The sequence below is a fragment of the Anolis sagrei genome, chromosome X (assembly GCF_037176765.1).
Source record: "Anolis sagrei isolate rAnoSag1 chromosome X, rAnoSag1.mat, whole genome shotgun sequence".
Lineage (NCBI taxonomy): Eukaryota > Metazoa > Chordata > Lepidosauria > Squamata > Dactyloidae > Anolis > Anolis sagrei.
Window position 1 is genome coordinate 99,582,751 of NC_090034.1, and position 263,229 is coordinate 99,845,979.

Consider the following 263,229-nt stretch of genomic DNA (forward strand, 5'->3'; position numbering starts at 1 on the left):
GATTTTTTTTTGTCGTGTCAGGAGCGACTTGAGAAACTGCAAGTCGCTTCTGGTGTGAGAGAATTGGCCGTCTGCAAGGACGTTGCCCAGGGGACGCCTGGATGATTTGATGTTTTTATCATCCTTGTGGGAGGCTTCGCTCATGTCCCTGTATGACGAGCTGGAGCTAATGGAGGGAGCTCATCCGCCTCTCCCCGGATTCGAACCTGCGACCTGTCGGTCTTCAGTCCTGCCGGCACAGGAGTTTAACCCACTGCGCCACCGGGGGCTCCATATCATGATATGAATAAACATAACAATTTAAATAATGTACTAGTAAGGCCTTCTCACAGACCACCCTGAGAATTTCAGGGGGGGGGGGGCTGAAGCCCTCAAGCCTCCCCCCCCCCCCCCCCACTACATGCCTGCCTCAACAGATGTCAGTACTGGTATACGACAGGTACTGGCTTGTTCAGTAGACTCTACAGTTCCATTTTGGTGGGAAGTCTTGGCATTGAATGATTGTGTTGTTAAAGTGCGAAGTATGGAACCCTGCGCAGACAGTAAGTCAATGCGACTTAAGCAACTTGCAGTCATTGAATTCTTGACAGAGAATCACTCAGAGAGAAATTTCAAGCATAATGAGCATTTCACAAGAATGTGTGGGTCACATTATTGCTTTGCTTGGCTATTGGAAGATCTGTGCACGATGGGAACCCAGGATGCTGACGCCTGAAATGAAAGCGAACAGACTTCTTCCGTGACGGCTTCAGAAAACTTGTTCATTGTTGGCAGAAATGAATCCAATTGTCTGGTGACTATGTGGAAAAGTGAATAGAGCACATTCTAAGGATTTTTTTCTGCATTTGATTTATTAAAATATTCCCATCCAAACCCAAGTAACGAAGGTGGAGGCATTACTTTTCATTCAACCCTCATACATATATACAACACATTCCATAAAGTGAAATACAGGCAGTCTCCAAGTTATGGATAATATAGTTTCTGTAGGTTTGTTCTTAAGTCAGAACAGTTCCATTTTTAAGTCCAGATATCATAGCTTTGGTTTGTAACCCATGTTACTTGACAGCTTCTTCATCTTTTTGTAGAACAAGCAGTATAGTCAATGTAAAATTTGAAAGATAATTTTGTTAAATATTTCTACATATATTCTTAAAATACTTTATAATAAAAAGTAAAACAGAATAGCTGTTGTAAGAAGCCTCAGCCCGAAACATCAAAATGTACGGCCTTACCATGACCATATTCCACATCCCAATATATTCTTGTGCTTATCCTAGCTCAACATTGGTGGCAGAGAGCAGAAATTGCTGCGCCTACGGAATCCCTGGGGCAAAAAGGAGTGGACACGCAATTGGAGTGACTGGTAAAAATGCCAAAAGGATAATGCAAGCAGAGGGAGGAGACAAGGGCTGAATGCCACAACTGGAGAGGGTCATATTGCAAGACCACAAAATACAAGAAATTATAATTGTACTTATTTTGTAAGATTGGGTGTGCCCCAGATGAAAAGTGTTGATATTTATGGATTGAATCTTATTTATTCCCAGTCAATATCCTGTGTATAAGATTCCTAGAGCTCCGGGAATAGCCAAAACTGTATTGTCGAAGGCTGTCATGGCTGGAATCACTAGGTTCTTGTGGGTTTTTTCGGGCTACATGGCCATGTTCTAGAGGCATTTTCTCCTGACGTTTCACCTGCATCTATGGCAAGCATTCTCAGAGGTAGTAAGGTCTGTTGGAATTAGGAAAATGGGTTTATATATCTGTGGAATGACTGGGGTGGGGCAAAGAGCTCTTCTCTGCTGGAGCTAGGTGTGAATGTTTCAACTGACCACCTTCATTAGCATTAGAAGGCCTGGCTGAGCCTGGGGGAATCTGCGAACCTGCGCCTTCAGGGGGAGTGTAACCCTGTCCAGCACAGGCTGTAACTGTACCACCAATTCAAAGGACAACAGAAGCTTATAACCAGCCTAAGCTTCACAGGAAAGAAGATTAAGACAGATTATAACCATCGCTTTGCACCAGAGGCAGGAAAGACTCCAGAAAGGTGGCTGCAACCAGCAAATTCTCGTTTTGTAATGTATTGTTTTAAGTTACTTCATGATAGTCCTGGGTGGACTTAACCCTTTATTCATCTTGTTTCAGTAAACTCATTTTGGTTATCTTTTCACCTTGCCTAAAGTGCTTGGGCGTGCCATCACAAAGACATCTTTTATAAGAAGGGACACTTGGCAACCCTTGATGTAGGGAACATTTGAATGTTCTATTTTCTACACAAAAATGTGGCAGGCCTAATAAATAGTCTTGGTTATTAGGATCATACCAAATCACATATTTTTGCTTTTCTGATTTCAGGTCAGACAAATGGTCCAGCCTGGATCCTGCAATCCGGAAGGAACTGAACATTCAAGAAGAAGATGGAGAATTCTGGTAAACATTTTCTAATATGACTGGGCACTGGAAGCAAATCCTTGGCAGAGGCATCCTAATATTTCTTTAAGATAAGCATTAGATATTGTGACCTAAATTTTGTAAATCTCTACCAGTGAAGAAAGAGCTATCTAGGAATGGGATAAGCTCTTCTGCTATACAGGTGAGGCAAAAGATCGCATGAGTCATAGAATCATAGCATCCTAAAGTTGGAAGAGACCACATGGGCCATTTAGTCCAGGCCCCTTTTGCCATGCAGGAAAGGGACAATCAAAGCACCCCTACAGGCAGATGGCCACCCAGCCATCCCACACCACATCTAAAGTTGACCAAGAACTGATTGGCAACCCTTTTGGTACTAATGTTGGAGAATGGTCACCAGTCAAAAAAAAAGTTTCGAACCACTGGTATAGAACATTAAAGCGTTGTAGGAGTGAGCATGAAGGTCACATTTGGGTCTGATGCATTTCAGAACAGAAAGGAAAGGAAAACAAATTCACAAACATTCATAGAATCATAGATGTTGGAAGAGACCTCGTGGGCCATCCAGTCCAACCCCGTTCTGCCAAGAAGCAGGGAAATTGCATTCAAAGCACCCCCGAGAGATGGCCACCCGGCCTCTGTTTAATAGCCTCCAAAGATGGAGCCTCCACCACACTCCAGGGCAGAGAGTTCCACTGCTGAACAGCTCTCACAGTGAAGAAGTTCTTCCCAATGTTCAGGTGGAATCTTCTTTCCTGCAGTTTGAAGCCATTGTTCCACATCCTAGTCTCCAGGACAGCAGAAAACAAACCTGCTCCCTCCTCCCTATGACCTCCCCTCACCTCTTGATACATCATATCTCCTCTCAGACTTCTCTTCTGCAAGCTAAACATGCCCAGCTCTTTAAGCTGCACCTCATCGGACTTGTCTTCCAGACCCTTGATCATTTTGGTTGCCCTCTTCTGGACACATTCCAGCTTGTCAACATCTCCCTTAAATTGTGGTGCCCAGAATTGGACATAGTGTGATTCCAGATGTGGTCTGACCAAGGCAGAATAGAGGGGTAACATGACCCTCATCATGTCTCCTCTCAGCCTTCCCTTCTGCAGACTAATTACAGGATGTTAGAGCAGTATTGTTCTGTCACGTGCTGGGCCTGTAAATAATTGTCTTTAGAACAGGATGTGCAACCTTTGCCCAGCGGGAAGCCAGGGGGCCTAAAGAGAAGTTCTCAGAGGTTTCCACCACAAACAGTCTTTTGATGGCTTGAGAAGTACAACAAAGTCTTTCATTAATGAACAATCAAACAGAAACTTCTCTTGTGTTCAGTAAAGTTAAGCAAATGATTCCAAGCTTTTAGGCAACTGATGAATTCCTAATCTTGCCCACGAAGGACAGGCAACTGTCTTCAATAACTTCTTCTTTAAAGGAAAACCCCCTTTTTAACTTCTCCCGGGCTGACTGTAATCTAAACCTTACTGATGTGGGCTCCGCTACCGGGTCGAACTGCTTCTTGAACGCCAAGTGGACCTACCAGTAAAGGCTTAGATGTTCTCCAGCTGGAGTTCTTTGGTCTTTAGGGCTGTTTTCCTGGAAATTCTTAAAGGTTGAAGCTTTTGTACAGGGGAAGCTTGCACACATCCTATACACATCCTTGCTGAGACTAACTAAAAATGGCTCCCTTCCCAATTGCCCTGAGCAAGGGGCGGGACAAAAACTTAACGATGATGGACAGGTGACTTGCAACCAAAAGAAGCCACCTATCTGCAGAGTCCCTGAAACCTAGGACTGCAATCAAACATTTAATACAAAGCAAATAAAGTTGGAGCTCCTGGTACAGAACAGGTATATACAGTAGAGTCTTGCTTACCCAACATAAACAGGCCAGCAGAATGTTGGATAAGTGAAAATGTTGGATAATAAGGAGGGGTTAAGGAAAAACCTATTAAACGTCAAGTTATGTTATGATTTTACAAATTAAGCACCAAAACATCATGTTTTACAATAAATCGACAGAAAAAGCAGTTCAATACACAGTAACGTTATGTAGTAATTACTGTACTTAGGAATTTAGCATCCAGACATCACAATGTATTGAAACACCTGTAGATCCAGGAGGGAGGCAGACTGTGTTGGATAATACAGAACGTCGGATGAGCAAAGGTTGGATAAGCAAGACTCTACTGTACTATGAAAGCATGTGTAATCTAGATGCACAATGCCCATAGCATGTGATGCTGCTGTTATGAGATGATTACTTATTTAAAGCATTTGTTCATATCTCAATCTATGTGGGTCTTCATATGGTTACGATGAATTTATGGCCTGAAGAAACATCATGTTCCATCAGTAATTTACATTTCTGTATTCTCTGCTTTGCTTCTGCTTAACTAGGATAGAACTGGATGATTTTACAACGAATTTTGCGACTGTGGATATCTGTTACTTAAGCATCAATTCATTTGACAAGGAGGGAGTCCAAACGTTTTGGAAAACTACCAATATTGAAGGGGCCTGGACCAAGGAAACTTCCGGCGGCAATATGACTCAAAGTTGGTTGAAGTTCATTGTTAATGATTGTGGAAGTTGAGAGTGAGAGCTGTACACAGAACTATAACTAAGTGTTACAGCATGAACAAAAACATGCATCCCTATGCAGCACTTAAAATTGTTTGTTTGTTTCTTGTTTTGCATGTTTATAGCACAGAATGCCCCTGGAGCAGGCATGTAGCCGGGGGGGGGGGGGGATTCATACAGAGAAGAGAGGGAATAAACAGTCATTTTACACAGTCTTTAAAACATGTTTTATGCCTTAGAAATGATCAGGCTTCAGAGAGTTGGCAGCCATTTCCTTCCTGGCTGTTTCCAGTCAGCACTCTCTTCAGTCTCCAAGGTGAAAGTGGCAGTTGAAACCGTTTCTCTCAACAGCAAGCTTGAGACAGTAGCCAATCAGAATTTGGCTCCTGGCATGCTCAGCCAATCAGCTGCCTTTCCAGTCAACCCATTACATCATGTTGAAGGTTGCCTTTTTACAAATCCCCACAATCCTTTCCAAACAGGAACTGAAACAGAATTTAAGTGGTGAGGGATGGGATGGGATGCTGGCAATATTGTCCTTCCATCACCTTGGGAATTAATAGAGGGGTGATTCTAACCATTTAAAAAAGGATATTAATTTGGGTGGTGCTTGTGCCTCATAATGTCTTTGGGGGCTGCATGTGACCTGTGACAAAATACAGGATGTTAGTGTGGTATATACTCTGAAAACACATTCAGTCCGGACACACCATCTGCATTTGTTTAAGAACTTTGCTTAAGTTACAAAGCAGGCAATTTTAGAAAGGGAACTGCAGTGGAATCCTACAAAATCTCAAGTATGGTTGCTGTAAGTTTTTCGGGCTATATGGTCACGTTCCCAAAGCATTCTCTCCTGATGTTTCGCCTGCATCTATGGCAGGCATCCTCAGAGGTTGTGAGATCTGCTGGAAACTAGGAAAATTGGGTTTATATATCTGTGTAATGTCCAGGATGGGAGAAAAAACTCTTATCTGTTGGAGGTGTGAATGTTTCAATTGACCACCTTGATTAGCATTTAATGGCCTAGCAGTTTTCAAGGTCTGGCTTCTTACTGCCTGGGGGCATCCTTTGTTGAGAAGTGATTAGTTGTCCCTGGTTGTTTTTTGACTGAAGCACCCCTGTCTTTATTTACTGTTATGGTTTAGAGTTTTTTTTAATACTGGTAGCCAAATTTTGTTTATTTTCCAGTATGTCTGGATAACCCAATGGATATAGTCCTGATTTTGAGACTCTTACTTTCTTCATTTAGAAGCAACCTTCTGGAACAACCCTCGATTCTTATTTTCATTGCGGAAACCAAGTGACGCAGAATGGGACTCCAAAGGAAAGGAATCTGGACTCCGGAAGTATAGCTGTGTAATCTCCTTGGTGCAGAAAACCAGGGGTACACGCAACCAGTGGAAGACGCTCTTCTTCTACATCTTCCAGGTATGAGACCAACTGTGGGGAGATGAACCTCAGGTCAATTGTGTAGCTAGCATTACATTGATCAGTAGAGTTTGTGGCAGGGAGAGGAGATTAAATAAAAATGACAGGCCCAGCTCCAAATGATCTTCTAAGAAGGCCATGTGTAGTGAATCTAACCTTTTGCCAGGAAGGCCGAGGCCTGAAGACAGTAGCTGACATGTTGAGAGATAGGCAGGAGAGCTAAGAGGCAGGAGGGAGGAGTCAGCCGACTCCTGATTGGCTAGAGCAGTCAGGGGAGGAGTTAGCTTTTAGAGGGAAAAAAGGCTGTCTTATTTGACAAGCTGGGGAGTTGAGTTTTAAACATCGTAGAGTGAAGAAGTATTTTAGAAAGAGGGAGCTGTGAAGAATTTAGGAAGGGAGGGAAGTCTTTTGATGTGAGCCTTGGGAATTAGAGCATAGGGAAGGCAAAGGTTCCTGGTTCACTGTACATAGTAGGGTCAGTGAAAGGAAAGCCTGGTGTGCTCTGTGAGGCAGTCAGTGGGCTGTTCTCAGAGACACACTGTGTCAGAGTTAGTGAACAGTGTGGAGCAAGGAACTCACAGGGAACAAAAGTTAAAGTCTTAAAGAAAGACTGCCTGTCTAACCAGCTAAGCCTCAGAATCTGCATCAAGCTTATTGTACCACTCTTTTTAAGAGTTGATTTGTTCATCAAGATTAAATAAACCTGTTTATAGTTTCATGTTTAAACTGGTGTCTGCCTCGGTCTGTCACAATCCTTAGATCTCAGTTAGCCTAAAGATCATTCAATTTCAGTCCAGTCAGCAAAAGGAGCAGTGGTTAAAGAAGAACAAAGGGCTTGAATATAACTTTACCTATTTTCACATTCACACTTACGTTTTCCTCAGACATTGATTGAGGTGGTGGCGGCGAATTTATCTAATGCATCGGTCATTAACATCGTTAATACAGTTGGTCACTGAATAATAATACTGAGGTGGGATAAGAGAGTCTTTTCCCCTTGTCACAGTCATTTATCTTTATTAAAGTAGTGTCCAGCTGAACGTTAACCCTTCCAACTGGTGGGCAGTGGTGGGTTTGTGTTCCCCTCTGCCAGGGTTGTCGCTTATCTTTGTTATATTGGTGGCAGCGGTGGGATTACTTTGTCCCCCCTGCCCAAGATTACTTTGATCTCCTTTATACCATGCTTCAAGCCTATTGCCCCTTTTGCTGTATTGCCTTCGTATACCTTCCTGTTTCTGTTCTTCTTATTCTTGAAATATTTGTACTTACTTAGGCGATCCCTCATAGCCCGAGGATGATGGTTCTCCAAGTCTAGTGTCTTAACGGTGGGTTCGTAGGTGGCTGTGGAGCCCTATTCTTGATCTGCATGTTCTCCCACAGTGAGAACATCAGTTTCCAGGTGGAAGGTGGTCCCAGTCAGGGTTGGCTTGACTCGCCTTCCTCTTGGCACGATTCTCCCTTTCAACCTCCATTCGCACCTCTTCGAATTTTGCAGCACTACTGGTCACAGCTGACCTCCAGTTAGAGCGCTTCCCAGTTCTCAGTGTCTATGCTACATTTTTAAGGCTGACTTTAAGCCCATCTTTAAATCTCTTTTCTTGTCCACCAACATTATGTTTCCCTTCTTGAGTTGGAAGTATAGTTTGGGAAATGGTGATCGGGAATTCGGACAACATGGCCAGTCCAGTGGAGTTGATGGCTTAGGAGCATTGCTTCAATATTTTTTTCCTGGCAATATTTGTTCCTGGCGAGGGAAGAAAGGGTAGGATAGCAAACCAGGCTGCAGAGTTAAAGTGCTCAAAGTTAGAGTGCTCAAAGGCCAGGCCTTCCCAATTCTCTGGCTTTAAGCCCATCTTTAAATCTCTTTTCCTGTCCACCAATGTTACGTTTCCCATTCTTGAGTTGGGAGTAGAGTAACTGCTTTGGGAGATGGTGATTGGGCATTCGGACAACATGGCCAGTCCAGCAGAGTTGATGGCTTAGGAGCATCGCTTCAATATTTTTTCCTGGCAATATTTGTTCCTGGAGAGGGAAGAAAGGGTAGGATAGCAAACCAGGCTACCGAGTTAATGTAGCTCGCTGAATACAGTGCAACTGCTTCTTAATAAACCCATTTTGATTGGATGGTTCATTGGACAACACTTCTTGGGAGTTGGGCTCAAATAGATAAATCCAGTGTATCCTTAATAATAGTTCCTGTTGTATGTCTTCTAATCATTTCATACCTTAGATCAGCGTTTCTCAACCGGGGGAGGGGGGTGATTGTGAGGGGGTTTCTGAGGGGTCACCAAAGACCATCAGAAAGCATATATTTCTTATGGTCTTAGGAGCCCCTTTGGCAGAGAAGGCTGAAGATCTCTCTGCCTGTCCTTCTCTTCTTTTTTGGAAACAGAGGTAGAATCCTCCCACAAAAAGCCCTCCTCCTGCTGTGATTGGCCAGCCTCTCAGCCAAGGGAAGGGCTGTTTCTGAGACTCCAAGTGGGGAGGGGAGAGTAGGCATGCAAGGCACATGGCAGTGTGGTGCACATGTGCAGGCAAGGAGAGCGTGCGAGGTCGGAGGGAGGCTCACGCCACCAAGTTCCTTGGGAAATTTGGCCCAATTCTATTATGGGTGGGGTTCAAGGGGCTCTTTGATTGTAGGTGAACTATAAATCCCAGCAACTACAACTCCCACATGTCAAGGTCTGTTTTCCCCAAACTCCACCAGTTTCCCAAACATCCCCCTTAACCCCACCAGTATTCAAATTTGGGCATATGGGGTATTTGTGCCAAATTTGGTCCAGTGAATGAAAATACATCCTTCCTATCAGATATTTACATCACAATTCATAACAGTAGTAAAATTACAGTTGTAAAGTAGCAATGAAAGTAATGTTATGGTTGGCGGTCACCACAACATGAGGAACTGTATTAAGGGTTGCACCATTAGGAAGGTTGAGAACCACTGCCTTAGGTGAACTTTGCCTCCAGAGTCATAGTTGTCATGGAAGTGTTTTTGATTGTGCCTGTCTGCATTTACTTGCTCTGAAGTAATCTCTTCTCCATCCAATATTGTCTTGCAGGTGTCCGAAAAAGTATCTCAAAAGGTAATTATCCCACTGGTTTTCACCTGACATTCTCTTTTCTCATCATCCCACCAACTGTAAGTTAAAAGCACTCGTTTAATTCTCAACAGCAGAATGTGTCACCCCAAAGAAGATTCATCAGAGAATGCAAACTGCTTATAGTGATTGTGTTCATGTGAGTACTGTGTGTCGATGGGCAAGTAAGTTTAAAGATGTTGAGGTGACACCTTCTGCTGTCAAGAATTCAATGACTTTGTGTTGCTTAAGTCACATTGACCGACCATCTGTGCAGGGTTCCATACTTCGCACTTTAACAACACAACCGTTCAATGCTAAGGCTTCCCGCCAAAATGGAACTCTAGAGGAGAGTCTACTGAACAAGCCAGTACCTGCCGCATACCAGTACTGCCATTTGTTGAGAAGTTACAAAGGTGGAGGCATTACTTTTTATTCAACCCTCGTATAACATGCCATTAATTGTATGTTTTCAATTAATGTACAGCTTATAAAAAGATTTACATAATAGTTGGCAAACTGATAATCAGAGGTGGCCCTAGATAATTTTCAATGGTAAGCAAACAGTATTTTGGCGCCCCCCCCTCCCCCAACCAATCACTGATATATATTTTCTGTTCGTTGTGGGAGTTCTGTGTGCCATATTTGGTTCAATTCCATCATTGGTGGAGTTCAGAATGCTCTTTGATTGTAGGTGAACTATACATCTCAGTAACGACAACTCACATATGTCAAGGTCTATTTCCCCCCAAGAGCACCTCAAGAGCGCCCCTGGGCAAAATCAACTATACTGCAAATGCTTACTTTGCGTAATGGGTTGAGCCGCCCCTGCTGATAATTATGAGGATCATAGCGATAATAAAGGAGCCATAAATCCTCTTGTTGTGATCTTAACCAAATTACTTGGTGAAGCTGCTTGAACTGGGAAGAGAATTTCCCTTGGCAGCAGTTTTATGCTCTCCAAGATTAAAGTAAGTCCAGTTGTGTCCAACTCTGGGGGTTGGTGCTCATCTCCATTTCTAAGCTGAAGAGCCGGCGTTGTCCATAGACACCTCCAAGGTCATATGGCCAACATGACTGCATGGAGCACCGTTACCTTCCCGCAGGAGCGGTACCTATTGAGCTGCTTACATTTGCATGTTTTCGAACTGCTAGGTTGGCAGAAGCTGGGGCTGACAGCAGGAGATCACGCTGCTTCCCAGATTTGAACCTGCAACCTTTTGGTCAGCAAGTTCAGCAGCTCAGCGCTTTAACCCGCTTTGCCACCAGGGACTCTCGAAAGCATGCGTTTGTGGACATTAGCATGATAGGACTTTGTGTGCCATTAGCATGATAGGACTGAGAATGGCTTTTCCTCCCTCCCGGACCTTTTTTTCCCCTCCAGGATCTACAGCTGCTGACTACAACCCAAGATGACCAACTGCTCTCTGAACTCAGATATGCTGATGAAGCCAGTGATCATGATTGGTCAAGGGCCCTCACAAAGAAATTCCAGCTCAGCCCTGGAGATTACCTCCTCATCCCTTCCACCGAATTCGCTGATGAAGAGGGTGACTTCATCCTCCGCATCTTTACTGAGGCAAACCACGAGTGTTTGTGAGTTCCTAAGTTGCCGTAGTCTTATGTAGAAAAGGATACTGATGAATTTACTTGACAGGTGTTTGGACTTCAACTCCCACAATTCCTAACAGCCATTAAGTCCATTCCCCAGATCACCTGTCCCATAGATTGCTCTTAAACTGTCAGGATATCTTTCCCTAGCTACGAAGCTACTTGAAGGTCCAAGCAGGTCCTTCCAAGAGGAGATAGCTTGATACCGAGTCAGAACCATTGCAATTAAAGGCCCAGAACTCATATAAGACTAAGTTTTTTTTTGGGGGGGGGGGGATATTTTCCTGTATTTTTCAACATAGAAGTTGCTGCACTACTATAGGCTTAATTGAAGCTTCAATTTCTGAGTAATGGTGAATCCCAATCTGAGAATTATATCTTCTATTTCTACTTCTTTGTTGATGATACCTGAAAAAAGGCTTTTCTTAATAACATAAAATTGTTTTCTAGGGAAATTTGTGGTGAAATCTACGCAGAGAAGAAAGCACTTTATGTATGTATGGCTTCTTCTGATATTCATTGCAATATTTTATTATTATTTCTTGTGGCTTGGTGCATAATATTATATATTCAAATGTTTGCCTCAAGATAGTATTGTGAGGACGCTGGCTTTCACCAAATCTAGTATGCAGTAAAAGTTCACAAATCCTGCTAGTCTCAAAAGCTCTAAAATGCATTTTTAGATTTCCTGAGAGTGAAAGAGAAATAAAGTCCTAAAAGACCTCACAACCTCTGAGGATGCCTGCCATAGATGCAGGTGAAACATCAGGAGAGCATGCTTCTAGAACATGACCATATAGCCCGAAAAACCTACAACAACCCAGTGATTCTGGCCATGAAAGCCTTCGATAATACAAAGTCCTACAAATTTAATGTACTTAAAGAACTCTATGATTTTCTCTGATTATCTCCTGAGACCTCCGGTACGTTCCCACGAGGAGCTGAAAAAGGAACTTAGTGATTTCACATTTACACCAAAGATATTTATTTATTTACGACACTTATAGATAGTTCTCATGAGAGTGGTAAATATATGTTTGGGTATATTACTTTAGTTCTTCTCTATGCAAAGTACTTGCTATACAGCAGTGGTTCCCAACCTGTGGTCCTTGGTGTTTTTGTTTATAGGGCTCTTCCTGGGGTTATTTGGGGGTGATAATTCAGAAAATCATATTGGATAGACCACATCAGCTTTAGATTGTTAAGTATGGTTTTCTGTCACATTGCCAGAGCTTTGCCAGTACACCGGCAGAGGTGAACCAAAACAAACACCCAGCTTGTGTCAAGCTGTTTAATTAAAGCAGCACTTACTGTCTAGCTATTTTCAGAGGCCTGTTCCTGGGGTTATTTGGGGGTACTGATTCAGAAAATTGCATTGGATAGACCACATCAGCTCTAAATTATTAAATATAGTTTTCTGTCACATTGCCACGGCTCTGCCAGTACACAGGCAGAGGTGAACAAAAACAAACACCCAGCTTGTGCCAAACTGTTTAATTAAAGCAGCACTTACTGTCTAGCTCAGTGGTTCTCAACCTGTGGGTCCCCAGATGTTTTGGCCTACAACTCCCAGAAGTCCCAGCCAGTTTACCAGCTGTTAGGATTTCTGGGAGTTGAATGCCAAAACATCTGGGGAACCACAGGTTGAGAACCACTGTGGATGCTTCCAAAGTCCAAATATAAAACATAAAGATAGCACTGAGACACAGAATATAAAACAAAAACTGATAGCAAACACCCATGAAGGTTTGGAGGAACAACGTAGTCAAAAGGTCCAGTCCAGTAGTCAAACACCAAGAGTTCAATGAGTGAAGTCCAAGGATCAAAAGCCTATACTGTAGAATCATAGATTGAATCATAGAGTTGGAAGAGACCTCATGGGCCATCCAGTCCAACCCCCTGCCAAGAAGCAGGAATATTGCATTCAAATCACCCCTGACAGATGGCCATTCAGCCTCTGTTTAAAAGCTTCCAAAGAAGAAGCCTCCACCACACTCCAGAGCAGAGAGTTCCACTGCTGAACGGCTCTCACAGTCAGGAAGTTCTTCCTCATGTTCAGATGGAATCTCCTTTCTTGTAGTTTGAAACCATTGTTCCGCGTCCTAGTCTCCAAGGAAGCAGAAAACAAGCTTTCTCCCTCCTCCCTGTGGCTTCCTCTCACGTATTTATATATGGCTATCATATCTCCTCTCAACCTTCTCTTCTTCAGGCTAAACATGCCCAGCTCCTTAAGCCACTCCTCATAGGGCTTGTTCTCCAGACCCTTGATCATTTTAGTCGCCCTCCTCTGGACACATTCGAGCTTGTCAATATCTCTCTTGAATTGTGGTGCCCAGAATTGGAGCAGACGGCAACTACTGGATGGCATATGTCCTGTATCAGAAACTAGAGCTGATGTGGTCTATCCAATGCAGTTTTCTGGATCAGCACCCCAAATAACCCAGCCAAATCTGAAGTTGACCAAAAACTGATTCAGAACCCTTTTGGTACTAGTGTTGGAGAATGGTCGCTGGCCCAAGTGATCCCTAGTCCAAATGGTCCCTGACCCAAGTGGTCCTTGGTGAAGTAGTCCCTGGTTAAAGTGGTCCCTAGTCAAAGTGGTCCCTGGTTAAAGTGGTTCCTGGTCAAAAAATAGTTTGGGAACCACTGCTGTACGGAGAAAGCTAACATGTCACAGAGAATATTGGCTCAAACCTTCTTCCTGATACTGTGTTTTGTGTGTGTTAAGAGAGTTTTATCCTTAGTGGAAGAGCACTGCATTATGCCACCATTTGTAGGCTGAATTGTTGTCACCAAGGCCACATAGAATTCATAACTGGTTGGGGGAATCTGCCCTGGGTCTCTGATGCTTTGGGAAAGCAGCTGGAAATTGTTTACCTGAATATGATATTTGTATAATATTCAAACCTCTTTTCTTCCAAGGTGGAGATACCACGCAGTACTAAAGAAAACAGCAAGATTAAAGAAATTTTTAAACACTATGCTGGAAAGGTAAGAGCATGCAAAACCACTCACAGTCAGGGTTGCTCTGCCATTCTAGTTGCAACCGAGGAAGAGACTGAGCTTATGAAGAGGGGAAGGGAAAGGTGTTGGGAGGAGAGGCAAATAACATACTCTCAGCCTCAGATGAGAGCAATGGCAATACATCTTGGAATAAATCTTGCCAAGATAGTCTTGTAATTGGGTCACGGTAAGTCACAATCAAATTGACTTGTGGTGATCCTATAACAAATGTATTTCCATTGCTCTCATCACAATAAAGGGTATAAATCCTAGTCCCATCACTGGTTGGCTTGAAGAGTTTCTCAGACCTGTCATTTAGATGGATGTGGTATAAATAGGGAGGAGTGAGCAAGCTTGTTTTCTGCTGCCCTGGAGACTAGGACGCAGAGCAATGTCTTTGAACTTCAGGAAAGGAGATTCCACTTGAACACTAGGAAGAACTTCCTGACTGTGAGAGGTGTTCAGCAGTGGAACTCTCTGCTCCGAAGTGTGGTGGAGGCTCCTTCTTTGGAGGCTTTTAAACAGAGGCTGGGTGGCTATCTATCCCGGGTGCTTTGAATGCGATTTTTCTGCTTCTTGGCAGAATGGGGTTGGACTGGATAGCCCATGAGGTCTCTTCCAATGCTAGGATTCTATGATTCTGTAAAATGAGGTAAAATCTTGTGATTTCCATCCCCTCACCCATGGGTTATTTGTTTTAGGACACAATGATAGGCACAGATGAATTCAAGAAATATCTGGACTGCTGCTTTTTAAATAGTGGTGAGTATCTACTGATGATGTTCCTGACTCCTTTGAATGATATTGCTGTCCTTTAGTTCTTTCCCATATTGTGGCCAATTGAGATTTAGGTTAAATACATTCTTCTACAGAAGAAATAGAGGGTAGTAGCTTTTCTGCTGACTAATCAAGCACAGTATTATTTACTCAGTCAAAGTGCTGATGATCGTGCCATCACCATCCAAGCAGCGTTGGAAGCTCCCTGAAGCTTTAGGTACTGCCTATTACAGGGGAAATACTGTAATACTGCCTATAACAGGGGAAATCAGCTGATTCCTAAACCATCTAAAACGCAGATGTGGGCTTTTCATCAAGAACAGACAAACATCTTGAGCTCTGAGGATTACCTGGGAAGGAATCCCACTGGAACATTGCAGCACACCCAAATACTGGGAGTTATCCTGGACCATTCTCTGACCTTCAAGAAGCACTCCTTGAATGCCAAGCAAAAAGTGAGTGCTTGAAACAACATCATGTGAAAGCTGACCGGCACAACCTGGGGATCACAACCAGATACAGTGAAGACATCTGCCCTTGCACTTTGCTACTCTGCTGCTGAGTTCACATGCCCAGTGTGGAATACATTTCAACATGCTAAAACAATGCATGTGGCTCTTAATGAGACATACCGAATTATCACAGGAGGTCTATGCCCCACACCACTGGATAAATTATACTATTTGGCCGGTATTGCACCACCTGATATCTGCTGGGAAGTAGCAGCCAATAATGAAATGACCAAGGCAGTGACATCTCCGGTCCATCCCATTTGGATATCAGCCAGCATGCCAATGCCTTAAATCAAGAACTAGTTTTCTAAGATCTACAGAAAATTTTGCAGGAACACCTCAGCAAGCGAGAATCCAAAAGTGGCAGGCTAAAACCCAGAACCTCAATCAGTGGCTGAGACCAAATGATTCTCCCCTGAGCACACAGAAGACTGGGCGACTTGGAAGGCACTGAACAGACTGCGCTTTGACACCACAAGATACAGAGCCAACCTTAAGAAATGGGGCCACAAAGTGTAGTCCACGACATGCAGGTGCGGAGAAGAGCAAACCACAGACCACCTATTCCAATGCAGTCTAAGCCTTGCCACATGCACAATGGAGGACCTTCTTACAGAACACCAGAGGCACTCCAAGTGGGCCAGCTTCTGGTCAAAGGCATTTTGTATAATGCCAAGTTTTTAAACTTTGTAGTTTTTTTTTAATACATTACAATTGTACCCTCAGTTTGTTTCTGATATGATAAATAAATATTTACTCAACCACTTTAAGGTTTCAGGAAGATGTGCTTCTCAGCCATTAGTGAATTTGGCAGGAGTGTGTTATCCTGCTGCATTTAAAACATTTCCTTCACTTCCTGAGCTACAAAGGCAGAGGAGCCCTGTTAGAGAAACCCATAGCAATCAGTCTTAGTTGGGGACACCTACCCAAACCAATGGAGTCATCATTTCACAAAGATGGGGTGAGTGAGGGGCACCCCGGGATCCTTTAATAACTCTGTAATCCCTCCAGATTCTGTTCAGCAGGTCGGGTACTGTAATATTGACTTCCATCTTTTCACAACTTTGCTCTCTAGGGAGGAAACTCAAAGACGATGGCTTTTCTGTGGTAGACTGCCAAAAAATCGTTCAACATTTTGATGTATCCTTTTGCAAAACAGCAACTTGAACTATGGGATAAATGGGAAGCAGGGATGGGGAGGATTGGCCCCACAGAAATGTCACCTCTGGGACCAAAGTATCATGTCTGCTTAAGAAAGGAAATGCTGCAAGATGCAAAAGAATGTATGTTTGGGCATTGACGTTTTATTGACAGTTGGAAGACCCAGGACGAAATGCAGTGCCATTTGATTGGGCAAGTGTCAAGCTAGAAGAAACAGTACTTACTTAGGCTATTGCTCATTGTCTGAGTATGGTGGCTTTCCAAGTGTAGGGTCTTGGTGGTGTGTCCGTAGGTGACTATGGAGCCCTAATCTTGATCTGCATGTTCTTCCATAGTGAGGGCATCGGTTTCCAGGTGGAAGGCGGTTCCGGTCAGGGTTGGCTTGATCCACCTTCCTCTTGGCACATTTCTCCCTTTCACTCTCCATTCGTGCCTCTTCGAATGCCACAGCACTGTTGGTCACAAGTGACCTCCATTTACAGCATTCAAGGGCCAGGGCTTCCCAGTTCTCGATGCCTATGCCACAGGTTTTAAGGTTCGCTTTGAGTCCATCTTTAAATCTCTTTTCCACCATTTTCTGTTCTTGAGTTGGGAGTAGAGTAACTTCTTTGGGAGACAGTGATCTTTGGGCAATTGGACATGGCCAGTCCAGCATAGTTGATGGTGTAGGAGCATCACTTCAGTGCTGGTGGTCTTTGCTTCTTCCAGCACACTGACATTTGTCCGCCTGTCTTCCCAAGAAATTCGCAGGACTTTTCGGAGGCAGTGCTGATGGAATCGTTCCAGGAGTTGAGTGTGATGTCTGTAGACAGTCCACATTTCGCAGGCGTATAACAGGATTGGGAGGACAATAGCTTTATAAGCAAGCACCTTGGTATCCGTACAGATGTCCCAATGCGCAAACACTCATTTGGAAGAATGCTTCACTTGCAGAGCTCAGAAGGTGTTGTATTTCAGTGTCAATGTTGACTTTTATGGAGAGGTGGCTGCCAAGGGAGCGGAAATGCTCAACATTTTCTAATGTTACACCATTAAACTGTATTTCTGGCATTCGAGAGAGATTGGCTGGTGACTGCTGGAAGAGCACTTTGGTTTTCTCGATGTTCAATGAGAGGCCGAGCTTCTCATATGCTTCTGCAAAGGTGTTTAGAGTGGCTTGTAGGTGGTCTTCTGAATGTGCACAGACTATGTTATTATTAGTATATTGGAGTTCTGTAACATGTTATGATTTTGATTTTGACTTTCAGTCTGCTGAGGTTAAATAGCTTTCCATGTATCCGATAGATGATTTCCACCCCGGTGGGAAGCTTCCCATCAACAAGATGAAGAAACAGTACAATAGATAGAAAGATACAGTAGGCCTGAGAGCAGAAAAGCCATTCATGTTGTAGAGCTGGCCTAGAACACTTTGTTGCAGGACATTGGTCTGCAAATCCCTAGGAAGTGCTTCCAGTAGGCGGGATGCTGGAAGTTGAAGTAAACAGCAATAGAGGATCGTCATAGAAGTTCTGCCCTTTCCAGTGCTGGAGAGGGAAGCACTGCAGCTTTCTATTTTTTTATTTCTGAGGTTTCTAATTAGCCTTGAGAATGAGAGTAGGAGGCATGCAGCTCATAGCCTTAAAAAGAACAAAAGCGGCAACTCTTTGAACATGAGCCGTTTATATTCCAGTGTATCCTGCTCCCATTCTTAACTGCAACCAGTATTATCCCCTGCTTTTCCTTAATTAACCACAGGAGACTGGAACAGGAAAGCTGTCACTGGATGCTTTTGAGAAATTCTGGACGAGGATCAATGAATGGGAGGTGAGTACAAGCACAGACCTTGAAACGATCTGGCCACCCTGTGCGGTGTTTCACAACCTTCCTAATGCTGCGACCCCTTAATACAGTTCCTTATGTTGTGGTGACCCCCAACCATAACATTATTTTTGTTGCTACTTCATAATTGTCATTTTGCTACTGTTACAAATCATAATGTAAATATCTGATATGAAGGATGTATTTTCGTTCATTGGACCAAATTTAGCACAAATACTCAATATGTCTGTGCAGGTACAGCTGTACCAGGAGCTCCGATTTTGTTTGCTTTGCATGTAATGTTTGTTATAGTCCTAAGTTTCAGGGACTCTGCAGATAGGTGGCTTCTTTTGGCTGCAATCATAGGGCAAGCCACCTGTCAATTATAGTTAGGTTCCCTGGTCCCGCCCCCTTTTTGGGGTTTTGGAGGGTTCAGTCCACACAGAGAAGCTTTCCATGCAGGGCATAAAACCAAGAGCTCCTGTAGAAAGCTTCGTCTTCTATGGCTTGGCCAGGGAGATACAGCCCCACAGCTTGGCCGAGGATCATACACCCTTACAGCTCCTTTGCTGAGGGACGTCATTACTGAAACCTGAATTCCTTTTTCCCTGGAAGTCTACAAAGCTCTGCTTGGTAAGGGTCGCTCGCAGAAGCCAGACGCAGTTGGTACCGGGTGCAGAGGCTCCACGCCAACAGAGGCAAAGACAGACTGCCCAGTCTGTTAAGGATTTCCCCATTAGTTAGTATACAGTTATGAAGATAGTGCCTGTTCCCAGTGAACAAGATTGCAAGAGACAATAGACTGTTAAGAAAGCTTTAAAGTACCTGTTTGTTTTCATTAATAAAGAACTTTGTTGGACTTACTTTAAGCCTCTACAGAACTCTGTTTTAAGGAAATCCAAGGGCCTTTAATCTGAAGCAGCCCCGGTGTGGCATTGGGCACACAGAATTTATGTCCTGTCTACAGTCTTATGCACAGGCCCAGCGTGCGACAGCACAATGTCCAAATTTGAATATGCCCAAATTTGATGTCACAAGATGCTAAATGTCTTTTGTATACTCCACAGGATATATTTAACAAATTTGATACCAACCGCTCTGGAACCTCGGACAACTATGAAATTCATTTAGCATTGGAGTCTGCAGGTAAGAAGGAGTGAAGAATGTAGAGAGGAGAATCTTATTTATGGCAGAGTTGGATATTTACGAAGGCTCTTTGTAATATGTACAGAAACCATTTAAAAAATCTTATTAAGAAAAGCATGTACAAAGGGAAAAAAGAGATTTCTCAAAAGAGCAGTAGGAAAGGAACTACAAAATTGCAACATTCACACCTGCCTCGTGCATACAAGAGTTCTTTCTCCCACCCTGGACATTATTCCATAAATACATAAACCTCCCTTGCCTAGTTTCCAACAGACCTCACAACCTCTGAGGATGCCTGCCATAAATGTGGGTGAAATGTCAGGAGAGAGTGCTTCTGAAACATGGCCAGATAGCCTGGACAACTCACAGCAGCCCAGTGATTCCAGCCATGAAAGGCTTCAACAACACCTTTGATATTGCTTTAGAACTCCCATTATTACAGTGCAGGACATATTGAGTCATGCCCCATCTGTACTGACCATTTAATGCATATTGAACTGCATTATATTGTCAGTGTAGACTTATACAATGCAACTCAGTGCAGTTAACCTGCAGTAAATGAGTCACTGACCATACAGTGCAGTTCGATATGCATTCAATAGTCAATGTAGATGGGAACTTAAATAAACTGCCTAGGTTTGAGACTTTCTTAAAGTGACATGGACCTAATTTGTAAATGTACTTTCTATAGCAGGCATGGGCAAACTTCAGCCTTCCAGGTGTTTTGGACTTCAATTTCCACAATTCTTAACAGCCTCGGGCCCTTTCCTTTTCCTCCTTAGATGAACTGCCTAGAGGTTTGAGACTTTCTCCCACATCTCCCAACAAAGGATTCACTCAGGCAGGAAGCATGCAGGCTTTGAAGTTGCAAGGTCATTCAGTGCTAATTAAGGTGGCAAATTGCAACATTCACACTTGCCTCAAGCAGACAAGAGTTCTTTGTCCCACCCTGGACATTCCACAGATATATAAACCTCACTTGCCTAGTTTCCAACACACCTCACAACCCATGAGGATGCTTGCCATAGATGTGGGTGAAACGTCAGGAGGAAATGCTTCTGCAACATGGCTATACAGCCCGGAAAACTCACAGCAACCCAGTTCATAATGATTGTTTGTAATTCTTAATATGTTGTGTGTGTTTTTTAAATGCTTCAGCAATTAAAGCTGCAGATATGGACTTTGGACATGGGCAAAATGCTGGGATGATCGGGATTCCCGTTCAACCCAACAAGTAACTGAATAAACTATGCAAAAGAACCTGCAGGTTTGCTTGTTTCAACGAATCGATTCAGATCGGGTAATGTTAAATCTGCTTTTACCCAGGTTTCCACTTAAACCATCGGACAATCGAGGCCCTTATGGAAAAATGTTGCTTCTCCTGTTATGAACTATGCTTTCAGACATTTGTGTTGGTGCTGATTTTCCTGGAAAGCCTTTTCCGTAAGAGATTGCTTCTTTCTCGTTGTATGGTCATAATGAAACTGCCTCAGGGAGTGGTGGGCTTTTCGTGAGGCTTTGAAACAGTTTGGTGGTCAGCACTTAGGGAAGTTATACTAAATCAGTGTTTCCCAACCTTCCTAATGCCACGACCCCTTAATACAGTTCCTCATGTTGTGGTGACCCCCAACCATCACATCATTTTCGTTGCTACTTCATAACTAATTCCCCTACAGTTATGAATCATAATGTAAATATCTGATATGAAGGATGTATTTTCATTCACTGGATCAAATTTGGCACAAATACCCGATACGCCCAAATTTGAATACTGATGGGGTTGGGTAAGGGGTTGATTTTGTCATTTGGGAGTTGTAGTTGCTGGGATTTATAGTTCACCTATAATCAGAGAGCATTCTGAACTCCAACAATGATGGAATTGAACCAATCTTGGCACCAGAACTCCCATAACTAACAGAAAATACTGGAAGGTTTTGGTGGGCATTGACCTTGCATTTGGGAGTTGTAGTTCAGCTACATACAGACAGCTCTGTGGACTCAAACAATGATGGAAGGGTCTGGTGGGCATTGACCTTGCATTTGGGAGTTGTAGTTCAGCTACATTGTCTGGATGTAGTTTAGCAACATCAAACAATAATTGATCTGGACCAACCTTGCCACGAATACTCAATATACCCAAATATGAACACTGGTGGGGTTTGGAAAATAGAGCTCGACAATTGGGAGTTGTAGTTGCTGGGATTTATATTTAACATACAACCAAGAGAATTCTGAACTCCACCAACAATGGAATTGTACCAGACTTGCCACACAGAACTCCTATGACCAACAGAAAATACTGGAAGGGTCTGGTGGGCATTGACCTTGCATTTGGGAGTTGTAGTTCAGCTACATCCGGAAAGTACTGTGGACTCAAACAATGATTGATCTGAACCAAACTTGGCACAAATACTCAATATACCCAAATATGAACACTGGTGGGGTTTGGGGGAAATAGATCTTGACATTTGAGAGTTGTAGTTGCTGGGATTTATAGTTCACCTACAATCAAAGAGAATTCTGAACCCCACCAATATACCCAAATATGAACACTGGTGGGGTTTGGGGAAAATAGATCTTGACATTTGGGAGTTGTAGTTGCTGAGATTTATAGTTCACCTAAAATCAAAGAGCATTCTGAACCCCACCAATGATGGAATTGGGCCAAACTTCCCACACAGAATCCCCATGACCAACAGAAAATACTGATGGTCTTTGGCAACAATTCTGACACCCCCTTGCAACACCCCGCCCCAGGTGTCCCAACCCCCATGTTGAGAAACACTGTACTAACTGATCTTGGGGTTTTTCCAGCTCTAATTCTGTTCACACAATATGACAGTATATATATTTTCTTTCTGAAGTGAAAAGCATTGTACAAAAGTATTTTTTATTTTTTTCCTAACTTGTGCCACTACTACAAGCATTAGTCTGAAAGGTAAATGCAACCCACTGAGAGATTAATTATTTTGCAAATATACTCCCAGTTCTTCCTTGTGCAGTCCAATTCACTACACTGTATTTTCACAATAAACCTGTTTCTTTCCAACAGGAACGGTCAACTCCTGGGATACTAATCGCACTGGAAAGATCAAAATGTCTGAAAAGGAGGTGAGGAAAAGTGGTTGCCTTCTGACAGTTAACAACCAGTTCTGCTAATTGATTTCCTCCCTTGCTTCATCCAAGTTGAAAGTAGTTATGATAGTGCATTTTGATGCTGGAGAGTGTGAGAGGAGAAAGAAAGAAAGGAAATTTGAAGTTGTAAGTTCTCACCAAAGCCTTAATTATTATTTTTTGGTATTGAAGTGCCCCATCGTATTGGAAATCCCATAACCTTATTGCAAAGGTAAAAATGTGAATCTCCATGAACATGTGGAGACCACCTTTTGGAAACCACTAGTCAAGAAAAGCATGACCTTGTTAGAAATCAACTCTTAGATGAAGGGCTAGAAGGCAGGATCATCAAGTTTGCAGATGACACCAAATTGGGAGGGATAGCCAATACTCCAGAGGGCAGGAGCAGAATTCAAAATGATCTTGACAGATTAGAGAGATGAATGGCCAAAACTAACAAAATGAAGTTCAACAGGGACAAATGCAAGATACTCCACTTAGGCAGAAAAAACGAAATGCAAAGATACAGAACGGGGGACGATGCCTGGCTCGAGAGCAGTACATGTGAAAAAGATCTTGGAGTCCTCGTGGACATGAGCCAACAATGTCATGCAGTGGCAAAAAAAGCCAATGGGATTTTGGCCTGCATCAATAGGAGTATAGTATCTAGATCTAGGGAAGTAATGCTACGCCTCTATTCCGCTTTGGTTAGACCACACCTGGAATATTGTGTCCAATTCTGGGCACCACAATTCAAAAGAGAAATTGACAAGCTGGAATGTGTCCAGAGGAGGACAACTAAAATGATCAAGGGTCTGGAGAACAAGCCCTATGAGGAGCGGCTTAAGGAGCATGTTTAGCCTGAAGAAGAGAAGGATGAGAGGAGATATGATAGCCATGTAGTAATATGTGAGAGGAAGCCACAAGGAGGAGGGAGAAAGCTTGTTTTCTGCTTCCCTGGAGACTAGGAGGCAGAACAATGGCTTCAAACTACAAGAAAGGAGATTCCATCTGAACATGATGAAGAACTTCCTGACTGTGAGAGCTGTTCAGCAGTGGAACTCTCTGCCCCGGAGTGTGGTGGAGGCTCCTTCTTTGGAAGCTTTTAAACAGAGGCTGGATGGCCATCTGTCAGGGGTGATTTGAATGCAATATTCCTGCTTCCTGGCAGGGGGTTGGACTGGATGGCCCATGAGGTCTCTTCCAACTCTTTGATTCTATGATTCTTTGAACAAGTGATATTCATAAACATTCATGTAATGGCACACAGGTAACTCAGCTGTTAAACTGAAGAACCATTTTTTTAAACTGCCAAGGCTAAAGACATGCCACTACATAAATATATTGGTTAGCAGAGGATCGTAGACCGGGTCATTCCAAATGTCAGTTGCACATATTCCATATTTGCTTTTTGTACTGCATTATTAGTCAAAAGCTTGGTTCCATAACCGTGTCTTTGGTCTTTTTCGAAAGAGATTTTCTAAATCCCCGGCTATAAAGGGGCCAGCAGATATCCACAACATCCCACTCCCACACATTTGGTGACTTTTGCTACTGCCTACCTTATGCATTAAAGCACAATTCCAATGTGAAACTGAATTTACCTGGTTGTATTTCTGCCTTGCAGTGGGAGGAACGTATCAAATCATTCTGAACCTGAAGAGCTGATCCAGCTGTCGCTATCATAAGAATCACTGAATTGTCATAATCCGACATGGCTATCTGAAGAGATTGTCGTATTAATACATTTTTAAAAATCTGATTTCTGCAATCAGCAAAAACACAACTTTGTGGGAAATGGCTCCCTGTTTTGATTCTGAGATGGAAGAGTATGATTTTAAAATTTTTTGATTTCTGCAATGGAGATTCCAATCGATATGGAATTAACAGTTTTTTACTTGTTATGCTTCTGTAATACAATCAATTTGAATAAAGACCTGCAATAAAATTCTCTGTGTGAATCACTCTTTCTGTTCCTCTCTCAATTGATTGAACTTATGGACTGGTTGAGGGTAAACAAATTGAAAAAGAGGTGCTACTACTCAGTTGGGAGGCAGATAAGGAAATAGTGATTATGCAGTTGCACCCAAACTGCTTTAAATGGCTCTTTAGTACTAACGGAGCCCAAGTGGCGCAGTGGATTAAAGCGCTGAGCTGCTGAATTTGCTGACCGAAAGGTTGCAGGTTCAAATCCAGGGAGCGGCGTGAGCTACTGCTGTTAGCCCCAACTTCTGCCAACCTAGCAGTTCCAAAACATGCAAATGTGAGTAGATCAATAGGTACCACTCCGGCGGGAAGGTAAGGGCGCTCTATGCAGTCATGCTGGCCACATGACCTTGAAAGTGTCTATGGACAACGCCGGCTCTTCGACTTAGAAATGGAAATGAGCACCAATACTAAGTAGAGTATCTTGCATTTATCACTGTTGAACTTCATTTTGCTAGAGAGATGGGGCAAAACTAACAAAATGAAGTTCAACAGTGACAAATGCAAGATACTCCACTTAATCAGAAAAAACAAAATGCAGAGATACAGAATGGGGGACAATGTCTGGCTCGAGAGCAGGACGTGTGAGAAAGATCTTGGAGTCCTCGTGGACAACAAGTTAAACATGAGCCAACAATGTGATGTGGCGGCAAAAAAAGCCAATGGGATTTTGGCCTGCATCAATAGGAGCATAGTGTCTAGATCTAGGGAAGTAATGCTACCCCTCTATTCTGCCTTGGTTAGACCACAACTGGAATATTGTGTCCAATTCTGGGCACCACAATTCAAGAGAGATATTGACAAGCTGTAATGTGTCCAGAGGAGGGCGACTAAAATGATCAAGGGTCTGGAGAACAAGCCCTATGAGAAGTGGCTTAAGGAGCTGGGCATGTTTAGCCTGCAGAAGAGAAGGATGAGAGGAGATATGATAGCCATGTATAAATATGTGAGAGGAAGCCACAGGGAGGAGGGAACAAGCTTGTTTTCTGCTTCCCTGGAGACTAGGATGCGAAACAATGGCTTCAAACTACAAGAGAGGAGATTCCATCTGAACATGAGGAAGAACTTCCTGACTGTGAGAGCCGTTCAGCAGTGGAACTCTCTGCCCCGGAGTGTGGTGGAGGCTCCTTCTTTGGAAGCTTTGAAACAGAGGCTGGATGGCCATCTGTCAGGGGTGCTTTGAATGCAATATTCCTGCTTCTTGGCAGGTGGTTGGACTGGATGGCCCATGAGGTCTCTTCCAACTCTTTGATTCTATGATTCTTTGAACAAGTGATATTCATAAGCATTCATGTAATGGCACACAGGTAACTCAGCTGTTAAACTGAAGAACCATTTCTTTAAACTGCCAAGGCAGGGGGTTGGACTGGATGGCCCATGAGATCTCTTCCAACTCTTTGATTCTATGATTCTACCCACAGTCGGACACAACTGGACTTAATGTCAGGAGAAAGCCTTTACCTTTACCTTCGCATTAACGTGTCCTAACTTTCTGTCAGCTTGGGGGATACTGGATAGCCTCCCTCTTTGAGCAAAGAATCCCACAGAATCAATGTCCATGCTACTGCTTTTACAAAATGGTAACAATTTATTAACTGATCTTGGGTCTATCTCCACCCAGGCACTAACCTGATTTCCCCACAACAAAATCCATACTTAGAATTTGAAGGGTAATGGATTTTTCCTGAAGCTGCCAGTTGTGGATGATTTCTGAGAAGAATAGATGAAAGTTTTCCTTGCTCGCTGTCTCTGGTATAGGGGCCTTTGGGACGCCCAAGGCCCAAGGCATTAATTAGTTATTGGTTAACTAATTATTGTCGAAGGTTTTCATGGCCGGAATCACTAGGTCAGTGGTTCTCAACTTTCCTAATGCCGTGACCCCTTAATACAGTCCCTCATGTTGTGGTGACCCCCAACCATAATATTGTTTTCGTTGCTACTTCATAACAGTCATTTTGCTACTGTTATAAATCATAATGTAAATATCAGATATGCAAGATGTATTTTCATTCACTGGACCAAACTGGGCACAAATACCCAATGCAACCACATGTAAATGCTAGTGGGGTTGGGGGAGGATTGATTTTGCAATTTGGGAGTTGTAGTTGCTGGGATTTGTAGTTCACCTATAATCAAAGAGCATTGTGAACTCCACCAGCAATGGAACTGAACCAAACTTGGCACACGGAACTCCCATGACCAACGGAAAATACTGGAAGGGTTTGATGGGCATTGACCTTGAGTTTGGGAGTTGTAGTTCACCTACATCCAGAGAGCACTGTGGACACAAACAATAATGGATCTGGACCAAACTTGGCACGAATACTCAATAAGCCCAAATATGAACACTGGTGGTGCTTGGGGGATATAGACTTTGACACTTGCGAGTTGTAGTTGCTGGGATTTATAGTTCACCTACAATCAAAAAGCATTGATTGAACCCCACTAACGATAGAATTGGCCCAATCTTCCCACACAGATTTATAGGTGAACTATAAATCCCAGCAACTACAACTCCCAAATTGCAAAATCAATCCTCCCCCAACCCCACTAGCATTTACATGTGGTTGCATTGGGTACATTTTGTGAGAACACAAAAATGCTGGACCACTCTCACAACCACCATGTCAGACTACACAGAGAAGCCATTGAAGTCCACAAACATGTGGACAATTTCAACAGAAAGGAAGAAACCATGAAAATGAACAAAATCTGGCTACCAGTATTAAAAAAAATCCTAAAATTGCAACAGCAAAAACAGCTGAGAGAAAAACAGGCAGGGACATCTAATCACCTTTCAAGAAGAGTTTGCTCCAGGCACAGTCAGCCCATTGTATGCTAATCAAGGTGGTCAGTTGAAAGATTCACACCTAGCCCAACTTACAAAAGCCCTTTGTCTCACCCTGGTCATTCCACAGATATATAAACCCCTTTTTTCCCAGTTCCAGCAGACCTCACCTCTGAGGATGATTGCCATAGATGCAGGCAAAACGTCAGGAGAAATGCCTCTAGAACATGGCCATATAGCCCGAAAAAACCCCACAAGAACTGAGTGATTCCAGCCATGAAAGCCTTGGACAATACAGTTTTGTTGTTTTTGTTTTCAATGTCATGAATGGTCCCATTAGAAAATGTATAAGGTTGTGGGTAAACTGCACCAGTAGCTAAAGTTGGTCATGTTGGGTACATATGGCAGGATTCGTCCAGGGCCATTGTTGATAGGATTGGCAGTACTCTGGATGTGGGTGAACTACAACTCCCATCACCCCAAAATTAACAACTGAAAGTTGTCACTTCCATGTTAACCAGGACATTGTCTTACTTGCTGTTATTGATCTTTAAAAAAGACTACATACTTTAGATCAGAGGACCTCAAACTAAGGCCCGAGGGCCAGATACGGCCCTCCAAGGTCATTTACCCGGCCTTTGCTCAGGGTCAACCTAAGTCTGAAATGACTTGAAAGCACACAACAACAACAACAGCAACAACAACCTTATCTCATCAGCCAAAAGCAGGCCTACACTTCCCATTGAAATACTAATAAGTTTATATTTGTTAAAATTGTTCTCCAGGCTGGCTTCTTTTCTAGTAGATTTTATTGTATTAACTTATGTTTTAATTATTTATAATTACTGTTTGTTGTGTATTTTATTGTGTTTAATTGTAGGCATTGAATATGTGCCGGCTGGAAGCCACCCTGAGTTCTCCCTAGGGGATTGAGAAGGGCGGGATAAAAATACCCGAAATAAATAAAAAAATAAGCGTTTTTTGCACTACAAATAAGATATGTGCAATGTGCATAGGAATTCATTCATGTTTTTTTTCAAATTATAATCCGGCCCTCCAACAGTTTGAGGGACTGTGACCTGGCCCTCTGTTTAAAAAGTTTGAGGACCCCTGTTTTAGATGTTTGAAGGACATCTGAGCATCATAAATTACAGACTTTTTTGCCTTTCAAAGGAAATGCTTGGCACACCAGCATCCTGGCATCCTCACAGAGGCTGTCGAAATGGATAGTTGCAACAATTGAACTCTCCTATGTACCCATTGGCAAGCCCACACCCACAGCTGTGGCAACACTGAGTGCCCTCTTGAAAAATATTTCTCTAGAATCCATATGGAAAGCTGTTGCTTGAGCAACACCCATGACTTTTGTGTCACATTACTGTCAAGACGCTACGGCCTCAACCAATACTGCATGAGGTTGATCAATATGATTTTCTTGTGTTTCTTAAATGCTGCGAATAATGTTCTTGTTTGGCGTATATGTCACAGTTTGGGGGTTTCTTGAGGCCATGCTTTTTACTACACTGTATAGGCTTTTGATATCCAATGTCTTTCTTGTTACTAAATCTTGATATAGCCCGAAAAAAACCTAAAACAACGCAGTAAATCTTGATAGTTTGTTATTTACACCAGTTTCTTGTGTGGTATGAACTCCCTCCACCATAGCTCCTTAGTCACGAATTTGTGTGATTCAGAGATCGCAAAAAAAGTCCAAGTTGCTTACCTGTAATTGTATTTCTTCAAGTGGTCACCTGTGAATTCAACCCCGACCATCCTCCCCACTAGTGTCATGCCATCCTTGGTTGTTGGAAATCGCAACCTTTCAAGCCTCCACAAACTGTTTTTAAATGTGTATAATTATTAACCTGTATTGTATGTATGTACATTTTGGATTCACACACAGGAATCCATTTTGTTTTCAGTATGCTGTTTGACCTCAATGGAGGTGGATGCAGTTTGTCTCTTTTCAGACTTCAGTGAGCATAATTACACAGTATGGACTATATCTTGAAGACATTGGACTATGGACTAGTATGCTGAATATATACAAGAAGTTTCTTAGTGAAACTGAGATGTTATTTTTAAAGAAGACTACTTTTGTTTTTATCTCTGAGTGCATATTTTAACTAAGAGGTTTCAAGGGAGTGTATTTCTTTTGGGCAATTACAACTGATAATTTCATCTTCAAAGAAGCAACCATCCTCTGCTAACACAATATGTTTTTGTAGTGGAATGCCTTTGCCCTTGGCAGTTTAAAGACATGGTTCTTCACTTTAATAGCCGAGTTAACTGTGTGCCATTACATGAATGCTTATGAATATCACTTGTTCAAAGAGTTGACTTCTAACAAAGTCATGCTTTCCTTGACTAGTGGTTTTCAAAAGGTGGTCTCCACATGCTCATGGAGATTCACATTTGCCAAATGGATGTGACATCATTTTTACCTTTCCGATAAGGTTATAGTACACTGATTTCCAATAGGTTATGGAATTTCCAATATCTGGGTTGTTGTACATTTTTCAGACTGTATGATCATGTTCTAGAAGCATTCTCTCCTGACGTTTCACCTGCATCTATGGCAGGTATCCTCAGAGGTTGTGAGGTCTTCGATAATACATTTCCAATATCAGTCACATTAGCTGCAGCTGGCAGCCATGAAACCGAGGGGCTTTCGCAGCAACCGCCATATTTATACTTTTTGGGAGGTGGGTGAGGTTACCAACAAAAAATTTCTTCCCAGCGATTCCATAAGGTTCCGAGAGGGTTCTGTACAGGTGCAATAGACCCATTGGTGTGAATCCATAGATGACCACTCAAAGAAATACCTACCAACCCCAGAGATTCCTCCGGTCTGAGGACCAAGATCTATTGGAAATTCCCAGTGTCAAACAGACGCAGAGCCTTTACAGCAGTGGCACCATCACTCTGGAATACTCTGCCACCTGAAGTCCGTGCCTTGCGGGACTTATCAGCTTTCCACAGGGCATGTAAGACATACCTGTTTCGACAGGCCTTTGATTTTTGATATTGCTGATTTTAAATTGTTTTTAAATTGTGTTCGACTTTAGCCATTCTTGTAAGCCACTCCGAACCCCAGGGGAGTGGCGGCATATAAGTTCGAATAATAAATAAATAAATAAATAATAAATAAATAAAATTTTATTAGCATTGCTGTTTTAATCTTTGTTCTATTTTGTTATAATAATTATCATCATCAGTGTTAGCCTTTAGGAATCACATTCCAATGACTTCGATGGAGTTCTAACAAACTCAAAGAACAGGCAAAAGTTTGGAAGGAACTCAAAGAAGGGCAATAGCTTCCCAGGAACTCTAAGGACAGATCATATCCTTCAAGAACTCAAAGAACCAATGAACTCAAAGGACAGATAATAGCTTCCAAGGAACACCAAGAACAGACAAAAGCTTTATCAGTGTTAGTCTTTCGTAAGAATGTTTGGCCCGCTCATGTAGGCTCAGCCTCTTTTGGGTCTTGGTTCAATTCACTTATCTCTGTTACTAAATACGATTGGACAGGGGAGTAAGGGGAGACCCAAGAACTAAAATCCACAGATTCAACCCAACCACAAGACCAAAATATATTTTGGGGGGGGGGGGGGGAATCCCCAAAGTATTTTGTTCACTGATATGTAGGCCATCTGACATATTCTTGGGCTCTCTGTGGCACTCATTTGAAGAGTTTGCTATTTCAAAAGAAGGGGCACCCCATTTTACTACATCGTTATACATAATCGTGTGACAGAGGATGCTGGAACCAAACCCCGGGCTCCAGTGTGTATTCCCTGCCTTTCTTTCACCAATGGGAATCGAGGCAGCTTACAACAAAAACATTAAATAATAGAAATACACTTTAAATACGAAATGAATAAAATAATTGAATATGGAGCATCCTAACTTGTAGTATCCAATAAATACCTTTACAATCCAGGATCTGGTTCCTTCACAACTGCCCTTCCCAGTTCAAACCTTCTTTTGGCTTCTTGACTGCAGTTGCCATTTTGATTAAGGATTCAACCGATTTGTGGAAAATATTGAAGTATTTCTTTTTTGACTAGTATTTCTTTTTTGACTAGGAGATAGTGAAATATATATATATGATGGTTATGGAGTTTTGTTAGTAAATTAACACCTCCCAAACAATTAACACCTCCCAAACAGAGGGTGCCTCCAAGCAATAAAGGCCAGTCTACCTCTATACAGATATCCTCACTGATTGACTTTGCAGCTTCATCGCTATTCAAATGCTAATTCAAAGTTGCTAATTGCAACATTCAAACTTGCTTTAAACCAGTAGTTCCAACCTTTTTTGACTAGGGACGACTTTGACAAGGGACCACTTTGACCATGGACCACTTGACCAGGAACCACTTTGACCAGGGACCACTTTGACCGGGGACCACTTTAACTGGGGACCACTTTAACCGGGGACCACTTTAACTGGGGACCACTTTGATCAGGGACCAATTTGACCAGGGACCAATTTGACCGGAGACCACTTTGACCAGGAACCACTTTGACCAGGGACCACTTTGACCAGGGACCACTTTGACCAGGGACCACTTTGACCAGGGACCACTTGACCAGGGACCACTTTGACCAGGAACGACTGTCCAACATTAGTACCAAAAGAGTTATGGATCTGTTTTTGGTCTGAGGATGCCTGCCATGGAGGATACCTGCCGTTCATGCAGATGAAATGTCAGGAGATAATGTTTCTGGAACATGGACATACAACCTGAAAAACTTACAGCAACCCAATGCCTGAGATCATTAACTGTAATTGTAAACAGTATATGAAGCAGATAGTGTTGGAGGATGAGGACATCCGTAGGGATACCAAGATGTTTGTTTATAAAGCTATTGCCCTCCCAACCCTGCAAATAGAAGCAAATAGAAAAAGAAGAAGAAAATAGAAATGTTAAAGAGAGAAACCTTACCTAACACTTTCTCCCCTCTCACTGCTGTCTTCTATCATTCCTATCCTATATCTTATTTGTAGTAGATGACTTTTTAAGGATCATTTGAATATCACTGGGAATTCTATTATTCTTGTCACTAATCCCACCCTCCTATACACTTTTTATCTTGTTGTTCCTACAGCCATCCTGGTTCTTAACAGGCAGAACTACACTGCCATATAAAATCCTGATTATCTGCTTCCTCAGTGACTCCTGAGGAATCTGTATAATGACCAAGTAGCAACAGTAAGAACAGACCACAGAGCAACAGACTGGTTCGAGATTGGGAAAGGAGTACGGCAGGGCTATATCCTCTCACCTGTCCTATTCAACTTGTATGAAGAACACATTATGCGATGTGCAGGATTTGTGGAATCCAAGGCTGGAGTTAAAATGGCTGGAAGAAACATTAACAACCTTAGATATGCAGATGATACCAAGCAAGGAGGAGCTGAGAAGCCTTCTAACCAAGGGGAAAGAAGAAAGGGCAAAAGCTGGGAAGCAGTTAAACATCACAAAAACCAAGATGATGCCAACAAGACTGACTGATAATCGGGAAATAGAGGGAGAAAACATGGAGGCAGTGACAGACTTTGTATTTCTAGGTGTGAAGATTACTGTAGACCCAGACTGCAGGCAGGAAATCAGAAGGAGAGCAATGACCAAGCTTGATAGTATTGTGAAGAGTAGAGACATCGCACTAGCAACGAAGCTCTGCATAGTTAAAGCAATTGTATTCCCAGATCTACTACTGCGGACAAGAGGAACATCGAAGAAATGGAGTAGCCTTCATAATTAATAAGAAATTCGCTAAAGCGGTGCTTGGATACAACCCAAAAAATGACAGAATGATCTCAATTCGAGTGCAAGGAAAGCCTTTCAACATCACAGTGATCCAAATATACGCCCCAACCACAGCTGCTCAAGAAGCAGAAGTAGATCGGTTCTATGAGGATCTGCAGGACCTACTGGATAATACACCAAAAAGAGACATTATTTTCATTACAGGAGACTGGAATGCCAAGGTGGGAAGTCAAATGACAACTGGGATCACAGGCAAGCATGGTCTGGGAGAACAAAATGAAGCGGGACGCAGGCTGATAGAATTTTGCCAGGAAAACTCGCTGTGTATAACGAATACTCTCTTCCAACAACCTAAAAGACGGCTTTACACATGGACCTCACCAGATGGTCAACACCGAAATCAGATTGACTACATCCTTTGCAGCCAAAGGTGGCGGACATCCATCCAGTCGGTGAAAACAAGACCTGGGGCTGACTGTAGCTCAGATCACGAGCTTCTTATTGCCCAATTTAGAATAAAACTAAAGAGATCAGGGAAAATACACAGACCAGTTAGATATGATCTCACTAACATTCCTAGCGAATATACAGTGGAAGTGAAGAACAGATTTGAAGGACTAGATTTAGTAAACAGAGTCCCAGAAGAACTATGGACAGAAGTCCGCGACATTGTTCAGGAGGCGGCAACAAAGTACGTTCCAAAGAAAAAGAAAACGAAGAAGGCAAAATGGTTGTCTGCTGAGACACTGGAAGTAGCCCAAGAAAGGAGGAAAGCAAAAGGAAACAGTGAAAAGGGGAGATATGCCCAGTTAAATGCGCAATTCCAGAGGTTAGCCAGAAGAGATAAGGAACTATTTTTAAATAAGCAATGCATGGAAGTGGAAGAAGACAACAGAATAGGAAGGACAAGAGACCTCTTCCAGAAAATTAGAAACATTGGAGGTAAATTTCAGGCAAAAATTGGTATGATAAGAAACAAAGATGGCAGGGACCTAACAGAAGCTGAAGAGATCAAGAGAAGGTGGCGAGACTATACAGAAGATCTGTATATTGTTATAGGAAGGATAACAATATCGAGGATAGCTTTGACGGTGTGGTGAATGAATTAGAACCAGACATCCTGAGGAGTGAGGTTGAATGGGCCTTAAGAAGCATTGCTAACAACAAGGCAGCAGGAGATGATGGGATCTCAGCTGAACTGTTTAAAATCTTAAAAGATGATGCTGTCAAGGTGATGCATGCCATTTGCCAGCAAATATGGAAAACACAAGAATGGCCATCAGACTGGAAAAAATCAACTTATATCCCCATACCAAAAAAGGGAAATGCGAAAGACTGCTCAAACTTCCGTACAGTTGCCCTTATTTCTCATGCCAGTAAGGTAATGCTCAAGATCCTGCAAGGAAGACTCCAGCAATACATGGAGCGAGAGTTGCCAGATGTTCAAGCTGGGTTTAGAAAAGGCAGAGGAACGAGAGACCAGATTGCCAATATCCGCTGGATAATGGAGAAAGGCAGGGAGTTTCAGAAAAACATCTACTTCTGCTTCATTGACTATTCTAAAGCCTTTGACTGTGTGGATCATAATAAATTGTGGCAAGTTCTTGGTGGGATGGGCATCCCAAGCCCCCTTCCCTCTCTCCTGAGGAATCTGTACAAGGACCAAGTAGCAACAGTCAGAACTGACCACGGAACAACAGACTGGTTCAAGATTGGGAAAGGCGTACGGCAAGGCTGCATCCTCTCACCCAACCTTTTTAACTTGTATGCAGGACACATCATGCGATGTGCGGGGCTGGATGAATGCAAAGCTGGGGTGAAAATTGCTGGAAGAAACATTAACAACCTCAGATATGCAGATGACACCACTCTGATGGCCGAAAGCGAGGAGGAGCTGAGGAGCCTTCTAATCAAGGTGAAAGAAGAAAGCGCAAAAGCCGGGTTGCAGCTAAACGTCAAAAAAACCAAGATTATGGCAACAAGAATGATTGACAACTGGAAAATAGAGGGAGAAACCGTGGAGGCCGTGACAGACTTTGTATTTCTAGGTGCAAAGATTACTGCAGATGCAGACTGTGGCCGGGAAATCAGAAGACGCTTACTTCTTGGGAGGAGAGCAATGTCCAATCTCGATAAAATAGTAAAGAGTAGAGACATCAGACTGGCAACAAAGATCCGCCTAGTCAAAGCCATGGTATTCCCTGTAGTAACCTACGGATGTGAGAGCTGGACCTTAGGGAAGGCTGAGCGAAGGAAGATCGATGCTTTTGAGCTGTGGTGTTGGAGGAAAGTTCTGAGAGTGCCTTGGACTGCGAGAAGATCCAACCAGTCCATCCTCCAGGAAATAAAGCCCGACTGCTCACTGGATGGAAAGATACTAGAGACAAAGCTGAAGTACTTTGGCCACATCATGAGGAGACAGGAAAGCCTAGAGAAGACAATTATGCTGGGGAAAGTGGAAGGCAAAAGGAAGAGGGGCCGACCAAGGGCAAGATGGATGGATGGCATCCTTGAAGTGACTGGACTGACCTTGAGGGAGCTGGGGGTGGTAACGGCCGACAGGGAGCTCTGGCGTAGGCTGGTCCATGAGGTCACGAAGAGTCGGAGACGACTGAACGAATGAACAACAACAAATTCCCTGTAGTAACCTATGGATGCAAGAGCTGGACCACAAGGAAGGCTGAGTGAAGGAAGAGACACTTTTGAACTGTGGTGTTGGAGGAACATTCTGAGAGTGCCTTGGACCACGAGGAGATCCAACCAGTCCATCCTCCAGGAAATAAAGCCCAACTGCTCACTGGAGGGAAGAATATTAGAGGCAAAGATGAAGCACTTTGGCCACACCACGAGAAGACAGGAAAGCTCAGAGAAGACAATGATGTTGGGGGAAATGGAAGGAAAAAGGAAGAGGGGCTGACCAAGGGCAAGGTGGGTGGATGGTATCCTTGAAGTGACTGGCTTGACCTTGAAGGAGCTGGGGGTGGCCAGGGCTAACGGAGAGCTCTGGCATGAGCCGGTCCATGAGGTCATGAAGAGTCAGAAGCAACTGAACGAATAAATAACACAATATGGCAGTGTAAATGGGGCCCCGAGTTTCTGCTAATCTGACTTCCCTTCCCTTCCTGGGTTGACTGGGTTGTTGTGCATGCCAATAACAAAGAGTATGGCATTTATCTCATTTATTTGGGGGTAAATAATTCAGCAGTGATGAAGCTAGGCTAATCTGGGCCTGAAATACATTATGTTTTCAGACATTATCAAAGAAAAATTCCACTAAGGCAAAATGCAATCTTTCCATAGAGTTAACAATCCGAATCCGTCCTGCAAATCCCAAATAGATCTACTGATGGTATTTTCATTCAATAAGACCAATTTATTTGGTCTGCTGTTATAATTTGGGCAATCATCCAAATTTGTTGCTTGGCTCTACTTGTGCTGTGATTAAAGTTATCACTTTGTGATTAAAAAGCTACGTCATCCGTGGTTGTATTCTTTTGATGAAGTTGTTCCTCTTTGAGTTCTTCCTGCGAAAAGCAAGATCTTCGACTGAATCGAAAAAAGGAAGTATTTCTGTACATGTGCAAGAAAAAACAGCATCCTTGCACACTATAAAATGTCTCCAGAAGAGAGAATGCTCACATCTGGACTCAGTCATGGCTACTCCTGGCATCACCACCAAAACTGATGAAGCTAAACCCTTCAAAGGACAAAACTACAGGGAACTGAAGAAAGAATGTCTCCAAAAGGAACGCCTCTTTGAAGACCCCGTCTTTGAAGCTTCTCTACAATCACTTGGATATGACAGCAAGATCGATAAAACTAAGGCATACCCAAAACTATCTTGGAAGAGGCCAAAGGTGAGATACAAATGGATTAACAGCTATAATAGCTAGTTCTAAGAAAAACTGTTTACTAGTTTTTTGGAGCAGCTAATTAGTATTGTTTAGTGAGATCCATAACTTATCTGGCTGAGCATTTTAAAGGCTCCTCCCCTAAACTACAAGCTCCAGATTTCTGTAGGAGTCAGCCACAGGATTTCAGATAGGATGCATGCTCTTTGCCTACTCTTTCAGCTCTAGTGTGATACCGGCTTCCACATAATATGTAGTGCATTATAGACATTCACCACACTGAAGTGCTTTGTAGAATTCAGAACAAGGGCATGGGGACAGCCAAAAATGCCCCAAGGGCAATTGGACCCTCTGAATGGATAACTGATTATCTTCACTGCTAATGTTTACTTTCCCTTCTTGTTTCTTCCTTGTATGCCCCTGGAGCACTGATGCATATCTTACCCAAAAATGGAAAACAAAGCCACGTTCTCCAGTGGTTGTCAGGCTGAGGATACTGTGGATTCTGGAACTAGTTTGAGGTCACATTTCATGGTTAATATAACCATCCTCTTGGCCTGCAACTAGTTCCAGAAAGGGCAGTCTAATCATCAACACAGCAAAACCAGTTTCTGCCAAATTGGTTCTGAACTGACCTAGGTGGTCAGTGTAGATGTGCCCTCAGCCATGGAAACCCTCTCCATGGCCTTGGGAAAGTCAGACTTTCTGTCCCAGAGGAAGGCAATGTATATCTCTTCTGAACAAGTCTTACCAAGAAGCCCCTTATGATATGGTCACCATAAGACAGATGTGTCCACCACAACACACTCACTGGGAGGAGGCTGGGACTTCTGAAAAAGGATAACTGAAAAAATAAAAATTGATGCAATCACTACCATGAAGCTTTCTGTTTCTTACGAAGAAAAATAAAACAAACTCTTTATATAGGACATCTGCAAGGATGAAGTGCCCCACTTTATCAAAAATGGAATGGATCTGCTTGATGTACAGCAGCAGAAACTGGGTAAGTTACAGTAAATTTAACTGGCACTATTTTACTATTAAATTTACCTGTTTTCATTTTTTCTTGAAGGGCTTCTCTCCTTTGAAGGCTATGACTGTTAGATATTGGATAGGTACTTACCTGTGACTAAGTGAAAAGCACAAAAAAGGATGGGGGCAAAATCAAATGCCAATAAAAAGATGGCAAAACTTTACTATTATTACTTTCTGTTGGCAAGACTAGAAAATTTGCAATTTAAGATTGGCTTTAATAAAAGTAAATGTACTGAGAGGAAATATCAGATTGATTATCAGGGAGACATGCAATAATTATTAACAAATATATAAAGACATTATACACACTTGAACTTTTCACTCTCTGTTATTGTTCCAAATCTGTTAAGCAAGAGTGGCACAAGACAGTGTTGGTATTATTGTATTTTGGATTTCAGATATAATGATGGTGGCTGGGATCATTCTCCTCACTATATGCTCAGTTCTCTCAACAGTTAGGACTCTGTTTCTTCATTTTCTGATTTGTGGCCCTGGGTTTGTTTGGTGTTTGTTTGTTTGTTTGCTTACTTGTTTGTTTTTGTCAGGAGTGACTTGAGAAACTGCAAGTTACTTCTGGTGTGAGAGAATTGGTCGTCTGCAAGGATGTTGTCCAGGGGACACCTGGAAGTTTGATGTTTTACCATCCTTGTGGGAGGCTTCTCTCATGTCTCTGCATGGGGAGTTGGAGCTGACAGAGGGAACTCAACCCACTCTCCCCGGATTTGAACCGCCGTCCTGTTAGTCAGCAGTCCTTCTGGCACAAGAGTTTAATCCATTGCGCCACTGTCACTCTTTTGCCTTTTGGGGAGAATTCAGTCTACCATTTTCTATGGTACTCACACCCAAGCAATTGTGCATGATACTACAACAAAGATTTCCTACTCTGAGATTTATTTATCATGTCAGAAGTAAATTGACGATACAGTTATAATGTATGTAAAAACACAAACAAAGTTAAAAACTTGGCGTTATACAAAATTTCCTTTGATCAGAAGCTGGCCACCTGGAGTGCCTCTGGTGCCACTGTATGCATGTGGCAGGACTCAGACCACATTGTAGTAAGTGGTCTGTGGTTTGCTCTTCTCCACACTCACATCTCGTGGACATCACTTTGAAGCTCCATTTCCTAAGACTGGCGCTTTCCAAGTCACCCAGTCTGAGATTAAATTCTATAGTCACTTTTGAGTAAAATGCTAAGGATCAAGCTGAAAGCATTCCTTCCTTTTTAAAAAAAAATGGAGGGAGGGAGGATGTGAATTAATTACAAGTTTATTACATCTTATAGCACTTAGAAATATGCCTAGCCCTCTGAAGGATCCTTATCCCCTGCTGCAACAGAGTTTTTGCTTAGATTAGAAATAGTTAGAAATAATTCTTCAAGTGAGCAATAGGACATTGTGTTTTTAACTACAACAGCAACAGCCTTTATTGGCATACACTAATAAAATCACAGCACAGACATATATAACACAAAAGGAAGTCACCGATAAAGAAAAAGAAAAAGAATGATTAAAAATGACTAATCTCAAGAATAAGACTTGCAACAGTCTTGCAAAAAATGCATCAGAGCTGTTCAGGAGGTATGGCATTTTATAACACACTTGCCAAACACTGCAAAAAGTGGAATTCCTGTATTTCATCTGTATCTTATCGTGTTTGGGGCATAAAACAAAGAATCATCAAGTGTTCAGATAAAAACCAAGTCACTAGCAAAAAAGTTATTTCTAACCCTTCCACCTGCTATAGGGGATTGCTGGTTCCTAGCAGCTGTTGCATGCCTCACCCTGCGCAAAGACCTCCTGTGCAAAGTGGTCCCCCAAGATCAAAGTTTTGCTAAGGGCGAATATGCTGGCATCTTTCATTTCAAGGTGAGTTTAGGAAGAGTTCCATCCTTCACAAATCATCACAGATTTTAAACCAAGACCTATCTTCTTTTCACTGTTGCTATACTTGCACTTGTTATAAATAACTTTTCAATATCTTTAAAGCATAGATTCTTTTTATTGCAATTTTCCAGTAAGAGAAAGAGTATCAGAACTTTTACAGAACAACATTTAGACTTTTACAAAAAGAAGGACATTAGTCATACAGACTCTATGCAACTATATTGGATTCACAACCTACAGTTACATTGGCTAACAAACAAATTAAAGAGGAATTACATTTTTTACTCAGCATCCACACACATATACATGCATTCAGTCATCCTCATTCATACATCACCATTTCACCATACTTCCTCCGGGAAGAACATCTCTTAGGTCAGACTGCTACCTTGCAAATCTGCCAATGCATATTGTAAAAACTTCTAAACTTCAAAATACTTCTAATATGCCAAAATGCATCCTTTCCCAAAGCACAATGACAAGGACCAGATCTGTGTTTTCCCAAGAGCACAAACTGATTCCCTTCACAAAATCCAAGACTCCAAAATTGCACTCCTTCCTCTTTGCTTGAGAAAAGGAGGCATACACCATCTCTTTCCATAGAGCATGGCAGGTGAGCAGCTCCGCTGTCTGTCACACTTGAGAATTATTAGATTGAGCCTTTTATAGGCATATTCTGCTGTGCTGTTCTGAAGTTGTAATCACTGTCCAATTGAAATTATCTTGAATCTTCACCTCCTGACATAGATGTTTGCCTTCAAGTAACAAACCATTGTTTTCTGGGTTTCACTTGAAAGAACATTGTCTTTGACTAATGTAAACACAGGTAATTTCCCTTAGAGTTAATCTGGTTTCTGGTCAGCAAATGTTGACAGATGTAACAGTAAACATTTCTCTTTTCACTGCCATAGTTCTTATCACAGTTTACTAGGCAGGTCAGCCATTTGAGTTCCCATTAGCAACTTTTAATGACAATTCCAGCAAGCAGGTAGTTAGTCATTGCAGGCCTTAATCCTTAGAATGGTGTCTCCAAAATTATTAGCTCTCATTCATTCATTCCTTTCATTCAGTTCATTCATACCTACACATATCAAATCCACATTTATAAAATCTGCACTTTATATTCCATCGTGATACACTTTACATATGACTCAAGGTTAATGAAGACATTTCAATCCTGGTGAAAATGAAGTCGCGGGAAAATTTTCTGGAGTAGAGCTGAAGCTGTAAATAGAAATTTCACCTTTTGCATCCCGGCATTATACACACATTATATATCTTCAAAGTGAGGAATCCCTTCACATTGTCCATCTATCAGCATGTTTAAAAGCCTTCTGAGGACCTGGGGACTTGAGCAGCATTCTCATGTTATCGAGGTGCCAACTAAGCCTTGTGGTGCACTGCCCATTGGTGGTGTAGTGATACCGGAGGGGCTTCAGCTCTTACAGAGCAGTCCAAAGAGGCCAGTTGTGCCTTCTGGGGGCCCCAAGCACAATAGTTGGCTGGAGGTGTTGAATGCATCAACTTGGTGACTTCTGCAGGGGGATCCAGCTCCTCCACATCAGAATGTGGTTTGCCATTTTCAAACCTTCCTTCCAGAGGCAAGGCAGGTTAAGACAGTTCCCTAGTGTTTTCTTAACCTATGTTGCAACTTGCCTTGACTGTTCTTCATCTGTGCATTGTATAGTCAACCCTCTACCTTTAATGTGGTTAAAGGTATTAATGTGGTTATTTCTTTACCTGTATGACTCTACAGTTTATTTCTGCTGGATTATAGTTGATTTCTGCTGGAAGCTGACCAAAGCATAACACTGAAAGCCCTAGAAAATTCTAGAGAAGTGTTCTCTCTAAAAGAAAAAACCTCAAGGTCCTCCAGCATGTCTGGAGCAAGTTGACCAGAGTCTCACTGGGGGACCTAGAAATTGTTAGGTTATTCAAATCTTTGAGTAACCAAATCTGCAACTGTCAAAACTGCAAATACGTAGGTACAACTGTAATCCACATTCTCAACTACCTTAAATTCATCAGGGATGGCAAACAGCGCAAGATACCTCGAGCCCAAGGTATACACACTTTCACTCTCTTCCTCTTGTGTGCTCTCTCTGACATCTGTCATCTCTTCCTTTTTTTCCCTAGTTCTGCAACTCTGGCCAATGGGTGGATGTGGTGGTGGATGACCGCCTGCCTGTTCTGGATGGAAAGCTGTACTTTGCAGGTTTTCCCAAAATAAGTGATGGCAAGGACTTCTGGATGCCTTTGCTGGAGAAAGCTTATGCTAAGTGAGTTAAGTAGAATTTCTTTATGCCCGTGCTAAGATTGTATTACTTTTGTTATTTTCTCAAAGGAAAAAAATAATTTGACATAAAATTTGGAAAATTCCTGTCAGAATGCCTCCAAAATCCTCTTCAAAATAACTTTTCACGACCACTAGGAACACTCACTTCTTTGTTGCATTATTTTTGAAAAGTATCCTCCTTTCTCTTGCTGCCTTGGACAAAATAAATGGGTTCAACATGGTTGTTCTTTTTAGCTCACATATTTATTCATGGATATCATATCTCCTCTCAACCTTCTCTTCTTCAGGCTAAACATGCCCAGCTCTTTAAGCCGCTCCTCATAGACTTGTTCTCCAGACTCTTGATCATTTTAGTCACCCTTCTCTGGACACATTCCAGTTTGTCAATATCTCTCTTCAGATGTGGTGCCCAGAGTTGGACACAATATTCCAGTTGTGGTCTAACCAAGGCAGAATAGAGCATGGGGAGCATGACTTCCCTGGATCTAGACACATTCATGAGAAGAGTACAATTTGGTAGCCTTGGCTCCTTCAATCCAACTGCACACATCTACTAGGGTCCTAGACCACTGGATCCAAAAGTTTGATCCTCCAGGTGTTTGGAACATCAGCTCTCGGAAGCCCCAGACAGTTTGGCCAATAGTCAAGAATTCTGGCACCTGGAATCTCAAACATTTGGAAGACCAAGATTTGCCAATGACTACTCTAGACACCTTTTCACCACAGTTAAAAGAATCATAGAGTTAAAAGAGACCTCATGGCCCATCCAGTCCAACCCCCTGTCAAGAAACAGGAAAATCGTCTTCAAATCATCCCCGACAGATGGCCATCCAGCCTCTGTTTAAAAGCCTCCAAAGAAGGAGCCTCCACCACACTCTGGGGCAGAGAGTTCCACTGCTGAACAGCTCTCACAGCCAGGAAGTTCTTCCTAATGTTCCGGTGGAATCTTCTTTCTTGTAGTTTCAAGCCATTGTTCCACTGTGTCCTAGTCCTAGCAGCAGAAAACAAGCTTGCTCAGTATTTCAAGTGTGGTCTAACTAAGGTAGAATAGAGGGGTAGCATGACTTCCCTGGAACTAGACACTAGACTCCTATTTATGCCAAAATCCCACTGGATACAAGACTCCTGGCTAATGGGGTTTTCCTTCTCTTTCTTTATGCTTCCACTGCCCCCTTATTTTTATTCAACACCCCACAATTGAACCACAGTCTACTGCTGCCCCCTATATTGTTGTGGCACCGCCCATAGGAAGCACTGCCCCATTTGGGAAGCACTAAAGCACTCAATGCTATTGGAATTGTACTCTGAGCTACGGCACTGTCAACTGCATTAATGCTACAATATAGATGCAACTAGAACATGGCCATATAGCCCGAAAAAACTTACAACAACCCAGTGATTCTGGCCATGAAAGCCTTCGACAATACATAGATGGAACTGTTGTTGATATTACTACACTTATAAGTTGTACACCACTTTCCTCTCCGAGCTGAAACCCAGAGAAGTTCTCTTTTCTATTAATTCACTGCTTGCTCTCTTTTTCTCCTGCAAAGATTTAATGGTTCATATCGAGCGATAATTGGTGGACACATGTGTCATTCCTTTGTGCATCTAACTGGAGGAATTCCAGACACAATCTATCCAGAAAAGGATGAATCAAGATTTTTTGAAACCATTGAAATGGCAGTGAAAAGAAAGTCTTTGCTGGGAGCAGTCACCAAGGTAAGCACATGGGGCAAGGATCCTGACCTAAGGCTGTGTACAGGATTGTCTGTTACTCAAATCATGTATGAATATAACCTGGAAGAGCCCCTGGTGGAGCAATGGCAGGTCGCAAGTTCAAACCCAGGGAGAGAACATATGAGCTCCCTCTATCGGCTCCAGCTCCCCATTGCAGGGACATGAGGGAAGCCTCCCACAAGGATGATAAAACATCAAAACAACCGGGCATCCCCTGGGCAACATCCTTGCAGACAACCAATTTTCTCACACCAGAAGCAACTTGCAGTTTCTCAAGTCGCTCCTGACATGGAAAAAAATAATAATAACCTGGAATGCAGAATTAAGTTCTTTAAGGTCTCAGTCTTTTATTTGAACATTTATAACTCGTATGATGTTCTTCTTCTTTTTCTCTGGGAGCATGTACAGTTTGACACTACTTTAACTGCCATGGCTTAATGCTGTGGATCATGGGAGTTGTAGTTCTACAAGGTCTTTTGCATTCTCTGCCAGATAGTGCTGGTACCTCGCCAGACTGCAACTCCCTGGATTCTATAGCATTGATCCATGGCAGTTTATGTGTTGTCAAATTACATTAATTCTACAGTGCAGATCAGGCATGGGCAAACTTTGGCCCTCCAGATGTTTTGGACTTCAACTTCCAGAAATCCCAGCCAGCTTCCGTCTGTTAGGAGTTGTGGGAGTTGAAGTCCAAAACACCTGGAGGGCCAAAGTTTGTCCATGCCTGGTGAAGATGCACCTCTAGTCTACTGCCTCTTTCACTGTGGGTGCGGGAACTGAAACAACTAAGGACTCTTCCACACATCCCTATATCCCAGAATATCAAGGCAGGAAATCCCACATTATCTGAGTGTGGACTCAGATAACCCAGTTCAAAGCAGATATTATGGGATTTTCTGCCTTGATACTCTGGGATATAAGACTGTGTGGAAGGGCCCTGAGTTGGGAGAGCTCTGTGGCTGCTTGCCTAATAGTAATATTATATTTTATATTGCATGTAATATTACTAATAATATTACAATATAATGGTATAGTACAACATAGTAATATATAATACTAATATTGTACTATGCTAATAATATAATATATTGTCTGTATATGTGTGTGTGTGTGTGTGTGTATATATATATATATATATATTAGTAAGCCGCTCTTAGTCCCCTTCGGGGTGAGAAGGGCAGCATATAAATGTCATAAATAAATAAGTGAAACCAAGAGTTTATCCTTTCAGTTTCTAACTATCCCATTTTTAGCAGAGCAGTCCTAGTTAATCCTCTTTATGTCCCACCATCTTACCTGCTTTTAAAATGTGTTTCCCTCTCCTCCTCCATCCTCAGCTCACTTCCATTGCTGTATATTGAATTCAGAAAGGAAAAAGTAGTTTCCGTCATTTAACTAAGTGAAAGATGAAGGAAAGTCTGGAAGGAACATAATCTTGTCTTTCTCAGTAGGTTTACTAGGGTTTTTTTCCCCTCTTCTTTCCAGGATTTCCTAAAGGTAATCCACAAATTTTAGTTTCTCTGCCTGAAATACTAGTTTTCTTTGTACTGTAGTTGCCTCACCATATCCTGCTGGCCACACCCTGGTGTTGATCAACCACCAATTTTCCAGTTTTCATCTATAATATCTTAGCAGACATGCAATCGCCGTTTATTTTCAGACAACATTAGCAAAAGCAGAGGACCAAAGACCTAGTTATACAAGGTCTTTATCTTTTTCTACCTCCCCAAACTACAAATCACATGCAGCAAAGCAGCAAAGGAAGGCAGAGAGAGGCAGTGCACAAGGAATGACCAGATGTCTCCTTGAATTGGCAGGGGGTTGGACTGGATGGCCAACGAAGTCTCTTCCAACTCTATGATTCGATGAATTGTAGTGCAAAAACACAACTTTTCAAAGTTCTGAGAAAGCACACCTACAACTTTGGCAGAAGCCGCTGTTTCCACGTGATCTTTTCCACCTGATACCTTTACAGGTGCAGAGAGCTAAAGTCCTAACAGATAGCATATTCTAGCTATATGTATCAGGAGAACAGAGGATGGTGTGTTCATATACTTTAGAGTTAATGCAGCTGGACACTATATTAACTGCCATGACTCAAGGCTACTAAATCATGGTAGATCTTTATCTTCTCTACCCTCACCAAACTGCAAATCACATAATTCCATACCAGAGAGAGGTAGTACACAAGAAATGACCAGACATCTCTTTGTGTCATGAATTAAAACACACAGGCATGTTCATAATCCCAGTGTACGCATCCATACCTACAAGCAGCATTCAGATTCTTTGTAGAGAAGTGGGAAATGGCCTGAGAAAGGAAAGAGGAAGAAAAATTTATGTATTTGTTTATTTATTTATTTACAGCTTTTATATTCTGCCCTTCTCACCCCGCAGGGGACTCAGGGTGGATTACAGTGTACACATATATGGCAAACATTCAATGCCAATTTTTGACATACAAACATATACAGACATACACAGAGGCTATTTAACTTTTTCTGGCCGCCAGGGGAGCTGTCGTTTTCATTGTCCATCTGCGACGCTGATGAAGTACCTCCGCATTCCCCGCATGCTTCCCCGCTGGAATGCTTTGCTGGAGTCTTCTTTATGGCCTCATAAATTAGTTAATTTAGCCTCCCCACACTTTAAGGTGGTACCTAATTTTCCTACTTGACAGATGCAACTGTTTTTCAGGTTGCAAAGGTCGACAACAGGCTACACAATTGGTTGGAAACCCACTCCAACCCGGGCTGGCTTCGAACTCATGACCTTTTGGTCAGAGTGTTCTTAATGCAGCTGACACTCAGCCAGCTGCGCCACAATCCTGGTGCTTAATATAACAACCTTAATATAACAATCTATCAACCAATAAAGAAAAGAAAAGAGAGGAAAACCTCAGGAGTTGCTCTATTTCCTGTTATTTGATAACAATGGTACGTCTAGTCCCCACAGAGTTTGAAAAACAGGGTTTTTGCAAAGAGATCAACATGGGCTTGTTTTCATTTTTTAAAATAACGCAATACATATTAAAAGTTTTAAGGAATGATTTAGCCAGTTCTTGGAAGCTATTGACTTTTCAGTCTGTTGTTTTTCCCCAGGAACTTAAAGGGATCAAGAATGGACTAGTACATCTACATGCATATTCCATCCTTGATATCAAGAAGGTATGTCTTGAATTATTTCCGCTTTTCAGAACTATATGGCCTAAATACTATAATAACACCAGATAAGCTAGATCGTTGATTTTTGTTTTATTGACTATTCTAAAGCCTTTGATTCCAAGCTACCTTGTCTGTCTCCTGAGGAATCTGTATAAGGACCAAGTAGGAACAGTAAGAACAGACCATGGAACAACAGACTGGTTCAAGATTGGGAAAGGTGTACGGCAGGGCTGTATACGCTCACCCAACCTATTCAACTTGTACGTGATGTGCAGGGTTCGATGAATCCAAGCCTGGAAAAACATTAACAACTTTAGATATGCAGATGATACCACTTTGATGGCTGAGGAGGAGCTGAAGAGCCTTCTAACCAAGGTGAAAGAAGAAAGTGCAAAAGCAGTTAAACATATATATAAAAAACAAGATGATGGCACAAAACTGATTGATAACTGGCAAATAGAGGGAGAAAACGTGGAGGCAGCAACATACTTTGTATTTCTAGGTGCAAAGATGTGCAAAGAACTGTGGTGTTGGAGGAACATTCTGAGAGTGCCTTGGACCGCAAGGAGATCAAACCAGTCCACACTCCAGGAAAGAAAGCCCAACTGCTCACTGCAGGGAAGAATATTAGAGGCAAAGATGAAGTACTTTGGCCACATCATGAGAAGACAGGAAAGCTTGGAGACAAGAATGATGCTGGGAAAATGGAAGGTAAAAGGAAGAAGGGCTGACCAAGGGCAAGATGGATGGATGGCATCCTTGAAGTGACTGGATTGACCTTGAAGGAGCTGGAGGTGGCCAGGGCTAACAGAGAGCTCTGGCATGGGCCAGTCCATGAGGTCACGAAGAGTCAGAAGCAACTGAACAAATAAATAACAAAATATGGCAGTGTAAATGGGGCCCGGAATTTCTGCTAATCTGACTTCCCTTCTCTTCCTGGGTTGACTGGGTTGTTGTGCATGTCAATAACAAAGATTATAGCATTTATCTCATTTATCTGGGGTAAATAATTCACATCTGGCCACATCATGGGAAGACAGGAAAGCTTGGAGACGAGAATGATGCTGGGGGAAAATGGAAGGAAAAAGGAAGAGGGGCCGACCAAGGGCATAATAAATGGATGGTATCCTTGAAGGGACTGGCTTGGCCTTGAAGGAGCTGCGGGTGGCCAAGGAGCTCTTACTAGTTATAAGTGCTTCACGGGTGGTCCATGCTCTCGTTACATCCAGGATAGAGTACTGCAATGCAGTCTATGTGGGATTGCCTTTGAAGACTGTTTGGAAGCTTTGAAGACTGTTTGGAACCAGCATACAACTTCCATGTTACATCAGCTCCACTGGCTGCCAGTTCGCTACTGGGCACAATTCAAAGTGCTGGCTTTAGTCTATAAAGCCCTAAATGGCCCGGCCCAGTTTACCTGTCCAAACACATCTCCATTTACGAATATATCTCCTTTTAGTCCCACCGTGAAGACTAAGATCTTCTGGGGAGGCCTTGCTCTCGGTCCCGCCACTGTCACAGGCATGTTTGGTGTGTTTGGACGAGAGAGAGGGCCTTCTCAGTGATTGCTCCCTTCCCCGACTATGGAACTTCCTCCCTGGTGAGATTAGATCAGCCCTCTCCCTCTTGTCCTTCAGAAAAATGGTAAAGACCTGGCTGTGGGACCCAGCCTTTGGGGCAGGAACCTACTCCGCTGAATGGAGCCAGCATGGTGTCTTGAGATGGTTTTAAATAGCTGATTTTAAAGTAGATATAAGTGATTTTAATCTTTGTGTATATTTATAATTTTATGTCCTGGCATTGAATGTTTGCCATATATATGTTGTGCTCCGCCCTGAGTCCCCTGCGAGGTGAAAAGGACGGAATACAAATGTTTCAAGTAAATAAATAGTATCTTCCTGATTGGGGATTTATGCTCTGTTTGTGATTCCTGGCTGTTTCTGGACTTTGTCACCTTTGGAACTTTATTCGACATTTGGATTATTGTTTGGTTCTCATCTTTTGCTAAACCTTTTTGGATTATATATCTTCCTTCCTTATTCCTGATTTTTATATGCATTTTATCTGTTTTTATAATAAGCTGTTTGCATATATTCCTGGACTCTTGTGTGGTGCAGTGGTCACAGGTGTTTCCAGGCCTGGAGTGCAATATCTTTATTGTGCAATTGCTTTGCCATGTTCATAGAAAGTTACTGAGATGGGAGCAAAGGTAGGAGCAAAGATGGCATGCTCCAGTTTTCATCAACATAAACTTGTAACTTTTCCCCCTACAGCTTATTTCATCTTTTTTTATAAAACAAACAATATATTCCGTGTAACAAAGTGAAATATTTCTTCATATATTCTTAAAATATATTAAGAAGTAATACAGAATAGATGAATTTTGAGATACTTCAAGGAGCTTCTACCTGAAGCAACCAAGTGTTCAGTTTTAAAATGGACCATATCCCACACCTGAATATATTCTTGTGCTTATCCTAGTTCAACCATGGTGGCAAAGAGGTGAAGCTGCTGCGCCTACGGAATCCCTGGGGCTGTGGAGAGTGGAACGGCCGCTGGAGTGACAAGTAAATATGCCAAAAGGACAATGCAAGCGGAGGGAAGAGGCAGGGTCTGCAGGACACAGCTAGGGTGATCAAGCAGGGAATAATAATAATAATAATAATAATAATAATAATAATAAAATCCCAGGTGACAGCAGGATTGAAGGGATTGATGAGAAGCAACTGGAAAAGCTGACACAATATGAGGATTTAAAGATCGAACTGCAAAGACTCTGGCACAAACCAGTCAAGGTGTCCCAGTGCTGATTGGCAAACTGGGTGCAGTGCCTAAAGACCTTAGCCTGCACTTAAACACAATTGGCACTGACAAAATTACCATCTGCCAGCTGCAAAAGGCCACCCTGCTGGGATCTGCACACATTATTCGCTGATACATCACAGTCCTAGACACTTGGGAAGTGTCCAACGTGTGATCCAACACGACAGCCAGCAGAGTGTCTGCTGTGGATTCATCTTGTTGTGTTTAAAATAATAATAATAATAATAATAATTATTATTATTATTATTATTATTATTATTATTATTATAACCACCACCACCTTATTTCTTACTCGCCTCTCCTCTTTTACACCACTTTTTAGTAAGGTTAAGTGTGTATAAGATGAGAAGTGTTGATGTCTATTGATTGGATCTTATTTACTCACAATGAATATCCTGTGTATGGTAAAAGATTTCTAGGGCTGAGGGAATGCAAAGAAACACATGAATTCACGGTTACTTAAGTTTCTCTTATATAAATACCCTTCCTAGAAGATCATAAGAGATGTTAATGTAATTCAACGGCGATGCAGATTGTTTCCTGGCTTGCAAAACAGCTGTAATGGGAACTGATATGCAGAGTTGAAAATCAGGAAGTTGCTATGTCTTCCCCCTGAATACCAAATGAAAGTATTGATTTAAGTTCTCTTATGCATGTTTCTTTATAAAAGTAACATTATCTACACTCAAAAATGCATGATACACACATTTCTGCCTTTATGAAGAGCCCATCTTCACATCTCTCTCCGTTTCTATAAGGAAAAATCTTTCCAATCCACAAAGGAGCTCCTGCCAGTCCTCTGGGGAACAAGCTTTTTGGCCCCCAAATCAGGGGCATTCCTTATAAGACACTTGGTGACCCTAAGTACACCAAACATTTGGATTTTCTATTTTCTACCCAAAAACATTCCAGGCCTAGTAGTAGGGTCTTGACTATGAGGGTCATACCACAGGACAGTTATTCATATCCATGTTCTTGTTTTTCCAACTTCAGGTCAAAAGTGTGGTCTGAACTTCAACCTGAGCTCCAAAAGCAGCTGAATGTTCAGAACAATGAAGGGGAATTCTGGTAAATATTCTCTAATATGGTTGGACATTTTAAGCAAAGCCATGACCAATGCATCCTAATATTTCTTCAAGATATGTACTAGATCTTGTGACCCCTAAACTTTGTCCTTCTCTACCAATGGAGAAAGAGCCATCCAGGAATGGGCTAAGCCCTTCAATCTAGAATAATTCATTTTCATGGATCCATTGCGTCTCCATGCTGCTCTATTACCTTGCAAAGTCATCTCCCTTTTCTTTCCTAGCTTAGGTTGCTCCCATTCCTGGATGGTCCTTCTCTGCTAGGAGAACCCCATTAACTCTGAGGAAAGAGGACAAGTGTGGGCAGGATCTTGCCTTTTCCTGTAGGACCAAGGAAAAGCAAACTGCCGTAGCCTCTCCTAACTTGTGTAGCCTTCCTCATGAATAACCTTTGCTTCACTTTTCATCTATGAAACATTGAAGGTTATTTTGGTTCTAAAGGTAAATGAAAGAAATGTTCCATTGGCAGATTGGAAAGTAAGCATAGTAGGTAAAGGTTTTCCCCTAGTTGTGTCCGACTCTGGGGGTTGGTGCTCATCTCCATTTCTAAACCGGAGAGATGGCATTGTCCGTAGACACCTCCAAGGTCATGTGGCTAGCATGACTGCATGGAGCGCCATTACCTTCCTGCCGGAATGGTACCTTTTGATCTAATCACATTTGTATGTTTTCGAACTACCAGGTTGGCAGAAGCTGGGGCTAATAGCGGGAGTTCACCCCGCTCCCCAGATTCAAACAAACAACCTTTTGGTCAGCAGGTTCAGCAGCTCAGCAGTTTAACCCACTGCACCACTGGGGGCTCCTAAAAGTATGCATAGAAGAGAGTAAAAAGAACAGGGCAAAAGGAGTGCTGATGACTTGGAAAGAATAAGACACTGTTGTAGTACAGGATGTAAAACCACTTTAGGAATGAGCATGAAGGAATACATTTGTTCTGCTTTTTTTATTGTTTAGCCTTGGAGATAAGTAATTCCAAATGAATAATGCTTCCAAGCAACCAGTTTCTCCCATTTTGAGGGCACCTTGCTATAAACAGTGCTGATCATTTGGGTCTCGTGATACTCATGCCCCCTCATGCTCACTAGTTCAGAAGTTGTTGTTATTAATGAATAAAAAACTTCTTTAAAAAGAATTGTGTGGGTTAACTTCACAGAAAAAGACAACAGAAAACTTGGGACTCATGTAAGCATGTTGAAAACTTGATTTTTCTTTTAAAAAAGAACCCTAAAGCATGTTTTGAACTCTTTTCACTCAGCATGTCAAATGTTCTGGATTTCCCGGTTGTCCCTGCACTATGCCCATAGCACTAATTGTGTGATGATTACTTATTATTTATTAAGTCCACGAGGCCCTTCAAAATGGAATATGATGAGTTTGTGGTCTGAAAAGGCAGCACGTTCTATCAGTAATTTCCATTCCTATATTCTCTGCTTTGCTTCTGTTTAATTAGGATAGAATTGGATGATTTTAAACAGAATTTTAGGCAAGTGGATATCTGCCACTTAAATTCCGATACATTGAAGAAGAAGGGAGTTGATGGGCGCTGAACCAAGGGAACTTCTGCTGGTGGCAAGAAGACTGAAGGTGAGTTGAAGATCACTGTTGATGATTGTGGAAATTCAGAGTGAGGGCTGTGCACAGAACTAAGTAAGCAGTTTTGCAGCAGAAGCAAAAAAAGAAAGGGGGAGAAACAGGTTGTCTCAAAATTATTTGTACTTTTTTTCATTTTTATGTCAAAGAACATCCCTAGAGCATTTTTGTGTGCGAAGGTCTTGATCTCAGACCTTTTTCAAACAGGACACCAAACACAGGTTAAGGGGTGAGGGGTGGGTGAGGAGGCTGCCAATATTGTCCTCTCACCAACCACCTTGGAAATTATTGGAGGGATGGTTTTGACTATTTTAAAAAGGAGACTAATTGGGGAGATGTGCTTGTCTCATATCTTTGCGGCACTGCATGTGGCCTGAGACAACCACACAAATCTGTTAACATCAAGTTATAGAAAATGTTTGTTACTGCTTAAGAACTCTATCACAAATGGTCTAGCAGTTTGAGACACCTTTAAAGTGGCAGTGCCCTAATTTGTAATTATGCTTTCTATAAAGTGAAATCTCTTTAAAATCGTCCAAATAAACAACTATATATTTTATGAATTTAACATGTGGCTTTTTATATACAACAGCATTTTATTAACAGCTCCCTGTCATGACCCCTCTTTGAAGTGGTCTGTGGCATGACATTTTGCAGTACTTGCTGAACTGAACACTATTTGTGTCTTAATATTTGCACTAAAATGTGCGCTGCAAGGCCAGAAAGTTATTTTTGTTCTTTACAATATATTCTATCTATTTTATGAAACAAATCTATAGGGTTGGGGGCCTTTATGGGAATTTTCCTTCTCAAGATTCACAATCAGGTTCTAGACTGTGGATTTAAACAATGACTTTCAAGGACATTTGGGAGTTTGTCTAAAACCCTGACTGACAAATCTGGGCCTGTGACTTTTGGGGCATGGAAAGAGCACAACCTGCTTTTTTGATCCCCCTTGACTGGTCACCCAGGGAGGAGATGCAATTCAATTTCAAATCAAAATTATCAATGCATCACTTAGGGAAGAGGGTTTTTCATTCTGTTTAAAAGCAGTAGAGCACTGCATTAAAAAAGTCCTCCTTGGATTCTCTGGACTTTAATAACTACAGATTAGTATATTATCTTTCTTTTTGGGGGCAAATGGGTGAGAAGCAGTTGTTCTCCATCTCCAGGCAGTCTTAGATGACACACACTTCCTTCACCAATTTCAAACCAACTTCATAGCAGGATACAAAGTTGAGACTGCTATGGTTTCCTTAGTAGATGATCTGCATTTTAACACAGACAAGGGGTGTGTCCCTGTTGGTACGTTTAGATATCTCAGTGGCTTTTGATACCATTGACAAAGTATCCTTCTGAAAAACATTGAGGTTTTTGGTATCACAAGCTTGGGGATAGCTGCTCCTCAAAAGAAGAGCTGTTATATGGCATCCCACAGGCACCCCCAATGTTTTTTCTAATATTTACGTGAAATTGCTGGGAGTGATCAACCAGAGACATGGGGCAGAGGGTTATCATCCAAATATATTTCCCCAATGCATTCAAAAACAGCTTTTGCTATGGATAGTGCGTCTCCCCTGAATAAATCCTTGGAGGAGGTAATGGGCTAGATGAAGAACAAGAAATTGAAACCCATTCCTAGAAATCCTAGAATTGGAGGACTTAAGATAGTAATGCATGCACTGGTAACCTCAAGGTTGGACTTCTGCAATGTGCTTCACATTGGGCTACTTCTAAACTTCAGTGAACTAGCAGCCAGACTAGTTACGGAAACATCTAGGAGTAAGGATATTACCCCATATTAAAGTCACTCCAGTGGTTGCCAATTAGTTTCCAGGCAAAGTGCAAAGTGTTGGTTTTGACTTCTACAGCCCTACATGGTTTGGGTCCAGGTTACCTATATGATCGCCTTCTCCAATATAATCTGGCCCAAACACTGAGGTCCTCTGGGGGGGGGGGGGGGTACTTTTCATCAGCTGCCCCAAGACTGTGGAATGACCTGCCAGAAAAGATTTGACTGCTAAATGATTCAGTGGAGACACCTATTTCCCATGTTGAATTGCAACTTCCAGTATCCCTTACCTGCTGGCTAGGATTTCTGAGAGTTACAGCTCAAGACATGATGGAAGGCCACCCAATTACCATCCCTGGTCTTTAGATTAAACGTTCTTCATACATTTCAATAAAGAAGAGATGCAAAGATATTAAATGGAAGAGCAGGATTGGAGCACTGCATTCACATGAGTATTCAGTTGACCTCATTGGCCAGTTTTAACATTCTACCAAAGAACCAACCACTGCAATCAGCGCCACTGCCACCACCCCACAAAACATTTGATGACCTTTTCTACTGCCTACCTTTTGCATAAAAGCTCAACTCCAATGTAAAATGGAAGTTCACCTGTTTGTATTTCTGTTTTTCAGGTAAAGAAACATAGTGCCGCGTCCTGATTCTGAAGAGCTGATCCAGCCATCTTTATGAGAATAATCACTAAATGCAATTTATGGAAAATTACTATTAAGATTTGATTCTGAGATGCAAGTATAAGATTTATAAAATCATTTGATTCCAATTGACATATAATCAACAGCTTTTTTCACTCATTATACTTCTATATACATGATCTGTAGTGAAATCAATTTGAATAAAAGCTTGCAATACAACTCATGTTGCATTATGTGTGGTGTTCCCTTCTCAGTGGATTGTATTTACACACACCTCCGCACTCAGCCATCTCCCATGCTGTCCAGCTGCATCAGGTTTTAAAATAATAGCATCATAGAGTTGGAAGAGAGCTCCATCCAGTCCAACCCCCTGCCAAGAAGCAGGAAAATTGCATTCAAAGCACCCCCGACAGATGGCCATCCAGCCTGTCTTTAAAAGCGTCCAAAGAAGGAACCTCCACCACACAACACTTGTTTTGCATCACCTCAAGATCGTTTTGTAATATGCAAGCAACTAATTCATCGCACTAGAGAATGAATCTACTTTAAATCCGGTATCTGCCTCCTGCAGAATTCTGGGGTTTGTAGTTTAGTGAGGCTGTTAAAGGCTCCTCCCTAAACTAAATACGTCAGGATTCTGCAAGAGGCAGAAACCGAATTGAAAGTGGATTCATTCTCTAGTGCAGTGGTTCTCAACCTGGGGTCCCCAGATGTTTTTGGCCTTCAACTCCCAGAAATCCTGACAGCTGGTAAACTGGCTGGGATTTCTGGGAGTTGTAGGCTAAAAACACCTGGGGACCCCAGGTTGAGAACCACTGTTCTAGTGTGATGAGGACCCAAGAGAGTCTTTCAAAAAGCCCCTTCCCTCTCCCATGTCTTCTGCAAATCAGTCCATGTTCATCACCCTCTCAAGAAAAGCCAAACCAACTCGTGTACCATTTTTAAAAAGAAGAGCAATTTAATTTACACAGAAGTACTAAATGTACATAATTCTTTAAAAAAATTGTTATACACAATAAATACAGTACAAAATTATTTTATAGTACTATATTTTGTTTTTTTCTGAACTGTGATGAAGTTCAAACTGGTACCAGCAGGAGGAAGAAAGAAAAACTGGGTTCTTGTTGTTGTTTAATACTAAAAGAAGTGAGATATTACATTTTGCTTTCTTTGACTGGGAAAGCCTTCATATTATGTGGTATTGAGTGAGAAAGCCGAAGGTTTCAGAAGGACCTAAATGAGTTTTCATAACTTTTGGAAGTGGCCTTTTATCTTCTCAGCGAGCCCATTTGAAATGGTAAATGAGCAATGAGTTAACTGCAGGTTGGAAGCTTCCCAAGAACTGCAATCTACGTATTTCCATTTCTTTTCCAATACCCCTCCCTTAAAACAAGAAACAATGAAACTTTAAATATGCACTCAAGAGGTGGAAATTTCCCCCCTACTTTTGTGCTTATAAAACAAAATTCAAAAATCAATGGTCACTTTAATATGCTTCAAAATATTGGAAAGAATCAGATGTTAAATATACGTCCCCATTAAAAAGAAGAGCGCCAGTGGAGATTAACCTTTTGTTGGGAAGGAAGAGTTTTGCACCCTTTCGCAGTGTGAAGAAGCAGCAACCAAATGAGCTAACATTCCCAAATCCGCACTTTTTAGAAGGGAAAAAAGGACACTAAACAAAAAAGCCAAACAATGCCATATACATTTTATATATATTTATATATATTATATATAAAAAAGAAGAGAAACTCCACCAGCCTGGGAGTTTGAAAATCCCTTATTGCTTCCTAACCATATATGTTTCCCTCCCACCCTAAAATAACAAGAGAATTATAAGGTGGGGAATATTGTACGCTTCAGGCAAGTAGCTTCAAACCCAGACCTGCTTATGTTTATTTGGGAAGGATGTTCCTCCATCAGCTCTTCACAACAAAAGAGGAACCTGTCTTACCTTTCTAACCCATCAGCAATTTCTAATAGATGCTAGAATGATATTTTACTTTATGGAGGGAACTATTGGCTGGTAAACCCTGTTTGCGCAAAAATATTGTGATCAGGGTACATACAGGAGTCTGGATCAGAGCAACAAAGTGGGTTGAAAGAAGAAAGTCCTGTTCCTTTCTGTCCTTCTTCTAAAAGGATGTGACCAACTGTCTGCCAGGAAATGGGGGCAAAAAAGTGATTTAGGACATACCAACCTGCTTCTCTCCTCATAAGAAAGGTTATTTAAAATATCACCTTATATCAAACCAAAAAATTACATTGGGAATGGTACAATAAAACTGTGGATCAGACAAAGCATAAATAGATAGCAATGTTGCCATTTCTCTTTCCAGGTTCATAAAGACCATCCATAGAGTCAGCCTCAAATACCTTCATGGAGGATCTTATCTTGTATATGGAATCTACTGCCTGATCCAGTAATTCCCTCATGCACGTTCTGACAAGAGACATAACTGTATTTGCACAAAGGCACTGTGCATTTATGAGCAATAAAGCACAAGAAGCCATAGGCAGGGGCTCTGGTATACAGTTTTCTTCAGCAGTTTGGTAAGAAGGGTAATGAAACACTTTCAGAAACAAATTAAGACACAGGAAGAGAAACGTGGGTCTTCTAGCCACACTTTTGGTTCAATTACACCCCTAAAATGTTAATTTCCAGTAAACCGCATTTTTAAAGACACAAATTATTTTTCCTACTTCACAAGACACAGGAAAGTTTAAAGAAGGTGGGGACTGATGCTAAACAGTCTTCGGCAAACCGCAAAATCCTACAGTATCTTCTGCCTTCCTCATTCTGTTAGGTTTTATTTATTTCTTTTTGGGAGGTGGGGGGCTGTCTGATGTTGACACTGACAATGAGAGGGCCCTTCCACATAGCCCTATATCCCAGAATATCAAGGCAGAAAATCCTACAATAGCTGCTTCGAACTGGGTTATCTGAGTCCACACTGCCATATATCCCAGTTCAAAGCAGAAAAGGTGGGATTTCCTGCCTTGATATTCTGGGATATAGGGATGTGTGAAAGGGCTCAGAGATATTTTTTGGAAAAAAAATGAGTGGAGATACATTATGCATTGCGTTTTTGTGAAACAAAATGGAACACTGTAATTCTAGTTACATGTTATCTGTCCTTGGTCAAAATGTAGCAGTTGATAGTAAGGCAAGAGAATAAGAATAAGAATAGTAATAGTAATTTTTAAAGGCCTGGATTCAGTCTATTTATTTATCTAGTTAAACTAGATCCTGATCAACTCTCTACTTTCACATACCTGCGCAAGTATCTGTCAAAAGTCCTTTACAAGAAAAGCAGTATGTAAAATATCTCACGTATAAGATTCCTCTGTGTTAATCTAGACCCTGCAGGTACAAACAAGCAAAAGAGAATGGAACAAATGTAAATTTTTGGGGGAAACAAGAAGCATATTGTGCACTTACATGTGTTTGTGCATTCATATTAATGTGTACAAAGCCAGATACTAAACAGCAGAGAACACAATGATGGGACAAAACCAGTAAGAATTTCATATAACTGCTTTAGGAAAACCTGCATGAGCATCAGGACTATTCTTTTGGCTATCAAATTATTCATGCTTCAAATTCTTCAAATCGTTTCAAAAGAATTACCTTTAATTCTCCTGTTCCTGCAGCTTTTGATAAGACATAGCCATAGCCCTCAACCCACTTCTAGGTTTTATGAACAAACAAAAAAACTGAAAAAGCAGATGGATATTTTAAGGCAATCTTCTTTAAGTTTGCATCTTACAATGGACTAGATTAGAGCTCCCCAAACTCCCTGGCCAATTGGTTTGAGGTCTTATGGAAGTAGTAGTGCATCTGACCCAGATGATGCCAATTTGAGAATGGCGACATTAAAGCTTCGCTTAATTTGTGCTCAGTATTTGGGCAAGGAGAAGAAGTGGGTAAAAGGGGCTTCAAAATGTTCCATTTTGGAGGACACCAAGAAATTTCCCGTTCTAACCACTGTATACCTTTGAGGGGCTGATTTAAGAACATACTTCTAACTTTTTTTGTGAAAATCTAGCCTTTAAGGGGAACAAGGCTAGCGTGACACAATGGAAGATTATATTCTGAAGGCAATTGTTTGCCTTATTAATATGTTAAAGCTACATTTGGAAAAGTTGTTGCATCCTTATAGCACAGGCTATGGACCTTTCCCCCAGAATGCTGTTTTAAATAAAGCTCTAGAGTTTGACACCTGCTTTTCAGAGTTTGGACAAGGATAGTGATCTACAACACCATCAGAGAAGGAGAAGTAATGGAGAGATTTTGCTTCAGGACTGCTTCTAGGAGATGGGTGGGGAGAAAGAAATATAGAAATAAGGGTGTGAAAGAATTTGGAAGACTGGTGCAATACTCTTTGAGACTGGAGTTATAGCATCAAATAAAAAATAACTCAGAATTTTGAAAAATGGAAGGAGAAAATAGACAATTTAGCTAGTGGATGAATGTGGAAGACTTGGTACCATGTCCAAAGGACAAAGGTGGACTTCAATTGTCTCAATTACTAGGCCTAAATCCTGCTCTTGGTTTTTATTGCAAGATGGCAACCAAATAAGTTGTTTGCCCAGCTTTCACCTGCAATCTGATAACAATAAAAGGCATTTTTCTTCACACACACAAACACAGAAGAGGGTGGAAATGGGCGTTACACAAAAGATTTTGGTAATCGTTAAAAGGGCAGTTTGAGCATTTATAAACAAAACATTTAGTTAACTCTTTCAGCTGTAGTATGCAAAAGCAAACATGTCTGTTTTGAGTTCAAGAAGAGTGCCAAATTTGGAAAGAAGGCACTATCAGTAGAGAGCAAATAAAGGGGAGGGGTGTCACACACATACAATTTTGGACAGTAACATCAATTCAGTCTAAAGACTTGCTCACAGCAGGTGAACTAGAAAGACAATTTTCAACACATTGTAGGGTAAATGCATCTAACACAGAGGCAGAGAAATTGTCCTATCCTGTAGGGATCAGAGCTAAGAAAGCCAACTTCCAAGAGTTCGAAGAAAAATAGCAGAGTATGAAGAAACAAGGGCCATAACTCATAGAAGTGAAAATTGCCTTCAAGACTGATTTCATAGGTAAGCTTTTTTACCAAATGTATACTACGTCAATCAGCAGAATACTGGTTCTGCAATGCAGGTGTTAATTTTGGGCTCTTGACACTTTCTTGGATTCAAGACTCAAGGCAGTAAGAACCTTCCATCTCTAAAATCACTTTCTCCCATAGCATGTACTAGGTGCATGTTTTGGTAGGCGAGAAGGCATATATTTTGGCACTGAAAATACAGACAAGCGTGGTCTGGGCATTTGTGAGAGATCTTCTATTGTTAATAGTTTGACATAAAATCAGCCACCTGAATGTTAGTTTGGAAGCCTTCAGGACCTCACAAAGGATCTCTCGAAAAAGGCTAAGAATGAAGATTGGTGTAATTCGTGTTACACTGAAATACTGGAAAGGAAAAAGACTAGGGAAGAACTGTCAACTATGGAGGACACTTGCAAACAAAAAGGTTAAGAATAACTCCAGTCGAAGTTTGCTTATTGCAGATGTTAATCTGGCATATAATGTCAGAAAGAGAAAAGAGGAAGAATATGGGAGCCATCAAGTTATGCAGAACTCACTGAGTGAAAGAAAGATTCCTTCACAGCATAAATCAAGACAAGGGTACTTTAAAAGCAGTGGTTCTCAATCTTTGGGCCTCCAAGTGTTTTGGACTTCTGCTCCCACAGTTCCTAACAGCTCATAAACTGCCTGGGATTTCTGGGAGTTGAAGTCCAAAACACCCGGAAGCCCAAAGCTTGGGAACCACTGTTTTAAAGGGACTACAAGTTAGCATCACTTCAGACACACGATAGGTTTCAACCTGCTCAAATGTTGTGCTTTGTTGAGCCTTGTATTACAAATGGCTACAATAAGCTGTCAAGTGGCAAAAATACTTAGAAAGCAGGTATATGGCAGGAGAATTTCCTACTTTTTATCTTGCTTGCGAATGAGTTCTATGCTAACTCAAATATGCAGAGTTTACCACTAACGGAAGACTGCCTGCTCACAAAGCACCACCTGCTCCATCATTATGGCTTTCTTCTTCTCACAGTCCAGCCGTAAAGGAGAGAAGAGGTCTCACAGAGGCAGGTTAAAAGTTGTCCTCTAAGCTTCTAAGTGTTATAGTGTCCACCCTGCAAAGATCAGTAAGCTATGGAAGAAGAGAGGAAAGACGTGGCATTTCAAAAGGCCCAAAACAAGACACAGAGACAGAACAGGAAGGACTATGGAATGGAGGAATCTGAAGGAAGGCATAACAGCACCTTTATTTCCACTCTGAGCGCAAAGCCCACAGGAGATATTGCGTCTGGGCTCATAACTGTTTAATGCTTCTGTGAAAAAAAATCTAGATTATCTGAGGGAGAGGATGGAGGCAGAACTCACATCTTGTTGTTCTGAAGGCCACTGTCAACATATCAAGTTTCCGTAAGACTGATTTTAACTCTGTATTAACCAAAGGCTACATCTCACATCAGCTATTACGTGGAGAAATACTTGATCCCAGTTCATTGCTGTGATCAAAATTTTAACATGAGGTTGGATTTATTTTTTCTTGGAAGTCAAGACTAAAGTACACTAAGGATTTGAAAGCAACATGGCTTCTCACTGCTTGCAAACCATCGGCCAGACATGATATTATGATTTTTGTTACTGGAATTCTTTTATTCTCATCAGAAAAAAAATACACTTGACATGTGGGAAAACCCATTGATAGGCAAGCCCCCTTACTTTTGGCACTCAGTTCCTCTATACCAGGCATAGGCAAACTTCGGCTCTCCGGGTGTTTTGGACTTCAACTCCCACAATTCCTGGCGTCAGGCCCCTTCCTTTTCCCCCTCAGCCGCTTAAGCGGCTGAGGGGGAAAAGGAAGGAGCCTGACGCCAGGAATTGTGGGAATTGAAGTCCAAAACACCTGGAGGGCCGAAGTCTGCCCATGCCTACTCTACACAGTATTTAGTAGGCCCTCATGGGTGTGTACAAAGAAAATGACAGACAAAAACCAAAATCAAGAGAGAGAACAGCAAAACAGGAAATTAAGTTAAAACTGCAAAGAGGGATCTTTTTATTTCTATCAGTGACTAACCGAGCTGCTTTACTGTGGCAAGGTTCTAGATTAATTCAGTCTGGTTCTAGATTCAGCTTGGTTCTAGATTAATTCAGCCTCACATAGGTCCTAATGAAATCCATGGGGAAAAGTGAAATGTGGATGAATTGATTCTGGATTCAATCCAGTATGGCTATTATTGCCTTTCTTTCCTCCAGCTGACCAAAGCAAGAAGCTACAGCACCCACCAAAGGGAGTCCTATTCTTTCCCAGAACTCCAGTCATGTGCAATTAGCTGTACGAGGAGAGAGGGGCAAAGCTGTGGGCCAGAGAGAGGTACAGATCCCACGGGAGCCAACTACAAACCCTGAAAGCTAAGAACGCAAACATACAGAGAGGAGGAAACTGCTTGCCTTCTTGCTTTTGTCTAGATCAGTGGTTCTCAACCTGTGGGTCTCCAGGTGTGTTGGCCTACAACTCCCAGAAATCCCAGCTAGTGTATCAACTGTTAGGATTTCTAGGAGTTGAAGGCCAAAACATCTGGAGACCCATAGGTTGAGAACAACTGGTCTAGATTATCAAGGTGAGCATCCACCTATGCCACAATATGTAAACACTGAGATTTAGGTTGGTTCCAACTCTTATGAAGAGCTCAGCCTGACTTTTATTTCAAACTTGGGGGGGGGGGGGAGAGAGAGAGAAGACATCTACCTTCTTGCCAGAACTTTCCTTACTGCACTCATCATGGCCATGTTAAATACAGATCCGTCCGCACCTGAAAGGAGACCGGTTTCCTCTTTCAAACTCGTTGATTTGCAAACTCGTGCATTTTTATTTGCTTTTGAGTATTAGTGTTTGTAACTTTTCACCTTTCTTGTGTTTTGTTCAGAATATATCTTTTGTTGTCAAAAGGGTGGGGAAAAAAGGAAAGCAGATAGTTTATACTTAAAATAACTTAAGAAACCTGACAAAATCAATTACATAATTGCCCCACATGACAACTCCCACGGAGCTGTTCCCCTGCCCCATTGCTTTGGCCTCCCTGCTGGCTTTGGGCATGGGATTTGTTTTAAAAAGTCCTCAAAAAAGAATAATAGGAGTTTGGGGGAGGGGGAAATAACTCCAATCATCATAATTCAGAGATTCAAATTAGCAATTTGTTACAGAATCTAAATATTACACAGCCAACACTACCTATGGGCCCCAATCCAACCCCCTCCCATCTGCCTGCTTGGCAGTTGCTGAACCTTCTTCTTCTTCTTCTTTCTCTTCTTCTAATGGTGCATGTGATGAGACAAGTGTATTGTAAATCCAGCCACAGCTTGTATTTTACAACAACCCAAACCCATCATATCAACACTTGGATGGATGAAGCCTCTACAGGCCTTTTTTTGTGGCCTTCTCCACCTGAAACCCTCACGATTCCCTTCTGGTATCAGCCCCATTCTGGTGGGTCTCTTTAAGGAGTGGCACCTTGGCTTCCAACTGTTTCCCAGCCAGCAGAAGCTGCTCCAGCTTCAGTCCGTGGCTCACTTTGTACAGTCTCCGCTCACTTTCCATTTCTGTTATCTGTTCAACGTCCTTGCTCCAAGGCCGCCGTTGTGATTGGGGGCAAGGTAGGTGTCTGTGCGGTGGACAGGGGAGGAGAAAGGGGAGGAGGAGGAGTTGTAGGAAGATGAGGGTGTTCGGGTATTCTGACCCCCAGCCTGAGGTTGCTGTAAATTCAGGATGCTGTCAATGGCGCTCTGTAGATGCTCGTTCAGCGAGTCATCTGGGGGACTGTCGCTAGAGAAGCTGGCATTGTCCACATCGAAAGATTCTGACTTCCGGCGTTTGGCTGGGGGTAGGGGCACCTCCCATGTGAGTTCAGTGGCAGAACCATGGTCAGGGGGCTCGGTCTTTATCATCCGGTGATAAAACTCGTCCTCAACCTCCGCTAATTCCTTCATAAGGCCACTGGCTGAATCGTCGGTCTTGGCTGCAGCGGGGCTTTCGTGCATCACGAGGGAACGGGCGTCACTCCGGTTGAAAAAGGTGTGTTTGGTGTTTTCCTCTGGCCTGCCCTTCTCCGCCACAGTCGCAGAGGAACCCTCGTGAGTCTTGTGGGAGGTAATGACGCTCCTGGACCCCCCGTCTTGCTTGATGATCAGGGTGCTTGGCACCATGTCCGCTTTCGGGGTACTACCTTTCAGGCTGGCCTCGGGGGCTTTTTCTGCTACGAAGGCATCCACATTCTCCCGATATGTCTTCCGAAGAGGAAGCCTGCAGTAAGTCACAATGGGTTTTTTCTCCATTGGAGCGGCAGAGATGTGGTCCACTGTCCCATTCATTTGCCCTGCCATTGAGGTGGCCGTGGTCGTGGCGGCGGCAGTGGTGACCGTCGAAGCGGACGAGTGTTGATCCACCGTTTTGATCACTGTGCAGATAGGTGGCGGTGTCTGGTGAACGGGGTCCAAGGCAGTGTTGTGAACCACTTTGCTAAGTCCAGCCTCTTGCTTGATCTTCAGTTTCAGTCCGATCCGACTCCGGGCTTCATAAGTTTTGATGGGCGGCTTGCTCCTGGAGGGTAAGGTATCCTCGTCACCATCCAGCGAGGGAGAGGCCTTGGCCCATGTAACCGAGGGAGAGCCTCCGCTGTGCTTGATGACCAATTTTGTGGGGTTGATCTGCGTTGCCATCTGCACTGGAGGAACTTTCAGGTTCTCAGAAGCTGAGGTGACATTGCTGGGCAGGGAGCCCTGAGCCAGAGACGAGGCAAAACTCTGCGACCGTGAAGAGGAGGAAACATATTCATCTGGAAGAGAAATACCATACATTACAATTGGGTGAAAAGTAGGCTAGAAAGGTCTCCTCCTATCACCACTTACTAGGATAATATTACAAGAGCCCCTGGTGGCACATTGTGCTGGCAGGACCGCTGACCAAAAGGTCAAAAGTTCGAATCTGTGGAGCAGGGTGAGCTCCCATCTGTCAGCTCCAGCTTTTTATGCAGGGACATGAGAGAAGCCTCCTACAGGATGGTAAAACATCCAGGCATCCCCATGGCAATTCTCTCGCACCAGAAGTGACTTGCAATTTCTCAAGTCTCTTCTGACATGAAAAAAATGGTAATAGTAAACTTCAACGTCCTTGCAGACGGTCAATTCTCTCACACCAGAAGTGACTTGCAGTTTCTCAAGTCTCTCCTGACATGAAAAAAAGGAAAATAGTAAACTTCAATGTCCTTGCAAATGGCCAGTTCTCTCACACCAGAAGTGACTTGGAGTTTCTCGTCCCTCCTGACAATGAAAAAAAGGAAAATAGTAAACTTCAATGTCCTTGCAGATGGCCAGTTCTCTCACACCAGAAGTGACTTGCAGTTTCTCAAGTCACTCCTGACATGAAAAAAATGATAACATTGAACTTCAACGTCCTTGAAGACGATCAATTCTCTCACACCAGAAGTGACTTGCAGTTTCTCAAGTCGCTCCTGACACGGAAAAGGGATAATAGTAAACTTCAACGTCTTTGCAGACAGCCAGTTCTCTCACACCAGAAGTGACTTGCAATTTCTCAAGTTGCTCCTGACATGAAAAAAATGATAATATTAAATTTCAACGTCCTTGCAGATGGTCAATTCTCTCACACCAGAAGTGACTTGTAGTTTCTCAAGTCGCTCCTGACACGAAAAAAATGATAATATTAAACTTCAGGGAGAGCAACAATACATTTCAATCAAGGGATGGTCAACCCCTCAAAGTATTTTTTGTCATGGATGGCCAAACTCTAGAAAGAGAGTGGCACTATCTCACAGCAAGGACCTCACAGATAATAAGACCTTGCCCTCAGATGGCAAGTTATTAAAAAAGATTGGTGGAGTTGAAAAACAAATATGATGCCTGAAAGGTGCTCTCAAGAGATCTCTGCTTGCCTAGAATGAACATACAAGAACTCTAATAGATCAGGCCCAAGAACTTGGGAGTTCAGTTTTCTGTTTTCACAGTATCCATTGGGTTTAAGCCCACCTAAAGAGCAGGAACACCATCTTCCTGCTTGTGTTCCCCTGCAACTGATGTTTCATATCTCTTCATTGGGCTTAAATCTTTCCTATACAAGTGTTTTCAGAATCAGACTCAATAAGATAGAATTCAGGGATTGCACATAAATTGTATTTATCCTGTGGGTCTATTGTAGAACATATTTTAAAAATATTTTCTTTTAATTATGATAGTTGTAGTTCAATACTTCAGCTTAGAAACTAGAGATATGAAGGAGTGGGTTGCTGTGAGTTTTCCAGGCTGTTTGGCCATGTTCAAGAAGCATTCTCTCCTGACGTTTCACCCACACCTATGGCAGGCACCCTCAGAGTTTGTGAGGTCTGTTAGAAACTAGGCAAGTGGGGTTTATATATCTGTGGAATGTGGGAGAAAGAACTCTTGTCTGATGGAGGCAATTGTGAATGTTGTAATTGGCTTCCTTGATTAGTATTTAATGGCCTTGTAGCTTCAAAGCCTGGCTGGTTGCTGCCTGGATATTGCAAACAATAAGGTGAGGTTTACTTTATTAATCAGAACAAGTCACTTCTAAACAAAGAATGGGTGGGTTGCTGTGAGGTTTCTGGGCTGTATGGCCATATTCCAGAAGCATTCTCTCCTGATGTTTTCCCCACATCTATAGCAGGCATCCTCAGAAGTTGTGAGGTCTGTTGCAAACTAGGCAAGTGAGGTTTATATATCTGTGGAAGTTCCAGGGTGGGAGAAAGAACTCTTGTCTGTTGGAGGCCATCCAATGCTAATCAAGGTGGCCAATTGCAACATTCACACTTGCCTCAAGCAGACAAGAGTTCACAACCTCTGAGGATGTCTGCCTAGATGTGGGCGAAACGTCAGGAGAGAATGCTTCTGGAACATGGTCATACAGCCTGGAAACTCACAGCAACCCAGTGATTCTGGCCATGAAAGCCTTTGACAATAAAATATGAAGGAGTTTTTTTCCACCTTTACCTGGCTTCTCCTTGGCTAGTTGCTTATCTAGAGTTAAGGTGGTCTTTTCCTCCTGTATGAACATCCGATCAATCATCACCATTTCGGCTGAAGGACTGACTCTCTGGGGGAAAAAGAGGAAGGGAATCTTTGTGAAGATTGGGAAGAGGTAAAGCAAGGTTCTACTTGACACATCACCTTCCGATCCATACTTTCTTGCAACCTCCTGCCTTTTGCCCTCACTGCTGAAAGGCTGAAATATCCCCAGAACAAAAGGTATTTAGTTTAGAAAAAAATGGTAACACTTTAAATTCTACTCTGATTAACATGCAGTAAAAGTTAAAGAAATAATCCTATTTTAAACTGATCAAGAAGTTGGGGAGAGGGGATACAATATTTATTCTGATGCAGCTCCTTCTCTTTGTATATATAAAAGCAGAAATATAAATATACAGGGGACACTCAAATCTTTTCCTCAGCAATCCCAAGATAGCTTTACAAAACTTTGAATGTGGACAGTTCCTGCCTCCGATGAAAATTAAGGTTTTCCTTTGTTTTTACCATAACTGCATTTTTAGGAGTTGTTAATGCAGTTAAATCCATCTTACAGAACTAATTTTCCACAGAAGTCTGTAAATGGAATTCCATAGAGAATCTAAGCAATTTGTCCAAGACTTCATACACAGTTTTGAATATATATTTGTAAATACATAGGCAGTTCCCCACAAGTTTCGTGTTCTCAAGGACTGAATTTGTGTTTTCATATCCTATGCCTTTCCCTTGTAACAACCATTCATTCCTTCAGTCTCTTCTTGCTACCAAGAAATACAAAGAGAGGAAATAACTTAGTATCTCCTAACTAAATACCATATATACTCGAGTATAAGCCAACCAGAATGTAAGTTGAGGAGGCATCTAATTTTACCACAAAAAAACTTGGAAAATGGATTGACTCGAGTAGAAGCTGAGGGTGGGAAATGCAGCAGCTACTGGTAAATTTCAATATAAAAATAGATATAAAATTGCATTAATTGAAGCATCAGTAGGTAAAATGCTTTGCAATATTCACGTAAAACTGTAATGTAAGATAAGACTGTCCAACTCTGATTAAACCATTATTCCAACTTTCTTCAATGTAAATGTGCTTACGTATCCCAATAATAATAAAGAGAGTAAAATAATAAATGTAATAATAACAGTAATAATAAGAGTAAAATAATAAATGTAATAAAAATAATAATAATAATAAATGTAATAATAATAGAGTAAAATAATTGATAGGTAATAATAACATTAATAATAGAGTAAAATAATAAATGTAGTAATAATAATATAGAACAATAAATGTAATAACAATAATAGAGTAAAATAATAAATGTTATAATAATAGAGTGAAATAATAAATGTAATAAAATAATAATACAGTAAAATAATATAAATATAATAGTAAAAATAATAATAAATAGAGTAAAATTATAAATGTAATAAAAATAATAACAACAAAGAAAAATAATAAATAACCTTGATGCGAGTATATGAGGGGGGCTTTTTCAGCCTAAAAAGAGCTGAAAAACTTGGCTTATACTCGAGTATATATGGTAGTTGTCTCAAATATCAAGCACAAACAAACTAAGCAAACATTGTCAATAAAAGCAAGCTGGTATCATGTATAGATATACATTAGTTAGACTGGATTTTTAAAAACAAAGTAGAGATGTCAAACATAGGGACAATCTTATCCTTTTCTTTTTTTCACAAAATATTTACAGACTCGTGTTAATTTCTAATCAGATACAAACAAAGTCCAAAAGGTACAATATTATCATGATGGTTACCTCTCCACAACCACCCAGCTTTTGGCTAACCTCTTAGCAATTTAGCCAGTCAACTGAATGCTCATCAGAGGACAAAAGGAAAGGTGAGATCAGGCTGGTTATTGACAATTACCTTTTCAAAGGAGCATCTGGAGAAGAAAAACCTTACCCGTGATTCCTCTAAGAGCAGCAGGCGATATTTGTTCAGCATGGCTTGTGTGCGTCTCAACAGCTGTGTTGACACCATTTCAAACTCTTCATCTACTAGAAAAGAGCGCCATGGGAAAGGCAGGAAAGTGGAGAGAGAACGAAGTTATATCTTTGCCGATTGTAAATGGGAAGTCTGTGCATGAGTTCCCTTCAAGTCATTTCGGAATTATGGTGACCATGAGGAAAACCTATCACAGGGTTTGCTTGAATCATAGAATCATAGAGTTGGAAGAGACCTCATGGAGCATCCAGACATTTCTGCCAAGAAGCAGCAAAACTGCATTCAAAGCACCCCCGACAGATGGCCATCAAGCCTCTGTTTAAAAGTCTCCAAAGAAGGAGCCTCCAGCACACTCCAAGGCAGAGAGTGCTGAACAGCTTCCACTGCTGAACAGCTCTCGCAGTCAGGAAGTTCTTCCTAATGTTCAGATGGAAACTCCTTTCTTGTAGTTTGAAGCCATTGTTCCGCGTCCTAGTCTCCAGGGAAGAAAACAAGCCTTCTCCCTCCCTTCTCCCTATGACTTCCTCTCACGTATTTTACATGGCTATCATAGAATCATAGAGTTGGAAGAGACCTCATGGGCCATCCAGTCCAACCCCCTGCCTAAAAGCATGAATACTGCATTCAAAGCACCCCTGACAGATGGTCATCCAGCCTCTGTTTAAAAGCTTCCAAAGAAGGAGCCGCCACCACACTCTGGGGCAGAGAGTTCCACTGCTGAACGGCTCTCACAGTCAGGAAGTTCTTCCTCATGTTCAGATGGAATCTCCTCTCTTGTAGTTTGAAGCCATTGTTCCGTGTCCTAGTCTCCAGGGCAGCAGAAAACAAGCTTGCTCCCTCCTCCCTGTGGCTTCCTCTCACATATTTATACATGGCTATCATGTCTCCTCTCAGCCTTCTCTTCTGCAGGCTAAACATGCTCATCCCTTTAAGCCACTCTTCATAGGGTTTGTTCTCCAGACCCTTTATCATTTTAGTCACCCTCCTCTGGACACATTCCAGCTTGTCAATATCTCTCTTGAATTGTGGTGCCCAGAATTGGACACAATATTTCAGATGTGGTCTAACCAAGGCAGAAAAGAGGGGAGCATGACTTCCCTGGATGTAGACACTAGACTCCTATTGATGCAGGCCAAATCTCATTGGCTTTTTTTTGCTGCCCCATCACATTATTGGCTCATGTTTAACTTGTTGTCCACGAGGACCCCAAGATCTTTTTCACACATACTGCTCTCAAGCCATGCGTCCACCATTCTTTATCTTTGTATTTCATTTTTCTGCCTAAGGCCCGTCGCAAACTCTGTTCCTGCGAGAGAAAACCTTGCTAGCAAGTCCCTGACGTCACGAGACTCCGCCTCTCCCCCCGCCCCTTACTCTGCCCCTTTCTCCATGCGAGCGTGGTTTTTCCTTTGCTAGGGCAGCATTGCCCGCATTTTCTCTCAGTTGGCAGAATTCAACTGAGAGAAAATGCGGGCAATGCTGCCCTAGCAAAGGAAAAACCACGCTCGCATGGAGAAAGGGGCGGAGAAAGGGGCGGGGAGAGAGGCGCAGGCTCATGACGTCAGGGACTTGCTAGCAAGGTTTTCTCTCGCAGGAACAGAGTTTGCGACGGCTCTAAGTGGAGTGCTTGGCATGATTTATTCAGAGAGGGTTGCCTTTGCTTACATCTGAAGCTGAGTGATATGATTTGCCCAAGTCATACAATGGATTTCTGTGGCTAAGTGGGATTTGAACCCTGGTCTCCCAGAGTCCCAGTCCAACACTTGAATTGCTAGACCACACCGTCTTGTTTTTAAATGGGATGTTGTGCAAGGAAATATTTTGGAATGGCTGGAACATGCTTTTAATACTTAAGGTAAGTACTGAAGATGTCAGATGGTCAAAAATACGGCACAGTCTAGTTCAACCCACCTTTCCGATAGTCATGAGGAGAAGGCAGCGTTCCTTGGTAGACGTGGTATGGTAGAAGCCTCTGCAAAGCATCTTCAAAGGACCGAAATGAGGTTTTGTAATCAGGATGAAGCACTGCCCCCTGGTGTTTATGCAGCTGCTCCAAGAAACTAAAGGAAGCAGCAGGAAAGAATGCAAATGGGTTTAATCCCAAAATATCACTCTCACTATAACCCTTGCAAATTGATGACTGCTGCTAATAATCTGATTATTGCATACATCCCACATTATTCTGACCCCATTCCAACAAATACAGCTGAGGCTTCAATACTGTCCTTCATGTACCCTAACCACACCAAATATAATAACCATGAAAGCTCATGCTAAAATAAACCACTTGGTCTTAAGGATCCTACAAAACTCCCTTTTTTTTTATTTACTAGCTCTGGATAGCACACCAGAAATAGATAGCAATTGTCTCCCATCCCATCCAACCTGCTCCTGCAACCCCTGCAGTTAGCTCTTTGCAGTGTGATATGTTAAGTTTCACAGCATAGGGAAAATAAAAAGAATCACAAGTATTCAATACTTTGATGTAATAAATCTTTATATAACCAGCAGGGACTGTGTAATATCCCCATTTGTCATCATATTTCCATTACTATCTGAATCCTACTGCTGGAAGGGATTTTGAAAGAAGGATAGGGGTTTTAGATAAGAATTTTGATTTAGTCGCCCAAGTCTGTGGCTCTTAAATACATCTTTGTAGATTTTTAATGAATGCTAATACCAGATTAAGGGGCCCTGGTGGCACAGTGAGTTAAACCGCTGAGCTGCTGAACTTGCTGACCGAAAGGTCAGTGGTTTGAATCTGGGGAGCAGGGTGAGCTCCCACTGTTAGTCCCAGCTTCTGCCAACCTAGCAGTTTGAAAACATGCAAATGTGAATAGATCAATAGGTACTGCTTCTGCGGGAAGGTAACAGTGCTCCATGCAGTCATGCTGGCCACATGACCTTGGAGGTGTCTACGGACAACGCCCGCTCTTTGGCTTAGAAATGGAGATGAGCACAACCTCCCAGAGTCAGACACGACGAGACTTAATGTAAAGGAGAAACCTTTACCTTTTGGGGATTTTAATTAAGAACTTTCATTCAGTTGCCCAAGTCTGTGGGTCTTAAATGCATCTTTGTAGATTTTTGCTGAATGCTAATACCAGATCTCAATCTTTTGCTCAGAGAATTCCAACTACTGGAGTAGTTAAATATATTTGTAAGTACGACTGGGGAAGGGAGGGGGGGGGGGGGGAGATGCAAACTGTTCTTTCCCCAGTGCAGCGCAATGCTCATAGTAGTATATGTGAGGGTTACCCTCACAAAACATATAGGAAGTTAGTAACAAGGGTATGTTACTGGTCCATATTCACACGGTCAGGTCAAACTCAGTTGTCTCCAGGCTGGAGCCAGTACTAAGCCCACTATAGTAGTGCTTTTCAGGTTATCTGACACAAGAAATGGCAACATTTTTTCCACAGTATGACACAGGTGACCATCACTGAATTTGTGCTCATTTTTCTTTCTTTCCTGGAAACTCACCACGCATGAGCAACCAATGGCTCAGTTATGAATACAATCCAGGGAGCACCACTTTAAATAAAACTGTACTACAGCACAATGTTTCCAAACATGTGAATATTACCATCAACAATTTCATCCAGGGCAGAAACTTGACCCAAATCCTGTTGTCGATTTGCACTGGTCTAAATGCCATTATAAAAATGACAGACAGCCTCTGAGGTCACAGATGGCTAGAAGGTCTGTTAAGTGTGTCTTTCATGGTAGGTGAAAGATGGGGTGACTGGCAGGCAAGAGATAAGTTGTGCTGTACCACAGGTTGCTCAATAGCATAGTCCAGTACTGCCACACAGTTATGTTTAAGTGATTTTACACTGCAGAGACAGGGACTATGATCTTGGCCTGATTCAAAAGGAAATTCAGTAAGGCAAGTTTTTGATTGCAGTACTAGCAATCCCATCCCACTGCTTTGTTTCTCTTTCTATGATTGTATGATCTTTGGATTTTTTTCAACAGAGACTTACCAAGCTTCCTTGCTGGGCTGTAGCATCGGAGGTGGCTTTTTCAGGCTACCAAGCTTGCTATCAAACTAATTGTGAAAGGAAACATAAAAACAAAAGTGCATTAGGTAAACTACAGGCAACAAAAACCCATTACATCTTTCAGCTTCTGAGAAAAGTATGGAGCATGATACTCATTGACCTGAGAAGCATATTTGTTTTGAATTAAGGAGGCATGTTTTTCAGTAATTGCATCAACACTTTACTGTTTAGAAAGAGGGTAACTTCTATCTGAAATCACAAGAAGAGATTACTCGACAATTCAAGGCAGACTCTTGGTTCCAGTATATCCAACTGAGGGAGTACTATAAGAAAGATAAGATTTCAGGCTTCATGGAGAAAGACAGTTTCTAGGAAACAATAATACAAAAGGACAGGAAGAATATAACAAACACCTATACTAAACTTTTAGGGTGGGCCACCGAAACAGAATTGGTAAAGGAATGTATGAGCAAATGAGCTTCCAATATAGGTCGACCTATAAAATTAAAAGAATGGGAATTGATTTGGAATAAAAAACTGAAACATAGATATGCAACAAACCTCAAAGAAAACTGGTATAGGTGGCATTTGACATCGCAGAAATTAGGTCTAATGTATAAAGCATAACAAACTCCCATAACAAATGTTGGAAATGTGAAGCGCAAGTGGGAACGTTCTACCATTTATGGTGGACCTGCCCTAAAGCAAGAAGTTTTTGGAAAGCAATCCAAGAAACAAGACAAAAAAAATTACAAATAAAAATACAGATGAAGCCTGAATATTTCCTTTCAGGAATAACAGACAAAGATATAATGCTGGATACTAATAAAGACATCATTTTTACATATATTACTACGGCGGCCAGAATAGCGTATGCTTGAAAATGGAAATCTCATGAATCGACTACAGAAGAAGAATGGCTAAACAAGGTTTGGGAGATAAGAGATATGGATAAACTGACTTTCTATTTGAAAGGATCCACGGGAAGATTTGCGAAGACAACAGATTGGAGACTATTCAGAGAATATATGAAGAAGAAACATAAAGGTTAGATATTGAGGAAAATTTAGATGGAGAAAAAGGGAGAGAAGAAGAATCATAAAAGTAAATAAACATTGCAAGTGAAAACCGACAGGTAGGAAAAGAAGAATATATATGAGAGCGAGAGGAGAACGCGGAGAAGAAGACTGGAAAGCCAAACTACCCCCTCCCCCAACTATTCCATGTTCTTTCTGGGCCCTCTCTATTCCTATTCCCATTTCCCACTACCCTACTGTGGAGAAGAGCAAACTACAGACCATCTGCTGCGATGCAACCTGAGCCCTGCTACATGCACAATGGAGGACCTTCTTATAGTAACACCAGAGGCACTCCAAGTGGCCAGATATTGGTCAAAGGACATTTAATCTACTACCAAGCTTGTGTTTTGTTTGTTGGTTTGTTTGTTAAAAAATGCAATACAATGGTTTGGCTTGCTCCTGACACGATAAATAAATAAAAACCCCACTCCAACGTATTTTCCATTCCCTTTTTTACCTATATCCTTCCCACATCCTCTACAAATGTTGTTTTTATGTATTAAAATTTTGAAATGTGTTAATAAAAATGATTATTAAAAATACTTTACTGTTTAAACTGATTTTTTGTTAACACTCATGAGATCTCTTTGGAATAAAACCATCCTTTAAAAAATAAATATACATATGTAAAAACATGTTATACGCTATTCATACCGCACTTCTTGTGAGCGAGAAGTACAAATAAAAACCCAAACAAAATGGCAGTTGCAAGACAATGTACCAAGGCAAAAGTATGTCAAAGAAGTTATTAAAGGACTCATAAAAATTGACATGTCTATCCTCACCGGCTGCTGCATTTGGGCAGGTGCTGAAGGCATGAGCTGTGGCAAACTCTTCCCAACTGCTTGGAGCTGAAGTGGACTTTTCCCAAGATTCTGGCCTGACACAGAGCTAATGACTCCAGGCTTTGCCTGCCAAAAAAAGCAAGAAGGAAGTATGAAACCACACACTGCATTTCACTGCATGGTTACAGTTTATTCAAAAGAGCTGTTCAAAGAATCCCACCTGAACTGGTTGCTGTATGGCGAGAGAAGCTGCAGGTTTTCCTTGCCCTGGGGCTGCTTTGCTTCCAGGCATAGGGATGGAACTGCTGGAAAAGACTTTGCTGTCCGCAGGGGCTGCAGCAGAAACTGCTAGAGTATAGGGAGACACACAAACAAATCAGGTTCCAGAAAGAAACGTATACACATCTGAAAGTTGTTCATGAAGAGACTGTGATTTCAAATCTGAATCTCTCGCTCTCACAGTTTTGGAGAGAACATGTGCTAAAGAGGAGGGGAAGATGATTAGTTTATTTTCCTCCATGTTTACTTTCCCTTTTTCTCTTTTTCTCCCAACTGCAACGTGCAGTCATACAGAGAAGAAAAGTTTCCCAAGTGAAAAGTTGTGATTTCTAGGGAAGCCTGAGGCCTATCCTCCTACATTTAATCACTGAACTGAAGAAAGTGTAGGAAAAGACAGTTGAGCACATCAGAAATAAAAAGATGGCAATGACTTGAGCTGATATCTTAACTACACCAGCCAGTGGTACAGATACGGTGGTCACAATAGTAAGACACTTCCATCAGGACTAAAGGTAATTCTGCCAACTCTCAGACTGCTTAGGAGTCATCAGGACATTGTTCTCTGGTGAACTGGAAAGCCTTAATAACTAAAAGATAGTAACTTTTGTATTTATAATCATAATCTCTGACATATTTCATGACCCTTGTCCACTTCTGGGGTGATTACAGCACCCTCTAACATTATGTAAGTTGGCTATCTATATTTTTAGATGCAAGTCAGCTCATTGATGCTACACCATTTAAGTGCAGACAGCAAAGTGCTTCTGACTCCAAAAGACTGGGAGAAAGCTATTATTCATACCGGAATGATGAACCAACCTGGACACAGCATATTATTTGAGAACACAGAAATGCTGGAACACTCTAACCACCACCATGTCAGTCTACACAGAGAAGCCATTGAAATCCACAAGAATGTGGACAATTTCAACAGAAAGGAGGAAACCATGAAAATGAACAAAATCTGGGTCCCAATATTTTTTTTTAAAAAAACCCTATAAAATCAGAACAGTAAATAAAAAGAAACACTAAAAAAGCAGGGGAAACCCAGACAAGAATAAACCAGGGCCAGTTAACACCTCCCAACAAAGGATTCCCACCAGGCAGGAAGCAGCCAAGCTCTTTATGTACTGTCCTGATTTTGGAGTTTTTAAAAATACTGGTAGCCAGGTTTTATATATTTTCATTGTTTCCTCCTTTCTGTTGAAATTGTCCACATGCTAACAAAGGATTCCCCCAGGCAGGAAGCAGCCAGGCTTTGAAGTTGCAAGGCCATTCAATGTTAATCAAGATAGCCAATTGTAACATTCACACTTGCCTCAAGCAGACAAGAGTTCTTTCTCCCACCCCGGACATTCTACAGATCTATAGACTTCACTGGCCTAGATTCCAATAGACTTCACAACCTCTGAGGATACCTGCCATAGATGTGGGCGAAACATCAGGAGATAATGCTTCTGGAACATGGCCATACAGCCCAGAAAATTCACAGCAACCTATTCATACCGGAGTTTGGCCAATGAGTATGTATTTTTAATGTTAAACTCCCCCCACCTTAAATTTATTTAAAAGACCAGATGTACCCACCACGCGTTGCTGTGGCCAACCTTCCTTCCCTCACTCTTTCTCTCCTTCTTTCTTTCTCTCCTTCCTTCCTTCCTTCCTTCCTTCCTTCCTTCCTTCCTTCCTTCCTTCCTTCTCTTCCTCTTCCTCTTCCTCTTCCTCTTCCTCTTCCCTTCCTCCATCTTTTCTTTCCGTTCCTTTCTCCCCTTTCTTCCTTCTCTATTCTTGGACTGCAACTCCCAGCAGTCTTCCTGATCGATTTATCTACCTATCTACCCATCTCTATCTAATCTATCTATCTGGAGAATTGCTGGGAGTTGCAGTCCAGGAATAGGAAATTGGAAATATGCAGGGGTTGGGATGCTCTCAAAGAAATCCAAGGAGAAGAAAGCTTTCATCTTGGAAGCAGTTCATTTGGATCATCCTCCTCTCCTAAAGGGCCTGGTCTAGGGGATACTGGGAGCTGTAGTCCAGAAGAGAGTGTGGATATGCTATGTTTTTGTGCATGCACTGTAGCATCCTTTTGCTTTTTTGGCTTTTTAAGTCACTTCTGCTGTGTTTTTCCATGTTTTTATGAGTGATGGTCACTCATTGGCCTGATAGGTGTATTGTGTCCAAATTTGGTGTCAATTCATCCAGTGGTTTTTGAGTTATATTACTCCCATCTTGGTGTAGGTTATGCATTTCATTCCAGAATCCAGGTGGGAAAGAAGTAACAGAGGAACCCGTGCACACATAGTAAGAAGAATAGCTGCAGCAGACTGAAGGAAACTCTTCCTTTGCTTGTTCTCTGTCTGGAGAAGCAGGTGCATACAAACTCGTGAAACAAAAAGACAGTTATGGTCCAATAGGACAAAGCTATTCTGTTCTTTCCGTTCAGAGCTGCCAAAGCATATGAAAGAAAGATTTCTCAACTTACACACTGAAGCTGATTTGACCAACACAGGTGCTTGCTGCTGGAGGAGTGCTGTTGGTTGAGCAGGCTGCCCTCCTCCTCCTCCTCCGCTGCCGCCACCGCCTCTTTCTCTTTGCATTTGCCCCTTTTCAAGCACGGAGGCTGCTTTGCCAGACCCAGCATTGGAAGGCTGAATTGTGGTGGAGACAGAAGCATGGCTGTGAACTGGAGGTGCCTGAGTTGTCATCACTGTGACCTGCTGCTGACCTTGGCTACTAACTAGTACTGAGGAGGATTGGTTGCTGAACTGGCTAAGCACAGGTGATGCTTGGCTAGTGGCTGTAGGCTGCTTTGTTTGTAGGATAATCCCCTGGGGCACCTAGATGAGATTTTGGAAGAAAAAGAAGTTTCCATTAGACGCTATTGATCGATTTACTTTATACTTACGCAGGGGCCAAGTGGTCAATTAACCTTCTTTGGCAAGAAAACAGTAGATTGGGTAGTCTGGGTAGGTTGAGGGTCACAAAAATAGTCTAAGGGTCCGCATGCAGTTCCAGAGCCTCACTTTGCCTGTCTGTTCTAAGACCCATATATAGTCGAGTATAAGCCAATCCGAACATAAGCCGAGGCACCTAATTTTACTATAAAAAACTGGAGAATAAACCAAGGGTGGGAATAATAATAATAATAATAATAACTTTATTTTTATACCCTGCCAACCATCTCCCCAAGGGGACTCGGGGCGGTTTACAAGGGACAAGCCCAAAAATTACAAATAAAACACAACAGATTAAAAACATCAGATATAAAATATAAAAACAATTACAATACTGCTAAATTTCAAAATAAAAATAGATATCAATAAAATTAAATGAATTGAGGCACCCATAGGTTAAATGTTTTTGAATATTTACATAAAACATAAAAAGATAAGACTGTCCAACTCTAATTAAATCATTATTCTAACCTCCTTCAATGTACATGTGTTTACGTATCCTTCCAATAATCACCAGTTTATTTTAACTATACATTTTAGGGAAAATACTGTGTGTATGTGAATAAGGAAAAGTTGGAAAGACTGGCTTAGGAAGGGTGTAACTGGGGAAGAGGGAATGACTGAGGTGTGAAAGGGGGGCTGGAAACTGGGAAAGGTTCAGATTGAAATAGGGGCTGGAAATGTGGGAAAGACCTCAGTCTGGAGTAATGGATCTCAACCTGTGGGTCCCCAGGTGTTTTGGCCTACAGCTCCCAGAAATCCCAGCCAGTTTATCAGCTGTTAGGATTTCTGGGAGTTGAAGGCCAAAACATCTGGGGACTCACAGGTGGAGAACTACTACTCTAGAGTGTGAAGGGAGGATTGGGAAAAGCTGGGGAAATTGGGGTGGGAAAGAGAGGCAGCAGGAAACGATTGGGATGGGGAAAGGAAAACTGCAAAATGAGCAAAAAAGGGGTACAAAAGGAGGAACTGGAAAGGTGGAAAGATTGTAGTGGGAAGGGGCAAGTGGAGAAGTGGGAAAGACTGAGGTGGGAAAGGAGCCAGGAAAGTGGGAAGCTGAAGTGGGAAAAGGGGCAAGACTGAAATGGGAAAGAGGCTGGAACATGGGAAAGGCTGGGATGGAAAGGGGGATGTGTGTCATGTATCATGTCCCATAGTTGATGGTGGTTGGTGTAAGTCTTGGATCTAAAGGGCTGAGTAGTTTGTAAGTAACAAATTAAGCAAAAGCAATTAAGGGTGGAGGCATGCAGGGGATAGGTTGCACCTGGGTGTTACTGGATTTAAGGAGCTAACCTTGGGAGTGATGTTTGGGAGAAAAGTATTTGTCTTATTTTGGTGGTGGATGCTGCTGGTTTTCCCCCAAGCTTGTTGGATTTTTGATATCCTGACTTGTCTCCTGTAATCTTGGAACCCTGAACCTCTGAACTGGCTTTTGACTACAGTATAGACTCTTGATCCCTGGACTTTGTTTATTGAACTCTCGGCGTTTGAGCACTGGACTGAACCCTTTGACTACGGTGCAGCTTTTGCTATCAGTTTATTCTGTGGCTGAGTGCTATCTTTATGTTTTATATTTTGGTCTATTAAAACAGCCAGAAAATAAGTGCTGTTTTAATTAAACGTTTAACACAAACTGGGTGTTTGTTTGATTCACCTCTGCCGGAAATAATGGCGGAGCCCTGGTATTGTGACACTGGGAAAGAAAGTGGAGAGAGGGGGCTGGGGATAGTAAAGAATGAGGTAGGAAGGGGTTAACTAGGAAAAGGGGAAACCGGTGTAGAAAGGGCTGCTGGAAAAGTAGCGAAAAAAACTGAGGTGGGAAGTACTGATGAGAGGAAGGTGTGCACTCTCTCCTCTCTAGGCACAGCAACCCTGATGGGTTGCTGTGAAGAGACGTGAGGGTCCTGGCAGGAAGGCATGAGGCTGAAAGAAGGGCTTCTTTCAGCCCCTCCCCTTCCCACCAGGACCTTCACTCGAGTATAAGCCGAGTGGGACTTTTTTAGCTAAAAGAGGGCTGAAAAACTAGGCTTATTCTCGAGTATATATGGTACTTATCAAATACAGAAAGGGAGCAAGTATTTGTCTCATTTTTTCTTCACTGATAAAGGAGTTTGCTGAATGCACCTGATGTGCTGAGTTTCTGTTGGACTTTTCAAAATCTCACAGAGGGCGGGAAAAACGTCAGGCAGGAAAAATATGGCATTGTGAACAATTGTTCTATCCTGGCAAGTTAATCCCTCATCAATTTGCAATTTAAGATGAGTGTTTTACCTGCTGAAATCGGTCTGTGAGCTGCTTCTGGTGAGGTATGGTAGCCGGAATTGCAGAGAGAGCCTGAAACTGGTTCTGGACCATCTGGAAACTCCTCTGCTGTTCTGGGGTGAGATGAAGCGTCTGGGTCGGCGCAGTTTTGATGGGGCCCTGGGCAGAGAACTGAAGCTGGAAATGGGGAGAATGGGTATGCTGCACCTCAGATGGAGCATGGATTTGGGGTTGGAGCCGAGCCTGCACTTGGGTTTCAACCTGGGATTGGAGCTGGGGGGCAAGCTGAACCTGTAACTGCAGGTGTGGGGGTGTGGCCAGGTGAGGCTGCCCCTCTGGCTGGGCCTGCGGTGCTTGGAATGGTACCTGAGGCTGAGAGGGGGGCCGCAGTGGATGCTGGTTAGGGCCATGAGGGGAAGAAGCTATTTGATTCTGGATCACGTACAAGTTCTGCATTTGAGTCTGCGGGGTGCAGGACCGTGACAAGGGCTCGGAAGGAGGCCTGGATAACGTCTGAGGTTGGGAAGGGGGTCTCGAGTGAGGCCGGGAAGGGGGCCGGGACAGAGGCTGGGGCTGCGAAGGAGGACGGGATTGGTGTGGAGACTGCATCTGTGAAAGATGTGTGGGCTGGAGCTGGGGACTCTCCCCCATGGAGGGATGAGGTAGCGAATGGGATGGGGAGGCTCCAGGGAGTTTCTGTTGCCCTGAAGGCAACTGAAAGAGGACCATTGGGGGTGGGGGTGGGAGAAAAGGAAGGAAAAAGGAGAGAGGTAAATTGGGTTAGAAATCTCTCATGAAAGCACTCTGGTGTCCCTAGGCACCAACACCCAACAGAAGTAGCCAAGAATTATTGAGTCCAAAAGCTCACAATTGCCAGCTTGAGGCCGCTTTTTCTCTCCTTCCCTTCATTTCACACTGTGAGAGAGACCCTGAACCAAATGGAGACGGTTTCAGAATCAGAGAGTCAACTTTATAGGCCACCCAACCAAAATACCTATGGGGAACTGCCAAATTGATTTGGCTGATTCAGCATGCTTGTAGAATTTGGCTTTAGCAGATGATGCTCTCAAAGATGTCTTTAAGTTAAGGTGAAAATCATTTTTAAGAATTGAAAACAAGACATAAAATCTAAAATATATTTCGTTATCTTGATTCAAAATTCTCCCTCTTTCTACCTTTCCCACTGAAACAGCCACAATGCTTAAAACTTACTTCCAAAATCAAATGTTGGAAGCTGTTATCATTGGAGACAAAACCATGTCCTTCTGAAGTACCATACAAGGAAAGAGGAAGATGGTGACTTCTTTTAGTTTCTGGTGAACACAGAGATGTGTTCCCATGTGAAGGACACAACACACACACACAACTTCCCTGTAAAATTATACCTAGGCTCTACTGCATTGCCTTAAATTTGAAAATTATCTCCAATATTGTTGTTATGACAATAAAGATGAACATTCTTTTCCTGAAAATAAAAATATCAAATTTTCCTCTTTTTTCAAAAGATGGTGCAATAAAGTACACAAATACACAAGTATGCTTTCATGGCTGGAATCACTGGGTTGTAGGGGTTTTTTTTGAGACTATATGGCTATGTTCTAGAGCAGTGGTTCTCAACCTGAGGTCCCCAGATGTTTTTGGCCTACAACTCCCAGAAATCCTAACAGCTGATAAATTGGCTGAGATTTCTGGGAGTTGTAGGTCAAAAACATCTGGGGACCCCAGGTTGAGAACCACTGTTCTAGAGGCATTCTCTCCTGATGTTTTGCCTGCATCTATGGCAGGCATCCTCAAAGGTTGTGAGGTCATCATTGAGACCTCACAACCTCTGAGAATGCTTGCCATAGATGCAGGCAAAACGTCAGGAGAGAATGCTGCTAGAACATGACTATAGCCCAAAAAAACCTACAACAATCCAAATAAACAAGTGTTTTACAAACAGAAAGAATCCCAAAATTTCAATTCTTTTGTAGTTGTTGACTATTGCCTTGCCTACTTAATCATTATTGGCAGGATTCACTGTTTTTGCTTGTTTAATTGTAAAGTGCCATGGCCACTTGATGATGCCATATATGATATTATGATAATACTAATACTACTACTACTACTACTACTACTAATAATAATAATAATAACAATACATTCTATTTTCACAAAATTGCTACATAGCACCATGTTTTCGCTATACCAGCCCGACGGAGAGCATCACTTTTGCACATCCCACAACGTAGCATCACTTTTGCAAGCTCCTACTAGCAGCACTACAACATTTTCAACATATACCCATCACACACCAAATTATTGTAAGAGACTCAAACTGTCAATACTCCACCCAAACACGATGTGCAAGGAGGAAAGAGATGTGCACTCCACTAGGAGATAGAAACATACCACATGTGCAATGCTTAGCTCTAAATAGACAGAGGAGATAGGGAGGGGAAAGCAACAGAAGGCAGCAGCACCACCACCAGATCTCCCAGGGTTAGTGAGGATCAAAAAGAAGCAAGCAAGAGCAGCAACAGGGAGAAGAGACAAACAGGTGCGGGCCACAGACTGGCAACAGGACCCAGGGAGAGGAGAAACACAATTCAGTACTTTGGTCGATAAGAGCAATGGAGGTAGGAAGATATATGCCCATTTCTGGAGTGTGCATGTGTGGTTGTGTGTAGGTGTGCACACATAAAAATGTAATTATTTATTTTTTTACTGTATTTGTATACCACCTTTCTCAGCTCGTAGGCGACTCAAGGTGTTTAACAGGGCAAAATTCAATGCTTACAATGTCATAAATATAATTAAAAACATAAAATATAATAAAAACTAAACAAATCAATAAAATATAAATTCATAGTGTCTCCTTGTTAAAAACGCTGCCCGGACTCATTGTCTAGTCATTCCATTTTCCTGTGTCAGTTACTCTGCATTTGCAAACGCTTGTTCAAAAAGCCATGTCTTGACATTTTTCCGGAATGTTAAAAGGGAGGTGGCTGATCTAATATCTATAGGGAGAGCGTTCCACAGCCAAGGGGCCACCACCAAGAGGGCCCTGTCTCTCGTCTCCGCCAAACGTATTTGTGACGAAGGCAGTAACGAGAGCAGAGCCTCCCCAGATCTTAAGGTCCTAGATCAGTGGTTCTCAACCTGTGGGTCCCCAGGTGTTTTGGCCTCCAACTCCCAGAAATCCCAGCCAGTTTACCAGCTGTTAGGGTTTCTGGGAGTTGAAGGCCAAAACATCTGGGGACCCACAGGTTGAGAACCACTATCCTAAATGGTTCATAAGGGGAGATGCGTTCGGACATGTAAGTTGGACCAGAACCGTTCAGGGCTGGATACCAATCCAAACATTGTGTACTAATAGTATAGCTCAGGAGTCCTCAAACTAAGGCCTGGGGGCCGGATACGGCCCTCCAAGGTAATTTACCCGGCCCTTGCTCAGGGTCAACCTAACTCTGAAACGACTTGAAAGCACACAACAACAACTATCCTATCTCATCAGCCAAAAGCAGACCCACACTTCCCATCGAAATACCAATAAGTTTATATTTGTTAAAATTGTTCTTCATTTTAATTATTGTATTAAGTGTTTTTTGCACTGCCAATAAGATATGTGCAGTGTGCATAGGAATTTATTCATGTTTTCTTCAAATTATAATCTGGCCCTCTAACAGTTTGAGGGACTGTGACCTGGCCCTCTGTTTAAAAAATTTGAGGACCCCTTAATTATTGTATTGTTTTTGTTCTTCATTTTTAATTATTGTATTGTTTTAAGTGTTTTTGCACTGCCAGTAAGATATGTGCAGTGTCCATAGGAATTAATTCATGTTGTTTAAAAAAATTATAATCTGACCCTCCAATAGTTTGAGGGGCTGTGACCCGGCCCTCTGTTTAAAAAATTTGAGGACCCCTGGTATTGCTCATCTGCTTCGTTTTCATTACTCAAAGCGTGCTGGTTAAATTAGCTCAATGTGTGCTGTGACCATCTTTGGACTGTAATTTCCCCTGTGGAGGCTCAAAAGTCTTTGAGCATGCTGCTATATGCCTGTACTTTGATGGTGGTGCATAAACAGTTGCTGACACCACCACCTTCCAGTCTTCCCTCCATTCTTAAACTGGATATCATAACAAAGCGCTTTAGAAACTAAACTATCCTACCCCATATTTCCTATTTAATTTTTTCTTTATCTGCTGCTCTTTTTAAAAATGCAAATTTTCCTGAAACAGAGAAGGAATGTCAACATTCCACCTGGTTGGTAGGACTGAGGTCACAGACGTGATGAGATCAGTTTCTCTGCTTGTATTGTTCAAATGCTTCCACAAGAGGGAGACTTCCCTTGCTATTAAAGGCATCCCGTCATCACCAACACCCGAACCTAGCCTTTGTTTTGACGTGTGGGAGAATGCCTGTAAGCACAAACCTAAATGAGATGCTGATATTTCTCTCTCTCTTTGTGGTCTGCACAAAGAACGTGCAGGAAAAAAGCAAGCAGCTGAAGGGGAAACTAAGGAAAAATGACCAGACGTGTTAGACAGGAGGGAGTGAGGCAGGAGAGCAGGCCAAAGCAAGGCAACTTTGTGGATTTGCAAACAGGTAAAGGCTACCTGGCAAGCCAGTGCCTGCTGGGAAGGGCCAGCTGAGAACTGAGGTACTTTGGACTCCACTGGTGGCAGGCTGTGGTTCTGGTTCAGCTCTCGGCTGGCAGGCGGCTGCAGAATTGTGCCTACGCTGCTGCTGACTATCACCGAGGCCGGGACACTGCTTGTGGTGCTGAGTGCGGTGGTGGCTATGCTGTAGATGGGCAGAGGCATGGACAGGTGGGGAGAAACTGTAGACTCATTCAGAGCATTCTCCTGCTGCACTTTCAGGGTTGGCGGATAAAATTGCTGCTGCTGTTGCTGGCTCCGGTCCTTCTGAAATTTCCAAGAGATTTAGCATGGACCATGTTTGTATTAACTGCCCAGTTTGACACCCATTTTTGGTCAGTGTTGCTTATTCTGTACACATATTATGAACCTTGTACATCAAAATACCTGTAGTACACACATAATCTTAACTACTAGGTCCTAAAACGTGGTTTTAAAGGGTCAAATGTTTCAAGAGTCTCTGGATATTTTGCTAATATGAATGACATAATTGCATAATTGCAAGTTTCACAGAATTTTCTTCTGAAAAGAAATGTCTTTCATAATCCATAAATCCCAATCAATGAAAGCCAAAAAGCCCAATCCTAAATGTAAATAGGCTCCGGCTCCATTTGAAGAATGTAATTTCCAGATACAGAATTATCTTTATTACTGCCTGCCACTTTTTGAGTACACATGAAATCACAAAACAAGAATGGCAAATATATCTCAGATGCCCTTCAACCTTGCCAAGTGGAGTCAATCTGGAGAAATCTGACTCAAATAAAAAAGGCATCAACCTTTACAACACTCACCTCATTGCAATTCCATAGTCCAGCCATTTGAATTTATACCCACCTCCTTATTGTAAAATAGATGCCATATATACTTGACTATAAGCCAAGCTTTTCAGCCCTTTTTAAGGCTGAAAAAGCCCTTCTCGGCTTATACTCGAGTCAAAGTTATTTATTATTTTATTGGGTTATTATTATTATTATTACTATTGTTATTACTAGCCATCGACTGCCACATGTTGCTGTGGCCCAGTCTGTGTATATGGGTTTTTGTGTGTATATATGTGTGTGTGTATATTTGTGTATATGTGTATATATGTGGTTTTGCACATGCGTTGTAATGTATTTTTTATTTTTGGCTTTTTAAATTTTCCAGTGTTTTATGAGTGATAGTCACTCGTTGGCCTGATAGGTGTCTTGTGTCCAAATTTGGTGTCAATTCGTCCAGTGGTTTTTGAGTTATGTTAAACCCACAAACAAACATTACATTTTTATTTATATGGATTTTAATTACATTTATTTTTCTTTTCTATTTACTATTGTTATTATTACATTTATTATTTTACTCTATTTATTATTATTACATTTATTATTTTATTCTATTATTGTTACATTTCCATTATTTTACTATATTTATTATTATTTTACTGACACAAAAGCACAGTATGTCACAGCAAATGAGATCTATATGCTGGATTTTCGTATCAAAAAAGCAAAAGTCGAGTGTGATGTATTATTATTATTATTATTATTATTTTACTGTATTATTATTGGAAGGATACATAAGCACACCTACATCAAAGAAGGTTAGAACAATGGTTTAATCAGAGTTGGACAGTCTTATCTTAAATTACAGTTTTATGTAAATATTAAAAAAAAACATTTAACCTACTGATGCCTCAATTAATGTCATTTTACTGGTATCTTTTTATTTTTAAATTTACCCATAGTTGCTGCATTTCCCACCATCGGTTTATACTCAAGTCAATAAGTTTTCCCAGGTTTTTTGTGGTAAAATTAAGTGCCTTGGCTTATATTCGGTTTGGCTTATACTCGCATATGTATGGTAAACATTAGGGAAACTGGCATGTGTCAACTTAAGTTTTATCTTCTATTCAGCTACACTCTGTTTTACAAAGGCATCCGATATTGCAGGAGTGTGAAACTGACCAAGAGTGATATATCAAAAGAAAACAGGTACTATATGGGACAAGGTAGAGGTGTTTTTTTGTTTTGTTTTGTTTTTTTGTCGTGTCAGGAGCGACTTGAGTAACTGCAAGTCGCTTCTGGTGTGAGAGAATTGGTCGTCTGGAAGGACGTTGCCCAGGGGACCCCTGAATGATTTTTGATGTTTTTATCATCCTTGTGGGAGGCTTCTCCCATGTCCCTGCATGAGAAGCTGGAGCTGACAGAGGGAGCTCACCCGCCTCTCCCCGGATTTGAACCTGCGACCTGTCAGTCTTCAGTCCTGCCGGCACAAGGGTTTAACCCACTGCGCCACCGGGAGCTCCATAAGGTAGAGATGAAGGTGCATGAAACAAATTGGGACGTTACAATTTCTGCATTTTAATGACTGGAAATCCATCCACACTTCTGTGGAGCCTCCATCTCCCGTTGTAAACATATATCTGAACAGTTTCCTTAGATCTTTTTTAATGTTTCGATTATTCTGTGGAATCATTGCCTCATGGCTTCTTTGGTTCCTTATTATTAAACACTAACAAATCAGATCCCTCTCCAACAAGGCAGAATCAATTAAACATCTTAACAGAATTAATCATATCAGGAAACTTTTCACTTGCCTGCTGAAGGAACATCTGCATGGAATCCTGGGAGATGACAGTCCCGGCAGCGGTCTGGCCCAAGATAATCTTTTCAGGACTAGATGCCACCAAATTAGGACTGGACTGAGAAGTCCCAGGAAGTTGCGCTGGCTGTTGAGGTGGTGGGGTTTGTTGCTGTAGGTTCAGCTGAAGCTGGGCAGGAGCAGACGTGGACTGGGAAGTGGACTGGACGGTTAATATGTTTGCCGGATCGTTGCTTGCCAGCAGGTTGGTATTAGAGTTTGCTTGTGGCTGAATAAGATTGGGACTCTGGCTGCTGGCACTGGGGGGTGCTTGAATGGTCACGGTGGGGTTGAGGTTCTCAGTGGCATTTAACATAGCCACGTGGTTAGGAAGGGTGACCCCTTGGATAACAGTCTGACCAGCCTGATTGATGGCACTTCCAGCCAGGGAGGCTGCGACGGTAGGCTGGCTCTGAGTTGTCAGGCTACCAGCCAGGGAGACAGGCATCTGGAAGAGAGTGGGTTGACCCACCTGCCCTGGTTGCAGCTGGATAGGAGCAGAAAGGATGTGAGCTGTCCCGTGTGCATTCTGTGATGTTAGGACCTGCCCCAAGTTCAACTGGCTTGCTAAGTTCTGATTGGTGAGGATCTGAGCAGGTAGTGCTTGATTGGTTATTAGCTGCCCACCGGGCCCTTGGCTAGTGATGATGTGAGTTTGACCACTAGGGTGAGAGGCTGTTAAAATCTGGCCTCCCATGTTAGCCTGCAGGGCTGACAGCTGCTGAGGAATCTGAACTGCAGACGTGCCTGTGAGCTGTCCTGGGAGAAGGAACTGGTTCTGACCCTGCAACATGGCCTGTGGGACATGCTGCGCTGGAATAACAATGCTGCTGCCTTGATTCAGCAAATGGACGCTCATGGGCTTGCTCAGAGCCTGCTGCTGTTGTGAGGGCTGCTTGAACATGTTGGCAGGGAGCCCTGGTGGGAAGCCAGAAAGAACCACATTCTGCCCTGCTTTCCCAGTCATAAAGGTCAAATTCTGCTGGGCTTTCTGTTGTTGGAGGGCAGCCTCATTCTGGATGGTTAGAGTAGCGTTGTTGGAACCAAATGGTTTTGGGGTGATCTGGTACAACTTCTGCTGGAGGACTCCAGCTGGTTTGGGCTGAATTGGTGTGGGCGTACGATGGATGATCACATTTTGGGCTTGCATGAGTGAGCTACTCAAGTTGGACGTGACGGTGAGAGGCTGGGAGCCCTGTGCAGCGGAGACACTCCCAAACATGGAGCTTCCGTTCAGTGTTGTCGTGGCTACTGCTGGGAGGTTCTTCTGGATAACAAGCCCAGCATTCTGTGGCGAGACCCCAGCAGAGGCCAGGGTGACCTGCTGCTGGTCTGGGGCAGTCTGAGTGATGTAGCTGCCAACTGGCATAGTAGCTACTTGGGAAGACTGGACTTGCTTTGCAATGATCTGCTGAGCAGGCTGGTTAATTGCCATGACTTGCTGGCCCACCACTTGAATCTGCCCAATGCCCAATGCCCCACTGGGGCTTCCATTGGGTAGCCCTTGTAGATTGGAAATCGGCTGGATGGTGACATTCCCCAAACCCACTTGCTGGAGAAAAGGCTGCACACTGATGGCCTTGTTGACTACATCAGCCCCTACGGATTGCTGGACCAGTGCCTGATGAGTCAGCACTGCGGGCTGCTGCAGTCCAATGAGGTCAGCCCCACTGGAAAAAATCTGGGGTGTGCCATCAGAGGCAGTATGGACCACTGGCTGGAGCGTAGGCAGCTGGAAAGACCCCAGGTCCAATTCTGCCTCTGCTTCCAAAGTCTGTTCAGTAATATTTGCCTCCTGCAGGCTCTGCTGGAGGATGTCACAGGGCTGGTCTGAGTTTTGCAGGTTGCCCCCGCTCCCTGAAGGTGATCCCAAGATGTCATCTTCCAAGAAGTCTAAGTCAACACTTGTTGTGGGCTGACTCTGCTCAGTGTTCAAATGGTTGCCAGTGGACTCCTGAACGTGCAGCTGAAAAAGAATGAAGAGGAAGCACAGAGGGAGAAAAGTGAACATCTGTGACATGAACAAAGCCGAATTGTAGACCTTCTTAGGGCGAGCACTTTTATATTTCTAATGGATGCCTCAAGACAGAATTGTTTTCATACTCTATATCTCATTGGTCATCAACATGCATGCAAATACTTTAAAGTAACACAGCCATATAACGCATTTGTTTTCTTAAAACTCTCTCATTTTTTTATATCGAAAGTTTAATCCCTTTCTTCATTTCCATTGGCCTCAGTCCCACCATGGCTGCTTTCAGTCATAGGAAGAGGAATAATTTGATGTAAATATCAGCTGGAAGGAGGAAGTTTAAGTTAAGGGAATGGCACAGCGGATGGTGGATCTGCTTCCAATGGCATGGCCCTAATTTAAATTGGCTCTTCTTCCTTTAGTGCTTTTAGGCAAAGAAAAAGACATCAGGTGACTCGGTCCTGGCTCTTCCAAACCATGCCTAGATTACATACATCATTACAATGCACGTCTGACTAGTTTTGTTTGGACAAAGAATGGTTAAGCATTATCTGTCTCATATCAGGTCTCACAAGACAACATCTGGTACAAGTCAAAAGCACTTCACAATCTAGGTTCCCAAGACACACAAATGGAAGTTCCTGGCTTCATTCTACAAAAGATCTTTATCGAGCTTTCACAGCCCCAAACTTTTATTAGGCTGATCGCCATGAGCAGACCCTCTGCAAAGAACAGAACAAAGTCCCAGGATGGAAAAGGTTAGCAAATGAAAAAATCCAAAAACAGCCAAAACTCCACATGAATGATTCAAAATCAACATGGGTTGGTCATGCAAATCATAACACTATACCACAACCGCATTTGATTGTACCCCAGTATCAGTAACTGCGCGGATCAATTCAAATCACTCTTGAGATTGCTAATGAAAGATTGTGGAGGAAATGTATGAATAGGTCTGTGAACAATCTAAGGATGATCTCTGCCTGGTCTCCCCAGCCTGTCCTTGGATTTTCTATAGAAATTATTAAAGTAAAGTAGGTTTTAAAATCAACTTGCCTGTTTCGCTATAACCTAGGTATGAACGCCAGGCCCAGATTAAGCCTAGAGATGTATAGAGACTGGGTTTTCTCCTCTAATGACATGAGAGAAATGAGGGGTTTCACCCGAATCAATTTTGCTTTTGCTTTGCCTACCTATTTGCAACCAAGCTTTATGCACACACTGACAGAAACAACTAGATTGCACTACAGAGTCTACAAGCAGGCTGTCACAATGTATAGTGACTTTTAGCAGTATTAAGCAGAGATGCTAAGCTGTTAATGGCACCTACATGCCTCCCTATGCCTGTGTTCTCAATGGAGTCACAGCTTGCCACTTTTCCTCCTCTTATCACGCCTGCTTGCCATCATGGGAATATAACCTTGCATCCTTCGTCATGCACTGCACATTCCAAAGATGATGCATTTGCAAAGAAAGGACATGATGATGCAAAGAGGATGATAAATTGAACTTCAAAAGCGAGGTGAAAAATACATACCCCAGCACCCTCAAAGAAGGCACTGGCTGCATCTCCTGTGTTGTCCAGGAGATCATCACTGTCAATCTGTAATTAAAAAGATTCAAATTACTGTAAATTTAAGATTTGACAGTGTTCAAGGAGTTTAAGAAGTTGAACTAACATGAAATGGAGACCAAATGGTATCATTTTCAGAACGTGGAAGTATTACTTTTTGGAGGACAACTCTGCAAATCCCTCCAACCAGCATGGCCAGGGGCCATACCAACTTGGGGATTCTTGGAGTTACTGTAGAGTCCCCCAAAATTAAATCTTCTGAGCTATCTTGTACCTGTATATCAAGAAATGAAGTCACTTCCTCATCCCTGTGGCTACATTTCTTTCCAGTAGCTAATAATTTCCAATTTGGTGTGGGTGGGTGTGGATTTTTTTCTGGCTCCTTAAAAAGCAAGTAATTTATTGTAAGTAATTACGAAGCAGTTTTGTGATTGCATTTATTTGCCAGTTTCCAATGCTCTCTTGAGGAAAAGAGTGACAAGACACTCTTGCTAAGTCATCGTTTCTACGACTGGTACCAGCTTTGTTCTCGGTGTCATTTCTCTCTCTGAAGGCTCAGAAGCTGAACGCAATTTGAGGAGGCATTTTGATTTGTTAATTAAGCATGCAGCAACGTAAGCATTTAAAGAAACACATGCGACCCCCAACTCCTCACCTTTTCAGATCCATGCAAAAAATCATTCAAGGCCTGAGGATCACTGTGAAGAAAAAAACCAGCATGAGGAATGATTTAATAAAGAAATAATGTACTTAACATATCTTGTTGTTCATTCATTCAGTCGCTTCCGACGCTTTGTGACCTTATAGACCAGACCACGCCAGACCTCCCTGTCGGCCGTCACCTCCCCCAGCTCCTTCAGAGTCAAGCCTGTCACTTCAAGGATGCCATCCATCCATCTTGCCCTTGGTCGCCCCCTCTTCCTTTTTCCTTCCATTTTCCCCAGCATAATTGTCTTCTCTAACATATCTAGTATCTCCATAATGTTTACAATTTATCAATGAAGGATTAAAACTGGGGAACTGAAACAAAAGTGTCACCGCAGTGATCTATTGCTAAGTAATTACTATCTTTATCAAGTCATTTATCAGCTATATTTGTGTCCAGAGTTTGCTTATTATATTTTGATGGAGCTGAGTAACAACAATATCTGTATAAGTATGTACACACAAAATACTGTATTTATTTCTCTCTCTTGTAGAATGGCATGCAAATGACTTCTTTAGAGAAAACAAAAGCTATGTAGATTTTTTAAAAGTAAGTGTACATTAAAATGTGCCCCAGAGCCTGTGTGGTGCAGTGGTTTGCATGTTGGACTATGGCTCTGAAAAGCAGCATTTGATTCTTTGGTCGGCCATGGAGACCATTTCAAACATACTTCCTACACCTTAAGGCACTGGTTCTCAACCTGTGGGTCCCCAGGTGTTTTGGCCTACAACTCCCAGAAATCTCAGCCAGTTTACCAGCTGTTAGGATTTCTGGGAGTTGAATAATAATATTAACAATAACAACAAATTTATTTTTATATCCCGCCATCATCTCCCCGAAGGGACTCAGGGTGGCTTACAAACAACACAAAGTGCCTCAAAACAGACATAAAAGTGAACATCATATAAAATACAATAAAATAAAACACATGCACATATAAAAACATCAATTCAGATTCAGTAATCAAGCTGGGATCCTCTAACTGTGGCAGCAAATTGCTGGCACCATGGCTGGACTATAAACATTGGAATAAAATAAGTGCCAGCTGCAGTAATGGAGAGAGGGCATGGGATAAAGTGCAGAATGTGCAACTACTACGTAGGACAACCAGGGGCGAAATATTCTCAAAGAGCTTTGACTTGAAGGCCAAAAGATCTGGGGATCAACAGGTTGAGAACCACTGTCTTAAGGGAAGAGAGGGTTAACCCCACTGTCATCTAGGATTGCTGGAATGTTCCTTGCAATCCTTGTGCCCCCTCCACACACACACACACACACACACACACACACACTTTATCCAGCAATCATTACTGACTGCTAGGAACGACAAAAGGCTCTGGGGTGTAATATATACCCTGGCTATTTTAGTTTCTAAAATGAAATGAGTCTACTACTTTGCACTGCAGCCACATATTCTTATAATGTATATGCATCACATTTGGAGATTATGTTGCTAGAAGATGCACAGGAATTCACCTTTCAACTATTCTTTTGGATTTTGGTTAATGAGGCTTGCTACACAGGGTGAAAACCATGTGGCCTTCCAGATGTTCTTGGATTATAACTCCCAGGCTTTCTTTTCATTGACTAAACTGGCTAGGACTGAGAGGCCTTGCAGTTCAACAACATCTGGAGGGCTGCATGACACCCATCCCTACTGTTATGCCAGCCTATATTATCAACAGGCATATAGCAACAGCAGTCATAGTTAATGATTAGAGAGAGGACTCTTCATGATTCAAATTAAGCACCGATGAAAATTACAGCACCATATTTCTTCAGATTTTGAAAATATGCAGCCGTAACAGAGAAGAAAAGAAACTATTCAAGACAAGGGCAAGTACTTACCAAATTACATCTAACAAGCATCGGCCATCTTCATCATCCATGTCAACTGGAAGAAAGTGTTGAAAACCATATCAAACTGAGAAAAATAGCATACAGTACATAACGAATCAGTTAGTGAAATGTTCCTGCCTACAACACATCTTTAGTGCTCCAACATGATAAATATTTCCTCCCAAGTCCATGCAGTGCCAGTTCCTGGATTTGGGGGTCCTGGAACAAGACAATTTGATTGTCCTTATTAAATTAGAAAAACTATTTTATACTAGGCAAGTGGGATTTAAATATCTACTAGCCGTCCCCTGCCACGTGTTGCTGTGACCCAGTCTGTGTATATATGGTTTGTGTATGTATATATTTGTGTATATGTGTATATATGTGTGATTTTGCGAATGCGTTATAATGTTTTTTTAAAAAAAATTGGCTTTTAAAGTTTCTTCTGCTGTGTTTTTCAGTGTTTTTATGAGTGATGGTTATTTGTAGCCCTGATAGGTGTATTGTGTCCAAATTTGATGTCAATTTGGCCAGTGGTTTTTGAGTTATATTAATCCCACAAACGAACATTACATTGTATTGTTGAAGGCTTTCATGGCCGGAATCACTGGGTTGTTGTAGGTTTTTTCGGGCTATATGGCCATGTTCTAGAGGCATTCTCTCCTGACGTTTCACCTCCATCTATGGCAAGCATCCTCAGATGCTTGTCATAGATCCATAGATGCTTGCATCTATGGCGAGCATCCTCACCTCACTACCTCTGAGGATGCTTGCCATAAATGCAGGCGAAACATCAGGAGAGAATGCCTCTAGAACATGGCCATTTAGCCCGAAAAAACCTACAACAACCGAACATTACATTTTTATTTACATAGATTGTCTCTACAGTTTTGAGTAATCCAGGCAAAGTAAAGACACTGTTTGGAGTAGTGGGCCAGTTTTGGAAATGCAAGCTCTCTGTACACTCTGGAAGGGGTATTGCATCCAAATATTAACTGCCTCCCCATAATGCTATCCCAGTGTTAACCCAGTAGTCTTAAGAAGCCAATGTCATGATCACTGAGAGATTGATTTATCCGATCTAGCATTTCCAGAATCAAGCTCTACAGACGTGCTCCTGGTTTTCACTACTGAACTACTGTGATGTTTTTACAGTAATTCAAAACATAATAGAAATTCCCAGAGTTCAGACGCAACAACTATAATTCCTCATTAAGAAGTCATGGGCGTCTGTCTGGGAGATGACTGAAGTATAGAACCAAACAAGAAGAATGAGGTCTTCTAACAAACTTTGCATAGTTCAAGCTTCCTAGGTCAGGAGTGGAATCCCCTGGCCTATCCAATGTTGAACTCCATTTTCCACCACTGGCAATGCTTGCTAGGACTGCTAGATTTGTCCCCTAAACATCCGAAGCAGTGGTTCTCAACCTGTGGGTCCCCAGGTGCTTTGGCCTACAACTCCCTGAAATCCCAGCCAGTTTACCAACTGTTAGGATTTCTGGGAGTTGAAGGCCAAAACATCTGGGGACCCACAGGTTGAGAAACACTGAGAAGGATCTCATAATTCCTATTTGTGTCCCAGTAGGCTAAAATGCACCCCTGTTGCTTTCACAGAACCGGCAGCCGTAAAACCATTTTAAAGAGAGAAAGAAAAGTGCTCCTCACAAATCTCCTTTGCAAAATTGTGATTTGACAGAGAATTTTCTCCAAATGATCAAATATTTGTTAAATATTTAACTTCTGTATTTGACATGAGAGATTTACTTTCAATATTTGACAACTCTGTTATTTGACACACAATGGTACTCAGTGTCTGACAGCGCTCAGCACATAATATCCAATGAAACCGTTTGACAGCTAACACTATCCAATATTTTATTGCTACTAAAGTAATATCAAGAAGTTTCTACATTCTGAGGTAAAATTTAAGACAAAATATGGATCTAAATATCACATTCAAAATCTGAGTGAGAATGTCAAACATTTAATTTTGAATATTTGCAAACTATAGCTTTGGTTTAACAGAGGCTAAGTAAAGATACCGCTAAAGCAGGGTTTATTTAGACCGGTGTTTCTCAACTTCCCTAATGCAGGGCCCCTTAATACAGTCCCTCATGTTGTGGTGACCCCAACCATAAAATTATTTCCATTGCTACTTCATAACTATAATTTTGCTACTGTTATGAATCATCATGTAAATATCTGATACTCAGAATGTATTTTCATTCAATGGACCAGATTTGGTACAAATACCTGATACACCCAAACTTGAATACTGTTGGGGTTGGGGGGATTTATAGTTCACCTACAATCAAAGAGCATTCTGAACTCCACCAACGATGGAATTAAACCACCTTGGCACACAGAACTCCCATGACCAAGAGAAGATAGTGGAAGAGTTTGGTGAGCATTGACCTTGAATTTGGCAGTTGTAGTTCACCTACATTCAGAAAGCACTGTGGATTCAAACAATGATGGAGCTGACCAAACTTGGCACGAATACTCAATACGCCCAAATGTGAATACTGGTGGAGTTTGGGGGAAATAGACCTTGACATTTGGGAGTTGCAGTTGCTGGGATTTATAGTTCACCTACAATGAAAGAGCATTCTGAACCCCACCAAGGATAGAATTGGGCCAAACTTCCCAGACAGAACTTGCATGAGCAACAGAAAATACTGTATTTTCTGATGGTCTTTGGCGACCCCTCTGACACCCCCTCACGACCCCCCCAGGGGTCTCGACCCCCAGGTTGAGAAACACTGATTTAGACAGTGAAGTTAAATTAGTATAAATATATTCTGGAAAAGGTACCATAATCCTTCTTTTAAAAAAACCCAAAACACACTTGAGGCTATGTGTTTTAATTCCATTCTAAGTGAGTTTTCTATCTAGAAAACTTGACTCGTTCTAACTTTGTCCATCCAAGGTATACTGGTCAGGAGAAGGGGGGAGTAAGGCTCTCTCAATGAGAACAAGACAAGGCACTGAAATAAGTTTTACATCACAGTTCCTTGACTCGATTATTTATATTTACCCAAGAAAAAGGTCCACTGACACTAGTGCAATGTACTTCTAGCTAAATGTTGATAAGATTGCACTAGAGGAAGACTACTAACAAACAATATCCTAATTTATTTATTTATTTGCCACACTTATATCCCGACCTTTTCACCCAGGAAGGGGACTCAGGGCGATTCACAACACAGGCACAATTCGAATAAAATAAAACAACATATACTTTAAAATCACATAATTAAAACGTAACACTTAAAACACTTAACCGCTCTGAGTCACCCAAGGCCTTAAAGAACGGTATACAAATATAGTAAAAATAAACAAATAAATAAATAAACCATTATAAACCATAATCCAAAAACATCTTCCAGAAGCCATTCATAATCCTAGCTGTTCTGGAACAGCTGTTCCAGGAGCTCCAGATTTATTCGCTGTGTTTAAATGTTTGTGTGCAATCCCATGCTTGGGATTTTTGCAGCAGGGGGTTTCCTGTTATAATTTGCATCTATAGGGTAAGCCACCTGCCAATTATAGTTAGGATCCCTGGTCCCGCCCCCTTTTTGCCTTTTGGAGGGAAGGGGCCCTTTTTCAGTTAGTCACAGCAAGGGAAACCAAGGCAGAGGATGCATACAGACGCTCCTCCTGTGCAAAGGCTTCATCTTTTAAGACTTCCTGGGGGAGAACAGATTAAAGGCCTCTACAGATTCCCAAAGGGTTCCAGGGAACAGCTTCACAATCCTGAGGACCTCCGGAGGGAATAACAGCTCTACATCTTCAGCTAAGTGATTTCAAGCCTGGTGAGACGCAGTTCAGCCGGTAGCAGACTCAAACCAGTCAGGTTTAAGTTCGCAGCAGCCTGGGAGGAGCTTTAAAGGGGAATTTTTCTATTAAAGTTTCTTGAAGATAGTGCCTGTTTCCTGTAAACAAGACTGCAAGAGCCAATAAACTATTTAGAAATCTTACAATTCCTGCTTGTTCATTAATAAAGACTGTTGTATATAAGCTTAAGTCTCCTAAAGCCTGTTTAATAGGGAAAATTCCTCTAAAGGTTCCTTCTCGGGGCCCTGGGCTTCCCGCTGAACGCAAGCCTTGCATCCTCTTTTAGAAGGATTTAATTTCAGCTCCAGCGGTGACAGAACACTGGCTTTGCAAAAATTCTAAAAGAAGAATTAATTCACCAGCTTCCTGACAATATTAACTAGTTTCACTATATACAATATTGCTTCAGAATTTTCAAAACAAACCCACACATTTCTGAAAGCACACGTATAAAAGACAAAGATGTTCAATTTCTATGTCATTTCCAGCCAAGTACCTTTTGTTACAATGATATGTCTGCAAAGATCAAAAGACACACTGTGTATTTTGACTAGGAAATATGACAGAAACCTACGGTATTCCTTCTCCCAATGAAATCTAGTAAGTGAGTGACATTATCACAAGACCAGAGACACTTCACTGCTGGGAAGAGAAGAAAGAAACCCCTCTGAATTATGTAGCTCTGATTTTCAATAGCTTACCAAGGTCAAAGAGTCCAGGCCATCCCTGGAGAGATATTAATTTTCTTGTTTCTGAAAGAATTATTTGCAAAAATCCATAAAAATGACAGCTTGATAGGTTGCATTTATTCATAAGCTGATCAAAAGGCATAGAGAGAGATGTCCACTTAGTAAATCAACTGGTCAGATTGCCCTTTCTTTGTATCAATTCAGCATAAGGAAACTTCAGAGTAATTTTACTGAGCAATTCACAAATTTGTTTGCCATCAAAATTTCCCTGCATCCTTTAGAGAACAGGACTGTGTTTAGGGGAGATAATTTGAGTGCCTCTGAAATTAATGCAATATTTATTTATTTATTTATTTATTTAAAGCCTTTATATTCCGCCCTTCTCATCCCGAAGGGGACTCAGCATACATACGGCAAACATTCAATCCCGGGACACAAATTCTTATATACATACATAAACATTAAAAACATTGATCAAAATATTAAAATACACCATTTAAAACCGTCCTAGTCATCCACGTCAAATCTAATTGTCCTGGTAATCTTTCCTATTGCTGCTTTATTGCCCTGTCCTGAAAGCCTGGCCCCACAGCCAAGTTTTTACCATCCTTCTAAAGGACAGGAGAGAGGGGGCCGACCTGATCTCACCATGAAGGGAGTTCCATAGCCAGGGAGTAATCACTGAGAAGGCCCTGTCTCTCGTCCCCACCAATCATACCTGTGTCAATGATGGGACGGAAAGCAGGGCCTCCCTGGAGGGATCTTCATCTCTACGATGGTTCATAGGGAGAGATACGTTCGGACAGGTAATTTGGGCAGGGGCTGTTTAGGGCTTTATAGGTCAAAGCTAGCACTTTGAATTGTGCCCGGTAGCAGTGGAGCCGGCATAACATGGGAGTTATATGCTCCCTGTATGTCGCTCCAGTTATTAACCCGGCTGCCTCTCGTTGGACTATCTGAAGCTTCCGAGCAGTCTTCAAAGGCAACCCCACGTAGAGTGCGTTGCAGTAGTCTATCCTAGATGTAACGAGAGCGTGGACCACCTTGGCCAAGTCTGACTTCCCAACGTATGGGCACAGCTGGCGCACAAGTTTTAATTTTGTAAGTTTTAATAGGGCAGTGGTTCCCAACCTATGGTCCATGGGCCACCAGTGGTCCATAAAAACTAAACTGTGGTCCACAGTCTCACCGTTACTACACTGTTGCAACGGGAACAACTGGTCTCGCGAAACCCTCTTACAGTGCTGAGGCTTATTAAATATGGTTTTCTGTGGGTGAGCAGATGGCGACTACTGGATGGCATATGTTCTGTATCAGAAACTAGAGCTGATGTGGTCTATTCAATGCAATTTTCTGAATCGGCATCCCAAATTACCAAACTGAATCTAAAGTTGACCAAAAACTGATTCGTAACCCTTTTGGTACTAATGTTGGAGAGTGGTCCCTGGTCAAAGTGATCCCTGGTCAAAAAAAGGTTGGGAACCACACCTTCTGGTTTCTCCTTAAATCTGAAGATGGGACAAGGAGTAATTCTCAATCCTGTGATTAGCTTTAAAGATGTTAAGAGCGCCTCCGTATTTTGAGGAAGGGACAGAGTAACTCTACCCATGAAAGTTGGCTAATTATGAAGTTGTGCATCCCTGGCTTGACAGATTGGGAGATGGCATAAAGATCGTCTAAAACAAGGGTGGGCAAATACAGATTTTCTGGGGATCACAGAAAACGGTCAAAAGACCATGTCTGGACTTCTGGTTTGGGAAAACAGTTGTGTTTGTTCGTGTGTTTATATTAAACAGAATACAGGTGGATACAACCTAGGTAAGACAAGAACTTCTGTTCTTATATGTTTCCAGGAGAGGCCATTATTTGTCTTGAGGAAAGAAAGGATGGTCTGGGGTGTATAGAGGAGCCAAGGGGTACATTTTACACACCCCTAGAGCACTTCAGAGGCCATGCTTATGAGTCCATTACCATATCACATACAACTCTGCCCTTACTCATAAGACACAAGCCCTTTTATATGGCTCAAAATCATGTAACTAAGAAAGACACAGTGTTACTTCATGTAGAACTGTCATGGGAAAAAAGTCTCTAATTTGAAAAGTGACTTTTCCTAAGGGGAAGCTCATATATAATGCCCATTTCAAGTCTTTGTCTAGTTGAAGGGACACCACTGTTCAGCTTCCATACTCTTCCCAATGTCAGTATACAAAAGCTTATAAAAAAACAAGGATAAATTCTATCCTTTTGGGTAAAGGTCTATGCAGGAGACAGTGGTGCTACACGCTAGTTCCTGCAACCAAAGATGAAGGTTTTTGTGTTATTCTTCCAGCTCCAGCTGTCACAACCCCATAATGTGTGTTCTTCATCCCCAAAAAACACACTGCACTGACTCCTTTGCTCTTGTCGCCATACCACCTCTGCCTCAGGCTTTGAACAGTGCTAGGCTGTCAAGTTGCATCCCTGTTTTGCACATAACCTTCTTGAAGCTTCTCCCTCGTTCCTGAGCTGAAGCCGCCTCTGGCTACTACAATCCAAGTGCCAAATAGGAGTGAGCCACAGAACAGCAGGGCAGACAAACTGGACTGATGAATTTTGCCAGATGAAAGGTAAAACAGATGCAGTGTAAAAGGGAGGAATTGTATCTTTGATAAGCTCGAGAACTAAGCAGGTTGCTAAAGTGGAGTTCCTTTTCATCACTTCTGGAGATCCCACATGATCAAGTTAATAGGATTGTGAAATTAAAAGTCAACTTGACAGCAGTTAGCAACAAGAATTTGTTAGTTTGTGCAGCACCACTCAGACAGCTCAAAGGCTCAAGAGCTATCACCCTGAAATTATCTTCCTCCCTTTGTGAAGACTTCTTAGAGCACACCATCAACACTCTACAGGCTAATTCTCAAGGCCTTGGTTAGACCTCCTGCAGAACACATCTACAGAACTAAAGAAAGAGTTTAAGCAGTCAGATAATCTTGGGAAAGAGGAAAGAAGTATCAAATTAGAAAAGTAAAGAAGAAATGTAAATAAAAAGGTTATGTGGCCAAATTATAGAACATAGGCTTGGATTTATTTTTAAAGTTTCTTGTCTCAGCTCTTTTTCACTTATCCAGAATCAAAGGACATATAAATATTGCTTTAAGACCATCCTGCATATCCCTAATGGGTTTAACCCAACGGTTCTCAACCTGGGGGTCACGACCCCCCGAGGGGTCGCCTGGCCATTTCAGAGGGGTCGAGAGGTTGCCTCCTTCGGCCCCGCCCCCTCTGATTCCCAAAATAGCGGCCAGGCCCCAGAACCACCGTCTTCTCGCCCCCTTCAAGGCCTCCACCATTGGTGGAAGCCTCGAAAAACAGCGAGAGGAACGTGGAGCAGTGAGACTTGTACTCGCCCTTCTCCTCTGGGCTCTTCCTCCTCCTGCTCTCCATGTGGGGACCTCCAAATGGAGAGAAGAGGAAGGGGAAGACCCCGGAAGAGAAGGAGGAAATTCTCACTGCTCCTGTTGCCCTGTGCCGCCCTCTTCTCACCCCCTTTGAGGTCTCTGCCACTGGTGGAAGCCTCAAAAAGGGCAAGAGGAGCGTGGGGCAGCAGGAGCAGTGAGGCTTGCACTCACCCTTTCTCCTCCTCCTCTCCGTTTAGGGACCTCCAGTATTTTCTGTTGGTCATATGGGTTCTCTGTGCCAAGTTTGGTCCAGTTCTGTAATTTGTAGGGGGTCTCAGTGGTCTGTGGAAGTCAGAGCTGAATCGGTTGAAGGTACTGCAAATCCCATCATCCATTGTCCATATTCCCCCAAACGTATTGTTTTTGTGATTAATCACTATGCTTTAATTAGGTTCAATTTGTAACAATTAAAATACATCCTGCATATCAGATATTTACGTTATGATTCATAACAGTTGTGAAATTACAGTTCTAAAGTAGCAATGAAATTAATGAAAATAATTTTATGGTTGGGGGTCACCATAACATGAGGAACTGTATTTAGGGGTCATGGCTTTAGAAAGGTTGAGAACCACTGGGGCTCCGGTAAACCTATGAGAAAGGGCCATTGATGCTCCTCACTAACTAATACTGAGGCACACATGCTACTTATGAATGGATGTAGCAAGTAGGTGTCATGACTTCTAGCCATTGATATTCTCCATTCATTTAACTGATTCCTCCAATCCCTTTAAAAGACATAATATACTAAATGGTTATTGTAATGGAAGTGAAGGGGCAGGATGGTAGTAATGTCTTGCAGGAAGAACCCTTGTTGACTCCTCTAGTAAAACATTAGATTTTTAAACATAAAACATTTTTCTTTTGTTATATTCCACAGTTGAAAGCCCCTAATAGTGATTTTCATTCAAAACAACAATCTAACATCATAGTGTTCTGCATTCATGAAATGAAGCAAAGTTGCAAGTGCTGGATGCAATGCATTCAAAGTTAGTGCTCTGTTGGGAAATCAAGAGGATCTTAATGGGCTAAAATCAAATATGGGAACCATGTAAGTCACCAGGCATTGTTTCATGCTGCAAGTCGTGACATGCGAGTGTGGAGAAGAGCAAACCACAGACCTATTACAATGCAGTCTGAGACCTGCCACATGCACAACGGAGGACCTTCTTATGGCAACACCAGAGGTACTCCAAGTGTCTAGCTTACTGATCAAAGGACAATTAGTATAATGCCAACTTTTTAAACTTTGTGTTTTTAAATGCATTGCAAGTATAAGCTTAATTTGCTTCTGACACGATAAACAAACAAACCGGAATTGTTGAATGACAACTCCCAGCATTCCCAACCACTGGCTATGACCAGTGGCAACTGCTAAAAGTTGCAGCCCAACATCTGAGGAGTCTCATGATAACCACTCACAGAACTAAAGCCTACATGAACACTACTATTGAAATCAACTGGTCACTTAGTCGAGACTATTGACCCATTCATTTCAATGGGTTTATTCTGGGCAGGATTAATATTGGAGTTACTCTAAACCATTTCTCTTCCGTTTTTTCATAAATCGGGAAAATAATACAAGTGAAGGTTTTTGAGAGCCAATGTCGTATAGTGGTTTGAGCACTGAACGACTGCCCTGGAGACTAGAGTTCTATTACCCACTCGACCATGAAATCCACTGGGTGACCTTGGCCAAGTCACACTCTCTCAGCCTCAGAGGAAGGCAATGGAAACCCTCTTCTGAACAAATCTTGCCCAGAAAACTCTGTGATAGATCACCTTAGGGTCACCATAGGTTGGAAATAACTTGAAGATACAGAACAACTAATGGTGACACATCCATTTACTCTTTCTGGAGAAGGCTTTCAAAGTGTTAGGAACCATTTAGCCACAGGGCATCCTGCTTCAGAGTTCAGGAATGGGCCAGCTTGCCTCAGAGGTATGATTTTCAGCTCATGTGGTTTTATCTAATGAGAAAACGTTGAGTACCAAAAATAACAGATCAGCATGGTTAGGAACTTTGCACCCTGTAATTAATTCTTTGTAGTTTGTGCAAATGTTTATTAGAAAACTAGCCGTCTCCTGCCACGCGCTGCTGTGGCCCAGTCTGTATATATGTGCTATGTGTTTGTATATATGTGTTTGTGCGTGTATATATTTGTGCATATGTATATAATGTGTGTTTGCATATATATATGTGGGTATATATGTGTGTATGTGTATATATTTGTGTATTTGTGTGTTTATGTGTATGTATATTGTGTATATGTTTGTGCTTGTCTATATGCATATTTGTGTGCATATATGTGTGTGTATGTGTATATGTATGTGCATGTGTCTATGTATATGTGTATGTATGCACGCATGCATGCATGTGTGTATGTATGTGTGCATATAGGTGTGCATGTTTATATATGTGTGTATGTATATTTGTGTGTGCTTGTGCATATATATACGGCCTATGAGCCCTCGAGGACTTTGAGATCTTCCGGGGAGGCCCTGCTCTCGATTCCACCTGCCTCACAGGCACGGCTGGTGGGAACGAGAGATAGGGCCTTCTCGGTGGTGGCTCCTCGGCTGTGGAACACCCTTCCCGTGGACATCAGGCTAGCCCCCTCCCTGCTAATATTCCGCAGGAAGCTAAAGACCTGGCTATTTAAGAAGGCATTTGATCAATAGTGCAATGACTGGCAATTGACCATAGGAATGGAACACCGGAAATGAGATCGGATTGTGGCTTGACGATGAGATGATTCGGAATGTAGTAATAAATTTGTTAAGATGTTTTTATGATTATGATGAATTGTACACTGTTTTGCACTATGCTCTGTAGATTGCACTTGTTTTTTGTCATGTTGTACACCACAATGAGTCGCCCTTGGGGGCTGAGAATTGCGGTATATAAGCGCAGTAAATAATAAATAAATAAATAAATGTGTGCATGTGTATACGTATATGCACGTATGTGTATATGTATATGCATGTGTATATGTGTATGTATGCATGCATGTATGAGTGTATGTATGTGTGCTTATATGTGCATGTTTATATATGTGTGTGTGTGTATATGTATATTTGTGTGTGCTTGTGTGTGTGTGTATATATATATACATGTGTGTGTGTATGAATGTGTGCATGTGTATATGTATATGCGCGTATTTGTATAGGTATATATGGTGTATTTCTGGCTTTTTAAAGCTGATCTGCTGGGGTTTTGTGTGTGTGTGTGTGTGTGTGTTTTTAGGGGTGATGGACATGCATTGCACTGTTAGGTATATTGTATCAAAATTTGGTGTCAATTCATCCAGAGGTTTCTGAGTTATGTTAATCCCACAAATGAACATTACATTTTTATTTATACAGATGTAGCAATCGTGTCACCCAACACTTTTTATTAGTATTTTTTTTTACCTCAAGCAAGCAAGGAACCTGTATAGAAAACCCTACTGATTTTCTCACCAATGCTGGCAGTTTGGAGATAACTTAAATTAGAATTATACTACCCCTTCTTTTTCATGTAATGCTTCCGAAATGTCCCTCTTAATCAATACCATTTCTCCCTTGCCGTTGTTTTTTGTAACTTCTGAAATCACAAGGGGGAAAACCCCTCTGAACATCTCAGAAGAATTCTTTTTTCCCTTAATGTGAAACAACAACTTTTAAAATGTCTTAACAGGTGGGTATATTCGGCTTGACAATCATATATGAGTTGAGGGAGGCTGGGAAGACGATTTGAGGCCACACAGCACATTACTGGAAATGCAAGATACCCCCACTCCACTCCCGCTGATCTCCGCTGCTTGCCAAATTCAGAGCTCTGGCTCTTCTTATACGTACTTGTTAAAGCTCCCTTGTAAGACAACCAGCGGCTGGCTCTCCATGACTGCCTCTCCACCCCTGAACACATTTCTCATGGACGCACTCCAAGCAAATCAAAACTCTGGCAGTCAAACCATCTTGGTTCACACACAGGCCCATATCTTATGGAGCAAGTAATTCCAAACAGCAGTCAAATCAGCTGCCACATCCTCTTTCTTTTTCAAAAAGCTTTCCCCGCTACATAATGACCACTGTTCTGTCTCATGTTCCTAGGGACAAAGGCAAGCTGTGTTAGGTACTTCTGTAAGAGATGCTGCAGATGTGCACCAAGCTTCCTCTACAAAGTTTACACGCAGAGAAGCGGATACACTCATGAATAGAGCAGGTACACTTATTTAAAAGAGAGTTTATAATAACTTGGTGTGATTCAGCTAAGATCACCCCCAAAAATAAAATTTATGATCTACCAAAGTTCTGTCTGTGTAAATGCTTTATTGGTAAAGTTAATTTCTTAGGTTCTCGGCATCTTTTATATTCAGGCAATTTCTCTTCTTATATTATAAAGAGCAGGATTGAAATGAGAAAATTAAAGAATCATAAATAGAACTTTTATTAAAGAGAATATAAGAAGAAGGGAGTTTTATTATGCTAAAATCAGGGTAATACAGAACATTATAGAACAAATAATTTTGAAACCGCAAAGGATTGGAAGGAAGTCACTAAGATTTTTATATATTTTTAAAACTTTTTAATTTTTATCTCCTCATCTCAATTTTTCCTCTTTAAAATACAGTATTTATTTATTTTTTTGACTTTTATACCGCTACTCCCAATTTGGCTCGGAGCGGGTTACAGCAGATTAAAACAATACAATTAACTTTAAAATACAATAAAAACAAGAACAGACATAGTCCCAAGTTATTCACCCGAGTTTATACTCGAGTATAAGCCGACCCAAATATAAGCCGAGGCACCCGATTTACCACAAAAAACTGGGAATACTTATTGACTCAAGTATAAGCCGAGGATGGGAAATGCAGCAGCTATGGGTCAAAATAAAAATAGATACCAATAAAATTACATTAATTGAGGCATCAGTAGGTTGACTGTTTATTAACATTTACATAAAACTGTAAGATAAGACTTTCCAACTCTGACTAAACCATTATTCTAACCTTCTTCAATGTACATGTGTTTACATATCCTTCCAATAATATTAGAGAAAATAATAAATGTAATAATAATAAAAATAATAAAGCTAACCTATAAATGTAATAATAATAATAATAATTAGATTTATTTATTTATTTATTTATTTATTTACCAGTTTTGTATACCGGTCTTCTCACCTCCATCGAGGGACTCAGGCCGGTTTCCAACAACAATATTACAAACATCATACTCCAAATTACACTAAAACATTAAAATAGCAAAGTACAGTCATAATTACAGTGGTCAGTCGTCATCCTAAAATCATTGTTCGTCATCATCCACCCATATCACAGGATCTTGACTCATTCGTCGAATGCCAGTTTCCAGAGCCAAGTTTTCACCTGTTTCCTGAACGTTAAGATAGAAGGGGCAGTTCTAATCTCCAGTGGAAGGGAGTTCCAGAGTCGAGGGGCCACCACCAAAAAGGCCCTGTCCCTCGTCCCCACCAGATGCACTTGTGAGGCCAGTGGGATCGAGAGTAGGGCCCCTCCAGATGATCTTAGCAATCTTGATGGTTCATAAGGGAGAATATGTTCGGACAGGTAAACTGGGCCAGAGTAGTTTAGGGCTTTATAGGTTAACACTAGCACTTTGAATTGTGCTCGGAAGCTAACTGGCAGCCAGTGGAGTTGGTGCAACAGAGGAGTAGTATGCTCCCTGTACCCCGCTCCTGTTAGTAATCTGGCTGCTGCACGTTGGACTACTTGAAGCTTCCGGGCAGTCTTCAGAGGCAACCCCACGTAAATAGAGTAAAATAATAAATAACCTTGACTCTAGTATAAGCCGAGGGGAGCTTTTTCAGCCTAAAAAAAGGGCTGAAAAACTAGGCTTATACTCGAGTATATACAGTATTTTTGTAGTATAGTTTTGTGTGTTATTTTCATACTGTTCTTTTTTCCCTACTTTCTTTGTATATTATTGTTCTCCCACTTTACATATATAAAACTCTTTCTTTCCCATCTCACCCTTTTCCCTACTCTTATACTATCAATAAAAATGTATTTTTAAAAAATATATACGAAAGTAGGTAGAAGCAGCTGGAAAAATTCTGCCCATTCTGTTTATTCTGCTTTTCCACTGAAAATATAGAGACTCTGATTTGGTGGACTGTTAAATGTTGATCATTAAAAATAAGCTGCGAAAGCATAAAAACACGGCAGATGTGTGTTTTATGTGACCTAAGGACCATTTAGGACATAACATAAAAGTTGCACTTTAGCCCACTTTGGCACTCAATGTGAGAGGAGTTAAATATATCATCATCATCATCATCATCATCATCATCATCATCATCATCCTGCTTTTCCTCTCTAAAAAAGAGACTCAAAGTGGCTTCCTTCACACTTTCTTTATAGGTAAAGTGCACTTCTAGATAGGTTTGGTAATTAAGGTAATGGAAAATGTTTTCCCTGACATTTCCCTTAGGATCCAAGTCACCTAGGACCCTAAGATCATCTGGGGAGGTCCTGCTCATTGTCCCCCTATGATCACAATCGCGTTTGATGGGGACAAGGGACAGGGCCTTTTTTGTGGTGGCCCCTCGGCTGTGGAACACCCTCCCAAGTGAAATTAGATCTGCTCCGTCCCTCCTGACCTTTCGGAAACAAGTGAAATCCTGGCTATGGGATCAGGTCTTTGCAGACTAGGTTGACCTGCTGGCAAAGTGATGGTTTTAATGGACTTGATGGACTGCTTTTAGGATGATGACTTAAATCGGTGACTGTTTGACTGTTTGAATGTTGTTACACTTTTTACATTGTTTTTATTTAAATTGTATATTTATGCTTTTAGTTGTGGGCACCATGGTGTGCCGATTGTTAGCTGCCCTGAGTCCCTCTGCGGAGGTTGAGATAGGATGGGATACAAATGTGTGAAATAAATAAATAAATAAACAATAAACGTGTCCAACTCTGGAGGATGGTGCCCATCTCCATTTCTAAGCCGAAGAGCTGGCGTTGTCCATAGACACCTCCAAGATCATGTGCCCAGCATGACTGCATGGAGTGCCATTACCATCCCACCAAAGCGGTAGAAACCTCAAATTTGCATGTTTTTGAACTGCTAGGTTGGCAGAAACTGGGCCTGAGAGAAGGAGCTCACCAACCTTTCAGTCAGCCAACCTTTCAGTCAGCAAGTTCAGCAGCTCAGCGGTTTAACCCGCTGCTCCACCAGAGAGCCCAGGTTTGGTAATTATCAAGACATAAAATGAATAAGATGCAGAAGAAACAACAAAATAAGAAACTAATTCAAACTTGTGCGCCAGCTGCGCCCGTACCTTGGGAAGTCTGACTTGGCCACAGTGGTCCATGTTCTGGTTACATCCCGTTTAGACTACTGCAACGCTCTCTACGTGGGGTTGCCTCTGAAGACTGCCCGGAAGCTTCAATTAGTCCAGCGAGCGGCAGCCAGATTGCTAACAGGAGCGGGGTACAGAGATCATACAACCCCTCTGTTACGCCAGCTCCACTGGCTGCCGATTAGCTTCTGAGCACAATTCAAAGTGCTGGTTTTGACCTGTAAAGTCCTAAACGACTCCTGCCCAGTTTACCTGTCCGAATGGATTCTCCCCTATGAACCATCAAGGCTCTTAAGATCTTCCGGGGGGGGGGGGGGGCTGCTCTCAGTCCCGCCACCTTCACAATCGCGTTTGGTGGGGACGAGGGACAGGGCCTTCTCGGTGGTGGCCCCTCAGCTTTGGAACTCCCTCCCACTAGAGATTAGAACTGCTCCCTCCCTCCTGACCTTCAGGAAACTAACAAAGACCTGTCTTTGGAATGTGGCATTTGAGAATTGAGTCAATAACTTTGTCCACATGGAAGGAGGATGATGAACTGTGACTGTGATTGTATTGACGACTTGGCTTGTAAAATGTGATGATAATGTTTTTATTGTACTTATTTTAACCTGTAATGATGATGCATTGTGTTGTTTTTGTATATTATTGTATACGAACACATGTTGTGAACCGGCCTGAGTCCCTCCTTGGAGGTGAGAAGACCGGTATACAAAACTTCTAAATAAATAAATAAATAAAGGAAAAACCCTTTCATGGCAACCAGCACAAATCAAGAAGTTTTATCTGAGAGTGGGTTTTGGAGAGTACCATTTAAAAGTTATCTTTGCATGTATTATTGAGATATGGAAACCAATGGAACTCCTGATATAAAATGTAATATGATAGGTCTATAACTGCAGAAAACCTGATTAAGCCACGCAATAGTATCCTAATTTAGAACTTTAGAAGCAATATCGCAGAACAGAGGGGTACCTTAAGTAAGTGAGAGACCAGACAGTAAGACTAAAGGACACAATCTTCATCCGCTTTCCATGCTCTGCTAGCCTTTTGGACATTATATTAAAGCACTTCTCGAGTAGTGTGCCAACACTTCTTCATGCTGTCCCACATATTATACCAATCAAATCTCAACATGCTTGAAGCTAGCCAACTACCTGGCTTGTATCAGAGCCAAGCAAGCTTGGGCCAAATATTTCTGCTTTCAATAACTCAAGAGAAGGGAAACCATTTATAATTACTAGCAGAGAAAGAAAGTTGGCTCTTGCTAGCCCGGGCACTCTCAGCCAAATAGTTCCTTTCACATCTATTTTCCCACAGAAAGCTCTGGGAGCAGGGAGGCCGGGGTTTAATTGGCAGCACATCCTCTGCCTTATTTGAGTGAGTTTGAATAATTAGGTTATTTTCAGGTAAGAGCCGGTTGTTAAATCATGTTTTGCTTATGCTCCCCATTCTCCCATTAAAGTACCGCATGTGCCCTGGCCAACAGGGTGCTTTTTGATGAAACAACTTGGACACAGCATTTTATTTGAGAACACAGAAATGCTGGACCACTCTCACAACACAGAGAAGCCATTGAAATCTACATGCACGTGGACGATTTCAAAGAAAGGAAGAAACCATGAAAATGAACAAAATCTGGCTATCAGTATTAAAAAAAACTCTAAAATTATAACAATAAATAAAGAACAAAACTCACAGGGGAACTCCAGACAAGAAACAATCACGAACACCTAACAAAGGATTCTCCCAGGCAGTAACAAGCCACACTTAAAAACTGTCAGGCCATCAAATGCTAATCAAGGTTGCCAATTGAAACATTCACACCTAGCTCCAACAGACAAGAGTTCTTTCTCCCACCCTGGACTTTCCACAGATATACGAACTTAATTATGGGCTGTATGGCCATGTTCTAGAGGCATTTTCTCCTGATGTTTCACCTGCATCTATGGCAAGCATTCTCAGAGGTAGTGAGGTATGTTGGAAACTAGGAAAATGGGTTTATATATCTGTGGAATGACCAGGGTGGGACAAAGGACTTTTGTCTGCTGGAGCTAGGTGTGAATGTTTCAACTGACCACCTTGATTAGCATTTAATGGCTTGGAAGTGCCTCACAACCTCTGAGGATGCCTGCCACAGATGGAGGCGAACCATCAGGATGCTTCTAGAACATGGCCATACAGCCCATAAAACCTACAACAACCCAACTTTGAGGGGACTTCTAATATAAAAGATGAAAAATGTCCCTCTTTCACAAATAATTTGACACAGAGGATTCTGGGAAGAAAGGAATTAAAAACCATTTTTCCTACTCAGCAGATTTAGAACCCTCCTCCCAAACCAAAACAAAGTAAGGAGTCACAAAGTAAGGAGTCAATTCATTCTCTTTGATCTCCAGAATTTTGGCATGTGTTAGAGGACAGGGTGGGGTGGGGGGAGATGTATGTATGGGAGCCACATATTATGGTTGACTATAGAATCGTTCCACGATTCCATCAGTGCTGCCTCTGGAAAATCCTGCAAATCTCTTGGGAAGACAAGCGGACAAATGTCAGCGTGCTGGAAGGAGCAAAGACCACCCTTTAAGGCGATGCTCCTACGCTATCAACTCCGCTGGATTGGCTACGTTGTCCGAATGCCCAATCACCATCTCTCAAAGCACTTACTCTACTCCGAACTCAAGAATGAAAATGGTGGTCAGGAAAAGAAATTTAAAGACAGGCTTAAATCCAACCATAAAAACTATGCCATAGACACTAAGAACTGGGAAGCCCTGGCCCTTGAGCGCTCCAGCTGGAGGTCAGCTGTGACCAGCAGTGCTGTAGAATTTGAAGAGGCACAAAAGGAAGGCAAAAGAGAGAAACGTGTAAAGAGGAAGGCACGCCAAGTCGACCCTGACCAGGACTGCTTCCCACCTGGAAACCAATGCGCTCACTACGGGAGAACACGTAGATCAAGAATAGGGCTCCACAGTCACCTATGAACCCACTGCCAGTACACTGATCTTGGAAGACTATCCTACGAGCACAACGAGGGATCGCCTAAGTAAGTAATTAAGTAAGGTTGACTATAAACCTAACAATGTAAGCCAGCTCTGTGGGATATTGGTAGATAGGGATCTTGCCGGACTTCATATCTTTACAATCTTTCTCTAATCCCAAACTCTAGCAAATCAGTAAAACGAGACTCTCTTTCTCTCTTGCATATGTTTAAAAGCATGTCCGTGAGAAGTATTTTAACCAAAACCACAACATATTTGTGCAAAGTATGCAATATTGTACCATTTTGCAGCTGCCAACCCCTCGAAACTGTTTGTTCATTTTACAACTGGGTTTCATTTCTAAGCAACTTATCATTTTCAGATCCAGCACAGATTCTCTCAGTAAGTTTTAAAATATTCGGTGAACAGCGAAAGTATAGGCTAACAGAACAGCCTCAGAGGGGAAACAAGTTGTAGGAAGAAAAGCCAGCTCTTTCTTTGCCACCACAGGAGCATGAAGTAGGATGGAAGATTATCCAAGCTCTTATCTATATAAATAAAAATGTAATATTTGTTTGTGAGATTAGCATAATTCAAAAACCACTGGATGAATTGCCGCCAAATTTTGACACAAGACACCTACTAACCCAAGGAGTGACCATCACTAAAAAAAAAATGATTTTGTCATTTGGGAGTTGTAGTTGCTGGGATTTATAGTTCACCTACAATCAAAGAGCATTCTGAACCCCACCAACGATGGAATTGAACCTGACTTTGCACACAGGACTCCCATGACCAACAGAAAATACTGGAAGGGTTTGGTGGGCACTGACCTTGAGTTTTGGAGTTGTAGTTCACCTACATCCAGAGAGCATTGTGGACTCAAACAATGATGGATCTGGACCAAACTTGGCACGATGACTCAATATGCCCAAATGTGAACACTGGTGGTGTTTTGGGGAAAATAGACCTTGACATTTGGGAGTTGTAGTTACTGGGATTTATAGTTCACCTACAATCAAAGAGCATTCTGAACCTCACCAATGACAGAACTGGGGCAAACTTCCCACAGAGAACCCCCATGACCAACAGAAAATACTTACGGCCATCCAGTTCCAACTCCCTTTACCGGGGCAAGAAAACATAATCAAAGCCCTCCTGACAAAGAGCTATCCAGCCATAGATATAGATGATATATATGATTCACAGACACACACATATATGGATATGACAGATGCAGTATCATAGATTTCAAAGGGACTTGCCATCTGTGAATCTATATTTTTTAATCTTTTGCACTGTCTTTTGATAATTTATTGAAGAGTAGCCATCCCTTGCCACACGTTGCTGTGGCCCAGTCTGTGTATATGTGTTTTGTGTGTGTATATATGTGTGTATATATTTGTTACTTCTGGTGTGAGAGAATTGGCCGTCTGCAAGGACATTGCCCAGGGGGCGCCCGGATGAATTGATGTTTTTATCATCCTTGTGGGAGCCTTCTCTCATGTCCCAGCAAGAGGAGCTGGAGCTGATAGAGAGAGCTCATCCGCCTCTCCCCGGATTCGAACCTGTGACCTGTCGGTCTTCAGTCCTGCCGCCACAGGGGTTTAACCCACTACGCCAAAGGGACCTCTAAAGAAGGACAATTATATGTTGCATGTTCCAGAGTACGCAAACCAGACAATCTCCACATCAACACTGACAAAGAAACTGCAAGAAATACTGTTTACCCACAAACATAAAGAAATTACATATATTAGAAACCAAAACTTTCTAATTACTTTATTTTCCAGACCACCTGACTGGGCCACAGCAACGCCTGGCAGGGGACAGCTAGTCTATATAAATAAAAATGTAATGTTCGTTTGTGAGATTAGCATAACTCAAAAACCACTGGATAAATTGACACCAAATTTGGACACAATAAACATATCAGGCCAACAAGTGACCATCACTCATAAAAACATTGAAAAACATAGCAGAAGAGACTTAAAAAGCCAAAATAAAAAAATTACAACGCATGGATAAAACCACATATATATACGCAAACACACATATACACAAATATATACACACATATATACACACACAAAACACATATACACAGACTGGGTCACAGCAATGTGTGGCGGGGGACGGCTAGTCTTCAATTAATTATCAAAATACAAATGCAAAACTAGATAAAAAGCAAAATAGATTCACAGATGGCAAAGCCTTTATTGCTACAAGAAATTGCAGAAAATATCCAAGCGATCTTTCAAAGAGGCAAAAATATGAAAATCCAGCAGTCGTATGATGTTACCTTCTTGACTGCACTGCCTTCTCAGTTACAGAAGTGTAATCCATTAAAATCACTCATAATACCACCCCCTGTTTACACTTCCATCCACCTATCAGATGTTTTATTTTTACAGCTCTTCTGTAGGGGCGGCTGAACAATGAACGGTGCCTGGGGCAAAAAAGGCTTCCCCATTATGGAAACCGGCATCTGGTATTATGTGCCAACACATGGTGTGTGTCGCTCTTCCTCCCCCATTCCCCCCTCCCCCTGCCTGGCCTTAGCTTGGCTGGGATTCATGTCCTGACCAATAGCGTAAGGCTGGAATCACGACAGGCCTCTAAAGCAGCCTCTAAAGCAGGGAGACTGCCCACCGAGCTGCCGCAGGGGGCAAGGGAGAGACTCCAATGCCACTGTCACCACAAAAGGATTGTTGCAGAGGGGGATCTCTGGCTAGAGAAGGGAGGGATACAACAGGCTATTGATGGCCTTAATGGAGAGAAAATAGAAGGATTTGGACTGAGCAGCTTCAAGGCAATGCCCAGCTGTTTATTTGAGAAAATTCAGCATCTTGACATTTGGACAGACTGCCTCAAATCAGGTCCAGGTTAAGCATCTCTTATTCGAAATGACTGGGACCAGAAGTGTTTTAGATTTTGGAATATTTGTATACACATAATGAGATATCTCAGAGACAAGACCCAGGTCTAAACATAAAATTCATTTATCTTTAATACATACCTTATACACATAGCCTGAAGGCAATCTATATAAATAAAAATGTAATGTTCGTTTGTGCGATTAACATAACTCAAAAATCACTGATCGAATTGATACCAAATTTGGACGGAGGGTCAGAATCAGGCCCTCCGTCTCCTTTTTCAAAGTTCCATTTGTTAGCCACAGCCATGTTTTTGCTTTATTATTATTATTATTATTATTATTAGATATGTTCATTATTATTAGATATGTGTTCCTTTTCTGTAACTATTACAAGACACCTATCAGGCCAACGTGTCACCATCACTCATAAGAACACTGAAAAACACAGCAGAAGAGACTTTAAAAGCAAAAAACAAAAATTACATTATAACACATGCACAAAACCACATATATACACATATAAATATACACATATACACAAAACTCATATACACAGGGCCACAGCAACGTGTGGCAGGGGATGGCTAGGATATAAATAAAAATGTAATGTTCGTTTGTGGGATTAACATAACTCAAAAACCACTGGGTGAATTGACACTAAATTTGGACACATTACATGTATCAGGCCAATGAGTGACCCTCATTCATAAAAACACTGAAAAACACAAAAAGCCAAAAAATAAAAAACACAACACATTCGCAAAACCACACAGACACACACACATATACGCAAACACATATATACACATATACACAAAAATATACACACATAAAACACATATACACAGACTGGGCCACAGCAACGCGTGGCAAGGGACGGCTAGTCTATATAAATAAAAATGTAATGTTTGTTTGTGGGATTAACGTAACTCAAAAACCACTGTGCAAATTGTCACCAGATTTTAGCCACAAGATACCTACTAACCAAAGGAATGACCATCACTCAAAAAATGATTTTGTCATTTGGGAGTTGTAGTTGCTGAGATTTATAGTTCACCTACAATCAAAGAGCATTCTGAACCACACCAATGACAGAATTGGGGAAAACTTCCCACACAGAACCCCCATGACCAACAGAAAGCACAAGAAGGGTTTGGTGAGCATTAACCTTGAGTTTGGGAGTTGTAGTTCATCTATATTCACATTCACCTACAGCACAGTGGACTCAAACAATGATGGATCTGGGCCAAACTTGGCATGGATATTCCATATGTCCAAATATGAACACAGATGAAGTTTGGGGGAATTAGACCTTGACATTTGGGAGTTGTAGTCACCTACATTCAAAGAGCATTCTGAACCCCACCAATGACAGAATTGGGGCCAACTTCCCACACAGAACCCCCATGACCAACAGAAAATACTTAAGGCCATCCGGTCCAACTCCCTTCACCAGGGCAAGAAAACGTAATCAAAGCCCTCCTGACAAAGAGCCATCCAGCCATAGATATAGGTAGATATATATGATTCACACAGAGAGAGAGATATATAGTATGACAGATTTGAAAGGGACCCCTAAAGAAGGACAATTATATGTTGCATGTTCTAGAGTAGGCGAACCAGACAGTCTCCACATCAACACTAGAAAGAAACAACAAAAGATACTGTTTACCCACAAGCGGAAACAAACTAGATATATTAGAAACCAACACTTTCTCGTTACTTTATTTTTCAGATCACCAGAGTGGGCCACAGCAACGGCTGGCAGGGGACGGTTAGTTTTATACATAATTTATTTAATAGTCTGCATGAGATGAAATGTATGCACACTAAACCATCAGAAAGCAAAGGTCTCAGTATTTCAGTCACTCATGTGGACAATTTTAAATTTTCAAACATTTTGGATTACTGAATAAGATATATTCAGCCTGTACCTGTATGGGGACTGTCTTCCTCTGACAGATCTTCTTTGTTTATTTATTTATTTACTGCATTTATACACTGCCTGTCTCATCCCTGGGGGGGACTCAAGATGATTTACAACCTATCAATGGCAAAAAGTTAATGCCAACATACAGTAACACAAAGAAATCATAATAATTAATTACTACATATAATTTTGACTTAAAATCATTAACACCATTAGACATAAGACAAAATTTAAGTATCCAGTCAAAGCATTCAAATAATCCTAGTATAAATATTAAAACCACATTTTTACAAAAACCACACACCATTGCCATTTCAATTGTCATTGCACATGTTTCTTAATTATTTTATGTCCTGAGTTATTTTACTAGCCAAAGACTTGATCCCACAACCACATCTTAGTTTTCTTTCTAAAGGTCAGGAGGGAGGGCACTGATCTAATCTCACTGGGGAGGGAGTTCCAGAGCTGAGGAGCCACCACTGAGAAGGCCCTGTCTCTTGTCCCTGCCAACCGCATATGCAATGGAGGTGGGACCGAGAGCAGAGCCTCCCCAGAAGATTTTAACCTCTGTGATGGTTCACAGAGGGAGATACATTCAGACAAGTGGTCTGGGCCAGAACCATTTAGGGCTTTATAGGCTAAAACCAGTGTTTTGAATTTTGCTCAGTAGCAGGCAGGCAAGCAGTGGAGATGACGTAACAGGTGGACTGTGTGCTCCCTGTACCCCGCTCCCATGAGAAATTTGGCTGCTGCACATTGAACTACTTTAAGCTTCTGAACAGTCTTCAAAGGCAACCCCCACCTAGAATGTGTTGTAGTAATCTATTCTCGATTTGTTGCTAGGTAGCTTTCAAGTTGCACAAAACTCTTTAGCAAGGGAAATGGAAAGGTATCTCAGAAAGATATCAGGGAAGCTCTTCATAAACCTCAATCTGTGTTGTATACGTGTAAAATATGGCTGTGAATTTTAAATTTGAATTCACATTTTTTTCAAGTCATCAGCACAGGTTTAAATTAAAGACCAAAAAACGAATGAATCAACAAAAATGAGGGAAAGCCACATGGTCCCTTATATCAACATTTCTACCTTTGTTCTCATGAAGCAGCATGGAGACAACTACACCAGGATTTGGTTTCTGTACAAAGTTTATAAAACATTACTATTATCATCACTATCATCTATATTTATGCCCATCTTTTCCACAACATTTAGTAGGAAGGCAGCTTGCAAATAAAAATGGTTATAATATAGGTAGTGAGGTCACTACCTCTGAGGATGCTTGCCATAGATGCAGGCGAAACGTCAGGAGAAAATGTCTCTAGAACATGGCCATATAGCCCGAAAAAACCCACAAGAACCTAGTGATTCCAGCCATGAAAGCCTTTGACGATACGATTATAATATAGTTTAAAATATTCAAAAGTCCGCATTAAAATACAGTTGGTCCTCTGTATCCATGGGTTCTGCACCCATGGATTCAACCAATCACATCTCAAAAATATTTGGAGGAACTCCCAAATATATTACTGGAAAAAATTAATTGTATTTCAGAATAAGAAATATATGGTAATCTGGATATAGGGTGCTCACATAATTAGTGCTCCAAAATCCTTTCTCAATTTTCAATAGGGCTTTAGAAGTAAAAGTCTAGTTTTCTCCCAAAGGCAAATAATTATGTTTTTACAAAGAGCTGCCGTGCTTCCAAGGAGCCAAGTGATGCAAACATCAATGAAAGCTGCCAATGATGACTTCAACAATCTCACATTTTGATCCATACTAAGAATATGATGGCCTGAAGGCCTGAAGAATGGGGGCTGATCTAATCTCTTTAGGGAGGGTATTCCAGAGTAGGGGAGGCCCTACTGAGAAGGCCCTCTCTCTTGTCCCCACCAACCGTACTTGAGATGGTGATGGGACCAAGAGAAGGGCCTCCCTGGCAAATCTCAAAGTCCATGCTGGTTCCTAGAAGGAGATGCAGTCTCAGAGATAGGTTGGACCCGCAGTGTATAGGGCTTTATAGGTAATAACCTGTGCTTTGAATTCGGTTCGGAAACTTATCGCAAGTCAGTGGAGCTGCTTTAATAGGGGCGTGGTGTGCTCCCTATAGTTAGCCTCTTCAAAGGCAACTCAACGTAGAGTGCATTACGGTAGTCCGTTCTGGAAGAAGTGAAATAGAGATGGAGCCTACCAGATTTGAATCAAGAGGGTGTTTCATGGACTGACCTACTGTGTTCTACTAGGCCTGGAGCATAAGCAGGCACAGGGTAATACAGTGGGCATAACAATAGGTAGTTGCAACACGCATGGGAGAAAAACAGAAGGACCTTCATATTGGAATTCCAGATCTGGGAAGAAGTCTTTCTCAAGGGGACAGGAGGACTGAGTGCAAAGACTCTTGGGTTCTATTTCTGTCTCTTCTGCTCTTCTGATGCCCTTGGAGAAGACACTTCACCTCTCCATGACTCTGTTTACCATTCAGAATATACTTAACATCCTCCTAGGAGAGCAGCAAAGTTTGACTAATTAATGACTGAAAAGTACCTAGAAGCTTCTCGGGATTAAAGGTGAGGTGCCGAAATCAGCTATTCCTAGAAGAGCTAATTTTGATGTAGCAACAATATCTGACCCCGAGAAACACAATAGGATGCTATGCATGTATAAAAACGTGAAATTGTTTGATACAGTTTCCAAATTCTACAACATTTTAAAAAAAACATATAATAGAATGCCTAAAAGCAGCAGAAGAAACAACAGATTTATATTTTTGTGGTAACATCAAAACAAGGACCATTTCCTCCAGAACCCTGCACATTACAAAATACATATCTTTTCTTAAAAATATTTATATTCTGCTATTTATCTGAAGATCTCAGGATGGATTACAATAAGGAATTAATCACAACTTAATTGTTGCAATTTGCAACAAATTACTTCCAATCTCTGGAACGGCAACGCTACCATTTAACTACCAGTCATATTGTAAGATGTAGCTATGTTTGCTATTAGAAGAAAGCCTGCCTTGGTAACAATTAGCTAAGGATTCAAAATTATGATTTCAGAATGTAAGGGACAGAAAACAAGAGTGAGCACAACAACAACAAGAAGCTCATGCTAATATACTTCCCGTTTCAGGTCAGCACATTTTTTTTTCAGAGGACTAATCTCCAAGTACCATATATTCCGGCATATAAGACGACTGGGCGTATAAGACGACCCCCAACTTTTCCAGTTAAAATATAGAGTTAAGATTACTCCCATGCATAAGACTACACCCGCGTATAAGACGACCCCTGACTTTTGAGAAGATTTTCTTGGGTTAAAAAGTAGTCTTATACGCCGGAATATACTGTACTTTACATCACAGTATTGTGCAAACCAACTTGCTTATTTCCCAGCTCTGTATATGTGATGAAAAGAATGCACAGTTTCAAAGAGAAGATATTAAACATGTAATTTCACACAATTATAATCAATCATAATGTTATTTCTTCTGCATATTCTTTTATCTGAGGTTTATAAACATCAACAAATTTACTACCTCAATTCCTGCCTCTATTATTACTATTTTAACATATTGTAAGCTATAGACACTTCAAGCTAGTAAGAAAAAAAGATGTACGAACTAAACATCTTACTTTAAACCATGACACATACATAAAATGCCTTGAAATCTGGCATATGGAATCATAAAATAATAGAGTTGAAATAGACCACAAGGGCCATCTAGTCCAACCCCATTCCATGCAGGAAAAGCACAATCAAAGTACCATCCATCCAGCCTCTGTTTAAAAGCTTCCAAGGAAGGGGCTTCCACCACACTCTGAGGTAGAGAGTTCCACTGTGAAACAGCTTGTACGGTCAGGAAGATCTCCTTTCCTGTAATTTGAACCCACTGCTCCGACCTAGTTTCCAGGGCAGCAGAAAACAAGCCTGCTCCCTCTTCGTTATGACATCCTTTCACATATTTATACATCAAGGCCATTGGTTGAGACACTAATAACAATAGTCTGCTAATAACAAGGGCTAAAACTGGAATGATAGTCGCAATCAGTTATCATTTTCTAAAGTCTAAGCCTTGTATCTGCTGAACCGATATACGTGGTTTCACTTATCCATGGTTTTGCATTTGCCTACAACAACCGAGGTAAGAGTCAGCCAAATACGTTGATGGGGTGAGAGGGGGCCATCCTTGGCACAGCTTTTTCAGGTAATAAGAAGCCAGGTGTCTGCAGTGTCAAAAGACAGAGTGAAGTGTGTTGGAGACAGGGTCCGGCATTGTCACAGGCCTTGAGGTTTCCAGTTCAAAACCTGAGACAACTCCTATGGATGTAATTCAGCATTATGCATTAAATACTAAGCACTCTTGCTCACAAATGTCATTCAAAAATACATTCACAGATAGAGTATATTTTCCTGTCTGGATTTTGAGACAAAAAAATATATTATTGAAAATGGCTGTTACAAAGTCAAAGTGAAATGAAGGAATTATTAGGGAGATGGGATGGAGATAATTTAATCTAGTCTACTTGCTTCCAGCCAGAAAGTGACTGCATAGTAAAATGGAAGGTAAGCCCTAGCACAGTGTTTCTCAACCTTCCTAATGCCACAGCCCCTTAATACAGAGATCCTCATGTTATGGTGACCCTCAACCATAACATACATCAAGGGAACCACTGATCGCATAGGGAAGCTGATGAGGAAACACAACATACAAACAATCTACAAACCCACCAGGAAAATCCAACAAATGCTACGTTCAGCAAAGGACAAGAGGGATCCTCTCACCTCTGCAGGAGTCTACCGTATACCATGCAGCTGTGGACAAGTCTACATAGGGACCACCAAACGCAGCGCCCAAACAAGAATCCAGGAACATGAAAGGCACTGCAGACTACTCCAACCAGAGAAATCAGCCATAGCAGAGCACCTGATGAACCAACCTGGACACAGCATTTTATTTGAGAACACAAAAATGCTGGACCACTCTCACAACCACCATGTCAGACTACACAGAGAAGCCATTGAAATCCACAAACATGTGGACAATTTCAACAGAAAGGAAGAAACCATGAAAATGAACAAAATCTGGCTACCAGTATTAAAAAACTCTAAAATTAAAACAGCAGAGAGAAAAACAGGCAGGGACATCTAATCACCTTTCAAGAAGAGTTTGCTCCAGGCACTGTCAGCCCATTGTATGCTAATCAGGTGGTCAGTTGAAAAGATTCACACCTAGCCCAACTTACAAAAGCCTTTTGTCTCACCCTGGTCATTCCACAGATATATAAACCCCTTTTTCCCAGCTCCAGCAGACCTCTGAAGATGCTTGCCATAGATGCAGGCGAAACGTCAGGAGAAATGCCTCTAGAACATGGCCATATAGCCCGAAAAAACCCACAAGAACTGCATAACATTATTTTCGTTGCTACTTCATAACTGTAATTTTGCTACTGTTATGAACTGTAATGTAAATCTCTGATATACAGGATGTATTTTAATTCACTGGACCAAATTTAGCACACCCAAATTTAAATAGTGGTGGGGTTTGGGGGGGGGGGGTGTTGAGTTTTTATTTAGAGTTTATAAATACTGTAAATAAATAAATAAATAAATTGAGGTTGTCATTTGGGAGTTGTAGTTGCTGGGATTTATAGTTAACCTAAAATCAAAGAGCATTCTGAATTCAACCAACGATGGAATTGAACTAAACTTGGCACACAGAATTCCCATGATCAACAGAAAACACTGGATGAGTTTGATGGGCATTGAGCTTGAGTTTTGGAGTTATAGTTCATCTACATCTAGAAAGCACTGTGGACTCAAACCATGATGGATCTGGACAAAAATTGGCATGAATACTCAATATGCCCAAAAGTAAACACTGGTGGAGTTTGGGGAAAAATAGACCTTGACATTTGGGAGTTGTAGTTGCTGGGATTTATAGTTCACCCACAATCAAAGAGCATTTTGAACCCCATCAACGATAGAATTGGGCCAAACTTCCCACACAGAACCCCTATGACCAACAGAAAATACTGTGTTGTTGTAGGTTTTTTCAGGCTATATGGCCATGTTCTAGAGGCATTCTCTCCTGACATTTAGCCTGCATGTATGGCAATCATCCTCACTACCTCTGAAGATGCTTGCCATAGATGCAGGCGAAACATCAGGAGAAAATGCCTCTAGAACATGGCCATATAGCCTGAAAAAACCTACAACAACCCAGTGATTCCGGCCATGAAAGCCTTTGACAATACAGAAAATACTGTGTTTCCTGATGGCCTTTGGCGACCCCTCTGACACCCCCTCATGACCCCTTCAGGGGTCCCAACCCCCCCCCCCCCCCCCCGGTTGAGAAGCACTGCCCTAGCACAATGACTGGAAGAGAAGAAATAAAGTTTTTTTGAGTTGTAGTAACAAACCCATTAAGCTTCCCAAATGATAGCAAGCTGCTGTTCTATTAACTGAGCTAGAGACTTGTACACAGTCATTTCCTTTTGCCTGCAGCTGAGTCAGCTGAAACTAAGGAGAATTTGCACCCTTATCTCCCACCTGGAAATGACCCACAAAAGCCAGTGCCGGGCCCTAAGATCTGGTGAATCTAGTTGGAGATCTAATGGGAAGTCACAATGTCCATGTAGGTAATTGAAGATGCCATTTAGGGCTGTCTGCTTATAGACCTCTTACTGAACAAAGTACAGTCCTTAAATCTCTGTTCCTCTGCAGCTAATTTTTTTCTATTCGAAGAGGCTGAAATAGTGGTATTTCTAAAGGGAGACACACTTTATATATGACAGCAAATGTAAAATGACAATATGGCCATGTCTACAACATACCACAAATCACATCAAGCCAGAGTAACATGCACTGTATGCAAGCAGCAGATATGTTCATTAACAGGAAAACAACGGGCCAAAAAGTCTATTTATCTTTTAATTCTATTACATATCAAGGCCCAGCCTATGCCATGCTTACACCTTTTTCTAACTGTAACAAACTACTTCCCTTTTAGAAAATTAAAAAAGGAATATATATAGATATATTATTTATGTAGCTATTAACTTAAATTTTACTTTCTCCTGAATAAATAATGTTATAGACATTATAGTTAAACTGTGTACAGTTCATCCATATACCCCCACTGTTCTCATTTAGAGGCTTTGCACATGCTGTTGTCTTGTTGCCATAAGCAAATATTTCTGATATAACCCCAGGAGAATTTGCTGCATTACTCATTTGGACGAAAGCAAAACCCTGCTTACTCACGCTTTGTAAATATTCTTGAATCCAAGCATCTGGGAAAGCTGTGAGATGCTGTCACAAATGTCTGCAAGTGTTCATGTCATGTGGGAAACACATACAATATAATCGAGTGGTATTTCTATTAAACTATTTTAAGACTTCAGGGATGAAAGGGATTTCTAACCTTGTCTTTTTTTTCTTGCTCAGAGTCACTACTTTTTCTTCTAAAGTATTAGAAACCCTCAGGAACCAGAATCTGGCACTACAACCCTGAAACTACTTGTGAGTAAATGGTTTCAGGCAAGTAGCCAAAATTTGACGGGGGGAAATGGAGCCAAGAATGGGGCTCTTATTTTCCAATGACAGTTAGCTAAATTTAGAAGAAATCAGATGAAGAGGTTTGGGGGGGAGGGGGGTTGAGTCGAGGAGTACAAAAATGCTTATTGAGTGTAGCCTCAATTCTAAGAAAGAAAAAAGTTCTATTATGCTCCAAATTTTCTTTCTGCCTCCAATGTTATTTCTCCTCTTTTAAAAATTTATTGGAAGAGAAGGGAACACATTTTTGGCAACAGGAATGTTTAAATGTTTCAATAACAGCTGTGCAAATGCACACTGAATTGACTGTAATAATATTAGGAGCTGAGCTACAGTTTCTTTTGCAGCTCCTCTTTCTGCTTAAAGCAAGAGGATGCTTCCGGCCAACAGTAGTTCCAACTCAATTTATTATGTGATAACATTCAATGTGAAGTCTATTTTTAGAACACACATACACATGCTACATACTCATGAAACCAGGAAGGCAACAAGAACCAAGGAAAAGCCTCCTAGTAACACAATCTACAACAGAGGTGAGATCTTGAAGTGTCCATAAAAATGTGTTTCTTTTTTAAAGTGCAGAACACAAGTTAGAGAGAAACTGATGCAAACACTGGTTACACCCTGAATAGATTACTGCAATCTGCTCTATGTGGGGTTGGCTTTGAAGATTGTTCGGAAATTCCAATTGGTCCAACAGGCTGCAGCCAGATTGCTCACCGAAGCAGCATACAGGGAACACACAACCCCCCTGTTGTGTCAGCTCCACTGGCTGTCAATCTGATACTGAGCACAATTCAAAGTGTTAGATTTAGCCTATAAAGCACTAAATGGTTCCGGACCAGCTTACCTGCCCAAACGTATCTCCCCCATGAACCATCTTGGAGATTGAGACTGCTCTCGGTCTCACCTCCTTCACAGGCACAACTGGTAAGAACGATAGACAGTTCCTTTTCAGTGGTGGCCCCTTGGCTATGGAACTCCCTAGGGAAATTAGATCAGCCCCTCCCTCCTAGCCTTCAGAATAAAGGTAAAAACTTGACTGTGGGTTCAGGTCTTCAAAGAATTGTTGTTGGTCATTCGTTCAGTCGTTTCCGACTCTTCGTGACTTTATGGACCAGTCCACGCCAGAGCTCCCTGTAGGTCATCACCACCCCCAGCTCCTTCAAGGTCAATCCAGTCACTTCAAGGATACCATCCATCCATCTTGCCTTTGGTCGGCCCCTCTTCCTTTTTCCTTCCATTTTCCCCAGCATCATTGTCTTCTCTAAGCTTTCCTTTCTTCTCATGATGTGGCCAAAGTACTTCATCTTGGCGTCTACTATTCTTCCCTCCAATGAGCAGTCAGGCTTTATTTCTTGAAGTATGGACTGGTTGGATCTTCTCGCTGTCCAAGGCACTCTCAGCACTTTCCTCCAACACCACAGTTCAAAAGCATCAATCTTCCTTCGCTCAGCCTTCCCTATTCCTATCTCTATTCCTATTCTCAGCCTTCAGAGAATAGTAAAGTGCAATTAACAGATTTGGAACATATGGAATGACTATGGAACGGCTTGGACTATAACTATGGCTGGCATGATTTTAATATGGAACGTAATGTTTTTAAATGTTTAATATGTTTTAATTTTAATCTAATCTAATTTTAATTTTTGGAATTGTAGGTATGCCTTGAGTCCCCTTCAGGGTAGAAAAAGGCCAGATATACATAGAGTAAATACATAAATAATAAACAAACTGCATTATAACTTGGGTTTTTCAAAGTCTACTACTGTTAACATTTTAGCCATTGATGCAAAATATCAAGTACTTGAGGATTCACTCACTAAAGGACCTGACGAAAACAAACTAGTTTTCTAAATATTCTAAAACTCTTATTGTTCACAAGTTTTCACCAGTAACCATCACTCAGCAATATAGATCATAGAGAATGTTCAGCTGTAATATGCAACCAGAGGTATCCAATATTTATTTTCAGCCTTGCTACTTTGGCTAACAAAAGTTAAAGGCAATTCTGAACATCTCAGAGCAGACATAGTGAAAGTAATGCTGTCAACAACATGGAAAAGTTAATTAGGAGCCCTAAAGCTATAAGAGGGTTTAAAGATAGAAGCATCTGTCAGGTACACTCTTGACACTAGGGAGTGGGCAACGTGTAGTCACAGAGTTGTCTGTCTATGGCAATGCACATTTGATATTAGCTGCAGTTCACTCTTCTACTGTTTATAATAAAACATACTAGTATACTTGTGAGGGTATGGAACCAAACAACCCAGGAGAAAAAAAAACTGGCACATGAACTCATCCTATTTGCCCAAACTTGTTCTATATTGTAAAAGGTAACAGTTCCTGATGAAAGGATGGAATGGAGAAAGCTTGCTTACAGTGGGTTTGATTATTTGCCCCATCTAGGCCAGTGTTATGTACTCTGGCTGGCAGCAGTGCTTTGAGGTCAGGCAAATAACTTCTCCATCACTTACTGGAAACAGATAACATAGTAAAGGGGTCAGAGCACTGGACCAGAATAATGAGAAATCGGGATTTCAATCCCTGCTTAGCTATGGAAACCCATCAAGCCCATCAAGCGACTGGGCAAGTCTTACTCTGACAGCCTCGGAGAAAGACAAATTCCTACATCTTATGAAATCTTTTTAGGATTGTTATATCCCAGAAGAGACTTCAGGCCACACAACCACACCTCCACTGCACTTGTATAACCTTGAAAAGTAGCCTCCCCTTTTTGCAATCTTTGAGAAAGTGCCCCTAGTTGTGTAATGCATTAATGTGTGTGTAAACTTTTTACAGGCTTCCAACCAAATTTTTTTTTATTTTTTATTATTATTATTTTGCTCAATTCTCAGTCTATAAGTACCTTTAACTTTGGGAGACTAGGGTTCAAATCCCCTCTCCACCATGGGAATCCACTGGGTGACTGAGCAAATCACGCTCCTTCAGCTTCACAGGAGGAGCACCCAGTGGCACAATGGGTTAAACCAGTGGTTCCCAATCTTCCCTATGCCTCGACCCCTTAATACAGTTCTGCATGTTGCAGTGACCCCCAACCATAACATTGTTTTCATTGCTACTGTTATGAATCATAATGTAAATATCTGATATGCTGGATGTATTTTCATTCACTGGACCAAATTTGGCACAAATACCCAATACACACAAATTGGGGTAGGGGCAGGCATGTAGCGGGGGGGGGGGGCTTGAGGGGCTTCAGCCCCCCCTCCCGAAATTCTCATGGTGGTTCGCAAAAAGGCCTTACTGGTGCATTATTTAAACTGTTATGTTTATTCATATCATGATCTGATCACCATACTCAATATATCCCATATGCATGGGGGTATTGGGGTAACGATACAAAAGGTTTGCTAGAGTAGACCCTCTTTCACTCAGACTCAGCCCCCCCTGAAACAGCCCCCCCCCGAGCCCCTCTGCAAAAAATTCAGTCCCCCCCCCCCCCCCCCCGAAACAAAATCCTGGCTACGGGCCTGGGTAGGGGGGATTGATTTTGTCATTTGGGAGTTGTAGTTGCTGGGATTTATAGTTCACCTACAATCAAAGAGCATTCTGAACTACACCAGCAATGGAATTGAATCAAACTTGGCACACAGAGCTCCCATGACCAACAGAAAATACTGGAAGGGTTTGGTGGGCATTGACCTTGAGTTTGGGAGTTGTAGTTCACCTACATTCAGAGAGCACTCTGGACCAAACGTAGCATGAATACACAATATGCCTAAATATGAACAGTGGTGGAGTCTGGAGAAAACAGACCTTGCTGGGATGTATAGTTCACCTACAATCAAAAAGCATTCTGAATCCCACCAATGATAGAATTGGGTCAAACTTCCCACACAGAATCCCCATGACCAACAGAAAATACTGTGTTTTCTGATGGTCTTTGGGGACCCCTCTGACACCCCCCTGCAAACCACCAAGAGTCCAGACCCCCAGGTTGAGAAACGCTGGGTTAAACCCTTATGCTGACAGGACTACTGACCAATAGGTCAGCAGTTTTAATCCTGTCAGCTCCAGCTCCCCATGCGGGAACATGGGAGAAGCCTCCCACAAGGATGATAAAACATCAAAACATCCAGGCGTCCCCTGGGCAACGTCCTTGCAGACGGCCAATTCTCTCACACCAGAAGCAACTTGCAGTTTCTCAAGACACTCCTGACACACACAAAGAAAGCCTCAGAGGACAGCAAAATTAAAAACACTTCTGGTGTCTAGCATTTCACATAAGAGATACTCAACCTGTAAAATGATTGTATTTAAAGGCTAGAAACCCAGCTCTACAAAATTACTGTTTCCAGCTATCTTAGAAAGCATGCAGCTTAGTGATCAGATACACATGTTTATCCAGAACGCTAATCCTTGGTGATTTCCCTATCAACATAATCAGAGGTTACAGTTAGAGTGCTCTGTTACGTTAAAACTTGGACATTTTCCTGTAAGAGAATGCCTTGGATATTCAGTCACGTAAGGGTACTTTTCAAGCACATTTTAATCCTTGCAGATAGTAGGCAGAGCCCAAGAGTACCATCTCTTGAAAGCTAACAGCTTGTTACATAGGTAAATGTCACCTATGATTGCCAACAGGCGGCAGTGTAATTAGCATATAACCATGAATTGCCTTTGGAAGCCAGGAGGAGAAATCATTTTAATACTGAGACTGCAATCCACATAGTGTTCAGCCTTGTATACTTGAGCAGGCCGAGTCCCAGTGACTTCAAATGAGGAAAAGACAGACTACGTTTCTTGCTTCTAGATCCCAGCAAATCAGACCAAGAGAAGTATTTCAGTCGTAAGGCCAAACAGGGCATAGCGTTGCAGCCTGTGTTGGATGGGATTACACTCCTGAAGACGCAGGTTCGCAGCTTCTCGACTCATCGCTGACCCTGGAACCCCAGGTTTCGGCGGTGACCAGGGGAGCATTTGCACAGTTAAAGCTTGTGCGCCAGCTGCGCCCATACCTTGGGAAGTCTGACTTGGCCACGGTAGTCCACGCTCTGGTTACGTCCTGTATAGACTACTGCAATGCACTCTACGTGGGGTTGTCTTTGAAAACTGTTCAGAAGCTTCAAATGGTGCAGCGGGAGGCAGCCAGGCCACTAATGGGAACGGCGCTCAGGGAGCATACAACTCTGCTGTTGCGCCAGCTCCACTGGCTCCCAATTTGCTACCGGGCACAATTCAAAGTGCTGGCTTTAGCCTATAAAGCCCTAAACGGTTCCAGCCCAACTTACCTATCTGAACGTGTCTTCCCTTACGAACTTTCCAAGAACTTAAGATCATCTTTGGAAGTCCTGCCCTCAATCCCAACTACCTCACAGGTGCGCTTGGCAGGGATGAGGGACAGGACCTTCTCAGTGGTGGCCCCTCGGCTGTGGAACTCCCTTCCTGGGGATATTAGATTGGTCCCTTCCCTCCTGAGCTTTAGGAAAAGAGTAAAAATCTGGCTCTTTGAGCAAACTTTTGGAACCTCATTGTAATAAAATAAACTCAGTGTTGTGAATGAATATGGAACGGCTTAACGATGCAAATGGACATGGATTTAAACCCATAAGTCATTGATTTTAATAGTTTTAAATTGTTTTTATTTCAATTTTATTACGTGATTTAACCTGTTTTAAACTATGTGTTTATGTGTGTTCGGCATTTAATTGTTGCCAGTCTGTACACCGCCCTGAGTCACCTTCGGGATGAAACGGGCAGGATAAAATAAATAAATATGTGGAACAGTGTACCTTGCAGGTTTTAACCTTCCAGAAGCATAAATGAGAGCTCTGCCTCTACATAAAGAGGATGTAATTGCTTTATTCAAGTCATGAATCTTACACAAGATATCTCACTCATTCTCTCATTTTGGTGAGACAACTCCTCCTGGTGGTCTCAAAATCTGCGTTGCTATTTATAGTATCAAATCAATTGGCAGGAAAATACCTGGGAGCCAGCCACACATACTTCCCTGAACGCTACCCATTAATCCCACTCTTCTGAGGACATCTTCTAGATTTTCTGCAAAACCTTCTATGAGGACCCTTTCACACAGCCCTATATCCCAGAATATCAAAGCAGAAAATCCCACAATATCAGCTTTGAACTGGGTTATCTGAGTCCACACTCAGATAATGTGGGATTTTCTGTCTTGATATTCTGGGATATAAGGCTGTGTGGAAGGACCCTGAGTCACAACCAGTATTCTGGAAAATTGTACTACACTTTCAATGTACAAAATGATCCTTCAGAATTCCCTTTCTCAAAATTTACCAACTTTTCATTCAGGACAGATAAATATATTTTCAATCATGATAAAGACAAAGTTTTAAATGGGGAATGTAGGCCTGCTGTGTGTGGATGATGTAACATGTCCAATGGACATCTATATAGGTTTTTTGGAGTGCCTGAGCTAGTTCTTTAGATGTTGGTGATTGTGTTAGGAATAACTGGCGATACAGCACTTTGTATAGTTCCTTTAGAGTTTGAGCTAGATCCTGGAATGGATTCACTGTCCTGTCTGAATGCTGATGATGCTTTTCTCTTTCAAGTCTTGTTGGGAGCTGCAGGATAGACAAGTACAATGGATCTGGAGGCTCCCATGAGGGGGAATATCCACAATATAGTGAAACAAAAGTCCTGAAGATATTTTGAAGTATATACACTTCTTTTGTTATTATATGTTGGGCCATGGGTAAGCTCCAATAAATGTCACTGAAATCAGTGAGACTGCGTAAGCATACTAAGCATTAAACTGAGTGATCCCCAAGTTGTGCTAGTCATCCTTCGTATGATATTGTTTCTAGTGCCCACTTTTTGCTTGATATTCAGGCAGTGTCTCTTGTAGGTCAGAGCAGAGTCTAGGGTAACTCCCAGGTTTTTGGGTGTGCTGCAATGCTCCAGTGGGATTCCTTCCCAGGTAATCCTCAGAGCTCAAGATGCTTGTCTGTTCTTAAGATATTTAAGCGGTGGATGTGGCTCTTAATGAGACATGCTGCATTATCATGGGGTGTTTGTGCCCTACACCACTGGAGAAATTACACTGTTTAGCTGGTATTGCACCAACTGGCATCCGCTGGGAAATAGTAACCAATAGTGAAAGGACCAAGGCAGTGACATCTCCATCCCACCCCTGTTTGCATCTCAGCCAGCATGCCAACGACTTAAATCAAGAAATAAGTTTTCTAAGATCTACAGAGACACTCGCTGGAACACCTCAGCAAACGAGAGTCCAAAAGTGGCAGGCTCAAACCCAAAATCTCAATCCATGGCTGATACCAAATGAGAGACTCCCTCCTGGGCACACAGAAAACTGGGTGACTTGAAAGGCGCTGAACAGACTGCGCTCTGGCACCACGAGATGCAGAGCCAACCTTAAGAAATGGGCCCACAAAGTGAAGTCCATGACATGCGAATGTGAAGAAGAGCAAACCACAGACCATTACAATGAAGTCTGAGCCCCGCCACATGCACATTCTTATAGCAACACCAGAGGCACTCCAAGTGGCCAGCTACTGGTCAAAGCAATGCCAAGTTTTCAAACTTTGTGGGTTTTTTAAAAAAAATACAACTGTTTGGTTTGCTCCGGATATGATAAATAAAATAAAAATCAAACTGAGTATCTCCAGGTCACTAGAGAAAATAAGAAAATATTAATGAGAACTTGGTTGGAATGAATGGCCAACCTATAATGAGATCTTGAAGATGGAACAAAGAGAAGTTAAGATGAAAACACAAGAAGAGTTAAACACGAAGTTTCCCAACATATCCTGGTTCCATTATCTCCAGATTAATGAACACTTCAAAAAAGATGCAAAAACAGGCTTTGAAGAAAAACTGTCAACATGGCAAAAAAAAAATTGAAAGCAAGAGAAAAACAATAACAAAAATATACCAACAGCTATTGACATGGAACACAGAGAGAGAAAAAATAAAAATTTGCATGATCAAATGGGCCAGAGATTTAAAAAGAACTATCCACCTGGAAGAATGGGAGACGCTCTGGTCCAAAAAACTCAGTTATATGTATGCGTACAGTTTCAAAGAAAATATAATAAAGATGTTCCATCAATGGCATATGACACCGGAGAAAATAGCGAAATTCAATAAAAATCTTAGCGACAAATGCTGGAAGTGTGGGAAGTGCAAAGGGACCTTCATACACATGTGGTGGAACTGTGAAATAGCTAAGGCTTATTGGAAAGAAATCCACGACAGCTGTCAGAAAATAATGAAGAAGAAGATCCCTTTTAAACCAGACTACTTCCTTTTACGACTTACAGATACTCAATGGAATATAAATGAGGGCAAATTGTTTATATACATGACCACGGCGGCGAGACTAAACTATGCAAATCTATGGAAATCAAAAACAAAACCTCAAAAAGAGGACTGGATAAAGAAAATCTTTGATATAATGAATATGGACAAACTAACATATTTACTATCAAAAATACAAAATAAACCAATGAAGATGACGGAGTGGACAGCACTGAAGATGTGGCTAAAAGAAAATAAAGTGAAACTATTAATTTAAGAAGTGAAAATAGGCAAATGAATGAGTGTAACTATGCATACGCGTGATTGCATGGGGGCATGAATATATACATGCACTCACAGAATATATATGGAATATGGATAGACCCATCACCGGGGGAAAATCTGAAGAACGACTCAAAACGAATAATCAAGAGACATAATCAGGAAAATCCACTATGAAGAGAAATGGAAGAAGACACACACCCCGTCCTTTCCCCTCCCCTTTCTCTCTCCCCCTCCTTTTATGCCCCCTATCCCCGCTTTCCCCCATTTTTATTGTTTTAAAAAATCCACTAACAAAAAGTTTTTTTTAAAAAAAGAGAATATGAATGAGAGAGAGGCCTCCTTGCCATTTGTATTATCTTATTTAATGAGGTTTCTTGGAATCTGCATGTTACCTCTGTTTTCATAACCAGTCCAAACTCTGCACAAATGAAACAATGCCTGTTTGGGACATGATTCCATTATTTAAAGTACTAGAAAGAACCAGTGTGTTTGCCAATATGTGTAATTCCTCTTACATCCTTCTCAACAACTACTTTTTTCTTAGAAATTGGGCCAGAACTAAATTAAGCCAGGTTTTCTACAACAGGTGGGAAACATATCTTTTCTCACTGTACGGCCACAATTCTGGATTCAATTTATACAGGGACAGCCAATGTTTGAATCAAATATTGGTAGATGCTTAATACCAGCAAAAACCACACACGTACACTCCCCTCACTAACCAAAGCTCTGATGACTCAGTACTGTTACAGAAATTCTTCTGTTTAGATTCCGAGCCAAGCGCCCGAATTCCATGCTAATTTGCCGAGGCAAGCCTTTCATGTGGGAGCTCTGTAGTGACATGTCAACCTGCTGTTTTAGACACGAAGGCATCAGTTGATTAAGGACACAGTCATCTTTAGTTTCAGTAGAAATCGTATACAGTGTCTGACACAAGCTTTGCAGATCATTTGTTCTAAGAGAAGAATGTATGTGGCCACAAACAAAACAGGAAAGAATTCACTTGTAAACAGGCATGAACTCTGGATCCTTGCGGCCTGAGGCTGGGGCCTAATTTACTGAGTTACCTGGATCTAGACGTGCTCTAGTCCACAAGCCATTTTGACTCATAGAAAATACACAGGATAAGTCAGGGGTTCCCAAACTAAGGCCCGAGGGCCAGATATAGCCCTCCAAGATCATTAACCCGGCCCTCGCTCAGGGACAACCTAAGTCTGAAATGATTTGAAAGCACACAACAACAATAACAACAATCCTATCTCATCAGCCAAATGCAGTCCCACACTTCCCACTGAAATACGAATAAGTTTATATTTGTTAAAATTATTTATTTATTTAGAACTTTTATATACCGGTCTTCTCGACCTCCGGAGAGGGACTCAGGCCGGTTTACAACAAGATTCATAAACAATACTTTAAAACATCAAACCCCAAACACATTAATACATAAAATACATTAAAAAGCAATCATATAATTACATAAGGCCAAGTCGTCAAAATGCAATCACAATTCGTCTCCGTCCGTGTGGTCAAGAGTTATTGACTCACTCATCAAATGCTAAATTCCAGAGCCAAGTTTTCACCAACTTTCTAAAAGTCAGGAGAGAAGGGGCAGTTCTAATCTCAAATTATTCTTCCTTTTAATTATTGTATTATTTTAAGTATTTTTTGCACTACAAATAAGATACGTGCAGTGTGCATAGGAATTCATTCATATTTTTTTCAAATTATAATCTGGCCCTTCCAACAGTATGAGGGACTGTGACCAGGGCCTCTGTTTAAAAAGTTTAAGGACTCCTGGGATAAGGTAATATGAATTTGGTAAGAAGGATTGATCAGGTCTGATTCAAATTCAAAGAATTTGGCCTTTTAACTACTGCCTAGGCAATTTGATGCTTGCTGCCCTTCATGCTCCAGCCTCTCGGTCCTTAGTTAGGAAACAAGCACCACAGAGCTTGAGTTGAAATATATCCACCCCAATCCAGCTAGGTGTACCCACAGCCCTGTTATAGCTATGGTAGACCATAGTATAAATGCATGCCCAGTGTGGAACACATCTCACCACGCTAAAACAGTGGATGTGGCTCTTAATGAGACATGCCGCATTATCACGGGGTGTCTACACCACCTCACATCTGCCGGGGAGTAGCAACAAATAGTGAAAGGATCAAGGCAGTGACATCTCTGTCCCACCCCCTGTTTGTGTATCAGCCAACACGCCAATGACTTAAATCAAGAAATAGTTTTCTAAGATCTATAGAGACACTTGCTGGAACACCTCAGCAAGCAAGAGTCCAAAAGTGGCAGGCTCAAACCCAGAACCTCAATCAATGGCTGATACCAAATGAGAGACTCCCTTCTGGGCACATAGAAAACTGGGCGACTTGGAAGGTGCTGAACAGACTGCACTCTGGCACCATGAGATGCAGAGCCAACCTTAAGAAATGGGGCCACAAAGTGGAATCCATGACATGTGAGTTTGGAGAAGAGCAAACCACTGACCACCTGCTGCAATGCAACCTGAGCCCTGCCACATGCACAATGGAGGACCTTCTTGCAGCAACACCAGAGGCACTCCAAGTGGCCAGATACTGGTCAAAGGACATTTAATAGAATACAAAGTCTGCAAACTTTGTGTTTTGTTTGTTTGTTGTTTCTTAAAGCAATACAATTGTTTTGGTTCACTCTTGACACGATAAATAAATAAAACCAGAGTTGATCATCAACTCACTGCCAATTTTTTGACCCTAGTAACTATTATCAGACACGCATTTCTATCAAGTTTAGCAAGGTCTTTCTACAAGAGGACTATGATAGTGCATTGTTACCATGTTGATGCTAAAAAATGTTACGACTAGTCACTGTCTCAATAACTCTGGTAAATCACTTCACTGGCTAATTTACACACTATTCTCATGAATAGGAACACATACATTTAAGTACTCCCTTCACCCAATCTTATGCAAACACCCAGAGGAAGAGGACTCTTTTATAGCAGCAGTCAGTAATGGCAGAGGAAAATAGCAAAACTTCCCCAATCCTAAAACAAGCATTTCTGTAACGTTAATTGTTCATTGTAGAGATCAACAAACCCAGTCTGTAAATATATGTAAAGATTACTCAATGCAAAACTATTTTGTAAACAACTAAGAACCACACAAGATTCCTGCACTGACAAGTCATTACTGTGGCGCAATGGGTTAAACCCTTGTGCTGGCTGAAGGTCGGCAGTTCGAATCCGCGAGACAGGGTGAGCTCCAGTCTGTCAGCTCCAGCTTCCCATGCGGGGACATGAGAGAAGCTTCCCACAGGATGGTAAAACATCCGGGCATCCCCAGGGCAATGTCCCTGCAGACGGCCAATTCTCTCACACCAAAAGTGACTTCCAGTTTCTCAAGTCGCTTCTGATGTTGTTGTTGTTCATTCGTTCAGTCGTCTCCGACTCTTCGTGACCTCATGGACCAGCCCACGCCAGAGCTCCCTGTCGGCCGTCACCACCCTCAGCTCCTTCAAGGTCAGTCCAGTCACTTCAAGGATGCCATCCATCCATCTTGCCCTTGGTCGGCCCCTCTTCCTTTTGCCTTCCACTTTCCCCAGCATCATTATCTTCTCTAGGCTTTGCTGTCTCCTCATGATGTGGCCAAAGTACTTCAACTTTGCCTCTAGTATCCTTCCCTCCAATTATTCTGATACGATTAAAAAAAACTTAAAGTACTTTCTGAGTTATACTCTAGAGAAATTCTACTAAAATCACACATTACCACAGAGTTCTGTGGCATAATCTTTGAGACTAAAAATGTTTGTGAGCCAAGCTGTATGGACCAGGACCATCTTTGTCTGACACACGAAGCAGCATCTGAAGTAGCAATGGTGGAATTTAGGGTTGATGCTATCCAGAAAACCAAAGAGAGAAAAGAGGCAGCCACTGGTAGGTAAGACCACACATGGTCCAGGAAATTACCCTACCCCAAGCCAATATAACCCGTGGCAAGTGGAAAAGCAAGGCACTTGTTCCAGATCGAATTCTTTCTACTGATATCAGTCATAAAGCTATAACCAAGCTTCTCAGATTGCAACAAACAAAAGACTCTGGGGAAGATCCAAGCCACAATGCCGAAAATTATTCTCTTCTCTTCCTAAAAAGCTTGTTGGCTTGCAAATCTAGTGACCCTATTGTCATCGTGATCCCTGGAAAACCCCTCCAACAACAGTCAGTAGCTGTAGCAGCGGTCTCTGCCAATACCTGATTTACGGAGGGCTCTGCTGAGACAAGAATCTATATAAATAAAAATGTAATGTTTGTTTGTGGGATTAACCACTGGACGAATTGACACCAAATTTGGACACCATACACCTATCAGGCCAACAAGTGACCACCACTCATAAAAACACTGGAAAACACAGCAGAAGGGACTTAAAAAGCCAAAAAACAAAAAAGAATACATTACAACGCATGCGCAAAACCACACACACACACACACACACACACACACACACACACACATATATATATATATATATATATATATATATATATATATATATACGCGAACACACATATGTCGCAGGTTCAAATCCAGGGAGCGAAATGAGCTCCCGCTGTTAGCTCCAGCTTCTGCCAACCTAGCCATTCTAAAACATGCAAATGTGAGTAGATCAGTAGGTACCGCTCCAACGGGGAGGTAGCAGCACTCCATGCAGTCATGCCAGCCACATGACCTTGGAGGTGTCTACGGACAATGCCGGCTCTTTGGCATAGAAATTGAGATGACCACCACCCACCAGAGTCGGACACGACTGGACTTAATGTCAGGGGAAAACCTTTACGTTTACCCTACACAAATATATATACACACAAAACACATATGCACAGACTGGACCACAGCAATGTGTGGCAGGGGACAGCTAGTAAAAATACATTGTGTTAATGATTTGAGATATTTTTAGTGTAAAAATGTGTATCAGCAGGAGGACAGAGGACCGAAAGGAGAAAGAACTGAATGATGCTAAATTGCAATTTAAAAAAAATCTTAAAAGTGGAGTCTTTTGAAGAATAGTTACAGCTTATACATTATTTTGCTCCTCTTTCTTGCTTTTTTGGCTCTACCCGAGGACACCGTATGAGGTTATTGGAGCAACACTGGAGGAGGGAATGCCAGAGCCCTCTAAAGGCACATGTTTAAAAACCACAATAGCGATTTATCACACACATGCGCAGTTGGAAGGATGTAGTCCTCTTTTCCTCTTAAGTGTATTCTCCCTCCATCACAATAAGCAGATTTTCTATTGAGAGGGAGAAGGGAGAAGGACTGTGTGTGTGCTGTATATGTGGAGAACTCGCACAACAAACAACAAAGCACACTGTAGTACAGATAGCTGAAAATTACAATCTCCCTGCAGGAAGGGATTTGTGGAGTCTGCAAGAATTCTACAGGGAATCCAGGAAATCTCCATTTCAATGCATGACCAGCAGGGACACTACCTTTTCCCTTCAGCTGGGGTGGGAAGGAGGGAGGGGGGGAGGAAAGCAATGAAGAGGGTTTTATGAAGCAAGATTCCTGCAGAAATACGTCACTGTGGACATGGTTTCAAACAAGGTCCAAAAGATGGAGAATTTGGGTTTTGTTTTTTTTTAAAAAAAATAGAAAAACACACGCCGTATTGCACAGGAGGGGAAAAAAGCCAAAATAAAAATTACAGATGTTTACCATGCTGTTTTCTTTTGCTTTCTTTTGCTTTCTTTTGCATTTGCATTTTGAAAAAATGCCTTGCACTCCTATCAGTAATTCTCTTTTAAATATTTTAGCTAATTTGACTATGAATGTAAATACTTTTAAAATGAAAAAGTAGCAATACATTGTAATAGGGTAATGCCTCAGTGGTGCAATGGGTTAAACTGCTGAACTGTTGAACTTATTTATTATTTATTTATTTACAATACTTATAAATACCGCCTCTCTCAGCCCAAAGGTGATTCATGGCGGTTTACAATCGGCAATCAATCTCACCAACACAAAATATAATTAAAAATATTCGCATATAATATAGACCATATAAAAGCAGTAGGAGATTCCATCTGAACATTAGGAAGAATTTCCTGACTGTGATAGCCGTTCAGCCGTGGAACTCTCTGCCCCAGAGTGTGGTGGAGGCTCCTTCTTTGGAAGCTATTAAACAGAGGCTGGATGGCCATCTGTCAGGGGTGCTTCAGGGATGGCCATTTGGCAGGGGGTTGACTGGATGGCCCATGTGGTCTCTTCTAACTCTATGATTCTATTAGAAGCAATAAAAACCATAAAACACAAGTCCTCAGCGTCTCATTACTAAAATCATTTTCCCATCGCATTGTCCAATCGTTCTGTAAATCTAAATTAATCTGTTACACTGCATTTGCAAATGCTTGCTCAAAAAGCCAGGTTTTATCTCTTTTTCGAAATGTTAGGAGGGAGGGTGCCAATCTGATATCTCTAGGGAGGGCCACCGCTGAGAAGGCCCTGTCTCTCATATGTGAGACTGAAAGGACAAGAACTGGCAAGAAATGCTTAACCCACACCTCATAGAAGTCCTTATGCACAACCACATAACTGTCTTAGGAAACTTTCTAACCAAAAGATAGGCGGTTCGAATCTGGAGAGTGGGGTGAGTTCTCGCTGTAAGGCCCAGCTTCTGCCAACCTAGCAGTTTGAAACCTTGCAAATATGAGTAGATCAATAGGTATCACTTCGGTAGGAAGGTAATGGCACTGGCCACATGACCTTGGAGGTGTCTATGGACAACACTGGCTCTTTGACTTAGATATTGAAATGAGCACCACCCACCACAGTCGGACACGATTATACTTAATATGAAGGGGAAATCTTTACCTTTTTAATGAAGGACAAGCTTCTTCTGCAAAATTTGTGGCCAACACAAGTCACTAAAATAAATTAAGATATTACAACCTGAAATTTACACTTACCTACTCAAAAGTGCACTCCCCCCTCCTCCATGCACGCACTCATAAACCTACCTCCTAATGAAATCAAATGCTGTATTCAGGTACCCTTCCAAACCAAAGTTAAAAAAAAAACTGTCCCAGAATTGTTATTAGCAATTAAATGACCACACTTCTTAGGGATACTTTAGCTATGGATTCCTACATTGTCAGGGGGGTAGGCTAAAAGTTGGAGTTTTAAAAAAATTCTCTGATTCCAACCTCTTTAGGTAAGCTGTTCAGATGCTTAAAGGGGATGGGTTTATGTACATTGATGTCACTATATAAAATAATCACTCTCATAATCTTAAATTCTATTACTACAGCCAGATCTGACATTGCTAGGAACAAACAATTATGAGAAATGTTTATTACTTACAAACATATATGTACATCTATACTTTTATCCCAAAAAAACCTCTCAGGGCAGTGTCCAATGCAACAAATTAAGGCTAGTAAAGACAAAGAGGGTAAGGACAAAGATCTACTCAGAAGAAAAGTGTTGTTACCATACATCAAGGGAACCAATGACCACATTGGGAAGCTAATGCAGAAACACAACCTACAAACTATCTACAGACCCACTAAGAAAACCCAACAGATGCTTTGTGCAACAACGGACAAGAGGGATCCTCTCACTTCTGCAGGAGTCTACCATATACCATGCAGCTGTGGACAAGTCTACATAGGGACCACCCAACGCAGCAGCATTGCCCAAACATGAATCAAGGAACACAAAAGGCACTGCAGACAAACTCTACCAAAGAAGTCAGCCATAGCAGAGCACTTGATGAACCAACCTGGACACAGCATATTATTTGAGAACACTGAAATGCTGGACCACTCCAACAACCACCATGTCAGACTACACAGAGAAGCCATTGAAATCCACAAGCATGTGGACAATTTCAACAGAAAGGAAGAAATGAAAATGAAAAAAATCTGGATACCAGTATTTAAAAACTCTAAAATAATAACAGTAAATAAAGAACAATACTCAAAAACAGGGGAATTCCAGATAAGAAACAATCAGGGCCAGTCAATCACCTCCCAACAAAGGATTCCCCCAGGCAGTAAGAAGCCAGATCTTGAAACTACTGGGCTATTAAATGCTAATCAAGGTGGCCAGTTGGAACATTCACACCTACCTCGAAAAGACAAGAGTTCTTTCTCCCACCCTGGACATTATTCTGTTGTTGTTCATTCGTTCAGTCGTCTCCAACTCTTTGTGACCTCATGGACCAGCCCACGCCAGAGCTCCCTGTCGGCCATCACCACCCCCAGCTCCTTCAAGGTCAGTCCAGTCACTTCAAGGATGCCATCCATCCATCTTGCCCTTGGTCGGCCTCTCTTCCTTTTACCTTCCACTTTCCCCAGCATTCTACAGATATATAAACCCCATTTTACTAGTTTCCAACAGACCTCACAACCTCTGAAGATGCCTGCCATAGATGCAGGTGAAATGCCAGGAGAGAATGCTTCTGGAAGATGGCCATATAGCCCAGAAAATTCAAAACAACCTAAATTAAGGTTTACTCATACTGGTACAATTCAAAAACAATGCTAAATCAACTTTGGCTTATGGTTTCCTATGCTTCCATGGGCCTCCATGGCTCAGTAAGGATTCAAGCCCTTGTCTCTCAAAGTCCTAATCCAACATTCAAACACCATGGCTATAAGCATTAAAAATATATATCTACATTTCAAAATACACACGTTATCATTCTTCTTGATTGTCTGAGGAAGTACAAAGGGTCATGACCTAATTCCAAAAAGAACACAGCAATAGTGGTGGATGAATCTCTGTGAGAGTACATTAGAAAGTTAAGCATTATCAGATAACTCCATCTTTCTGGCAAGTAATAAATGAACTGCTCTTACAGAGGAAGCATACAGAGGAGAACCTCTTCTGATGATCCAAAGACACTGCAGGTTTGATATAAGATAAGGCGACCCTTCCAATATTTCGGTTTCAAGCCGTTTAGGGTTTCGAGGCACTAATCCTTTGAACTGGGCTTGGTATTGAATATGAACTAATGATGCAATATGGTTCTTGCTATAGAAAACCCCCAGTGGCACAGGGTTAAAGCGCTGAGCTGCTGAGCTTGTTGACCGAAAGGTTGCAGCTTCAAATCCAGGGAGCAGTGTGAGCTTCTGCTGTTAGCCTCAGCTTTTACCAACCTAGCAGTTCAAAAACATGCAAATGTGAGTAGATCAATAGGTACCGCTCCAGCGGGAAGGTAACGGCGCTCCATGCAGTCATGCCAGCCACATGACCTTGGAGGTGTCTATGGACAACGCTGGCTCTTTGGCTTAGAAATGGAGATGAGCACCACACCACTACTGGACTTCATGTCAAGGGAAAACCTTTACCTTTACCTATAGAAAACCCAGCTCAAATGCTGAAAACTGATTCTGGTGCCTCTAGACCATTTTAAAGAGTTTCTGATCCCCATTAACTAAATTAATGAATAAATTAATGATGCTTCAGTGTTAATTGGCCCTGTGGATCAAAATATTCCTCTGCCACTAAGAGTACATGAGCATTTTTCTGGTATGCTGTGCTATGTGTGATGACAGAAATTAATGGCCACCAATTATTATAATTCTTGGTTCCTAATTACGTTCTCAACAGGAGTTAATGATGGCTCTTGTGCAACTTCTACCAAAAAGGGGTCATGTATCTGAGACTGAAAGGACAAGAGTTGGCGAGGAATGCTTAACCCACACCTGATAGAAGTCCTTACACACAACCACATAACTGGCCTAGCAAGGGAGCAGATTTTATTATGGGATTTTTAAAGTTAATTTGAGAACAAAACAAAATAGAATCATTTTTCAGCCTTTGTATTGTGGAGAAGAGCAAACCACAGACTACCTACAGCAATGCAACCTGAACCCTGCTACATGCACAATGGAGGACCTTCTTGCAGCAACACCAGAGGCACTCCAAGTGGCCAGCTACTAATCAAAGGACATTTAATAGAATACCAAGTCTGCAAACTTTGTGTTTTGTTTGTTTGTTTGTTTTAAATGAAATACAACTGTTTTGGTTTGCTCCTGACACGATAAATAAATAATACTAGTCAAATTATCCTGATCTGCTTTTTAACTGACCAGGGACACCTCTGCTTTGGCAAATTAAGCTTCAGTTTGTTTGCTCTCATCCAATACATTACCCAACATCAGCTTTGGTTAAGAACCAAAACAACTTCCTTGGAATTCAATGGAGATGACCAATATAGTTGCATGTAATCAGCGTACTGATGGCACCAAACCTCATACCTTTAGATAACATTTCCCAGGGGTTTCAGGAAGACGTTGAGTAGCACGGCAACAGAACCAAGTCATGAGGGGCCTCACATACCAATGACCAAGAAGTCAAACAGGAATCCTCAAACACCTCCAAGAAGGAATGGAGTCACTGTAAAACTGTCTAAGTCTTTTCCTAACTAATTCTGTGCTACAGGTTTGCTCATATATCAGCAGACTTTATGCTGAAAAGGAAATGTATGTACCTGTGACTTCAAATTGTTTGTCAACATATGGATTTGAAAGGGTTTTCTTAGACAAGGAGGGCAACTAAAATGTTCAAGGGTCAGGAGAACAAGCCCCATGAGGAGTGGCTTAAAGAACTAGGCATGTTTAGCCTGAAAAAGAGAAGGCTAAGAGGAGACATGATAGGCCATGTATAAATATGTGAGAGGAAGTCATAGGGAGGAGGGAGCAAGCTTGTTTTCTACTTCCTGGAGACTAGGACGCGGAACAATTGCTTCAAACTACAAGAAAGGAGATTCCATCTGAACATTAGGTAGAACTTCCTGACTGTGAGAGCTGTTCAGCAGTGGAACTCTCTGCCCTGGAGTGTGGTGGAGGCTCCTTCTTTGGAGGCTTTGAAACTGAGGCTGGATGACCATCTGTCAGGGTGCTTTGAATGCAATTTTCCTGCTTCTTGGCAGGGGGTTGGACTGGATGGCCCATGAGGTCTCTTCCAACTCTATGATTCTACTCAGAAGTTGATGTGCCAGTCCCTTCCTCTGAAATATAGCTGACAGCACCTACTATTCATTGGTCCAAGTACTAACTCTCCTTAGCTTCCAAGATCAGACAGGACTTGGTGCCTTTAGTGTATTTTGGCTGAGGAGAGGAATTACCTGGAGGCAAACATATTGTTTTCAGTTTCTAGCAAAATTACCTAATTGTCTTATAAACAGCCACTCGTTAAACGTATGCTTTTAGTGCCTGTGAACTACACTCACAATAGGCAATTGCTTAATAGGTACATTCAGCAGAAATTATCGATAAAGTAAAGAATAATTTACAAGCTCTTAGGAACTGCCAAATGTAGCTAAATAAAGAAAACTAAAACGTAGTAGGCAAATAGGGAACATGGGACTGACAAGCCATTTCTCACTCCTTCCAACAATTCCATCAGACCCTTAATGACTTCTTCCATGCTGCCTTTCAAATTGACCCATACTTATTTTGTTTGCTTTCATCTTTGTCAGGTTTACTGAGGGTTGCAAAGTGGAATAAAGGCAAAGAAGTAACTGGGTAGCTCAGTGGGCAGCTGGATTGATCCTTTTGTTAAGCCAGGGCCTACAAAATGTCAAAGCTGTTGACTTCAAGAAAGCGTGTAGCCTTAGAGCTATCTGAGAGCATATTTATATGGTTACAATCCTGCTTAATACACGTCTTCCACAATTTGGGAAATACAAAAACACACATATTTTAAGTGTGAGTCACAACAAGAGTCAGTAAGGGCTCTTCCACACAGCCCTATATCTCAGAATATTGACAGAAAATCCCACAATATCTGCTTTGAACTGGGTTATCTGAGTCCACATTCAGATAATGTGGGATTTTCTGCCTTGATGTTCTGGGATACAGGGCTGTATGGAAGGGCCCTCAGTTCTTGTTGCTGTATGTCAAGTCCGAGAGCACGAATGAGTTCCCTCTAATGGCTCCAGTTCCTCATGTGGGGACATGAGAGAAGCCTCCCACAAGGATGGTAAGACATCAGAACATCTGGGCGTCCCCTGGGCAATGTCCTTGCAGATGGCCAATTCTTTCACACCAGAAGCAACTTGCAGTTTCTCAAGTCGCTCCTGACACAAAAAAATCACACCGTTTTCTTGGGAAGATCCCTTTCTCTGGGGGAGGAGAAAATGTGACTTGCCCAAGATCACCCAGTGGAGCCCCATATGCAAAAAGAAGTTGAAGTCCTGGTCTCCAGAGTCCTAAGGCCCTTTTACACTGATAGATAATCCCAAATATCAAAGCAGAAAACCCACATTATCTGCTTTGAACTGGATTATCTGAGTCTACACTGCCATATAATCCAGTTTGCAGCAGATAATTTGGATTTTATACAGTTGTGTAGAAGGGACCATATTCTCAGACTAGTACACCACACTAGTTCTACAAAATCTACTGCCCTGTCAGGGAATTGAACCCCATCCTCCTGCGAGACAGGTGGGGATGCTTTCCATTATATGTATATATCTGTGACTTCAAATTCAAAGTGCTGGCTTTGGCCTATGAAGCCCTAAATGGCCCTGGCCCACTTTACCTGTCCGAACTCATCTCCCTTTACGAACCACCACAAAGACTAAGATCTTCTGGGGAGGCCCTGCTCTCGGTCCCACCACTGTCACAGGCACCTTTGGTGGGGACAAGAGACAGGGCCTTCTCAGTGATTGCCCCCGGCTATGGAACTCCCTTCCTGACAATATTAGATCAGCCCCCTCCCTCCTGTCCTTCAGAAGGATGGTGAAGACCTGGTTGTGGGATCAAGCCTTTGGGGCAGTACAATAAGGCAATAATAGAATGGTGTCCTGATATGGGTTTTAAGCAACTGATTTTAAAGTGGATATAAGGGATTTGAATGTTTGTGTATATTGATGGTTTTATGTCTCGACATTGAATGTTTGCCATATATATGTTGTGGTCCGTCTTGAGTCCCCTGCGGGGTGAGAAAGGCGGAATATAAATGTGTCAAATAAATAGTAAATAAATTATACTAATGAGAAAAAGAATGTACATACATTATACCTATTTGATCGTCTGCTTCTTTGATACATGTTCCTGTTTCTCCTCAGACTTTGTACTTGAATACTGTATTGCTGGGGATACAAAATACCAAATCTTGAAGAGAAATTGCAGCATATTTGCAACATCAATCTGCTGCCACAGAAAAGGTGAACAGACAATGAAGGAAACTGTTTAAAATTGCAGCAAAAGATGGTTTATCAGAAGAATCCCATCTGATGTTGAAGAGAATTATAGTTAGATAGATCTATATTTAAAAATGCACACATATACTTATTAAACTCTGTCGAAAAGCTTGCAGAGACGTAAGAAAAGGGAAGAGGGAAAATGGCAGGAAGCGGCGTTTTCAGATGGTTTCACATTTCCTTTTGACTGTTTACATTCTCATAAAAGCAGGACAGGATGAGAACAGAGTGCGAAAGGCTGCTCCCTATACAAAGTATCTGAAACAAAATACTGGAGATGCTAGAAGATGACACACTTGTTTGCTAATCAGAGGATACACAGATCCTATGAAAATTTTGAAAATCGTCTTATTTATCGTGGGGCTATGTATTTGTAAAATGTTCACTGTTTTTTGTTTTGTTTACACTATAAGTTGTTATTGTATGTAAATAAAATCTTTAACACTTTAAAAAAATTATCATGGATTTAAATTTGTGATTTTATGATTAGGACCTATCCTTCTAAAATTAGGTATTGCTATCTATTGCTCTGATTGTGTGTGTGCATGATTACACACAGTACTATTGTTGAATGAAATATGAAGTTGAACTAAAATAATTTATTTCCACTTATTTATATTTTTAGCATTCATCCAAAGCAAAGCATACAAATTCACAATTGCTGTTGTACAAGCATTGCTTGACAAGTGCTTGTCAGGGCTAATTCCAAATTAAGTTCATTACTCTTGTGTTATTCAATCATTTGGATATCTGCCAAAAGAGAAGTATTAATTTCTTTTTTGTAAAGAAAGACATGGACACACCATGACTCATCACTTGCATTGCTTATATTTATTACTAGCCGTCCCCTGCCACGCATTGCTGTGGCCAAGTCTGTGTATGTGTTTTGTGTGTATCTATGTGTGTATATATATGTGTATATGTGTGTTTGCGTATATATATATGTGGTTTTGTGCATGCGTTGTAATGTAATTTTTGTTTTTTGGCTTTTCAAGCCTCTTCTGCTGTGTTTTCCAGCAGTTTTTATGAGTGATGGTCACTCGTTGGCTTGATACATGTATTGTGTCAATTCGTCCAGTGGTTTTTTGAGTTATGTTACTCCCACAAACAAACATTACATTTTTATTTATATAGACTAGCCGTCCCCTGCCACGCGTTGCTGTGGCCCAGTCTGGTGATCTGGAAAATAAAGTAATGGTTTCTAATATATATAACTCCTTTATGCTTGTGGGTAAACAGTGTTCCTTGTTGTTTCTATGTCAGTGTTGATGTGGAGATTGTCTGGTTTGCCTACTCTGGAACATGCAACATATAATTGTCCTTCTTTAGGGGTCCCTTTCAAATCGATGATACTATATCTGTGTATGAGTGTGAATCATATATATCTATATCTATGGCTGGATGGCTCTTCATCAGGATGACTTTGATTACGTTTTCTTGCCCTGGTGAAGGGAGTTGGACTGGATGGCCTTAAGTATGGTGGTTCTGTGTGGGAAGTTTGCCCCAATTCTGTCGTTGGTAGGGTTCAGTGTGCTCTTTGATTGTAGGTGAACTATAAATCCCAGAAACTTCAACGCCCAAATGTCAGGGTCTATTTCCTCAAACTCCACCAGTATTCACATTTTGGCAGATTGAGGATTCATGCCAAGTTTGGTCCAGATCAATCATTGTTTGAGTCCAAAGTGTTCTCTGGATGTAGGTGAACTACAACTCCAAAACTCAAGGTCAATGCCCACCAAACCCTTCTAGTATTTTCTGTTGGTCATGTCCCAAGATTGGTTTAATTCCATCATTGGTGGAGTTCAGAATGCTTTCTGATTGTAGGTGAACTATAAATCCCAGCAACTGCAACTCCCAAATGACAAAATCATTTTTTGAGTGAGAGTTCTTTGTCCCAAGATTGGTTCAATTCCATCATTGGTGGAGTTCAAAATGTTCTTTGATTGTAGGTGAACTATAAATCCCAGCAACTGCAACTCCCAAATGACAAAATAAAATTTTGAGTGAAGGACATACATTGGGTTGTTAGGTGTCTTGTGTCCAAATTTGGTATCAATTCGTCCAGTGGTTTTTGAGTTCTGTTATTCCCACAAACAAACATTACATTTTTATTTATATAGATATATGAAGAGTATGCTTTTCAGCCACAGAGCAAAGGCTTTCTAGCAGTTGATATAAAACTTCACTAGGACTTAACCCAGAAGAGTGACAGAAAATATCAACTTCTAAACAACTGGGCAGTCTGGGATTTATTTATTTTTATGTCCTGCATGGGAACATATTTCAGGTTTTAATAGGTATCAATATAGCAAAGGTACATGGTGATTTCTGTGCTGAATGAGGAAAGAAGTGAAAGGAGAGTGATTAGGAGTTTAATGTACCATATTTCTAAAGTTTGCCTATACTACCAGGATTAGCTATTTCTATAAAGTGTCACTTGATACAGTCTGCATCTGTTAAAAATGTGTAACATAATCAAATTATGTAAGTGTAAAATCCTGAATCTGGAGTTCTCTGTCAAGCTAAAAGTGCTTTCTAATTCACCCAAATGACAACAGTTAAAAAAAGTCTCTTAAGGTTGTATAGGCCTTAACAACTTCTGCTAAGGAATATGAACTAAATAGGCTAAATCCACGAACAGCTGCCTTAATAGGGGTGCTGCATCCATTCAAAGCTCCTCTTTACACAGTCTGGTCTGTAAATGCCCAGATGAGATTGGACACAGAATTTGGAGTGAGGGAAAATCCAGATTTGTTTCACAGTTTTCAAGCCATTTAGACTGCAGAAACACATAGAGTTATGATCAAGGTGCCGTTGTGAAACCCTGCTTAAGTCCTTGTGTCTCCCTCGCACTATGTGAAAAAAATATGTTTGATCAGAACAAAGAATTATATAGCCCAACAACCGGTTTTCACAACAGTCAACAAATATCTCTGGAAAGCTTACAGGCAGATCTTAAAGGCCAGTGTCATCACTCATGACTAGTGACTTGTACTCAGTAATTCAATATTGTCATCATGGTCAATAGATAGATAGATCTAGGACCTTAAGATCGTCCGGGGAGGCCCTGTTCTCGATCCCGCCTTCATCACAAGTATGGTTAGTGAAAACGAGAGACAGGTCCTTCTCAGTGGTGGCCCCTCAGCTATGGAACACCTGCCTAGGGAGATCAGATCGGCTCTCTCCCTCAAGGGTCCTCAAACTTTTTAAACAGAGGGCCAGGTCCAGTCCCTCAAACTGTTGGAGAACCGGATTATTATTTGAAAAAAGCATGAAAGAATTCCTATGCACGCTGCACATATCTTATTTGTTGTGCAAAAACCACTTAAAAACAATACAATAATTAAAATGATGAACAATTTTAACAAATATAAATTTATTAGTATTTCAATGGGAAGTGTGGGCCTGCTTTTGGCTGATGAGATAGGATTGTTGTTGTTGTTGTTTGCTTTCAAATCGTTTCAGACTTAGGATGACCCTGACCGAGGGCCGAGTAAATGACCTTGGAGGGCCATATCTGGTCCTCAGGCCTTAGTTTGAGGACCCCTGCTCTTAATGTTTTGGAGACAAGTTAAAACATGGTTGTTTGAGCAAGCGTTTACAAATGCAGAGGAACTGATATGGGAAATTGAATGACTTGACAATGGAATTGGACAATGTTTTTATAATAAGGAGACGCTAATGATGTTTTTTATTGCTTCTGTTGTGTTTTATATTGTTTTAATGTTTTAACCTGTATTATGATATTATGTGTATTAGTCGCTGACAAGCTGAGAAAGGTGGTATACAAATACAGTAAATAAATAGAGCATAGACACGTTAGTTTTTTAAAATTACACCTGCAGATACAGAATTGGACTCCACCAGCCAGCTTGCCATGAACTGGTGGGATATGATCTTGAGGAAGTTTGGGAATTGTGGTAAAAACAGAAGAAGAAACTTTCTCAGATTTGCTATTGATAGTCTTGCTCCCTCACACATTTGTCAAATCCCACTGAAAAGCCTTATAAACTAGCTGCTCTTAGCAAGTCCTATGGCATCAATTCCATACATTAATTGTGTTGCATGCATCAAGCCTAAATAGATATAACACCATTTGCTCACTTTAAACACACTTGAAGTTCAGCCCTAATTCTCCCATTTATTCTGCTTCTGATATTTAACCCATGCACATGCTAGAAAACACCATACAACTTGACAGTACTACAGAAAGTCTGGAGGAAGATGTTACAAGCTCTTTCTTTCATTCTTAATCCCTTTCACAATGACTTCAGCACTTGTGTTCCATAGACTTGTTTACAATTTTAGAACTGTATATTCTGAATATATTTTGCAAATTAAAATTCTGCTTACTCTGTGAGCAGGTAATGTGGATTGTTATGGCTGGAACAACCAGAGGGACTTTGTCTCATCCCATTTTCCCATATGACAAATAGTTTGGCAGAGTTTTATATCATCGCAAAACCTGTATGACCACTTCTCCCAGACTACTTTCAAATTTTAAAAATCTGTTTCCTGCCTACAGCTTATACGGCAGCTTAGCAGTTAGTACACACATAAAATTTGAAAATGCTAAAGATATTTTAAGTCATTAATATAAAAACAAATCAATATGAGTTGCTTTCGAATATAATTGTCTGAAAAGTAGAGTAAAATACAGTAAACAAATAAAATATTTTATGGCATGCTTCTAGGACTTGAACAACGGCCTTAAGTCAGACGATCTCAAAATTTACTTTGATTCCCCAGGAAAGCTGTGACCTAACATGATACTTTTGTAGGAGAAAATAAATCTACATTGCCAAAAACAGCTGGACTATACAAGAATAAATCAATTAATACTCTCAGCTTCTTCTAGCATTCTACAAATAAAAGAAAAGATGGAGCCCCGATTACAGATTTGCAGCAGTGTTTCTGGGCAAGGAGGTTGCCTGGACAAATGCAATTTTAATTCACTGTGAATCGACAAAAATAATAGAATGGGGGAAGATGTATGTAAAACCTTTGCTGTTATTGAAAAAAGCGGAGGTAAGAGTTGAAAGGGGATGAGAGAATGTGACATATAGGCATAACAATGGTTCTGAAATATTTTGGGGGGATTTTGGCATCTCATAAAAGCACAAAACTGAATTTAAAAAAAACTCTGGCAACTTGCCACCTGAGTTTTAAAAGGAAACAGTGGCTGAGTAAGGAGGTCTGGAAACTTTCCAGTTCTGATCAGGCTAATGTTGCTGCATCCATGGATGGTGGCTGAAATATCTCATTTCTAGGCAAAGAGGACATTCTTTTCACTGCCCCTCACCCTCCACAGCTCCTCTCCCTTTACTTTTTCCCTTTCTCCCAAACCTGCTGTAATTCCTTCTAACATTTTGCTTAAAATCACTTCCAGACTAGCATTCCCTTGGCCACAGTAAGAGGTGGTGTACAATGGGAGGCAAAGGGATGGGAGAAAAAAGCTACAGAGTGGTGCCGCAGTTGCTTTTGCTGTAGTACAGACAAATATTACCTCAATCGCTCTAAATCAGACACGCTGTCACGCTTGCTGAATGACACGCTATTCAGTGAGGGGGTCCTTAAAAACCAACCTATACAGAAGTCTAACCAAAAGCCCTAAAAATGTTTCAGTTCTGAATTATTTTATCTGAATTCTAAGGTAGTTTTTTAAACAAAAACACCCCTAAATTTACTGTTTCGGGAAAACATAAAAGACTTCTTTTTCATTGAATGGCAAGAGACATCAAGGCATTTTTGAACCACCACTGAAATCTTGGCAGAGAGGCACTCACTGCAAATTGCAGTCTCTGGTTTTGCACAAAAAGTCCTCAGCTTCTTGACTGAATCCTACTCTTCGCAGTTCCTCTTTCTTCCCACTAATTCTCCTTTGTTACCATTGTCCATGCCAGATCCTCCTCTCAACCTCCTTGCCCTGATAAAAGGCTGTCATATCTCAGTGGCCTTAAGCCAGAGGCCAGGAAGAAACCAGCTGCTAGAAGGACAAAGAGTTTTGTTCGAGATATTTAAAGCACACCCTTCTTCTTGGACAGGGATGGGAATGGTGTACCTCTCAGGGTATTGGACTGCAAATCCAGTGTTCTTCACTACTGGATCTGTGGGCTGAGGCTGGGAGTTGTATTCCAACAATGAATGGAGGGACACATGATTTTCATCCATTGCTAAGACAACATACAACCCTATCAAGGTGGCCAGTTGAAACATTCACACCTAGTTCCAACAAACAAGAGTTCTTTCTCCCTCTCTGGACATTCCACAAATATATAATCCAAATTTCCTAGTTTCCAACAGACCTCACAACCTCTGAGGATGCCTGCTATAGATGTGGGCAAAATGTCAGGAGAGAATGCTTCTAGAACATGACCATACAGCCCAAAAAACCTACAACAACCCAACATAACCCTATAGATATTAGATCGCCCATCTCTCTTTTAACATTTTGGGGGGAAAAGTCAAGATGTGGCTTTTTGAACAAGCATTTGCAAATGCTGAGTAGCTGACACAGGAAAATGGAAGGACTAGACTAGGGGTCCTCAAACTAAAGCCCGGGGGCCAGGTACGGCCCTCCAAGGTCATTTACCCGGCCCTCGCTCAGGGTCAACTTAAGTCTGAAATGACTTGAAAGCACACAACAACAACAACAACAACAATTCTATCTCATCAGCCAAAAGCAGGCCCACACTTCCCATTGAAATACTAATAAGATTATATTTCTTAAAATTGTTCGTTTTACTTATTGTATGTGTAGTGTGCATAGGATTTCATTCACTTTTTTCAAATTATAATCTGGCCCTCAAACAGTTTGAGGGACTGTAACCTGGCCCTCTGTTTAAAAAGTTTGAGGATCCCTGGACTAGACAATGAGTATGGACGTTTTTAACAAGGAGACACTATGAATTTATATTTTATTGTATTGATTTGTTGAGTTTTTATTATATGTTATGTTTTTAATTGTATTTTTTACATTGTAAGCATTGAATTTTGCCCTGTTAATTGCCTTGAGTCGCCTATGGGCTGAGAAAAGGCGGTATACAAATACAGCAAATAAATAAATAAATACAACCCTCCTTGCATCCCTTCCCCGTGGTCTTCTCCCCTTCGTACAAAGCACACTAATTTAAGTAAATGTAGATAAATGGCAGATATAAAACAGAAATGTCTTGGAATTGAGCAAGGCTGGCCTTGTAATTAAAGTAGCTCAAAGCATTTGGTTTTGGCCAGCTGATCAAAGGGACTTTTTTCTCCAATTATTAAGAATCAAACACTTGAATCCAAAGTTGACTATCAAGCGAGAAAGGTCCTTCTAATCCACTCCAAAGAAAAGAGCAAAGTATGTCTTAGTCTAAAGGTTCAACTGGCCAACTGATGGGAAAGACTTTCCTCTCCAACACGCCTCTGTTGCTTAGGAACAGGAGTGATGAATGAAGAAGAGAGCCCATTGTTAAAGACTGCCAAAGCTGATGCACAAGGCATGTCAGAAGTTGGGAGAAGAGGACAAGTGAAGTGTCCATCCAGGGAGCATGGAGTCAGACGTAACGTGCACAGCAACAAGAGCAACTGGCTAGGACTTGGGAGTCAAGGACATAAAGAGAGGATACAGGAGAGAGGGTAAAGAGGGTGGGCCTTCATGAGGCAAGACAGAGTGGTAAGGAATTTCAGAAACCAAAGCATGTTGACTAGGGAAATGGTTCAGTACCATTTTAACATGGGGGAGGACAAATTTCATTCAATGCCTCTGACAAAGAAACTTTTAACCATGTCTTCTTATTGTCACCCAGCTCTCCATTTCCTCCTTGTCCTATGGCCAGCAAGTTTTTTTTAGAAGCATTGGGAGGATGGTGCTGGATAGCTGGAGACATACAGGCTTTCAGTGTCAGTGTGTATCTGCCTACAATGAGCTAGGTAAGAAAATAGTAGTTGCGTCCAGTATCCCTTACTGAACGATCATGAACAGTAAAAACAAAAACAGAGAGGAAATGGAAAAGCAGAAAAGCATGGTATCCGGTAGACTTCTGCAGGAGTCTACCGGATACCATGCAGCTGTGGACAAGTCTACATAGGGACCACCAAACGCAGCACCCAAACACGAATCAAGGAACATGAAAGGCACTGCAGACTACTTCAACCAGAGAAATCAGCCATAGAAGAGCACCTGATGAACCAACCTGGACACAGCATTTTATTTGAGAGCGCAGAGATGCTGGACCACTCTCACAACCACCGTGTCAGACTACACAGAGAAGCCATTGGAGTACACAAGCATGTGGACAGTTTCAACAGTCCTAAAGAGTCACACGTCTACCACCATCTTTTTGTGGATATCTAGGCCTCCTACAACAGCACAGAATTCCTCAAAGGATATCCTTCCATCACCATCTTTATCTGCATTGATTATGGGGGGGGGGGGGGGGGGCATGAGGATGGGTAAAATCTGGCTACCAGTATTAAAAAACTCTAAAATTACAACAGCAAAACAACAGAGAGGAAACAATCAGGGACATCTAATCACCTCTCAACAAAAGTTTGCTCTAGGCATTGTCAAACCATTATATGCTAATCAAGGTGGTCAGTTGAAACATTCACACCTAGCTCCAGCAGACAAGAGTCCTTTGTATCACCCTGGTCATTCCACAGATATATAAACCCTTTTTCCTAGTTCCAACAGACCTCACTACCTATGAGGATGCTGGTCATAGATGCAGGCAAAATGTCAGGAGAGAATGCCTCTAGACCATAACCATATAGCCCAAAAAAACCTACAACAACCCAAAAGCAGAAAAGCCTGGCTCTCTAGCTACCCCTCTCGTGTTAAACAGAAATAGATCTGTAAGTTTGAATTCCAAAACGGTGCTCATAAGAAAAGTGGAGGCTGGTGAAAAAAATGATGCATTTGGGAAGACTTTTAAGTGGTCTCTAGGAGGTGTCTGGTACCAAATAGTCGGTTAAATAAGTCAAGCCCAAGAACACATCCACGTCATTAACTGAGATATACCTGTAAAAAAAGGTAATGGTTTTCCCCTGACATTTAGTCCAGTCGTATCGGACTCTGGGGGGGGGGGGGGGGTCCATTTCTAAGCTGAACAGTCAGAGTTGTCCATAGACACTTCCAAAGTCATGTGGCCGGCATGACTGCATGAAGCACGGTTACCTTCCTGCCGGGGTGGTACCTATTGATCTACTCACATTTGCATGTTTTTGAAATGCTAGGTTGGCAGAAGCTGGGGCTGACAGCGGAAGCTCACGCCGCTCACCGGATTTGAACCTGCAACCTTTCAGTCAACAAGTTTAGCAGCTCAGCGGTTTAACCCATTGTGCCACGGGGGCTCTGAGATATACCTGTACCAATAGATAAATGATATTGGGATATACCTGTACCAATAGAGAAATGAGCCCCTGTGGCACAATGGGTTGAACCCAGGACTACTGACTGACAGGTCAGAATTTCTAATCTGGGGAGAACAAATTGAACTCTTTCTGTCAAATGCAGCTCCCCATGTGGGGACATGAGAGAAGCCTCTCACAAGGATGGTAAAACATCAAATATCCAGGAGTCCCCCAGGCAACGTCCTTGCAGACAGCCAATTCTCTCACACCAGAAGTGACTTGCAGTTCTCAAGTTGCTCCTGATATGAGAAAAAAACCCAATAGATGATCTTGTTCACGACTTGGGGACTGCATGTACATACTTTTTTTTAAAGACAAGGGAAACAGATGATCAAAACTGAAGGAAGTCAATGAGCACCGCCAAATTGTTTTGAAAGAGATGTGTGACTTTTGAATTAGATTTAGCCAAAGGATCTTTAGAGAACTTTGCCCATACTGACGGCACAAATCACTCTTCATCTGGCACTCTGCTGACACAAGACCATCGGAACAGATGGACAACCTATTTGGCAACTGTCATGTCAAAATTCACCCTCAGTTTTTTTTTTCCAGACTGGCTTGCTTTAAGGTATACCAGCAAGACAAAAGGGAATGAAGTTGTCAGCTCCGCATCTGATTGTTTTTGGCCTCTTTTTCTGACAGTCAGACACCTCCAGTTAATGGATAGATGAGAGGCAGCCATCTGGCGTAAGATCATGTAGACTAGGAAGATTTTCAGAAATCTAGATGAACTTGAATACCTCCTCGTCTCTATTCAGCATCATGTTTTTATTTGGATTATTCGGCCTCAAATAAGAGCACTAACAAAACCAAATGTTAAACAGAGGGAAAATAATGGAGGGAATGTTGCAGGTTTATTTCAGAAGCTAGTTTACACGTGGGGGGAAATACGTTAAATCTGTGATGGCCAGCTCTTACTGCTGCTTCTTTTTCATATCCTGTGTCTTTCTCTTTCTAATATAATGCTAGTCACCTGAGTTTTGGGGGGGGGGGGGGGTAGTGTAGACCACACCTAAAAAAGGCTAGCTTGTCTAAAAGGCAAGTTTGGATGACTGCTCTGTCACAATGTATCAGGTGTACTTCCTTGTGTGTACACTAAATTCTTCTGTGTGTGTGTGTTTGGTCAGGAGCAACTCGAGAAACTGCAAGTCACTTCTGGTGTGAGAAAACTGGCGTCTGCAAGGACGTTGCCCAGGGGACACCCAGATGTTTTGTTGTTATACTCTCCTTGTGGGAGGCTTCTCTCGTGTCTCTGGATGGGGAGCTGGAGCTGACAGAGGGAGCTCATCCGTGCTCCCCCCGGATTCGAACCTCCAACCTGTCAGTCTTCAGTCCTACCAGCACAAGGGTTTAACCCATTGCTTTGGTAGTTGTACTTGCTTTGGTAGATATACTTGCACTTTCTATTGAAAATTCAAAACACAGATTAAGCCCTTTTAGTTTATAATTATGACATAAGTCTCTTTTGAGGAAGATCACAGACCTGTTCTAATTATTTCCTTTATTTATTTTAGAATAATACATTCTCACTCTAAGGAAAAGCACCAGCTTGAAACACACAGAGGACACCTAATTCCCCACTTAATAGAGAGCAATGTCAGCACCCCGTTTTTATAACTAAGGTCACCCAGGATCTGGTAAGAAAGCTTTTCAAGCTGCACCCAACCTGCTTTTGATCTCATTTAAATAAAACCTTACTTCAAAAAATTATATTGGGACCATTGTTATCATTTTCTTAGCATGTTAGTTGTTAATATGGCTTTATTCGTTTGGAAGAAAGGAAATATTATTCTCATACTGTTGCTAGAAAACCAAAGAATGCAAGAAAGTGATTGTCATGCCCAAAATCACATGGGAAGCCGACAAACAAAATGTGGGTCGCTCACCCAAGGCTTGTATTCAAGGCAGTCAAGAAATTTCACATTGTTGGTTTAGTGCCCAACTAACACTGAAGGATTTTTATTATATCCCAACACTACACTGCTTGTAAAAGCTGGCAAGGGTTACTGAATCATGTCACCAGATCAGCCCTGTATTGGCCAACAAGTTCTTGAAGGAACAAGAAGGCAAAGTTGTGAATGGTTATATGCGTATCGTTCCTTTCTGGTGTATATACCCCTTGCTAGTTATACATGTTGTTTCAGAGTACAAAATGGTTCTTTGGCTAACATAGAGTCTTGGAAGAGACCCCGTGACCATCCAGTCCAACCCCATTCTGCCAAGAAGCAGAAAAACAGCATTCAAAGCACCCCCCACAGATGGTCATCCAGGCTCTGTTTGAAAGCCTCCAAAGAAGAAGCCTTCACCACACTCCACTGCTGAACAGCTCTCACAGTGAAGAAGTTCTTCCTAATGTTCAGGTGGAATCTCCTCTCCTGTAGTTGAAGCCATTGTTCTGTGTCCTAGTCTCCAGGGCAGGTGAAAACAAGTCCATTCCTTTGCCCTTTGACTTCCCCTCACATATTTATACACGGCTATCACGTCTCCTCTCAGCCTTCTCTTCTGCAGACTAACATTAACATCTGTATGCATCTCACCACTAGGATCTCTGGCATACTCTACAGACAAAAAAGTGCTACATGGCTGACATCTGAGACGAAAAGGAATACCTATAAGATATATAAAGATATATAAACCCCATTTTCCTCGTTTCCAACACACCTCACAACCTCTGAGGATGCCTGCCATAGATGCAGGCAAATCAACAGAAGATAATGCTTCTAGAACAGGGGTCCTCAAACTTTTTATACAGAGGACCAGGTCACAGTCCCTCAAACTGCTGGAGAGCCGGATTATATAGGAATGAATTCCTATATACACTGCACATATCTTATTTGTAGTGCAAAAAGCACTTAAAACAATACAATAATTAAAATGAAGAACAATTTTAACAAATATATAAACTTATTAGTAATTCAATGGGAAGTGTGGGTCTGTTTTTGGCTGATGAGATAGGATTGTTGCTGTTGTTGTTGTGCTTTCAAGTCGCTTCAGACTTAGATTGACCCTGAGCGAGGGCCGGGTAAATGACCTTGGAGGGCCGTATCCGGCCCTCGGGCCTTAGTTTGAGGACCCCTGATCTATATAAACAAAAATGTAATGTTCATTTGTGGGATTAACATAACTCAAAAACCAATGGATAAATTGACACCAAATGTGGACACAATACACCTATCAGGCCAGGGAGTGAACATCACTCATACAAATACTGAAAAACACCACAGAAGGGACTTAAAAAGCCAAAAAAACAAAAAATTCATTACAATGAATGCGCAAAACCACATATACAAAAATATATACACACACATATACACAAATACACAGCAGAAGAGACTTAAAAGAGACTTCTTGTTGTCGTTGTTGTTGTTGTGTGCTTTCAAGTTGCTTCAGACTTAGATTGAGCCTGAGTGAGGGCCGGGTAAATAACCTTGGAGGGCCGTATCCGGCCCTCGGGCCTTAGTTTGAGGACCCCTGTTCTAGAACATGGCCATACAGCCCAAAAAACCTACAACAACCCAATACCTATAAGTGTAATATAGTCTTTAACTGATTGATTGACGGATTGAATCAATCAATAAAATAAAACATCTAAAGATTAAACAAATGCAACGGAAAATACTGACAAAATGGTAGAGAACTCCCGTGCAATTGGCGCATATTACGAAAACGTGCCCAAAATTATGTTGGCGCAACTGCGGAAAAATAGGAACATACACCCACACTTATGTGGTGGCACTTTAAGAAATATATGTGGTGGTAATGCGAAAAAATCCAAAACTTCCATGAAATAATCAGGAAGGAGATGGAGGAGCTATTAGGGATAAATATAGAATGGAACAAGACTCAATTATTCACCCAGAAATTGTAAAGTAAAGGGAAATATAAAGAAAGTGAAGAAATAATAAAACACATGATAGAGGCAATCAAAGCCTCAGTAGCCCTGGGCTGGAAGGACCATAAGAAATGGGATGTAAAAACTGGGTACAAATATCTAGCCGATTACCTTCTCCAAGATTATATTAGCAAAAGAAAAAGTTACTATACGACGGGTCAAAGCATATGGAAGGGTCTCAATGACAGAATAAAGGGGAAAGATAAATATATGGTGTTACATAAGACTATTCTCATGATTGAACAATTGTAATAAATACAGCAAAAGTACTTAACTGTTCCTGGGCGGGGGGGGGGGGGGGGAGGCTGTGGTGGTGGTGGTGGGATTGGGGAAAATACTGTTATTCTGAATGTTAATTTCAATGATTGTATGTTTCTATGTATTATACAATAAAAAAACTTTTAAAAATATAGTCTTCAACTTTAGACACCCTATATCAATTGGTCCGCCGATCAATCACTTAGTAAAATTTGGCCTTATTAGTACAACCCTCAACTCTATTTCTCTTTCCTTCCCATATTTGTGACTGGAGGCCTGACTAACTAATTATTAGGACTACATTATTCAATTCTGGCTAAATTTCATTAGTTTCAAATCCATTTCTGTGCCTAAATAGCTTAGAAGAAAGATGGCTAATGTTCTGCCTCTTCCCATATGAATCTACTGCTATTTTTCATTCCTAACATCTGAATTACACTTGGTATGGAATGTGGGAAAGGCTGTCCTTATTGTTTGTCCTCATCAGTAAAACTCCCTGCCTGAAGCCTTACCCCCTTCTCTGGATTTTCCAATTAATGAAATTTTATTGGTATCTATTTTTTTATTTTGAAATGTACCATTAGTGGCTGCATTTTCCACCCTCGGCTTATACTCGAGTCAATACATTTTCCCAGTTTTTTGTGGTAAAATTAGGTGCCTTGGGTTATATTTGGGTCGGCTTATACTTGAGTATATACGATAAGTCCTCAGAGGAAAAGCATAATGTACATTGTGATGGCACTTTAAGAAATATAGTAAGAAGAACTTGTGATGCAATATACATCTTGTGTTTCCATTCCTCCCAAATGTTTTATTAACTTATTATTTATTTACAGTATTTATATTCCACCCTTCTCACCCCGCAGGGGACACAGGGCGGATTACAATGTACATATTTATTATTTATTTACAGTATTTATATCCCACCCTTCTCACCCCACAGGGGACTCAGGGCGGATTACAATGTACATATACATGGCAAGCATTCAATACCATAGACACACAACAAATATAGACAGACACAAAGAGGCTATTTAACATTCCAGCTTTTTTCATGAGGGTATTCTGGCCACCAGAGAAGCTGTCGCTTCACCGTCCATTTGTGACACTGATGAAGTACTTCCTCATTCCTTGCATGCTTGCTGAAGATTTTTATGGCGTTGTAAATTAGCCTCCTCGCATAAGCAGTACCTAAATTTCCTACTTGACAGATGCAACTATCTTTTGGGCTGCAAAGGAACAGCAAGCTACCCAAATTGGTTGGAAGCTCACTCTGACCCGGGCTCATGAACAATAGTGATCTTAATGCAGCTGACAGCTGCGCCACAGTCCCGGTGCCCAACCTTACCCAGCCTTAGATGCACAGAGTGTACAGCATCTAAAACATTTTTAAGAACAATACACAAAATTAAACAAGACATACATGGGGATAAGGATGTGTGGCCATTACTGCTGTCCACTGGCAGACCTAATAGCCTGGCTCTGTGCTGCTCTCCTTCACACGTCCTGTTCCCCCCCCCCCCCCATACACTCACACTATAATAGGCTCAGAGAAACTATGGCAAACAGGAGGTCAAGGTACAAAGATCTTTGAGGGAAAGACTGTGAAAAAGGTACATTGCAAGTTGTGATATGTACAGAAGGCAGCTGCGCTTAACCATCAAAAGACACATGGTGCTAAAAGGGTGTGCAGTCCCCAGCTTCTAAAAGAAATAGCAAGAAAGCACTAACTGGTGGGATCCAATTGCAAAAAGAATTAAACAGGGAAAAGTAAAACGCAGGCCTGCTTAAAAGCTAACAGCACTATAGATGGCTAACAGATGAGGTAGGTGATATAGAGCATTGCTCAAAGCATCAAGGAACAATAAGCAGGGAGTAATAAGAAGGGGGGAAATGTGCAGCCTTTCCACTGATAGTGAACATACTTACAAAATACACAAATATTTACCATTTGTTCATTTTGTTTTCAAACACTGAAAGAACCTTCAACTACGAATGATTAATTATTATGATTTTTGCTGGATTGATGTCTAACCTATTAGTATACACAAAGTGGCCCCTAAAGGATTGGCTGACACATAGTTAAGAAAATCCCTCCGAGGAAAGAGTCCCCAATGTAACAGGTTTATTAAGTTTCCTATTTAATTGCATTAAAAGTATGCAGTTATACTCTCCAATGACTCCGGTGCCTTGGAGTAAATTATCCCAGAGTTATTAATGTCTGGATTGTAAGATTTAGACTTTATCAACATGGCTGGTGGAGATTAGGGGAGGGGAATCTTCCAATAGCAAGCGGCATTTGAGTTTCTTTTAGTGCTGTTTCTGGCAATGGAATAAGAGCTCTGGAGGTTAAACAGCATGATCCAGAATCAATTTAATCTTGAGATAAAATTAAAGTTAAAAATACAACCCAAATCTTCTAAAATAGTACGATGAAGAGAACAAGATTCTTCTTACAACATTACCTGGCTAAATTTTGCAATTCCATGGCTTTTTAGGAAACGCAGACTTGAGGCCCTTCCACACAGCCCTATATCCCAGAATATCACAGCAGAAAATCCCACATTATCTGAGTGTGGACTCAGATAACCCAGTTCAAAGCAAACATTGTGGGATTTTCTGCTTTGATATTCTGGGATATAGGGCTGTGTGGAAGGCCTCTTAGAAGTTGTTGTTTCTTCTTCATTGCTCAATTTTCAGACGACCAAAACCGATACAGTTTTGTAAGTTCTGCTGGAGGTACATTTTTCCCTCTCTTCTGCAAATTCCAGAGTATAGAACCTCATTCAATACAATGTTCATAGCCTGCTATGTTTCCTGGGTGGGGGGTTGGGAAGAGAACTCCAAAAACACAAAGGAACCAGTTCACATTTAGTTGTACATGGTCTTTCTGTAACTAGATAGATAATATAGGATAAACATCACATTCAGAGTATAACTATTAACTATAGTTTACTTCTTGGGAAGAGAGCAATGACCAATCTTGATAAAATAGCGAAGAGTAGACACATCACACTGTTAAAGAGATCCACATAGTCAAAGCCATGGTATTCCCTGTAGTAACCTACGTATGTGAGAGCTGGACCTTAGGGAAGGCTGAGCGAAGGAAGATAGATGCTTTTGAACTGTGGTGTTGGAGGAAAACCCTGAGAGTGCCTTGGACCACAAGAATGATCAAACCAGTCCATCCTCCAGGAAATAAAGCCCGGCTGCTCACTGGAGGGAAGGATATTAGAGGCAAAGATGAAGTACTTTGGCCACATCATGAGAAGACAGGAAAGCTTAGAGAAGACAATTATGCTGGGGAGAATGGAAGGAAAAAGGAAGAGTGGACGACCAAGGACAAGATGGATGGATGGTATCCTTGAAGTGACTGGCTTGACTCTGAAGGAGCTGGGGGAGGTGATGGCCGACAGGGAGCTCTGGCGTGGGCTAGTCCATGAGGTCGCAAAGAGTCGGAAGTGAATGAACGAATAGACAACAACAAACTCTACCAACCTTGTCCCCCGGCCTGGTCATTTGAAGAGGATGAAGTGGACTATAATACAAATACTTCTGAATATCACACTATGGTATAACTCAAATCAAATGTCAAAAAGAGCTTCAAAAACAAGACCTGCTGTTTTGATATTAACACTTTTGCACCTAAAACCCAACAACAACAGAAAAGCTGCAAAGGTTGCTTTTGCAGTGCTTTACTTAGCTTCTACTTTTTATCTTGTGCCTCTGGCCAATGTGTTCTACCTCTGGCCAATGTCTTTAATCAAAGGTTGGATGCCATCCTATCAGGGGTCTTTTAGCTTCTATCTCTACATGGACAGGATTTAAAGAGATGACCCTTTCTATGATTCTATCACAGTAGAGTCTCGCTTATCCAATATAAATGGGCTGGCAGAACGTTGGATAAGCAAAAATGTTGGATAATAAGGAGAGATTAAGAAAAAGCCTTGACTGAATGCATGAACAACAAACAAGAAAAAGTCTATTAAACATCAAATTACTTTATGATTTTACAAATTAAGCACCAAAGCATCACGTTTTACAACAAATTGACAGAAAAAGCAGTTCAATTCACAGTAACGTTGTGTAGTAATTACTGTATTTACGAATGTAGCACCTCAACATCATAATGTATTAAAATAAATGTGGATTCGGGCGGGAGGTAGACTGCGATGGATAATACAGAATGCTGGATGAGCGAAAGTTGGATAAGTGAGACTCTACTGTATTCTAAGTGAGTTCTTCTTCTTTTCTGCTAAATACAAAATCAAGAATTGAAAAGAACGGGATTTTTTAAAAATTATTTTAAGACGTGTCACATGGAACTTTGGAATTCTGTAGAAATTTTCCAGGGTTTCCACGTTAGATCAGTAGAAACACGCAGCAAGTTTCAGGACATCTTAGGCATGACCTAGGATACCCCCTCGGTTTGTGTAGTGTGTAGTGGTCAGGCTCATCTGGTTTCATTTATGCTCTCCTAAACAAACTACATAGGTTGAATTCTCTTAGTTGAGAATAGAAAGTTTGACCTCTTATGATTTACAGATCTGAAGAAAACAACTGGAACTAATTAGCACATTACAAGTTTTATTCTCATTGGCAATTACACTAGAATATATCCCACAAACAATCACAGTAAAGGATGATCTCATGTAATTGTAACTCTCACCTCCTTGCTCTCACCAAGTAGATGTGTTTGCTTCTAAGCAAGGTTTTAAGTGTGGATTCATAAACATCTGGTTGCAGTTCCCTCTGTCAGTAGTTTTAGTAGCTTAATATAGTAAGATTTTGTGACAATATTAAACACTATTGGATTAGAAAAAAAAAAACACATGCCTTTTCTAGCCTAAGTCTATAGCAGGGATCCTCAAAATACGGCCCTCCAAGGTCATTTATCCGGCCCTTGCTAAGTCTGAAATGACTTGAAAGCACACAACAACAACAACAACAATCCTATCTCATCATCCAAAAGCAGGCCCAGACTTCTCATTGAAATACTAATAAGTTTATATTTGTTAAAACTGTTCTTCATTTTAATTATTGTATTGTTTTAAAGTGTTTTTGCACTACAAATAAGATATGTGCAGTGTGCATAGGAATTCATTCATGTTTTTTTCAAATTATAATCCGGCCCTCCAACAGTTTGAGGGACTGTGACCTGGCCCTCTGTTTAAAAAGTTTGAGGACCCCTGGTCTATAGGATGGAGATAGGTAGGAAACATCTATATATATAAATTTGTTAGGGGCATCCAACGAGGAAACAAAACTCAAAAAACCCCCAACGAAACTTAACCAAAATTCCCATGCCCATAACACAACCCACAAGGTACAAACATATCTACTCAAAATGAAAAACAACACAACAACACACTCACAAAACGGCAAAACAACAAAACTCAAAAATCCCCCAACGAAACTTAACCAAAATCCCCGTGCCCATAACACAACCCACAAGGTACAAACATATCTACTCAAAATGAAAAACAACACAACAACACACTCACAAAACGGCAAAACAACTGAGCATGCACATTGGCGCCCAGCCGCAAGTTCCCTGGCGCGCGCACATGGCCTTCCGGCCAACGTTCCCTCTGCGGAAACCATGCCCACTCCAAGCCCCGCCGCGCCGCTTCCCGCACACACCCCCCCCGCCGCACACACACACGCAACCCCACGCTCCATCACTCCCCCCGCCGCCGCATACACACACGCAACCCCACTCCCCCCGCCGCCACACACACACACACACAACCCCACGCTCCATCACTCCCCCCACCGCCGCACACTCTTTATCAGGACAAAGAAAAAAGAATGGCACAATTTCTTTATCATTCTTGGAATGCACAGGAACTTCATTTCAGTCCTTGTGATAAATCCCGGTTTTGTAACTTTTAGAGCAGGGGTTGGAATAATGCAGCCTGAGATATGTTGTTGGACCGCAACTTCCATCAGTCTTAACGAATAGCCCCCGGTGGCACAGTGGGTTAAACCCCGTGCCGGCAGGACTGAAGACCGACAGGTTGCAGGTTCGAATCCAGGGAGAGGCGGATGAGCTCCCTCTACCAGCTCCAGCTCCTCATGCGGAGACATGAGAGAAGCCCCCCTCAAGGATGATAAAACATCAAATCATCCAGGCATCCCCTGGGCAACGTCCTTGCGGAAGGCCAATTCTCTCACACCAGAAGCGACTTGCAGTTTCTCAAGTCGCTCCTGACACGACAAAAAAAAATCACAACAAATAGTGAAGAATACAGAATCAATACATTGGAACATCATCTACAGCAGTGGTTCCCAACCAGGCCTGCAGCTTGGGGGGGGGGGGGGGGGGTAGGGGTTCAACCCCCCCCCTTGAAGTTTTTCAGGTTAAAAACAACAACCTTTTTTTTGTTTTTTTGGCCTTACTAACCTTGCATACCTTGTATTTTATACCTTTTATGGAGCAATAAGAGTCTTTGAACTGTATTAAAAATGTTGTTGTTGTGTTATCGAACTACTCTTCATTATTTACTAAAAAAAGTGTCAACCCCCCCCCCCCCCCGAAATCTTTTCTGGCTATGGCCCTGTTTTTGTTTTTTTTTTTTACCAAGTAGCACTTGATCAGGGACCACTCTCCAACATTAGTACCAAAAGAGTTACAAATCGGTTTTTGGTCAACTTCAGATGTGGTTTGGTTATTTGGCGTGGTGATTCAGAAATTTGCATGGGATAGACCACATCATCTCTAGTTTCTGATACAGAATATATGCCATTCAATAGTTGCCATCTGCTCGCCTACAGAAAACCATTTGTAATAAGTCTTGGCACTATATAAGAGCGTTTCGCAAGACCAGTCGCTCTCGTTGCAACGGTAAGGCTGTGGAACATATTTTAGTTCTTGCAGAGTAGACCACTGGTGGCCCATGGACCACAGGTTGGGAACCACTGATCTACAGGCTGGGTGTTATGGCCAATTCAATACATGCTTTCCTGGCATTGTGAAGTTCCAGTTCTTTCAGACAGGCCAAACCAACAATCCACTGGCATTGCTGATTTCACCTACTGTCCCATGATTATATTTTCATGATTGCTTTGAATATTTTCTACTTCTATATTGTTTCATATTCAGTGCAATAATTCTCAAATGCAGGGACATAATATTGCATTGGAGAGTTAAATGTTTCAAATGAATGGTCCTGTAATTGCCTACTGAGGGAATTCACCAATTGCGTTTTTGTAGGATGTATTGATTTTAATTGAGTTTCTAAGCCTTAACTCATGTACTGGTATTTTGTGAACATGAGTTTTTATCAATTGATAAGTAATATATTGGTTGTAAAGGTGGTATACCTACGTTCTGATGACATAATCCAAAAGCTTGGGTTAAGCAGTATATCCAGCTTTTATATCTTTTCAGAGATAAGATGGAAGAATGTGAAATTCAAGGCTTTTGGTTTTGTTCTATGTTCATACATAAGGAAACTAGGCATGGCACTTACTGACAAAAGTCATAATCCAATACAGAGATTGGACAAAAATCCTGGACCTCCTGAACCAATGGAAACAGTGTTTGCCCAGGAGACAAAAATTGAATGTCTACCCTGAGTGGCTGATAAACTGAATGGCAAGAAAGAAGAGCAGACTTTTATGTGCATTATATCCATATTTCATCCATAATATAATAAATGTAAGGGAGAAATTATGGTAAGCATTTATTTTCTGTCTTTTATTCCATGACGTTTTAGGCACACTGATGTTTTTCCTTCGTCTGAGAACCTTCTAGAAGCCACACATTGCATCTTCTGCTACTACTTACTGCTAAAGACTAACTTATAAAATTTCCCTGTTTTACTGTTAGTAAAACACAACACCATAGAAAGGGGGGAAGATATAAAGTGGTCAGTATAGACAAAAGTCAGTGCACAAATATGCTACCACAGGTCTATGTACACAAAAAGGAATAATAGATACAAGAGTTGGAAGAAATTCCCAAGGACTATCTACTCTAGTGGTACCAAATCTGTGGTCCATGGACCACCAGTGATCCCCAAGAACTAAAATATGGTCCGCGGCCTCACCATTACTACATTATTGAAACGAGAGTGACTGGTCTTGCAAAAAACCCTTATAGTGCCTTATAGTGCTGAGGCAACTGTAATGTTGGGAGGGGAGAGGCTGACTATCAATGAAAGGCACCACAACAAGCCTCCTGACTGCTGCTTCTCCTCCTCCCTCCCCAAACAGAGCCATGGAAGCAGGGGTGCCTTGGTGTCTTCATTTTTAGGCCCATTCCTGGGATTATTTGGGTTCTGATTCAGAAAAGTGCATTAGATAGAACACACCACCTATAGGGTTCTGACTCAGCTTACTTGTCCGAATGCATCTCCCTCTATGACCCACCTCGCAGTTTAAGATCATCCGGGGAGGCCCTGCTCTCACTCCTGCCAGCGTTGCAAATATGTCTGGCAGGGATGAGAGACAGGGCCTTTTCGGCTGTGGCCCCCCACCTGTGGAACTCGCTTCCCACTGAGGTAAGATCGGTTTCATCCCTCCAGTCATTTAGGAAGAAATTGAAGTCATGGTTCCAGGACCAGGCTTTTGGACAATAGGCATACTTTGGATATGGAATTGGATATGGAATTGACTGGAATGGTGATACGGCTATTAATACTGTTTTTTATTGTTTTAATGTTTTACTTATTGTTTTAATTGTTATTATATTGCTCTGTTATAGGTATTGGCATCGGATTGCTGCCAAATATAAGCCGTCCTGAGTCCCCCTTTGGGGGTTGAGAAGGAACGGGATAGAAATACTGGAAATAAATAAATACATAATAACATCAGCTCTAGATTTTATTTTATTTTTTTTGTGGCTCGGTAAATGGCGACTACTGGATGGCATATGTCCTGTATCAGAAACTAGATCAGATGTGGTCTATCCAATGCAATTTTCTGAATCAGCATCAAAAATAACCAAACCGAATCTAAAGTTGATGAAAAACTGATTTGTAACCCTTTTGGTACTAATGTTGGAGAGTGGTCCCTGGTCAAAGTGGTCCCTGGGCAAGTGGTCCCTAGTCAAAAGAAGGTTGGGAACCACTTGTATAGACCAAAGTCAATGCACAAACATGCTATCAATGCACAAACATGCTACCACGGCTCTATGTGCACAAAAAGGAATCACAGATACAAATGGTGACATAACTCCCAAGGACTATCTACTCAGGGCAGGTAAAACCTATGTAAAGCATGCCTGAGAGTTGGCTATCCACCCTCTATTTTCAAAAAATCCTCCTGATGAGGCAGTCTATTCCACGAGCAAACCACTCTTACCACTAGAAAGTTCTTCCTCATGTTTTGTTGTGATCGCCTTTCTGATAATTTGAATCTACTGGTTCAAACCCTATCATGTGAGGTAGCTGAAAACAAGTTCACTTCATCTTCCACACAGCAAGTGGTCAAATACTTAAAGATGGCTACCATGCCACCTCTTGGTCTTCTCCTCACTAAACTCAATCGACTCCAACAATTCCAGACTCTTCATCATCTTGGTCTTCCTTCTTTAGACACATTCTAGTTTAGTGACATCCTTTTTAAACTGTGGTGTCCTGAACCAGTGACATCCAACCACATCAGAACAGAGTAAACTATTCCGTATCTTGATCTGGACACTATACTTCCATTGATATAGTCTGAGGGTGCAATGGATTTATTTTTTTTTTGCTAACAATTCATACCACTGCCTTAACTTAAAATTACAATTAATAAATTACAAAATTGTATATTATTCAAGAGAAAGCAAGACACACATAGCAGAAAACAACCAATTCAGAAGGTTCAAAGCCAATGTCTAAATCCTACTGTCAGTGAGAACTAGAGTAAACGCAAAAAGCAATAGGATTCACCTACATGTTGACTCACATTTAACAATATATTTAGGTCTGTTCTTTTTGGATTTAGGATTTACAGCAATGTCTTCAATAAGTATAAAAATAATTCACACACAAAAAATCCTCCTTGAAGTAGATCCACAGTTTGAACAGGGCCAAAGCAAAAGCTCTCTTCTGAATCCCAACCAGTGATAACTTCACCATTTTTAGAACATGGAGAACAGCCAAGATATTAAGAGGCAAGTAGAGTCGTATGGGACAAGATTATCCTTTGCATATCATGGACGCAAACCATGTTGACATTTTTAAAGGTCATAACCAACACTTTGAGTTGTACCCAGAAACAAAAGGAAGCCAGAAAAGACTGTAAAATCAGTACCAAAGGTTCTTGAAGCCAAACACCCATCAATTATTATATTGTATTATGTTTTGGATCAGGGAAATTTCTGAAGACACTTCAAAGGCATCCTGCACCCCATACATAGTTTGTCATAATAATCTACCCAGAAATTATTAAAGGCATGGCAAGTTTGGACTTTCCCAGTAACGGGTAGAGCAGACATATTCTGGCCTAACTTCATCAAAAGCATCTTTGCTTCCAGACATAACCTTATAATCCAAGTGCAAATCAAGACTTGTCACTCCGTGATTTTTCAAGTTGAGTGTTACCCTAAATCAGGGGTCTTCAAACTAAGGCCCAGGGGCCCCTGCTCAGGGTAAACCTGAGTCTAAAATGATTTGAAAGCACACAACAACAACAACAACAACAGCAACAACTATCCTATCTCATCAGCCAAAAGCAGGCCCACACTTCCCACTGAAATACTAGTAAGTTTATATTTGTTAAAATTGTTCTCCATTTTAATTATTGCACTGTTTTTAAGTGTTTTTTTTTTGCACTACAAATAAGATATGTGCAGTGTACACAGGAATTCATTCATGTTTTTTTTTTCAAATTATAATCCCGCCCTCCAACAATTTGAGGGACTGTGATCTAGCCCTCTGTTTAAAAAGTCTGAGGACCCCTGTCCTAAATACTGATGCACCACTATTTCCTAAAAAATAAGCAACACTATTAGACCTGGATTAAGCTTCATTTTTTTTGTCCTTGCCCAATCTGTTACCACTTCCAAGCATTTACTATTAACATTTACTAATACGTATTAAATATGGGAGCTGCATTTATAGATCAGTATTACCTGAACAACTCTCCTGCTCTCTTTGTATAAATATCAAAACACATAATCAAAACTCTTGGTTGGGGAAGATGCATTACCCTATTATTCATCAGATCCTTAGACTGGCCATCAAAACACACAGCCCATCAGACACTATTGAGCTGCAACTCCCAGCATTCCTCACTACTACCTATGCTGAGTAGCTAGGGCTGCTGGGAGTTGCAGTCCAAACAATACCTAGACTTAATGGCACAACTTCCTCTTTCAGACTATCTCAAGCATCCTACAATTCAAAGAAGAAACATTCCAGGGTTTCTATTTATTTTCTTCTTGTTATGTAGTTAAGGAAGCCTGGTCTTTTTACGTTGTATAATATATAGTTAAAGGGGTAGTATTGGCATTGAAAGTAAGAAATTCAATTCCAACTAAAATAGCACAAATTCCATATTTTCATGTTTTCAATGAACTCTTTTTTTCTCCCAAAACATTCATAGCTGTCAATGATGACGAATCCCCTCTAGTTTCCACTTGACTTAATAGAATGGATCCACACCAACTGGTACACAATAATTTGGCACACATACAACAAAGCAAACTATGACAATTCCAAAAAAGCATCTATGGGGAAGGGGAGGGGGACCACTCTTATATAATGCTTTCTAAAAAGGAAAGGAAAAGAAAGGTTCAAATTTCAGCATAACAAGAAAAAAAACTGGATCTCCATTTTTAAGGGAATTAGTTAATCACAACTGCTGCTATTGATCTATTTCTTAATAGCATAAGAACAGCTGAACAACTGTTTCAGCAAATACATGAAATAAAATTAAAATGCTATCTAATGATTCTGACAGCAAAACCTTAAACTTAACCAAATTTTCAGAACTGCCTGAAAAATTTCTATAGGCCTTGCTTCATAATAAATGTATTCACGATCACAGGGAAAATAATGTCATCTATACACATTTATAATCAGGTAATTTTAGTGCAATAGCTAACTGGCCAAATGCTTAAGTAAATATTCTGGATTCCAGCAGTTAATAGAACCAGAATTATAAACAAAATCAATTTCAATCCAGGCAGGAATCAGACAGACCTTGAAGCTGCAAGGCTTTGCAATGCTAATCAAGGTTATTAATTGCAACATCCACACTTGCTCCCACACAATTGCCTCTTTTTCCCACCCTGGACATTCCACAGATATATAAACCTCCCTTGCTTAGTTTCCAATATACCTCACAACCTCTTAGGATGCCTGCCATAGATGAGGGCAAAGCATCAGGAGAGACTGCTTCTGGAACATGGCCATACTGCCCAGAAAACTCACAGCAACCCAGTGATTCCGGCCATGAAAGCCTTCGGCAATACAATCCCAAGCCATATCACTATATGTTTTAATTTTAGATCGTACTATTACTTGTAAATAACACAAAATACTTTAAAAAAAAGAAACAACCTAAAATTAATTCTCTTTAGGAATTAATATTAAGATCTTCCAAGTGGTATGGCCAAACTTGTTAAAATCCACCATTCCGAAGTCCACTCCAACAACAACAACAAATAATACATTTCAGTCCAGTTTCTGGTCTCCAGGAACCTTTCATTAACATTAATTTTAACCATATAATATTTTGATAAATATCACTACTACTGAAAATACGTCACTCAAGGGATGTTCATAGAACATGAATAAGATTACAGAAGCAAATGACCAAATTCAGTTGTAACATTGAAACTAAAGTTTCAGGTGTGAGTGGAGGGGGGTCTTCTTTTTTTTTTGTTTACTTCGGTTTTACAAAACATATATAGACTGATCTTTTGTGTGTTTTACTTCATTTATTACTATGAACTCTAAGGTATGTGAGGGTCACTCTGGATAAACTCCACAAGAGTAACTAAGTTGGACTACTATCGGGGCATACAGAAAGATAGGACAAGGTGGAGAAATAGTAGACTTCTTGTTTTCATGGCACTATGCGGCTTTCCTCTTGAACCATATCAGTATAAAACAGGCATGCAATAGATTGCGGGGAAGGCCAGAAGCCCAAGTCTGAGATTTTGTAAAGAGGAGGTTGGGGGCAGATTGGCAGAAGATAAACCTACTCTTGCTAGGTCTTCATTTATGGAACGTTAAGTATTAGGATACAGCATTTGGTAGCAATAATCACTTAGAGAAGAAATAGTAGACTTCTTGTTTTCATTGCACTGTGCAGCTTTCCTTGGGAACCATATCAGTACAAAACAGGCAGGCAATGGGTTGCGGGAGAAGGCCAGAAACCCAAGTTTGAGATTTTGTAAAGAGGAGGTTGGGGAGATTGGCAGAAGACAAACCTACTCCTGCTAGGTCTTATTTTATGAAACACTAGTCGTCCCCTGCCACGCATTGCTGTGCCCAGTCTGTGTATATGTGTTTTGTGTGTCTGTATATTTGTGTATATATGTGTGTTTGCATATATGTGTGTGGTTTTGCGCATGCGTTGTAATGTAATTTTTGGTTTTATGGCTTTTAAAGTCTCTTCTGCTGTGTTTTTCAGAGTTTTATGAGTGATGGTCACTCGTTGGCCTGATAGGTGTCTTGTGTCCAAATTTGGCATCAATTCGTCCAGTAGGTTTTGAGTCATGTTACTCCCACAAATGAACATTACATTTTTATTTATATAGATATGTGTTGGGATAGCCCAGGCATGGGCAAACTTCAGCCCTCAAGGTGTTTTGGACTTCAACTCCCACAATTCCTAATAGCCTAGGATAGCATTTGGTAGCAATAATCACTTAGAGAAGAAATAGTAGACTTCTTGTTTTCATTGCGCCGTGCTTCCCACTTGAACCATATCAGTACATAACAGGCAATGGATTGCGGGAGAAGGCCAGAAGCCCAAGTCTGAGATTTCATGAAGAGGAGGTTGGGGAGATTGGCTGAACATAAACCTACTCCTGCTAGGTCTTCCTTTATGGAAGATAAGTGTTAGGATATAGCATTTGGTAGCAATAATCACTTAGAGAAGAAATAGTACACTTCTTGTTTTCATTGCTCTGTGTGGCTTTCTCTTGAACCATATCAGTACAAAACAGGCAGGCCAGAAGCCCAAGTTTGAGATTTTGTAAAGAGGAGGTTGGGGACAGATTGGCAGAAGATAAACCTCCTCCTGCTAGGTCTTCTTTTATGGAACACTAGCTGTCCCCTGCCACGCGTTGCTGTGGCCCAGTCTAAGTGTATGTGTGTCTATATATTTGTGTATTTGTATATATGTATGTGGTTTTGTGCATGTGTTGTAATTTTTGTTTTTTGGCTTTTAAAGTCTCTTCTGCTGTGTTTTTCAGTGTTTTATGAGTGGTGATCACTCATTGGCTTGATAGGCGTATTGTGTCCAAATTTGGTGTCAATTCGTCCAGTGGTTTTTGTGTTATGTTAATCCCACAAACGAACTTCTTGTTGTCATTGCATGTGCGGCTTTCCTCTTGAACCATATCAGTGCAAAACAGACAGGTAATGGATTGCAGGAGAAGGCCAGAAGCCCAAGTTTGAGATTTCATAAAGGGGAGGTTGCGGACAGATTGGCAGAAGACAAACCTACTCCTGCTAGGTCTTCCTTTATGGAACGTAAGTATACGGATAGCCTGGGCATGGGCAAACTCTGGCCCTCCAGGTATTTTGGACTTCAGCTCTCACAATTCCTAACATAGCATTTGGTAGCAATAATCACTTAGAAAAGAAATAGACTTCTTGTTTTCATTGCTCTGTGCTGCTTCCCTCTTGAACCATATCAGTACAAAACAGACAGGGAATAGATTGTGGGAGAAGGCCAGAAACCCAAGTCTGAGATTTCATGAAGAGGAGATTGGGGAGATTTTTCCGAACATAAAACTACGCCTGCTAGGTCTTCCTTTATGGAACATAAGTGTTAGGATCTAGCATTTGGTAGCAATAATCACTTAGAGAAGAAATAGTAGACTTCTTGTTTTCATTGCTCTGTACTGCTTCGCTCTGGAACCATATCAGTACAAAACTGGCAAGCGATGGATTGCGGAAGAAGGCCAGAAAGAAGCCCAAGTTTGAGATTTCATGAAGAGGAGGTTGGCGAGATTGGCCGAACATAAACCTACTCCTGCTAGGTCTTCCTTTATGGAACATAAATGTTAGGATATAGCATTTGGTAGCAATAATCACTGTGAGAAGAAATAGTAGACTTCTTGTTTTCATTTCATTGTGCTGCTTCCCTCTTGAACCATATCAATACAAAACAGACAGGCAATGGATTGCGGGAGAAGGCCAGAAGCCCAAGTTTGAGATTTCATGAAGAGGAGGTTGGGGAGATTGGCCGAACATAAATCTACTCCAGCTAGGTCTTCCTTTATGGAACATAAATGTTAGGATATAGCATTTGGTAGCAATAATCACTTAGAGAAGAAATAGTAGACTTCTTGCCTCTAGAACATGGCCATATAGCCTGAAAAAACCCACAAGAACCTAGTGATTCCAGCCATGAAAGCCTTCGACAATACAGTAGACTTCTTGTTTGATTGCGTTGTGCTGCTTCTCTCTTGAACCATATCAGTACAAAAACAGACAGGTAATGGATTGCGGGAGAAGGCCAGAAGCCCAAGTTTGAGATTTCATGAAGAGGAGGTTGGGGACAGATTGGCAGAAGCCAAACCTATCCTTTTAAAAAAAAATCCAGACTCCAACAATCATGTTTCCACACACGGCCTGAATAAAAATATCCCTGTGCAGACACCACAAACACTAGATTTCCCCCTTTTTCAATCAGACACCACAGCAAATAAATAAATCCTTTTTTGCTTTTCCGGCCTTGCATTTGGCGAGATAAACAAACCAGAGACCTCCTATCTATCTACTAGGGATACTAGGGATGGGGGGAGGGCACTCTTTTGCATTTATTTTGGAAATGGGGGGGGGGGATGGGGGGATTTCCCTTTCCAATCTGACACCACAGCAAATAAATAAATCCTTTTTTGCTTTTCCGGCCTTGCATTTGGTGAGATAAACAAACCAGAGTCCTCATATCTTATCTACTAGGGGTGGGGGGAGGGCACTCATTTGCATTTATTTTGGAAATGGAGGGGAGGGGAACTGGGGGGGGGGGGGAGAGAGAGGTGGAGAGAAGCAAAACAGAAGATGCCTTTACTGCCAGGAAACCAATCAATTCCTCCCCACTCCTTCCAGAGGACACATCCTGGTCTCCCCCCATTATTCTAGAACCTGGAGGGGTCTACCAAGGAAGAGGGGAGGGCTCAGGGTGGGGGAGGTTACCCCCCAACAACACCCCCCTCCCTCAAGGATTAGAAAGGAAATGTATTCTCAATTTTTGGGGAAAAATAGGAAGGGGCCCCAATGGATAGAGAAGAGGTCTCTGGTTGTGTGCAGACAGAGGGATAGGAGGCTGCTTGTGGGGGAAGCAATGGGGAGGGAGCCGAGGAGGGGGAGGGGGGCCAGGGTTGTTTTTTCCTTCCTCCCCCCGGTGTTGTTTCCTCGCCCTGTCACAGCCCTGAGCCGCAGGTAGAGAGAGTTAAGAGATTTAAAGAGAAATTGCTACATTGTAACAAACTCACCGTGATGTTTGAGCAGCAGTCAGCGCGGGGTCTCCGAGACATCCCCGCACGGGCTCCCGAGGCAGGACCCCAGCAAGGCACAGGCTCATAGCGGGCCAGCGCAATGCCTGACTGCAAAGCACACCATAGATTACAACAGGGGAGCCAAAGCAAGGCGGGTTAAAAAAATAAAACAAAAGGAAATATAGAAAGCAAAAGTGGGAAAGGTTACTAAAAAAATACAATTTTTTTTCCAAAGGCAAATATTTTTTTCCCCCTCTTCCACTTAATTTGCATTTTGTGTGGCTCCGCCCCCTCCCTCTTTCAAAATAGCCACACGGGCACGCGCGCGCACGCACGCTCTCGGGAGAAGACATCATCGCCCGCCGGGGCTGTCAAGCGAGGTGGGAGGGGGGAATTAAAGGGGCCGCGCACCTTGAGTAACCTTCACTATTAGCATCTCTAGGGAGGGCGGGGAGAGAAGGAGACCCCCTCCTGGAGGGACAAGGAAGGAGGGGATACTAAACAACAACAACAACACCCTCACTACCTCTGAAGATGCTTGCCATAGATGCAGGCGAAACGTCAGGAGAAATGCCTCTAGAACATGGCCCTATAGCCCGAAAAAACCTACAAGAACCTAGTGATTCCAGCCATTGAAAGCCTTCGACAATACAACAACAACAAAACTTTATTTATATACCGCTCTATCTCCCTGAGAGCAGTTTCCAAGTAACATCACAAATACATACAAAGTAAACAACATAATTGTGCTTATAATATAATATGTTGTTGTTCATTCGTTCAGTCGCCTCCGACTCTTCGTGACCTCATGGACCAGCCCACGCCAGAGCTCCCTGTCGGCCGTTACCACCCCCAGATCCCTCAAGGTCAGTCCAGTCACTTCAAGGATGCCATCCATCCATCTTGCCCTTGGTCGGCCCCTCTTCCTTTTGCCTTCCACTTTCCCCAGCATAATTGTCTTCTCTAGGCTTTCCTGTCTCCTCATGATGTGGCCAAAGTACTTCAACTTTGTCTCTAGTATCTTTCCCTCCAGTGAGCAGTCAGGCTTTATTTCCTGGAGGATGGACTGGTTGGATCTTCTCGCAGTCCAAGGCACTCTCAGCACTTTCCTCCAACACCACAGCTCAAAAGCATCGATCTTCCTTCGCTCAGCCTTCCCTAAGGTCCAGCTCTCACATCCGTAGGTTACTACAGGGAATACCATGGCTTTGACTAGGCGGATCTTTGTTGCCAGTCTGATGTCTCTACTCTTCACTATTTTATCGAGATTGGACATTGCTCTCCTCCCAAGAAGGAAGCGTCTTCTGATTTCCTGGCTACAGTCAGGTCACGAAGAGTCGGAAACGACTGAACGAATGAACAACAACAACAATATAATATAATATAATAACATTATATTATATTATATTGTTGTTGTTGTTCATTCGTTCAGTCGTTTCCGACTCTTCGTGACCTCATGGACCAGCCCACGCCAGAGCTCCCTGTCGGCCGTCACCACCCCCAGCTCCTTCAAGGTCAGTCCAGTCACTTCAAGGATGCCATCCATCCATCTTGCCCTTGGTCGGCCCCTCTTCCTTTTGCCTTCCACTTTCCCCAGCATAATTGTCTTCTCTAGGCTTTGCCGTTTCCTCATGATGTGGCCAAAGGACTTCAACTTTGTCTCTAGTATCCTAATAAATTCATAAATTCATAATAAATTGTGGCAAGTTCTTGGTGGGATGGGTATCCCAAGCCACCTTGTCTCTCTCCTGAGGAATCTGTACAAGGACCAAGTAGCAACAGTCAGAACTGACCACGGAACAACAGACTGGCTCAAGATTGGGAAAGGCGTACGGCAAGGCTGCATCCTCTCACCCAACCTTTTTAACTTGTATGCAGAACACTTCATGCGAGGATGTGCGGGGCTTGATGAATGCAAGGCTGGGGTGAAAATTGGTGGAAGAAACATTAACAACCTCAGATATGCAGATGACACCACTCTGATGTCCGAAAGCGAGGAGGAGCTGAGGAGCCTTCTATTCAAGGTGAAAGAAGAAAGCACAAAAGCCAGGTTGCAGCTAAACATAAAAAAAAACCAAGATTATGGCGACAAGAATGATTGACAACTGGGAAATAGAGGGAGAAAACGTGGAGGCCGTGACAGACTTTGTATTTCTAGGTGCAAAGATTACTGCAGATGCAGACTGTGGCCAGGAAATCAGAAGACGCTTCCTTCTTGGGAGGAGAGCAATGTCCAGTCTCGATAAAATAGTGAAGAGTAGAGACATCAGACTGGCAACAAAGATCCGCCTAGTCAAAGCCATGGTATTCCCTGTAGTCACCTACGGATGTGACAGCTGGACCTTAGGGAAGGCTGAGCGAAGGAAGAGAGATGCTTTTGAGCTGTGGTGTTGGAGGAAAGTTCTGAGAGTGCCTTGGACAGCGAGAAGATCCAACCAGTCCACCCTCCAGGAAATAAAGCCCGGCTGCTCACTGGAGGGAAGGAGACAAGAGACAAAGTTGAAGTACTTCAGCCACATCATGAGGAGACAGCAAAGCCTAGAGAAGACAATTATGCTGGGGAAAGTGGAAGGTAAAAGGAAGAGGGGCCGACCAAGGGCAAGATGGATAGATGGCATCCTTGAAGTGACTGGACTGACCTTGAAGGAGCTGGGGGTGGTGACGGCCGACAGGGAGCTCTGGCGTGGGCTGGTCCGTGAGGTCACGAAGAGTCGGAGATGACTGAACGAATGAATAACAACAATATAATATAATATAATATAATATAATATAATATAATATAATATAATAATATATTGGTGGTATGGGCATACCAATACACCTTCCCTCTCTCCTATCTGTACAAGGACCAAGTAGCAACAGTAAGAACTGACCCTGGAACAACAGACTGGTTCAAGATTGGGAAAGGCGTACGGCAGGTTTGTTTACTCTCAATCAACCTATTCAACTTGTACGCAGAACATATCATGCGATATGTGGGGCTTGACAAATGCAAGGCTGGGGTTAAAATTGCTGGAAGAAACATTAACAACCTTAGATATGAGATGACACCACATTGATGGCCGAAAGCGAGGAGGAGCTGAGGAGCAACCCAATCCTGAGTAGGTTTGCTTGGTCCAAGTTAGTTCAGTGGGACTTACTAATAAGCATGTTTCCACTCAGTAATTCTTAACGTTTTCTTCAGTCCAGAGCCATTAATTTGGGTATTGAAAACGAGGCGATGTCTACTTTATTAATCAGAACAAATTACTTACGTCTAAACAAAGAATGGGTGGTTTGCTGTGAGTTTTCCAGGCCACGTTTCAGAAGCATTCTCTCCTGATGTTTCACCCACATCTTTGGCTGACATCCTTAGAGGTTGTGAGGTTTGTTGGAAACTAGGCAACTGCGGTTTTTATATCTGTGGAATGTCCAGGTTGGGAGAAAGAGCTCTTGTCTGCTTGAGGCAAGTGTGAATGTTGCAACTGGCAACCTTGATTAGCATTTGATGGCCTTGCAGCTTCAAAGCCTGGCTGGTTGCTGCCTGGGCTAATAAAAGTGATCAGTTGCAACATTCACACTTGCCTCAAACAGACAAGAGTTCTTTCTCCCAGCCTGGACATTATTCCCCAATATATAAACCCCACTTGCCTCATTTCCAACAGACCTCACTACCTCTGAGGATGCCTCCCAAAGAAGTGGGCGAAACGTCAGGAGAGAATGCCTCTGGGACATGATCATACAGCCTGGAAAACTCACAGTAACTCAGTGATTCCAACCATGAAAGCCTTTAACAACACAAAGACTTTAATATTTCTAATCTTACTGCAAATCCATACAAAGAATCTATCCCTATATAGACCATCCTGTGCACTGAGGTCAGTGGAAGAGGCCCTGCTCTCGGTCCCATCCCTGTCTCAAGCACAGCTGGTGGGAACGAGAGAGGGGGCCTTACTTGTGATCGCTCCCTGTCTCTGGAACTCCCTCCCTAAAGAAACTAAAATGGCTCCTACCCTCCTCTCCTTTAATAAACTTTTGATGACACACTTATGTACTTTAGCATATTGAGAGGAAGAAGACTAAGACACTATTCCATGGGAACACTGGCGAAGCCATTGCAGTATATGATGGCTAGGATACATTTTAATAAATACCTATGTTAGCAATTTCCTATGCAACTCGTGTCTTAACTGTTCTTGATATATGTTTAATGTTCACAGCCCTAATTTATTGTCTGATTGGTTTGTCTCCTGTCTCAACATTTCATTTTTTCATTATAAGTTTATTGCTATTATTGTGTATTATTGTGTATTATTCCTGATGTTTTTTGTTACTTTGTAAAGCATTGAATGTTTGCCTGTTTTTGTGCTGTAAACTGCCTTGAGTCCTTTTTGGGAGAGAGGTGCTGTCTAGAAATAAAGTTTTTATTATTATTATATCATAATTCTATATAATAATATAAACATTATTATTATTATTATTATTATTATTATTATTATATTGTAATTAAGGAGCCCCCGGTGGTGTTAAACTGCTGTGCTGCTAAACTGAAAGGTTGCAGGTTTGAATCCGGGGAGCGGTGTGAGCTTGATGTTTTGTCTTATGTCTGTTATAATAGGCTGTGTTTTTAATTTAATTTTAGTCTGTTAAGTTATAATTCGTATTTATATGTTGAGTTGTATAAATTTTGTTAGCATGGATGTATTGTTGTTGTATTCGGACATTGAATATTTGCCTTTTATGTTTGGAATCCGCCCTGAGACCCTTTGGGGAGACAGAGCGGAATATAAATAAAGATGATGATGATGATGATGATTATATTATTATTATTATTATTATTATTATTATTTATTAGCTTCTGCTGTCAGCCCCAGCTTCTGTCAACCTAGCAGTTCAAAAACATGCAAATGTGAGTAGATCAATAGGTACCGCTCCAGCGAGAAGGTACTGGTGCTCCATGCAGTCATGCCGGTTTAATTACCTTGGCGGTGTCTACAGACAATGCCGGCTCTTCAGCTTAGAAATTGAGATGAGCACCAACCCCCAGAGTTGTACACAACTGGATTTGTCAGGGGAAAACCTTTTATCTGTATTGTAATTTATTTATTTATTTTTATCCTGCCTTTCTCTACCCTGAAGGGGACTCAAGGCAGCTTATATAAAGGCAATTATTCAGTGCCTTAAAACACATACAATTACAAAAGATCAAAATTAAATTAGATTAAAATTAAAACATATGAAAAATTTAAAAACATTCCATTCCATATTAAAATTACGCCATCCAAAGTCGTGGTCCAAGCCGTTCCATAATAATAATAATTATTATTATTATTATTATTATTTTATTTTTACCCCGCCACGATCTCCCCAACGGGGACTCAGGGCGGCTTACATGAGGCCAAGCCCAGACAACACATTACAGCAAAATAAAACCAAAAACATCATAATTACATAAAAACATATGAATACAATAACAATATACCATTACAATAAACACAATCACATAGTCATTCTATATATTCCAGATCTGTTAACTGCGCTGCACTGTTCTCCAAAGGCCTGATCCCACAGCCAAGTTAGATGATAAAACTAAGATAATATGGGAGGTGATCTATTTTTCCAAGAGTCTGTCCCTTCTATGATTTTAATTCATATCAGATTGAATTCACATGAAAACAAAAATCACAACAGGAAGTGTCGGAATTGTTTTAATATCTGAAAAGTACCACTTAAGAAACATTTAGATATGCAGATGACACCACTTTGATGGCCGAAAGTGAGGAGGAGTTGAGGAGCCTTCTAATCAAGGTGAAAGAAGAAAGCGCAAAATCTGGGTTGCAGTTAAACATCAAAAAAACCAAGATTATGGCAACAAGAATGATTGACAACTGGGAAATAGAGAGAGAAAACGTGGAGGCCGTGACAGACTTTGTATTTCTAGGTGCAAAGATGACTACAGACTGCAGCCAGGAAATCAGGAGACGCTGATTTCTTGGGAGGAGAGCAATGTCCAATCTTGGTAAAATAGTGAAGAGTAGAAGCATCACACTGGCAACAAAGATCCACATAATAAAAGCCATGGTATTCCCTGTAGTCACCTACGGATGTGAGAGCTGGACCAGAGGGAAGGCTGAGCGAAGGAAGATAGATGCTTTTGAATTGTGGTGTTGGAGGAAAGTTCTGAGAGTGCCTTGGACAGCAAGAAGATTCAACCAGTCCATACTTCAAGAAATATAGCCTGACTGCTCATTGGAGGGAAGAATAGTAGAGGCCAAGATGAAGTACTTTGGCCACATCATGAGAAGAAAGGAAAGCTTAGAGAAGACAATGATTCTGTGGGAAATGGAAGGAAAAAGGAAGAGGGGCCGACCAGGGGCAAGATTTTAATGCGCCGAGGTGTTATTGTTTATGTTTTTGCTTTGTTTATGAGTTTTTTTTATTATTGTACTGTTGTTGTTGTATTTTACTGATATATTTGGGCTCGGCCTCTTGTAAGCCGCACCGAGTCCTTCGGGAGATGGTAGCGGGGTATAAATAAAGGTTTATTATTATTATTATTATTATTATTATTATTATTATAAGATGGATGGATGGGATCATTGAAGTGACTAGCTTGATCTTGAAGGAGCTGGGGGTGGTGACGGCCGACAGGGAACTCTGGTGTGGGCTGGTTCATAAGGTCACAAATAGTCAGAAATGACTGAACGAATGAACAACAACAAAACTACAGAATATGAAGATCTGATTATGACCCACACTATTCTAGGTTAAACTACTCTGGAGGTAAAATGGCTCATTTATTTCTAAATCCACCCATTCTTGGAAGAGTAGTTATCAAGGAAAGTTCGACAAGGATGAGCTATTCAATCATTGTATTTATTAGCACCCAAGTAAAACAGACACAAATTCATTGTTTTGCACAGCCAAATTGCTGGGAGTCATTCTGGACCGTGCTCTTACCTACAAGAAGCACTTCCTGAACATCAAGCAAAAAGTGGGCGCTAGAAACAATATCATACGAAAGCTGACTGGCACAACCTGGAGATCACAACCAGACACAGTGAAGACATCTGCCCTTGCGCTATGCTACTCTGCTACTGAGTATGCATGCCCGGTGCGGAACACATCTCACTACGCTAAAACAGTAGATGTGGCTCTTAATGAGACATTATCACGGGGTGTCTGCGCCCTACACCACTGGAGAAATTACACTGCTTAGCCGGTATTGCGCCACTTGACATCTGCCAGGAGGTAGCAGCCAATAGTGAAAGGACCAAGGCAGTGACGTCTCCAGCTCATCCCCTATTTGGATATCAGCCAGCACGTCAACGACAGTGACATCTCTGTCCCACCCCGTTTGTGTATCAGCCAACACGCCAATGACTTAAATCAAGAAATAGTTTTCTAAGATCTTCTGAGAAACTCGCTGGAACACCTCAGCAAGCGAGAGTCCAAAAGTGGCAGGCTCAAACCCAGAACCTCAATCAATGGCTAATACCAAATGGGCACACAGAAAACTGGGTTACTTGAAAGGTGCTGAACAGACTGCGCTCTGGCACCACGAGATGCAGAAATGGGGTCACAAATTGGGAGTCCATGACATGCGAGTGTGGAGAAGAGCAAACCACAGACCACCTACTGCAATGCAACCTGAGCCCTGCCACATGCACAATGGAGGACCTCCTTGCAGCAACACCAGAGGCACTCCAAGTGGCCAGACACTGGTCAAAGGACATTTAACCAACTACCAAGTTTGCAAAATTTGTGTTTTGTCTGTTTGCTTTGTTCTGTTAGAAATGTAATATAATTTGACTGGTTGTCCTGACAGGACAAATAAATAACCAATGGCTGATACCAAATGACACTCCCCCCTGGGCACACAGAAAACTGGGTGACTTGAAAGGCACTGAACAGACTGCGCTCTGGCACCACCAGATGCAGAGCCAACCTTCAGAAATGGGGCCACAAGGTAGAATCCACATGCGAGTGTGGAGAGCAAACCACAGACCACCTACTGCAACGCAACCTGAGCCCAGCCACATGCACAATGGAGGACCTTCTTGCGGCAACACCAGAGGCACTCCAAGTGGCCAGATACTGGTCAAAGGACATTTAATCAACTACCAAACTCACACATTTTGTATTTTGTCTGTTTGTTTGCTTTGTTCTGTTAGAAATGTAATATAGCTGACTGGCTGCTCTGACACGAGAAATAGTCTCCAGGGAAGCAGAAAACAAGCTTGCTCCCTCCTCCCTGTGGCTTCCTCTCACATATTTATACATGGCTATCATATCCCCTCTCAGCTTTCTCTTCTTGGGGCTAAACATGCCCAGCTCCTTAAGCCGCTCCTCATAGGGCTTGTTCTCCAGACCTTTTATCATTTTAGTAGCTCTCCTCTGGACACATTCCAGCTTGTCAATATCTCTCTTGAATTGTGGTGCCCAGAACTGGACACAATATTCCAGATGTTATCAAGGCAAGTACAACAAGGACAAGCTATTCAATCCTTGTATTTATTAGCACCCAAGTAAAACAGACACAAATTCATTGTTTTGCAAGCAATTCGCCTTCACCACAGCACTTTCCCAGGAAAGGAAAAGGAAACACCAATTCGGTTACTGTTTTTGGATGGTGCATCCAAAAAAGCACAAGAGAAGGATTTCTTAGTGTTGTGTTAAGCTCTCCCTTCCAGTCTCCCAGGCGCTGTGTAAACGAGAGCTGCCTGCAATCAGGCATCTGAAAGCCCAGCTCAAAAAATGGGTCCTCAGCTTGCTAATTAAAAACTGGTTTTGCCGGAGAGAGCGCCCTCCTGATTGGCTAAAAGTGGAGCAGATCAGAAAAATAATGGGCTGGGCTAAAGGCAGCCACCCCACGCCCTGAATGAGGCAAGTGAACTGTGATTGACTACAGTTGGTAATTAATGAGGAGGCCGGGCTTTTGGCTGTGTTTACACCCTGCCATTGGTGGGATTTGAATTTACGCCAAATTCTGTTTATACTTGGGTGGGACTCGCTTTGACGCTCTATAAAAAGGCTGGGAATGACAGCAGCAAGGAAGAACAGGAGCAGTTTTCCTTGGGAGGGGTTGTGGCTTTTGAAAAGGGATTTTTATCCTCCAGTTGGATACAAAACGTGGAAGGCTACATTTGAAAACAAACTTCTAATCGGTTTAGGTTCTCTGTCATTGCTCCTAGCAGGAAACTTTCAGCCGAGCCTGCAAAAGTGTCCAGACTTTTGGATTTTAAGATTTCATAGGGAAAGGAGCAGCAGGCATAATTGGGATTCTAACTCCTGTCTCTTTATCAAGGGTTTGTTTTGTTTTGTTTTGGTCATCAGCATCCGTTCTAAGCATGTTGCTGTAGAAACGTTAGGAGGGAATGTTCAGTTGCCCAGCTCTGTCTGCAGTTGGAGGAAGAGGTAGGAGAGAGGCTTGCTCTGTGAATTTTCACCAATTTCTAAGCATTGCTTTAATGATACATGTGAAACTTTAATGCTGAAGTAGAAGAGTGCCCAGCTTCTAAAACAGGCATAGGCAAACTTTGGCCCTCCAGGTGTTTTGGACTCCAACTCCCACAATTCCTAACAGCCGGTAGGCTGTTAGGAATTGTGGGAGTTGGAGTCCAAAACACCTGGAGGGCCAGAGTTTGCACATGCTTGTGCTACCCTAACACATTTTTGTGCTTCTTGAGATGAATATATATAAATAAAAATGCAATGTTCGTTTGTGGGGTGAACATAACTCAAAAACCACTGGATGAATTGACACCAAATATGGACACAATCCATTTATCAGGCCAACGAATTACCATTACTCATAAAAACACTGAAAAACACAGCAGAAGAGACTTAAAAAGCCAAAAATGTATTACAATGCATGCACAAACATATATACACAAACACACACATATATATACACAGACTGGGCCACAGCAACACGTGGTGGGGGATGGCTAGTATATAAATAAAAATGTAATGTTTGTTTGTGGGATTAACATAACTCAAAAACCACTGGATGAATTGACACCAAATTTGGACACAATATACCTCTCAGGCCAACGAGTGACCATCACTCATAAAAACACTGAAAAACACAGCAGAGGGGATTTAAAAAACCAAAAAATGCATTACAATGCATGCACAAAACACATATATACACAAACACACACATATATATACACAGACTGGGCCACAGTAACACGTGGCGGGGGATGGCTAGTATATAAATAAAAATGTAATGTTTGTTTGTGGGATTAACATAACTCAAAAACCACTGGACGAATTGGCGCCAAATTTGGACACAATACACCTATCGGGCCAACAAGTGACCATCTATATCAGGCATGAGCAAACTTGGGCTCTCCAGGTGTTTTGGACTTCAACTCCCACAATTCCTAACAGCCGGTAGGCTGTTAGGAATTGTGGGAGTTGGAGTCCAAAACACCTGGAGGGCCCAAGTTTGCTCATGCCTGATCTATATATATAAAAATGCTCTGTGCATAATGAGTACCTTAAAAACAAAAGAACCAATGAACAAAATCACACCAAATTTGACAACAAAACATCTCACAACACAAGGAGTGACCATCACTCAAAAAATATGATTTTGTCATTTGGGAGTTGTAGTTACTGGGATTTATAGTTCACCTATAATCAAAGAGCATTCTGAACTCCATCAACGCTGGAATTGACCCAAACTTGGCACACAGAACTCCCATGACCAACAGAAAATATTGGAAGGGTTTGGTAGTTGTAGTTCACCTACATCTAGAGAACACTGTGGATTCAAACAATGATGGATCTGGACCAAACTCTACACAAATACTCAATATGCCCAAATGTGTAGTTTGGGGAAAATAAAATCTTGACATTTGGGAGTTGTCTTTGCTGGGATTTATAGTTCACCTACAATCACAAAGCATTCTGAACCCCACCAACGATAGAATAGGGCCAGAGCTCCCACACAGAACCCCCATGTGGGCCACAGCAACGCGTGGCAGGGGATGGCTAGTTATATAAATAAAAATGTAATGTTCGTTTGTGGGATTAACATAACTCAAAAACCACTGGACGAATTGACACCAAATATGGACACAATCCATGTATCAGGCCAATGAATGGCCATCACTCATAAAAACACTGAAAAATACAGCTGAAGAGATTTAAAAAGCCAAAAAACAAAAAATACATTACAACGCATGTGCAAAATTACATATATACACAAATATATGCACACATATATGCATATATACACATATAAAACACTTATACACTGAAAATGGGGAAAGGAAGGAGAGAAGGAGGGAGAGAAAGAGGGAAAGAAGGAGGAAAGGCGAGAAGAAAGGAGAGAAGGAAATAAAGTGAAAGAAGGAAGGAAAGAGAGAGGGAAGGAAGGAAAGAGACAAGGAAGGATGGAACCACAGAGGGAAGGGAGGAAAGAAACAGAGAAGGAAGGAAGAAAGAAGGGAAAGAAAAAGAGGGAAGGAAGGAGAGAGGGAGGGAAAGTTGGCTGCACAATGCGTGGCGGGCACAGCTAGTAATAATAAATCTTTATTTATATCCTGCTGTTCTCCCTGAATGGGACCCAAAGCGACTCACAACATTTTAATAACAGTACAAACAAACGCTTATAACAGTGGGTTGCTGTCAGTTTTTCGGGCTGTATGGCCATGTTCCAGAAGCATTCTCTCCTGACATTTCGCCTGCATCTATGGCAGGAATTCCAGACAAGTGCCAGCTAATCACTTTTTTTCCCCCATGTCAGCTGCGACTTGAGAAACTGCAAGTCGCTTCTGGTGTGAGAGAATTGGCCATCTGCAAGGACGTTGCCCAGGGGATGCCCAGATGTTTTTGATGTTTTACCATCCTTGTGGAAGGCTTCTCTCATGTCCCCACACGGAGAGCTGGAGCTGACAAGAGGGAGCTCATCCACGCTCTCCCCGGATTTGAACATGCGACTTGTCAGTCTTCAGTCCTGCTGGCACAAGGGTTTAACCCACTACGCCACCAGGGGCTCCGGTAGCTAATCACCTACCCACAAAGGATTCCTCCAGGCAGTAAGAAGCCAGACCCTGAATTGGTGGGGACGTGATTGGTGGAGATGAGGGACAGGGCCTTTTCAGTAGTGGCCCCCTGTCTGTGGAATTCTCTCTCTAGGGACATCAGACTGGCCACCTCCATCCTGTCTTTTAGAAGGAAACTTAAGACTTGGCTGTGAGACCAAGCGTTCAACAATTGAATAGCAGCAAGTGGGAAGAAGGTGTAAGCAACTCAAAGCGACAATTAAATGACCCAGACTGTGACTAACTGATCCAACTAAAGTTTTTTTAACAATCTTTTACTTAATGTCTTGTTTTTAGCTAATTCTGTTGAATGTTTTAATGATTGTGATGGCACCAAATAATGCTTGTTATGAGGCTGCCCTGCGTCCCCCCCTCGGGGGTGAGAAGGATGGGGTACAAATGTATGAAATAAATAAATAAATAGAAACTGCTAGGCTATTAAATGCTAATTAAGGTGGCCAACTGCGACATTTATACCTGCTTCAAGCAACATGAATTCTTTCTCCCACCCTGGACATTTAACAGATATATAAACCCCATTTTCCTCATTTCCATCAGACCCCACAACCTCTGAGGATGCCTGCCATAGATGCAGGCGAAATGTCAGGAGAGAATGCTTCTGGAACATGGCCATACAGCCCAAAAAACTTGCAGCAACCCAGAGATTCCAGCCATGAAAGCCTCCAACAATACATATAACAACATTTATTATTTATATTGTAGGGGCTCCATGAAAAAAAAAAAATCAATAAATTCAAATCCAAAAGCAGGTAGCCCCTTTCCAGGGGTGGACAAGGAAGGACACCATGAAAGTTAAGCCTTTAAAACTGCAAAATGCTATTTATAATGACAAACATGCATATAAGAATGCAATCAAAGAGTTTGCCACATCTAAAGTTAGTTTACATTCTTATTTATGACTTTCATTAAAAACAGAAGGCACACTTTGATTGGTGTTCAGAAATCAATAGTCTCATTGGTCTTAGCTAGCAATTATGGAATCTCATTGGTTCTTATGTCTTTCTAACAGCAGAAGCGTTTAACAAATGTCTGACCCTGAGCTATAGAGCCACAGGCTGGCTTATCTACTTGCATGTTGCTTCTCTACATGCCTGTGAGGGAGTACATTCTTATCTTGCAACTGGTATCCTTGAGCAATAGAAAGCAACAGAGAACAATTACTTTTCTCTGTGGCAGCACTTTCTAAGCATCAGCAATTAAGGCCACTCTACAAACAGGACATCTCGGGATGCTTGCCATAGATGCAGGTGAAACTTCAGGAGAAAATGCCTCTAGAACATAGCCCGAAAAAACCTACAACGAACCAGGACATCTGAGACTTGCAGTCATTAGAAAATCACATTTTAAAATCATGTCCCTCTCAATACATTTATTTATCACATTTATATCCTGTCCTTACAGAAGCGACTTGGTTTCTCAAGTTGCTCTTGACACGACCAAAACCCTGAAGGGAATTCAGGGCAGCTTACAAATTGGCATTATTCCATGCCCAAACAACAATAATTCAAAGCAATTGAACAACAATTTAAAGCAACATTAAACAACATGTGTATGTAAACATTAGACGACTATTGTGCATAGATCCAAAGCCAGATAATAAAATAATCATATTCATCAAGCCAGGGTCAATTCCAACTGTATTGCACAGATAATTATGCTGGGTCAAATGCTTGCTCTCAAAGCCAAGTTTTCACTTGTTTGCGAAATGTCAGGAGGGAAGAGGCTGATCGAATCCCATTAGGGAGGCTAGGAATTGTGGGATTTGGAGTCCAAAATGCTTGTCTGTGATAAAAGGATTTCGAACATTTAAACCACTTTAACGCAAACAAATCATTGGGTTGTTGTAGGTTTTTTTGGGCTATATGGCCATGTTCTAAAGGCATTTTCTCCTGACGTTTCGCCTGCATCTATGGCAAGCATCCTCAGAGGCAAGCAACCTCACTACCTCTGAGGATCCTTGCCATAGATGCAGGCGAAACGTCAGGAGAAAATACCTTTAGAACATGGCCATATAGCCCGAAAAAAACGTATAACAACCCAGTGATTCCAGCCATTAAAGCCTTTGACTAAACAAACCATAATTTGAAGGCCTTGGTTTCTGGAAGTATCAGATGTGGCCAAAGTTACCTATATCTCAGTTACACTCCATGTGTGTTACTGTCAGAGATCGTGTCCACTGCTCTCTTTGAGGAGCCTACCCTAAATGCTGTGCTCAGGTTTTGAGTCAGCAGGAATGAGAATCATGAGGTCTCCAGATGTTATTTCAACCCCCCTCCCAGTATTCCTCATTATTGGCTATGCTGTGCTAGTTTTGGGAATTGTACTCCAACAACACCAGGAGGGCCCTCTGATTATTGCTGGAGTAGAGAAAGTTGGTCAGTTCCTGATGGGACTTTAATTGATTGGGTAATTTCTGTATATTCTGTTTTTATGCTAGATTTTAAATTAATTGTTTTAACCAGCAGAAACATGGGATATACATGAATTAATATGGGCAGCTGAGGAAGTGTGTGGGTCAGTGGCAGAGGTTTTTAAGCAGAAAGGTCTCAAATTCTATATCCATTGCCATCAAGTATGGGCTAGTAAGACCTATGAAAGCTATTGCCACTCAATGCAAATAATATTAAACAAAGCAGAAAGCCGGGATGAGTATAAAGCAAATAATATACAAAAACTGACTACACAACCTGGGGATCACATCCAGACACAGTGAAAACATCTGCCCTTGCTTTGCTACTCTGCTTCTGAATACGCATACCCAGTGTGGAATACAGCTCACCATGTTAAAACAGTGGATGTGGATCTTAATGAGATATGCCACATTATCATAGGATGCCTATGCCCAACACCGCTGGAGAAATTATACTCTTTAGCCGGTATCACACCATCTGACATCCATCGAGAAGTAGCAGGCAGTAATGAAAGGACCAAGGCATTGACACCTCCGGCCCGTCCTCTGTTTAGGTATCAGCCAGCACACCAACATCTTAAATCAAGAAATAGCTTCCTAAGATCTACAGAGATACTTGCAGGAATCCTCAGCAAACGAGAGTCCAAAAGTGGCAGGGTAAAACCTGGAACCTCAATCAGTGGCTGATTTTTACACATTATACATTATAACTGTGTTCTCAATTTATTTCTGACACAATAAATAAGTATAAAGCGGGTTGTAAGTCTCTTAATACATAGAAAGGAAGCAAGGAGGTTGGTATTGCTTTTTACTAGAGAAGCTGTCACCAGAAGTGAAAATAATGTGGCCCTCCAGGTGTGTTGGACTGACACTGCTATCTTATCCAGCATGGCCAATTGTGGAAAGTGTTGGAAGATCTGGTCCAGCATATCTGAAGGACTGTACAATATTACCCTGCGACAGACATCATTAAACAGGTGCCTGCAGTACCTGCAAAAAAGCATCCTTCAGAAAGCACCTACATGCATAAGGGAAAAATCACATTTCAGAGACACAAACTGTGTTTTAACTGTTTCAGAAATGACAAATCTCCTGTACAAACATTAATTCCAAAGAAAGACATCTGAATGTGTGTGGTACATGTTGGGGTTTCATTCCAGAGGTTCCGTGGCAGTTGGGCAAGTGGAACTTGGAAAATGAGACAGTAAATGTTCTCATATTTAAAAAGCAGGCAAGAACTTAAGCTTACTTCTAATGAAAGTGAACCTTTTAAATACAGATGCTTAGGATTTTGCAGTGCAAATTATATGGAAGTGGCAAAGTGCTGTGACATTTGGGTTGTTGTAGGTTTTTTCGGGCTATATGGCCATGTTCTAGAGGCATTCTCTCCTGACGTTTCGCCTACATCTATGGCAAGCATCCTCAGAGGTTGTGAGGTCTGTTGGAACTAGGAAAATTGAGTTTATATATCTGTGGAATGACCAGGGCGGGACAAAGAACTCTTGTCTGTTGGAGCTAGGTGTCCATAGATGCAGGCGAAACGTCAGGAGGGAATGCCTCTAGAACAGGGGTCTCCAAACTAAGGCCCGGGGGCCGGATGCGGCCCTCCAAGGTCATTTACCCGGCCCTTGCTCAGGGTCAGGCCCGTAGCCAGGATTTCGTTTCGGGGGGGGCTAAAAAATTTTCAGGGGGGGTTTCGGGGGGGAGCTGAGTTTCGGGGGGGGGGGCTGAGTCTGAGTGAAAGAGGGTCTAGCCTAGCAAACCTTTTGTATCATTACCCCAATACCCCCATACATATGGGATATATTGAGTATGGTGATCAAATCATGATATTAATAAACATAACAGTTTAAATAATGCACCAGTAAGGCCTTTTCGCGAACCACCATGAGAATTTCGGGGGGGGCTGAAGCCCCCCGAGCCCCCCCCCCCGGCTACATGCTTGCTCAGGGTCAACCTAAGTCTGAAATGACTTGAAAGCACACAACAACAACAACAACAACAATCCTATCTCATCCGCCAAAAACAGGCCCACACTTCCAATTGAAATACTAATAAGTATTTGTTAAAATTGTTCTTCATTTTAACTATTGTATTGTTTTTAAGTATTTTTTGCACTACAAATAAGATATGTGCAGTGTGCATAGGAATTCATACATGTTTTTTTCAAATTATAATCCGGCCCTCCAACAGTTTGAGGGACTGTGACCTGGCCCTCTGTTTAAAAAGTTTGAGGACCCCTGCTCTAGAACATGGCCATATAGCCCGAAAAAACCTACAACAACCCTGTGGTTTTGGCCATGAAAGCCTTCGACAATACATTGCTGTGACATTTACTATTACACTACCATAATACAATAAAGCATAAGCAACTCGTTTTGTAAACAAATTTGGTCACTTACTTTATCGATGATCCCTTTATTTTCTTCTTTCACTTGTGTTTGTTTTTCACATGGCGTAGATGGTTCCAGATTTCTGTTTTCACACCAAGAAAGAATTATAGTGGTCTTTGTAGAGGACCATCTTGGTGGCTGTCTCTGATGTAGGAACTCCCTCCCTGGCCCCTTCTACACTGCCATATAATTCAGATTATCAAAGCAAATAATCTATATCTGCTTTCTACTGGATTATATGAATCTACACCACCATATAATCCAGTTCAAAGCAGATAATCTGGATTTTATATGGCAATGTAGAAGGGTCCCTTATGGAGACTAGATTAACCCTCTCTTTGCTGTATAGTAATAGTGGGTTAAAGCCCTGTGCTGACAGGACTGAAGACCAACAGATCGCAGGTTCGAATCCGGGGAGAGGTGGATGAGCTCCCTCTATCAGTTCCAGCTCCTCATGCGGGGACATGAGATAAGCCTCCCACAAGGACCATAAAAACATCATATCATCCAGGCATCCCCTGGGCAACGTCCTTGCAGACGGCCAATTCTCTCATACCAGGAGTCACTCCTGACACGACCAAAGTAGTAATAGAGCAGACATGGGCAAACTTGGGCCCTCCAGGTGTTTTGGACTTCAACTCCCACAATTCCTAACAGCCTACCGACTATTAGGAATTGTGAGAGCTAGAGTTCAAAACCTGGAGGGAGGGCCCAAGTTTGCCCATGTCTGTAATAGGATAAAATAATAAATGCCATAATAATAATAATAATAATAGAGTAAAATAATAAATGTAATAACAATAAAGTAAAATAATCAATGTAATAATAATAAATTGATAAATGTAATAATAATACATGTAATAAAAATACTAATAACAACGGAGTAAAATAATAAATAAGCTTGACTTGAATATAAGCCGAGGGGACGTTTTCAGCCTAAAAAGGGGGCTGAAAAACTAGGCTTATACTCGAGTATATATAGTAATTGGCTTCCATGTCTTTAGGCAAAGTAAGGAAACTATTGATATTCCGATGAGATCCAAAACACACAGTCAGGCAATTTTTGTTAGAACCAACCAAATTGTACTAAACTGTTGGTTTTATTTCCTGTCTATTAGTGACTATTAGCCTCTTAAGTGCTTTTTAAAGAGTTTCACTGGCCAAGTAGTCCTGTATATGTCGACTCAGAAGTAAGCTGGTTGAGTTCAATGGGACTTATTCACAAAAACGAGTGCGTAGGAAAGTAGCCAGCTGCTCAGTTGCTGGTATGGGGATTTAATCACTTTGTTTTATTATTATTATCATCCCTATCCTTCCATTTTTAATACTTAAATACTGTTATTTCACTACAAACGAGACAAAAGCAGTAATGAGAAATTTCACTACAAACGAGACAAAAGCAGTAATGAGAAATTATAATTAAAGCCTTCCTAGAGGCATTAAAAGTTGGATGGTTAAACTGTTTTTCATCACTAATACTACAGCCACAATCAGCAGAAATAATAAAATGAGTATACCCTACCAATAGGAAATGTCTAGTTTAAGTCTCATGAGAGATACTAAATTGCAACTGTTTATTTGCAGCAGTCAGTCACAAATAAAGACTTGTAGCCAAACAAGAAGATAAAATAGAAAATACTAAACTGTTAGGATCTGATAATGACATCCTATCGATTTGCTATAAAAGCAGAGGGAACAAAAGGGCGGCTTTCTTAGAGAAAAGAGTCAATGTGGGAGCAATCTAGTCTAGCAGCACTTGAGGACAAAAAGCAGATAGATTTTAATCTTATCTGTTTCCCTTTCTTCTTTCTACCAAGGTGACAAAGGTAGCAGATACCAATGCTATATCATGTGACTGGGACTTGAAAGAGCTAGGTTTAAGGGTGCATCAACACTGCAAAAACCATGCAATTTTGCACACTTTAAACTCAAAACTCAGTGCTGTAAAATCGTGGGACTTGTAGTTTTCCTGAAAGTTTCCGCCTTAAGCTCTTTGCATGTATAGAATAGCGAGCCAATAAGAATACAATGAGTAAATAATACACCAATGAAAGAGACAAAACTGTAAACACTAATCAAAATTGTGATGTTTGACCCACTGTAAATGACAAAAGACCTCAGGTCCCATCTTTTATGCTTCAAACTACCTGTCACCATTTGCTTAGCTGGCAAATAAAGCTGTCTGCACAAAACTCAACTCATCCGTGTGTCCATCTTTTGAGGGCAGAAGTTAAGGGAGCCTCTGAGAGCATGCAGAGTTCCTCCTTCATGAGTTGTTTATAAAGTCCAATGTTTGTAACTCGGGGACTGCCTGTATAGGCTTCGGCGAGGCTTAAATTAGTTGTTAATGCACTACTGTAATCCTATATTATTCACAAAAATGTGTGAATAGGAAAGTATTTTATCATTTTAGTCGCTCTTTTATCATTTTAGTCGCTCTCCTCTGGACACATTCCAGCTTGTCAATGTCTCTCTTGAATTCTGGGCACCACAGTTCAAGAGAGATATTGACAAGCTGGAATATGTCCAGAGGAGAGCGACTAAAATGATAAAAGGTCTGGAGAACAAGCCCTATGAGGAGCGGCTTAAGGAGCTGGGCATGTTTAGCCTGAAGAAGAGAAGGTTGAGGGGGGATATGATAGCCATGTATAAATATGTGAGAGGAAGCCACAGGGAGGAGGGAGCAAGCTTGTTTTCTGCTTCCCTGGAGACTAGGATGTGGAACAATGGCTTCAAACTACAAGAGAGGAGATTCCATCTGAACATGAGGAAGAACTTCCTGACTGTGAGAGCCGTTCAGCAGTGGAACTCTCTGCCCCGGAGTGTGGTGGAGGCTCCTTCTTTGGAAGCTTTTAAACAGAGGCTGGATGGCCATCTGTCAGGGGTGTTTTGAATGCAATATTTCTGCTTCTTGGCAGGGGGTTGGACTGGATGGCCCATGAGGTCTCTTCCAACTCTTTGATTCTTTGATTCTATTTGATTTTATATGGTTATTTTGAAGTCCCTTTCATCACTTACGCTTGAAGCTCAGGTGTCGGCAGTGGCCGGGAGGGCCTTTGCACAACTAAGACTCGTGCGCCAACTGCGACTGTACCTCGTGAAGGCGGATCTGGCCAGGGTGGTCCATGCCTTAGTCACCTCCAGATTGGATTACTGTAATGTACTCTACGTGGGGCTACCCTTGAAAATGGCCCAACGGGCAGTGGCCAGGTTGTTAACTGGTGCTCCTTACAGGGAGAGGTCAACCCTCCTTTTTAAGGAGCTCCACTGACTGCCATTTATTTTCCGGTCCCAATTCAAGGTGCAGGTGCTTACCTACAAAGCCCTAAATGGTTTGGGACCCACCTACCTGCGTGACCGTATCTCTGTGTACAAACCCACACGATCTCTTCGTTTATCTGGAGAGGCCCTACTCACAATCCCACCTCCATCGCAAGCGCGATTGGTGGGGACGAGGGATAGGACCTTCTTGGTGGTGGCCCCTCGACTCTGGAACTCGCTCCCCAAGGACATTAGGCATGCCCCAACTATGGCAGTCTTTAAGAGGAGCCTGAAAACGTGGTTGTTCCAGTGTGCCTTCCCACAATAAGGAAACCCATGATCTAGGATTGTCTGCTCGCTCCATCTCTCTCCAAATACCTATCCTAGTTATATGTCAGCTTGTCATGCCCAGCATTTTTAAAATTTCAATTATTACATTTGGCCCTGCCATAGGTTTTTAATGCGTTGTGGTGTTATTGTTACTGTTTATTGCTTTGTTTATGAGTTTATTTATTGTCTGTATTGCTGTCATTGCTTTTTTACTGATGTATTTGGGCTCGGCCTCTTGTAAGCCGCACTGAGTCCTTCGTGAGATGATAGCGGGTATAAATAAAGGATTATTATTATTATTATTATTATTATTATTATTATTATCAATTATGAACTGTTAGTACCGTATATTCTGGCATATAAGACAACTGGGTGTATAAGATGATCCCCAACTTTTCTAGTTAAAATATAGAGTTTGGGATATACTTGCCGTATAAGACTACCTCTCTTCCAACACACACCAAATAATTTTTTAAAAGCATCAGATTTTATTTCAATATGGTAATTTTCCTATTCCTGTACCTCCTTCTCTGCCTCTCTGATCTCGCACCTGCGCGCCTGCACCACTTCACTGCAGTCTTCAGGAGCGAGATCTGAGAGGCAGAGGAGGAGGTACGCTAATAGGATACAAGGGTGGGCCAGACAGGTAAAAGAGGTGTGTTTTTCTGGGTCCAGAGACACTCAATCTCTTTTTTCCATACCCCGAGCGCCCCGGACGCCTGCAACTTGCTCCGCCCTTCACCTACACCTTCCCGGTGAGGCGCCCCTTCACCTTACCATCGGGACTGCATTAAGTTCACGAATCCTGATGAATGAATTTTCTTCCTCCATTCTTGCACAGCATTGCCCTTAATGCTTTCATACAGTCGCTGCACACGGCAGGGACGCGGCCACTGCCATTTTTGAGCTCCCTCCACAATATGCAGCAACCACAGATTCTCCAATCAGGATTAGAAGTTTCAGCACCTGCTCTATACAACGACTCCCGGCGTATAAGACTACTCCCGCATATAGGATGACTCCCATGCACAAGGCTACTCCAGCGTATAAGACAACCCCCGTGTATAAGACTACTCCCATGTCTAAGACGACCCCTGACTTTTAAGAAGATTTTCTTGGGTTAAAAAGTATTCTTATACGCCAGAATATACGGTATTTTATTTTAGCTGTTAGTGCAATTAAACCCTACTTTGTCCCTCGGATCATCTGTCCAGATACATTACATTGCTCTCTCACCCAGTGTTTTTAAACTTTTAATCTCTGCAACCGGCCCTGCCCACCGTGACCAACTTTCTGTGTTAAAATATTGTGATTTTATATTGTTCTGATGTGTTTATTTATACTGTTTCGTGTATTTTATCTTATTTTCTTATATTTTATTGTTGTATTTTTATGTTGTATATTTGCATGGTATTCCTCGGCTTGGCCTCATGTAAACCACCCCGAGTCCGCTTGGGGAGGTGGTGGTGGGGTATAAATAGTTTTTAAATTATTATTATTATGATTATTATTATTAGGAGTAATTTTTGCTCAGAATTATAAACCTTTATGGCAGGATTGGGCAAAGTTGGCCCCGCTATAATGAGTACTACTCTGCATATTATCTGCCTATCTCTTTTATCTTGTCTGAGTTTTTAATTAATTTTAATTAGTTTTTTTAAATCATTACATGTAGCCCACCCATTGTCTCTGTGCCTATGTCTATTGTAATTCTTATATTGTTATGTATTCATATGTTTTATGTAATTATGATGTTGTTTATTGTTTGCATTTTCGGTTGTGTTTTGGTTTTCTTATCATAATTGTTGTTCGGCCCTAGCCCCATGTAAGCCGCTCCGAGTCCCCATTGGGGGGAGATGGTGGCGGGGTATAAATAAAGTTTATTATTATTATTATTATTATTATTATTATTATTATGGACCTCAACTCCCACCATTGGGTTGCTGTAGGTTTTTTGGGCTGTATGGCCATGTTCTAGAAGCATTCTCTCCTGACGTTTCGTCTGCATCTGTGGCATGCATCCTCATAGGTTGTGAGGTTTGTTGGAAACTAGGGAAATTGGGTTTATAAATCTGTGGAAGGTCCAAAATGAGAAAAAGAACTCTTGTCTGTTGGAGCTACATGTGAATGTTTCAATTGGCCACCTTGTCAATTTCAGGATGTGGACAATTTCAACAGAAAGGAAGAAACCATGAAAATGAACAAAATCTGGCTACCAGTACTAAAAAAAACTCTGAAATTATAACAATAAATAAAAAAGCAAAAAAGCAAAACTCAAACACAGGGGAACTCCAGACAAGGAACAATCAGGAACACCTAATCACCTCTCAACAAAGGAATTTCCCAGGCAGTAACAAGCCACACTTAAAAAACTTGTCAGGCCATCAAATGCTAATTAGGTAGCCAATTGAAACATCCACAGCTACCTCCAACAGATAAGAGTTCTTTCTCCCACCCTGGACATCATTCCACAGATGTATAAACCCAATTTTCCTAGTTTCCAACAGACCTCACAACCTCTGAGGATGACTGCCACAGATGGAGGCAAACAGTCAGGAGAGAATGCTTCTAGAACATGGCCATACAGTTCGAAAAACCTACAACAACCCAAAGATTCCAGCCATGAAAGCCTTTGACAATAAATTATTCAATATTAATTTCACTGTATTTCTTTGCAATGTAAAGACCTGTATGGTCCAGCCCAAGTTGTTCTGTTTCCCATAAGCATTATTCACATCTTTTGTTAGTTCTCTGGGCCCTTTCACACAATCCTATATCCCAGAATATCAAGGCAGAAAATCACACATTATCTGCTTTGAATTGGAATATATGGTAGTGTGGACTCAATGACTCCGGCCATTAAAGCCTTCGACAACCCTAACCCATGGCTGGTTTATATCAATTCCATAAAGTTTGGTGGATCTGATCCTCAGTTTTCTGCTTTAAACCGGATTATATGAGTCCCCACTTCCAGATAATCTGGGATAAACAGAAGGCCTGGGATCCGATCCTGAGATATTGGGCCTATCTGGAAGGGCCCTAAGTTGTTAGTGGTGTTTACTTTTTTGTGGGAACACTATATATGTATGTGTGTGTTTGTAAAATGCTGTATTCTCCTTTCCTGGTGTGTCTATTTCCCTCAGAGGCCCCTCAGTTTCCCCTCTTCCCTTCCAGCTTCGCCCCTTGTGTGGATTCCTGAAGAGGAAACCCTCACAAAATGGCGGCGCCTCTTCCCTTCTTTCCCGCCAAAAGCAAAACAAAACAAGGCGTCGTTCCTGCCTTCCTTCCTTCGCGCGCTCGCGTCCCCGCCCCTCGCTCCTGCCGCCCAGCAAGCCCCGCCCCTTTTCTCTTCGCCCCGCCCCTCGCGCCGTTCGGGAAAAGGGAGGTTGCGCGCGGCCGTTGGGGGCGGCTGTGGGCGTGGCCTCTTTTTGAGCTGCTCCTGCTCAAAAGCCAGAGCGAGAGGGAGGTCTCTCTGCGCAGGCGCGGGTCGACCGGTACAGCAGTGGCCTCCTTGCTAGTATTTTGCTTTCTCTTGGGAGCCTGGAGGAGAGAGAGGCCTTCTTCCCCTTTGAGGTCTCACCCACCTTTCTGGTTTATTCCCACCTAATTATTATTATCAACAGGCAATTCTTCCCCCTTCCTGTAACATATTTGTTATCTCCCCTCCTTAGTATATATTTAAATCTCCTCCTTTCCAGCTTTTGCAACTACAGCCTCCATGATTTCTCCTCCCATTGCTGCCATTTCTTGGCCTCTTTTTCCTAACCTATGGCTGTTTATGACGGTTTAGAACTCCACCATTTCCTCCCTGTCCCCAATGACATGCAGCAAAAGCCACTTTCTATTCTTTCTATCCATGATCTCTTTCTTTTTCCTGTTTTACTAATAGGGGACAAGTCTTTCAAGGATTTATGTGCAACTGAATTTACTTTATCCTCATTGCATCTCCTTCTCAATATAAAGCCCTTCAGAAAAATCATAGAATCAAAGAGTTAGAAGAGACCTCATGGGCCATCCAGTCCAACCCCATTCTGCCAAGAAGCAGGAATATTGCATTCAAATCACCCCTGACAGATGGCCATCCAGCCTCTGCTTAAAAGCCTCCAAAGAAGGAGCCTCCACCACACTCCGGGGCAGAGAGTTCCACTGCTGAACGGCTCTCACAGTCAGGAAGGTCTTCCTCATGTTCAGATGGAATCTCCTCTCTTGTAGTTTGAAGCCATTGTTCCGTGTCCTAGTCTCCAAGGAAGCAGAAAACAAGCTTACTCCCTCCTCCCTGTGGCTTCCTCTCACATATTTATACATGGCTGTCATATCTCCTCTTAACCTTCTCTTCTTCAGGCTAAACATGCCCAGCACCTTAAGCCACTCCTCATAGGGCTTGTTCTCCAGACCCTTGATCATTTTAGTTGCTCTCCTCTGGACACATTCCAGCTTGTCAATATCTCTCTTGAATTGTGGTGCCCAGAATTGGACACAATATTCCAGGTGTGGTCTAACAAAAGCAGAATAGAGGGGTAGCATGACTTCCCTAGATCTGACCAGTAACCGGCCACTTGCAGTGCCTCTGGGGTCAATGTAAGGAGGACCTCCATTGTGCATTTGGCAGGGCTCAGACTGTATTATAGTAGGTGGTCTGTGGTTTGCTCTTTGCACTCGCATGTCATGGATTCCACTTTGTAGCCCCATTTCTTAAGGTTGGCTCTGCATCTCATGGTGTCAGAGCGCAGTCTGTTCAGCGCCTTTCAAGTCACCCAGTTTTCTGTGTGCCAGGGGAGAGTCTCTCATTTGATATCAGCCATTGATTGAGGTTCTGGGTTTTAGCCTGCCACTTTTGGACTCTCGCTTGCTGAGGTGTTCTTGCAAGTATCTCTGAAAACTATTTCTTGATTTAAGTCATTGGTGTGCTGGCTGAGATCCGAATAGGGGTGGGCCGGAGATGTTAATGCCTTGGTCCATTCACTATTGGTTGCTACTTCCCGACACATGTCAGGTGGTGCAATGCCGGCTTGACAGTGTAATTTCTCCAGTGGTGTAGGGCACAGACATGCTGTGATAATGTGGCATGTCTCATTAGAGCCACATAATAATAATAATAATAATAATAATATTTATACCCCGCTGCCATCTCCCCAAGGGGGACTCGGAACAGCTTACATGATGCCACGCTCATCAATACAGTCAGCATTAGTTAAACATGTGAAAAATCAAATTTGTTATATCTTATTATACCTTAACATTTCTTATCCCTCTAACCCCACACCCGTGAACCCAACCCCTATGATCTCCCGACACCCCTCAGTACAGATCACATAACTAACCCACAACTACTCATATGTCTTCTTTCACTAAATCCCCTTTATGGCAATCTTCAAATCTATCTTTGTCTTCTTTTCCAGATACTCAAGTGATTTTGTGAATTCTTCATTATTTTCTCCTCTGCTGCGATTTGTCAGCTTGGCCAGGGTGAGCGAAAGTTGGATAAGCAAGTCTCTAGTTTTTGGAGTTTTGTTTGTTTGTTTGTTTATTCATTTAGTCGCTTCCGACTTCGTGAGCTCCTGGACCAGCCCACGCCAGTGCTCCCTGTCGGCTGTCACCACCCTCAGCTCCTTCAAGGTCAAGCCAGTCACTTCAAGGATACCATCCATGTATCTTGCCCTTGGTCGGCCCCTCTTCCTTTTTCCTTCCATTTTCCCCAGCATCATTCACTCCATCAAGCTTTCCTGTTTTCTCTTTATGTGTCCAAAATACTTCATCTTTGCCTCTCATATTATTCCTTCCATTGAGCGGCTGGGTTTTATTTCCATGGCTTCTTCTTTTCACTCTTTTCCTCCCAGTTTAGTTTTGTCTCATGGTAAATAATTTATTTTTGCTATAATTTGAACACAGAATTTAAGATTCTTGACAAGTTTAATCATTATGTATATAGCATCCTCGTGAATGGTAACTTGATTGTTTCCAGCTAAAAGTAATGCGCTACTTGGTAAACACATTGAAATGATTTTGCTAATTAAAATATAAATGGTGTATTTTGACTGTGTGTGTGCACTGTGTTCTTTTTATGCTTTTAGGGCTCATCTTGGAGTTCCTTCCAAATCTGCATACTACTATCGAAGTGCGTTGGACTGTAGTATTTAGGACCACTGACACTTCTTTCATTATTGTGAAGACAAGAAGTGCTGATAAACTTTGCTTTATTCCCGGTGAAGCAGCATTGAGGAACAGAGCAGAATTTTAGACTGAATTTTAGATATTTATGAAATAACTACTGGTAAGTCTTAGTCTCCAAATGACCTGAATGTCCATGCATAATATTAATATTTTCTTGGTGTGTCTCCCCCTCCTCCAAATTTAGGATAACATTAAAATGATATTTTTTGTATTTCGTACAAGAAAATACATTTTTTAAAATGGTTTCCAGTTTACCTTCTCAGATTTCTTTTTCATGATAGTAGTCCATGCTTTAGTCACATCCCGTTTGGATTACTGCAATGCTCTCTACGTGGGGTTGCCTTTAAAGATATTTTGGAAGCTTCAATTGATTTAATATTTTCATTTTTATTTTTAGTGAGTTTTAACAGGATTTTGGTATTTTGTGATGCTTTTAGTTGTTATTTTGTTCATTAAGTTGAAATTAGGTTGTGGGATATTGTTGAATGTGTTTATTTTGATGTAATTGTATGTATGGTTTTTTTTTCAGGCAGTTGAATGTTTGCCTTACATGTGGGAAACCTCCCTGAGTCCCTTTGGGGAGATAGAGCAGTATACAAATAAAGTTTTATTATTATACTAGCTGTAACCGCCATGCATTGCTGTGGCCAACCTTCCCTCCCTCTTTCTCTCTGCCTTTCTTTCTTTCTTTCTTTCTTTCTTTCTTTCTTTCTTTCTCTCCTTCCTTCCTTCCTTCCTTCCCTCCTTCCCTTTCTTTCCTTCTCTCCTTCCTTCTCTTCCTCTTCCTCTTCCTCATCTCTTCCTTCCTCCCTTTTCTTTTCCTTCCCCTTTCTCCCCTTTCTTCCTTCTCTACCTATTCTTGGACTGCAACTTCCAACAGTCCTCCTAATCGATCTGTCTACCTACCTACCTACCTCCATCTAATCTAACTATCTGGAGGATTGCTGGGAGTTACAGTCCAAAAATAGGAAATATGCAGGGATTGAGATGCTCTCAAAGAAATCCAAGGACAAGCAAGCTTGCATATTGGAAGCAATGCATTTGGATCATCCTCCTTCTCCTAAAGGGCCTGCTCTAGGGGATACTGGGAGCTGTCATCTGGATATGCCATTGTGTGATTTGTTTGCTGGGGGAGTCATTTTTGCACATGCGCTGTAGCATCTTTGTGCTTTATTGGATTTTTAAGCCCCTTCCACTGTGTTTTTCAGTGTTTTTATGAGTGATGGTCACTCGTTGGGCTGTTAGGAGTGTAGTGTCCAAATCTCATGTCAATTCGTCCAGTGGTTTTTCAGTTATGTTAATCCCACAAACGAACATTACATTTTTATTTATATAGATTATTATTATTATTCCGAGATTGGCAGCCATGTTACTTATGAGAGCCATACAGGGAGCGAACAACTCCCATGTTACGTCAGCTTTGCGGTTGCCAATCTGCTTCCAGGCTAAATACAAAGTGCTGCATCCCTGTTTACAAACCTGTTCGGACTTTGTGATCATCGGAGGGGGCCCTCCTCTCGGTCCCACCCTTGTCTCAAGCGCAACTGGTGGGAACAAGAGAGGGAGCCTTCTCTGTGGTTGCCCCTTCCCTCTGGAACTCCTTCCCCAAAGAAATTAGAACAGCCCTACACTCCTCTCCTTTAAGAAAGAGCTAAAAACCCACCTTTGCTTGCTTGCATACAAAGAGGAGGATGAGTAACATCATTGACTTTCAATGGAAGAAGCTGACGATGACTATTTTATTGTAATTTATTGAAGAGCTATATTTTTATATCTTATACAGTTTAAATTGTTTGACCATATGCTCTATGATGCTTGACAGTTTAATTTCTATTACCACCCAATGTATTTTAATTTGTTTTAATGTATAAGTGTCTTAATGTTGAGTTGATGGCATTTAATGTTTGCCAATTTTAAGTTTTATATCTGGAAGCTGTCCTGAGGGAAGAGAGGGTGGGTTAAAAATTAACTATTATTATTAGTAGTATTAGTATTGTGATGAGATGAGTTGTGAGATTGATTAGTTAATGTTCTCAAGCATAATGGTGACTTTATATATCTTTCCTAATATAATAATTGGGCTTCAGCTTCCTGTATATCATAAAGATTTACAATAGTTTTAGCAATTTTTAAAGAATGTTTATGTTTTCTCCTCAGTCGAAACACTCCACAAGAGAGTGTAGTATGCATTTTTATTTTGTATTATTACTTTAAGAACATATTTTCAGTTTATCCTGTGGAAGACACTTGATGTTTCATAAATAATGGGAATTTGAAGAAATGTATAACTTTTTTTCAAATACTTCATTTTGTGATAAGCAAAAAGATCTGATGCAGAGGGAGAAGTCTATAGTTGACTCTAGATTTGATTATTCACAGATTTGATTAATAATAATAATAATAGTAATAATAACTTTATTTGTATTCCGCTCTATCTCGTTGAAGGGACTCCGGACGGATTCCAACAGATCAAAGGCAAACATTCAATGCCTTGATAAAACCATAAATACAAATACAATAAAACAAATAAACTAATATCTAAAACCAAAGCAGTTCAATACATGGTAACGTTAGGTAATAATTGCTGTATTTGCAAATTTAGCACCAAAACATCACAATGTATTGAAACAGCTGTGGATCCGGACGGGCGGCAGGCTGCGTTCTATAATACAGAATGTTGGATGAGCGAAGGTTGGATAAGTGAGACTACTGTAATGGGAATTTGAAGAAATGTATAACTTGCTTCAAATTTTGTGATAAACAAAAAGATCTGTCGCAGAGGGAAAAGGCTATAGTTGGCACTCCACATTTGCAGATTGGATTATTCACAGATTTGATTAATAATAATAATAAACTTTATTTGTATTCCGCCCTATCTCCCCGAAGGGACTCAGGGCAGATTCCAGCAGATAAAAGGCAAACATTCAGTGCCTTGATAAAACCATAAATACAAATACAATAAAACAAATAAACTAATATCTAAAAACTATTTATGTATTTATTTATTTACTGTATTTGTATACCGTCTTTCTCAGCCCATAGGCGACTCAAGGCAGTTAAAAAGATAAAATTCAATACTTAAAATATTATAAATACAATTAAAAACAACATATAATAAAAGCTAAACAAATCAATAAAATATAAATTCATAGTGTCTCCTTGTTAAAAACGTTGTCCGGTCTCATTGTCGTCATTCCATTTTCCTACGTCAGTTACTCTGCATTTGGAAACGCTTGTTCAAAAAACCACGTTGTTGTGGCTCAATCTGAGCCTGAGCCTGAGTCTGAACTGTTTGGGCCTTATGCTGGGCCTGCACGGCCTTCTGAGCCTGAGTTTCTGCAGGATGATGAGGAAGCTGATGGGTTAAAGATTTCTGTACATGTTCCAGACGGGGCTGATAGTGTGGCTTCTGAGGAAGAAACAGCAAGTCTGTTCCCCGGAGAAAGGAATGTGCCTTTAAATAAGTGGTTCTCAACCTGGGGTCCCCAGATGTTTTGGGCCTTCAACTCCCAGAAATCCTTGCACCTGATAAACTGGCTGGGATTTCTGGGAGTTGTAGGCCAAAAACATCTGGAGACCCCAGGTTGAGAACCACTGCTTTAGATAAAGATAGTGAAACTCCACAACTGCAGGTGGAGACTCCTTTTGGTTCCCAGGGCGATCAGGCCCAGCTGGGCTGAGATAATGAGTTGTCTAGCCTTGAAGATAATAGTGAATTAATGAGTAGACAGGATTGTTTACAATTAATTCGCAGAAGCACATGCCTTGCTAGCAAGCGTGAAAGCCAAAGGTCAACGTAATGCTTTCATGTCAGGTAAACTTATTTAATGATGTAACCGATAGGCATTTTCTGTCAGTCCAATGTTGCTCTTTCCTTGGTTAACTTCTGTGGAATTACCTTGGCTTTTACGGAACGGTTCTGGCTTCTTTGAGACTTGGATTTTGATCTTGATGTTACCTGTCTACCATGGATTCTTGTTTGACCATTGCTAAGGGATTATGCTTCATGTTATTTGCCTTTGGATCTTGGGGAACTTTGCCTTTGCATTTAAGGCTCTGTTTTGCCTATTGAACTTTTGCATCTTTATTTCTCTGTTTTGATTTTGCTTTTTCTCAATAAACTACAAAACCTACAGCCTTGGTTTGTGATGGTGTCTTGAGCAAGGTGAAAACTACCCTGAGTTGCGACACATGTCGACTTTTTTCTGGAATGTTAAAAGGGAGGTAGCCGATCTAATATCTATTGGGATGGCATTTCATAGCCAAGGGGCCACCACCGAGAAGTCTCTGTCTCTTGTCTCCGACAAACGTACTTGTGACAAAGGCAGTAACGAGAGCAGGGCCTTCCCAGATGATCTTAAGGTCCTAGATGGTTCATAAGGGGAGATGCGTTTGGACATGAAAGTTGAGCCAGAACCGTTTAGGGCTTTATAGGTAAAGCCAGCACTTTGAATTGTGTCCGGTATCAGACTGGCAGCCAATGGAGCTGGCACAACAGAGGAGTTGTACGCTCCCTCGGCGCCGCTCCTGTTAGCAATCTGGCTGCCGTTCGTTGCACCATTTGAAGCTTCTGGACAGTTTTCAAAGGCAACCCCACGAAGCTGACCGGATCTCCTCCTATGAACCTACATGAGCCCCAAGGTCATCAGGAGAGGCCCTTCTCTCAGTCCTACCATCGTCCCAAGTGTGATTGGTGAGAACTGTGCTCTCTCTAAGTCCTCATCACACTAGAGAAAAAATACACTTAAAATCCGGTTTCTGCAGAATTCTGGTGTTTGTAGTTTAGGGGGAAGCCTTTAACAGCCCCACTAAACTACTAACCCCAGATTTCTGCAGGAGGCAGAAACTGGATTTTAAGTGGATTTTTCTCTAGTGTGAGGAATCTCTAGGTGTCTTAGGCTTTTGCACTCTCTTCACTGCTCACATTTCTTCTCCATCTTTTGTTTATCAGACTTAAACCTGACTTGGAAACTCGGAAGGTGGGCAGACATGGAGCAGTATCCATGTGATGAAAACCCCCTCCAATCTGAGATGCAGCTTCCTGAGTTTTCGGGGAATCCAGTGTTGGACTGCAATGACACTTTCAGCCATGACTTATGCCCAGATATGAGGGACATGATTTATTCAGGCCTCAACAACGTGGATGTGGATCCTAGCCTTTCGGCTACAAGTGTCAATAATGACTCTCTGGAGGACAACCTGGACACGTTGTCTTTATATACCGTGAAGGACTGTGATTCGTCTAAACTCCTTGATGACTGTGACACAGACTCACGGCCTCTTTTGCCTGGTGAGTGGCCTTCAGTAGCTTATTTAATTATTGCATTGCATAAATAAATAAGTTTAAAACTGATAAAATAAAGGGATCACAAGCAGCTAAATACTGCATATTCTCGAGTATAAGCCTAGTTTTTCAGCCCCCTTTTTAGGCTGAAAAATCTCCCCTCGGCTTATACTCGAATAAAGGTTATTTACTATTTTACTCTGTTATTGGTATTATTTTTATTGCATTTATTATTTTACTCTTTATTATTACATTTATTATTTTACCCTATTTGTTTTTATTACATTTATTATTTTTCTCTATTATTGTTATTGCATTTCCAATATTTTACTCTAATATTATTTTTATTATATATATTATTTTGCTCCCTTTATTGGAAGGATATGTAAGCACATTTACATTGAAAAAGGTTACAATACTGGTTTAATCAGAGTTAGACAGTCTTATCTTAAATTACAGTTTTATGTATATATATATATATATATATATATATATAAACTATTTTTATACCCCACCTGCTCTCAACCCAAAGGGGCCTCAGAGCAGCTTACAAGTTATACGTATATACAATATATTATATTATTAACATAGAATAATATTATATATTATATTGTACTATATAACTATAAGGAAGAGGGGTCGACCAAGGGCAAGATGGATGGATGGCATCCTTGAAGTGACTGGACTGACCTTGAAGGAGCTGGGGGTGGTGACGGCCGACAGGGAGCTCTGGCGTGGGCTGGTCCATGAGGTCACAAAGAGTCGGAAACGACTGAACGAATGAACAACAACATATAACTATAATGCAATATTATTAGCAAGAAGCACTACAGTTGGCCAGATACTGGTTAAAGGACATTTAATCAACTACCAAGCTTGCAAACTTTGTGCTTTGTCTGTTTGTTTGTTTGTTTTGTTCTGTTAGAAATATTATATAATTGTCTGGTTGCCCCTGACACGATAAATAAATAAATTAGCAATACTACATGTAATGTATAACATGCAATTATTATTATATTGTATTATTATTAGTATTATATTGTATTACATTAAAATATTATGATTAATATTATATGTACATACATTATATCATTAGCATAGCACAATATTCGTATTATATATTACTATATTATACTATACCACTATACTGCAATATTATTGGTAATATTACATGTCATATATAATATACAATTATTATATTGTATTATTATTAAATTGTATTACGTTATAATATTATCAATATGATATGTATGTTAAAAATTCAAAAACATTTAACCTACTGATGCCTCAATTAATGTAATTTTATTGGTATCTATTTCTATTTTGAAACTTACCAGTAGCTGCTGCATTTCCCACCCTCGGCTTATATTCGAGTCAATACATTTTCCCAGTTTTGTGTGGTAAAATTAGGTGCCTCGGCTTATATTCGGGTCGGCTTATACACGAGTATATACGTTAATTGAAACTGAAGGATGGATCAGGGTTCAAGGCATCATAAAATTCCATTCCAATTGGAAAGGTATTGTTACTGATACGATTATGTTCTGTGGAAAGGAAATGCAAGCACTAAAACTACTAAATCGTCAGAAGGAATCCTGGGAATGAGAGGGTAATTCGCATTAAACTACAGCTATGTCAGTAAAGTAGTTTTCATCCATTTAAGAACTAGGGCTTCCCGCTCCTTCCGCACCAAAAGAAGTGGAGCAAGGAGGACGATCCAGTTCTGGCAGTGGAAAGAAAGGGAAGATCCACCAAAACTCCCCACAAGCGTCTTTCCTGGATTGCAGCGTCTGTGGGAAGGCTTTCAGTAGCACCAGCTCACTCAGCAAGCATTATCTGACTCACAGCCAGGAGCGGAAGCACGTCTGTAAGATCTGCAGCAAAGCATTTAAGCGGCAGGACCACCTGTAGGTATCTGCCAATAAAACTGATTTAAGTGCGTGAAGATAATTTTTGCTGTAGTGGAAATATGGCTCGTTTCAATTTGCAATTGTGTCTGGCAAATAACCAAATGTAGTTAATATTCCTTAGTCATCATATATGATATAATCTGCCTCCAATTTAAGTAAATTGCAAAAATCGAGCTGCTTTGCAATGATACTCTGAGCGCACGGAGTAGTACATAGAACTAGTCTAGGGAGAATCCCAGCGATGAATAGGAAGCTAGCGTTTTGGAAACACTGGCTTTCTAATATTTCTTTGCCATATGTGAAATAATGTAAGGCCCCCAGATAATTGGCGGGGTGGGTGGGGAGAGTGTTGAGGAATTCTCTGAAGGGATATTTTTTTTATAATGTTAATATTGATTTAGGATTGTTTGCGCATCCTCATCTTTCTCTGAAAACCCCTATCCTAGTTTATCCTACCTTGCTCATGCCCAACATTTTAAATTTTAATTATTACATTTGGCCCGGCCATAGATTTTAAATGCTGTATGTTATTGTTATTGTTTATTGCTTATTGTGTATTTTTGTTTTTGAGTTTATTTTAACTGTTTTGTATTGACTATTCGTTATCGCCTTTGTTTATTGATGTGCTGTGGGCTTGGCCTCATGTAAGCCGCACCGAGTCCCTTGTAACGGGGTACAAATAAAGTATTATTATTATTATTAGTGAGGTTTTCAGAATATACATAAAAAATAGAAAGAAGGAGAAATAACAAAATATATATATAGTGATTACATCGAAAGTGGGAGAACATTTTATGGATAGGAAAGTAGTAGGAAAAAAAGAAAAACAAGGGGAAGGAGAAGAAAGAATAAAAAGGTAAAAAAAAAAGATTTAAAAAATAAAAAGTGTCCAAAAACAGGGGGAAAAAGAAAAAATGTGTTGACTTCAATCTGATCTTTCTTGGTCTTTTGTGTTTTTATCCATATTTATCAGAAGGGATATTGATGTAACGATTTTATACAAAAATTTTCTTCAACTAAAATGAAATGGAAGTATTATGGGGAGTTATTCAGCCTTTTTTTTTTGGAAAAAAATATCTGACGTTCTGCTACCGTTTGTAGCTTTCCAATAGTTATATTATCTTGTTATTGTAATGGGAAAGCAGATACCGTATATATTTGAGTATAAACTGAGTTTTTCAGCCTTTTATTAGGCTGAAAAGGCCCCCCTCGACTTATATTCGAGTCAGGTTTATTTATTATTTTACTCTGTTATTACTATTATTTTATTACATTTATTATTTTACTTTATTTATTACTATTTTATTACATTTATTATTTTTCTCTATTTATTATTGTTATTATTACATTTATTTTACTCTACTGTTATTATTATATTTATTGTTTTTCTCAATTTATTATTGTTATTACATTTATTATTTTGCTCCTATATTACTACAGTTATTATTTTAATAATAATAGTAATAATAATAATAATAATAATAATAATAATAATCTTTATTTATACCCTGCCACCATCTCCCTGAAGGGGACTCGGGGCGGCTAACACGAGGCCAAGCCCAAAGATACAATACAGATAACAATAAAATACAAAATGCAGACAACAAAAATTGCATCAGAATAAAATACATATGGTAGCAAAATAAAATAAATAAAGCAAATTGACATAATGTATTTTACTCTATTTATTGTTATTATTTTACTTTTTTACTTATTTATTTTACTTATTTATTATTTTACTTATTTATTATTTTACTTTTATTTATTATTATTACATGAAGTCACGAGTCAGAAACGACTGAACGAATGAACAACAACAATTATTATTACATTTATCGTTTTACCCTATTGTTATAACATTTATTATTTTACTCTCCTATTATTACATTTATTATTTTTCTCTATTTATTATTGTTATTATTACATTTATTGTTTTACTCAATTTATTATTGTTATAACATATTATTATTATTATTATTATTATTATTATTATTATAACTTTATTTGTACCCCACTAGCATCTCCCGAAGGACTCGATGCGGCTTACACAGGCCAAGGCCTCAAAACACAATACAACAATACAATACATAAATACATTTATTATTTTACTCTCCTATTATCACATTTATTATTTTTCTCTATTTATTATGGTTATTATTACATTTATTATACTCTACTGTTATTATTACATTTATTGTTTTACTCAATTTATTATTGTTATAACATTTATTATTTTGCTTTTATTTTTATTATTATAGTTATAATTTTACTCTATTTTTATTATTATTATTACATTTATTATTTTACTCTATTTTTATTTTTACTTTTATCCAAATCTTTAGGAGTGGTCACATGCTAACGCACCAAAAAACAAAGCCATTTGTTTGCACAGAACAAGGTTGCAATAAGAGTTACTCCGACCACCGGTCTCTCCGTCGGCATTATGAAATGCACCATGGTTTGAAGTTGTTAAAGGATGATGAGATTATCGAAGGCTCCCCTTCTCCACGTGAACCACGTGCCCAGGTGGGGCCCAGCGGCATGAGAAGTGCAGAGAAGCAGTCTGTTGTCCACCCCGAACCTCAAGCCCCGAATGAGTTCCTCTTGGCCAACAGAGACCTCCTCAAGTGTATTGTCAGTAACTTTGTGGGCCAGAAGTTTCCACCTGCAGCTTCACCCTCGGTGGGACAGAACGAACCAAGTCCCAGAAGTTCCTTGCAACCTTGCACCTCTCTTTGTGGCCAGATTTCTTGTGTCCCCACAAGTTCTGAAACCGTTGGAGATAAAGACATGAAGGAGCTTTATTCTTCTCAAAAGAATACAGCTTCTTCCAGTGTATACACCATCATAAATCCTGCAAGTTTATCCGTACTTGGACCGACCGAGAACATAACAAATGTACAAGATGGACAAACACCTCCAGAACCTCACTTACCTTTAGAAACCACTCCTGCGGAGTATTGGTCAAACAGTGGCATCCCTGGTTTCTCGTTACTCCGAGGCCAAAAGATCCCTGCTACTCCTCTCCAGCCAAGTGGCAGCTTCCAGTTGGTTAGAAGTGTGCCGCCAGCGTCCACCAAAAGCAAAGGAAGTGGTGTCTATGTCACCCAGGTGTCACCCACTTCAAGTCAAGATGTTTTACAAGGAGTTGGGGGTCCTTCCCCTGCTTTGGATTCTTCGTCTCATAACGTTGATCATTCTGGTGTTTTGTCGTTCACGCCCCTCTTAAATACGCAAGAGGAAGTACCCAGAGAGCCCAAATTCAGTGGCTTTGAAGAGACTTTCACGCCGGTAACAAGGCTTCCCGATGCTCTGCAGCGCAACATCCTGCAGAAGAGCGAAACAGGACCAGTCTTTAGGCAGCTATTTGTCAAATCCCAAGGATCTTCTGCGAACCAGGACCAGATACAAGTCCAGAGCCACCTCTTCCAGAGGATCACCAAATCTCAGCACATTGTGTCTCACGCCCAGATTTCCGCTTCCTCGCAACTAATAGCTGGGGAGCCGGAGCCGGTTGCGGCGAAACCGCTGCAAAGCATGTTTCAGCAGCAGGCTGGTATGCTTAACCCGATTCCAGAACCGACAAAAAGGGAGATGTCTCCTTTATGTGTGAAGAAGGCCCCAGGGCCATTTCAGAAGGACCTCTCCTCTGAAAATGGAAAAGAAGGGCCTCGGTCTGCAACTCTTCTGCAGCCCTTTCAGTCATTCCCTGTACCTTCTCTGAGTTCAGATGCTATTCCTCATGTAACGCAAGCCAGAACCTTGAAAACAGGATGCTTGGGATTCAAAGATTTCTCCAGCTCCGGCCAATCGGTCATGTATGAAACCGCCCCAGGAAACCACACTTATGGGAAGCTGAGCCACCTAGAGAATAGCTCTCCCGGAGCAAAGAAGAAAGAGAAGAGCAAGGCTGGCTCCAAACAATCAGGTGGCAAAGGGCCTTCTCGAGGGGGCCGACCCCGTCGGAAAGAGAAGCCAAAGCTTGATCTGTCTTCCATCGTGTCTCCTAGTGAAGTGGCCATGGCGTCTTTTTCCATGCCCAGCACCTCATTCGATGGTTTGGCCAGAGAGAAGTCAAAGCTGCCCATTTTCAACAGAATTCAGGTACATACAAATAATTATTTTTATTTTTATTGCATTTATTATTTTACTCTATTATTATTGGAAGGATGTCCAATATATTTTTATTTATATAGATTTACATTATTTTACTCTATTATTATTTTATTACATTTATTATTTTACTCTATTATTAAGGGATTTATTATTTTTCCCTATTGTTATTACATTTATTATATTACTATATTATTAAATGTAATAACAATGGGGAAAAATAATAAATCCCTTAATAATAGAGTAAAATAATGTAAATAATAATAATAATGTAAATAATAATAATAATGTATTACATTTATTATATTACTATATTATTAGGAGCCCCCGGTGGTGCAGTGGGTTGAACCCTTGTGCCGGCAGGACTGAAGACCGACAGGTCACAGGTTCGAATCCGGGGAGAGGCGGATGAGCTCCCTCTATCAGCTCCAGCTCCTCATGTGGGGAAATGAGAGAAGCCTCCCACAAGGATGATAAAAACATCAAAATCATCCAGGCGTCCCCTGGGCAACGTCCTTGCAGACGGCCAATTCTCTCACACCAGAAGCGACTTGCAGTTTCTCAAGTCACTCCTGACACTACAAAAAAACCCGACTATATTATTATTATTATTATTAAATTTACATTATTTTATTCTATTATTATTTTATTACATTTATTATTTTACTCTATTTTTATGAGATTTATTATTTTTCCCTATTGTTATTACATTTATTATACTACTCTATTATTATTATTATTATTATTATTACATTTACATTATTTGCTCTATTATTATTTTATTTCATTTATTATTTTACTCTATTATTATGAAATTTATTATTTTTCCCTATTGTTATTACATTTATTATAGTACTCTATTATTATTGATATTATTATTATTACATTTACATTATTTTACTCTATTATTATTTTATTACATTTATTATTTTACTCTATTATTATGAGATTTATTATTTTCCTCTATTGTTGTTATTACAATTATTATATTACTCTATTATTATTATTATTATTATTATTATTACATTTACATTATCTTACTCTATTTAATTATTTTATTACATTTATTATTTTACTCTATTATTATGAGAATTATTATTTTTCCCTATTGTTGTTATATTACTCTATTATTATTATTATTACATTTACAGTATGCCACTCTATTATTTTTATTGCATTTATTATTTTACTCTATTGAAAGGATATCAAAGCACATTTACATTGAAGAAGGTTAGAGTAATGGTTTAATCAGAGTGGACGGTCCTATCTAAAATTACAGTTTTATGTAAATATTCAGAAACATTGAACCTACCGATGCCACAATTAATGTAATTTTATTGGTATCTATTTTTATTTTGAAATTCACCAGTAGCTGCTGCATTTCCCACCCTCGGCTTATACTCGAGTCAATACGTTTTCCCAGTTTTTTGAGGTAAAATTAAGTGTCTCGGCTTATATTCTGGTCAGTTTATACTCAGTAATTCATCAGCTATAGAAATCACCTGTCTGGAAAAGTATGAAAGGCTCATGCCATTTGTCGAGGTTTTTGTGGGCTTCCGAAGAATTCAGAGCTTATTTTGGAGAAGAATAAAAGTTTTATTTTGTGAAAAATTAAGTGCATGTACCTTTTTTCCCTTCCAACACAGGGTGGAAATATCTACAGTTTTACTAATTCAGTAAGGGAAGAACACATTTCCCCTGGATGGTAAGTGAGTAAGGAATTGTTGTTTTTTTAACAGTACTTAAAATAGATGGAGCATGCATTTTTATTTGCTAGGAATCCATTTACGTAGTGGCAACGAGAGTCAAGAGTTGTATACATTTCGAGTTTATGTTTCTTCATTTGGTTAGGCGTTTGCTAGGATCGATGCTCGTCACTGGAATAATTGGTGCAGTAAAAGGCATTGCCTTGTTTATATTGCTGTGCTATTTGGCACAAAATATGGAGATTGTTGTGTTTAGATTTGGGATCAAAATGATAATTTTTAACACACTTCCCCTCGCCCTCCAAACCCTGACAATCCCTAGCATTTCCTTGATAAAACTGAAAGATTGTAACAAGGCAGCTGTTTGTCCCTCCAAATTGCACCTTTTAGTCCTCCAGACATTATAGATATCTCAAATTCCCGAGTTAGTTTTTTTTATTTTAATGGTAAGTGCCACTTGTATGTAATACTCTGGAGCATTTAGGTGAAATAAGGACATTAAGATCTTCTGGGGAAGCCCTGCTCTCGCTCCCGCCTTCTTCGCAGATGTGTCTGGCGGGGTCGAGAGACAGGGCCTTCTCCTCGGTGGCCCCTCGACTGTGGTACACCCTTGCCTAGAGATATAAGATTGGCTCCCTCCCTCCTTACTTTTCGAATAAAGGTGAAAACCTGGCTTTTTGAGCAGGCCTTCCCAAATACGGCATAGCTAAACGGAATTATGGAACTACTTGATGACGCAATGGAATAACGATTTGACATGGAGATGCTCACGATAATGTTTTAAGGCTGTGTACGGTTTTTATATATTTTTATATCATATGCTATTGTTTTTAACAGAATTTCTTGATTGTTTTTACTTGTTATAATTGCTGAGGCATTGAATTGTTGCCAATTTGTGAACCGCTCTGAGTCGCCTCTGAGCTAGCTAACAAAGGACCCACCCCCCCCCAAGCAGCAAGCAGCCAGACTTTGAAGCTGCAAGGCTAATCAAGGTGGCCAATTGCAACATTTATACCTGCCTCCAACAGACAAGAGTTCTTTCTCCCACCCTGGATATGATTCCACCGATACATAAACTTCACTTGCCTAGTTTCCAACAGACCCCTCAAACCCTGAGGATGCTTGCCATAGAAGCAGGCAAAATGTCAGGAGGGAATGCTTCTAGAACATGGTCATATAGCCCGAAAAACCTACAACCCAGTGATTCCAGCCATGGAAAGCCTTTGTCAACTCATATGAGGTTGTGTTTGCAAATACTAACAAAAGCTGAGTTGGAGAACTATCCCTCCGCCTTTAATAATACATATACAGAGAGAGCTTTAGCGCTGTCAGGGAAAGAAGGCAAAGCAACATATTTAGAGAGTGTCAAAAGTGGTTTGTGATATGGTACTCGGCTGAAGCTGTTCGAATAATGTAAGTACAAGTGTTCAATTAGGCTGACGGGTGCCCCCGAGTCACACTTTGGCTTCCAGCCATGGCCTCTTCTATGAGGCTTCCCTTTGGGCTTTTCTTCTGTAGTTAAAACAGTTTGCAGGTAAATGAACTGCAGAAATTCATTTCCAGAGAGATACAGAAATGCACCCTCCAGCTGAAAATATAAATGCGCATAGAATAAGGCTGAGTGTATAGTACAAAACAGAAATTCAGATATTCATAATATAATGTTCAACTTTTGCCATCAGTAGTAAGACTGCAGACAGGAGTGAGCACGGAAACAGCTTTGTTTGCAAGACCTGCAACCAGCTTTTTTATACAGAGAGAGGCCTGAGCAGTCATATGTGTTTCTATAGTGACCAATGGCAGTCTCCATCAGGGAAGCGAAAACAGCAGGTAAAATAGAAATCAGACTCTGGTAAATGAACATATATTATTTCAATGTTTATTAATGTATAGTTTGTACAACAAGGGAATGTGATTGCATAATACAACGGAGTGCCATGTCCAGTTGGTCTTGATAAGGGAAACCTGGTTTGCATCTGCTGCAAGGCACATTCCCAGGATGACCAAATTGAGGCTGTTGTACTTTGGCTATATCATGAGATGAGATGATTTCCTGGAAAAGGTGATAATGATTGGTGAGAAACTGCAAGTCACTTCTGGTGTGAGAGAATTGGTCGTCTGCAAGACGTTGCCCAGAGGACGCCCTGATGTTTTGATGTTGTACCGACCTTATGGGAGGCTTCTCTCATGTCTCCGCATGGGGAATTAGAGCTGAGGGAGCTCATCCGTGCTCTCCCCAGATTCATACCTCAGACCTGTCGACCTTCAATCCTGCCGGCACAAGGGTTTAACCCATTGCACCACCATACAGAGGTCCTATTTCTCACTTATGAACCTATTTAGCTGGATGTTTTGATATTTTACCATCCTTGGGGGAGGCTTCTCTCATGTCCCCGCATGGGGAGCTGGAGCTGACAGAGGGAGCTCATCCGCGCTCTCTCCGGATTCAAACCTCTGACCTGTTGATCTTCAATCCTGCCAGCACAAGGGTTTAACCCATTGCACTACCATACAGAGGTCTTATTTCTCACTTATGAACCTATTTAGGTTTTTTTGGCATCCTTAGGGTCACCATAAATTGAAGCTGGATTGATGTCAAATAATAAGTTGGTTTAGCCCTCCTTATAAAGAAACAGCGCAGATTGTGCCCTGGCTTTCTCTTACCTATGATAAAGACAACTGCCATGTGTGCTTTCCTCCAGTTCACACAGATTGTACACCTAACTACACTTAATTCACTCTAACTGTATATACTTGAGTATAAGCTGAGTTTTTCAGCCCTTTTTTTAGGCTGAAAAAGCCCCTCTCGGCTTATACTTGAATCAAAGTTATTTATTATTTTACTCTGTTATTATTGTTGTATTTATTCTTTTACTCTATTATTATTACATTTTTTACTCTATTTATTATTATTACACTTATTTTTACTTTATTATTCTTACAGTTATTATTTTACTATTTATTATTGTTCTTATTACATTTATTTTATTCTATTTGTTATTATTACATTTATTATTTTACTCTATTTATTATTGTTGTTATTACATCTATTATTTTACTTTATTATTATTACATTTATTATTTTACTCTATTGTTATTATTACATTGTTTTTTACTCTATTATTGCATTTATTATTTTACTCTTTATTATTGTTACTATTACATTTCTTATTTTACTCTTTAATATTATTACATTTATTATTTTACTCGTGTTATTACATTTATTATTTTACTCTATTATTGGATGTATTATTTCACTCTATTATTACATTTATTTTATTCTATTTGTTGTTATTACACTTATTATTTTACTCTTTTATTGTTATTATTACATTTATTAATGTACTCTATTTTTATTATTACATTTATTATTTTACTCTATTATTGGATGTATTATTTTACTCTATTTATTATTATTACACTTATAATAATTTATTTATTATTTTTCTTACCATTATTATTTTACTATTTATTGTTATTATTACATTTATTTTCTTCTATTTGTTGTTATTATTACATTTATTATTTTACTCTATTATTATTATTATTATTATTACATTTCTTATTTCAGTCTATTATTACATTTACTATTTTGCTCTATTATTATTACATTTATTATTTCACTCTATTGTTATTATTACATTTATTATTTTGCTCCCTTTATTATTATTGGTAGGATACATAAACACATTTACATTGAAGAAAGTTAGAATAATGGTTAATCAGAATTGGACAGTCTTATTTTAAATTACAGTTTTATGTAAATTTTCAAAAACTTTTAACCTATGGTTGCCTCAATTAATGTAATTTTATTGGTATCTATTTTTATTCTGAAATTTATCAGTAGCTGCTGCATTTCCCAAACTCAACTTATACTTGAGTCAATACATTTTCCCAGTTTTTGCATTATCTTTTCATTTAAGGTACTGTAAATACATAATTAAATACGTAAATACGTAATAGGTTCCTGTCCCTACTCTGTATTATACTTATTATAATTAATTTAAGATACTGTAAATACGTAATTAAATACGTAATAAATAAAAAATATTTAAAAACCCTACCCCACATAATTCTTGAGGTTCCTGTCCCTACTCTGTATTATACTTATTATAATTAATTATAATTAATTAGGTACTTATTATACCTGTCCTGTGTCTAGGTTTCATGTTTTGGTTTGTGGTGGAGAGGCACACTTTTTCATTCGATACTATTTTTGAAAAAAATCATAAATTGGTATTATTTGTCCCAAGCACTTTGGAAGAGGCAGAGTTCAACATTAGATAGGATAAAATAATTAGTGTCAGTATAGTATAATTGTCAGAATGCACAATTTTACAGCTATGCATATTTTTTCCTCCTTTAAGGCATCAGAGGCAGAAAATACTCAAGCTCAAAAACTGTCCTTGGAGGTAGCAAGGGATGGAGACACTCCTCCAGAAATCAAGAGGCCTTCAGAGGATGTAGGGATCACACCTTTTGTCCTTCCAGTCTCCGTTCCTGTCACAACAGCCAATCAGCAGCAAGAGGGCAAAGTGGGTGGCAATTTCTGTTATTATTATACTCCAGATGTATAGGAAGATATATTAAATGCTCTGAATATTGGGAGTTCATATTTAGCTGTATAGTGTGAATCTGTGCAAGTTGTACAAGTGCCTTTATTGTCCTTGTTTGTTTCACATGTATATAGTGATTGTAAAACCTTTAAAACAGTGTTTCTCAACCTTCCCAATATCGCGACCCCTTAATACAGTTCCTTATGTTGTGGTGACCCCCAACCATAACATTATTTTTGTTGTTACTTCATAACTAATTTTGCTACTGTTATGAATCATAATGTAAATATCTGATATGCAGGATGTATTTTCGTTCACTGGACCAAATTTGGCACAAATACCCGATACGCCCAAATTTGAAAAATAGTGGGATTGTGGGGGGAGGAATTGATTTTGTCATTTGGGAGTTGAGTTGTTGGGATGTATAGTTCACCTATAATCCAAGCTCATTCTGCTCCACCAACGATGGAATTGAATCAAACTTGGTACACAGAACTCCCATCACCAACAAGAAATACTGGAAGGGTTTGGTGGGCATTGACCTTGAGTTTTAGAGTTGTAGTTCACTTACATCCAGAGAGCACAATGACGGATCTGGACCAAACTTGGCATGAATGCTCCATATGACTAAATTTGAACCCTAATGGAATTTCAGGAAAATAGACCTTGACATTTGGGAGTTGTTGCTGCTGGGAATCATCGTTCACCTACAATCAAAGAGCATTCTGAACTCCACCAAAGATGGAATTGAACCAAACTTAGCACACAGAACTCCCACGACCAAAAGAAGAAAAAAAACTGAAAGGGTTTGACCTTGAGTTTTGGAGTTGTAGTTCACCTACATCCAGAGAGCACTATTTATTTATTTATTTATTTACATTATTTCTATCCGCCCATATCAGCCCGAAGGGTTGTGGGGGGGGGGGGTGATTTTGTCATTTGGGACTTGTAGTTGCTGGGATTTATAGTTCACCTATAAACCAAGAGCATTCTGAACTCCACCAAAGATGGAATTGAACCAAACTTGGCACACAGAACTCCCATGACCAACAGAAAATGCTGGAAGGGTTTGGTGGGCATTGACCTTGAGTTTTGGAGTTGTAGTTCACCTATATCCAGAGAGCACTGTGGACTCACATAATGATGGATCTGGACCAAACTTGGCACAAATCCTCAATATTCCCAAATGTGAACACTTGTGGAGTTTGGGGAAAATAGACCTTGACATTTGGGAGTTGTAGTTGCTGGGATTTATAGTTCACCTACAATCAAAGAGCACTCTGAACCCCACCAATGATAGAATTGGGCCAAACTTCCCACACAGAACCCCTATGACCAACAGAAATTTCTGATGGTCTTTGGCAACCCCTCTGACACCCCCTCACAACCGCCCCAGGGGTCCCGACCCCCAAGTTGAGAAACATTGCTCTAAAGCCATGACTTTATTGTAAATCAGAGTGAAAGCCATACAGCCCTCCAGATAATGCTGAACTGCAGGGCAGTGATGTCATAATCCTGTCAGCCTGATGGGTCGTAGGGAGGGAGAAAACCCAAGTCCTCTGAGGTACAGCTGAAAGAACTTGGGTATGTTTAGTCTGAAGAAGAGAGAGGGATATGTAATATCTACTTTTCAAAAACCTGAAGGGCCATCAAATAGAAAGATGGAGCAGGCGAACAGTAGTTGTAGAACAATAGGTGGACATTTCAAGGAATGGAGTTTCACATCAACATTAGGAGAAACTTCTGAAGATGGGATCTGTTCCGCAAGGGCCTTGCAGGAACTAAAACTCCAAAACCAAAGGACACTGCCCACCAAACCCTTCCAGTATTTTCTGTTGTTCATGGGAGAACTGTGTGCCAAGTTGGTTCAATTCCATCATTGGTGGTGTTCAGAATGCTCTTTGATTGTATGTGAACTATAAATCCCAGCAACTACAACTTCTAAATAACAAAATCAATGTTTTTGAGTGAAGGACATACATTGGGTTGTTAGGTGTCTTGTGTCCACATTTAGTGTCAATTCGTCTAGTGGTTTTTGAGTTATGTTAATCCCACAAACGAACATTACATTTTTATTCATATAGATTAGTGTTTCAGTGGGAAATGTGGATCTGCTTTTGGGTGATGAGATAAGATTCTTGTTGTTGTTGTGTGCTTTCAAGTTGTTTCAGGCTTAGGTTGACCCTGAGCGAGGGCTGGGTAAATGACCTTGGAGGGCCATATCCGGCCCTCGGGCCTTAGTTTGAGGTCCCCTGCTGTAGTTGCAAGATCTCTGCACTGTGGAAGGTGTTGAAGTAGTGTCCCAGCTCTGTCATACTTGGTAGACTCTCAGGTGAGAACCATCCTTGAGGATTGGACACACCAGGCAGGCCACACTGATTTTCATTTTCCCAGCTTAGAAGTTTTAAGGCCCCACAAGCTGTGTCTGTCTTCTCAGGTTGGCGAGAAGGAAAGCCAGGATGAGAGGGATCTCCAGGAAGGCATGCCTCCAAAGAAGAAGAAGAGACGGACCTGTCCAAAGTCACTTTTCATCCCTCCACCACCACCGCCGCCACCGCCTCCACCACCACCTCCAGTCTGCAATGACAATCAGCCTGGCCCTAGCGGATTCTACCAGAGTAATCTTCGCTCCCCTGTCTTCCTCATGGATTACTTTCTGCAGGGCTTAATCCAGTGCTCACCGTATACACCTCCACCAATGCTCAGCCCAATCCGAGAGGGTTCAGGGCTGTATTTCAACACTCTTTGGTCTGCCTCGGCAAACACTGCCCCGCCCAAGTTGTACTGTCCAGCTTTTGGTAAGTAAAATAACCACCTTATGCGAAACCGTCTTTGTTTTGAGCTAGGTTATGAATCCATTTGGTTTAATGGTCTATTCTGACTTGCAGTGCCTCTTCTAGGATTTGTGAAGACAGAGATATTTCCAGTTTCACCATTCTATGGCTTTTTTGTTATATATATTTTTATTAAGGGTAAGGGAAAAGGGAGGAAAAAGAATAGTATTTTGTTTTTACATTTAAAGTGGTGGAACAATAATATGAGGAGAAAGTAGGAAGTAATAGAAGAGAAAAATATTTTAAAAAAGAGTAAAAAAATAAAGAAAAAAAAGGTCCTGGTGACTTCCATCTAAACCAGCCAGTTTCTTCCAACCTAGCATTTTGAAAACATACAAATGTGAGTAGAGCAATAGGTACCGTTCCATTGGGAAGGTAATGGTGCTCCATGCAGTCATGCTGGCCACATTAACTTGGAAGTGTCTACGGTCAAAGCCGGCTCTTCAGCTTAGATATGGAGATGAGCACCAACCCCCAGAGTCGTACATGATTAGGCTTAATATCAGAGGAAAACCTTTACCTTTACTTCCCGGGGGGTTCTGCATATTTGTGATGTTGTGTTGACTGTTTATTGTCTATATTTTGTTTTGTACTTGTTGTATTTTGCATTCACCACCTTCAGTGACCTGTGAGCCGTCCCGAGTCCCCCTGGGAGATAGTGGTGGGATAGAAATAAATTATTATTATTATTATTATTATTATTATTATTATTATTATTATTATTAGAAGCACAACAAGATGAGTCCACAGCAGACTTTCTGCTGGCTGTTATATTGGATCACACGTCAGACACTTCCCAAGTGTCTAGGACTTTGTGATGTATCGGCGAATAATGCGTGCAGATGCCAGCAGGGTGGCCTTCTGCAGCTGGCAGATGGTAATTTTGTCAACGCCGATTGTGTTTAAGTGCAGGCCAAGGTCTTTAGGCACTGCACCCAGTGGGCGGATCACCACTGGGACCACCTTGACTGGCTTGTGCCAGAGTCTTTGCAGTTTGATCTTTAAATCCTCATATCGTGTCAGCTTTTCCAGTTGTTTTTCTTCAATCCTGCTGTCACCTGGAATTGCAACATCGACAATCCATACTTTGGGTTGTTGTAGGTTTTTTCGGGCTATATGGCCATGGTCTAGAGGGAATCCATACTTCGTTACACGATCATGAGGTCAGGAGTCTTGTGCTCCAAAACTCTGTCTGTCTGAATCCGGAAGTCCCAGAATAGTTTGATGTGTTCATTCTCTGTAACTTTTTCAGGTGGTATTTGTGGCATAAGTTCCAATGAATCATCTGAGCAATGGTGTTGTGCCTCTGCTTGTAGTCTGTGCGCACGATCTTCTTGCAGCAGCTGAGGATATGATCTATTGTTTCATCTGCTTCCTTGCAGAATCTATATTTGGGATCTGTCATCGACTTTTCAATTCTGGCTTTGATGGCATTTGTTCTAATGGCTTGTTCTTTGGCTGCCAGAATCAGCCCCTCCTTTGTCTCCTTTGTGAGCCACAGCCATGTTTTTTCTTTGTCAATTTGGCTCTAATTTTTCCCCAGGAACTGTCCATGGAGAGAGAGCCTTCTTTTGCCAGTTTTCTCTTCTGCTCTGGATTGTGTTTTTACAGTATTCCCTCTTTGTCTTTTGCACTTTAAGCAGTTTACTACTATTGACTTCCCTCAATGTTGGTTCTTGATTTATTATTATTATTATTATTATTATTATTAATTATTATTATTTATTACAGCTATATTGAGTACAATATACTGTAGCTGTCATACTTATTAATAGTATTGAAAAGATAGTGGAAGCCAAAATGCTCCCATAGTGCTGACCTTTTGCGTGCAGACGGTCAGGAGGAAGAATGGACGAAGGAGGATGTCTTCATTGCATTTCTCTCTTTTGTTTTCGAATCTAGATGGAAGAGATGGCATTTTGTTTGCCTATGTGAACGACCCCACCAAAATCGCCGTAAAACCGTAAGTAAGGGGATGAGAATACTGATTTATTTATCGTGTCAGAAGCGAATTGAGAGTACAGTTAAAATGTATTTAAAACACAAACAAAGTTAAAAAGTTGGCATTATACTAACTGTCCTTTGACCAGAAGCTGTCCACTTGAATTGCCTCTGGTGTCACTGAGAGAAGGTCTTCCATTTTCACGCTGCATTGTAATAGGTAGTCTGTGCTTTGCTTTTCTCCACACTTGCATGTTATGGACTCCACTTTGTGACGGCATTTCTTAAGGTTGGCTCTGCATCTTGTAGTGCCGGAGCGCAGTCTGTTCAGCGCCTTCGAAGTCACCCAGGAGGGAATGCTGGTCATAACATTTCTGCTCATTTATCACTTTTTCACCTCTGTCCTGGATGTCTAGACTGAAGAAAGATACTGTCTCTTTTGTCCCTCATTTGTAGGTATTCTATCATTTAAAATGTCTTACATCCAAAAGGCCAGAATAAGTAAACAGTTGTTTTAATTCAGGCATCATGCGAAATTTTGGAACACCTGGAGACCTTGCTTTTAAATTTTGTTCTTTGTTTGATGTACGAGGGTTGAATGAAAAGTAATGCCTCCACCTTCGTAACTCCTCAACAGATGGCAGTACTGGTATGCGGCAGGTACTGGCTTGTTCAGTAGACTTTCCTCTACAGTTCCATTTTGGCAGAAAACCTTAGCATTGAACAGTTGTGTTGTTGAAGTATGGAACCCTACACAGATGGTCGGTCAATGTGACTTAAGCAATGTGCAGTCATTTAATTCTTGATAGCAGAAGGTGTCACCCCAAATAAATAATAATAATAATAATAATAATAATAATAATAATAAACTTTATTTATACCCCGCCACCATTTCCCCAATGGGGACTCGGAGTGGCTTACATGGGGCCAGGCCCGAACAACAATTACAATAAAGAAAATCAAAACACAACCGAAAATGCAAACAATAAACAACATCATAATTACATAAAAGATATGAATACATAACAATATAAGAATTACATTAGACACAGGCACAGAGATTCATCAGAGAATGCAAGCTGTTTATGGTGATTGTGTTGATGTGAGTACTGTGTGTCGTTGGGCGAGTAACTTTAAAGATGTTGAGGTGGGAACATCTGACTTGCTTGACAAACAAAGAGTTGGACGTCCTGTGACAGCAACCACGGAGTTTCACAAGCAAAAGGTTGACAGATTGATTCAGGGCGATCGACGTATCACTCAGAGAGAAATTTCAAGCATAATTGGCATTTCAGAAGAACGTGTGGGTTACATTATTGCTTTGCTTGGCTATCAGAAGATCTGTGCATGGTGGGTACCCAGGATGCTGATGCCTGAAATGAAAGTGCACAGACTTTAAACTTCAGAGACTGGATTTCACCACCGTACGACATCCTCCATACAGTCCAGATTTAGCACTGTCTGACTTCTATCTGTTTCCGATAATGAAAGAATATCTGCGGGGACATCATTATGCTTCTGATGAAGACGTTGAGAGAACTGTGAGACACTGGTTGCGGAAACAGAGTGTCGACTTCTTCCGTGACAGCTTCAGGAAACTTGTTCATCGTTGGCAGAAATGTATCCAATTGTCTGGTGATTATGTGGAAAAGTGAATAGTGATAGCTAAAGAGCACATTCTCCATTTGATTTATTAAAATATTCCCATCCAAACCCAAGTAACGAAGGTGGAGGCATGACTTTTCATTCAACCCTCGTAATTTTAAACCTGTCCCCTGGTTCACAGAGTTTATCCTTGACTTCTTCTGTCATTCCAGCCACATTAATATTGGAAGTCGGTTTCAGGCAGAAATCCCTGAGCTCCGGGATCGGTCATCAATGGAAAACTATGAGCACCCTGCTTCACTAATGTGGAAACCGTGGGGTGATATCACAACTAACACGGAAACACAGAACAAAGGTGGGGTGGTCATTTCCCCCCCTCCAAAACCAAAATTTCCCCCCATAATCCTCAAACTCAGAATGTAATAATTGAAACAATGTTTTGCAGTGGCAGACCTATTGAAATTGGCCTGCTCCAGCGCAATGCCAGGAGGAGGGACCAACACAGAGCTAGCTATCCATTGTCTGCATGAAACCCAAGGAAACATTTTGGTGAGATGATGTACATTCACTGTGTCATTGAGAATGTCAGGTCATTGGGTTGTAAAGTGTTGCACTTCAGAACAGGAGTAGCCCTCTGATTTTAAAACACCACACATTGAGTAGGAAAAACTAGCCATCCCCTGCCACACATTGCTGTGTCCCACTCTGGTGGTCATGGGGGTTCTGTGTGGGAGGTTTGGCCCAATTCTATCTTTGGTGGGGTTCAGAATGCTCTGATTGTAGGTGAACTATAAATCCCAGCAACTACAACTCCCAAATATTCTCAGAGGCTTGAAGAGCCATGTCTTCAAATCCCTACGAAAGTAGGACAGTGTGGGGGCCTTCCTGATCTCCCTGGGGAGTGTTCCAGAGGCGGGGGGCCACCACTGAGAAGGCCCTCTTCCTCGTCCCCACCAACTGCGGTTGTGACAGTGTCGGGACCGAGAGGAGGGCCTCCCTGGCAGATCTTAGAGCCCGCGTCGGTTCATGGGGGGGGGGGGGATGTAGTCACAAAGATTACTGTTTGGTGAAAGTTTCTGAGTTTCTTTCCAACAATTCCCAGGAAGCACTGAAGATGCTGTTACTCAAAGGACCACAGAAGCCACCTTCTCACCCTCTTGCCAACTATCATTACTCAGGTAAAAAGGATTTGCCTAAATTTGATCAAGGCTTAGCCATAGCATTCCTAAAACCCATAGAACAGTGTTTCTCAACCTGGGGGTTGGGACTCCTGGGGAGGTCACGAGGGGGTTTCAGAGGGGTCACCAAAGACCATCAGAAAACATCAGAACCCCCTTGGCTGAGAAGGCTGAAGATCTCTCTTGCCTGCAATTCACTTCAAAGCATAGGGGTTCTGTGTGGGAAATTTGCCCAATTCTATCATTGATGGAGTTCAGAATGCTCTGATTGTAGGTGAACTATAAATCCAAGCAACTACAACTCCCAAATGTCAAGGTCTATTTTTCCCCAAACTCCACCACATTTGGTATTTTGAGTATTTGTGTCAAATTTGGTCTAATCCATCATTATTTGAGCCCATGGTGCTCTCTGGATGTAGGTGAACTACAATTCCAAAACTCAAGGTCTATGCCCACCAAACCCTTCGGCATCCCTATGACTTCCTCTCACATATTTATACATGGCTATCATGTCTCCTCTCAGCCTTCTCTTCTTCAGGCTAAACATGCTCAGCTCTTTAAGCCACTCCTCATAGGGCTTGTTCTCCAGACCCTTGATCATTTTAGTCGCCCTCAGTCACACTTAAACTTAGAAGTCAACACACTTCTTCTAGTTCTCAAATGTATTGATAGACCTATTACTATGATTCCAAAGGAAGTCAACAGACAAAAACAGGGCAGCAAAGATTTTAATGTTATGAGTATGATAAACCATCAAGCAGAATGTCTGTGCTTATAATTTGTCTCTTGTTGATACTCCAGGTTCACAACTGTGGACTACAGCGGAGAAGCAGTTGTTTAAGAAGGCTTTTGCCACACACAGAAAGGATTTTAATCTCATACAGAAGAAGGTAAAATACGAGTGGCGAGTTCATTACAAAGTAGTCATGTGAGGTCCCATACTGATACCAAATGAGAGAAGCAAGCCATTTTCCAGACTATTTCCTGTCACAAATTGAAAGGGTTTTATTTGTTTTATCTGAACGCTTTTCTGCATGTTGTGTTTTAAAAATACCGTATATACTTGAGTATAAGCCTAGCTTTTCAGCCCTTTTTTAGGCTGAAAAGGACCCCCTCAGCTTATACTCGAGTCAAATTTGTTTATTATTTTACTCTGTTATTATTATTTTATTATTATATTTATTATTTTACTCTATTATTATATTTACTATTTTACTCTATTATTACTGTTATTACATTTCCATTATTTTACTCTATTATTATTTTATTACATTTATTATTCTACTCTATTATTATTATTATTACATTTATTATGTTACTGTATTATTATTATTGCATTTATTATTTTACTCTATTATTACTGTTATTATAATTTCATTATTTTACTATATTATTTTTATTCCATTTATTATTTTACTCTCATTATTATTGGATACGTAAGCACATTTACATTGAAAAAGGTTAGAAGATTGGTTTAATCAGTTAGACAGTCTTATCTTAAATTACTGTTTTATGTAAATATTCCAAAATATTTATTTATTTATTTATTTGCTATTTTTATACCTCACCTGCTTTCACCCCCGAAGGGGACTCAGAGCAGCTTACAAGTTATCCATATATACAATATATTATATTATTAACATAGAACAATATTAGTATTGTATATTATATTGTACTATACCACTATAACGCAATATTATTAGTAATACTTACATGTAATATATAATATACAATTATTATATTGTATTATTATTAGTATTATATTGTATTACATTATAATATTAAGATCAATATTATAGGTATATACAATATTATATTATTAGCATAGCATGATATTTGTATTATATATTAATATAATATCCGATGCCACTATACTGCAATATTATTAGTAATATTACATGTCATTTATAATATACAATTATTATATTGCATTATTATATTGTACTAGCCGTCCCCTGCTAGTGTTGCTGTGTCCCAGTCTGTGTATATGTGTTTTGTGTGTGTATATATATGTGTGTATATATATTGGTATATATGTGGTTTTGCGCATGTGTTGTAATGTATTTTTTGTTTTTTGGCTATTTAAGTGTCTTCTGCTGTATTTTTATGAGTGATGGTCACTTGTTGACATTTTTATTTATATAGATTATGTTACAATATTATTATCAATATGATATGTATGTTAAATATTCAAAAGCATTTAACCGACTGATGCCTCAATTAATGTAATTTTATTGGTATCTGTTTTTATTTTGAAATGTACCTGTAGCTGCTGCATTTCCCACCTTCGGCTTATACTCAAATCAATACGTTTCCCCATTTTTTGTTGCAAAATTAGGTGCCTCGTCTTATATTTGGGTCAGCTTATACTTGAGTATATACGGGTACTCATCCAGTGAGCTTTCATGGCAGATTTGGAGATTGAATCCAAGTCTGTAGAGCCATAATCCAACACTCATCCACTGCACTAGACTGGATCTCCACAACTTGTCTGCTGTATATAGGAAACTAAGTTAGTTGTTCCTTCTATGCTCACTTCGAATATTTATTTTTCCCCTTTTCTCCTTTGATAGATACAAACTAAGACCGTTTCCCAATGTGTTGAATACTACTATAACTGGAAAAAAGTATTAAAATTTAACTCTGGCCGAGCATACATGGCAGAAAAGAGGAAGAGAGAGCAGGATGAGGTAGAAAAGGATGAAGAAAAGGTAGAGAAAGACGGCTGGGGGTCTGGCCGGTGCTTAAAGAATAGATATAAGTTCTCCCCTTTCATATACAATGTTCCTTCTATTTCACATAACTTTGCAAGGATTTTTTTTTTACTGGTTGGTTGTGTCCTTTGAAATGAATACTTAGCCACATTTTTTGTGTGTGTCAAAGTGACTTGAGAAACTACAAGTTGCCGGGCCAGATGTAATAGTTAAAATTTTATGTAAATGTATGTTGTTTATATGCAAATATGTGTTGTTTTATGTATTTTTTGTGTCTGTCAGGAGCAACTTGAGAAACTATTAGTTGCTTCTGGTGTGAGAGAATTGGCCGTCTGCAAGGACGTTGCCCAGGGGGCGCTCGGATGTTTTGATGTTTTACCATCCTTGTGGGAGGCTACTCTCTTGTCCCCGCATGGGGAGCTGGAGCTGACAGAGGGAGCTCATCCAAACTCTACCCAGATTCGAACCTCCAACCTGTGTCCTGCCGGCACAAGGGTTTAACCCATTATGCCACTGAGTAGTGAGCCAAGTTTGGTGCAGATCCATTGTGGGCTGAGTTTAGAATGCTCTTTGATTGTAGTTCAACTATAAATCCCACAAATTATAACTCCCAAATGTCAAAGTCTGTTTTCCCCAAACTCCACCACATTTGGGCATATTGAGTATTTGTACCAAAATTGTTCTAATCCATAGTTATTTGAGTTCATGGTGCTCTCTGGATGTGGGTGAACTACAACTCCAAAACTCAAGGCCCACCAGACCCTTCCAGTATTTTCTCTTCGTCATGGGAGTTCTGTGTGCCAAGTTTGGTTCGATTCCATCTTTGGTGGAGTTCAGAATGCTCTTTGATTGGAGGTGAACTATAAATCCCAGCAACTACAACTCCCAAATGACAGAATCAATACCCCCAACCCCACTAGTATTCAAATTTGGGCGTTTTGAGTATTTGTGCCAAATTTGGTCCAGTGAATGAAAATACATCCTGCATATCAGATATTTACATTACGATTCATAACAGTAGCAAAATCACAGTTATGAAGTAGCAATGAAAATAACTTTATGGTTGAGAAGCTGTATTAAGGGGTTGCAGTTTTAGGGTTGAGAACTACTGCCCAATATATATATATATGATTGTTTTTAAGGGTTTTTAGTGCTGTTTCGTGTAAAATTGTGATGGATGTTGTGAATCTTTCTAAGCGCCCTTCCACATAGCCCTATATCCCAGGATATCAAGGCAGAAAATCCCACATTATCTGAGTGTGGACTCAGATAACCCAGTTCAAATCAGATATTGTGGGATTTTCTGCCTTGATATTCTGGGATTTAGGGTTGTGTGGACGGGCCCTAATTTGTTTGGTTCTTTCTGCATCTTGCCCAGAGAAACTATTGTTCCTGGATCATCATCGCAGGTGGAGTACATTTAGTTGGAGAATTGGAATGAGTTCAGTGAGTTCGTAAACAAACAAAAGCATTTCATGACTTTGATGAATTTCAGATTATGTGCAGCCCAAAGAAAAGGCACTGCCCGCTGCCTAAGCAGGAGAATAAAGTAAAGGCAAGGAGTTACAAAAAGCCAGCGCAGAGCACCGTCAGCCCAACCTGCAGCCAGAAGGAAACTCTAGATAGGTCCAGAAGCGCAGGCAGTCAGGGTGTGTTCCCATGCAAAGAGTGCGCAAGGTAGTTCAGCTGATTTATTGTGCGTCTTTTGACAAGTCTAGTTTTGTGCATCAGTTTGCCTGTCTTCTTTTTTCCTTGGGGTGGCTCACTGTGACAGTTTGATTAACTCCGTCATAGTTCAACATATTGTTTCTGCTCTGTCTGTCAATAAACCTTCTCTTTTAAAAAGCTTGAGGAGAAAAGGAAAGACTCTCTAAGATGGGATTTTGTATATTTATTTATTTACAGTATTTATATTCTGCTTTTCTCACCCTGCAGGTGACTCAGGGTGGATTACAATGCACATATACATGGCAAACATTCATAAGTCATGCTGAGGATATTATTTTACTCTGGCTAGAGAGTACTGTGGCACAGCTGGCTAGGAGTCAGCTGCATTAAGGTCACTACTGACCGAAAAGTCATGATTTCAAAGCCAGCCTGAGTCGGAGTGAGCTTCCGACCAATTTGTGTAGCTTGTTGTTGACCTTTGCAGCCCAAAAGACAGTAGGAAATTTAGGTACCACTTATGTGGCTAATTTAACTAATTTACGACGCCATAAAAATTTCTAGCAAGCATGCAAAGAATGAGGAAGTACTTCATCAGGGTCACAAACGGACGGTGAAGCGACAGCTCCCCTGGTGGCCAGAAGCTGGAATGTTAAATAGCCCCTAAGTGTCTGTCTGTATATGTTGTGTGTCTATGGCATTGAAGGTTTGCCATGTATATGTACATTGTAGTCTGCCCTGAGTCCCCTGCGGCGTGAGAAGGGCAGAATATAAATACTGTAAATAAATAAATTAATTAAAAAATATGATTTTACTAAATAGACAGACCCAGAGGCAATTTAACATTCCAGCTTTCCGGCTTCATGAGGGTATGCTTGATTCCGGCCACAAGGGGCGCTGTTGCTTCACTGTCCACTTGTGACACCGAGTCCTTGATGGAGTACTGCCTCATTCTTCTACAAGCTGTTGGAAGGTTTTTTAAATGGTTTTATTTTATTTTTTGACGCAAAAGCATTGCATAAATTAGTATAAAACTGATAAAAATAGAGGGAGCGGGGTGGTTAAATATCTTTTGACCAAAAACGGGCAACAGCAATGGCATTCCCTGTAGCCTCCAACAACTCTTCCTCTGTGCATGAGGCAGGGCACAGTGGACAAGCATACAGATGCGGAGATGTCTCTTCTGCTCCACAGTCACACAAGGTGTGGGATACTTCTAGGTCGTGCCATTCTGCCAGGCTTTCTTTTGATCTGCTCATTCAATTTCTGAGTCTGTTCAGGGACTTCCACATTGCCCATTCTTGGTTTGCCCCTGGAGGACAAAATTGTAAACATTTTTATGGTGTCATAAATTAGTTAAATTAGCTTCCCTGGCATAAATTTCCTACTTGACAGATGCAAGTGTCTTTCAGACTGCTGTCATGATGCCAGGGCTCTGCCTTATTCAGGTAGAGATGAACGAAACAAATACCCAGTTTGTATCCAGCAGTTTAATTAAAATAGCACTTTCTGGCTGTTTTATTAGTCCAAAATATAAAACAAGGACTGCACTCAGCTACAGAATATAAAACAAAAACAACAAACACTGTTGCAAGTTCAAGATAACTCCGTAGTCAAAAGGTCCCGTCCAGTGGTCAAACACCGAAAGTTCAATAAACAAAATCCAGGGATCAAGAGTCTATACCAGGGATCCTCAGACTTTTCAAACAGAGGGCCAGGTCACAGTTCCTCAAACTGTTGGAGGGCCCGATTATAATTTGAAAAAAACATGAATGAGTTCCTATGCATACTGCACATATCTTATTTGTAGTGCAAAAACACTTAAAACAATACAATAATTAAAATGAAGAACAATTCTAACAAATATAAACTTGTTAGTATTTCAGTGGGAAGTGTGGGCCTGCTTTTGGCTGATGAGATAGGATTGTTGTTGTTGTTTGCTTTCAAGACTTAGGTTGACCCTGAGCAAGGGCCGGGTAAATGACCTTGGAGGGTCGTATTCGGCCCTTGGGCCTTAGTTTGGGGACCCCTGGTCTATACCATAGTCAAAAGCCAGTCCAAAGGTTCAAGGTTTCCAGATTCCAAAGGTTGAGGAGACAGGTCAGGACACCGAAAATCCACAAACCTGGGGGGAAACCAGCAGCATCTACCACCAAGATAAAACAAATACTTTTCTCCTGAAGATCAGTCCCAAGGCTAGCTCCTTAAATCCAGAAACACCCAGCTGTAATCTATCTCTTGTATACCTCCACCCTTAATTGCTTTCACCCATGAACTCTTACTTACAGACTACTCAACCTTTTAGAACTAAGACTTACATTAACCCTTCCATCACCAACTGCTAGGCCTGCCACCACCAACCACCATCAACTGCAGAATATGATACATGACAACTGCATAGGTCAACAGCAAGTTAGACTATTCATGGTCGAGAGCTCACTCCGACCTGGGCTGGCTTCGAACTCATGACCTCTCGGTCAGTAGTGATTTAATGCTGCTGGCTACTAATTGGGCCACAGCCTGGTATATATTATGTCCTAGCACTGTAAGACTGCTGAAAAATCTTGGCCTTTATCCTTCTGCCTGCATCTAGAGTTTTTGACAAGATAAAGAGCCGGAACGCTCACATGAAGCGCCATCGCCTCCAGGAACAGATGGAGCCCACGATAAAGATTAAGTGGCCCATAAAGCATCCGAAAAACGAGCCAAAGAAGGAAGAGAGAAATTTGGGTGCTGACTTCATACAGTGGTAACTGGGGAAGCACCATTCCAGGGTAAGTATGTTGGTAAACCTGTCCAACCCAAGGAACAAAATCAGAAGGATGTATTAGGGTTTGTTTTGGTTTTTTAAATCATGTAGTATCTGTTTATTTGTGTGTATATAGCAGTAGTTCCCAACCTGTGGTCCATGGGCCATCTGTGGTCCGCAAGAACTAAAATATGGTCAACGACCTTACCGTTGCAATGAGAGCTCAATTGCCTAGTTTCCAACATACATCCCAAACTTTGAGGATGCCTGCCATAGATGTGGGTGAAATGTCAGGAGAGAATGCTTCTGAAATATGGCCATACAGCCCGTAAAACTCACAACTCAGTAGTCTTGTTTCAACATTATTACAGTATTTTGAATAAGGCAGTGTTACCGTTTGACGAACGTATATGGCAAAGATGCTAGCAAGGTTAAATAACAATAAAAATTGTGGGTCAGTATACTTGAGGCCTCTGTAGGTACTGTTTGCTATTTGGAGAACCCATTTTTAAAAATAGGAACCTAGACTTGCGAATCCTGGGGGCTACATGCAATCTGTGGCATTCAGTACATTACTTAAACCTGACATAGAAAAGACAGTGTATAAAGCCTGCTTTAATTTCTAATTATGGAGTTAAAAGAATTCTGTATAATTATCAGTAACTAAAATAGCTTTTGATCCATTGTTGGGATAGTTGTTCAAAAAATAATGTATCCAATGCGATTGTATGAGTAACCCTCATTCTCTTCCCTTTCTCTGCTCTTTTGTCTTTCAGGGTTCTGGTATGTATGTATATATATATATAGGAAGGAATAGATCAATCACTGAGAAATCACCTTTGTATTTAGTATCTTTTTTGGGACTGATGTTTGCACAGCTGCTTTTTTTAATTCACTACATAGTATTTTGGTTATTGTTGTTTTGTATGCACTCACAGTGTTGTTTATTAAATTGAGTTCCTCACTGAAAGTTGTTAATCTAGAATATGTCTTTATTGTAAGTCACATCAAAAATAAATAAAATTTTCAACCTTTTGTGCTGTTTGCCTCATTGTAATGGAGTGGGGACCAGACATCTGAGTGTATGGATTTCTCCTTTCTGGAGCAACTGTGTGATATTCGAAGATATAAATAGGTTGCACAATCAAAACATGGAGTATAGAGTTTGCACAGTTAACACCCTCGGGATATTAACATGATTTTGTCTTTGGTATAGCAGTCTTGTATGAATAAACCTTTCAAAGTTGCAGTGGGGAAAGGAAAAACCAAATATTTGTATGTGCCCCCAATGATTGGCTGTCAGTTAGATGTACCCTGTGAATCTGTTGAGGTCAATAGAATCAGAGTTGGAAGAGATCACAGGACCATCAAGCACAAAGCCCTCCCGACAGATGGCCATCCAGAGTAGCGTTTCTCAACCTGGGGGTCACAAAGGGGCTTCTGAGGGGTCGCCAAAGACCATCAGAAAACATATATTTCTGATGGTCTTAGGAACCCCTTTGGCTGAGAAGGCTGAAGATCTCTCCACCTATCCTTCTCTTCCTTTTCGGAAACAGATGGTGAATCCTTCCACCAAAAGCCCTCCTCTGCTGTGATTGGCCAGCCTCTCAGCCAAGGGGATGACTGTTTCTGAGACTGAGGGGAGAGCAGGCGTGCTTGGCTCATGGCAGCATGGTGTTGCCGCAAGAAGGTCCTCCATTCATCATATGGCAGGGCTCAGGTTACATTGCAGCAGGTGGTCAGTGGTTTGCTCTTCTCCACACTCGCATGTCGTGGATTCCACGTTGTGGCCCCATTTCTTAAGGTTGGCTCTGCATCTCGTGGTGCCAGAGCGTAGTCTGTTCAGCGCCTTCCAAGTCACCCAGTTTTCTGTGTGCCCAAGGGGGAGTCTCTCATTTGGTATCAGCCATTGATTGAGGTTCTGGGTTTGAGCCTGCCACTTTTGGACTCTCGCTTGCTGAGGTCTTGCAGCAAGTGTCTCTGTAGATCTTAGAAAACTATTTCTTGATTTAAGTCGTTGACGTGCTGGTTGATACCCAAACATTACCAGCATTCTGGCCTGCCTCAGGGGAGCGTGCTTGCTCCATCAATGTTCAACATTGCTAGAAGGGACGGAGAGCTTCATCTATGCTGATGATCATGCCATTACTGCTCAAGCAGGGAGCTTTGAGATGGTTGAACAGAAACTCTCCGAATCTCTAGGTGCTCTTACTGCCTATTACAGAGAAAAAAGCTGATTCCTAATCCATCTAAAACACAGACATGTGCTTTTCACCTTAAGAACAGACAAGCATCCCGAGCTCTGAGGATTACCTGGGAAGGAATCCCACTGGAGCACTGCAGCACACCCAAATACCTGGAAGTTTCCCATTGTGATCCCTGTGAATCACACATATAGTAGTTTCTGCACCTGAGTTGACAGCTTCGGAATCTTCTAGATAGATTTGAAAAACTTTGGCAATTGGCCCCACCCACTCTCCCCTTGTGAGTATATGTAGCAGGTGGGCGGCACCACTGCCTCAGTTCCTCTTATCCGCCACTATTGCAGCAGCCTAGGAATCTCTTACTCTTTAGACTAGCTTAATTTTACATCATTTATAGACTAGGACTAGTTTTGACTATTGTTTTTTTTTTTAATTTTCATTGGCTATATAATTTTACCTCAGGTAAGTACGTCTTCTCCCCCTATTTGTTAAGTACCACGTCTGTGAGGGGAAGTTGCTTAATATGGATGACTGCTTGTTGCCCAGTTTTGCTAAGAAGGCCACGTGGTACAATCCGCAGTGTAGGCCTTCCTTCACTCTCCATAACTCTCAGCTCTTAGCTGCTTTATGATCGAGCCTTCCCCAACAAACAAGGAAACAAACGCTAGAAACAATATCATATGAAAGCTGACTGGCACAACCTGGGGATCACAACCAGACACAGTGAAGACATCTGCCCTTGCGCTATGCTAATCTGCTGCTGAGTACGCAGGCCCAGTGTGGAACACATCTCACCACGCTAAAACAGTAGATGTGGCTCTTAATGAGATGTGTCGCATTATCACGGGGTGTCTGCACCCCACACCACTGGAGAAATTACACTGCTTAGCCGGTATTGCACTACCTGAAATCCACCCGGAAGTAGCAACCAATAGTGAAAGGACCAAGGCAGTGACATCTCCGGCCCATCCTCTGGCCCTCATGCTGAGGTATGATTCCAGTTCCCATTAGCCCTAGACATCAGAGTGCCAAGAGATAACAGAAACTGCAGCGTGACAATACAGGGAAGGGTAAAAGTCACACAACCTTGCAATAAAATGCCACTCAACGGTGTTGTTATTATTTGTTTTATATACTTTGCAACAGCAGTCCATGGATTGTATCCTCATACATTCACAAATACTCACATTGTCATTCATAGTATATTTGGAGCTGGGTTGTGGATTTCCTAACCAAGTCCGGCTCCATTTATCACGCCTGACCTTTCTTCACATTTGTAAAAAGCTGCAGGGTGGGTTAGGTACACACACAGCCAGGGATGATTATAGTTTTCCATGTAAACACATACTTGTGTTGCAAAGGTCTGTGAGCACTTTTAACTCCAGCAAAACAATCTGCAAACAGGTTTTTCTCCTACCTTCGATGATCTGCCTATGTAGACTAGTCACTCTTTTTCTGTTGCTAGACAGAAATAGCAGCTTTCAAAACAAAAACATTTAGATGTTTAGCAGTTGATAAACAATAGTATTTTTAGAAAATTCTCACAATTTTTACCACTGCAGTGGGGCACTACAGCAGGACTCCCAACAGTTAACTAACACTGTTTTTGTTATGAATTCCCTTTAAAATCATGTTTTTTTAATCTTTAACTAACTGACACTGCTGGCAAGAGGAGTCAATTTGGTACAATGAAGGATTGTTGGACCAGGGCTTTGGGAAATCGGGGTTTGAATCTCTGCTCAGTCATGAAAGCCACTTAACGAACATAACGATAGTTTAAAGCAATGGCGAAGCTCTTCTGCAGAAATCATGCCATGAAAACCCTAAAGCAAGATCGCTACAAGTCGAAATTGACTTGAAGACACACAACACATAAAATGCTGCATATAGCCTCTTAATTCTACAAACATCCCAGGGTTTTGATTTGCTTACAAAGGTCTGGGTATCTTAAGTAATAAGCACCACTCATTCATGGGATCAGTATATGTTAACCATATAAAACAGTGTTTCTCAACCTGGGGGTCGAGGGATTGCAAGGGGGTGTCAGAGGGGTCACCAAAGACCATGAAAACACAGTATTTTCTGTTGGTCATGGGGGTTCTGTGTGAGAAGTTTGGCTCAATTCCATCGTCTGTAGGGATCAGAATGCTCTTTGATTGTAGGTGAACTATCAATCCCAGCAACGACAACTCCCAAATGTCAAGGTCTACTTCCCCCAAACTCCACCAGTGTTCACATTTGGGCATATTGAGTATTTGTGCCAAGTTAGGTCGAGACCTATCATTGTTTGAATCCACAGTGCTCTCTGGATGTAGGTAAACTACAACTCCCAAACTCAAGGCCAATGCCCACCAAACCCTTCCAGTATTTTCTGTTGGTCGTGGGAGTCCTGCGTGCCAAGTTTGGTTCAATTCCACTGTTTGTGGAGTTCAGTATTTATTTATTTATGTATTAATTAATTAATTAATTAATTTATGGTATTTATATTCTGCCCTTCCTAGTTCCAACAGACCTCACTGCTTCTGAAGATGCTAGCCATAGATGCAGGCGAAACGTCAGGAGAGAATGCCTCTAGACCATAGCCATACAGCCCGAAAAAACCTACAACCCAATATATTATATTATTAGCATAGTACAATATCAGTATTATATATTACTATATTGCACTATACCATTATATTGTAATATTAGTAATATTTGTTGTTGTTCATTCGTTCAGTTGTTTCCGACTCTTTGTTACTTCATGGACCACGCCAAAGCTCCCTGTCGGTAGTCACCACCCCCAGCTCCTTCAAGGTCAATCCAATCACTTCAAGGATACCATCCATCCATCCATCTTGCCCTTGGGTGGCCCCTCTTCCATTTTCCTTCCATTTTCCCCAGTATCATACTCTTCTCTAAGCCTTCTTTTCCTTAGTAATATTACATGTGATGTAAATATATAAATATAATTATAATATTGTATTGTTATTACTAGTCTTTGATTGTAGTTGAACTATAAATCCCAAATGAATTATGACTCAAACGATTATGACTATGGACCAAAATTGGCATGAATACTCAATATGGGGGAAACAGACCTTGACATTTGGGAGTTGTAGTTGCTGGGATTTATAGTTCACCTACAATCAAAGAGCATTCTGGACCCCACCAACGATAGAATTGGGCCAAACTTCCCACACAGAATCCCCAAAACCAAGAGAAAATACTGTTTTCTGATGGTCTTTGGCGACCCCTCTGGCACCCCCTCATGACCCTCACAGGGGTCCCAACCCCCAGGTTGAGAAGTGCTACTCTACTGTGATTAAGACAATATCTGGGTTGGTATATGGGCACCATTTTCTTCCTCCTCTCTAGGACTGCATGGGTGAGAAAGCAGAATGCCACAGTACTTGCATTTGTTTCACACCAAGGTGTCCCCAAGCTATGACCCCAGAAACATTGACCTCACCAGCTCCAATCAACTACCAGCATAATCAGCCATCAGAAGTGCGTAAAGCTTTATTCAAACATCTAGATGATTGCAGTACTACCACCTCAGTTTCAAACAGAAGACATGAAGAATACTTAGGTTCCCCCATTGGAAAGGCATCACAGAAATTCATTGTAAAGCCAGGGTGGACAACTGAGAAAGGCTAAAGGGCTCTACCACATGCTCCTCCACATGCCTCTAAACATTGTCAAAATCAGTGATTCCCAAATTCTAGCCCACTAGTTATTTTAGACTTCATCTCCCAGGATCCCTGAACAGGCTGCTGAGAGTTGACGTTTAAAACACTTGGAGACCAGTGTTTGGAAGCCACAGGTTGAGATGCTTGGGTGGCATGTACCGTATATTCTGGCATATAAGACTACTTTTTAACCCAAGAACATCTCCTCAAAAGTCAGGAGTCATCTTATACACGGGGGTTGTCTTATACACGGGGGTAGCCTTATGCATAGGAGTCATCTTATGGAGCAGGTGTTGAAATTTGGAGAATCTGTGGTTGCTGCATATTGTGGGGAGGAGCTCAAAAATGGCAGTGGCCGCGTCCCTGCCGAATGGAGTAACTGTATGAAAGCATTAAGGGTGACGCTGCACAAATACGGTAGAAGAAAATCCATTCATCAGGATTCATGGACTTAATGTGGTCCTGATAGTGAGGTGAAGGGGCACCTCACTGGGAAGGTATAAGTGAAGGGTGGAGCAAGCTGCAGGCGTCCGGGGCGCCTGGGGTATGGAAAAAACACAACTTTTTTACCTGTCTGGCCCGCCCTTGTATCCTATTACTGTACCTCCTTCTCTGCCTCACAGATCACCCGCCCTCCCCTCTACGTCATGCCTCAGGACTTCTGACTGCTTTTGTGGCGGAAGAACTGACCGTTAGCCCCGCGTTGGGCTATTTATGATGACGGAGGGTGGGCGGGGCTACGGTAACGGTCCTTTTTAGTCTCGAGATTTTCGAAGCTGCCTGCGCGTGCGCAGGAATATACCAAATGTGCAAATCACAGGCGGTCACGAGGGGAAACTGAGAGGCAGAGGAGGTACAGTAATAGGATACAAGGGCGGGCCAGACAGGTAAAAGAGCTGTGTTTTTTTCCATATCCCGGGTGCCCCAGATGCCTGCAGCTTGCTCCACCCTTCACTTACACCTTCCCGGTGAGGCGCCCCTTCACCTCACCATCGGAACCACATTAAGTCCACGAATCCTGATGCAAATTACCATATTGAAATCAAATCTGATGCTTTTAAAAATTTTATTTAGTGTCTGTTGGAAGAGGAGTAGTCTTATATAGCGAGTATATCCCAAACTCTATGTTTAAACTGGAAAAGTTGGGGGTTGTCTTATACACCCAGTCGTCTTATATGCCGGAATATATGGGTATTTAGCCCAGGAGAAGCCTTTTTAAACAACAGAAAGTGAATGGATGCCTGATTTAGGATGCAAAAACCAGTGGCAGAGGTAGTGGTGAAGTGGAAATACCCCCCGTGCCCCATAAGAAAGTATTTTAGGGTTAATTTTTCAATACCGGAGTTAGAACAGGTCTGGCCTAAAGGATGCTTTTTGCATAACCTATCTTAAAGTAACTGATACACACACAGGAGCATGCATGGACCCACAGAGCACTGTAACATACTTATCTGAGCTCTGGGATCATGTCTACATTCTTCTGTCTTCTCGAACATAGCTAAGGGCATAATTTGAGTTCCCCAGGTATGCTTTCATGGATCTGCAGGATCTGCCCTCCAGGAATGCACTGTTGCATGTGGGCCTTTGTTCTGCTTCAGCCTAGAGAAGTGGTTCTCAACCTGTGAGTCACCACATTTTGGCCTTCAACTCTCAGAAATCCTGACAGCTGGTAAACTAGCTGGGATTTCTGGGAGTTGTAGGCCAAAACACCTGGAGACCCACAAGTTGAGAACTACTGGCCTTTGTTGTTGTTCATTCGTTCAGTCGTTTCCAACTCTTCGTGACTTCATGGACCAGCCCACGCCAGAGCTCCATGTCAGTCATCACCACCCCCAGCTCCTTTAAGGTCAATCCAGTCATTTCAAGGATACCATCCATCCATCTTGCCCTTGGTCGGCCCCTCTTCCTTTTTCCTTCCATTTTCCCCAGCATCATACTCTTCTCTAAGCTTTCCTTTCTTTTCATGATGTGGCCAAAGGACTTCATCTTGGCCTCTACGATCCTTCCCTCCAATGAGCAATCAGGCTTTATTTCTTGAAGTATGGACTGGTTGGATCTTCTCGCTGTCTACTGGCCTAGAAAATGGCTTTTCAAGAACATGGCTCTTACTTTTATTTAGGGAACAACCTACTTCTACTAGAAAAACATGAATAAGCTTAGACAGCAGGCTAATTTGTCAACTACGAGGCTGAGTCTAGCTCGGACCTCTTGAGTATTTTAAAGTGACCTGAAGGCAAATACGTCCTTTCCAATACTACAGCCTCCTTCCATTTCCCAGTGTACTGACCACATACTTATTGGGTTGTTACAAGTTTTTCGAGTTGTATGTCCATGTTCCAGAAGCATTCTCTCCTGATGTTTCGCCTGCATCTATGGCAGGCATCCTCAGAGGTTGTGAGGTCTGTTGGAAACTACGCAAGTGAGGTTTATATATCTGTGGATTAATGTCCAGGGTGGGAGAAAGAACTCTTCTCTGTTCGAGGTAGGTGTGAATGTTGCAATGGGGTTTATATATCTGTGGAATGTCCAATTGCTATATTCACACCTACCTCAAACAGACAAGAGTTCATTTTCCCACCCTGGTCATTCCAGAGATATATATAATATGCTGTGTCCAGGTTGCTCTGCTATTGCTCTATACCACTCTCTATAGCCATAGCAGAGCACCTGATGAACCAACATAAAATCATAGAATCCTAGAGTTGGAAGATACCTCCTGGGCCATCCAGTCCAACCCCATGCCTAGAAGCAGGAATATTGCATTCAAAGAACCCTTGACAGATGGCCATCCAGCCTCTGTTTAAAAGCTTCCAAAGAGGGAGCCTCCACCACACTCCGGGGCAGAGAGTCCCACTGCTGAACAGTTCTCACAGTCAGGAAGATCTTCCTAATGTTCAGATGGAATCTCCTTTCTTGTAGTTTGAAGCCATTGTTCCGTGGCCTAGTCTCCAAGGAAGCAGAGAACAAGCTTGCTCCCTCCTCCCTGTTACTTCCTCTCACATATTTATACATGGCTATCATATCTCCTCTCAGCCTTCTCTTCTTCAGGCTAAACATGCCCAGCTCTTTAAGCCACTCTTCATAGGGCTTGTTCTCCAGACCCTCGATCATTTTAGTCGCCCTCCTCTGGACACATTCCAACTTGTCAATATCTCTCTTCAATTGTGGTGCTCAGAATTGGACACAATATTCCATGGACACAGCATATTATTGTTGAACACAGAAATGTTGGACCACTCTCACAACCACCATGTCAGGTCTCAAAGAGGAGCCACTGAAATCTACAAGCATGTGGACAATTTCAACAGAAAGGAAGAAACCATGAACATGAACAAAATCTGGCTACCAGTATTAAAAAAACCCTCTAAAATCAGGACAGCAAATAAAGTGCAACACTCACAAAACAGGAAAATTCCAGACAAGAAACAACCAGGACCAGGAAATACCTCCCAACAAAGGATTCCCCCAAGTAGGAAGCAGCCAGGCTTTGAAGCTACAAGGCTATTCAATGCTAATCAACATTTACACTTGCCTCAAGCAGACAAGAGTTCTTTCTCCCACCCTGGACATTCCACAGATATATGAGCGCCCATTGTCATTGTGTTTGTGCTTATTGTAATTTTATATTATGTATTAACATGTTTTATGTAATTATGATGTTGTTATTATTGTTCGCATTTTCGGTTTGCGTTTTCGGTTTTTCTTTATTGTAATTGTTGTTCGGGCTTGGCCTCATGTAAGCCACTCCAGTCCCCATTGGGGAGATGGTGGGTCTGGAGAACAAGGGTCTGGAGAACAAGCCCTATGAGGAGCTGCTTAAGGAGCTGGGCATGTTTAGCCTGAAGAAGAGAAGGCTGAGAGGAGATATGATAGCCATGTATAAATGTGTGAGAGGAAGCCACAGGGAGAAGGGAGCAAACTTGTTTTCTGCTTCCCTGGAGACTAGGATGCAGAACAATGGCTTCAAACTACAAGAAAGGAGATTCCATCTGAACATGAGGAAGACCTTCCTGACTGTGAGAGCCGTTCAGCAGTGGAACTCTCTGCCCCGGAGTGTGGTGGAGGCTCCTTCTTTGGAAGCCTTTAAACAGAGGCTGGATGGCCATCTGTCGGGGGTGATTTGAATGCAATATTCCTGCTTCTTGGCAGAATGGGGTTGGACTGGATGGCCCATGAGGTCTCTTCCAACTCTTTGATTCTATGATTCTATAAATAAAGTTTATTTTTATATTATTAAATTTTCCTAGTTTCCAACAGACCTCAAAACCTCTGAGGATGCCTGCCATAGATGTGGGCGAAACGTCAGGAGAGAATGCTTCTGGAACATGGCTATACAGCCCGAAAAACTTACAACAACCCTGTGATTCTGGCCACGAAAGCCTTCGACAATACATCACACACTAATTCTCTGGGTAGCTTCTGTGCTTTTTCCACACCCAACTTTCAGAACTGGTTCTGTACGGTCTTATTCGGATTCTCAGCACTATTTCTCATAGATTCCAAAAAATCGAAATTTTGATGCAAGAAGAGAATCTGGTCCAGATTTTCGGGGGCAAGCACGCCCCTCCTGTGCTCCAGGGTACTTTCACTGGCAGCAAAGGCCTGATCTGGTGGCACAACCGTTGCTGGTATGGCCAGGTATTGCCGGGCTAATCTGGCAACAGAAGGGAAACGGTGCTCATTGTTCTTCCACCAGTCCAAGGGGTTCGTGCTGCGCTTGCAGAGGGGCTCCACAATGTAGTTCTCCAGCTGCTGGTGGATCTCAGGCATGCTCTCCGTTGGGTCTTTCCCTAAGAGGATGTCGTACATACTCTGGGACTGTCCGCTTGGACCTCTTTCCTTATGAGCAGAGAGCTGGCTGGTGGCTTCACTCACCTCTGCTTTATAGTCAGAGCTTGGAACCCAGAACTGGGTTGAGACTGGGGATTGGTGATTAAAGAACTGGGACAGCATGTTCTTGATTTTTTTGTGGAGCTCACTCCGCAGACTGGGACTGAGGAACCTCATTTCTTTGAAACGCGGGTCTAAGAAGGATGCAACCACGGCTGGGCTCTCCAGCAGCTTCTCATCATCTGAGATGCCCCAACGTTGTGTGAGTTCCGACCTTATATTGTTCACCACAGTCTTAATGGTGCCGCTTGCCTCTTCCGACTGCTGTCCAATGGCGGTGACAATGCCGTGGATGCATGGCATCAAGGAAGATATGGAGAAGTTCTGCTCCTCCCTCAAGAAGGACGTGGCGATCTTTAGGGTCCTCATGACAGGCATTAGGTCCTGCAAGAGTTTCCACTGATGGTCTGCCAAATTCTGGACCACTGTCGTTCCCTTGGGATGTTCCTCCAACACGGACATGATGGCCCACTTGAGATCCAGCAGGCACTCGCACATCTCAATGGTGGTTATCCACCGAGCTCCAGTGTCCATCACCAGCTTCAGTTTGGTCTTGTTGATGGCTTCCAGTTTGCTATTCAGTGAGCAGGTGGCTTTAGCATCCTGCTGGAAGTAGCAGACGATGCTGCGAGCGGCACTCAGGGCCTCTTGTACCTGCTCCACCTCAAGACCTGCCTGGACGCAGAGGTGCAGCAGGTGAGCAGCACAGCACATGCTAGTCCAGCCATAGATGCATTTGAGTTGGGAGGAGTTCACCTCCATATCCTGGAGGCTGTCATGCATCACACAGAAAACAGACTTGCTGGGCATCCCAAAGTCCGTCAAGACCGAGTACAGCCTGTCTCCCAAATTGCTCTCCATTTTATTCTCATGCACCTGTTGGGTCTCCAAGATGCATCTTGCCCGTCGCCATTCCCCATCGATGAAGTTAGCCATGATTGTCAGGTACGTCTGGTTGGGTTGGGAGACCCAGAACTCAGCACAGATCACCACAGACTGGGCGGTTTGTAGGTAATGTTCCAGGTGTTGCTTGACGACGTTGTATCGGTGCCACAACATGCTAGAGAGCTGCATAGGAGATGGAAGGATAAAACTGGGTTCTAGGTAGCCAATCAGAAGACCAAAGCCTTTGTCCTTCACTACTGAGAGGGGGTGGAGGTCCCGAAAAATCATTTCTAGCACAAGCTCCAGAATTACGTCAGTTCTAGGTTCTGTGCAGGGCACAGCGTGGTACTGATTGTTGTTTTCAGGTGTTAGCTGGCGAGCCCTTTTGATTGCGTTCTCCTGAGCTATGTAGTCAGGATCTGAAATCTGGTCATCCTTTAACTGAGAGAGCAAAGTGTCACGGATGCTATGTTTCCTCACCAGATGTTCCCTCATGGTTGTGGTGCTGTTGTGGAAGGACAACTGCTTCTTGCAGACATTGCACTCAACGTAGGCATCCCCCAGCTTGGTGTAGTAGTTCCACACCTTGGATTTGCGCCGGTCGACGTAGAGAGACGTGCTTGTGCCATCATGGCCGGTGCCCTTTTCACGCCTCCTTCTGGTGCACGGGCCCAAGTTGGCTGGCATTGCACAGGTGTTGAAGACCATTGATATTTCTTCTGTTGAATGGGAAAGAGAGAAGAGAGATCTAATGAACTTGCTCATAGTACAGTGTAGAGCAGCATTTCTCAACCTTCCTAATGCCGTGACCCCTTAATACAATTCCTCATGTGGTGGTGACCCCCAACCATTAAATTATTTTAATTGCTACTTCATAACTGTAGTTTTGCTACTGTTATGAATCGTCATATAAACATCTGATATGCAGGATGCATTTTCATTCACTGGACCACATTTGGCACTGAATATTTGGTTGAAAGAAAATAAAGTACTTCTATTATTAGAACAGAAACAACAATAAGAACAAAACTCACTTATACAGACTCACTACCAAGAAAATGAAGAAAGTTGAGAAATATTTACTGTAATTACCTATATGGAGAGAGAAGGAAGAAACACCCCCCCCCATGTGTCTCCCCTATCCCTGACTCCCTCCCCACCCCCTTCACTTTTCCCGTACCCTAACTCACCCCTTCCCATCAAAGTTGTTTTTATTGTCAATGAAAAATCATGAATAACAATGATTAAAACTAAACATGATGATGAACTGTGCTATGGGAAGACAGCTTTGTAGATGCATGTTTCCTAAAGGAAGAAGAAGTTGGTGGTGAGGGAAAAGAAAGAAATTCTCATACCTTGAACTGTCTGAGGGTAGGATGGTGCGAGGATAGGGAGAGATTGCACTTCTAGGATCTCCTCTTTGGGCTGAGCATTCCTGTCGTGATCCTCAAGTTTGACACATTTCTGCAAGAATTCACTGACCCTTTTGGAGCTCACATCTTCCATGTCGATCTAAAGGGCCGTCAAGGGGAAACAAAGCAAGAATGATCAAAAACCAAGGCATGATCACAATAGTCTCTCTGCTATACAAAGAGCAATGAGTTTTATTTTTGCTTCACAATAACTTGCAAAAGGGATTGAAACAGAGCTAGAGAATCACAATATTCACTGCTTAAAATACATTCATTTGTATTGGGAGTCCAAAAACCAGAGTAGGGTAGCCATGTAGGCAAAGAACTATTGATTACTTGCCCTCACCTTCCAAGCATCTTATTATTTACTAGCCGTCCCCTGCCATGCGTTGCTGTGGCCCAGATGGGGGTTCTGTGTGGGAGGTTTGGCCCAATTCTATCGTTGGTGAGGTTCAGAATGCTCTGTGATTGTAGGTGAACTATAAATCCCAGCAACTAAAACTCACAAATGTCAAGATTCTATTTTCCCCAAACTCCACCAGTGTTCACATTTGGGCATATTGAGTATTTGTGTAGAATTTGGTCCAGATCCATCATTGTTTGAGTCCACAGTGATCTCTGGATATAGGTGAACTACAACTCCCAAACCAAAGGACACTGCCCATCAAATCCTTCTAGTATTTTCTGTTGGTCATGGGAGAACTGTGTGCCAAGTTTGGTTCAATTCCATCGTTGGTGGGGTTCAGAATGATCTTTGATTGTAGGTGAACTATAAATCCCAGTAACTACAACTCCCAAATGGCAAAATCAATTTTTTTGAGTGAAGGACATACATTGGGTTGTTAGGTGTCTTGTGTCCAAATTTGCTGTCAATTTGTTCAGTGGTTTTTGAGTTCTGTTAATCCCACAAATGAACATTATATTTTTATTTATATAGATTTACTAGCCCTCCCCTGCCACACGTTGCTGTGGCCCAGTCTCGTGAGCTGGAAAATAAAGTAATGAGAAAGTGTTGGTTTCTAATATATGTTATGTCTTGATGCTTGTGGGTTAAAAGTATTTCTTGCTGTCTCTTTGTCAGTGTTGATGTGGAGAGTGTCTCGTTTGCCTACTCTGGAACATGCAATATAGAATTGTCCTTCTTTAGGGGTCCCGTTCAAATCTATATCTGTGTGTGAAGCATATATATCTATATCTGTGGCTGGATGGTTCTTTGTCAGGAGGGCTTTGATTACGTTTTCTTGCCCTGGTGAAGAGAGTTGGACGCGATGGCCATAAGTATTTTCTGTTGGTCATGGGGGTTCTCTGTAGGAAGTTTGCCCCAATTCTCTCGTTCGTGGGGTTCAGAATGCTCTTTGATTGTAGGTGAACTATAAATCCCAGTAATTACAACTCCCAAATGTCAAGGTCTATTTCCCCCAAACTCCATCTGTGTTCATATTTGGGCATATGGAATATCCGTGCCAAGTTTGGTCCAGATCTATCAGAGTTTGAATCCACAGTGCTCTCTGGATGTAGGTGAACTACAACTCCCAAACTCGAGGTCAATGTCCACCAAACCCTTCCAGTATTCTCTGTTTGTCATTGGAGTTCTGTGTGCCAAGATTGGTTCAATTCCATAATTGGTGGAGTTCGGAATGCGCTTTGATTGTAGGTGAACTATAAATTCCAGCAACTACAACTTCCAAATGACAAAATTCTTTTTTTTAGTAATGGTCACTCCTTGGTTTAGTAGGTGTCTTGTGGCCAAATTTGGCGGCAATTCGTCCAGTGGTTTTTGAGTTATGTTAATGCCACAAAAGAACATTACATTTTTATTTATATAGATGTATTTATTTATACACTTTTCTCCAGTGGGTGGGATTCAAGGTGGCATATAGTGTTAAAAGCAAAAGAAATTACAAACATAAAATTCAATAAGAACAACACAAACTAAATAAACAAACTGCACATTTCATAACCTGTTGCACTTCAGGCCTGGGAACACCTATGGCCACAATACCACACAAGAGTCCAGAATATAAGCAAGCAGTTTATTGTAGACGCACACACCAAAAGCATAGGAAAAAAAATCAGGAATAAGTAAAGTAAACGTACTACCCAAAAAGGTTTAGCAACAGATGATAATCCAACAGTAGTCCAAATGTCTCATGCTGTTCCCAAGGAACACAGTCCAGAAACAGCCAAAAAGTCACAAGTACAGCATTAAGTCCACAAGCAAAAGGCACACTTACTAAAACTTGAGCAGGAATACAAAAACAAGAACATAGAATACTTCCAGGAAACTTAAATCCAAAACCAAATTGACTTGAAAGCAGAACCAGAGAACTCAGGCCCAGCTTCACACTTGAACGCTACGTTGCCTGAACTAACTCTTAGGCAAACAACTTGCTAACAATCAGGGACATCTAATCACCTCTCAACAAAAGATTGCTCCAGCCACTTCCAGGCTATCAAATGCTAATCAAGGTGGTCATTGAAACATTCACACCTAGCTCCAGCAGACAAGAGTCCTTTGTCCAGATATATAAACCAATTTTCCTAGTTCCAATAGACCTCACTACCTCTGAGGATGCTTTCCATAGATACAGGCGAAACATCAGGAGAGAATGCCTCTAGAACATGGCCATATAGCCCCAAAAAACCTACAACAACCCACTTGCTAATTGATAGGTACCCATGAAGACATGTTTTTCCCCACAAAATCTCTCCCCAACTTTCCCACGAAAGCGCTCTGACCTATGATGCCTATTTTCTGCTCTGATGTGTAAACAAAGACCTTTGTAGATCTCCATAGATCCAGGTGTGTTTTCCTGAGAGTCTTCTATATCACTTATCTCGTCACATGACTCCTTGTCTAATGTTGCAGTTTCTGGCTCCTCTGACTGACCCTGAAGCCTTGTACTTTCCAAGTCAGATTTTTCACAGAGAGAAAAATCATTCCCCTGGTTCGAACCTTCATCACTTTGAGTTCTAGGAAATCCCACAGTAAATCCCACAATCCTCTCTAAATAATCACTGAACCCATCAGCCTCCAACATAACCCATATAAAACAAATTAACAATTTTCAACACATACTATTACAAATTCCCTGAACCTCAAGGCAGTGAGGATATCCATACCAACCGTTGTGTTAAGATCCTAGAAACTTCCTTTTCTTTAGGAAGTAAAAACATTGCTCGGTCCTTTTTGATCTTCTGACATTAGCCTTTTAGGTGGTGTTAAAAAAAACAACAACATCTAGCAGCTTGGCATTGCAGACACCATGAGACAAAACTGCAAGTCATCCTTAGAGGCTGGTTTTGGAGAAACCACTCCAACTGCATGTCTTTCAAACGTCTCCAGTGTCTGACTTCCTGAAGGAAGAGGTCTTGAGCCTGCTGCTGCAAAACCAACAAGACGTCCCATGGCACCTTAACGTTCAATACCTTAATTGCGACATACGGGACGTTTGTCCCTTGCTCAATGACAAGGGCGATCTCTGATGCAGCTATTTTTCTCAGCGATTGCGCCCCATCCCTCTCCAAACGATTCCTTCAGTCTATCACCATCTGTCCTTGTTTTTTTCTGGATTGCCCTTCTGCTTTGTGTTTCTGCCCACCTTGCAATGCTTGGCTTGGCAAGCTGCTCCCACCACTGTTTCAAGTTGGATGGTTCTGACTCAGCAATGTGTTGCCACATTCATATCCTCCGCCTGCTCCACTTTGGCAAGGACAGTCCAAACTCATCCTGTGTCCTCCCATTCCTTTCCAGCTGCTTTAAAAACATCCCTATTTCTCTCGTTTCCTCCCACTTTCCTGTGCTGTCCTCGGCTTACTTCAATTGCTGCAAATTGAGTACAAGGGACAAAAGTAGTTTGCACACAATTAACTCATTATAGGGGAGAGGAAGGGGCAAAATCTTGCCCTTCCCAGAAGACTCAGGAAAAAGGAAACTGCTGCAGACTTTTCCTGCTTATCTGTTTTTCCTCATTAAAAATATTTAGTATTTATTTTATTTATTTATCACGTCAGGGGCAACCAGACAATTGTATGACATTTCTAACAGAAAAAAACAAACAGACAGACATGAGAGAAGCCTCCTCGCAGGATTGCAAGACATCCGGGCGTCCCCTGGGCAACGTCTTCGTAGATGGCTGATTCTCTCACTCCAGAAGCAACCACAAGCAAAATCTTTGGTATTTTGGCCACACTCTGATGTTATTTGTGCGTCCTGGTTTTGAGCTCTGAATGTTTGAGGGCAAGCAGGTTATCAGTATATATGTAGTGTGTGTGTGTGTGTATGAATATATATACATATATATGTAGTATATAGTATATATGTGGGTTATATGTAGGAATCTATACAAATAAAAATGTAATGTTTGTTTGTGGGATCAAAAGAACTCAAAAACCACTGGACAAATTGACACCAAATTTGGACACAAGACACCTAACAACTCAATGTATGTCCTTCACTCAAAAAAATTGATTTTGTCATTTGGGAGTTGTAGTTGCTGGAATTTATAGCTCACCTACAATCAAAGAGCATTCTGAACCCCACCAATGATGGAATTGAGCCAGACTTGGCACACAGTTCTCCCATGACTGGAAGGGTTTGGTGGGCAGTGTCTTTTGGTTTTGGAGCTGTAGTTCACCTACATTCAGAGATCACTGCGGATTCAAACAATGATGGATCTGGACCAAACTCTACAAGAATACTCAATATGTCCAAATGTGAACACTGGTGGAGTTTGGGGGAAATAGAATCTTGACATTTGGGAGTTGTAGTTGCTGGGATTTATAGTTCACCTACAATCACAGAGCATTCTGAACCCCACCAACGATAGAATTGGGCTAAACCTTCCACACAGAACCCCCATGTGGGCCACAGCAAGGCGTAGCAGCGGACGGCTAATATTTACATAAAACTGTAATTTAAGATAGGATTGCTCAACACTGATAAAACTATTATTCTAACCTTCTCCAATGTGAATGTGCTTATGTAATAATAAAGAGAGAAAAGTAATAAATGTAATAACAATAATGATGGAGTAAAATAATAAATGTAATAATAATAATTAAGTAAAATAATAAATGTAAGAATAATAATTAGAGTAAAATAATAAATGAAATAATATCAATAATAAAGAGAGTAAAATAATAAATATAATAATAGAGTAAAATAATTTTACTGATTTTTCCCAACCACACCTGGAGTGTTTCTGCATGCAAATCTATATAAATAAAAAGTGTAATGTTCGTTTGTGGGATTGACATAACTCAGAAACCACTGGATGAACTGACATGAAATTTGGACACAAGACACCTATCAGGCCAACAAGTGACCATCAATCATAAAAACACTGAAAAACACAGTGGAAAAGACTTAAAAATCCAAAAAGCAAAAGGTGGTATAGCGCATGTACAAAATGACTCCCTCTGGCAAACAAAACACACAATAGCATATCCACACTCTCTTCTGGACTACAGCTCCCAGCATCCTCTTTAAGAAAGGGGATGATCCAAATGCACTGCTTCCAAGATGCAAGCTTTCTTCTTCTTGGATTTCCTTGAGAGCATCCCAATCCCTACATATTTCCAATTTCCTATTCCTGGACTGCAACTCCCACAAACCCTCCAGATAGATAAGATAGATTAGATAGAGATAGGTAGGTAGGTAGGTAGGTAGGTAGATTGATTGATTAGGAGGACTGCTGGGAGTTGCAGTCCAAGAATAGGTAGGGAAGGAAGAAAGGGGAGAAAGAGGAAGGGAAAGAAAAGCGGGAAAGGAAGGGAATAGGAAGAGAAGGAAGGAGAGAGAAAAAGGAAAAAGGGAAGGAAGGAGAGAAAGAAAGGAGAAGAGAAAGAGGGAGGGAAAGTTGGCTACTGCAACGCGTGGTGGGTACAACTAGTATAATAATAATTACAAAACTTTATTTATATTCTGCCCTATCTCCCTGAAGGGAGTTAGGGCATTTGCCATATGTTCAGAAGGGGTATCCCAATTGCAGTTGCTTCCTGTTTGTAACAAATTGAATGTTTAGAACACTTTCATGTCAGTAGTGTGGCCAATTTGCTAGTTTTCCCAACTATTAAAGGAACTATCCAGGGTACTGAACATATTTTGTGACTCTATACTAGAACTAGGGAGCCCCCGGTGGCGCAGCGGGTTAAACCGCTGAGCTGCTGAACTCTCTGACCAAAAGGTCGGTGGTTTGAATCCGGGGAGTGGCGTGAGCTCCTGTTGTTAGCCCCAGCTTCTACCAACCTAGCAGTTCAAAAACATGCAAATGTGAGTAGATCAATAGATACCACTTTTCCCAACTAGTAAAGACACTATCCAGGGTGCTGAACATATTTTGTGTCTCTATACTAGAGCTAGGGAGCCCCCGGTGGCGCAGAGGGTTAAACCGCTGAGCTGCTGAACTCGCTGACCAAAAGGTCGATGGTTTGAATCCAGGGAGCGGTGTGAGCTCCTGCTGTTAGCCCCAGCTTCTACCAACCTAGCAATTCAAAATCATGCAAATGTGAGTAGATCAATAGATACCACTTTGGCTGGAAGGTAATGGTGCTCCATGCAGTCATTGCACCTACACATCACTAAACCTACAGAGTTGTAGGTATTGGCATAAAGGATGCAATCAGTAGATAGCATAACAAGATTAGGACACAGCAAACAAGGTCACTCTGCTGGCTTTTGTATTCGATCACATGTCGGATACTTCCCAAGTGTCTAGGACTATGTGATGTATCGGTGAATAATGCATGCAGATCCGAGTAAGGTGGCCTTTTGTAGCTGACAGATGGTAATTTTATCAGCGCCAATTGTTTTTAAGTGCAGGCCAAAGTCTTTAGGCACTGCACCCAGTGTGCTGATTACCACTGGGACCCAGAGTCTTTGCAGTTTAGTCTTTAAATCCTCGTATTGTGTCAGCTTTTCCAGTTGTTTCTCATCAATCCTGCTGTCACTTGGGATTGCAATATCAACAGTCCATACTTGTTTTTTTCCCCCCATGATGGTGAGGTCAGAAGTCTTGTGCTCCAAAACTCTGTCAGTCTGAATTTAGATGATGATGATGATGATAATGATGATGATGATGATTATTATTATTTAAAACACAACAAGATGAGTCCACAGCAGACAAGATCACTCTGCTGGCTGTTGACTCATCTTGTTGCATTTCAAAGAAGAATGATGATGATGATGATGATGATGATAATAATAATAATAATAATAATGAGAACGAACACGTCAAGCTACTCTGGGACTTCCGGATTCATAAAGACAGAGTTTTGGAGCACAATACTCCTGACCTCACGATCGTGTTAAAAAACAAAGTATGGATTCTCGATGTTGCAATCCCAGGCGACAGCAGGACTAAAGAGAAACTACTAGAAAAGCTGATACTCCCAGTGTTTATTTTAAAATTTTTAATTTATTACATCTGGCCCGGCCATAAAGTTTTAAATTCTCTGTGTTATTGTTTATATGTAAATTATATTAATTGTACTGTTTTATTTGCTTTCCATATAAACATCCTGCTCCTATTTTATCTCATCATAGTTTGTTAACTGTTTTTATCCTGAATATGTGGCCCACCCATTGTCATCACCACTGTGATTGTGTTTATTGGAATGTTTATATTATGATTTTTTTCCTTTTTAATGTCACTTTGATAATGTTGTTGTTGTCTGTTGTATATGTTTTGATTTTATTGATGTATTATGTTGTCTGGGCTTGGCCCCATGTAAGCCGCTCCGAGTCCCCATCGGGGAGATGGTGGCTGGGTAGAAATAAAGATTATTATTATTATTATTATTATTATTATTATGGGTTGTAGGTTTTTTCGGGCTATATGGCCATGTTCTAGAGGCATTCTCTTCTGATGTTTCGCCTGCATCTATGACAAGCATCCTCAGAGGTGGTGAGGTTTCAAATATTAATATTATTATTATTATTAATAATAATAATAATGGTTTAAATTCAGACTGACAAGAGTTTTGGAGCATGATACTCTTGACTTATTATTATTATTGTTATGGGTTGTTGTAGGTTTTTTCTGGCTATATGGCCATGTTCTAGAGGCATTCTCTCCTGACGTTTTGCCTGCATCTATGGCAAGCATCCTCAGAGATAGTGAGGTTTCAAATAATAATAATAATAATAATAATAATAATAATAATAATAATAGTCTAAATTCAGACTGACAGAGTTTTGGAGCATGATACTCTTGACTTATTATTATTATTATTATTATTGGTTGTTGTAGGTTTTTTCGGGCTATATGGCTATGTTCTAGAGGCATTCTCTCCTGACATTTTGCCTGCATCTATGGCAAGCATCCTCAGAGGTAGTGAGGTTTCTAATAATAATAATAATAATAATAATAATAATAATAATAATAATGGTTTAAATTCAGATTGACAAGAGTTTTGGAGCATAATACTCTTGACTTATTATTATTATTATTATTATTATGGGTTGTTGTAGGTTTTTTGGGGCTATATAGCCATGTTCTAGAGGCATTCTCTCCTGATGTTTCGCCTGCATCTATGGCAAGCATCCTCAGAGGTAGCGAGGTTTCAAATAATAATAATAATAATAATAATGGTTTAAATTCAGACTGACAGAGTTTTGGAGTATGGTACTCTTGACTTATTATTATTATTATGGGTTGTTGTAGGTTTTTTCTGGCTATATGGCCATGTTCTAGAGGCATTCTCTCCTGACGTTTCGCCTGCATCTATGGCAAGCATCCTCAGAGGTAGCGAGGTTTCAAATAATGATAATACTAATACTACTACTAATAATAATGGTTTTAATTCAGTCTGACAAGATTTTTGGAGCATGATACTCTTTACTTATTATTATTATTATTATTATTATTATTATGGGTTGTTGTAGGTTTTTTCGGGCTATATGGCCATGTTCTAGAGGCATTCTCTCCTGACGTTTCACCTGCATCTATGGCAAGCATCCTCAGAGGTAGTGAGGTTTCAAATAATAATAATAATAATAATAATAATAATGGTTTAAATTCAGACTGACAAGAGTTTTGGAGCATGATACTCTTGACTTATTATTATTATTATTATTATTTAGATGATTTTTACCTTGTTCCTCAGCTACAAATGCACACAGAGCAGCTTACAAAAATTTAATTATGATGACATACATAATACTTAAATAATAATTATTACACAAATATTATATACAGACTCAGAGGGAAGGTGGGGGCAAGCACACATTTGTTGTTTTGTGTTGTGTTGTTTTTCCGCTCCTCTTAACAACCCAAACACTGAAATCACAATTTAGCCACTAACAAAGAATCCATCAGATGGGAAGATTCACTCCTTGCAGGTGGATTACCACCCATCTCCCGAATGTCACCTCTCTGACCTTTTAAAGCACAGCCTAAAATCCCCAACCAAATACATCTAATTGCAGCATGCAGGCAGAAGACAATGGTTTTGGAGAAGCAAAAGAGGAGGAGGGCTAATAGGGACTATGAGGCAGGATGTGTTCCCCTCCATCATCCCTTGCATGATTCATACTCACTCCTTTGTTATCCTGTGCATAGCGCAGCCTCAGAGGTGTGCATTGCAGCCCCGCAGCTCCTGGTGCACCAAAATGGGAATTGCAGCCTAACCTCTCCTCGGAAGTGATTCCGCCAGGGCTCCTCGGAAAAGTGCACAGCAGCACGAAAAACGTCCCTGGGTTACAACAGTAATCCCCAAGTGGCAAAAGGGATGAAGACACACTCATGCACTGCCATGCGCTTCGGAGCAGCGGCACTTGGCCTAAAATGCACACTGATGTTCCAGGACAGGAGTGGAATATCACATTGGTTGCGATATTCCACTCCTGTCATGGAACATCAGGAGTTAAGTAGTAGCTATAACTGGGTGGCATTTTTATTTATTATTTCTCGTGTCAGGAGCAACCAGACAGTTGTATTACATTTTTAACAAAACAAAGAAACAAACAAACAGAGAAAACACAGATTTTGCCAGCTTGGTAGTTGATTAAATGTCCTTTGACCAGTATCTGGCCACTTGGAGTGCTTCTGGTGTTGCTGCAAGAAGGTCCTCCATTGTGTATGTGGCAGGGCTCAGGTTGCATTGCAGCAGGTGGTCAGTGGTTTGCTCTTCTCCGCACTCGCATGTCGTGGATTCAACTTTGTGGCCCCATTTCTTAAGGTTGGCTCTGCAGCTTGTGGTGCCAGAGCGCAGTCTGTTCAGCGCCTTCCAAGTCGCCCAGTCTTCTGTGTGCTCAGGAGGGAATCTCTCATTTGGTATCAGCCATTGGTTTGAGCCTGCCACTTTTGGACTCTCACTTGCTGAGGTGTTCTAGCAAGTGTCTCTGTAGATCTTAGAAAACTATTTCTTGATTTAAATCGTTGACGTGCTGGCTGATACCCAAACAAGGGATGCGCTGGAGATGTCACTGCCTTGGTCCTTTCACTATTGGCTGCTACTTCCCGGCGGATGTCAGGTGGTGCAATACCAGCTAGACAGTGTAGTTTCTCCAGTGGTGTAGGGTGCAGACACCCCGTGATAATGTGATATGTCTCATTAAGAGCCACGTCCACTGTTTTAGCGTGGTGAGATGTGTTCCACACTGGGCATGCATACTCAGCAGCTGAGTAGCATAGTGCAAGGTGTCTTCACTGGGTGGCACGAAAGGGACTTGAAATGCATATCACAGGATAGCCAGAAGGACAATTCACCAGCTACTATAGCAAATGTGCTTCCTATTGATGCTTGTTTCTCTAAGGCCCCATTTACACTGCCATATAAAATCCAGATTATCTGTTTTGAACTAGATTATATGGGATCCCTGGTGGTTAAACCACTGAGCTGCTAAACTTGTTGCCCCAGCTTCTGCTAACCTAGCAGTTCGAAAACATGCAAATGTGAGTAGATCAATAGGTACCGCTCTGGAGAAGGAGAAGGAGAAGAAGGAGGAGGAGGAGGAGAAGGAGGAGAAGGAGGAGAAGACGGTGAAGGAGAAGAAGAAGGAGACAGAGAAGAAGGAGAAGAAGAAGGAGAAGGATGAGGATGAGGAGGAGGACAAGAAGGAGGAGAAGAAGGAGGAGTAGAAGGAGAAGGAGAAGGAGAAGGAGGAGAAGAAGGAGAAGAAGAAATAATGAATTGAATGAATACTGATTTGAGTAAACAATTAATTCTGTGGGTGGTTTGATTTTATGTACATAATTATTAGACAGGCGCCCTCCCTTATGGCCTTTCGTAGGGGCCTGAAAACATGGCTTTTCGAGATGGCCTTCAACTGAGTGCTATGTTATTGGAAATGACGACCGGAATGGATTACGACTATGAGATTGATTATGATCCCATGATAAGACGAAGCGGATTTTTAGTATAATTAGATGTTGTGTATTAGTAATATGTTGTTTTGTTGTCTTGACTTATTGTAAACTGTTTTTCTATGTTTTGTACACCGCCACGAGTCGCCCTAGGGCTGAGAGCGGCGGTTAATAAATGCAAGTAATAAATAAATAAATAATAATTATGAATTCGCCTTGACACAACCAAAATACCCCGTATTTCTTTGATTCTAAGGCACCATTGATTGTAAGACGCACATTAATTTCAGGATCTTCAACAGACAAAAAAGCTGTATGTATACATGTGTCTCTCTGCGTGTGTATTTCTCAACCTTCCTAATTATGCGGCCCCTTAATACAGTTCTTCATATTGTGCTGACCCCAAACCCTAACATTATTTTCATTGGAGCTTCATGACTGGATTTTTGCTCCTGTTATGAATCGTTATGTAAATATCTCACATATAGGATGTATTTTCATTCACTGGACCAAATTTGGAACAAATACCCAATATGCCCAAATTTGAATATTGGTGGGGTTGGAGAGGATTGATTTCGTCATTGGGGAGTTGTAGTTGCTGGGATTGATAGTTCACCTACAATCAAAAGGCATTCTGAACTCCACCAATGATGGAATTTAACCAAAATTGGCACACAGAACTCCCATGACCAACAGAAAATACTGGAAGGGTTTGGTGGGCACTGGCCTTGAGTTTTGGATTTATAGTTCACCTACATCCAGAGAGCACTGTGGATGCAAACAATGATGGATCTGGACCAAACCTGACACAAATACTCAATATGCCCAAATGTGAACACTGGTGGAGTTTGGGGGAAATAGGCCTTGACATTTGGGAGTTGTAGTTGCTGGGATTTATAGTTCACCTACAATCAAAGAGCATTTTGAACCCACCAATGTCAAAATTGGGCCAAACTTTCCACACAGAACCCCCCATGACCAACAGAAAATACTGTTTTCTGATGATCTTTGGTGATCCCTTTGACACCCCCTCGCGACCTCCCAGGGGTCCTGACCCCCAGGTTGAGAAACACCTACAATTCTAAGGCAGACCCAATTTTAGAGATATTTATACACAAGGGGAAAGTGTGCTTTGGAATCGTAATACAGTAATTAAAATACATCTTAAAAGGCACTATAGAAAATTGTGGATAAAAGGCGACTTCCTTACGAATTTCTACTGACTCTTAGAATGCGCTCAACATATTTGTTAAAGCAATGATTGTCTGTTGGAAAGGTGTAACAGAAATATGTCTAATAAATTAGTAATTCAAAACAAAAAAGGTGGCATCCCTCACATGACCTGCAGGTTTTGTTATGTATTTATTTATTTGTTTGTTTATTTATTTATATCCAGCTTCATCTCTCCATATGGACATTCAATGCGGCTCACAATTAAAACCATTACAACTTAAAATATACAAATACACAATACTAAATCATTATATAATATTATACATTATCAGTAGAATTAATTGGGAAAGACAGAAATCGCCACAGACTTCGATCTGACTCCAAACGACTTCCGATTCAAATGCATTCTAAAATGGCGTCTCACTCTGAACATTCTAAGATCAAGGTCACATGGTCTGTAGCCCCTCCCACAACCTCTAAAAACATAGAGTTAAGGGGGAAAACTGCATACCAATATATACACACAATATAGTAAGCAATCTCCATTATATACATATCAAATTACTAGTATAAGGGACTTGTAGAAGGTTGCTATTTCCAACAGTATTATATTTTATATATTGCTATTATTATAGTACAGTAGAATCTAGCTTATCCAACCTTCGCTCATCCAACGTTCTGTATTATCCAACAGTCTGCCTCCTGCCCGGATCCACAGCTGTTCCTGGTTGGAAAGTGTTATTTTCTGTTTAATTGTGAGATACATAGAATCATAGAATCAAAGAGTTGGAAGAGACCTCATGGGTCATCCAGTCCAACCCTCTGCCAAGAAGCAGGAATATTGCATTCAAATCACCCCTGACAGATGGCCATCCAGCCTCTGTTTAAAAGCTTCCAAAGAAGGAGCCTCCACCACACTCAGAGAGTTCCACTGCTGAACGGCTCTCACAGTCAGGAAGTTCTTCCTCATGTTCAGATGGAATCTCCTCTCTTGCAGTTTGAAGCCACTGTTCCGCATCCTAGTCTCCAAGGAAGCAGAAAACAAGCTTGCTCCCTCCTCCCTGTGGCTTCCTCTCACATATTTATACATGGCTATCATATCTCCTCTCAGCCTTCTCTTCTTCAGGCTAAACATGCCCAGCTCCTTAAGCCGCTCCTCATAGGGCTTGTTCTCCAGATTTAATTGTATTATATAAATTATATAGATAATATTATATGTTAATTATATTTAAATTTTATGTAAAATATATATTTTATATTTTTAAATTAAAATTATATTTTAATTTTAATGTCACATATATATAATAAAATACAAATAAAAATATAATTTTAATTTAAAAATATAAAATACTTTATATAAAATTGAAATATAATTAATTTTATATAAATTTTATAAAATATTGAGATAGATATATAATAATTAAATAAAAATAAAAATATGATTTGAATTTAAAAATATAAAACATTTTATATAAAATTGAAATATAATTAATTTTATAATTTGAACATGAGGAAGAACTTCCTGACTCTGAGAGCTGTTCAGCAGTGGAACTCTCTGCCCCGGAGTGTGGTGGAGGCTCCTTCTTTGGAAGCTTTTAAACAGACGCTGGATGGCCATCTGTCGGGGGTGATTTGAATGCAATATTCCTGCTTCTTGGCAGAATGGGGTTGGACTGGATGGCCCACGAGGTCTCTTCCAACTCTTTGATTCTATGATTTATATACAATATGGAGATATATATAATAATTAAATAAAAACAAAAATATGATTTTAATTTAAAAATATAAAATATTTTATGTAAAATTGAAATATAATTAATTTTATATAATTTATATACAATATTGAGATATATATATATAATTTAAAGAAATAATATAATTTTAATTTAAAAATAAAAAAATATTTTATACAAAATTAAAATATAATTAAGTTTATATTATTATTATTAATAATAATATTATTATTAATAATATATATTATTAATATATATAATTTATATACAATATGGAGATACATATAATTAAATAAAAACAAAAATAAAAATTCTAATTTAAAAATATAAAATATTTTATATAAAATTGAAATATAATTAATTTTATACAAATTATATACAATATAGAGAGATATATACAATTAAATAAAAACAAAAACTATGATTTTAATTTAAAAATATAAAACATTTTAAATAAAATTGAAATATAATTAATTTCATATAATTTATATACAATATTGAGATATATTATAATTAAATAAAATATTATTTTAATTTAAAAATATAAAATATTTTATACAAAATTGAAATATAATTAATTTCATATAATTTATTCATATATATTA

At 41.2% G+C, this 263,229-nt stretch overlaps 3 protein-coding genes across 9 annotated transcripts; 1 reads left to right on the forward strand and 2 right to left on the reverse strand.

Annotated features, from left to right (window-relative positions):
• Nucleotides 1–56,026: 56,026 nt before the first annotated feature.
• Nucleotides 56,027–176,596, reverse strand: LOC132780200 (BRD4-interacting chromatin-remodeling complex-associated protein). 7 transcript variants are annotated; one of them, XM_060783775.2, is made up of 15 exons: nt 176,466–176,596; nt 93,915–93,960; nt 92,016–92,058; nt 91,325–91,390; nt 87,772–89,781; nt 85,155–85,463; nt 80,565–81,269; nt 77,822–78,176; nt 75,281–75,405; nt 75,061–75,186; nt 73,179–73,243; nt 71,104–71,252; nt 69,151–69,245; nt 67,189–67,291; nt 56,027–65,000 (listed from the first exon to the last, which is right to left on the reverse strand). In XM_060783775.2, exons 2-15 carry the CDS (start codon nt 93,953–93,955, stop codon nt 63,772–63,774), a joined length of 5,421 nt encoding a protein of 1,806 aa, XP_060639758.2. In that variant the 5' UTR covers nt 93,956–93,960; nt 176,466–176,596; the 3' UTR covers nt 56,027–63,771. The 7 variants fall into 7 exon arrangements, with proteins under 7 accessions (XP_060639758.2, XP_060639754.2, XP_060639757.2 ...); XM_060783771.2 differs by having other exon boundaries at nt 75,281–75,408; nt 176,466–176,595; XM_060783774.2 differs by having other exon boundaries at nt 69,151–69,242; nt 75,281–75,408; nt 176,466–176,592.
• A 23,770-nt stretch (nt 176,597–200,366) lies between these two features.
• LOC137094945 (zinc finger protein 541-like) lies at nt 200,367–236,415 on the forward strand. The gene is made up of 18 exons (XM_067460955.1): nt 200,367–200,494; nt 202,993–203,192; nt 208,044–208,382; nt 210,040–210,283; nt 212,629–214,390; nt 216,046–216,104; nt 217,788–217,935; nt 220,473–220,640; nt 223,099–223,459; nt 225,398–225,458; nt 227,254–227,396; nt 227,487–227,590; nt 228,144–228,219; nt 229,021–229,109; nt 230,793–230,930; nt 232,429–232,610; nt 235,192–235,372; nt 236,124–236,415. Exons 3-17 carry the CDS (start codon nt 208,082–208,084, stop codon nt 235,349–235,351), a joined length of 3,996 nt encoding a protein of 1,331 aa, XP_067317056.1. The 5' UTR covers nt 200,367–200,494; nt 202,993–203,192; nt 208,044–208,081; the 3' UTR covers nt 235,352–235,372; nt 236,124–236,415.
• Nucleotides 236,416–245,214: 8,799 nt separating this feature from the next.
• On the reverse strand, nt 245,215–258,172 carry LOC132780194 (E3 SUMO-protein ligase ZBED1-like). Its single transcript, XM_060783767.2, has 3 exons — nt 257,951–258,172; nt 248,353–248,509; nt 245,215–247,716 (listed from the first exon to the last, which is right to left on the reverse strand). Exons 1-3 carry the CDS (start codon nt 258,155–258,157, stop codon nt 245,666–245,668), a joined length of 2,415 nt encoding a protein of 804 aa, XP_060639750.2. The 5' UTR covers nt 258,158–258,172; the 3' UTR covers nt 245,215–245,665.
• Between the last annotated feature and the right edge of the window lie 5,057 nt (nt 258,173–263,229).

Excerpts from the sequence above, each read along its gene's own strand:
- LOC132780194 (XM_060783767.2), bottom strand. The coding sequence starts at position 258,157 with ATGAGTGTGTCTTCATCCCTTTTGCCACTTGGGGATTACTGTTGTAAC. Across the intron at positions 248,510-257,950 it reads ATGCACAGGATAACAAAGGA|ATCGACATGGAAGATGTGAG; the intron begins GTGAGTATGAAT and ends ACGGCCCTTTAG. Across the intron at positions 247,717-248,352 it reads CTACCCTCAGACAGTTCAAG|AAGAAATATCAATGGTCTTC; the intron begins GTATGAGAATTT and ends CCCATTCAACAG.
- LOC132780200 (XM_060783771.2), bottom strand. The coding sequence starts at position 93,955 with ATGGATGATGAAGATGGCCGATGCTTGTTAGATGTAATTTG. Across the intron at positions 73,244-75,060 it reads CTGCCCAAATGCAGCAGCCG|TTTGATAGCAAGCTTGGTAG; the intron begins GTGAGGATAGAC and ends TTTCACAATTAG. Across the intron at positions 67,292-69,150 it reads TGCTCTTAGAGGAATCACGG|AGAGTCAGTCCTTCAGCCGA; the intron begins GTAAGGTTTTTC and ends TTTTTCCCCCAG.
- LOC137094945 (XM_067460955.1), top strand. The coding sequence starts at position 208,082 with ATGGAGCAGTATCCATGTGATGAAAACCCCCTCCAATCTGAGATGCAG. Across the intron at positions 210,284-212,628 it reads TTTAAGCGGCAGGACCACCT|GAGTGGTCACATGCTAACGC; the intron begins GTAGGTATCTGC and ends CCAAATCTTTAG. Across the intron at positions 220,641-223,098 it reads ATCAGCAGCAAGAGGGCAAA|GTTGGCGAGAAGGAAAGCCA; the intron begins GTGGGTGGCAAT and ends CTGTCTTCTCAG.